Source organism: Anomaloglossus baeobatrachus, chromosome 5 (genome assembly GCF_048569485.1).
Source record: "Anomaloglossus baeobatrachus isolate aAnoBae1 chromosome 5, aAnoBae1.hap1, whole genome shotgun sequence".
NCBI lineage: Eukaryota > Metazoa > Chordata > Amphibia > Anura > Aromobatidae > Anomaloglossus > Anomaloglossus baeobatrachus.
In genome coordinates this window covers 524,317,414-524,561,206 of record NC_134357.1, presented here as the reverse complement: position 1 = coordinate 524,561,206, position 243,793 = coordinate 524,317,414, and the positions used below count along the sequence as shown (strand labels likewise).

Here is a 243,793-nt window from a genome sequence, read left to right as displayed (position 1 = left end):
AGCGCACACCGCTTAGCGCTGGCTCCCTGCACACCTAGCCACAGTACACATCGGGTTATTTACCCGATGTGTACTCTGCTTCGTGTGCAGGCAGCAGGAGCCGGCTTCTGCGGACACTGGTAACCACGGTAAACATCGGGTAACCAAGAAGCCCTTCCCTTGGTTACCCGATATTTACCTTCGTTACCAGAGTCCGCCGCTCTCACACTGCCAGTGCCGGCTCCCTGCTCTCTGCAACATAGCCACAGTACACATCGGGTTAATTACCCGATGTGTACTCCGGCTACGTGTGCAGAGAGCAGGGAACCGGCACTGACAGCTGAGAGCGGCTGGTAACGAAGGTAAATATCGGGTAACCAAGATAAGGGCTTCTTGGTTACCCGATGTTTACCGTGGTTACCAGCGTCCGCAGAAGCCGGCTCCTGCTGCCTGCACATTTAGTTGTTGCTCTGTCGCTGTCACACACAGCAATGTGTGCTTCACAGCGGGAGAGCAACAACTAAAAAATGGCCCAGGACATTCAGCAACAACCAACGACCTCACAGCAGGGGCCAGGTTGTTGCTGGATGTCACACACAGCAACATCGCTAGCAACATCGCTGCTACGTCACAAAAGTTGTTCCTTAGCAGCGATGTTGCTAGCGATGTTGCTTAGTGTGACGTGGCCTTTAGTTTTCCCTGTTTGTCTGTCACTGCTGGTGTTTACACTCTTCGGGAACAAACAGACAGACGGCCTCTGTGCAAGAACAGAATATGGGCCCTTTGCAGGTTAATAATGTGTGTCTGACAAAAGCTGCTTTGGTGGTGGAAGTAGCCCCCTTACGTCTTCGGCCCCTGGTGGCTGCACAGGTTACACCAATTATGTGTCAACCACCTGCTATTGGAGACAGAAATGGCAATTAGAGATGGAGCTTCAAAAAGGAAAACCAGGTGAAAATGAAGGAAACAAGTACGGTAATTGAAGGGCCAGAAATAGTATTACTCCTCCTGTACACTACACTACCCTACAGATTATTCTGAAAAGTCATCTGGAATGACAGGTACACTTTGAGGAGTAACAGGATTTCAATAATTTTTTTTCTACAAATCAATACTACAAGTTGCGATAAGAAACATATATATATATATATATATTTTTATTTTTTTTTATTTAAGAAAAATTGATCTTTTCACACAAGTCTCCTCTTCTGATCCTGTACTGAGCATTCAGCATTTTGTATGTTTTTAATGGTGTCACTCTGTGATCCTAATTTATGAAACTCTTATTTATTTAAAGGGAACCTGTCAGGTGCAATATGCACCCAGAACCACAAGCAGTTCTGGGTGTATATTGCTATTCCCTGCCTAACTGTCCCTGCATACACTAGCAAAGATAAAGATATCTTTAGAAAAATTATTTCTAAAGATCTTTAATCGTATGCTAATGAGCGAGTGCAGTAGCCCCAAGAGCATTGCTTCCTTGCTAGTCGCCACCATTAGCATGTTAATACGCCACTGTGGGTGTGCTAACATGCTAATGAATGCGCAGCGTCAGAGGAGATCTCACTCACATCTCCCCGCTTGATGCTGAGTTTCAGATCAGTGCGCATGACCCCGGAGGTTCGGTCATGCGCACTACTTCAGTTTGAAGCCAAACCCAAACCCAAACTCCAGGGTCATGCACACTGAGCCGAAATCCAGTGTTGGACGCGATGGCGTCGGAGAGGTGAGTGAGATCATCCTGACGCTGCACATTCATTAGCATGTTAGCACACCCACAGGGGCGTACTAACATGCTAATGGGGGCGACTAGCAAGGGAAGCAACATCCTTCGGGCTACTGCCCTCGCTCATTAGCATACGATGTAAGATCTTTAGAAATACTTTTTCTAAAGATCCCTTTATCTATGCTAGTGTATACAGGAACGGTTAGGCAGGGATTAGTAATATGCACCCAGAACTGCTCGTGGTTCTTGGTGCATATTGCACCTGACAGGTTCCCTTTAATAAAGTCTCTGTGTCAGATTTATATATTTCACATTAGCTCTTGGATGGCTTTGTCCCTGTCTTGAGTTATTGGAAGTCAACAAAGACTGCTTGTCTGATGAAATAATTTTCCTCATTCCGAACATTATTAAGAATTCTCCCCTGTATGAATTTTATGGCGTATAATAAGATGTCATATCTGTATAAAACATTTCTGAAAGGGGTTGTCCACTACTTGGACAACCCCTTCTCATTTCCCTTGTTTCCCCCGTGAAAATAAATAAGCCTAAAATCCCCTCCGGTTTAACTGCGGTTCCAATCAGTGTACGGCGTCTGTCTCCCAGCCATCGGACATTTGAGTAGAATGTGAGTATTGCACTGACTTCCTGCTAAACATACAAAGGTCAGAGAGAAAGAAGCAGGCGCTGATTTGTTGTGGGGCCTGCGTGTCATAGCAATGTCACGTTGGCCCTGGAAACACGTTTTTAGACATCACTGGAACCGCGGCTGCACCAGAGGTGAGTATAGGTTTATTTATTTTTTACAGGGACGAACAAAAGGAATGAGAAGTAGTTGTCCAAGTAGTGGACAACCCCTATAAGTGCATAACATTAACATGGTTTCTCCCTTGTGTGACCTTTTAGATGTACAGAAAGATTTGATTTGTTGTTAAAACATTTCCCACATTCAGAACATGGAAATGGTTTCTCCCCTGTGTGAGTTCTCTTATGTATAGTAAGACTTGATTTCTGGTGATAACTTATCCCACATTCTAAACATGAATATGGTCTCTCCCCTGTGTGAATTCTTTGATGAGTAGTAAGATTTGATTTTGTGATAAAACATTTCCCACATTCTGAACATGAAAATGGCTTTTCCCCTGTGTGAGATCTCTGATGTGATATTAGTGTAGATTTATCTGTAAAACACTTTGCACATTCTGAACATGAAAACGGCTTCTCCCCTGTGTGAGTTCTCTGATGTTTAGCAAGGTCAGATTTCTGAAGCCAACGTTTGCCACATTCAGAACACAAAAATGGCTTCTCTTCTACGTAACATTGCTGGTATTGAACATGCGATTTTAGGGTAAAACATTTCACATCTTGTGAACATGTAAATGGAGTCTCTCGTGTGTGAATTCTCTGATGTGCAATAAGATCTGATTTCTGGGTAAAACATTTGCCACATTCAGGACAGAAATATAACTTCTCCCCTATGTGGCTTCTCTGATGTGCAGCAAGATCTAATTGCTGGTTAAAACATTTCCCACATTCTGAACATGTAAATGGCTTCACTTCTGTGTGAGTTATCTGATGTGTAATAAGATCTGACATCTCAGTAAAACATTTACTGCATTCTGAACATGAATATGACTTCTCCCCTGTGTTATTTCTCTGATTTTTACCTAGATTTGATTTTTGGTTATAACACTTGTCACATTCAGATGATGAATATGGTTTCTCCCCTGTTACCATGTCAACACAAGCTGATTTTCGAGTGTAAAATTTTCCACATTCTGAACATAAACATAATTTCTCCACTTTTTGAGAAGATAGTTCAACAGCTGTTCTGGTTCTTTGACTTTTGCTTTGATTAACAGTCTGTAATGCATCAGAAGATAGGACCAGTTGATGATTAGATGATAGATCTTTCCTAATAAGAGCTGATGGCACATCTGTGATAATGGCACATGCTTCATATGTATCTTGTGTGATATCACCATCTTCTGCTTTCGTATCTGAAGATATATGTTCCTCTGAGCTTCTGATACAGTCACCTGCCAAGAGTAACATCAAGTTGTTTATTTTTGTAAATAGCGTTAAAATCCTGCCTCATTTCCTTATTAAAATCATAGCTATTGGGAGAAAGTGAAGTTCCACCCTGTAGTGGCTCGCTTTCAGTCATTGGGGCGTGTATAGAGTGCTTACAGTCACCTCTCAATATACTGTGAGTGGGATAGAATCCCTTCCTGGCACTCTGATTGACAGTTCACTCTACACACAACTACACAAAGTAAGGAGCAATAGCAATTTGTGTATTGCAATGTTCATGAATGGCAAAGTTTGGTTTTAACCCCTTTACCTCCGGCTGATTTTTCAATTTGTTTTTTTTGCTCCCCTTTTTCTGAGCTGTAACTTTTTGAGTTTTCCGTCAATCTTGCCACATGAGGGCTTGTTTTTTGAACGAGTCGTACTTTTAATTGAAACCATAAGTTTTACCATATAGTGTGTGGAAAAATTGCAAAAAAATTGTGATTGCATGATTGTTTTTGGAATATTTTATTTACTGTGTTCACTATATGGTAAAACTGATGTGTTGGTATGATGCCCCAGGTTGGTACGAGTCTGTAGACACCAAACATGTGTAGGTTTACTTTTACCTAAGGGGTTAAAAAAAAAATCAGAATGTGGCCAAAAAAATTGGCGCACTTTTTGCGTCATTTTCTGCGACCCGTAGCATTCTCATCTTTCTGGATCTATAGCTCAGTGACAGCTTATTTTTTGCATTTAAGCTGGCGTTTTTAATAATACCATTTTTGCACAGATGCTACGGTTTTGATCGCCTGTTATTGCATTTTGCTCAAAATTTGCAACGACAAAAAACCTAAAATTTTAATATTTGGCATTTTTTTGCCACTACACATTTACCGATCAGATTAATTGACTTTATATTTTGATTGGACATTTCTAAATGCGGCGATACCAAATAGGTGTATATTTTTTAATTTTTTAACCCTATAATTTTTAATGGGGCGAATGGGGGGTATATGAACTTTTATGTTTTTTGTTTTTTTTTTATTTAAAACTTTTTTTCTATTCTTACAAGTCCCCCTAGGGAACTATATGGATCAGCCGTCTGATCGCTTATTAATTTATGCTGATCACAGCTACATAGCTGAGATCACAAGAAATACTCACCTCTTGTTACTGGCAGCACTCGGCAGGGTGAAACAGAAAGTGAGTCATGATAGCTGACCCTGTGCTACCATGACAACCATCGGCTCACAGTAATCACGTCACAGCGCCGCCGATGGGGCCCGGTAAGTGAAGATTTACCGCAATGTCACATTTTGACATCGCGATTGAAGGGGTTAACAGGTGCAGGTGGATCGTGTACGCACTCATGTCTGCGAGGCACATATGTCAGCTGTTAAAATCAGCTGACATATGCGTGGATCACCGATAGCTGCCGGTGATTACACCTATATAGGTTAGGACGTACCGCTACGGCCTATGGTCGATAAGAGGTTAAATATAACTTCTTACAGCTGTCATATATCAAATGGGAGCAGTGAGGAGTTCAAGTTCAAAAAAATTGGTATTCGTATGCAAATCATAAGTGCTTGTTCTTGGTTTTCTGAAAAATCAGATTGTCATGGCTCAGTTTGGGGATTCAAGACGGTGTTCAACTGATTCAACCTGTTGTTGGTGGTTGGTTCCTCTGTCTGCTGGGCTATTGCCTTTTTCTACCCTGCCCAAATGCTGATGGTTCCTATTGTCTTTGTTTTCCCTTCTTGGTTCGGTTCTTTCCAGGTGTTTCTATTTTCCTCATTGTGGTTTGCCCTACCACATCCTGGGTTAAGTTATATATGTTCATCGTTCACTGCACTTCCTTGCTAGCTATATCTGTAAGGGGACGTGTTTCAAGGAGTTCCAGCCTATCAGCTTAGGGGTTTACCTTTTGGTAAACACCGCTTCAGAGCCTGCTGTGAGTCGGTTTGATTTCCTTCTCAGACCCTATTTCTCGTACCTTATATGAACGTTTTTAGTTTTCTCACTTTAGGTTTCTGAGTCTTCCTGCATAACTTCCTCTCCCCTTGTAGGCAATGTGTGGCAGCTTTCTCACTGGTCCTTCAGGAGGTACGACTAATCCCTTGACAGCCGTTAAGGAAGTCAGGTCCAAAGTGGTGTTGTTAGTTGTGTGGCTAGGGCCTTATTTGTCTGTACAGGGACCAATTGGCTGTGGGCGCATCTTTTCTCTATAGAAGGTCTTTCCCCTTTTCCGATACCCGTGTTTGAGTGTGTATATGTTCATAACACAGATTAACAAGAATCATGAAAAGTTTAAACCATTAAAAAATATTAATACCAAACACGCCACCAATGAGCTGTTATTTGGTCCCAGTCTGGATGTGGATAAACAACATACGGTGAAGATGACCCCAGCTACATATACATAGTTGGGTCATCAATATGTTATTCCTGAAAAATATCTTTAACATGAAAAGTACAGTGTTAAAAAAATGTATATAAAAAAGAAACAAGGTAACATAATTATACAAGGCAAAAGGAAAAAGAAAAAAAATATACATAAAGCTTCCAACCTGTAGAGGTTTTCTGTTTTTTTGAGGGTAGATGAAAAGATTTAGTTCTGGCCCTCAGAAATTTGGACCAACTCAAATTCTTATGCTGGCGTCACACGGTACGATATATCGGGCGATATATCATCGGGGTCACGTCGTTAGTGACGCACATCCGGCATCGTCAGAGATATCGTACCATGTGACACCTCCGAACGACTGTGAACGAGCAAAAATACTCACCTTATCGTTGCTCGTTGACACGTCGTTCATTTTCAAAATGTCGGTCCTCCTTCTGTGCTCCGGTTGTTCATCGTTCCCGTGGCAGCACACGTCGCTCCGTGTGACAGCTCGGGAACAACGAACACAACTTACCTGCATCCCGCCGGCAATGCAGAAGGAAGAAGGTGGGCAGGATGTTACGTCCCGCTCATCTCCGCCCCTCCGCTTTTATTGGCCGGCTGCCGTGTGACGTCGCTGTGACGTCGAACGTCCCCCCCCTTCAGGAAGAGAATGTTCGCCGCCCATAGCGATATCGCCTGGGAGGTAAGTACGTGTGACTGACTTTGTGCGCCACAGGCAACTAATTGCCCGTGACGAACAAACGATGGGGGCGGGTACGATCGCTCATCCCGTGTGACGCCGGCATACGTTTCAGAATCAGGTTTCTACAACTATCTACCAGTCTATTAGGAAAATGTGATGTTTTTGATTGGTGGTGGGCCGGAAAGTGGTAAGAATATTACAGGGAATCTGTGATCTGATTTATGATGCCCAAACCTCAGGCATCATGAATTGGAGTCCATCCACGATTATCGCCAGGTCTAAACGTTATACTGTTTTAGAGAAAATATAGTTTAAAGACCCTGCTGGTAACTATGGCCAGAAAGAGGAGTAGTCTGGTGCCAAGCTATTGGTGGTTACCTCTTCTTGTTATGAATGGATTAATAATATTATACAGTACAGCATAGGGTTGGGTTAAAAGAATTGACCTATTGGGTCAGTCAATGGAGAGCATAAATATAATCATATAGGGGTGTATGAAGAATGCTCACAGGCTGTGTTATTCAGACACCATTTGCCTCTAACAGTAGTGACCAGAACCTGTTCGAATTGCTGCTGTTTCACATTTTGAGCAGAGCTGTAAATTGTATTTAATGTTCGTGCAACCATCGATCCCCTCCGAATTGTGATCATGGGATGCCACGGCAGCCGGAGGCTTGCCCCCATGGCTGCCATCTTGATAGTCATGTGAAGCGAAGCCAAAGGCTGTGCTTCATAGTAGACAATCATTTACACCATATACATCTCCACCAGAGTCTGCTCCTGTGACTTCTGCCCCGGTCACCAGGAGCAGCCGTATTCCCACTGTAGGCGATGCTGGTGATAGGGGAGGAGTCAGTACCAGTAGCTCTGGTGGGCACAGTCGACACCCATCCACCAAGCCTGGTATGGCTGGGACATGCAGTATCACTGGCTGACTGTAGGGGTGTGTGCCTTCCAGCTGAAGTTAATAAAAATTGATGGAAAAGACAAAAAAGCGCAAATAGTATTTCATCCTGGTGATACCGGAATAATAACATGGAATCACTCACCTGGGGTAGTTGTGAGAGTCACAAATACTGAAAGAGCAAGAAATCAAAACCACAATAGCTGCTGCAGACCCTGAAGATGGATCAGTATGCAAAGGGAAGAAGGAAAAGGGTTAACCGCGCTGTCGTGTGGAATAGGAAGATGATCACATGAGGATAACAAAAGTGATTTATTCTTCAATGCGTTCAATGAGTCTTAAACTCCTTTTTCAGGCATCAAAATCACTAACGTAATGTACATCAGTGATGTAACCTTTTTCCTTCTTCGCATATTGTTCCAGCTGAAGTTATCAACTCCCACTCCAGCCAATGGGACCACACCCTTTTTACACCTTCAGTGGTCTACTGTTCTTTGTCAGATATAGTCTTGTGTTTCAATAGAGCTACATCCTTTACTGGTACCGTACACACCTTGCTGTTTTGTCCCGTTTGACTTTGGTCTGTTTTCCTGACATTCCTCTTCCCTGCTGATTCTTTACCTCGCGTGACATCTCAGTTTTGACCTCAGCCTGTTTTCTGGACCTCCCTCCTGCCTTCTGATTTTGTTCCTTGTCGATATCCTGGTTTTGACCCTGCCTAGTGACTATCCCCGTCTGTGGACTGCCGTCTTTCCATAGGTAGCGAGCTCCTGGATCTTGCAGTAAATTCAGATCCCTGTAGAGGGGCTAAAGGGTTTCAGGGTACCTCAGGATCCTGCTTAGTGGGCGGTTTGCCCTAGTCAGTTTGGGTTAAACATTTTGTGTCTGTGGTCATGGACTGCCATTACAGTACTCCAATGAAAGTCCTGTATATGAATAGAGGTCTTTTGTTAAGGTATGGGGAGGGTGGTCACCAATAGCTGATACTGCCCAAAATGATAATCAGCATCTCTGTATATTTTCTTGGGTCATATGTCTGAATATAGTGGTTGCTTAATGACATATCAGAGAAGGGGGATAGATGGGCATGGGGACCGATATGCTGGGGTACGGTGTATGAGGTTGTATGTATTGAACGTATGGATATGTTTCTTTAGTTTTCTGTGTTACTTCACGATATTGATTTCACATTAGAAGTAAGTTACTAACCCTAAAGGCTGCTTTACACGCAGCGACTTCGCTAGCGATATCGCTCGTGAAAGCACCCACCCCCGTCGTTTGTCCATCACGGGCAAATTGCTGCCCGTGGCATACAAAATCGCTAGTACCCGTCACACATACTTACCTTCCTAGCAACGTCGCTGTGGCCGGCGAACAGCCTCTTTTCTAAGGGGGCGGTTTGTGCGGCGTCACAGCGACATAACACGACAGACATCCAATAGAAGCGGAGGGGCGGAGAGCAGCCGCATGAAAGTCACGCCCACCTCGTTGCCGGAGGACGCAGGTACGGTGTTGTTCGTCGTTCCTGGGGTGTCACACGTAGCGATGTGTGCTGCCTCAGGAACGACGAACATCGTGCGTCCAAATCAGCAACGACATTTGGGAAATGGACGACGTGTCAACAATCAACGATTTTGAGTATTTTGCATCGTTAGCGGTTGCTCGTACGCGTCACACACAACGACGTCGCTAACGAGGCCGGATGTGCGTCACGAATTCCGTGACCCCAACGACATCTCGTTAGCGATGTTGTTGCGTGTAAAGCCCCCTTAATAGTCTCATATCTTGAAGTGTTTAAAATCCGGAGCAGTGAGACAGAGGAGGACCCCTGTGCAATATATGGGCTCATCATAATGCACAATGTCACCTACTATGCCTCTGCTTAAAATTATCTACCATCTTCTCATTGAAGTGGATTCAATGGATATTGGCGCCATGATTCTATCGGTTGCTACTGTGTATGTTTTTATAGTGTTAAAAAATTGAAAATGAAGACATAAAAAACCAATATAGTTAAATATTGTGATAGCAGGTTCAAGTTTTCTTTACTAAAAAAAAATATATATATATCTAAAGTATATGTTTAAATCACCCCCATTTTAAAAATATAGAAATAAAAACATAAATTAAAAAAAAAAATATAAAGAAATATACCCGCTGATTTGAGAGTCTGAGGAACCTCCATCATGACGTCCTTGTAGAGATCTTTGTGTCCTTCTAAATACTCCCACTCCTCCATGGAGAAATAGATGGTGACATCCTGACATCTTATAGAAACCTGACACATACAATGATACCGTCATCCTGTGATCCCTTCATAGCGTTACTGTATAATGTCCCAGCATTCCCAGCAGCATCACCTCTCCAGTCAGCAGCTCAATCATCTTGTAGGTGAGTTCTAGGATCTTCTGGTCATTGATATCCTCATGTATCAGGGGGTGAGATGGAGGCCTCGTGATTGGGCTCAGGGGTCTTCCCCATCCCTCAGAAACAGGGTCCTGACAGTGCTCACTAGAGGTCTTCTTCATTACTGTGTAATCCTGAATATGGAGAGACACATTATTAAATCTCACTACAGACATTCCCAGAGTCCTCAACTCTGAACATACAAGTAAGGAGAAGTTGGAAGTTATTGCATTCAGTTAGCTCACGAACTAATATCGCTCTTTATGTGTTAGGCGCTGGCTTTGTTATACAACTATCATCTCTGCAGCTGAGGGGATCGGGATCACAGATAAATCTTGACTTCTTGAATGCATAGATCAATAGCAAAAGCTAGACCGCCATCTGTTTTCCCAAGATTCCTTATAAGAAAACCAGCTGGTGGCTTGTAATGGTAGCTAGGGACTTAAAGGGAATCTGTCAGCAGGTTTTTGCTACCTCATCTGAGAGCAATCTATACTAATAGACCACTATGTAAACCTAACACTTCCTAAGTAGTAGTGTTCCCCCTGGAAGAAGCTATCTCGAAACATGCATCGGGGTTCTTTCCTGACTGCCCTGGACCTTACATGTGATTGTGGTTGGTATGGCTTTTATTTGTGGGATCCACCTGGATTTATTTGCATTTACAGTTTTAAACTTTACCACTTTGCTCCGCCACTTTACCACCTTGGTCATTTCTAGATCACATACTAAACTATGCATAATATTCATTTAAGTAGATGATGTGTACTATGTTTGCAAATAAAATTATTTGCTACATGCAGATTTGTTATTATTTTTTGCTATAGGTTTAGCTGCACACCACTATCATCTAGTGGACATCTTTATAACTACATTGGCCTCTTAGTTGTTTTATGCTTTTTTTCCGGAAATCTAACATGATATGCAAAAAAAATAAAAAAATATCAAATACTATGTTGCACAAACCATTGATGACTGGTAGAGATGAGCAAATAGATATGCACTACCCTGATCCGGCATTCAGTTCACTCCTCTGTGGCAGCCGGAATAGGGCAGTGTTTACTTCTGCACTGACGATCCTCTGCTCAGCATTATAGGTGACTTTGCCACTTTTTAGGCTTCATGCGATAGGGACCTTACATTGAGGTGTTATTGAGATTATGGTGGCTTAATAAACTGCATAGGCTACCAGGATGTGAGGCAGAGGAGTACCAGAGCAAAAGTTAATATTGCCCTGATTCGGCTGCTACGAATCTTTAGTTCAAATCTTTTTGCTCAACTCTAATGATTTGTCAAAATGACAACAAAAAAATTTGTCCTACCCCTCCCACATGTGATCAAACTAAACATTGGCTTGTTGTTCTTTTTATTGGGTACTTGGCATGGCCTAGAATAAAAGTTGCCCCTGTTGGACTGAAGATGAGTCCAAAACAAATTTTTCAAGCACCAACTCTTCTTTGCTGAACCCTTGTAATGTTGGATCATAAAAATTATTTTTTATTATTATAATTATTATTATTATAGCGCCATTTATTCCATGGCACTTTACAGGTGAAAAGGGTATACACATAGTAGGGACTAGTACAATAATCATAAACAATACAAGGCACAGACTGGTACAGGAGGATGGAGGACCCTGCCTGTGAGGGCTCACAGTCTACAAGGGATGGGTGAGGATACAGTAGGTGAGGGTAGAGATGGTCGTGCGGTGCTATATCAGACTGAGGGTTACTGCAGGTTGTAGGCTTGTCGGAAGAGGTGGGTCTTCAGGTTCCTTTGAGGCTTGACAAGGTAGGCGAGAGTCTTATATAGTGTGGCAGAGCATTCCAGATTATGGGGAATGCACGGGAGAAATCTTGGATGCGATGGTGGGAACAGGAGATGAGAGGGGAGTAAAGAAGGAGATATTGTGAGGATCGAAGGTTACCTGCGGGTAAATATCGGGAAACTAGGTCACAGATGTAGGGAGGAGACAGGTTCTGGATGGCTTTGTAGGTCATGGTTAGTGTTTTGAACTGGAGTTGTTGGGCAATGGGAAGCTAGTGAAGGGATTGGCAGAGAGGAGAGGTCGGGGAGTAGTGGGGGGACAGGTGGATTAGTCGGGCAGCATAATTTAGAATAGATTGTAGAGGTGCCAGACTGTTATGCGGGCGTCACACGGTACGATCTATCGTACCCGCCCCCGTCGTTTGTGCGTCACGGGCAATTAGTTGCCCGTGGCGCACAAAGTCGTTAAACCCCCGTCACACGCATTTACCTGCTGAGCGACGTCGCTGTGGGCAGCAAACATCCACTTCCTGAAGGGGGTGGGACGTTCGGCGTCACAGCGACGTCACACAGCGGCCGGCCAATAGAAGCGGAGGGGCGGAGATGAGCGGGACGTAAACATCCCGCCCACCTCCTTCCTTCCGCATAGCTGGCGGGAGCCGCGGGACGCAGGTAAGCTGTGTTCATCATTCCCGGGGTGTCACACAGAACAATGTGTGCTGCCCCGGGTACGATGAACAACCGGCGTAAAGAAAAATAAATGACTTTTTAAAAATGAGCGATGTGTCAACGATACACGATTTGTAACCGATTTGCGAACGTTCAGAGTCGCTCAGAGGTTTCACACATCTACCTTAACCCTGTCTGCATCCCAAATCATGAGTCATTTGATAGCAACATGCATACTATTCTTCCATACAGGCCAGAGAAATGACACGGATCTGCATAGGAAGTATGACTAGTTTAATACGGAAAGTGGACAAACATTTAAGATGGAATCAGTTGTCTAGGAGCCAAGAATACGTAACACGTCTCCTATTGGACAAAGTAAATTAGCTTATTCTGTAATATACAGTAAACTGTAATGTGCTTGCTTCCTCATTATATTAAGCTATGTCAGCGTGATTCATTTGTCACATGAAAGTCCAGACTGATGAGTCTTTTATGTCTGAATTCAGATATAGATGTGGTACAGAGTTCAAGCATTTATCTTAAATCCTGGTTTTTGGATATCTTCATATAACATATATATACTCCTAATAGTTCATAATCTTGTCCATAACAGTCGCAAACTATGCCGGATGTGCGTCACGAAAACCGTGACCCCCGACGACATATCGCACGATAGATCGTCTCGTGTGACGCCCGCATTAATAGGGAGGCCACAGAGCAGGAGGTTGCAATAATCCAGGTGTGAGATGATAAGGGCATGCACTAGGGTTTTTGCAGCGTCTTGGAAAAGTAATGTACGATTTTGGGAAATTTTTTTGAGTTTGAGGCGGCCCAAGGTGAAGAGGGCTTGGATACTCCTGAATTAACTGTCTAGCAGTATATCCTTAGGGAACTTTAAAAAACACCTTTATAAAATGTCATCACTTGGGGTTTCGTTATTGTAAGGGTTGAAAAGTGTCTTGGATGCCTTCTGGAGATGGGTGGTGATCTATTGATTTATTAAACTTTCCATATATCACATTGTGAAGCAATTTACCAATTAAAATAATCCTGTATACTGGATATGGCTTGATTAGGCCTGAGTGGAAAGCCTTTTTACAATGCCCATGTTCAATAAAAGTCTAGTACATTATAATTGTTATTAGTTTGCAAAAATCTGTGGGAATCCAGACCTCACATGGAGGTTTGTCTGGTTCTCAAATAACTGTAAAAACTCATGTGTAAAAGAAATTTTAACACAAAATTTGCAACATCTTTGTTTATGCCTGAAGTTGTAAATTTGGGAACTACAAGAAAAAACAAACAAACACTCACCTCTCCAGTAAGCCGGAAGAGGATCTCTAGGGTGAGGTGTAATATCCTCTCCACCATCTTGTCTCTGTCCTTATCCATATTTGGTGGGTCAATCAGGAGAATGCTCTTGTTAGAAGATCTCCACTGAGAGGATCCGATATTGTAGGGACCTGAATGGGGAGATGACGATGTAACAACGTGTCAGACTGCCGTGCATGTGACAGTGTAGTCCGAGCAATGATAAGGATCATGCTGCTTAAACAAACATTCAAGGAAAACAACAGATTGGACCTTGACAAGACACATCCCTGAATTCTATGTTTTAACTCTTGCAGCATGCTGTCTTGTCAGATTACATAACAAAAACCTGCTGACAGATTAGCTGCTATTCTTTTCTATAAACGTCCCCTCATTTTTAATTACCAGTAGGGATGAGATTTGAACCAGACACTGGTGTTCGGTACTCAAATCCAAAAAAGTATTTCTTATGGAACTCCTTGGTCGAGTTTGGATGCTGTTTGGATTCTGAATAAAGTTTGTTGAAAGCCTACAGCGCAGCCAATCAACAAGTTTTTCGGCTGTGGGCACTTACACAGCCATCACAACCATGCCAAGTATTGAGGAAGGTGATGAAACGTGCGTCAGGGGGTCTCAGAGACACGTATTACTTGATAAATTTGTTTTTTGTCACACTGCATGGAGGGTTTTTCAGGTCTCATTTCAATGACTCGCTATATTTGCATTTTGCACTAACGTTGATCTAACTTCTTTTTTTTTCTTATGATTGTTGTCCCCAATTGCCATAAGTGCATAATTGTTTGCATCTGGTGCTTTATCCAATATCACCCTATCATTATTAATTGCTGTGATATGTAACGTTTGTTTATTCAGAATAGCCCAGATGTCTTTATTATTAATTTCCATTAATTTGTCCATAAACACATTATTGTGTCCCTGATCAGCTTTCCAATTGTTTACATTTCTTTTTCATTTTTATTGTATGGTCCCCTTTTGCATTAAATAAAGGACTTTTAGTCATTCATATTGGTGTTTTTTGAGAGTCTCTTATACCAGCCGCACCCAGCGAATGTTAGGCTCCACCACAGTTTGTTCATTCTATTTGACATTCCCAATGTTTTGGGACCACCCCAAATAAAAAAACAAACAAAAACAATGATGGCTACCTCCTCCGCCTCTTCCACCTACACTACCACATCCACCTCTTCCCCAATCTCCTCCTCTACTTGGATCTTAGCCTCCTATTTCAATATTATTTTAATATTATTATTCTGTTATTTCAATAGGGTTCTGTGTTATCTGTGGAGGAACTAAAAAAAAAGGCTCTGTGGCAGCACTCTTACATTTTTGGCCCTGTGGGGAAACTCAGTGATGGCACTCTTAAAATTTTGGCTCTGTGGGGAACTATGACAACAGGCTAATTGGGAACACTCTTAAAGTTTTGGCTCTGTTGGGGAACTTTTAAAACAGGTTCTGTGGGGGCACTCTTAAATGTTTGGCTCTGTGTGGGCACTGTGAAAACAGGCTCTGTGAGAACACGCTTAAAATTTTGGCTCTGTTGAGGAATTCTGAAAATCTGAAAACAGGCTCTGTGGGGGCACTCTGAAAACAGGCTCTATGGGGGGGGCACTCTGAAAACAGGCTCTATGGGGTGGCACTCTGAAATCAGGCTCTGTGGGGGACACTATGAAATCAGGCTCTGTGGGGGGGGCACTCTGCGCCACGCTCTGTGGTGGGGGCACTCTGCGCCACGCTCTGTGGGGGGGCACTCTTACAATTTTTATTTTATTAATTTACTATTTAGCAATCATTTCTATAGTGACAGAACCCCTCTAAGTCATTTACCGATGCCCATTTGCAGGCTAAATATCCTATTCTTACCCAGTTTTGCCTCCTTTTGCAGCCCCCTAGCTCTTACTATGACCATTTTACAGCACTAATGTTCAGGTCCACATTGATTTCTATGGAGTTCGGGGTTAATTTTGAGTATCGAGTATACTTTTAACTACTGTTCAGCCAAACCCAAATATCCAGGGGTCACTCATCCCTAGTTACCAGCACATACTGCTGCTCTCTGGAGTGATGAGGCTCTGCCCTTTCTGTGACATCATCACTCTCAGGAGCAGCTACATTTGAAACAGCCCTGAACAGTGGTGGGATCTTTTGCTTCCAGGAGCCATTGGTATATTCAGCTCCAACCTCATGGAAAAGCCCCCCAAATCCTGGGCGGTACTGCGAAATTCAATAAACTTGGGGTGTATGCATCAAATACAAGTCAGACCTGGGAGAGCTGCTCTGGGGGGAGGGAGACACTATCTCCAGTAATGAAGGGGTTAGGCTAGTTTCACATTTGCGTTGAACGGCAACCGTTGCATTGCGTGACGGATGCAACGAATGTGTTGCATATAGTAGCACAACGGTATGCAACGGATCGTGCAAAACAACGAAATCTGCTTTTTTTTTTTTCTTTACAGGTTTTACTGGCGGCAGACTATTGTGAACCATCAGCTGATCGCTCACAGCAGCCGGCCGCCGGGTGATCAGCTGATTGCTCACAGCAGCCGGCCGCTGGGTGATCAGCTGATCGCTCACAGCAGCTGGGTGATCAGCTGATCGCTCACAGCAGCCGGCCGCTGGGTGATCAGCTGATCGCTCACAGCGGCCGGGTGATCAGCTGATCGCTCACTGCAGCCGGCCGCCGGGTGATCAGCTGATCGCTCACAGTAGCCAGCCGCCAGGTGATCAGCTGATCGCTCACAGCAGCCGGCCGTCGGGTGATCAGCTGATCGTTCGGCCGCCGAGAATGTGTGCGGGGGGCGGGGGCGGAGCTGAGCGGGGCCATGGCGCTGAGGACGTCAGTGCCGCGGAGAATGCATGGCTGGGGACAGGTGAGTGTCTGTGTGTACATGCGGAGTGGAGTGTGGGAGGGGCGTAGCTGAGCGGGGAAGTGTCAGGCTCCCTGCACACGTAGCATAGCCAGGGTAAATATCGGGTAACTAAGCAAAGCACTTTGCTTGGTTACCCGATATTTACCTTGGTTACCAGCGAACACCGCTTAGCGCTGGCTCCTTGCACGCGTATTCAGGGTAAATATCGGGTTACTAAGCAAAGTGCTTTGCTTAGTAAGCCGATGTGTACCCTGGTTACATGTGCAGGGAGCCAGAGAGAGCATGCGCAGCAAAATCGTAAGGATTCCGCTGCTCAAAAAACGTTACATGCTGCGTTCCTTCCGCCCGGCGGCAAGCAACGCAGGTACATCAGTCGCAATCCGTCGTCCATACAAGTCTATGGGAAGCAGCGGAATCCGTTAACGGATTCCGCTGTTTTCCAAAACGGCGGATTGCGACTGAAGGAAAACAATGCAAGTGTGAAACTAGCCTTAATATGTCCCCATAGTAATGGGGAATCTCCACATACCTCCACCTGCAGAGCCGCACACTAGATATATGGCTGCTCTGTGCTTACAGGACCTGTGATGATGTCACATGGAGGGGAGGAGTCAGGGGGTCACATGATCAGCTCCTCAGCGTATGCAGGACTCTGCTGTGCTGGATGTCATGGTGCCGGATGAGGGGAAGATTATGTGTGGGGTCAGGAGGGATTTACAGGGTGCATGTAGCAGAGCCGTGTGTGTACGAGGTGTATGGAGCAGAGCTGTGTGTGCACGAGGTGTACGGAGCGGATCTGTGTGTGTACGAGTTGTACGGAGCAGAGCCGTGTGTGTACGAGGTGTTCGGAGCAGAGTCGTATGTGTACGAGGTGTATGGAGCAGAGCCGTGTGTGCACGAGGTGTACGGAGCAGAGCCGTGTGTGTACAATGTGTGCGGAGCAGAGCTGTGTGTGTACGAGGTGTACGGAGCAGAGCCGTGTGTGTACGAGGTGTACGGAGCGGAGCCGTGTGTGTACGAGGTGTACGGAGCGGAGCAGTGTGTGTACGAGGTGTATGGAGCAGTGCTGTGTGTTTACGAGGTGTACGGAGCGGAGCCGTGTGTGTACGACGTTTACATTGCAGAGCCGTATGTGTATGGTATGTTCGAAGTGGACCCAGGAGTGTACGCTGTGTACAGAGTGGATGTGTGTGTATGACGTCTAAGGAGCAGAGCCTTGAGTGTACAGCGCATATGGAATGGAGCCACATGTATACAACATATACGGAATGTAGCCACATGTGTACAGAGTGGAGCCATGTATGATGTGTATGGAGCGGTGTCACATGTACAAGCTGGGCAAACATGGAGTGAAAACGCCAAAAGTCACAACATTTTTGTGCAACCTCATGTTGCACAAAAATTTTGCATAGTTTCCCAGTTTTTTTTGTGTAAAGGCTTTGTTAATGCAGGGCCTAAATCTCTAGTAGAACATCCAGGTAACTACAGATGGATCTGTTGTGTGGCTACCAGGTAAACTGAATAACTAAAGGGTAATAATGTTTTGATCTTACAGACTCTTTCAGGCTGCATATCTCACCATCCACTACAGCTTTGAATGTGAGACGACCTTCATTTTATAGACAATCATCTTGACTGTCTCATACCTAAGTTTGACTTGCAACTATTTAGCATATTATTAGTTATGGGGATTATTGTTATGTCACTGCATTGTTACGGTTTTGCTCCTGGTGGTGAAAATATATTTTTCTTCCTCTACACTACAAATTACAACCTGTTCAAACATTCTCTAATAGCTCAATGTGTTATTAGATTGATTCCTAAGCGAAAGGTCCAAATCGAAGAGCAGCATGAAGAAGATTTCACAAGAAGAGAGACGCAACCTAATCCATCTCATCAATAGTGGTCTCTCAGTCAAGAAAATTGCCAAACTGCTTCACGTGAGCACCATGACACTTGGAAAAATACAAAATAAAGTCCATCCATTTATTAAAAAGCCAAGAGATGGACATCTAGGCAAAATATCGAAGTCAATAAGTCGGCTCATCACAAGGTCTATCAGTTCTGGCACAACAAACAGGGCAGTGGAGGAGGCTCATATGCTTCATAATAGTGAGATCACAGACAACTATGGAAGCACCCTGTGAAGCGCATTACACAAGTCTAGAATGGTGGCCCAAAAAAAGGTGATGAAGCTGTCATCTCGAGTTTGCCAAAAACTACGAACGGTGGACAGTAGAGGATTGGAAACGGGTGGTTTGCACCGATGACATGAAAGTCAATAAACTAGGCTCAGATGGATGAAAATGGGTCTAGAAGAAACTAAGGAGAAAGAGACTAACGGATCAAGAAATTGAAGGAACTGTCACATTTGGTGGAGGGAGCTTAATGATATGAGGCTGTTTCACCGCCAAAGGCGTTGGATACTTGACCAGGATCAATGGTGGTATCAATGCTGAGCTATAAGTGAATATCCTAATAAACGAGTTACTTTGTACAGTCGAGTACTACAGGTATGAAAAGCATGACATAGTATTCTAGTAGGACAATGACCCGAAGCATACATTGAGATTGGCAAGTAAACGATACAATGATAATGAAGTAGAGGGGCTGGATTGGCTCCCACACTCCCCAGACCTCAACCCAATCGAACATTTGTGGGTAGAGTTGAAGATAAACCTGTTTACATACCCAAGTGAGTCGACCAGTATACAACAACATTGTAGAACGTGTGGAAGAGATGACAAAAAAGGCATGAAAGACAGATAGAGCTGCACAGCTCTGGCTACATCAGATTGTGAAATAACCTCTCAGAGAGATGAGAGGTGAAGTAGATTAAGGAAGGAGGAAGCTGATTGCAAGACCACTCTGTCCTGGAGAAGGACAGACACAGGTGAGAGCACCCCTCAAAGCCTCACCTTATGGAAGAGATAACTAAGAGAAATAAAATCATCCTACTGGAAAGTCGGATTGGAGGAATATCTGATTTGAACTAACAGGAGAAGACTGAAGTACATCCAAGAAAGGATTGAGGTTAAGGAGCACGAACACTGTGGCCTCACGTTTAACTTGCCCAAGTAGGCAGTCGAAATCATAGGCCTACAAATCAGATTCCAGTGGACAACAGTAGCCTAGGAAGGAAGCTGGCCACTGGGAGTCAACCGTGGCTCAAGACATGAAGGAGAAAAACACCATTGGAGGGCTGACAATAGCATCTTTTCCATGGGTGAAAACCTTTCTAACTTAAAGGGAACCTGTCAGGTCCCATATGCATTCTGAGCTATAAGCAGTATGTTGTGTGGCCTAATAACTCCTTCCTACTCATCCCTTTGTTGTAATATTGTGGAATATGAAAGTAATAAAAAAAACATTTTATTACTTACATATTTCCTATGTAACTGAGCAGGGTCTCTAGCCCCAAGGGCGTCTCATCGCCCTGTGGGCGTTTGCATGTATTCCGTGGTATCATGCCCCTGTGGGCGTGATACTATGGATTTACATGTGCAACGTCACCATCTTCAGATCCCGCGTGTGCGCACTTACCATTCCTGCAGCTGTCATCAGGGTGCTCGCTTCTCTGCTTCAGATGCGCTCTGTGCATCTGTGCAGGAGTCTTCTGAGTCTTATTACTTTAAAATTCCACAATATTACAATACAGGGATGGGTAGGAAGGAGTTATTAGGCCACACAACACACTGTTTATAGCTCAGAATGCATATGGGGCCTGACAGGTTCCCTTTAATTGGTATAAATTGCTACATGGTGCTAATTGTAAGACAATAAAGCATGAGAAATAAAAATATTTTGCCACTAAAAATGCTGTTTTATATATAAACTAAATTTTAAAAAAATTGCACTTTATTAACTATATAAAATTGCACTTTATAACGTTGTTATCACCACATCTGTAATCACCCTAGCTATAAAACTGTGCTATAACCATATGAAGAATATCATATGGTTATATAAATAATATAAAAGTATCAAAAGGTGTATAGATAAAAATCTGTCATCACTAAAATTATCACTTTGTCCTGCAAAGAAGGCGGCCACTCAAATTCAATGTTCTATGTGTGGCCCATATACCCATCTGAGTTTGAGACCCCTGCTCTATTGAGGACTCTTAGTAGGTTTGACTCACCCAGGTAATAGATCAGAGTGCTATATTGATCACATCTTCAATCTGCACCACCTAACCAGCAGTGGCAGGTGGTATTCCAAATACTGGCCAGGTTGCAGGTAAACCTGTGGAGTATACTGGGCAGTGAGATCTCAACTGGAGCGCCTCACTCACTCCTGGAAGTTAGTCAGAGTAGCATCTTGGTTGCAGAGTCCTCCACTGGCTTTACCCATTTGTAAGGACTTAGTTGGTTGGTCTGACTCAGTCTGGGAGTTGGTCAGCGTAATAAGGCTAGAGAGGAAATTATTAGATACTTCAATATCGAAATCAAGGATAATGCCACCCTGGCCCCCAAATAAGACAGAACTACAGCACATTTAAGAGGCATTGTGCTCTCGAAGAGCATACCTCCAGAGCAGGTATCGACAGAGGAACCGGCGGATACCAACAGTTTAAATGACCACAAATTGATTGAAACCTGCACTTCTGTGAGAGAGTAACCAAGGAAGGCTAGAGAATGTGATCTTTACAAGGTTCGGACCTAATGGGAGCAATAATGACAGACAAGACAGCTGCTGGACACCATTAATGTCAACTCTGCAGACCAACAGCCTACCAAGAGGGTGACTTTGCATAGCTGCAAGCAGCCAGTGGTGGGGCAACAGCGTAAGTTGAAGTAGCCAAACTGTTGCTTGGTGGCAGATGCATAGCGAGACTGCTTGCCTGGAGAGACCAGATGGTGGCGTAGAAAATCTGGAGTGTGCACATTGATAGGCCACAATGGTGCCCACGGATAGGCAAAGAGCTGCCCCTGGATGAGAGCAGAAAGATGCGTGGTGCATCCGTTGACAGAGGTAGAGAAGGGGCAGAGGTGACCCGGAGGGAGTCAAGCCAACAAAAATTGATTTGCCAACAAAAAAGGTTTGAGTGCACTGCTGAGAGCCGGTTAGGCAGCCATGAAGCTGAGGACTAAATTACAGTCCTAGCCCTGCCAGAGGTCCAAGGTGCCACAGCTACACCAGGTTGACTGGAAATTAAGCATTGCGGCCTCCAAGCTGTGGGAGCCAAAGGCATCCGTAGCTGGCTGGAGGGAATAACTAGGAGATTCAGGGATGTTCACAATAGAAGAAAAGACCAAGGGGCACTGGAAAAATACCACAAGACTGCAACATCGCAGGTGTGGCCACAGGAAAAGCCTATGTAATGCAGGACCAAAGCAGGGGAACTACTTACATATCCTAAAGGTACTTAATGCTGTGGTCCTGAGAGTCCACGATCTACTTCTGCTCCATGTGGCACACCACGCTATGAAGGACAAGTGGTCAGGAGTCAAAAAGCATAGCACAGTCCACCCTGGGTTCCTGATTGCTAACTGTATGAAGGTACAAAAGTCCTACCATCCTGACGAGAGAGGATACAGACTGACCACTACATGCTGTACCCTCCATCACTTTGTGGGTTGAAACACAGTGGCACCATTTTGGATTGTTACTCAAGCAAAAGGAGAAATGAGGGAGAGGTTAGCCCCTGCAGGAAAGAACTAAAGACAAAAACAGGTCAGAAATTCAAACCTGTCTCTGCCTCCATGTGACACTAAGCTAATCTGAATAGTTGGGTGTTATCAGGCCAGACGTAGGCTTTTGGTGATGGGTCACCTTTTTTAGAAGATATAATCTTAGTTTCAGCCTCCGGGTGGTTGCATATAACCAATAGTTACTGTGCCCCGTGATTGACGTGTCTCCCAATGAAGTATCCAATAAATCATCTTTATACATATTGCAAACCTAGGTGTAAAAAGATCTCTAGAAAAATCTCTGTACGGTCTTCACATATTTGTACACAGTAATAAGATCACCTCCAACTAGAGATTATCAGATTACTTTACAAAACCAGAGTCAATGGTCCAAGTCAATGCTGTCTGGCTATGGACAGGAGCTGGATGAATTTTTTTACTTTCTGCCTTCTTCCAGGAGTTTGATTCACCAGCCTGGTGTGACATCATCTGTTAGCCGTGCAGTGCACAGGTGACAACACGCTAGCACAGAAAGCAATGGACTGTAAAAAAATTAATCTTTTAAGGACATATTACAGCCAAGATCCTTATGTTATGAGGATATTTTCCATCAAATCTTCATAGTTATCTGCTCTAATCCAAATACTACAGACTTTTCCTTGCCCTGCAACAAGTAGAAAAACTTCTCATCTTGAAGTAGCGTACGAATCTGAGGTACAATACAGACTCCTTCCTTTCTTTTTGCTTCACTAAACCTTTGCAAAGTTCTTCATTAGGTCCAACTTGATATGCAATGGTGGTAACAAAATCTTATGTGGGTCAACAAATGCTGGATACAGGACATTTCTACTCCCTGGGTGAAGTGAATGTCGGAGAGGCCAGTCTCTTTTATAGTAGTGATATTCTCACTCACACAGAAAGCAGCAATACTTTGTGTATCCACCCTGTAGACCAAGTAAGTGGGCCCACTAAGAGACAGGCATCACATTTTAAGAAGCACTGGCCCATACAAATCAATGTATCATCAGAGGATGGAAAGATGGCAAATCTCAATTAGTTGCTAGAAAGACTTCAGGACTCTTGACATTTGGCCTTAAATGTGACTTCAACTTTTACCAGGGTAAAAGAGAGTTTGGTATTTCATGGCTGAAATAAGAATAATACCAATAATACCATTCAGCTATGACCTCCAGAAGTGGAACTACAGAGGCAACTGCACTGTTTTTATAAAAAAAAAAAATCACTGGGAAGGCAGGGGAGAAGGAAAAGCTCACCGATTAATTCTGCAGTCCCACCGGTGCACGGACGTGGCTGGCTACCACGTGGACAAATAGAGAAAGAAGTCCAGCACCAGATTCTTTCTTGTAAAAATGTTTGTTAGGCAATAATGTTTCATTATTGCCTATGATTAAGGAGATATCCGAAACGCGTAAGGCAGGGGCCTTATGAGGCTCACTCATGGGTTATATTTTACTTCTGAACATATGATTTTTGAATAAAGAATAAAACATTTTTACAAGAAAAAATCTAGTGCTGGAGGTCTTCCTTTTTCTTTGTCTACACTGTTTTTATAGCTCCCAAATAAAACTATTTTATGTCACAATAGTGAATATAGAAGACGCTCTAGCCTGGCTTACTGGTACAATATAATAAACATATCTCTCATGAAATAGTAATTTCCAGGGAAAATAAGAGATCTAAAAAATTTAATCTTGAATCTAGAATGTAATTTTCCCCATACTATTCATACACTGACAAGCAAAAGTTTAAAAATGTTTTGAACTTTTGACTTTCAGGCTCCATATCTCACTTTCCTCTACAGCTTTGAGTGTGAGACTACCTTCATTTTATAAAAAAAATCATCTTAGGCTATTTGATACATAAATTTTGCTTGCAAATATTTAGCATATAATTAGTTACGCAGATTCTCATTATGTCACTGCATTGTTACGGTTTTGCTCCTAGTGTTTGAAAAATCTTTTTCTTCCTGAATACTACAAATTATAACCTGTTCTCACATTCCCTAATAGCTTAGTGTGTTATTAGGTTGATTTACAAGTAAAAGGTCACTGGTTTGAACTGAGGAGCAGCCATGAAGATTTTCCAAGAAAAGAGAAACATAATCATACAACTCATCGATAGTGATCTCTCGGCCTAGAAAATTGCCAAACTGTATCATGTGAGTGCCATGAAAATTGGAAGATTACAAAATGAAGTCACTCAGTGCATTCAAAAGCCAACCAGCCATCCAGGCTAAATATTGGAGTAAAAAAAAAAAAAAAATCGGTTAATCACAAGGTCTATCGGATTTGGTGCAAGAAACACAACAGTGGAGGCAGCTTGTATGCTTCGTAATAGTGAGATGACAGATGTCCATGCAAGTACGATGCACATTACACAAGTCTGGAATGGTGACTCAAAAAAAGGTGGATGAGCCTCGACTTTAATATCATCATAAGAAATGTTGGCTTGAGTTTTCAAAAAAAGTCGACCATAGAAGATTGGAAGCGGGTTATTTGGAGTGATGAGACGAAATTCAAAAGACTAGATTCTGATGAGTGCAAGTAAAGGCCCTGTCACACACACAGATAAATCTGCGGCAGATCTGTGGTTGCAGTGAAATTGTGGACAATCAGTGCCAGGTTTGTGGCTGTGTACAAATAGAACAATATGTCCATGATTTCACTGCAACCACAGATCTGCCAAAGATTTATCTCTGTGTGTGACAGGGCCTTTAGTGTGACGCCCTGGACCCCAGGGGTCACAGGTAATAACACCTACCACATACACCCCCACCTCCTGTGAGGTCACACACACGTCACCCGAAAGGGAGACCTGATGCCTCCCTCAGGGCCAGTAGAGCACACCAGGTGGGCGGAGTCAGGCGGAAAGACACGCCCACTGAAGAGACTACTGTCCTGAGGCAGGAAGTTCAAGGAGTTTAGTTTGGACAGTGACAGTGAGTGGTAGTGGACCAGCTGTCAGGGACCCGGTTAGGAGCCTGGGCTCCTTGGAAAACGTCAGGCAGGCAGGCGGTGGTGGCCGTCTGCAGGAGTACCGGTACAGCAACCAGCGGAACTGTACGGACCGGGCCTGGGTTGGAGCCTGCCGGTCCCGAACTGGGGAGTCAATCGTGTACCGGAGCACCAGAAACTGGGTACTCAGACCCCGTCCTAGCTTAGAAGCCACTGAGTTTAGGCAAATTGACTGATTGCTGGCTGGATCTCACAGGTTCATCCACACCCAAAGTCCCGAAAGAAGGCAAAAGCCCACCAAGACCGGGTGAGCGCCACCGCCAAGGGCCAAACACTCGACGGGCCAGCGCCTGCAGGCAACCGAGGGCTCCTCTGGCAGCTCAACGCCGGGGAGCAGGCTACCACTGCCCAGGTAGGGGAGCCGAAACACAACTAACAAAAGGTGCATGGGAAAGGGGCCACCCAACCCCACAGGGGACATCAGCAGCCGGCCGCGGGGACCGACCACATCCGAACTTTGGTTTACCAGTGACTCTGAATGTGAATTAATCGTAAGTACACCAGTGCCATCCGGGCACGACACTACACTGCGGCACGGCACCCTGCTCCCCGACAACAACATCAGCGCTTGCAGTCCCCCGAGTCGGGGCCCCGGGACACACCGCCCCTACCCACGGAGGGGCTGACATCTGAGCTGCGGCCGCAACACTGATCCCGGACGAGCCTGCCATCGCCTCAGCCGCAGCGGTGGTGCATCCCGTCACCACGACCCGTGGGTGGCATCACGACCCGTGAGACGACAGCGCGGCCCTCCCCGGCTGCGCGCCCCGTCCCACCACCATCACCCAGCTACCTCTCCCCTCTAACAGAGCGACGTGGCCCCCGGTCCGGAGGCGCTCGTGCCACCGACAACCTGAGCCCGGACCTCGAGCGGCTTGGCCCGAGCAAGCGGAGGAAGCGGCCGGGCCCCTCTCAGGGCAGTACATAAGTCTTGAAGAAAAAAGGGAAAAGGGGGCTAAAGGTTCGAGAAATTGAAGAAACTACCAAGTTCGGAGAAGGAAGCCTGATATGGGGTTGTTTCCCAACCAAAGGCGTTGGATAGCTAACCAGGATCAATGGTGGTCTCATTACTGAGCTGTATGCGAGTATCCTACAAGGCAAGTTACTTTGCACACTCTAGTACTATGGCTGTGAAAAGGATGACAGTGTTCCATCAAGACAACAACCCGAAGTATATGTCAAGATTGGTGAAGAAATGGTTCAAGGACAATGAAGTGGAAGTGGTGGATTGGCTTCCAGAGTCCCCAAACCTCAACTCAATCGAACATTTGTGAGTAGAGGTGAACGAAAACTGTATACATATCCAAGTGAGCCGACCACTATCCAACAACATTAGAAACGTGTAGAAGAGTCCTGGGATCAGAGTTCGTTGAGACGTGCTTGAATCTGATTGAGAACATGCCCAGAAGGATTCAAAGTTTGTTGAAAGCCAAAGATGGATTTACAGAATACTAATAAATTAAATAAAAATGTAAATTTAGGTTTTTAGGAGCAAAATAGTAACAATGCAGTGACATCACAAGAATCTGCATGACTGATCATATGCTGAATAGCTGCAAGTCAAATTTATGCATGAGAAAGCTAAGATGATTGTCTATAAAATGAAGTAATCTCACACTCAAAGCTGTAGTGGATGGTGAGCTATGGAGTCTGAAAGTCAAAAGATCAAAACATTGTTACCCTTTTGCTCGTCAGTGTATGCAAAATGTCTACCATTTCCGACTACAGTCCATAGTTGCTGAGTCAGTATCATAACATGTAAATAATAAAGAAAAATAAGATTAAAAACACAAGTATATACTACAAAGAAAACAATTATTACTGATTGCAATTAGAAACATATATTAATTGGAAATATTTTATACGCATGACTGATATACTGTATATTGGTGTGTTATTTGGATTTTATTTTCATTTTGGAACATAGACATTTATTGGTAAACGTATACATTTTTCAACAGTAATTTAGAGCTCTAAATATCTCTTCCTTTGTCATGTATGATATGTGACTTTACTTTGACTGTAACGGTTGCAAATTTTTATGTTGCTTTTTTGGTTAATAACACACATTCAAAGAATAAAGAAAATAGATACTCCATAGTTGACGTTGTTTTCAGTTTAAGAATATGATTTGTGGACAAAATGTTTCCTACATTCAAGACGTGACATAGGGACAAATCCATTTTCATTTTAAGGGTTAACAAGACTAGTCATCTAAGTAAAACATCTTACTTCTCAGCATAAATATGGCTTCTCATCTGTATGAATTATTTGATGTGCAATGAGATGTGATTTAACATGATAACTTTTGCCACATTCTGAACATGAAAATGGTTTCTTCCCTGTGTGCTTTCTCTGATGTCTAACAAGATGTAATTTCTCATTAAAACATTTCCCACATTCTGCACATGAATATGGCTTCTCCCCTGTGTGACTTCTCTGATGTCTAACAAGATGTAATTTCTGGTTAAAACATTTCCCACATTCTGAACATGAATATGGCTTCTCCCCTGTGTGACTTCTCTGATGTCTAACAAGATGAAATTTCTGATTAAAACATTTCCCACATTCTGAACATAAAAACGGCTTCTCTCCTGTGTGAGTTCTCTGATGTGCAACAAGATGTAATTTAACATTATAACTTTTGTCACATTCTGAACATGAAAACCGCTTCTCTCCTGTGTGAATTCTGCAATGCCTAACAAGGTGTGATTTCTGGATAAAACATTTCCCACACTCTGAACATATAAATGGCTTCTCTCCTGTATGACTTCTCTGATGTGCATCATGATCTGATTTCTGTGTAAAACACTTACCACATTCTGAACATAAATATGGCATATCCCCAGTGTGAAATCTCTCATGTCTAATTAAACTTGATTTCTTATTATAACATTTCCCACATTCTGAACAGGAATATGGTTTTTGCCCTCTGTGAGTTTTTTGATGGTCAACAAGATTTGATTTCCGAGTGTAACATCTCCCACAATCTGTACATGAAAATGGCTTTTCCACTGTGTGAAGTCTTTGATGCTCAACTTCTTTTCCATGACTTTTGCTTTGTGCAATAGTCTGTGATGAGTCAAAAGATAGGACCTGCTGTAAAGGGTCAGATGATAGATTTTTCATAGGAAGAGCTGAGAATATAGTTGGGATAATAGCATGATCTTCATATGGATCTTCTGTGATCCCATGATCCTCAACTTTAAAATCTGAAATCATCACATCTCCATATGAGCTTCTGATACAATCACCTGGCAAAAAATAAAATTGAGTTTTTACATCATCTTTAAATAGTCTAACCATAATATTATATTATATTTGATGCTGATATGTCTATATTAGGCTATGTGCACACGTTGAGTATTTGGCGAGTCTTTTACCTTGGTATTTGTAAACCAAAACCAGGAGTTGAACAGTCAGAGGAAAAGTATAATAGAAACACGGGCTCCACTTCTGCATTTTTCACCCACTCCTTATTTTGGCTTACAAATATGAAGAAAAAAAATGACGAAATATTCAACTTGTGCATGTGACTTAAAAATGATGAGTGAACATTACTTAAGAATTTCTTTAACCCCTTCAGCCCCAGGGCACTTTCCGTTTTTGTTTTTTGCTCCGCTTCTTCCAAGAGCCGTAACTTTTTTATTTTTCTGTCAATCTTGCCATATGAGGGCTTGTTTTTTGCGGGACAAGTTGTACTTTTAAATGAAACCATAAGTTTTACCATATGGTGTACTAGAAAACAGCAAAAAAATTTCCAAGTGTGGAAAAACTGCAAAAAAAAGTGTGATGGCACAATAGTTTTTGGGATGTTTTTTTCACGGTGTTCACTATATGGTAAAACTGATGTGTTGGTATGATGCCTGAGGTCGGTGCAAGTTTGTAGACACCAAACATGTATAGGTTTAGTTGTATCTAAGGGGTTAAAAAAAATTCACATGCTTGTCTAATAAAAGTGGCGTGTTTTGCGCCATTTTCTGAAACCCGTAGCGTTCTCATTTTTTGGGATCTATGGCTCAGTGACTGCTTATTTCTTGCATCTCTAGCTGATGTTTCTAATGGTACCATTTTTGCGCAGATGCTATGTTTTGATTGCCTGTTATTGCATTTTGCGAAAAACTTGCGGCGACCAAAAAACGTAATTTTGGCGTTTGGAATTTTTTTGCCACTACGCCGTTTACTGATCAGATTAATAGATTTTATATTTTGATAGATTGGGCATTTCTGAACGCGGCGATACCAAATATGTGTATATATTTTTATTTTTTTTTTAACCCTTTAATTTTCAATGGGGTGAATGGAGGGTGATTTGAACTTTTAGGTTTTTTGTTTTTTTTTAATTTTTTAAAACTTTTTTTTTATTTTACTAGGCTCCCTAGGGGGCTATAGTGATCAGCAATCCGATCGCTCTGATCTATCTGCTGATCCCAGCTATTCAGCTGTAAACAGCAGATACGGTCACTTCCTGCTTCACTGGCCTCCAGGCCGAGTGAAAACGAAAGTGAAACGTCATAGCTGCAGGCCTCATCACATGACCCTGTGCTACCATGGCAACCACTGAAAGTCACGTGATCACTCACATGACTTCCGGTGGGGGCGGCGGTAAGTGAAAATCTTCACCGCGCGTATATACATCTCGCTGCCAGACTTTGGCAGCGAGATGTAAGGGGTTAATGTAACAGGTGGAATGCGATTCCAGTCGTAACATGCAGGCACACATGTCAGCTGTTGAAAACAGCTGATATGTGCACCGATCGCCGCACCATGCAGGGGGCGGGGCTTAACGGCACACGATCCATGAGGGATAGATCCGTCCATGGTTGTGAAGGGGTTAACAGCTGTTTGAAGGAAAAAATAACGCTAGGAATATTTCTTCCAGTTGTCTTTGTCAAAGGATTTATGGTGATGCTGAGATTGTTGCTGATGAAAGGACAGCTGGGTTAAAACTAAGTGATGATACTTTCAAGAGACTGCTGCTAACATTGCGAAAGCTGGGTTAAAGCTTGATAATATGATCCCAGACGTTTGACACTGTTGACACTGGCAAAGCAAGGTTGCAGCTCAATGAACAGGCTCACTGAAACTACTATTGATACTGGGAAATCTGGGTTACAACTAAGTAATGATACATTGAGATTAATGCTTGGAAAATTAGGTGATGGTCAAAGATTGCGAGGAGCTGGCCACGGAAAAAAAAGTTTTGGACTAAGGGACGTAGAGCAGTTATGTCGATCTTATTGTTATTATTGTCTTATGTTTTATTAGAGATTGCTTGCTCATCAGTTTAAGGTACACAATTTGAAGGGGGAAGAGGCTGAAACATTGTGTCATCCTAGTAAGCCTCCATGGACTCGAATGTAATCATGCCTGCAGTAGGATTCTTGTCCTGCTTCTGGTGGGGTTTGTGAGTCTATTCTTCCTCTCTGCAGGGGGGGGGGGCGGGTGTTCTCTAGTACACAATCCTGCAGACAGGGATGGAAACTGGGCTTCTGGAACATTCATACTTTGAGCTTCATATAGAAAATGTCTAAGGTGGTGGGTGTGAGGAGCCCTTCTGCGTACCCAGAGGGTTGATATTCTAAAAATGCTGCAAATACTTGGAAACCTGCATTGCAAAACTGGATGAAAACCATATATACAGCAAAGGCAGACCCTGCAGGAGTGGTGTCAGAAAATTAAGTAAAAATATTGTTGTTTCCAAAGAAGTTAATATTTTTCAGGACCACTTTCACTACAACAAATAAGTAGTCCTGTCTATTACCTGGTGATGAGAAGGATTGGGAAACCTCCATCATGACGTCCTCGTACAGATCTTTGTGTTCTTCTAAATACTCCCACTCCTCCATGGAGAAATAGACAGTGATATCCTGACACCTTATAGGAACCTGACACATACAATGATACTGTCATCCACCGATCCCTTCATAGCGTTACTGTACAATGTCCCAGCATTCCCAGCAGTGTCACCTCTCCAGTCAGCAGCTCAATCATCTTGTAGATGAGTTCTAGAATCTTCTGGTCATTGATGTCCTCATGTATCAGGGGGTTAGGTGGAGTTGGACTCAGTGGTCTTCCCCATCCCTCAGGCACAGGGTCCTGACAGCACTCATTAGAGATTCTCTTCACTACTGTGTAATCCTGGTTATGGAGAGACAAATTAATAAATCTCACTACAGACATTTCCAGAGTCCTCACCTCTCCGGTTCTCTTATTCCCATTGATAAGAATGATGTAATGTGACATCATCAGAATCTCTCACCTCTCCAGTAAGCCGGAAGAGGATCTCTAGGGTGAGGTGTAATATCCTCTCCACCATCTTTTCCCTGTCCATATCCATCCTTGATGGGTCAATCAGGAAAATTCTCTTATATAGAAGATCTCCACTGAGAGGATCTGATATTGCAGGGACCTGAATGGGGAAAAGATGATCGATGTAACATTATAAAGGATCCCAAGGAATAGTTCAATTAGTGGAGATAATAATGGAAACCTTAGGAAAACATAAAAACTGAAGAAGTTCTACTCATGAAACGAACCTCGAGTTGAATCAACAGCAGTGATAAGTGAGCACTATGATGCTTGGTACTCGAAACAAGCAGATCAGACACTTGGATGGGCTCAACTGTAGTACAGAGTATAATGAAAGTCAATAGGAAACTCAAGCATTCTTCCAGAAGATCTCTAAGAAGAATGCTTGAGTTTCCCATTGACTTTCATTATGGTTGGTATTCGAGTTGAGCCAATCGGAGCGTGTGACCTGCTCGTTTCAAGTACCGAGCACTTGAGCATGGTACAGCTACTTAGTACAGAGGTAATATCATGATGTGGAGGAAATAGGGAAAATGTTACTGCTAAGTTGAAATAGGGGAAAATTAATTTAATTCTGAGGCATTTTAGTCTATACTTAAAGAGGTGGTCCACTACTCAGCATTAGTTGCCACATCGATGTAAAGCTCATGGAGCCAAAGCCATGCACAACCTGTCTCCTCCTTACATCTGTGACCTAGTCTCCCGGTACCTACTTGCACACAACCTCAGATCCTCACAAGATCTCCTTCTCTACTCCTCTCTTATCTCCTCTTCCCACAATCGCGTACAAGATTTCTCCCATGCCTCCCCCATACTCTGGAACGCTCTACCCCAGCATATCAGACTCTCCCCTTCTGTGGAAAGCTTCAAGAGGAACCTGAAGACCCATCTCTTCCAACAAGCCTACAACCTACAATAACCTTCAGTCCAGGACACCACTGCGCAACCAGCTCTGTCCTTACCTATTGTACCCTCACCCATTCCCTGTAGACTGTTATTGTCATCAGCAGCGTCATCCAAGTACCAGCCCATAATCTCGCGCCTGCGATAATAGGTGACGTGGGTTCATATGGCCAGCGCTTGCGCATAACGGTGAAGGCAGAGGGAAAAGCGCGGGCACGAGATTATGAGCGGGTACTTGGATGACGCTGCTGATGACAATCACAGCGCCGCCCATAATCTCGCGCCTGCGCAATCACCTCACCAGCGGTCACGCTTTACACAGTGCTGTCCCGCGACAGCGCCACTGGGCATGCGTGAGACTTCGGGAGCACTGGGCGGCGTCCTCATGTATTGAAATGAGTAATGGGGGACGGCGTAAAGCGGCAGGAGGCGAATAACGGACGCAAGACAGCCCGCCCCCGTGACCATAAAAAAATTTTGCATACAAACAGGTAAGACTTTATAAAGTATTTATTTAGGTCTCAAAGGGGGCACAATAGCAACAGGAACCTTTCTAGAATGCAGCTCAGGAGCTGCAGTGGGAGGAATCTTTTAGGTTTATTGCGAAATTTCTGCTGACAGGTTCCCTTTAAATATTAGTGTCTGAGCAAAGGGTCTGACTAAATACTTATGGCCATGTGATATTTCTGTTTTTCTTGTTTAATAAATTTGCCAAAATTTCTACATTTCTGTACAGGGGTGCAGAGTGTACATTAATGAGAAAAAAATGAACTTTTTTGAATTCACCAAATGGCTGCAATGAAACAAAGAATGTAAAATTTAAAGGGGTCTGAATACTTTCCGTACTCCCTGTATTTGTTATATTCAATCTATTTTTAATAAAGTTGATTTTCATTATTACAAAAATAATCAGGCTTGAAAATTGGAAACATTTACAGAAAGGTCCATGACCTAAACAAACAAAGAATGGTAGTATATCAGTTTGATGAACATCCCCCTGTATTTGTTTCATGCAAAACACGAGTCTATCGTCTAACCAAGAGCAGTAGTTGAGAAAATTTTAATTGTTAGGGAGAAATTTTCTCTTTTTGGATTCTATGGGATAGTTTTGATCAGGGATCTCACGCTATGAACACCAGCAGTATTCAGCCATCATGTTTGTGCTCCATTTGCCTTGATATCTATGGTCCATGGTCCTGATGTCCTTGTTCTTCATTCATAGCGCCAAAATTGGAGTGGAAGTAGTTCAGGTGGCTATGAAGGTAATGAAATTTGATGGTCATTAGTGATGAGCGAGTATGCTTGTCACTACTCGGTACTCGCACGAGTATCACTGTACTCGGGCTACTCGGCGGGGACCGAGTAATCTCGCGATACTCGTGCTGTACTCGTGGTCTTCATGTTGGCGCTCTTTTTACAGCCATCCCTTATGCAGGGATTGGCTGGCAGACCACTGCAATGCCACAGCCTTGTTACTTGTGGAATTGCAGTGATTGGCCGGCCCTCACAGCATGACCGTGCCTTTAGCCCGACACTTCCCCGCTCGGCTACGGCCCCTCCCGCACTCCACTCCGCGTGTATATATATATGCACGCTTACACACACACGCACGTTTTTTTTTTTAATTTAAAGTTTTAAGGGTTTCTACATGCTGCCGGGGATCATTTCAGAATAATACTCGGGTCTCCCATAGGATAACATTGGGCTCGGTGCTCGGGCCGAGTACACGAGTATTTTGAGATGCTCGGCCCGAGCCTCGAGTTCCCGAGCATTTTAGTACTCGCTCATCACTAATGGTCATGTTTCCTCATGTTTTGAGGGGTGTTGTAAAAATACTACAAGTACAACAGAATATCTCAGGACTAGAAGGTGGCCCGATTCTACGCATCGGGTATTCTAGAATTTACGTATTGTGTAGTTCATGTATGATTTTTGTTTATATATATATATATATATATATATATATATATATATATATATATATATATATATTATATATATATATATATAGATGTTGTTGTGTGTAGTTACCAAGTGTTTGTGTAGGGGCTGTACATGTTCTGGGTGTTGTCTGGGTGTGACGGGGGGTGAGAGCGGTGTTGTATGTGTGTTGCGTGTGTTGCGTTGTTTGTGGAGCGCTGTGTGTCTGTAGCGTTGTGTGTGTGTTGCGTGGTTTGTGTGTGTGTGGTGTGTTTTGGGGGGAGGTATGTTTTGTGCAATGTGTGTGTTGTGCGGTATGTGCGTATATTTGTGTGTGCCGCGGTGTTTGTGTGTTGGGTGTTGTGTGTGTGCAGCGTTGTCTGTGTGTGTGGGTGTCTGTGTAGGGCAGTTGTTTGTGGTTCCCAGTGTGTGTGTGTGTGTGTGTGGTGTGTTGTGCAGTGCGCGCACGCGTGTGTGTGTGTGTGTGTGTGTGTGCATCAGCCTCTCTTCTCTCAGCCTACCTCTCCCAGCCTCCCTCCTCCCAGCCTCCCTCAGCATCAGCTTCCCTCTCCCAGCCTCCCTAAGCATCAGCCTCCACCAGCATCAGCCTCTCTCCTTCCAGCCTCCCCCAGCATCAGCCTCCGCCAGCATCAGCCTCTCTCCTTCTAGCCTCCTCCAGCATCAGCCTCCCTCTCCCAGCCTTCCCCAGGATCAGCGTCTCTCCTCCCAGCCTCCATCCTCCCAGCCTTCCCCAGCATCAGCTTTCCCCTCCCAGCCTCCCTCAGCATCAGCCTTCCCCAGCATCAGCCTCTCTCCTCCCAGCCTCAGCCTCTCCCAGCATCAGCCTCTCACCTTCCAGCCTCCCTCAGCATCAGCCTCCTCTTCCCAGCCTTCCTCAGGATCAGCCTCTCTCCTCCCAGCCTCCTTCTTCCCAGCCTCATCCTCCCAGCCTCCCTCAGCATCAGCCTTCCGCTCCCAGTCTCCCCCAGCATCAGCCTCCCCAAGCATCAGCCTCCACCAGCATCAGCCTCTCTCCTTCCAGCCTCCCCCAGCATCAGCCTCTCTCCTTCCAGCCTCCCTCAGCATCAGCCTCCCGTTCCCAGCCTTCCCCAGGATCAGCCTCTCTCCTCCCAGCCTCCTTCCTCCCAGCCTCCCTCAGCATCAGCCTTCCCCTCCCAGTCTCCCCCAGCATCAGCCTCCCCAAGCATCAGCCTCCACCAGCATTAGCCTCTCTCCTTCCAGCCTCCCCCAGCATCAGCCTCCCCAAGCATCAGCCTCCACCAGCAATAGCCTCCCTTGTCCCAGCCTCCCCCTCCCAGCCTCCCCCAGCATCAGCCTCTCTCCTCCCAGCCTTCCCCATGATCAGCCTCTCTGCTCCCAGCCTCCTCCAGCACGCCGTGCTCCTCTGCCGACACTCACACACCCGATCGCATCCACTCACACACACCCGATCGCATCCACTCACACACACCCGATCGCATCCACTCACACACACCCGATCGCATCCACTCACACACAAAGACACACACACTGACGATATTGCACATACGCGCTGATACTCACAACATCCGGGGATATCACATGCTTCTGGCCATGTGATCCTCCGTCAGGTCCTGGAAGCTCACAACAGCACAGTATCGAGGCCGAGAAGCAAGCGATATCGCCGGATGCTGTGAGTATGTGGATGCGATGTGATGTGTGAGGTGTGAGTGAGTGTGATCTGATTTGTGTGTGTGTGTGTGTGCTGTTATGTGTGTGTGCTGTTATGTGTGTGTGCTGTTATGTTATGTATGTTCCGCAGCTGCAGGACCTTGATGTGTGGATGCGATGTGATGTGTGTGTGAGGTGTGTGTGAGAGTGAGTGTGAGCCGGTGTACACTGGTAACTATGATACACATCGGGTAACTAAGGGACCTTAGTTACCCGATGTGTATAATGGTTACCAGCTTTCACGGCCTCCGTCAAGATCCCAGCATCGCAAGGTTATGTGTGGCGCTGCCGGGATCCTGACGGAGCCGGTGTAGAAGCAAGCGATATCCCAGCATGTTGTGATGTGTGAGGTGTGTGTGAGAGTGAGTGTGATCTGATGTGTGTGTGTGTACTCACCTGGGAATCGGAGCTCCGTGTCAGTTGGGCCAGAGCGAGCGTGCATTGCGTGAGGGGGGCGGGGCCTGCAGAGAGCCGGGGCGAGAGGCCAATCCGTGTGGGGGGGCGGGGCCATGGCGAGCCCAGCGGCCAATCAGCTTTGTGTCACCGTAAGGACATGTCACGGTGACACAATTTTGGAGCATGACAGACAGACAGACAGAATAAGGCAATTATATATATAGATAATTCCTGCACCATCCACAAACTGTTCAAATATTGGATGACATAGTCAACAAAAACCTTTTTAACAGAGTTAAATTAGCTGCGCCTTGTAAGCCTCTTGAATGACTGAATGCTGCCATCGGTTTTCATGCTTTTTATACAGAAAATTCTGACATCAACAACTTTTGACTGCTTATTAAGCAGTCTTCCTATTAGTTATATCGATTGCATATTCAGCATATCTAAATAATATAATTATATATAATGTTATATTATTACTGTAAGAGTTCCTTAGTAAATCGCATTTTGCGTAAAATCCAGACATGACTGGAGGAAACGGATGTGATTTTTGGATTCAGCACAAAAAGATCATATGTTATCTTCTAGTCAGCAAAACTGATGTTGAGCTCTTATTCAAGTTTAACCCCTTAACGACACCCAATACGCCTTTTAACAGCGGTCGTTCAGGGACCTTACTCCTCAGCGCTGCTTTTTAATAGTGCTGAGGAATAAGTGTACAGCGCCACGCGTGAAAATTCCACAAGTGACAGCTGTACATGACCGTTGACATCTACGGGCATCAGGCCCGACCGGTTTTGGAACTGTTGGGGGTAGATTAACTACTTAAATACTGCATTTAAATGCTACAGCAGTATCTAAGTGGTTAAACGGGTGGGGGGAACCCATAATAGCAGGATCCCCCTGCAATTATATTCGCGGGTGCCAACTGTTACCATGGTACCCTGGAGTCATCTAATGACTCCATGGTATGGTGACCTGTAAGATCCAGCTAAAAGCTGGGTCTTACAGTAAGTACAGTACAGTGAGTAAGGACCTCACTGGGCATGTCCGTGAGGTGGCAGGCCCTGATAGGCCGGCACGCATCAGGTGTCCTGATGATGTGTCCACTCCAGACTGGCTCGCAAAGGCCCGCCCCTATGACTTGGCACCTCATCATTGGTCATCAGACGATGACTGGTGAGGTGTTTGGGGCGTGGCTGCCATGAGGTCATCATTGACGTGGCAGTTCCGGATAGGCCGCTGGTGATGTCACTGGTGACATGGCACTCTGCTATTGGCTCCTGGAGGTGCCATTGTGGTCCACCCTGGGTTTGGCACGGACCTAAGTTATAAAAGGGGCTGGAGACAACATGGAGGTGCGCAGTCTTCTCATATGCTCAGACAGAGCTCACCTCCATGTTTAGAGCCTCATTGCGGCATAAGCCTTTGAATTGGAAGTGGTAGGTAGGGATAGGCGTGGTGCCAGCCACGTCAAGACACCCGTGGCTGGGCAAGATAGGGTCAGGCGCCGTGCTTCCCTCCTACTGTCCAGTCCTGCTAGTGCAGCCCAGTGGAGTTAACCGGGCTGCGGCTGCTGTGCCACCTGTTACGTTCGTATCGGCTTTCCAGTCAACACTAGCGGTGTGACCACCTAGCCTGACGTGTCCTGTACACACGTGGCCAGTTGAGAGCCACGGTGTCCAGAAACGCTAATCGGGGGACCGCTCGGTCTGACGTGTCCTACACACGTGGCTGACAGGGCGCTTCACAGCGGTCTTCCAATCAATGCTACCTGGTTACCACCCAGCCTGACGTGTTCCCTGCACAAGTGGTCAGTGTAGCGCCACAGGTACACCGAAACGCTAACTGGGTTGACGTCCGGTCTGACGTGTCCCTACACACGTGATCGGTTACTAGGTCTCCTGTGCAGTTAACAGGGGTACCTCACGGTTAGGGGTGTAGCCTACACCCCTGTACCTCATAGTCCTGTATTCTCCGCCTAACCTTCGTGTTGCCAACAGCTCCTTTTCCATCTGGGAGCACGGTGGACCCCGACTGGCGATTGGGAATACACCACCTTATCCTAATCCGCCAGTCCCCCCGTAACACTGCCCCACAAAAAAGTGCACACAATTCACAAAAACACCTTTCACCACTAAAAATGCAGCTTTTGTGTTCAAACAAAAATAAGCAAAGAAATGTACACATAATTGGTATCGCCGCATCCGGAACGACTCAATCTAGAAAAATGGCACGTATTCCATATGGCGAATACTGTAAAAAAAATATAAATACTTATTAAAAATGGCACTTTTTCATCATAGTGACACACGAAAAAGTGAATAAAAAGCGATCAAAAAGTTTTATGTAAAAGAAAAATAATAGAAATGAAAACGCAAAAAACAGTCCTGCAAAAAACAAGCCCTAATATGACTCAGTCATAAAAAAGCTCAGAATATGGCAATGCAAAAACATTCATATTTGTAGTACAAAGATTTTAGTGTGTAACAGCAGCAAAGCATAAGAAAGCAATATAAATAAGGTATTGCTGTAAGTGTACTGACCCGTAGAGTAAATACGTCTTATCACTTTTACCGCACAGTGAACATTGAAAAAAATCAAACAAACCTTAAAAAAACAAGTGAATTGCTGATTTTTGTTAATTCTTCGTTTGAAAAATCTAAATAAAAAGCGATCAAAAAATGTTAAAATGCCCAAAATGGTACAAAAAAAACAAAACAAAAACTCCATCTCGTTGCACAAAAAAAATAAGCCCTCATACAGCCCTCTTCACCAAAAATATAAAAAAAACTTTACAGCTCTCAGAATATTGTAATAGAAAAACTATTATAAGGAAGCATTTTTATTGTATGAAGGCAGCAAAACATAAAAAAAAAAAATATAGAAATCTAGTATCGCTGTATTTGCACTCACCCGCAGAACAAATCCATCCTATCACTAATACCACATGGTGAACTGCGCAAAAATTAAAAAAAAAAAAAAAAGAAAAAAAATGCCTACGCTCACGGAGGAAAATTTACAGGCTCTGAATAAAGAGGTGACGGAGGAGGAGGTGCTACAGGTTATAGGAGAGTTAAAAACGACAAAGGCCCCGGGACCAGATGGCTTTAGCGGCAGTTTTTTCAAAATTATGAAGGATCAAATCTCACCTATACTGACAGAGTTATTCAATAAGATAATGGACGGGGAAAGAATATCGGGTACACTTAATATAGCCTATATAAAGCTCATTCCTAAAGGAGGAAAGAATTTAGAAGACCCATCTAGTTATAGGCCCATCTCGCTGATTAATCAAGACCTAAACATTTTAGCGAAGTTGATGGCAAATAGGTTAGCGGCAGTATTGCCAGAGATTATAGCTCTCCCCCAGGCTGGCTTTGTTAAAGGACGCTCAGTGGTGACAAACATTAGGAAAGTAATGCTAGCAATTGATGTAGCAGACGAGAGAAGGGGGGTGAGGGGAATCCAGCCTTGATCACCTTGGACGCGGAGAAAGCCTTTGACAATGTGAGGTGGTCATGGCTGGAACAGGTGTTAGATCACCTGGGCTTACACGGAGCTTTTAGGAATTTTGTGAGGGTCCTTTATGCAAATCCTCAGGCAAGAGTGAGTACCCCGGGATTTCTGTCAAAAACATTTCCTTTGATGAAGGGAACCAGGCAAGGATGCCCGATGTCACCACTATTGTTTAACTTGGCTATTGAACCACTGGCTAGACGTTTGAATGAGGGGGGGTGGTTTAAAGGGATCAAGGTAGGGAGGAAGTCATTGCACTCAGCCTTATTTGCTGATGATATAATCCTGTTCATGAGCAAACCTAAAACACAATTGAGTAGAGTCATAGAACAAATTGAGGAGTTTGGGGAGGTTAGCAGGGTTTAGACTTAACAAAAACAAATGTGAAATTCTCTTCTTGGACGGAAAGAGAGCGGAGGGGGAGAGGGGTGCATTATGTGACATTCCAATAGCTAGAAATACAATTAAATACTTGGGAGTACAGGTTGGGAGGGATACAAAAACCATATATTCATTAAATTATTCCCCTTTGATCGAGAAAATTGAATGTGAAATGCAAGGTTGGGCAAATTTGCCGTTGACTCTTCTGGGAAGAAATCATCTAATAAAAATGATGAGCTTTTCCAAGCTTCTCTATCCAATGCAGACAATCCCATTGCTTCTTAAACACTCGGATGTGAACAGATTGACAAAAGCGTTCTCACTTTTTTTTGGAAGGGATATAGGCCGAGGATTAGTGCCAAAAAGCTAATGTTATCAACAGAAAATGGAGGGATCAAACTACCTAACATCAGGGGGTACAATTTGGCCTGTATTTTAAGACATGTAGTCGATTGGATTAGACGAACAAGTAGGTATTCTGACTGGGATATAGAGGCAGAATTTTGTAAACCTTGGGACCTGAGTTCAATCCTACATACCTCCATTCCAAATTTGCCGCCCAACATTAAACACTCACTGATTTGTAGAGACACAGTGATGACCTGGAAGGCGGTTAGGAAAAAGTTCGGGTTAGCCTGGAACATCTCCAAATTCCTTAATATATGGGCTTGTCCTGACTTTCCACAGGGAAGGGAAAATTATCTCTTTAAAGAATGGAGGGAAAAAGGGATTGTAACTCTAAAAAACCTGATGCATGATACGGAACGGAGATGGATGACGTGTGAGGAGTTGAGAGCAAAGTATGACTTGCGCCCATTCCAGACTCTCCAGTTTGAACAGGTGAAACACGGGATAATGAAGAAACTATACAACATAAATAACGAATATGAGGCAAATCAGATGGATGCGATCATATTAAGGGACATCCATGCCACAAATATATCAAGTCTTTATGGAAATATGAGAGAAGTGTTAGTCCCTAACATATCAGGAAGAATGTTGGAAGGGTGGGCAAAGCAGTTGGGAGATCAAGAAGTGGAGGAGAAGATTTTGAATGGTTGGATGGTGATGAGAAAGAAGATTGTGAATGAGAACTTAAGAGATACCCAATTCAGGATCATACATAGAGCTATCTATGGATTTAATATACTGAATGCTAGACATCCAGATAAGATGATGAGTTGTCCAAATTGCGGTACAGAAAAAACAGATCTATATCATGGGATATGGCAGTGCGAAAGTATTGAAAGATTTTGGAAACAAGTCCAAGGGGTAGTGAGGAAAATCTGGAATAGAAATGTAGAGTTAGATCCAATGGTCTGGTTATTTCACTATCAGCATCGGGAGGAGGGAGAGAAAGGGGGAGACAAGTTACCGAATCTTTTCCATAATATAGCAATGATAAGTAAAAGGGCTATTCTTCAGAAGTGGCTGGTGAAGGAAATACCAACAAAAGAAGAACTTGTTAATCAATTGAAAAAAACGTTCATGTTGGAGAAGGTGATGGTGGAGAGGTGTAAAGAAAGGATGACAGCAAAATTTTTCAGTAAATGGAGAAAGTTCATAAGCGTTATATGTTCTAGAGAAGAAACAATCCAAATAATGTCCACATTTGTGTCTACGGAATGGTACATGAAGGAAGACCTGTCAGGGTCCCTGTGCGAGCTGAAAGTATAGTTGGCCAAATTCTGGGTTGTGTCGCATGGAGAGGGGAGGGGGGGTTGGGAGGGATAGTGTTTACAAGTAATGTTTGTAACAAGTTATCAAGGAATGCTGAAGGGGGGTAGCGGAGACTGAATAATGGAAATATACATTGACGAAGAAGGGGAAGGAGCAAATTTGATGACCGTGACAAATATTTGATTGATAAATTGTAGAGACTATGTTATTTGATATTTTGATTTGTTGACCCTTATTTTCTTCATTCTGTATCCTTTTTTACCATTACAAGAAAAGAAATAAAAATTTGGTTTAAAAAAAAAAAACCAAAAAAAAACCAAAACAATTCCTATACTGCTGTCTACTCCTTCATTCTGTCTCCCAAAAATCGGGATAAGGCTTGGCTGATTTATCCTGTGCTCTCTGATGATCACTTACATCATGGTTTCCGTGTGAATCACAAAAAACGCTATTCAGAAAAAAACCCTGTTGGAACCACTCATGATAATGAGGCAGATGGAGACACTTTGAACTCCGTCTGGTCTCTGTTCTGGTACGGCAATGTCCCATTATTTTAGGTGTCTTTGTAGCGCATAAGTGTGGACAACCACAGCTCTGTGGACACTATAATGAGTGGTTCTGTCTGAGGTTTAGTCTGAATCACATTTTTGGGAGATTTACATGGAAACCCTGACGTAAGTGCTCAGCACAGAACACAAGAATGTAATCCCAGCCTTACACTGAAAGCGACCAAAAAATGTTCTATATAATGTTACTAATAAAACCCCTAACTTATCCCGCAGAAAACCAGCCCACACACAGGTCCGTCATTTGTCACTGGAGATAATCGGGGGATCCCATGTTACTGGAAAAACAAAGACTCTGAAACCCTTCTGCTTCTGAGACCCCCGTGCTTAAACAGTGGTAAGCAGCCACGTGAGTGGCATTATTGTAGAGAGGAGAGCACACTTAATTTATTTGGTGCATGTCTTCAGAAGCAGAAAATGTATGGGGGCACTACAATATATGGGGGCACAATGTATGGGCATCAAACTAGCATATTTGTAATATTCCAGCAAAACAAAGTGGCATGGATGGTACAAAACAGTCACTGCAGCCATAGAGGAGTTAATTGAGTGGTGAAATTTGTACTATGGGGTCACTTTGGGGGTTTTTCTGCTGTTCTGTAATGTAATGTACAACCACATATGGAGTACTACCACGTTCAGGAGAAATTGCATAACAAATTGACTTGTCCATTTTCTTCTGTTACCCTTGGCGTAAATAAAAAATTTTAGGCTAAAGCAAAATTTTAGCTGAAATCCTCTACGTTTTTCGTTTTCAGTGCCCAATATAATAATATTTTGTGTCATTTGTGGGTTAAAAATACTCATCACACAAATAGATGAGTTTATTATAGGGTTTAGTTTGCCAAATGGGGTCACGTGGGCGTTTCTGCATTTTTGGAACCTCAGGGGCTTTGCAAATGCAACACGTTGTCCAAATTTGTGTTCCAAAAATCAAATAGCGCTGTTCGCTTTCCAAGCCCTGCCAGTGCCCAAACATTTTTTGACCATGTAAGTACTGTGTTCAGGAAAAATTGGGTAACAAATTAAGTGGTCCGTTTTCACCTATTATCCATTGTCAAAATTACACATTTTGGGCTAAAATAACATTTTAGTGGAAAAAAAACATACCGTATTTTTCGCTTTATAAGACGCACCTGATTATAAGATGCACCCCCAAATTTGGTAAAGGAAAAGAGAATTTTTTTTTTTTTAATGTTAAATGGGGTCAGTCTTATAATGCCAGTGTCCGTCTAACAAATCATATAGGGTATATGTCTCTTATAGCCGCCCCCATCCTATAATCAGCCCCCTTAACCTGGATATGGCCCCCTTATATTGAATATAGCCCCCTTGTGCTGGCACACGTCCCCCTGTGATGCCACATGTCCCCCTGTGCTGGCACAAGTCTCCTATAGCTGGCACAAGTCTCCTATAGCTGTCACAAGTCTCCTATAGCTGGCACACATCCCATATTGCTGGCAGAGGTCTCCTATAGCTGGCACACATCCAATACAGCTGACACAGGTCTCCTATAGCTGGCACACATCCAATACAGCTGGCACAGGTCTCCTATGGCTGGCACACATCCAATACAGCTGGCACAGGTCTCCTATAGCTGGCACACATCCAATACAGCTGACACAGGTCTCCTATAGCTGGCACACATCCAATACAGCTGGCATAGGTCTCCTATGGCTGGCACACATCAATTCAGCTGGCAAAGGTCTCTTATAGCTGGCACACATCCAATACAGCTGGCACAGGTCTCCTATAGCTGGCACACATCCCATATAGGTGGCACAGGTCTCCTATTGCTGGCACACAACCCACACAGGTGGCACAGGTCTCCTATTACTGGCACACAACCCATACAGGTGGCACAGGTCTCCTACTGCTGGCACACAACCCATACAGGTGGCACAGGTCTCCTATTGCTGGCACACGTCCCCCTGTGTTAGATATCGCCCCCATGCTGCTGCCCATAGTAAAACAAACACTTTACCTTCTCCAGTGCGGTCCTTTCTCGTGTCTCCCTCCGTGCTGCTCAGCTCCTGCAGTTCCTGATTCTCGGTGCCGGTCATGTGATCAGCACAGCAGAGTGACATGATCACAGCGGCAACAGTGAGATCGGGGAGACACCGGGAGAGACACTGGAGGAGGTAAGTAAAGCTTTTTTATTTTAGAATGGGCAGCAGCATGGGGGCCATATCTAACACAGGGAGACGTGCGATCAAAGGGGGGCGCAGGCAGATATAATATGCGCCGCTCCCCCAGCCCATCGCCATGGTACGGTTTCAGCACCACGGTGATGGACAGCGGCTGTGCATATTATATGAGCGGTAGCAGGATATCTTCCGCTGCCTCCAGCAGCCTTCACAAGCTTTTACCAGCCTCCACCAGCCCCCAGCAGCCCCCGGCACCGCGCCAGAGTTGCCCCCACCTCCCCTGGACCCGTATATTTAGATTATAAGATGCACCCCCTACTTTCCCCCAAAATTTGGGGGAACAAAAGTGCATCTTATAAAGAGAAAAATACGGTAACTCATTTTCACATCCACATTTTAAAAGGTTCTGTGAATCACTTATGGGGTGAAAACGCTGAACACAATGCTACATAACTTCCTTGATGGGTCTGGTTTCCAAAATGCGGCCACTTGTGGGGGTTTCTGATGTTTTGATACCTTAAAAGGCTCTGCAGATGTGACATGGTGCCAGCAATCCATTTCAGCCAAATATTATTCCAAAATTCAAATATATTACTCCTTCTGTTCCAAGCCCTCCTGTTTGACCACACTGAACTTTTTGACTACATATGAAGTATTGCTGTACTCATAAGAAAGTGGGTAACAAACTTTAGGTTCACTTTTTGGTATTACCTCTTGTGAAAGTGAAAAAATTGGTGCTAAAGCAACATTTATGTGAAAAAAATTAAAATTTGTAATATTACGACCTAATGTTTATCAAATTCTCTGAAGTACATGTAGGTTCAAAATGCTCACTATACCTCTGGATAAAATTCTTGAGGTGTCTAGTTTCCAAAATGGGGTCACTTCTGGGGAGTTTATGCTGTTTAGATATCTTAAGGCCCTGCCAAATTTATGTTCCGAAATTCAAATGGCACTCCTTCCCTTCTGAGCCCTCCCATATCAGCGCACTCAGAAGAAACTGGGTAACAAATTCTGAGGTACATTTTTTTTGTACTATTTCTTGTAAAAATGAATAAAGTGAGGCTAAAAGCAACATTAAGTAAAATGTAATTTTATTTAATTTCGATTTGCATTAATTCCCATGAAGCACCTAGTTAATAAACTTCTTGGTGTGTTTTTGAGCACTTTGGGGGGTGCAGTTTTTAGAATGGGGTCACTTTTGGGTATTTTCTGTCACCTAGGCCTCTCAAAAAGTCACTTCAAATGTGATGTGGTCCCTAAAAAAATGGTTTTGTAGATTTTGTAAAAATGAAAAATTGCTGAGAGAAAAAAAAATGATGTTTCAAAAATGATGCTGATATAAAGTAGACATGTGGTAAATGTTATTTATTAACTATTTTGTGTGACATAACTATCTGGTTTAAGGCATGATTCAGTTTTAAAATTGCTAACTTTTCACCAAAGTTTCATTTTTTTCCACACATAAATAAAAAAATATCGTCCTGAATTTACCACTGTCATGAAGTACAATATGTCACGATAAAACAAAATCTCAGAATCACCGGGATCCGTTGAAGCGTTCCAGAGTTATAACCTCAAAGTGACACTGGTCAGAATTGTAAAATTTGGCCTGGTCAAGTCAAAATTGGCTCCATTATTAAGGCGTTAAAGGGAACCTGTTGTGACCCCAAACATCATTAACCTGCAGATGTAGGGTTAATCTGCAGTAGAGATGAGCGAACCTGATGTTCGAAGTTTGGGTTCGAAAATAGAGTACAGAAAAAACAGAGTTCGGGCTGGAAGTTCGAGTGATCTACGAGTGCAAACCACTCAAGCAAGCAGCGCTGTGCTTGGGTATTAATATTATTTATTAGTAGAGCACCATTTATTTCATGGCGCTTTAGATGTGAAAAAGGGGGGTGGCATACACAGACAAGTACAATAATCATGAACAAATACAAGGCATAGGCTGGTACAGGAGGAGAGAGGACCCTGCCCGCGAGGGCTCACAATCTATCAGGGGTGGATGATGATATAGAGGATGAGTGTAGAACTGGTCGTGCAGCGGTATAGTGGACTGACGGTTACTGCAGGTTGTAGACTTGTCGGAAGAGGTGGGTCTTCAGGTTCCTTTTGAAGTTTTCCATGGTAGCTGAGAGGCTGATATGCTGGGTGAGAGCATTCCAGAGTATGGGGGAGGCATGGGAGAAATCTTGTATGTGATTGTGGGAAGAGGAGATAAGGAGATCTTGTGAGGATCGGAGGTTGCGTGCAGGTAGGTACCAGGAAACCAGGTCACAGATGTCTGGAAGAGACAGATTGTGGATGGCTTTGTATGTCATGATTAAGGTTTTGAACTAGAATCTTTGGGTAATGGGAAGCCAGTGAAGGGATTGGTAGAGAGGAAAGGATGGGGAATAGCAAGGGTACAGATGGATTAGTCGGGCAGCAGAGTGTAGGATAGATTGGAGGGGTGCAATAGTGTTAGAAGGGAAACCACAGAGCAGGAGGTTGCAGTAGTCGTGCCGAGAGATAATGAGGGCATGCACTAGTGTTTTTGCAGATTCTTGGTCAAGGAATGTACAGATCTGGGAGATATTTTTGATTTGGAGTCGGCAGGTGGAGGAAAGGGCTTGGATTTGTGGCTTGAAGGAGAGAGCAGAGCAAAGGGTTACCCCCAGACAGCAAGCACGCAGGTCTGGGGAGAGTGAGCAGCCACTGACTTTGATGGATAGGTCTTGATGCTCAGCCCTGTGCAAGCCGTGTGCAGTGTGGGGTAAAATCAGCGTGATCTAAGGTTTGCCTGTGCCCTCCAAACCGAACTTCCAAAGGTTCACTCATCTGTAATCTGCAGGTCACTAGTATTCTAAAGCTGCCCGGCTGCCGCACTGAAAGCCTGGGTACAGAGAGAAAATGAACTTTACCCTTCCTGGCAATCTCCAGACTTTCAGTCATAGAAGCACGGCATCAGTCACCACTCAGTACAGTGAGAAGCAGCTTTAAAGGGAAGGTGTCACGTTCTTTATTTTTGTATTAATAATAGTGATTATGAAATCAAGTATTTTTAATACAAAATTAAATTCACTGTTTATTTAGTTTTTATTTAATTCTAGTGTTACTGAAGCACTGGGGGCTGCCATCTTGGATTTGCTGTGTGTAACAACAGTTACTCACCTCCTTTATGGCAGCCCCCAGGGCATTGGGTCTGATAGTTGGACTCCGACCGTATATTTAATAATACAGGACAGCTCCCTGCTGTGACCTGGATGCGCCTCCTAGGCTGTCCAGATCACAGCAGAGGGAGGATATTGGCGCCATGTTTGTGCAGCTCGCAGCGTATGCTGTGTGCTGCACTTTCCCCCTGTCACCTGTTCGGCCTGTGTGAGTACCGGCGCCCCTCCCCCCAACGATGCTACCATCTCCAATGACACCCCCCATGCCGCTGCTACCCTCCCCCCGCTCTCCTTGCCGCTGCTACCATCTCCATGGACACCTCCCCGCTCTTTTTGCAGCCGCTGCCACCCTCTCCATGGACACTCCCCGTTCTCGCTGCCGCTACCCTCCCTCTCCTTGCCGCCACTGCTACTGTCTCCAATGACACACTCCACGCCGCCACTACCCTTCCCCCATGCTGTCCTTGCACTGCCATCTCCAATAACACGCACCGCGCCACTACTACCCTCCCGTCCTTGCCGCTGTGGGCGTGCATGCAGAACATTGCTAGCGGGCGTGCATGCAGAGCACTGCATTCGGGAATGCATGCATGCAGAGCATTGCATGCGGGCGTGCGTGCAAAGCATTAAGGGTGGGCATGCATGTATGCAGAATATTGCGTGCGGGCGTGCAGAGCATTGTGTGCGGGAGTACATACATGCAGAGAATTGTGGGCGTGCATGCAAAGCATTGCGTGTGCACATTCAGAGCATTGCGTGTGGGCGGCGTGTATGCATGCAGAACATTGCGTGCAGGTGTGCATGCTGCAGCTGTCCTTTAGACACTTTAGACATTTGTGGTAACCAACAAAATGGCTCCGCACTGTGATCCTAAACTTTATCTTCTCTTATCCTTTTGGAAACACCCAGAATGGGAGTGGTAGGTGCCATCACACACAGGAGAGCAGACTCTGCCCATTTTTACTGCAGCTGTAATGTGAGCTAGTTTCACAGTAGTTCTACAGTAGGATTTCAGCAGCTGATTCCCCTAGTGTTTAAGAGTGGAAAATGTCAAACTTTATATTTTTCTTTATATTTTGCTCAATTAAAAACAAATAATATTTAAACAAAACATTAAACCATTAAGGCTGTGTGCGCACGTTGTGTTTTTTCATGCGTTTCCGCAGAGTTTTAAGCTGCAGCGTTTTAATGCAAAATTGCATGCGTTTATATTTCCAGGCAAAGTCTATGGAAATTAGGGCTTTCTTGTGCGCACTATGCTTTTAAAAACGCAGCGTTTTAGGTGCGTAAAATTTGTCAAAATCTCTGCGTTTGAAGAAGCAACATGTCAATTGTTTTTGCCATTTTGGCAGCGTTTTACTAACATTGAAAGGGAACCTGTCATCAGAAATTTTGCACTAAACCTAAAAGATTCCCCCTTTGCAGCTCCTGGGCTGCATTCTAGCAAGGTTCCTGTTGTTCTTGTGCCCCCTTTATGACCAAAATAAAGATTTTATAAAGTGGTACCTTTTTGTATTCAAATCTTGGTAATGGTACACGGGGGCGGGCTCTCTGGTGTCCGTTAGTCTGCCTCCTGTCGCTTTAGGCCGTTCCCCATCGCGCAACTTCAAAGAGGTGACGTGAAGTAAGCTGCCCAGCGCTTGCGCAGAACGGTGGAGGCGGCGGTGAAAGCGCGAGTACGAGATTATGGGTAGGTACTTGCTGATGAAAATCACAGCGCCACCCATAATCTCGCGCCTGCGCAACACGTCACCAGCGGTCAAACTGTGCACATTGCACAGTCCCGCGAAAGTGGCAAGGCGCATGCGCGAGACCTCGGACGCACTGGGCAGCCTCCTGAGGTATGAAATTGCACGATGGGGGACGGCCTAAAGCGGCAGGAGGCAGACTAACGGACACCAGAGAGCCCGCCCCCGTGTATGATTAAGAAGATTTGAATACAAAAAGGTACCACTTTATAAAGTCTTTATTTTGGTCAGAAAGGGGGCACATAAACAACAGGAACATTGCTAGAATGCAGCCCAGGAGCTGCAGAGGGGGAATCTTTTAGGTTTAGTGCAAAATTTCTGATGACAGGTTCCCTTTGAAGTCAATAACAATTATCTTAACGCATCCAAAATCAAAATTCATGCATTGTACATGCTTTTTTGATGCTAAACGCATGCTTTTTTGACAAAATTTAAGCATGCGTTTTTAGCATTATAGTGAGGTCAAGATGTTTCCTTTTGCCGTCACTTGCAGCCCGACTTTAAAAAAAAAAGTCAAACAATAAGATAAATTTATATTTAACATAAAAGTTAAATCTTAATCTTTTTATGAAAATTATTATTATAATGTTTGATTTAAAGGATATTTTTTTTTCCTAGTGTTTGAATGTGCAAACTTTATTTAGTAGTGTCTTTGTACTGAAAACGCATCCCATTTTAAGCACTGAAAAAGCATGTAAAATGCGGTCAAAACGCAAGAAAAACGCATACATTTTTCCTGCGTTTTTGTGGTCACAAAGAAATTTGATATTGACAAATTCTGCCAGAGGATGTGTTTTAAACTGCAAGGTACAGGACGCAACGTGCGCACATGGCCTAATACTTTACATTTTTTCAGTTATTGAAATTTTTCACCTTCCCTTTAAGCACGGCTATGGCACTTTGACTGACAGCTGGTTCTGCAGCGTGTCAGTGCACCCTAGTACTGCTAGGCACCATCATATGATCACTTGATCCTCTGTAACCACTGCCTGTGCCAATGGTTCCATACACAACATAGAGTTCATCGAGTTGTATGCAACTAGTGATCTAGGACAGAGGTTCCCAACTCCAGTCCTCAAGGCACACCAACAGTGCATGTTTTCAGGATTTCTTTAGCATTGCATGGGTGTTGGATTCAGCACCTTTGCAGGTGATTAAATTATCACATGTGCAATACTAAGGAAATCCTGAAAACATGCACTGTTGGTGTGCCTTGAGGACTGGAGTTGGGAACCTCTGATCTAGGAGACAGAAGCAGTAATAAACTGCTTCTGTCTTCTCCCAGGGCTCTGGAACTATCTGACAGCTGAGGATCGGACCTGCTCTGCTAGATTGTAGGAGCAGGAGCTATAACAAGGATACATTTACAACAACCCAGGACCAAGCAATGTAAACTTAGTGCACTTCGTTGGAAGCAGAATAATTTATTAACCCTGATCTTGTACCATGAAAAAAAGAAAAAAAATCACTAGTTGTACCAATCTGCATGAGATCACATTGATACAATAGTACCAGACAAAGGTTAAAGAGATTAACGTAACTGTAATTAGGGAACCCATATTCCACAATTAAGGCTCCATGCAGATATTACTAGACTTTCCTTCAACTTGATGAGACATACAAAATCCAGAAGTCAGAGTTTCGGAAGATGGAATAATCTTCACCTTTATTTACGCCATTAGATAAAAAAATAGCGCAGCGACATTTCAGCTCAATGCGATCATTATCAACCAAGGGAAGAATAAAAGACCAAACATATTGCTACATTTTACACAAACCTGACCAGCTAAATTATCTAATAAACAGGGAATGAGATCACTATTATTTTTTGGTCTCTAACTTTCCAATCACGATCAGAAATAATATAATGATGATATACAGTATATGTTATATTTGTTTTATCCGATATTATGCTACAGGACGGACGCCACCGACATCTCATGGGAAATCGCTTTATTCTAACCTATTACATCCAAAATAAGGAAAATTACCAGACACCTCCATTCCCTATAATCTCCACCCCAGAGAGAAAGCGTCATCTGTCCCCAAACCCAGAGTGACCTCCCCTGTATACATGAGCATATCCCGCTGTATATTACTGTACATATACACATGGCAGAGCTGGGGGAGGGGACACTATCTCCGGGAATGGAGGGGTTACTGCGCCCAGTAATGGGGAATCTCCACATACCTCCTCCTGCAGAGCCGCACACTAGATATATGGCTGCTCTGTGCTTCCAGGACCTGTGATGATGTCACATGGAGGGGAGGAGTCAGGGGTCACATGGTCAGCTCCTCAGTGTATGCAGGACTCTGCTGTGCTGGGTGTCATGGGGCTGGATGAGGGGAAGGTTATGTGTGGGGTCAGGAGGGGTTCAGTGTGGATGTAGCAGAGCCGTGTGTGTACAAGGTGTACGGAGCGGAGCCGTGTGTGTACGAGGTGTACGGAGCAGAGCCGTGTGTGTACGAGGTGTACGGAGCGGAGCCGTGTGTGTACGAGGTGTACGGAGCGGAGCCGTGTGTGTACGAGGTGTACGGAGCGGAGCCGTGTGTGTACGAGGTGTACGGAGCGGAGCCGTGTGTGTACGAGGTGTACGGAGCGGAGCCGTGTGTGTACGAGGTGTACGGAGCGGAGCCGTGTGTGTACGAGGTGTACGTAGCGGAGCCGTGTGTGTGCGAGGTGTACGGAGCGGAGCCGTGTGTGTGCGAGGTGTACGGAGCGGAGCCGTGTGTGTACGAGGTGTACGGAGCGGAGCCGTGTGTGTACGAGGTGTACGGAGCGGAGCCGTGTGTGTGCGAGGTGTACGGAGCGGAGCCGTGTGTGTGCGAGGTGTACGGAGCGGAGCCGTGTGTGTGCGAGGTGTACGGAGCGGAGCCGTGTGTGTGCGAGGTGTACGGAGCGGAGCCGTATGTGTGCGAGGTGTACGGAGCGGAGCCGTATGTGTGCGAGGTGTACGGAGCGGAGCCGTGTGTGTGCGAGGTGTACGGAGCGGAACCGTGTGTGTGCGAGGTGTACGGAGCGGAGCCGTGTGTGTGCGAGGTGTACGGAGCGGAGCCGTGTGTGTGCGAGGTGTACGGAGCGGAGCCGTGTGTGTGCGAGGTGTACGGAGCGGAGCCGTGTGTGTGCGAGGTGTACGGACCAGAGCCATGTGTATAACGTGTGCAGAGCAAAGGCGCCCCTATACAACGTGTGCGGAGCCGCGCATTTACTAAGCCATGTGTGTAAGATGTATTCAGAGCAGAGCCATGTGTGTACGACGGGTGTGGAGAGAGCTGTCTATGTATGACGCGTGTGTATAGCGTATACAACGTGTGCGGAGCAGAGCGATGTGTGTGGAGCGGAGGCACATGTGTACGATGTCTATGTAGAGAAGGCGCTTGTGGAAGACACGTGCAGAGCCGCGTGTATGTGGAGCAGAGCTGTGTGTGTACGACGGGTGCGGAGCAAAGATGCTTGTGTATGGCGTGTTTGGAGTGGAGGCGCACGTGTCCGACATGTATGGAGAGGGGGCACACATGTATGAGGTCTATGTAGAGGAGGCACGCATGTAACCTTGAGACGTAGGGGATTGTGGGAAATCACTGATGAAACGTATTATTTCCCCTTACATAGTTTGTTCAGATACATACACGTGACACAGATCAAAGATGGCTGCTGCTTCCTGTCCTCTGCACCCTGCCCTGGTATGAAGGGAATCTCCAGATGTAAGAAAATCACCATATAAGGAGAAGACCCACTAACGAACCCACTGATGACCTCATGGACCAACCCACTGATGACCTCGTGGACTACTCCACTGACCACCAATGGACACATCCGAGCATGCCCACTGTATAGCCGACCGCGCCCCTTTTTCTAGTTTATATAAGTCGATGTTCTGTTGAAATATGAGAGGCTGCTGATAAGTCTTTGGCTTTGTGATCTTTTGTTTCTATGGTAACGAATGTTACATCACATGAAAGCCTTAAGTGTTAAATATATGTTTTCAAAATTTTGTGTTTGTTGCTTATGGCAACAGTGTTCTACGCACGCAGGAAAACAAAATGGCGGAGTCTAATGCGATATTCACAGCAACTGAGAGCAGAGGAGTGATAAAAATTATTATTTCTGCAAGGAAGTCCGTGAAGGATATTCATGGTGATATACCACAGATATTGGGCGATCAATGCCCTTCATATTCCACAGTTAAGAACTGGGTTGCCAAATTTAATACGGGCCACTTCAGCACCAATGATGAGGAACATCCTGGACGACCGAGAGTGGTTGTTGTTCCGGAGATTGTCGATGCTGTGCACAACCTCATACTGGAGAATTGACGAATTTCAGCTAGAGCAATAGCAGACATCATGGGGATTTTCCATGTTTGTGTCATTACCATGAATAAAACTTATTATTATTTGGACACGAGGAAGCGATCTGCAAAGTGGGTCCTCAAATGTTTGACAACAGATTAGAGAAGCAGCGAGTGAAAACTTCCCGATCCATTTGTCAGCGTTTCTGGACTGATAAGAACTTCCTGGATCGACTGGTCACTATGAATGAGACCTGGATTTATTTGTATGCCCCTGAAAAAAAGGTATTCAAATTGTCCCTCCAGTGAGGAAGGAGACAAACTCTAGTGTGACGCCCTGGAAAAGCCAGGTAGTCACAGATAGAGCCCCGCACAACACCAGTTCCCTCACTAGGTAACACCAGCCAACCACATAACACCCTAGTCACCTCGCTCAGGGTTGGATGAACACACCAGGGGGCGGAGGCAGGTGGTTGGCCACGCCCACCGAGGAGTTCAGAGAGCCTGAGGGAGGAAAAACAGTGAGTTCACAAAGAGTTGAGTTTGAGAGTGCAGTGGAGGAGGTCAGGCCTGTGACAGACTGACAGGTGCCAGGATTAGAGCCCAGGCACCTTTGGCTAGGAGGCATACGGAGGACTCTGTCTGCAGGAGCCGGGAAGACGGCTCGATGGAACCGTGGTGGACCGGGACACGGTAGTGGCCCGCCAGTACCGACCCGGGGAACCGACTTAGAAACTGGAGCACAAGAGGGGGTACTCAGACCCTGAAACGAGGTCTAGAAACTACTGGACTGAGTTAATTAACTGATTGCGGTCTGGACTTTAGATCCTTTCCCACTCAAAGTCCCTCATAGAAGACAACAGCCCAACGAGGGGGATAGAAAGCCACCGCCAAGGCACAGAGATCCCACGGGCCAGCGTCTGCGGGCAAACGGGCTCTTCCGACATCCACAAGCCGGGGAGCAGACTCCTGATGCTTCAAGCGCAGGTAGTCCAACAACTCAAACAGGTACAGGAGAAAGGCAGAGACCCCCAACTGGGTGGGGGGGCCCGACTGCAGCCGGCTACGGGCACCGACCACCATCATCTTGGTTTACCAGGGACTCGAGTGTTTCATTCTAATAGCTGCCGCCCGACCACCGTGCGGAGCTGCCGCCCGACCACCGTGCGGAGCTGCCGCCCGACCACCGTGCGGAGCTGCCGCCCGACCACCGTGCGGAGCTGCCGCCCGACCACCATGCGGAGCCGCCGCCTGACTTACACCCCACCTATTGTCTCCTCCCCATAATCCTATAGAATGTAAGCCCGCAAGGGTAGGGCCCTCTTCCCTTTGTACTAGTCTGTCTACTGTAACTTGTATACGTATTTTGTATGTAACCCCCTTCTCATGTACAGCACCATGGAATTAATGGTGCTCTATAAATAAATAATAATAATAATAATAATAATAATAATAGTGAGTACACCAGTGCCCTCCGGCCGCCTATCTCCCTGCACCGCCAAAACACCCCCAACGGGTCCCGGAGCCACCATCCCTGCCCATGGGGGGGATAACAACTTGCTGCATACCATCTCCCCCGGGTGCCCCGTAACTGCAGCGGTGGTGTCCACCTTCACCACATCCCGTGGGTGGCGTCACGAACTTAAAACACGGCTCCATCCGTACACCTATGTCCCCAAACCGCCAACCTTTTTTTGGTCGGAGTGACCGTAGGACCCCCGGGTCCGGAGACCCTCGAGCCACCCACTGAAGGTCCGGACCCGAGCGGCTCGGTTGCAGCCGAGCACGGGGCGGCACACTAGCGCCACCTATTGGAAAAAAATGAGCAGTCAAAAGAGTGGCGGCACAGTGGTTCTCCTCGTCCAAAGAAGTTCATGGTGCAAAAATCAGCCACTAAGGTGATGGCGTCTGTGTTCTGGGATAAGGAGGGTGTGCAGTTAGTGGACTACATTCAAAAGGTTTCCACCATCAATGCAAGGTATTGCATTGAACTTTTGGACCAGTTGAAGGCAGCTCTGAAGGCCAAAGGGTACGGCAAGCTGTCCAAAGGAGTTTTGTTCCTGCAAGACAACACCTCTGCTCACACTGCACAAGCGACCACGGCAAAACTGGCAGAGATGGGCTTCCAGCTGCTTAACCACCAACTTTATTCACCAGATCTAGTTCCCTCCGACTATCATCTATTTCCAAACCTGAAGAAACACCTCAAGGGTACCAAATTTCACACCATTTTTGATGCCATCGCTGCTATGGATGCCTGGCTTGAGGCACAACCGAAATCCTTCTTTTTGCTAGGCATACAGAACTTGGCGTGGAGGAGGATATGAAACTATTCTACAATCAAGTTCAAGAAGAAATCAACAAAATTCCAAAACATGACTTATCCATTATCATCGGAGACTTCAATGCCCAAATGGGCCATGGAAAACATGGAATTGTTGATGGAAACTTTGGACTTGACTTGGCAACGAAATGAGGTTGGAGGAAGATTCATTAACTTTTGGAAGCTAAATAAACTGTCCATCATGAACACCCTATTCCAAAATCAAAGATGGAGACACTACACATGGACATCACTGAATGGGACCTAAAAGAATCAGATTGAGTATATATGTATTTGTTTGTTGCTGGCCACACTTCCATAAAGGCCAGCTATATGAAGTGTACAGCTTATTGTGGTAGTATGGACAGATACTCCAGTCTCTGCTTGGGACTCTGCACCTCCGGCAGGGTTACCCTTGGTCACTGTGCTGCCTCTCTAATTAATTGCCTTCCTTGCCCGGGCTGAGAGTGTTGGTGGGCAGCCATCTCTTGCCAGGTTTATTGTGGTATCATGTTCTTTCAATTTGATGATAATGGATTTGATGGTGAGACGGTGAGCATCAGTGATTGGGATATTTTTTAGAACTGAACCCTGACTTGTATTTCTCAACAACTTTGTCTCTGACTTGTTTAGAGATCTCCTTGGTCTTCACGGTGATGTTTGGTTAGTGGTGCCTCTTGCTTAATGGTATTACAGGTTCTGTGGCCTTTCAGGGAAGGTGTGTATATAGTGATAGACCCCGGGACACTTACTGTAGATTGCACACAGGTGAACTTAATTTCACTAAGCATGTGACTTTTGAAGATAATTGGTTGCACCAGAAATTTTAGGGGCTTCATAGCAAAAGCAGTGAATACATACCGTATTTTTCGGACTATAAGACGCACTGGACCAAAAGACGCACCCTAGTTGTAGAGGAGGAAAATAAGAAAATAAAATTTTAAGCAAAAAATGTGGTCATGACACACTGTTATGAGGCGAGGATCTGCTGCTGACACTATTATGGGGGTAATGTCCACAAATCCTTTACTAAGGTACCCCATCCTGGTAATGATCCTCCTGCCTTGCATATAATTCCCATCCTTGTATATATATGTCCCTCATCCTAGTATTGCCCCCATCCTGCTACATAGCACCATCCTGGTATATGCCCTCATCCTGCTATATACCCCCATCCTGCTATATACTGCCATCTTGGTATATGTCCTCATCCTGCTATATACGGTACCCCCATCCTGCTATATACCCCCATCCTGGTATATACTGCCATACTGCTATATACTCCATCCTGCTATATGGCCTGCATCCTGTGGCACGCAAAAAAATAAACGTTTATACTCACCTTTCCTCACTCCAGCAGCATCGCTCGTCTTCCTGTCAGTGCCAGCAACAGCGCCGCTGACCTGTGTGGAGCCGTCACTGATCCCTGCAGCATTGCGATGTCCTCCTGTCTGTCTGCCCGCTGATATGTGTGGAGACTAGCAGTGCGCACAGCGATGACGTCATCGATGTGCGCACCGCTAGTCTCCACACACAGCAGCGTCCGGCAGACAGGAGAACATCGTGATGCTGCATTCAACAGTGACGGGTGAATATACTTATTCACTGCGCCCCGTGCTGATGATGATGTGTGGGGAGCAGTGAATATAGCCGCACATGATCACTACAGGCTGTAGTTGCCAGGGGTGATCACGCGGGCCGGCTGTTAGTTATGAGTGCATCCCCCGCCCTTCATCCCGCCCACCTCTCAGCACCGCCTTCAGGGCTGAGAGATTATGGGCGAGAGGATGGGCATGCATATGAAATGAGTGGGCCCATGTGGTAACGGCAGGCGCTGCTACAGCCTGCTCAAAGGCAAATTGCTATAATATTCATAGGGAAACCCATCCGGGTCTGGGGCTGAGTTTCGTTTAGAAGCTCTAATGGTATCCAAAATTTACTGTATAGTAAAGGGAAGATTTAAAGATTCTAATTGTCGGTCTGAGATCCAAGGCAATTCCAGACCATCCAAAAACTCCTGAATTTTTTCTGGTTTTGGCTGAGGGCTTTGCGGGTCATCCCTTAAATTGTACAGGGCAGCATAATACTTGGCAAAGGCGTCTGCTATCCCATTATAAGTGATCCGTCTGGGCCCTTCAAAAATTAAATTTTAGATTTAATTTCCCGCTTTTTTGTTCTTCTAGCTAGTAAGGCGCTGGCTCCATCCCCCATCGCATAAAAAGTTGATTTACTCTTTTAAGATTATGTTCATATCTTTGCAACAGGAGGGATCGCAGTTGAAACCTGCAAGTAAGAATTTCCCTGGACAGTGTAGACGACGGGGAGGCCTTGTTAATAGTTTCTAAGTGTTGAATATGGGCTATAACTTCTTTCATTTCTGCTTCTCTTTGCTTTTTCAAGAATGAAGCAGTTTTTAAAAACTGCCTTCTAACAACTGATTTGTGAGCAGCCCACAAGATCTCGTCAGAGACCTCCCCATTGTCGTTATGGCCAAAGTATTCCAACAGGCTTGCCACCACCTCCTCCTGAATGTTCTGGTGGTTCAGTAAACTAGTATTAAGTCTCCACTGAGGCACCATAAATCCACTAGTAGAGTCCTGTACAACCAAAGTTATCGGAGCGTGATCCGACCATGTTATCAGACCCACTTCAGCACCCGTACACTTGTGAACAGTCTTACTATCCGTCAGGAAGAAGTCGATCCTGCTGTACGACCGATGCCTTGGGGAAAAGAAAGTATAGTCCCTTTCTGATGCATGAAGGTATCACCATATGTCATGTAGATGAAACTCCGCGACCAACTGTTTCAGTTCCTTTCCTGACTTAGCGGACCTCGCCGAGCAGTCCATAGAATATGCGTTCTGACCTATCAGTAGATGCATGTGTGCCCTAATTACACCTCCCTACCCATCCCTGTTATAAAATTGTATAATATGAAAGTAATAAAAAACGTTTTATTACCTTCATATTTCCTATGTAAATAGCAGGGTATTTGGTCACAGGGGCGGCACCTTGCCCCTGCATACTTTCCGTGGTATCACGCCCCTGTTGGCGTGATACCATGGAGTCACATGAGCAACGTCACCGTTTACACTTACTATTGCGGCAGACTTCTCTTGTGGGTTCTCCTTGTCAGTTTCAGCCGCGCACTGCGCATGAGCAGTGCGCGTCTGAAGCCGGCGCGAGAGTACCCGGAAAAGAAGCCTGCCACAATGCGCGCAGGATAGAATGAGTGACGGTGACGTTGCTCATGTGACTCCATGATATCACGCCCACAGGGGCGTGATACCATGGAAAGTATGCAGGGGCAAGGCGCTGCCCCTGTGACCAAATACCCTGCTATTTACATAGGAAATATGAAGGTAATAAAATGTTTTTTATTACTTTCATATTACACAATTTTACAACACAAGGATGGGTAGGGAGTAGTGTTGAGCGGAACCGGACTGTAAAGGTCCGGATCCGCGTGGTTTCAGCACTATCCCCGGGCCGGAACCAGGCGCGGGATTCCAGCTGCACGATCCGGAATCGGCAATTAATAAAAATGTTAAAAAGCAATAAATAAATGAGCGTTTCATACTTACTAGACTCTGTCATGGCGGCACACTTGCTTCCGGGTCGCGCTTTCACTTCCTGTGCTGTGCACGCAGTCACACAGCTTTCCGTGCTTTCCCCGCCCACCGGCCATCCTGTCAGCTGTGATTGGTTCCTGGCTGACGTGCCCCCAGCCTGTGACAGCTCTGCCGTGCACACAGCTCAGTAATAGGCTGCTAGGCTGTACTCAGAGCGGGCAGTCGTGCTCTATGGCTGCTCGCTGTGACATGTAGCAGAGCTGGATGTGTCGCCGCTGGATCTCGTGTGGATTACGCTGGAGGGCTGTGTTGGGATAATAAAGTGGTGAAGGAGGAGGCTGCGTTTCTACTTTATTCCAAATAAAGGATTTCTGTGTGTCTTGTTTATTTACTGTAATTTACAGGTTTGTGATGCGGGTGTCTCACCGACGCCCGTGCGATCACAAACCTGGGGTTTAATAGCAGGTAGTAGTAGCCATGCGCTGTTATTAACCCCTGCTATTACCTTGATTGCCACCGCACCAGGGCAATCAAGATGAGCCGATATCGCACCGGAATGGCCGGTTTAATTATTTATTTAAATTTAAAAACAAAAAAAAACGCATGTCATTTATCTTAGGCAGCAGTCACAGCGAGGGACTCCCACAAGTGTGACATCGCAGAACAGCTGCACACACATCTGACAGGAGCATGCATGTGTTTCTAGGTACATGCACGCTCATGTTCAGACAATGGCAGGCTGTGACGGGTGATGTCAGACCCGCACGAGTCTGACATATCATCACCCGCACACGCTTCTGACATGAGCGTGCATGTGTTTCTAGGTACATGCACGCTCATGTTCAGACAGGCGTCAAAACACCGCGATTTTTTGCCAGGAGGTGTAGATTGGATGCAGAAATATGGTGTAAAAATCACAGCATCAAATTTGCATCCCTTGGCCACCAAAAATAAAAAAAAAATAAAAAAAAACTGCCACAGGTGGAAATTTGGTGCTGAAAGCTGGTGCAGACGATTTCAGCACCAAATGTGCACCTCCTGGCAAAAAAAACGCGGCAAAAATCGCGGAAAAATAACCGCGGCAAAAACCGCAGCATAAAAATTGCATCAAAACACCGTGATTTTTTGCCAGGAGGTGTAGATTGGATGCAGGAATATGGTATAAAAATTTCAGCACAAAATCTGCATCTCTCAGCCAAAAAACTGCACTTTTTCTGCTAGGAGATGCAGGTCTGTGAACTCAGTGACCTCCACCTGAGGTCAGGTTACCTGCGATCACAGATGAAGGACCGTGGGAACCTCCAGCTTTGACCGCAAATGACCTGAGTGACGTCACCGCTCAATGCGCAGCTCATTCATTCTCTGGAGCTCACAGAGAGCAGTCGGTCTTGCCGCTCTCTGTGATATTCAGATGTAGCAGAGCTGAAGCGGCGTGGGACTTCTCCTGTGGATTACGTCGGATCTGCAGGGTATTTGGGGGTTAATAAAGAGGTGACGGAGGAGTGTTTTGTACTTTATTCCAAATAAACGATTGTTCTCTGTGTTTGTGTTTATTTACTCAATATAGTAATAATTCTGGCACACAAAAATTGAAAACTTATGAAACAACTCTTTGAATGCAAATGTCGTTTATTCATGCAGTAAGTTGATGATAATACACCCGACGTTTCGACCGTTAAAAATGGTCTTTATCAAGGATTGATTTATCTATAGACATAGGAAAGATATACAGAAAAAAAAAAGAAAGAAATCAATACAGAGTATTTCATCAATTGATGCGATTACATGCATTACATACATCATGCACATAGTCATGTGCTGCACACAATAAACTCAAGGATATATGAACAGGGGTTATATGCAATGTACAAAAACCTATTCAATTTGGAACAATGCGTGATGATAACAACATGAGTACAGCAAGCACCCACCTATATCAACACTGCGGTGGTACACATGCAATGGTAGCTGGTCAATATCAGTGAGTATAATGGGATCAGAGACTGTGATCCTGAATATAAATAGCAAAATGAAAGAAAAACACGTAAAACAATCATCAAGGAACAATAATCATGTATTACATGACGTATCAACAAAATGATTCACAAAAAGCATGTGTACCTCACGTGTCTGTCTATCGACACTGAAAGGGGTAAGAATACCAACCAGACTTGGGTTGACACGTGTCAGGGGTTACGGCTAAATGAAAAGCAATGATAATATTACAATCAAGGTGTATACAGTGAGCATAAAGAAGTATCGACTGAGAGAAGCACACTACCTGGATTGATGAACAGTGCCTTCAAAAAGGAACCATATAAGTGATTGAGAGTCCCTCACTGAGAGATTCTCAGTTGCCTCCAACAGGCTAAATGCTACAGAGTGAGAGATATGCCAGAACAAGAACACATATGAGATCATAACATCAGTATGAGACACAGCGAGCAGGGAGTAATAAGGTTGAAAACTCCATATTATCTTATTCAAAAGTTACTGGACATGTGTTTCAAAGGTGCTATTCACATGGGGAAAGATGCATACGTCCCTTTAAGTTCTATGAAAAACCATATCACAAGTGTAACTAAATGTGCAGGGAGGCGGAGAAACATTACTATGGACACATACCTGAGGTATATGGAACAACCTGCAGCAGGGTGCCCAGGGGGATATAAGGAAATATCTGAGAGAGAGCATAGAATAACATAAATGGAGATACTGGAGCGTGCCACTAAGCACGATCGATAACGTGACACGTACCTGTGAAATCTGGCATAGGGTGAGGGCCCTGTAAGGTGCTGGCATAGGTAATAGGCCCCTGGACAATGTGCAGCACACACCGGCCGAACTGCCTTATATGCTGTATGTAATGGTGCCCATATGTCCCACTTCCTGGAAGTGGAACGCAGCGTGCGGCCCGTGGAACGCACGCCGCGCATGCGCAGTGCCGTCACCGGCACCGCGCATGCGCAGGGGGCGGACCACCGGGCAGCAAGCAGGGAGGATGGTGAAAGGACGTAGGAGCCTAAGGGGGCGTGTGTATAATATAGGCGTGACTGAGCGGTGAACAGGCCTGTGAATTGCACGTAGCCCAAGCGCTGCGCCTGGTTATTAGCACAGCGCCTGAGCCGGGCACAGAACACAGGACTAGGTGTAATGGCTTGTAGCATTGTGAGGGAACAGGGTATATAACGCCTATGCAGTGCCAAGTGACAATTACCAAGTGAAGGAATAACTTTGCTGGTGCCGGTAGGTGAGGGATCAGGTGGAGGGAGCCTAAAGAAAGAGGGAAAAGATGTATTAGAGCCAAATAAAGGACAATGTTACTCATTATAACGTCTCCCATACTGAAGTTTCACAAACGGATAAGACAGACAATAAGGCAATATCACGTATCATATAGATTATGAAACGACATACTACAAAATACTACAATAAGGACAGAAGGATTACCACCATCCACGGGCCGCACGCTGCGTTCCACTTCCAGGAAGTGGGACATATGGGCACCATTACATACAGCATATAAGGCAGTTCGGCCGGTGTGTGCTGCACATTGTCCAGGGGCCTATTACCTATGCCAGCACCTTACAGGGCCCTCACCCTATGCCAGATTTCACAGGTACGTGTCACGTTATCGATCGTGCTTAGTGGCACGCTCCAGTATCTCCATTTATGTTATTCTATGCTCTCTCTCAGATATTTCCTTATATCCCCCTGGGCACCCTGCTGCAGGTTGTTCCATATACCTCAGGTATGTGTCCATAGTAATGTTTCTCCGCCTCCCTGCACATTTAGTTACACTTGTGATATGGTTTTTCATAGAACTTAAAGGGACGTATGCATCTTTCCCCATGTGAATAGCACCTTTGAAACACATGTCCAGTAACTTTTGAATAAGGTAATATGGAGTTTTCAACCTTATTACTCCCTGCTCGCTGTGTCTCATACTGATGTTATGATCTCATATGTGTTCTTGTTCTGGCATATCTCTCACTCTGTAGCATTTAGCCTGTTGGAGGCAACTGAGAATCTCTCAGTGAGGGACTCTCAATCACTTATATGGTTCCTTTTTGAAGGCACTGTTCATCAATCCAGGTAGTGTGCTTCTCTCAGTCGATACTTCTTTATGCTCACTGTATACACCTTGATTGTAATATTATCATTGCTTTTCATTTAGCCGTAACCCCTGACACGTGTCAACCCAAGTCTGGTTGGTATTCTTACCCCTTTCAGTGTCGATAGACAGACACGTGAGGTACACATGCTTTTTGTGAATCATTTTGTTGATACTTCATGTAATACATGATTATTGTTCCTTGATGATTGTTTTACGTGTTTTTCTTTCATTTTGCAATTTATATTCAGGATCACAGTCTCTGATCCCATTATACTCACCAATATTGACCAGCTACCATTGCATGTTGTCACGCTCCCCGGGTCCTCGGCTCCCCTCCCCGGGTCCTCTGCTCCGCTCCCCGGGTCCTCAGCCCCGCTCCCCGGCTCACCTGCCACGCTCCCCGCTCTCCAGCCTCCGGTGCCCGTCCTTCCCAGGTTCCCTGGCCTCCGATCCCGGCGTCTGACGGCTTCCCAGGCCCTGGCCGGCTCCCCTGCGTCCTCCCCTCAGCTTCCTTCCCTGGCTTCTGGCACCCGGGCGGCGCACATGCGCATTAGGGCGCGCGCGCGGTCACTGACCCTTTCTTAAAGGGCCAGCGTCCATTAACAGGAAATGAAGCTAAACAGGTACAGGGTATATAAGGGTTTATTGTCCAAGGGGGCGGGGCCTGATCTTCGTGTTTTCCAAGCTAGGAGTCAGGTCTCCTTGTGTCTCCTTGCCATACTCACGTATCTCTCTTCTAGAGCTGATCCTGCCTCGGCATCCGGTCCTGCTGAATCCCGAACCCCGCACGCTGTCCGTCTGCCATCTGACAGTCCGTACCATCTCGGATCCCTGCGGTGACCCGTCCTCTCGCTCCAAAGGTTCCGGACCCCGCCTGACCTCATCTCGGCTTCCGAACCTGAGCTACGTCACCCGGACTACCATCTGTGACTCCGTGGTCCCAGGGACTTCTCCGTTACACTCACTTGCACGGACTGTTCTGCTGCCCATAGTGCTTCAGCTACCGGACTCCTTACCACCATCTTAGAGTTCGGACCAGTGGATCCACCTCCTGGGTCTGCCCGACCGCCTGGCCCTGACAGTAAGATCAGGCCATGGATCCCGCTGCAGCACTAGCGGCCTTGCAAGAGGAACTCCAACGCCAGCGTGAAGTCCAGACCCGCATGTTGAACTTTATGACTTCCGTGGACACCCGCCTGTACACGTTACAAGCGGCAGTTACGCCTTCAACATTCCGGGCCTCCACTAGTCAATCCACGGCTCCCGCACCCGTGGCAGCCTCTTCGGATGCTTCCCGACTCCGTTTGGCTTCACCACCTCGTTATGCCGGAGATCCCAAGACCTGCAGGGGCTTCATAAACCAATGCTCCCTTCATTTCACGCAGCTGCCACATTTGTTTGCCTCCGACCAAGCCAAGGTCGCCTTCATCATGTCTCACCTAGAGGGCGAGGCACTGGCGTGGATGAATCCCTTGTGGGAGAAGGAGGACCCTATGACCAAGGACCTTCAAGAGTTCCTGCAGGCCTTTCGCAGCACCTTCGACGAGCCGGGACGCGCCTCTGCGTCTGCTTCATCCCTTCTCCGCTTACGTCAAGGAACACTGACGGTAGGCCAATATGCCATCCGTTTCCGCACTTTGGCTTCAGAACTCGGGTGGAATAATGAGGCCCTAACAGCCGCCTTCTGGGAAGGACTCTCGAGTCGCATCAAAGACGAGTTGGCGGGTCGTGACGTGCCCTCCACCCTAGATGCCCTGATTGCCCTAGCAACTCGAGTGGACATTCGTTTTCAGGAGCGCTCCAAAGAGCTATCTCGTGAGAGACGTCCGGTACGGCATTCCTCTCCTCCACGGAAGCCCTCCGTACCTCAGTCATCAACAGCTGGGATTCCCGTCCACGAGCCCATGCAGATTGACCGAGTACGGCGGTCTGAACAACGTCGAGCAGAGCGGCTCGCCAAGGGTCTCTGCTTTTACTGCGGAGAGGGCACACATCTCCTACGCTCCTGTCCGGAAAGGCCGGGAAACTCCAAAGCCTAGGGTTGGTAGGAGAGGCCACCCTAGGTGCTGGGACTCTCTCAGACCCGGTTATGTGGACCGTGCAAGTGTCAGCGGGAGAGACGCGCTTCACGGCTGAGGCATACCTCGACTCTGGAGCAGCAGGCAATTTCATCCAGCAGGCCACGGTGGACAAGTACCAGTTGCCTGTTACTCTACTCGATAAGCCCCTAGTGATTGCCTCTGTGGATGGGAGACCCCTCGCTGATACCATCTCCTGGGTCACCAGGCCGGTCGAACTGCGTATCGGTGCCCTGCACACCGAGAACATCGCTCTCTACGTCCTTCCACACATGTCCCATCAAATCCTGCTGGGACTTCCCTGGTTGCGGACACACGAACCATCAGTCAGCTGGGGCACTGGCGAAATCACCCGATGGGGTTCCGCCTGTCATGAGAGGTGTCTGAAGTCTATACAACCCATCCGACGACCTCCGGTTCCAGAGAACCTACCGGAACTGCCCTCGGCCTATTGGTCCTTCGCAGACGTTTTTGACAAGAAGGAGTCTGAGGTACTTCCGCCACACCGTCCCTACGATTGCGCCATCGACCTGCTCCCAGGAACAACACCACCTCGAGGACGGATATATCCGTTGTCTCCAGCCGAAACCAGGGCCATGTCTACCTACATCACAGAAAGCCTGGCAAAGGGATTCATCCGGAGATCCTCCTCTCCTGCGGGAGCAGGCTTCTTCTTCGTTAAGAAGAAAGAGGGTGACCTACGCCCATGCATTGACTACCGGGGTTTGAATCAGATCACCATAAAAAACAAGTACCCCCTGCCGCTCATCCCCGAATTGTTCGACCGGCTCAGAGGAGCCCGTGTGTTCACCAAACTGGATCTTCGGGGTGCCTACAACCTAGTTCGTATCCGCTCTGGGGACGAATGGAAGACCGCGTTTAATACTCGCGATGGGCACTATTAATACTGCGTAATGCCCTTCGGTCTGTGTAACGCTCCTGCCGTATTCCAAGAATTGGTGAACGACATTTTCCGGGACCTCCTCTACATCTGTGTAGTAGTTTATCTGGATGACATCCTTGTCTTCTCTCCGGACCTCCAGACCCACAGAGAGAACGTACGGCTGGTTCTACAGAGACTGAGAGAGAATCGTCTCTACGCCAAATATGAGAAGTGTGTCTTTGAGCAGTCTTCTCTCCCTTTCCTGGGATACATCATCTCGGGTACAGGGCTGCAGATGGATCCAAAGAAGGTCTCCTCCATTCTCAACTGGCCTCCCCCTTCTGGACTGAAGGCAATCCAACGGTTCCTGGGATTCGCCAACTACTACCGCCAGTTTATCCCTCACTTCTCTGCCCTGACTGCTCCTCTCTCCGCCTTGACCAAGAAGGAGGCTAATCCAAAGGACTGGTCACCTGCGGCCGACGCCGCGTTTTGCTCTCTGAAGCGAGCATTTGCCTCCTCTCCTGTACTCCACCGACCGGAGTTAAACCGCCAGTTCACCTTGGAGGTGGATGCCTCCTCCTCAGGAGCCGGAGCAGTGCTCATGCAGAAGTCCTCCTCCGGGAAGATGGTGACTTGCGGTTTCTTCTCCAAGAGCTTCTCAGCGCCTGAACGTAATTACACCATCGGTGACCGAGAACTATTGGCGGTCAAACTGGCTCTGGAGGAGTGGCGCTACCTCCTGGAAGGAGCAGTGTACCCCGTGATTATCTACACGGACCACAAGAACCTGGAATACCTTCGGTCCGCTCAGCGACTGAACCCACGGCAAGCCAGGTGGTCCTTATTCTTTGCCAGGTTTGATTTCCAGCTCCATTTCCGACCCGCGGACAAGAATGTACGCGCTGATGCCCTGTCTAGGTCTCTCATGCCCATGGAGCAGGAGGAAGAGAGTACCCAACCTATCATCTCTCCTAGCAAGATTATTGCGGTAGCTCCTGTCACCCTGGCCCAGATACCGCCCGGGAAGACCTATGTCTCTGAGACCGACAGGCAAAAAGTCTTACACTGGGGTCATGCCTCAAAAACAGCCGGTCATGCAGGTCAGAAGAGAACATGGGGTGCGATTGTACGCCATTACTGGTGGCCATCCCTTCGCACGGACGTCGCTGCTTTTGTCTCTGCCTGCTCCTCTTGTGCCAGGAACAAGACGCCCAAGCACCTGCCATATGGCCGTCTTCTGCCTCTGCCTATACCCTCAGTTCCATGGCAACACATAGCGATGGACTTTATTACGGACTTGCCATTATCCTCCGGGCACACAGTCATATGGGTCGTGGTGGATCGGTTCTCCAAAATGGCTCACTTCGTCCCTATGGCCGGACTGCCCTCTGCTCAGGAACTCGCGGAAGCCTATATACAACACATCTTCCGCTTGCATGGCTTTCCATCCCACATCGTGTCCGACAGGGGAACTCAGTTCACCTCCCGCTTCTGGAGGGCGCTCTGCAAACATCTGGGAGTGACTCTGGACTTTTCTTCTGCTTACCATCCTCAGTCTAATGGCCAAGTGGAGAGGGTCAATCAAATCTTGACCTCCTTCTTACGTCACTATGTCAACGCCCATCACGACGACTGGTCCACGCTTCTGCCTTGGGCTGAATTCTCCCATAACCACCACATCAGTGAGTCGTCCTCCAAGTCTCCCTTCCATGTCGTTTACGGACTTCAGCCCTCCGTCCCGTTGCCTATATCCCCTTCTTCGGATGTCCCTGCTGCTGATACTGTAGCCCGTGACTTCGCTACCATTTGGGACTCTGTCAAGGCGTCCCTTGGGCGCGCTTCCCAGCGGATGAAGAAACACGCCGACAAGAGGCGCCTGGACCCTCCGTGTTTCTCTCCTGGTGACCTGGTCTGGCTTGCTTCCCAGTACATCCGATTGAAGATACCTTCCTACAAGCTGGGTCCTCGCTACATCGGGCCGTTTAAGGTCCTCAGCAAGATCAATGAGGTCTCCTACAAACTGAGGCTTCCGGTCACGATGCGGATTCCCAACTCCTTCCACGTCTCTCTGCTCAAGCCGGTTTTCCTTGGTCCCTTCTCCTCTGCTGCCAGTCCGGCTCCTCCTCCTATTGCCGAGGACGACATCTATGCGGTAAGGGATATCGTGGCCATGAAGACTGTTCGAGGCCGACAGTTCTTCCTGGTGGACTGGGAGGGGTATGGTCCTGAGGATAGGTCCTGGGAGCCCAGGGAGAACGTGGGCACTCCTCTGATCCGTGCCTTCATGTCCCGGTTGCGGGGAGGGGGGCATGGGGGGGGTACTGTCACGCTCCCCGGGTCCTCGGCTCCCCTCCCCGGGTCCTCTGCTCCGCTCCCCGGGTCCTCAGCCCCGCTCCCCGGCTCACCTGCCACGCTCCCCGCTCTCCAGCCTCCGGTGCCCGTCCTTCCCAGGTTCCCTGGCCTCCGATCCCGGCGTCTGACGGCTTCCCAGGCCCTGGCCGGCTCCCCTGCGTCCTCCCCTCAGCTTCCTTCCCTGGCTTCTGGCACCCGGGCGGCGCGCATGCGCATTAGGGCGCGCGCGCGGTCACTGACCCTTTCTTAAAGGGCCAGCGTCCATTAACAGGAAATGAAGCTAAACAGGTACAGGGTATATAAGGGTTTATTGTCCAAGGGGGCGGGGCCTGATCTTCGTGTTTTCCAAGCTAGGAGTCAGGTCTCCTTGTGTCTCCTTGCCATACTCACGTATCTCTCTTCTAGAGCTGATCCTGCCTCGGCATCCGGTCCTGCTGAATCCCGAACCCCGCACGCTGTCCGTCTGCCATCTGACAGTCCGTACCATCTCGGATCCCTGCGGTGACCCGTCCTCTCGCTCCAAAGGTTCCGGACCCCGCCTGACCTCATCTCGGCTTCCGAACCTGAGCTACGTCACCCGGACTACCATCTGTGACTCCGTGGTCCCAGGGACTTCTCCGTTACACTCACTTGCACGGACTGTTCTGCTGCCCATAGTGCTTCAGCTACCGGACTCCTTACCACCATCTTAGAGTTCGGACCAGTGGATCCACCTCCTGGGTCTGCCCGACCGCCTGGCCCTGACACATGTGTACCACCGCAGTGTTGATATAGGTGGGTGCTTGCTGTACTCATGTTGTTATCATCACGCATTGTTCCAAATTGAATAGGTTTTTGTACATTGCATATAACCCCTGTTCATATATCCTTGAGTTTATTGTGTGCAGCACATGACTATGTGCATGATGTATGTAATGCATGTAATCGCATCAATTGATGAAATACTCTGTATTGATTTCTTTCTTTTTTTTTTTTCTGTATATCTTTCCTATGTCTATAGATAAATCAATCCTTTATAAAGACCATTTTTAATGGTCGAAACGTCGGGTGTATTATCATCAACTTACTGCATGAATAAACGACATTTGCATTCAAAGAGTTGTTTCATAAGTTTTCAATTTTTGTGTGCCAGAATTATTACTATATTGATCGTTTACTATTTTTTCTGGGCACCTATACCTCTATTGTGAGCCAGACATATTCGCTTATATATGTGTTTATTTACTGTCATTTACAGGTTTGTGTGATGCAAGTATCTGACAGACGCCTGTACCATCACACAAACCTAGGGTTTAGCAGCAGCCGTGCGCAGCTGCTAATCCTGCTATTACCTCGACTGGCACCGCATCACACCAGCGGGAAGAGCCGGTATCGCACAAAGGTATGTCGCATCTAACAGATGCGACATACCGGACGGCTGCGGGCTGAGAATGTACCAGCCCCCGGCCGGCGTTATCATGGCTGGATGTGAAGATTAGGGGGGACCGCACGTCGTTTTTTTTTTTACTTTCACCAGAGTCACGTGCGAGGGGCTCACGCGAGTCTGCCATGGCAGCACCCGGCAGCCTCGCACGTATGACTCCGGGCACTAGATACACAGCACAGATACAGCGCGACGGCTGGGGCTGCAGCCGAGCGCTATAACTGTACTGCCGAGTGTTTACTACTGTGAATTGACCGACAGACTGTACTGCTTTCCCCGCCCACCGGCCGTCCTGTGATTGGTTGCAGTTAGCTGCCACGCTGCCACTCAGGATGGGGGCGTGTCTAGCTGCAACCAACACGCGCCGGTGGGCGGGGAAACCATAATTATTGAATTGTCGGCTCCGGAAGGTAACAGCGTGACCCGGAAGAAGTGTGCTGCCATGACAGCGCCTCGGTGAGTATGCTGCGCTCGCTCCTAGCCCCATAGCCCCTCCACAAACGTTTTTACCCTCCGGATTCCGGTCCCCATTGACTTATATGGGCACCGGATTCCGGAGCGGATCGGATTCTTTTTTAAATCTGTTAGTGATCCGCCGACCTCGGATTATTGGCCGTTCGATCAGCTCTAGTAGGGAGGTGTAATTAGGGAACACATGCGTCTGCTGATAGGTCAGAACGCATATTCTAGGTAACAGGTTCCCTTTAATCAGGATAGCCACTCCTACTTTTTTTTTTTTTTAGAGTCATTTGCAAAGAACATATGTGGAAATCTTGGATGTAGTAGCCTTTTATTGTCATCAGTAAGAAGGTGAGTTTCTTGAATACATGCTATATCACATTTGGATGCTATAACTTCTCTCCACAGCATGGATCTTTTTGCAGGAGAATTGAGACCCTTCACATTGAGAGACAGAAACTTAATACTCATGGCGGATCCCAGAAAGGGCGATGCTTCCAGGCAGGCCGACTGAGAGGCATAGGGCAGGCAGAAGCAGACAAGGAGGACCAGTTAGGGACGGTGCAAGGGTGGAGGGAAAAAAACAACAACAAAAAAAAGAAACAAAACTTGAAAACTTCAACTTCTTCCTTACTGGACAGCTGGGAAGTACTTGCTCGCCATAGGCAAGAACAGAGGGCTTAAGTGACAACACAGGTCACACGAGAACTACACACGCCTGCGGCTGGCGAGACTCCCTCAAGCTGGTTCCCACTCAGGATTGATCTTTTTCTTCTGAGCATCCCCCTGATCCTGGCGCGAGTCTGAGTGCATTGTAAGGGGTAATCCCCAGGACTCAAGTAGTTTGCTCAGTTGAGGAGGGGACTGGCATACATGTGTTTTAAATCCCTAAAGATAATCAATTTCACCGGGAATCCCCATTTATAGTGTATGTCATGCTCCCTCAGGATTCTGGAGAACTGGGAAAATTCTCTTCTTTTTGCCAGAGTTGCAGCAGACAGGTCCGGGAACACCTTTAAATCATTAAATTCATCTGGGAGGATAGGGTTATCCCTCAGTATCTGGAGCACTGCTTCATTTGTTTTATACAAATGCAGTCGTGCCAGCGTGTCCCTGGGCAGAGTGGGGTCGATACCTTTAGGTTTAGGGATTCTATGAATTCTATCCACTATGAGATCTCTTTCTGTGTGTTCTGGGAGCAGTAGTTGGAGAAACTTGTGAAAGAAATCTGGCAGCTCTTTATCAGCTACTGACACAGGAATGCCCTAATTTTAAGATTGTTCCTTCTGGATCTATCTTCCAGATCCCCAAGCTTGTTTTTCAGTATTCACACCTTCTCCTCTAACGCTGTGTTAGCATCAATCTGATCATTGTGTGACTGAGCAAGTTCGGCCATTTTAGACTCCACATGGTCTGTACGGTCCCCCAGTGATTTGATTTCCTCTCTAACTTCTTTAATCATGTTCTTAAGATCCCTGAAATCCTCTTCCAATGATGACCGCAGAGATCTGAGCAGGGCTTGCAGCCTTTCGTCTGTGAGAGGAGTGCCTGTGACAAAGTCCCACCCCCCACCGTCTCTTCCTGGTGTAAGGGAGACACTGCAACAGGAGACATCTTCTGAGGCGATAGGGATCCCCTGTCCCTGGGATAAAAGTCAGTAAGCTTGGCCGGGGGGCCAGATTTCCAGAGTCTTCCCTTTGGCATACTGTGCAGGAGGGATTACTCAGTGTTTCAGAGGAGAGTTCTCAGCGATTTGAAGCAGCTTTGAGCCAGTTTGTACAGCCACAGCACAGAGCCTAAAGGTGGTGTCACACATAGTGACACAGCAGCAATCACGACCAGCGATCTGACCTTATCATGATCGCTGCTGCGTCGTTACATGGTCGCTGGTGAGCTGTCAAAGAGGCAGATCTCACCAGCGACCAGTGACCAGCCCCCAGCCAGCAGCGACGCGTGGAAGCGTAACTAAGGTAAATATCGGGTAACCAAGGAAAGCACTTCTCTTGGTTACCCGATATTTACCTTAGTTACTAGCGTCCGCCGCTCTCACGCTGCCAGTGCCAGATCCCTGTTCCCTGCACTCCTAGCCAGAGTACACGTCGGGTTAATTACCCGATGTGTACTCCAGCTATGTATGCAGGAGCAGGGAGCCGGCACTGGCAGCGTGAGAGCGGCGGACGCTAGTAACTAAGGTAAATATCGGGTAACCAAGGAAAGGGCTTCTTGGTTACCCGATGTTTACCGTGGTTACAGCTTACCGCAAGCTGCCAGACGCCGGCTCCCTGCTCGCTTCAGTTCGTCACTCTCTCGCTGTCACACACAGCGATGTGTGCTTCACAGCGGGAGAGCGACGAGCAAAAAATGAAGCAGGACATTCAGCAACGACCGGCGACCTCACAGCAGGGGCCAGGTCGTTGCTGGATGTCACACACAGCAACAGCGATGGGAAGTCGCTGCTACGTCACAGAAAATGGTGACTTAGCAGCAACATCGTTGTCGTCGTCGCTATCTGTGACACCACCTTTACTCTCAGGCAGCCTGTGCCATCAGCATGCAGGCCACGCCCCCTGACCTTAATTTCTTGAAGTAATGATGGTCACTCGTTTTTCTTTACTTAGAATTTGTATTATGGCAACAAAAAGGCAGCTAACAGTCTATTCAGTAGGACTATCAGCTGTGTATCCACCAGACTTCTGCACAACACAACTGATGGTCCCACCCCCATTTATAAGGCAAGAAATCCCACTTATTAAACCTGACAGGGCACACCTGTGAGGTAAAAACCATTTCCAGTGACAACCTCATGAAGCTCATCAAGAGAATGCCAAGAGTGTGCAAAGCAGTAATCAAAGGAAAGGTGGCTACTTTGAAGAACCTAGAATATAAGACATATTTTCAGTTGTTTCACACTATTTTGTTAAGTATTTCATTCCACATGTGTTAATTCATAGTTTTGATGCCTTCAATGTGAATCTACAATTTTAAGAGTCATGAAAATAAAGAAAACTCTTTGAATGATAAGGTGTGTCCAAACCTTTGGTCTGTAATATATCAATAGACCAAAAGTTTGGACACACCTTCTCATTCAGAGTTTTCTTTATTTTCATAACTCTGAAAATTGTAAATGTACATTTTATATATATATATATATATATATAAATATATATATATATATATATATATATATATATACACACACAATATGAGGTTGTATAAAAATAAATAATTTGAATAAATAATGTAGCGCTCCACGGTAACTGCCACCCCCATCTGCCCGGCTTTACCTTGGCTGGTAATCAAAGTACAGGGAAGCACATTTTTTTTTTTAGTTATTTAAAAAAATAATTAAAAAAAATGCGTGGGCTCCCGCTGCATTTTCTATTCCTAAGGGTAATCCAAGCAGCTACTGGCTGCTAACCCCCAGTGCTTGCTGTTACCTTCACTGTTAATTGAAGATCCAGGGAAGCCCTTTTTTTTTTTCTTCAGTTTTTTGCCCAAAAAGTAAAAAAAAAAAAAATAATGTGGGCTTCACCATATTTCTGTATGCTAGCCAGGTATCACAGGCAGGTACGGGCTGCCCCCAATCCTTAGCTGCCTATTTGTACCCAGCTGAGTACCAAAAATATAGGGAAGCCCTTTTTTAAATTATTTCATGAATTTCATTAAATAATTTAAAAAATAAAACGACATGGGCTTCGCCCAATTTTTGTGTCCAGCCAGGTACAACTAGGCAGCTGGGGATTAGAATCCGCAGCGCAGGATGGCCCAAACTTTCTGGGTCCCCCCGCTGCGAATTGCAGTCCGCAGTTGCCCCAGAAAATGGCGCGTTCATAGAAGCGCCATCTTCTGACGCTGTATCCAACTCTTCCAGCGGCCCTGGTGCCGTGTGGCACGCTAGGTAATAAGGGGTTAATACCAGCTTTGTTTTACCAGCTGATATAAAGCCTGAGATTCAGGCCAAGTTTGACCCGGCCATTAGGAATCTCCAATAAAGGGTTAACAAAGAGAGACCACACAGAGAAAAAATATTTTATTAGAAATAAATACACAGACACACTTAGTTACTCCATATCACCCCTCCACGATCCTGGTCTTCTGTCTTCTTCAACCCATGCTGCTCTGCTATATCAGAAAGCACGGGGGAAGAACGCTGCTGCTCCCCGTGCGTCTAATCACTCAATGAGTGAACAGAGATTGCGGGTTGGTAAGCGGTGACATCACCGCTGCCACCGTTGTCATAGTAACTTGACGGGCGGGTTACTATAGCAACGGTGATCTCCGATTCCCGGCGCCCTGTTCACCGGCTGAGGCAGCTAATCCCTGCATGTGGGATGACTGTAAAGAGCACCAACATGCAGGGAGCAAAGCATGTGCCCGAGCATCTCGCCGGTACACGGCGCTTGCCGAGTATGTCGTGTACTGAGATGCTTGGGCGAGCACCGCGTACCGGCATGATGCACTGACAGGACCTAGCATGACGACATAGCCATGTGACTAGTCTGTAGCCAATGAGATAATAGAACATTCACATGTGACAGGTCACATGCTATGACGCCACAGAAGGTCCTTTTGTTACCTGGCGGAACAGCGATGATCAGACTCAGAAGGAGAGGCGGCGGGAGACAGAGTCTGCAGGACGTATCGCGGGACCTATAAGTATAATGACAATGTTTATTATTAACTGTATTCTTTATTTTACAGCCCCCCCCCCGCCCCATCCCATAACTGTAAAGTCAAAGATCGGTGATCGGGATGCAAGATCGTGTTATCTTGATCCCGATCTTTAAAAATGATCGAGCGAGTCTCCCTGATCTCGACCATCAGGGGGATCACCCATCCCTACCCAGAACTACACGGGAGGACTTGGTCAATGACCTGAAGAAAACTGGGACCACGGTCTCAAAGATAACTTTTAGTTCTGGGGGTTGTACTCCTCATTCTTTTTCCTCCAAACAAAGCGAGTGGGGTTGATACCAAAAAGTTCTATCTTGGTCTCATCTGACCACATGACCTTCTCATATACCTGGTTAATTGCTTGAAGAGAGCTGGGACGAGAGTCTCAAAGATTACCATTAGTAACACTACGCCATCATGGATTAAAATCCTGCAGGACACGCAAGGCTCCCCTGCTCACACCAGCACATGTCCAGGCCCATCTGACGTTCACCAACTAAGGAGTGGCCCCGTAAGACGTATTTCAAAAGGTCCTGGACCAGTCCTAGCCAGTCTCCAGACCTGTACCCAATAGATAATCTTTAGAGGGAGCTGCAACTCAATGTTGCCCAGTGACAGCCCTGAAACCTGAAAGATCTGGAACAGATCTGTATGGAGGAGTGGGCAAAAATCCCTGCTGCGCTGTGTGCTAACTCGGTCATGAACTACAAGAAACATCTGACCTCTCTAAATGCAAACAATGGTTTCTACGAAATAGCAAGTTATTTTTCTATTGTATCAAATACTTATTTCATGCAATAAAATGCAAATTAATTATTTAAAAATAATACAATTTGATTTTTTTCTTTTTATTGTCTGTCACAGTGTACATACAATTAAACTTACAGAACTCTCCATTCTTTGAAGGTTGGAAAACTTGCAAAATAGTCAGTGTATCAAACAATTATTTTCCCCAATGTATGTAACTGCTTCTAAAAGCTTGACTGTAAAACACACATTGAGAACATAGTAGTGGTCTTGTTTCACAATCTTGCTTTGTCCCAGTCTTCTGGCTTATGTGTTGTTTTTTTTTCTCATACAACCATTTCTATACCACTTTCAGTATTGCTATCTTTTATCTTTCCTGTAACTTTTCTTTTTTGATTATCATGAAAATATTTTCTCCATTCTAAACAATTATCTCCCATTGTGAATTTTCTGGTATAAAATAAGATGCCTGGAAAAAAAAAACATTTCTTACATGCAAAACATTAATATGTCTTCTCCTTTGTGTGATTTTTCAGATGAACAGAAAGATTTGATTTGTTGTTAAAACACTTCCCACATTTAGAACATGAAAATGGTTTCTCCCCTGTATGAGTTCTCTCATGTATAATAAGACTTGATTTCTGGTAAAAACTTATCCCGCATTCTGAGCAGGAGAATGGCTTCTCACCTGTGTGAATTCTCTGATGTGCAGTAAGATTTGATTTTGTGATAAAACATTTCCCGCATTCTGAACATGAAAATGGCTTCTCCCCTGTGTGAGTTCTCTCATGTATAAGAAGTCTTGATTTCTGGTTAAAACTTATCCCACATTCTGAGCATGAAAATGGTTTCTCCCCTGTGTGAATTCTCTGATGTATAATAAGATATGATTTATCGTTAAAAGATTCTCCACATTCAGAACATGAAAAAGGCTTCTCCCCTGTGCAAACTCTTTGATGGGCATCAAGAAGTAATTTAATATTATAGCTTTTGTCACATTCTGAACATGAAAATTGCTTTTCCCCAGTGTGAATTCTGTGGTGTCTAACAAGATGTGATTTTTGCTTAAAACATTTCCCACATTCTGAACATGAAAATGGCTTCTCCCCTGTGTGAATTCTGTAATGCCTAGCAAGATGTGATTTCCGGTTAAAACATTTCCCACAGTCTATACATTTTAATTGATTCTCCAACATATGAGCTCTCTGATGTTCAACGCCCCTTCTATAAATGTTTTTTTGCTTAACAGTTTGTGATGAATCAGAAGGTAGGAACTGTTGAAAAGAATTGGATGATACATTTTTCCTGTGAAAGGCTGAAGATGTGTCTGGGTTATTGGCCGGGTCTTCATATGTATCCTGTGTGATGCTATGTTCATTTGCTCGAAAATAAGAAGATATCACATGTCCTTCTGAGTCCCTGGTACAGTCATCTGTCAAGAATAAAATTTTGTTATTTTTTTTCCCAGTAATATCACTCTAATGTTATATTGATGACAACTCTATAAAAAATGATATACAGATTGCAGTTCACGGTGGATAATAAATACATTAGCTGTGCCATTCACATTGCAATAGGTGATTCTCCCTGATTTCCTGCTAATTCAGGCAGCTCAAGTCACATGTAAAAATTTGTGTTGAAATACAATAATTCTTTATGATATAGTGTAAAATCTTGACTATTTCCCACTAATTTCTACCCTTAAAAGGTGTATTCCCATCTTCAAGATCCTATCCCAATATTAGAAAATACTTCCAGTTCGAAATGTAGTATAGTTCCCCTGATTAGTTATGTTGCTTACCTCATGTGCAAGACATTGCAGTTTAGGTGTCCATGATTATGACCATGAGCAACTTACTATCATTATATGAGTGGATACCTAAACTGCTATGCCCTGCACATGAGGTAAGCAACATAGCTAATGAGGACTACTAGACTACATTTATAATTGGAGGAATTTGCTAATATTGTTATTATTATTACACCTGCCACATATTGTGATAGGATCATGGAAATGGGAATCAAACAATTGAACAGCTTACTCGTAGAGAGGTTTGTTGTTCGGTATTTGTACCAAACACAGACTTTATAAAAAAAACAAAACAGAGTTTGGAGATTGGGTGCTTTACGTATGTTAGCCACTAGCGAGAATATTGCTGTACTCGGGTATGCTCGGTTCTAAGCCAAGTGCCAGCCGCTTCCAGTGTTTGAACGGAGGTAGTGTGCACAAAAAATAAATAAATAAATAAAAATGGATAAACCCCACCCAACCTGCCCCCACGGAAGTGTTGTGTTTATGGCTGGCTGCATGTGGGTGGAGACTTGAACTGCCCAACTAGTGACTTTCATTGGGGTTCAGTTCAAGTTCGGGTCCAAAACCGAACTGTTTCAAAAGTTCGGCTGAACCCACCGAACCAAACTTCCACAGGTTCGCTCATCTCTATTTACTTGCTAAGCTTTTCTTGAAGAGCAGGAGGCCATGTTTCTTCATCCTCACATTTGAATTAGCAGGATGGGGGGGAAATTGGGGGAAAAGGGAAACCCTGAGTTTATTTATGATGAGCAAATATATTTGAGTGGAATGGAATTCTACAAAAATCAACATTCGCCAAAATGCATATTCTTTTGTAATTCACTTCAACGTAGACTCAGCAACATGGCGCCCACTGCCAGTCATTTATCTGAACCACAGAAGGCCATCAATATGTTAAAAAAAATATGCCATGGGCTATGATCATTACGTGTGCATGCACAGAACCAACTGGGCCTATATGTGACTAAGAATGGACAGGTGGTCGTGAGAAGCTAAAAGGCTGGGGAGGTTAGTATAAGGATTTATTTTTTACATATTACATTTCTTATGCTCTGGGAATTCCAGAACATAGTAAGGGACATTAAATTTGTAGAGAATGACTTCTATGTAAATCTAATTTCTAAGTTACATGAGTGAGGTCTCACGCTAGGTACGGGCAAAAGGTAAGGGAAGTGAGTGGCAAAAGGTAAGGGAAGGGGACCCCTGCGTCGAGGGAAGGGTGAGATCCTCACCCCTTACCAAACCTACTGCTGGTCCCTGGGGTTCCTCACCACCCTGGATAGGATACTTAGGGTCAAGTATGTGGCTCGGCTCATAGGTGCGGAACCTTAGTGCTGGGCCCAAAATAGGGAACAGGTGGGATGAACTCTTCATCAACCCCACTAAATGCTAAAGGAAAACACAAAGAGGACACACAGGGGGAAAGTGCATGAACTACTTATCCACAGATGACTCAGGCAGTAGTTCAGCAACGATACTACAGATGAGAGCAAGCCACCTGCTTGCAAGAAGAGCTATAATGAACTGAATAATATCACCAGTACCAGGAACAAGGGAGTATTTAAGCACCAAGAGAATACTGATATCAGCAGCTGGGTGGAAGCGAGCTACTGCTGTGTCCAAAAGGGGGAGAGATGAAAATCTAGCAAGAAAGCTGCACAGCCAAACGCTGTGACCTTCTATTGCAAGAAACCACATAACTGCCTGTCACCCGTGACATGAGGGCCCTGCTCGCAAACTTACAATCTATAAACAGTGAAAAAAGGCTTATATCTCTGGAATACTATGACAGGTTAAAAAACGAACAATTATACAAAACAGATTACTCAGGGGAAAAAGTGTAAAAAAAAACCCCAACAAAACTGTCAGTTTAGATTTTAGAATGAATAGGTACATTATAGTCCATGGACTGCGTTGTTCACCTTTTTTATGCTTGATGAGTCCAAATAACCACTTTTAAAGTATTCTACATGTGATATGGAAGATACTAACCTTAGGCATATGCACTGGTTAAAACTGAAAGTTCCCATTTTTTTGGGATGGAGGGATGTGGACATTTCTTTATATTGTCTCCCTTGCTCTGTTTGTTCTGTGAATTATGTGATCCTCAAAGAGTAGCTTAACTATTTTTTTTGTAGACTTTTGTCCTGAATGAAGTTATGAAGCTTTGCAAATCACTTTACTAGGGAGTCTGTCTTTAGAGATGAGCGACCCTTTAGAGGTTTTGTTCGGAGGGCACAGTCGAATCTTACATAAAGTTCGGTTTGTGACCCTGACTTGATCTGAACCTCAATGGAAGTCTGTAATTGGGTAATTTGTGTCTCCGCCCACATGCTGCCAGCCATAAGCAGAACACTTCTGTGGGAGGGTGGGCAGGGTTTTTCATATATTTTTTTGTGTATGTGTATGCACACTACATGTGATCATGCTGTTGTTACCCTCAGTTCAAACACTGCACGCGGCTCGCACAGGGCTGAACATCACTCATGCCCAGGCACAGCGCTGCTCATTTCAGTGGTTTGCACTCGAAACTCACTCAAATTTTCAACTCGAACTTGTTGTTTTTAGTTGTCTGTTTTCGAACCTGAGCTTTGAACCTCAGGTTCACTCATCTCTAGATGTCTTCATACTTGCAAAAAAAAAAAAAATTGCATGCATGCAAACCCATGCATTTTCCCAACTGCTCTCCTTCAGCTATATTGGTATTAGAGCGTACTCATTTGGAGTACAGATGATGGCAGTGAAAGTGTCAGCACTAGTGATGAGGGAGCGTGCTCGCCACTGTTCGGTACTTGATTGAGCATCGGGGTGCATGGGTACTTGTGCCCAGTCGAGTATCGCAAGTGCTCAGATGTGTCGTCAGTGTAACAACAAGCACAAAACACAGGCTTGCTTCAGTGCATATGTGCAGGCACTTCAGAGTGAGCCACTTGCATTCTCTAAATCAGGGCTGTGGAGTCGGTAAGCCACAGTTGCGACTCCGACTCCTGGATTTTATCAGGTTCCGACTCCGACTCCGACTCCGGCTTCGACTCTGGCTCCGACTCCTTCATCAATGGCCAATTCATAACAACAAATTTACTGTTGTAAAATATTAACATCGTGCTTATTCAGTTTCTCACCATCATATAAGTAATCAGACCACTTAGAGCAAAAACTACATTTATTAGAATACAATTAGAATATAGCAAATAACTTTTATAAACTTTTCTAAACTGTAAGTAAATATGCAATAAACACTTTTATGCAGTTAATAAGAAGAAATCTATAAATTTGTCCTCAGAAAAAGTATTGCCTCTGTCAGATCCTCCTTCATGGATGCCCTCAAATCTGATCTAATTATTTTGAGAGCAGAGAACAACCTCTCTACACTAACTTGTGTTGGTGGCAAAGCAGTAACCACTCGGGCAACATGTCTGACAATGTCAGGATACAGAGGAATCGCTTGTTGCACTGTTATTTTTGATGAACGGTCAAATTTCTCAATTTCTTTTAGTGCACATGAAAAATTCTGCTGAAATGTACTGGCTGTGTTCCTTGATGGGGATGACTCTTCTTCTATGCGGGAACGCTTTGCACGGTCCTTGTGATCCAAATATTTTTCGAAATTAAATTCTTCATCAGTTGATGATGAGGGTGAAGATGTGGCAGGACGACCAAATTCTTCTTGTTCCTCCTGACTGTTCTGCAACCCTTTCATCCTTACTGCTATTTCAAACAGAGCTTCTTTTCCTTTACTTAGCTGTTGATCATCTAGAAGAATCCGATGCATTGGGTCTACATAAACAGCTGCCAAAAGAATGTTATTTTGTAATAGTAGCTCCTGTCTCCGTTTCATTGATGTAGCAATGCCACTTGCAATTAACCCTCCTCTTTGGGACAGGCGAAACATCAGGTTCTTCCATTCCTTTAAGAAAATACCTGGAGTTAAGTCCTCTGCGTGTAATTTTTTAGTCACTGTAAATGGGTGCTCTAGCAATTTTTCCAGCTCAGTCACCTGATTCCACTGACTTTCATTTAGTGTCAGTTGAGGGTTAGCCATGTCTACAAGAAAGGTTTTCAGTTCTACCAAGCGCTGAATCATTAAGTAAGTACTGCCCCATCGTGTGGCTTGATCAATAATTGCCCCTTTTCCAGCACGTCTCTTCAAAATTGAGTCAACTTTAGGGGTTCTGGCAACAGTAGCCAATTTTCTCACCTTGCCAATCAGTGCAGCAGCATGTCCTTCTTGCAGACTGTCTCTTATAGCCAGCTGTAGTGTATGCACAACACAGCGCATGTGATGATTGAAAGAACATATTGACACAGTTTCAACAAGATCATCTAAACTATCATGTTGCTGTTCATCTGAAGCAACTTCAGTTTGCTCCTCAGTTACAATAATGTGTTCCTCTATTTCAAACATTTGTGTGTCTGTGGACCCAGAATGTTCTTCTAGCTGCTGGTCACCATCATTACTCTCATTCATTAGCTTAATAGTACTTATCATATTTGAAGCATTGTCAGTTATGACAGAAAGAACTTGCCCTTTTTTAAGTTCATAGTCTTGCAGAACCTTTTCCACCAAGACCTGGAGAAACTCACTGGTGTGATGAGCTTTAGTGTCTTTTACTGCCAATGTCTTGGTAACTATTTCATTTTTGTCACAAACAAATCGGACATTGATGGCAAAATAGTTCACTCTGTGACGTGTGCAGGCATCCATTTTAAGAAACAGAAAGCGTCCCTTGAGAGTTTTTTTAAGTTCTTCCTTTTGTTTAAAAGCTTCTTCGATTACTAACTTTCTAATACTCTCTCTCTCCAGAGAAACACCAAGCTTGCGGGCCATTTCCCCATTCAGACACATAAAAGCTGGTCGTGAAAATAATGAAATAGGCACACTATCCTTTACAACAAGCTCTATGATCTGTTTTTTAAATGTATCTACTGTCATTGTCACAGTAACTTTGTCACTGACAAAATATCTTGCAACTGATGGCTGCAAAGTTCTCTGCTCCTTTGTTTGGCTGGAAGAGCTGGGCACTGGTTCATTGGTTTGGATGCAGTCTTTCTCATCCACTGCTTTCAGTACTTCTGGATGAAAGCGCTGTAAATGTCTCTTTAGATTAGAAGCTCTGGTAGGAGTATTTTTATCTTTGCCTGAATATGCACTCATCTTGGCTTCACAGCATTTGTTTTCGTCTGGATCATTTGTCATACACTGACAGACATAAGGTTTTCTATCTTGAGTGACGGTGAAATGTTCAAATACAGCTGATTTAATGTGATGCTTCTTTGACATTCTCAGGTTTTTAATTCTGCATTCACAATCCAAATGACAATTGTTTTTCCTAAAAACAATTGTACAAAATTATTGCCAGGTCGTACAACTGATATAATGTTCAGTAATACTGTTATTATTCCTCATGTACTCACAGTTAACTGATGCAAAGTTTGTTGAAAGGATAATACTTCTTACAGTCTTCCTCTTCTGAGTAGCAGGCAGCTGTGAGATGCTTGGAAGACGCACACCTAGTATGATCTAGTCTAGAGGAGGAGCTTTACTACTAAGAATTTGCAACACATTTTCACTTTCAGTTTCATACATTGTAAGTAGGGGGGTTGGGGCAGCATGAGGTTAACCAAGTATAAGATTAGATAAGGGCAGTGGAGAACAGTGACACACAAGAAGTACGAAATGTCTCTATCTCCAGCAGAACTGCTTATCACTGTTGTTCATAGTTTGATAGAACATATATATTTGAGTAACATTTATAAAATTCATATGAAAGTTCAATTATGAAATATTAATAAAAAATGTTTAAAGCTGGAGTCGGTACATTTCTACCGACTCCGACTCCAACCAAAACTAACTCTGACTCCACGACTCTGACTCCACAGCCCTGCTCTAAATGGTTATCACCAGGGTTGGAACGTTTTCGGATGTAGTGTATCAAAAGAAACAAAAAAAGCCCACCCTCCCCCGGAAATGCTCCGTTTATGGCTGGCTGTATGTGGATGGAGAGCCGAATTGTCCAATTATTGACTTCCATTTTACTCGTTACTCTAGCTGAGCCTTTTCTGAGCCTCTGACTGACTCGACTTGAGGACCGAGCAACCGAGAATTTTAGTGATCACTAGTCGGCACCCCTGCTTTTCCTCAGTCTAAGTGCTTGCCTTCAGCTATATTGGTATCAGAATGTACTCATTTTGAGCCTTCTTCAGAATATTAAAAGCCAGAGCTGTGTTTAGAAATACAGTAGAACCTTGGATTAAGAGTAACTTTGAGAGCGTTTTGCAAGACAAGCAAAGCTTCTTAAAAATGTGTAACTTGGATTAAGAGCAATGATTTGCAATAAGAGCAAATACCATGTACACTTCCGGTTTTGTCCATTCACCGCGCTCTGACCCGCTCTGGAGGTAACTTTCTGTACATATGTACTGTATACAGTATACCATGGTACATTACAGTATATATATAGCATGTCTATCAATTTGCATTATTGGATATAGTGCTGTACTTTCTTTCTGCTAACCAGTACAGCACATTGCTTGTACTATAATCTAATTGCCTGTGCAGTATTCCTACCCCACATTTAGCTTAGTTCTGCCCTTATTTTGGGGAGAATAGATTTGGGGTTTGTTTTTAGTGTACTGTAATAGAAGAAAGGTTGTCATATTTATACCGCTTGTTTTCTCTCTATAGTACCTCTTGCACACCAACAATTCTATTGTAAGCTAACGTGCATTTTAATTTGTTTTATATGCTTTTTACTGTGCAGTATTTTCTATTAGTGTACTGCAATCATTTTATATGGATACAGTACATTATTTTGTATTACTGTAATAAGTTTGTATAAATACAGTAAATATTTTGGGTTGTGGAATGAATTGTCTGCGTTTCAATTATTTCCTATGGGAAAATTTGCTTTGATATAAGAGTAACTTGGTTTAAGAGCGCACTCCCAGAATGAATTATGCTCGTAATCCAAAGTTCCACTGTACACTTAAACATGATTGTGCTCAACTAAGTAAAGCACAGATTCTTCAACGATGTGTCAAAAAGTTGATTAAAGATGTGCCACTCACCACTGACTGTCACTTGAGTGACTCGTGGCTTAGCGGCTCATAAGCACTGCCCTACTCTCTGCCTACACCGATTTGCCCTTTACCCTGTCAGAACATCTTGTGAGCTGCTCCTTGCAACATATTCAGCTGTGCTACATCCTCCTGTTGCCGGAAAGTCTCCACCTGGCTGTAGTGAAGCATGGCCAGACTCTGTAGGAGGTTAATCACCTGTCTCCTGCAAGTGTTCTCTGGCGTATCCCCTGCTAGTATTAACACATCTTTTTTCTACATTTTTCCATACATGGAGTACAGATGATGGCAGTGATAGATCAGCTCTTTTCTTCTCCTCTGAATGTTGTGCTTATCAGATCAATTTCCTACAGTAGCTTATCTCTAGAGTTAATGAAACACAGATGCTTAACTGATCCTTTTACTGATATCATCTGTGCTCCAAATGCTTATATTCTGATGTCAATGCAGCTAAAGGCAAGCAAATAGACTAGAGAGCAGCAGAATTTTGGAAGCTACTTACTTTGTTTGTTTTAGTACAGGAATTAAGAAATCCTCCTATTAAAGTCATTTTCAAAGTTTTTGTTGGTTTTTTTAAACTCTGTTTATTGAAAGATGTACAGAATACAAAAAACATTAAACACACTAAGGATTGTTAATTTGCAAAGTTTTATAACTTTTGATGCTGGTTAAAATTTAAAAAAAAAAATAAAAAGGAAAATGTAATTAGCGTTTTTTTCGGATTATAAGACGCACTTTTCCTCCCAAAAATTTGGGAGGAAAATAAGAGATGCGTCTTAAAATCCGAATATAGCTTTCCTTGGGGGTCTGTCTGTGCGTCGACCTGGTGCGTTCGGGCACCTGAATGCCTGTGGCTGCGTGCGGGCGGCAGCCGGGTGCCCGTGCCTGCGTGCGTGCGGCAGCCGGGTGCTCGTGGCTGCGTGCGGGCGGCAGCCGGGTGCTCGTGCCTGCGTGCGAGCAGCAGCCGGGTGCCCGTACCTGCGTGCGGGCGTCAGCTGGGTACCCGTGCCTGCGTGCGGGCGTCAGCCGGGTGCCTGTGCCTGCGTGCGGGCGTCAGCTGGGTGCCCGTGCTTGCATGCGAGTGTGAAGATGTAATTTACCCTCTCACTGTATATGCTGTGATACTATGTCATGATATGCATATTTCCCTGGTTGTATTAGTTGTAATTCATGTATTTCCTTGGGGGAGCTACTGATCTCAATGTGTCTCTCTCATACAATTGTAGTCTTGGCATCTAATGTGATTATGTAAATAGCCTGTCCTCTTCTTTCCAGAGTTGTGTATCTAATCTGTAATTGAATTGGCCAGTGAAGGAATAGTCATTGTTCTGCACAGCAGGGGATCCCTTCATCTACTGTGGCTGGCAGACATATCGGAGCCCTGTGATGGACCAAACCATTGATGATAGGATGTGTGACCCCCACCCCCTGAACATGGTGGGCTGGTCAAGGAGCACAGACAATGCATTCCCCTTTTTGTAACTTCAGAGTGAGCTGAAACTTGAAGAGAGCAGGAGCCCCAGCCTGGGTGGCTGTGGACACGGACGGAGCTAGGCCTGTGTGGCGGCCCGTGGGATTGTGTGAAACTCTTTGGACTACTGTAAGGACGATTGCTTTGTTATCCGGTCCGAGGATTGTCGGGAAGGGCCCCCGAATCTGTTTTACGTGGACTTATCGTGTGCTGTTCTTGTATTCCTGTTAGTAAACCTGTTGGATCGTCCCTCGGCCTTGTCCATCCTTTGCTCTGTTGTACACCCCCGTCACAAACTGGTTGGCAGCGCTGGGATCAGAGCAGAAGGAATGGAGGACAATGGCTCAACATCAGGAACCAACACTGCAGAGTACAAGACCTGGACTTTGGGGAGCCTACAATCAAAGACCCGTGAAGTAGGAGTTCGTTTCAAAGGACTCTCCAAGGAGCAACTAATTGAGGCATTGGAACACGCTTGCCTGCAAGATGGCACCGAGGAACAATTTCCACAGCAAGGGGAGCAAAGACGGGAGCCGGAGGTGAATACCCAAAAAAGTCAATGGGTTGTGTGGTACAAGGAAAAGATGGCACTGCTTGGAGATGAGGCCACCATAGAAGATAAGAGGGAGGCCATGCGTGGAGCTGAAGAGAAGGAGCGCAGGATGGAGGAGATGGCATTGCTGGATAAGCAGCTCGCTGTGGAAGCCGCGAGAGGTTCCAGACAGACTGTAACCCCAGCACCCATCATGAGGGAACTTCCCAGAGTGTCCCGCAAAGACTTCAAGCAGTTTAATGAGGCTGCAGGCGACATTGAGGGCTTCTTCCAGGACTTTGAGCATCAGTGTCGATTAATGGAAGTCCCGGACAGGGAGCGTGTCTGGCATCTGGTTGGGCTCCTAGAGGGAGGAGCTGCTGAAGCCTATAGAGCTATGGACCCTCGGTGGAACTGTGAGTATGCGGAGATTAAACAGACTATTCTAAAACATTATGCTGTGACCCCAGACACTTACAGGACTCAGTTCCGTGCTTTAGCCTGTGATGGGGAAGTGTCTTTTAAGATATATGCTCATAGACTCAAACAAATATGTAATCGCTGGCTGGAGGCAGAGGAGGCCTTATCTTGGGAGACCTTCCTGCAGGTCATCCTAAAAGAACAATTCTTTGCCCAGTGCCCCGCTGAGATCCGGGAATGGGTGCGTGAGAGAAAACAAGCGACAGTGGAGGAAGCTGCTGCTCTCGCTGATGAGGCTCTCACCATCAAGCCTCAGTGGAGGGTTCTGTTGGAGGATGGAGAGACACCTAACAGCTCCACAACACCGGATGCCCCCAGTTATTCTGTCCCCATTGTTCCCCGTTCCTCTAAGCCACCACATGTTGATACCCGTGTTAATGTGCCTCCAGTTGCTTCTACTGCACTTTCTGGAATACGCCGGGGAGAGGAAGTAACAGAGCGCAGGTGTTATGTTTGTAGGCATCCCGGGCATTTGCAGGCCTCATGCCCAGCCAGGCCATGGAGGAATCATCCTCAAACCCCTACAGCACCTTCAGGTGGGAGCCGGCCTCCAAGTTCCCCTACCCCTTACCCAAGAGGACGCCTTGGATGGAGGGAGACCCAGCTCAGATGCTATCAATGTGGACAGCCAGGGCATCGGCAAGTCTCCTGCCCAGCTGTTCAAATGAGGACTGATCCTGCACCCAATCGGATTGTTAATTATTTACAGCCCAGTGCCATGGAGGAAGATGTGGCACCGTTATGTGAGGACTGGCCTAGTGACTCAGCCCCCCATGTTGCACCACCAGGAGTTTACGGGGTGCGACCCGCAGTTATGACGACTTCTGCTCATCGAGGTAAGCACTTGCAGGAGGTTGTGCTGGATGGACAGAGACTTGTTGGATTTTGTGACTCGGGTGCTTTCCTCACACTGGCTGATCCCCGAGTGGTTCGGCCTGAGGCAATCCATAGAGGACCTGGGATTGTTATTGAACTGGCTGGTGGACAATGGAGGACTATTCCCACAGCCACTGTGGATCTGAACTTTGGTTTTGGGGTCAGGCGATGTGTGGTTGGGGTGATGGGTGGTCTGCCTGCAGCTGTTCTCCTGGGCAATGATGTGGGAGAGCTACGATGCCAATTCGTGGCTGCATGAAGCCACATGTAAGTAACGCTCTGCCTGTGTGTACTTAACCAGTGACCTGTAGAGGTCCCTAGTACGTACACAAGTTGGGAGGGGGAGGGATTGTGAAGATGTAATTTACCCTCTCACTGTATATGCTGTGATACTATGTCATGATATGCATATTTCCCTGGTTGTATTAGTTGTAATTCATGTATTTCCTTGGGGGAGCTACTGATCTCAATGTGTCTCTCTCATACAATTGTAGTCTTGGCATCTAATGTGATTATGTAAATAGCCTGTCCTCTTCTTTCCAGAGTTGTGTATCTAATCTGTAATTGAATTGGCCAGTGAAGGAATAGTCATTGTTCTGCACAGCAGGGGATCCCTTCATCTACTGTGGCTGGCAGACATATCGGAGCCCTGTGATGGACCAAACCATTGATGATAGGATGTGTGACCCCCACCCCCTGAACATGGTGGGCTGGTCAAGGAGCACAGACAATGCATTCCCCTTTTTGTAACTTCAGAGTGAGCTGAAACTTGAAGAGAGCAGGAGCCCCAGCCTGGGTGGCTGTGGACACGGACGGAGCTAGGCCTGTGTGGCGGCCCGTGGGATTGTGTGAAACTCTTTGGACTACTGTAAGGACGATTGCTTTGTTATCCGGTCCGAGGATTGTCGGGAAGGGCCCCCGAATCTGTTTTACGTGGACTTATCGTGTGCTGTTCTTGTATTCCTGTTAGTAAACCTGTTGGATCGTCCCTCGGCCTTGTCCATCCTTTGCTCTGTTGTACACCCCCGTCACAGCGAGCGGCAGCCGGGTGCCCGTGCCTGCGTGCGGGCGGCAGCCGGGTGACTGTTGGTGCCAGCTACCTCTCTGTGCGGGTGGGTGGGCGGCCTGCTGGCTGCCACTCTGTGCGTGCGGGTGGCTGTGCAACAGGTTTCCCAGTGTGTCCGCGGTCCCAGTTTCAAATAATGGCGCCGGGAGTCAGCGCGGGCGCAGATGGAGCTCTTGGATGAGAGCTCCATCTACGCATGTGCCGCTTCAGGTGCCATCATTTGAACCAGGACCGCGGACAGATTAGGACTCTCACCGCACCGGCCTGCTGCACCACTCACCCGCCGCTGCCACTACGGAGCCGCTGCGGCTGCCAGCACAACCTCTGCCTCCTGTGACCCCGCTTCACCACCACTGCTGCCCCCTCCGGTAAGACAACACCGGAGTATAAGACGGATCACATTTTTAATTTTTTTAGCTTTTTTTATCTCTAAATTTGGGGTGCGTCTTATAATCCGGTGCGTCTTATAAAGCGAAAAATACGGTAATTTGTAAGCCTTATCTCCTTTTCTTAGCAAGGGTTTTAATTGTCATAAAGTGGCTTTCTTTTGGAAATCTCACATTTTAGGTGCTTGAACAGATGAAAAATATACTCAGTAAGCCATAAATAGCTTGCCGGATATGCTATGACCAATAACAATGTGCAAATAGAAGAATAAGTGACAAAACCAACATTTATAATAAATACTGGTATGTCATGTAGGCTTAATTACAGTATTTTGTATTAAGATATGCCGTAATAAATGTGGTTACGTGGCTTTATATTATAATTATTAGCAAAATATATTACTTATCTGTATCTAGTGGTCACTACTCACCTGAATCATCATCTGAAATAATCTCCACTTTACACCACTCATCATCCCACACATATGTCTCTGTAGTATTATTATTGGGCTGATCTTCCCCCTGAAACAATTATTGTAAAAGTCACAGACAGATGGAGAAGTCATATTTACAGTATATATAAAAAAGTGAGTACACCCCTCACTTTTTTGTAAATATGTGATTATAGCTTTTCATGGGACAACACTGAAGATCTGACACTTTGATACAATGTAAAGTAGTCAGTGTGCAGCTTGTATAACTGTAAATTTGTTGTGCCCTCTAAATAACTCAACACACAAAACAGAAGTGAGTACACCCCTAAGTGAAAATGGCCAAATTGTGCCCAATTAGCCATTTCCCTCTCCAGTGTCCTGTGACACATTAGTGTTACAAGATCTTAGGTGTTAATGGGGAGCAGGTGTTACATTTGGTGTTATTGCTCACACGCGCTCTCATACTGGTCACTGGAAGTTCAGCATAACTCCTCATAGCAAAGGATTCTCTGAGGATCTGAAAAATAGAATTGTTGCTCTACATCAGGGGTCCCCAACCTTTTTGACCTTGAGAGCCACATTCGACTTTGAAAGTTGGTCGAGAGCCACATTGTAGAGATGAAGACGTAGTCAAAGCCAATTTAGCAGTAGAAAACAGGAAACAATAATTGGAAATAAAGAATCCTTCCCATATTGATAGCAGAGAGAAAAAGTGACCTCCATACACAACACAATCCACTATACCAAGACCACCACATACAAGGGGCAAATACCACCACATTGTGACCAGACAACATATTACCATCACATAGTGACCAAATACAGGCACATACAAGAGAGTAATACCACCACACCATAATTAGACCATGTAGTAACCGAATATTACCACATACAAGGGAGAAATACCATGACACTATGACCAGATTACATTAGCCCCATCCTGGTATATATGCTCCCATCATGTCCCCATCCTGGTATATAGCCCCATCCTGGTATATGTCCCAAACATGTCCCCATCCTTATATATAGCCTCCCTACCCTCCTGGCATAGTGGCCTCCCCATCCTCCTAGTATAGTGGCCTCCCCATCCTCCTGGTATAGTGGCCTCCCCATCCTCCTGGTATAGTGGCCTCCCCATCCTCCTGGTATAGTGGCCTCCTCATCCTCCTGGTATAGTGGCCTCCTCATCCTCCTGGTATATAGCCTCCCCATCCTCCTGGTATATAGCCTCCCCATCCTCCTGGTATATAGCCTCCCCATCCTCCTGGTATATAGCCTCCCCATCCTCCTGGTATATAGCCTCCCCATCCTCCTGATATATAGCCTCCCCATCCTCCTGATATATAGCCTCCCCATCCTCCTGATATATAGCCTCCCCATCCTCCTGATCTATAGCCTCCCCATCCTCTTGGTATATAGTCCCACCCCAGCACACAGTAAAAAATAATAAACAATTGTACCCACCTACCCTGCGCTCCCCCGATGTCCTCCTGCCACACTGGCATGCCCGCAACTTACCAGCCTGTAAGCGGCGCAGCACATGACATCAGTGTGATGCGTGGCCACTTACAGCACCGGCAGCTGTCAGCATATTCTCTGCTCCCCATGCCCACGATTGTGTGCGTGGGGACCAATGAATATTCATGGCGTTAATCGGTGGCCAGCACCTCGCAGTACAGGGACCCGACTGATCTCTGTGCTGCGATGTATTTCAGTTGGATGCGTTCCCGCGGACACACTTCCATCTGAATCAGGGGCTGGCGCAGGCCTGGGCCCGGTCGCAGTGACGATCTCTGTGACCGTGCTAGTTACGCTCCTGCCTACTGTCCTCTTCGGCTCCTCTGGCTCGCTTACCTGTTCCTGCGCGTCCTCCTGCTCGGTAGCTGTGGGCCATGGTGATGACGGTGCTGAGCAGCTCCTCTGCCTCAGTCCGGTCGCCGCACTGTTCAAGTGTATGCGTGCCTGAAAGATGCGCATACATTTGAATAGAGGCAGGGTCTCCAGGTCTTTGACACTGCATATGTGCATGTCTGGGGACTCCTGCTGTGCAGCATTAGGACCTTAGGTGAGTCACATGACTGTGATGTCACCAAAGGTCATTCTGCAACTGTAGACGCTTCAGAACTCGTACGATTACTGAAGTTTATGATTGAAAGGCAGGGGGCCCTTCAGAGCGTGGGGACCCTGGATCAGATGTTCACTCTCCCCACCAATAACGGCCGGTCCTGAGAAACAGATGGCTCGCGGCCATGTACTGCTACATTTCCAGGGACCATCGGCGAGCCACGTCAGGAGCAGGCAAGCCATATGTGGCTCGCGAGCGACGGGTTGGGGACCCCTGCTCTACATGAAGATGGCCTAGATTATAAGATGATTGCCAACACCCTGAAACTGAGCTGCAGCACAGTGGTCAAGACCATACAAAGGGTTAACAAGACAGGCTCCACTCAGAAAAGGCCTCACCATGGTCGACCAAAGAAGTTGAGTGCACGTGCTCTGCGTCATATCCAGAGGTTGTCTTTTTAAACTAGATGTATGAGTGCTGCCAACATTGCTGCAGATGTTACAGGGTTGGGGGGGTCAGCCTGTCAGTGCTCATATCATATGCCTCACACTGCACCAAATTGGACTGCATGGCTGTCTTCCCAGAAGGAAGCCTCTTCTAAAGTTGATGCACAAGAAGCCAGCAGTTTGCTGAAAACATCCAGACTAAGGGTATGGATTACTGGAACCATGACCTGTGGTCTGATGAGACCAAGAGAAACTTATTTGGTTCAGATGGTGTCAAACGTGTGTGGCAGCAACCAGGGGAGCAGTACAAAGACAAGAGTGTCCTGCCTACAGTGAAGCATGATGGTGGGAGTGTCCGGGCTTGGGCCTGCATGAGTGCTTCCAGCTGTGGGGAGCTACAGTTCATTAAGGGAACCAAGAATGCCAACATGTACTGAGACATACTGAAACAGACTGTTATCCCTCCTTTCGAATACTGGATGCAGGGCAATATACCAAAATGATAACGACCCGAAACACACCTCCAAGATGGCCACAGCCTTGCTAAAGAAACTCATGGTAAATGCACTGGACGGGCCAAGTATGTCTCCAGACCTAAATCCTATTGAGCATATGTGGGGTATCCTAAAATGAAAGTCGGAGGAGCGCAGGGACTCTAACATCCACCAATTCTGTGATGTTGTCATGGATGATAGAAGAGGACTCCAGTGGCTCCTGTGAAGCTCTAGTGAAATCCATGCCCAAGAGTTAGTTAAGTTAAAGGCAGAGCTTGAAAATGATGGTGGCCACACAAAACATTGACAGTTTGGACACAATTTAGCCATTTTCCCTTAGGGGTGTACTCACTTTTGTTGTCAGCAGTTTAGACATTAATGGCCGTATGTTGAGTTATTTTGTGGGCACCAAATTTACCCTGTTATACAAGCTGTACACTGACTACTTTACATTATATTAAAGTGTCATATCTCTAGTGTTGTCCCATGAAAAGATATAATAGAATATTTACATAAATTTTAGGGGTGTACTCACTTTTGTAATATACTGTAATCAGGAATAGAGCTGATTATACAGTATATCACAAATTCTCATTACACAAGTATAAAACATATGGACGTGGAGAAAACAAGACTGAGCACAAGACCTTCACAGCCATCTACACATCATAGGGAGATTTCATGACACCTTCTCTCCATCTACCTTATGATCCCGAGGAACGCTGGGATTTTCTTCTTCACACTCCTGTGGATGAAGAGGACGTTGACATCTCTCTGCTGTTGTCCTCTTACAGGATAGAACTGGAAGAAACACATACAGGGACTGAATTCATTCTTTACATACAGATAATTATAGGTTGTGTGTATTTAGTCCTGTCTATTACCTGGTGATGTGAGGGGCTGGGGATCCTCCATCACAACGTCCTTGTACAGATCTTTGTGTTCTTCTAAATACTCCCACTCCTCCATGGAGAAATAGATGGTGACATCCTGACATCTTATAGGAACCTGACACATACAATGATACCGTCATCCCCCGATCCCTTCATAGCGTTACTGTATAATGTCCCAGCATTCCCAGCAGTGTCACCTCTCCAGTCAGCAGCTCAATCATCTTGTAGGTGAATTCTAGGATCTTCTGGTCATTGATGTCCTCATGTATCAGGGGGTGAGGTGGAGGCCCCGTGATTGGGCTCAGGGGTCTTCCCAATCCCTTAGACACAGGGTCCTGACAGCGCTCACTAGAGGTCTTCTTCACTACTGTGTAATCCTGGTTATGGAGAGACACATTAATAAGTCTCACTACAGACATTTCCAGAGTCCTCACCTCTCCAGTTCTGTCCATCTGTTATTCCCATAGATAAGAATGATGTAATGTGACGTCATCAGAATCACTCACCTCTCCAGTAAGCTGGAAGAGGATCTCTAGGGTGAGGTGTAATATTCTCTCCACCATCTTGTCCCTGTCCCTATCCATCCTTGATGGGTCAATCAGGATAATTCTCTTATATAGAAGATCTCCACTGAAAGGATCCAATATTGTAGGGACCTGAATGGGATGAACATGAGTCGATGTAATATCCTGAAGTTCCCATGTAATAATACAGTTACTGTAGATAATAATGGGAAACATGAAAAGATATAACATGTAGATGTCATATTCTTTCTCTTTTTATTGACTGGAACATAATTTAAATATGTTTTTAAGGCAGCTCCTCAATGTCAGTATGAAACCGATATCACATCGTCATGTGAACTCTATAGCCATTGACTGTGCAGTGAGTTATTATTATAGTGCCATTTATTCCATGGTGCTTTACAAGTGAAAAGGGTATACATAAACACAAGTACAGTAATCATGAGCAATACAAGGCAGACACTAGTACAGGAGGAGAAAGGACCCTGCCTGCGAGGGCTCACAGTCTACAGGGGATAGGTGAGGGGACAGTAGGTGAGGACAGAGCTGGATGCGCAGTGGTGTACTGGTCTGAGGGTTATTGTAGGTTTTAGGCTTGAGTGACAATATTGTGACGACATGGGTTAAAGTTTCTTAAAATCCAGCCAGACAGCATGATAGATTGTCTATAGACGGGGGAGAAGTCCCTCATTGTTTTTACAAGACTCTTGTTGACTCAATGTACTTGTGTTGGCCACTGAAAGCTAGACGTATTGTAGTTGTGTATTGATAATGTAATTACCTTAGTAGCCATTGTCTAGACGGTGACTCCCAGTTTACATGTACACCCTCAGGCTTTCTACCCATATCATTTAAATGAACATTGTCCATGCAGCTTGAAATTCCTCCAATGGGAGAAGCAATCTTGTCCAACCAATCGATGAGGACACAGTGTACCCAAGTGGAAGGTTGTGGCTATAAAAAGGACTTCTTTAAGCCACCAGGGGTTGTTGATGGTGGTTGGATTCAGTCTAAGCTCTTTGGAGCTGACTGGAGGATCAGGACATCTTATGGCTTCAATCTAGGGACTCCGGATCCGGTTGGAGACCATATCCACAGCCTAGGGATCTCGACTCCGGCTGCCAGGATTGTAACATCAAACCAGGACTACCTAAGGAGGACACGCAGGTTGGGACAGTTCAGTCACCTGTTACAGACTTTGCAGACCTCAGACAGCTTGGAACCTCTGAGGCAAGGACATTCTAAATCCCTGGTGAGCCAGCGGAAGGGTGAGACTCTGTTGCCTGTTACATTTGTGTGTTTTGCTGATTATGTGTTATGTGCTGTTAATTGTTTGGGGATCCAATAAAGTCTAATTATTGTGGTTCCCTCACCCTGTGTTGTCTGAGTAGTGTTACGCCCACGGTTAGGGAGGCCGGCGTTCAGTTGGGATAAGCCCTGAGCCACGCTGTCTTTCTAAAGGCGGCGGGTTTTAGTGGACGAGAGCGCCCACCGAGCCCCATGTCTCCACAATAGGTGGCAGCGGTGGGATACTACTCAGCCTGGTTTACCCAGGGGAGCTGCAGTGGACGTGTTTTCGGACACCGTCCAGGGCTCAACAACCAGGGAGGCACATAAGCATACCCAGCAGGCCATAAGGGAGGCATTCAGGTTTCGGACGCTGCCATGTACAACCCCACCAGCTCAGCCATGGGACAAGGACCAGAGAGGAGTTACGACCGCTGCAGTAAATGGATGCTACAGGATCTCTGCCAGATGCGAAAGATTGACTACAGGAACACTGACACTCGGTCAGACTTGATCCGGAAATTAGTCTGTTGGGATGCCCAGAATGATGCAGAGGATGATGAGGACACTGCCGTTGTGGTATCAGAGGAGGTAAACCCTGTATCTCATCCTAGATCCAGTGACCGTCTGGAAACAAACCAAAACCAAGCAGACCGAGTCAAGGAATTGTTTACTGCATTGGGGCCTGAAGCTTCAAGGGAAGAGAGGGCTGGTGTTCTGCAATTTGTGTTTGGATTTCCAATTTCCTCACCATCAGCACCTACCTCCAGGATAGACCACCACCAAGGAAGTCATCTTCGCTACAGGGATGTGCCAGTGTTTAATGATTCCAGCACTGAGATAGATGAACACTTGCAAAACTTTGAGATGCTAATGCACCAGGTGCCCACAGATGAGTGGTCCAAATACCTGTGGACAAGCTTGCCGGTCCGGGCCCAGGAGGCTGTCCGATCACTTGGGCCTCAGGACTGCTTGGACTACGGAATTATTAAGGACACTTTGTTGGCCCTTTTTACCATAACACCCGAGAGACATCGCACTAAGTTCCGGACTATGTCTCGCCAGGGTGTCTCGTACGTCAAATTTGGCAGTCAACTCCGACGACACTGTAATCGCTGGCTCGATGGACGGGCTGCCCACTCCGCTGCTGCCCTCCGTGATGTGATAGTGCTTGAACAGCTGCTGGTGCAGATGGACCCGGAAATCCGAGAATGGGTAGCTGACAGGAAGCCCGACACCCCAGAGCAAGCAGCGCGATTGGCTGACGAATTTACAGCCAACCGACCCAGCTGGAGGCCCAATAGGTCCCTCAACCATGGATCCAAGCGACCCCCAGACTCACGTGCTGGACTAACTCATTACCCCACAGAACCCCCAACAAGACAAAGGTTTACCAACAGAATGGGTGACTTGTCTAACCCACGGCGCTGTTATACGTGTGGGCGCCTTGGACACATGGCCAAAGAGTGTCTACAAAACCGGGGCCCCATGCCTGGAGCCCGTCTACCAGTCAACATATGCCGAGATGAACCAACGAGACCTGAGGAATGCTACTCCCGAGAAACACCAATAGCTGAGGAAGTGGTTTATCCAGTCCACACCCTACGGCAGGCCGGACACCGTACACCAGCTAACCTCCATCCCCACATCCAGACGGTCAAGGTCGGTGATATACAGGCTCAGGGACTTCGAGACTCGGGATCTTCCATCACCCTGGTCAGCCCAGATATTGTTCCCACAGAACATCATTTACCTGGCCGCCAAGTGACCATCATCCTTGCTGGGGGCCAGCGCTCGAACATCCCTCTGGCACGAGTGCAGTTGGACTGGGGAACTGACCAAGGAGAGGTTGAAGTGGGGCTCATGGACGGCCTCCCCACCCCTGTAATTTGGGGAAATGACCTAGGACAAGGACTATCCAGCCAGTTTGTCACCGCCATCACCCGCAGCCAAGCCAAACACCATCCTGGTGCAGGTCTTTCTTCCAGCCCATCAGAGGAGAACCCAACTCCTCAATCTTCAGCCTCCTCATCAGAGCCAACAAATGTGAGTACATCAGACCCAACTGTGGCCATTGATTGGGGGGAGATAGATCGTAAAGAGTTCAGGGAAGCTCAACTGTCAGACCCCACCTTAGAGCTTATCCGTAGTGCGGCCACCCAACCTGGGGGAGGAAATCAGGGGGAGGTATATAGATGGGAAAAAGGCCTCTTATATCGGGAGAAGCCCGCATCCTGCCCAGAAAAACCCTGGACCCGTGTACATCAGCTTGTGGTACCCCAGCCATACCGACCCCAACTGTTGCGTTTAGCTCATGATGTTCCTGCGGCTGGGCACATGGGGACCAAAAAGACTCGGGCCCGCCTGCTGCGTAGTTTTTTCTGGCCAAGGGTCACTCAAGAAGTGCAAAAATACAGAGCCTCTTGCCCAGTGTGTCAGCGTATGGGGGGAGCCCCATGCCGTGCCCCACTTCAACCCATGCCCTTGATAGGAGAACCGTTCCAGAGAGTTGCCATTGATATAGTAGGCCCCTTAGCCATCCCCAGCCGCAGTGGAAAAAGATTCATCCTCACCCTGGTAGACTTTGCCACCCGTTACCCAGAAGCCGTTGCCTTAACCTCCATAGATGCAGAGCACGTGGCTCAAGCTCTATTGGACATCTTTAGCCGGGTAGGGTTTCCACAGGAAGTATTGACTGACCAGGGGGCACAGTTCCAAAGTGAACTGATTCACACCCTGTGGGAAAAACATGGAGTCCGCCCCATGCGCACAACCCCCTACCATCCTGAAACAAATGGATTGTGTGAGCGCTTCAACAAAACGCTCAAACAGCTCATTAGCCGATATGTGGAGTCCGAGGGGGGGGACTGGGAGAAAAACTTGCAGCAGCTCCTTTTTGCTTACCGGGAGGTGCCGCAGGACTCCACTGGGTTCTCTCCCTTTGAATTGCTGTACGGCCGAAAAGTACGAGGGCCCCTAGAGCTGGTACGAGAGAGTTGGGAGGGCACCTTCCCCACAGAAGAGGTTCCCATACTGGACTATGTTCAAAAGTTTAGGGAAAGGATGAGGCACCTCATGGCGTTAGCCCATGGGAATTTAGAAGTGGCTCAGGAAAGGCAAAAACGATGTTACGACCGCACTGCCCGGCCCCGAGAATTTGCCTGTGGACAGAAGGTCCTAGTACTAGTACCGGTGCGGAAAAACAAGCTGCAAGCCATGTGGGCGGGTCCATTCACCATTACCAAGAAATGTGGCAATACTGACTACACCGTGGCCCTAGATCGAGCAGGTGTTCGTGAGCGTACCTACCACATCAACAGGCTAAAAGCTTATGAGGAACGAGAAGTCACCAATTTAGCAGTTTGCTGTCCAGAGTTAGATGATCCAGAGTTGGACCAGATCCCAGACCTATTAGTGGACTCCAAAAGGGAAATGGGGGTAAAAGATGTATCACTAGGGGAGCAGCTTTGTCCATCACAGAAGCGACAGATATCAGACATACTCGGAACATATGAAACCCTGTTCACAAGTCAGCCTGGTAGAACCCCCCTGGTCCAGCATCATGTCAATACAGGGGCAGCCACCCCACTAAGACAACCCGCCTACCGGGTGACCCCTCCTGTGTTGGCAATGATGAAGGCCGAGGTGGATGACATGTTAAATATGGGAGTCATAGTCCCCTCCCATAGCCCATGGGCTGCCAGTGTGGTATTGGTGCCAAAAAAGGACAAGAGTACTCGTTTCTGTGTGGACTATAGACGGCTCAATGAGGTCACGATTACAGATGCTTACCCCATGCCCCGGGTGGATGAACTACTAGATAGGTTAGGGGGGTCTCGGTTTATATCTACCCTCGATTTGAGCAAGGGATACTGGCAGATCCCACTCACAAAAGACGCTCAAGAGAAATCGGCCTTCATAACCCCTTTTGGCCTCTTTGAGTTTACCAGCATGCCTTTTGGGATGAAAAACGCCCCAGCCACCTTCCAGAGGATGGTAGACCATTTACTAGAGGGATGTCAGGGGTATGCCCAGGCCTATTTGGATGACATCGCTATCTTCAGCGACACTTGGGAGGAGCATCTTGAGCATGTGTCCCAGGTGCTGCAGAGGGTAGCCAAAGCCCAGCTCACCATCCGACCTGACAAATGCCAAATGGGGATGGCCGAAGTGCTATACCTGGGACATCGGGTGGGAAGTGGGTGCATTCGTCCCGAACCTGCAAAAGTAGAAGCCATTATCCAGTGGCCACGCCCGGTCAATCAGAAACAGGTCCGTGCATTTCTAGGAACCGCAAACTACTATCGAAAGTTTATCCCCAATTACAGTACCATAGCAAAACCGCTCACTGACCTCACAACCAAAAGATATGCCCGTAACCTTATCTGGACCCCAGAATGTGAAACTGCGTTCCTCCAATTGAAAGACCGGCTAGCCCAAAGCCCAGTCTTGACTGCTCCTGACTTCCGTCGCAGATTCATTGTCCAAACAGACGCATCGGACACAGGACTAGGAGCTGTACTTAGCCAAGTGGGGGACAACGGTGAGGAACATCCGATAGCTTACCTCTCCCGGAAACTGTTGGACCGAGAGAGGGCTTATGCCACCATAGAAAAAGAATGCCTGGCCATAGTCTGGGCCCTAAAAAAATTGCAGCCCTACCTCTATGGCAATGAGTTCACAGTCCTCACTGACCACAATCCATTGAGTTGGCTAAATCGCACTGCCGGGGACAACGGACGCTTGCTCAGGTGGAGTCTGGCATTACAATCTTACAATTTTTCCATCTCCCATAAACAAGGCAAGAACCATGGAAATGCGGATGGGCTTTCCCGACAAGAGGAGAAGGATGATCGGAAGCCTATCATGTCTGGCTAATATTAAGAAGGGGGAGGAATGTGACGACATGGGTTAAAGTTTCTTAAAATCCAGCCAGACAGCATGATAGATTGTCTATAGACGGGGGAGAAGTCCCTCATTGTTTTTACAAGACTCTTGTTGACTCAATGTACTTGTGTTGGCCACTGAAAGCTAGACGTATTGTAGTTGTGTATTGATAATGTAATTACCTTAGTAGCCATTGTCTAGACGGTGACTCCCAGTTTACATGTACACCCTCAGGCTTTCTACCCATATCATTTAAATGAACATTGTCCATGCAGCTTGAAATTCCTCCAATGGGAGAAGCAATCTTGTCCAACCAATCGATGAGGACACAGTGTACCCAAGTGGAAGGTTGTGGCTATAAAAAGGACTTCTTTAAGCCACCAGGGGTTGTTGATGGTGGTTGGATTCAGTCTAAGCTCTTTGGAGCTGACTGGAGGATCAGGACATCTTATGGCTTCAATCTAGGGACTCCGGATCCGGTTGGAGACCATATCCACAGCCTAGGGATCTCGACTCCGGCTGCCAGGATTGTAACATCAAACCAGGACTACCTAAGGAGGACACGCAGGTTGGGACAGTTCAGTCACCTGTTACAGACTTTGCAGACCTCAGACAGCTTGGAACCTCTGAGGCAAGGACATTCTAAATCCCTGGTGAGCCAGCGGAAGGGTGAGACTCTGTTGCCTGTTACATTTGTGTGTTTTGCTGATTATGTGTTATGTGCTGTTAATTGTTTGGGGATCCAATAAAGTCTAATTATTGTGGTTCCCTCACCCTGTGTTGTCTGAGTAGTGTTACGCCAACGGTTAGGGAGGCCGGCGTTCAGTTGGGATAAGCCCTGAGCCACGCTGTCTTTCTAAAGGCGGCGGGTTTTAGTGGACGAGAGCGCCCACTGAGCCCCATGTCTCCACAAATATATGTGGCACATAATTATCTGGGGAGGCATCATACTGTCTGGATGTCATTATAATGTTTGGAGTGCTATGTGTGGGTCAGCATACCATGTGAAGGGTCATTATACTGTTTGGCAGCTATCATTATAACAGGATAATTATAGAGGACAAATCAAAGGCTGAGATATTAAACAGGCACTTTTCATCCATGTTCACCAAAGAACTGACTGTTCCAGAAATCATTCATCAAGGCAAAAATCAAAGCCCCCCCCACTGATATAACTAATTTAACACAAGAAGAAGTACACCTGCGTCTGAGTAAATTAAACATTGACAAATCCCCCAGGCTAGATGGCATTCATCCACGGATATTGAGCGAATTGAGCTCAGTAATTGACAGACTGCTGTACCTTATCTTCTTATAGTGAAGGAAATAATTATTTGATCCCTTACTGATTTTGTAAGTTTGCCCACTGACAGACATGTACAGTCTATAATTTTAACAGTGAGAGAATATCGAAAATAAAATTCAGAAAATCACATTGTCTAAATTATATAAATTTATTTGCATTTTGAAGAAAGCAATAAGTACTTGATCCCCTACCAACCATTAATAGTTCTGGGTCCTTTAGACCAATTAGACGTTCCTAATAAACTCGTTATGCATTAAAGACGGCTGTCTTAAATTGTCACCTGAATAAAAGACTCCTGTCCACACTCAATTAATCAGTTAAACTCTAAGGGTAGAGTCACATTTCCGTATGACTTGCACAACTGGAATGCGAGAAAATTTTCCATTGCACTCGGCCCCATGTAAGACAATGCTGCAGCTCAGGTCTGTGAGTTTTTCCTCAGCCCTAAACGGACTGAGGAAAACATTGCAGCGTGCTGCGATTGTCTGCGAGAGCCATATCACTCGCACCCATACAAGTCTATGGGTGCGAGAAAACATTGGACCGCACTCGGATGTCATTCAACTGCGATGAATGCACAGGCTAACAATGGAGGAGATAAGGGTTTAATCCCTCCCTCTCTTCCACAGCTGTGACCCGATCTCAGGAATGGATCATAGTCGCGTGACACTCGGCTCATGCTCGCAGCAGAGAGTAATTAGCATATCGCATCCGACGCTCTTGCATCAAAAGCGATATGCAAGTGTGACTCTGTCCTTACCTCTACAACATGGAGAAGACCAAAGAGCTTTCTAAGGATGTCAGTAATCTGCCATGAGATGCAGGTCTGTGAACTCGATGAGAGGAGGTCAATCAATACTGGCTATACTCCTTTGCAGTGCAGGATTTCGTGATCGGGGTTGCTTTCTATATTATTTCGGTGAGCGGATCTGGGCTACTAATTTTAGGAGATAGTTTTCCTGTCCCCTGTATAGTTTATTTACATAAGATTCCTTTTATACGATCTGTAATATCATGACATCACCGCATTAAGGGTCCTGGCTATATATAGTGGATATATAGATGCTTCTAATTAAGGCCCCTTTCACACATCAGTGATTCTGGTACGTTTGTGCTTTTTTTTAAACGTACCAGAATCACTGACATACGCAGACCCATTATAATGAATGGGTCTGCTCACACGTCAGTGATTTTTCACTGCACGTGTCTCCGTGCAGCGTACCCGCGTGTGCGTGATTGCTGCACGGAGACATGTCCATTTTTTTCTGGCATCACTGATGTTCCGCGGACCACGCAGTGGTGTGGTCCGTGAAACACGTGCCAGAAAAAAACGAACATTTAAAATAAAAAACATTTTAAACTCACCCGGCGTCCAGCGATGTCCTCTGCAGCCCGTACAGCTTGTTGCTTCTGAGCCGGCTGATTACTGTCTCGCATATTCATTAAGTGCGACACAGCCGACCCGGAAGCAGATGCTGCAGGGGTCACCGCCGGCCGGATTCTGCACCGCGGGAGCGATCAGCACCATGGAGAGCGGGAGCGGGCGCAGGTGAGTTGATTTCTAAGTGCAATCACGGGCCACGGATAACGGAGTCCGGATTGCACTTAGACAACCCACGTGTGCCGTGATTCACGGCACACGCAGGGACATGTGCGTGTTTTACACGCCAGTGAAAAACGTCACTGTTTTTTACTGACGTGTGAAACGGGCCTGATGCTATTAAATACCCTGTTATTTTGCAATAATATTCCCAGACCTTATTTTACTAATTTATAATAGGTAGCTAATCTTGTATGCTGTTTTTGTAATATCTATACAGTTAGTTTGCAGTCCTTGGGCTGTTTACACTTAGTATTTGCAATTTTGTATTCCTTCTGTATCTGCTTGGACAACCATTTTCCGGTATTATCTACATATTTTTATTAATACCAATATATACCTCTATAGTTAGCAATTCCATTTGCTGTGGGAATTTTGTGCCCTTCTCCTGACCTGTGTAGTCACATTTTTTCACTTCCACTGTAGCACCTTTCATTATTCAATAAAATAGTTTTTGCATTAAGGTTTTCTGATCGCTTTTTTCTTCCTTGTCATGGCCTTGTTTTGCGATTTTCTTCCGTCCATCCAAATTTCTTAAGCATAAATATAATATATATTATGGACCTTTAGTCATTTTTGACAATATGATGAATTTGCTTTTGTTGGAATTATAATACAATATGAAGGTTTTAAGGGGCAGCATTATAATACATATAGAACTATGGGGGCTACATTATAATATATGGTGGACTATGGAAGCTACCTTATACATGGACTATGGGAATGCATTATAAAACATGGAGGACTATGTGGTGCAGTATAATATATGAAGTACTATGGGGTGCATTAAAATATATGGAGAACTATGGGTTGAATTATAATACATGGAGGACTATGGGAAATTCATTATAATAATTGGAGTGCTATGAGGGCTACTTTATACATGGAGGACTATGGGGTAAATTATAATAAATGGGGGACTATGGGAAATGCATTATAATACATGAAGGACTATGGAGCTGCATTCTAATATATGAAGGGTTATGTGGGACCCTTTATACTATATGGAAGGCTAGGTGAGGGCCATTATCGTATTTGGAGAACTATATATAAGGGGGGACAAAGATACAAGCATGGGATGGGAACGTTTTGTGCTGAGGGAAAAGGGCTCTTTCCCTCAGCACCCAACTTTCCCATGCTCTGCTATACATCTTCTCTCAGCACCCAGCTTTCCCATGCTCTAATATGGGAAAGCTGGGTGCTGAGGAAAAGATGTATAGCAGAGCACGGGGAAGCTGTGTGCTGAGGACAAGATGGATATCAGAACATGGGAAAGCTGGGTGCTGAGGGAAAGATGTATAGCAGAGCACGGGGAAGCTGGGTGCTGAGGACAAGATGGATATCAGAACATGGGAAAGCTGGGTGCTGAGGGAAAGATGTATAGCGGAGCACGGGGAAGCTGTGTGCTGAGGACAAGATGGATATCAGAACATGGGAAAGCTGGGTGCTGAGGGAAAGATGTATAGCAGAGCACGGGGAAGCTGGGTGCTGAGGACAAGATGGATATCAGAACATGGGAAAGCTGGGTGCTGAGGGAAAGATGTATAGCAGAGCACGGGGAAGCTGGGTACTGAGGACAAGATGGATATCAGAACATGGGAAAGCTGGGTGCTGAGGGAAAGATGTATAGCAGAGCACGGAGAAGCTGGGTGCTGAGGACAAGATGGATATCAGAACATGGGAAAGCTGGGTGCTGAGGGAAAGATGTATAGCAGAGCACGGGGAAGCTGGGTGATGAGGACAAGATGGATATCAGAACATGGGAAAGCTGGGTGCTGAGGGAAAGATGTATAGCAGAGCACGGGGAAGCTGGGTACTGAGGACAAGATGGATATCAGAACATGGGAAAGCTGGGTGCTGAGGGAAAGATGTATAGCAGAGCACGGGGAAGCTGGGTGCTGAGGACAAGATGGATATCAGAACATGGGAAAGCTGGATGCTGAGGGAAAGATGTATAGCAGAGCACGGGGAAGCTGGGTGCTGAGGACAAGATGGATATCAGAACATGGGAAAGCTGGGTGCTGAGGGAAAGATGTATAGCAGAGCACGGAGAAGCTGGGTGCTGAGGACAAGATGGATATCAGAACATGGGAAAGCTGGGTGCTGAGGGAAAGATGTATAGCAGAGCACGGGGAAGCTGGGTGATGAGGACAAGATGGATATCAGAACATGGGAAAGCTGGGTGCTGAGGGAAAGATGTATAGCAGAGCACGGGGAAGCTGGGTACTGAGGACAAGATGGATATCAGAACATGGGAAAGCTGGGTGCTGAGGGAAAGATGTATAGCAGAGCACGGGGAAGCTGGGTGCTGAGGACAAGATGGATATCAGAACATGGGAAAGCTGGGTGCTGAGGGAAAGATGTATAGCAGAGCACGGTGAAGCTGTGTGCTGAGGACAAGATGGATATCAGAACATAGGAAAGCTGGGTGCTGATAGAGGGATGTCAGATTATGGAAAATCTGGGTGCTGAGGGTAAGAGCCAAATGTCAGCATCATTATCTTGTACCCCGAGTGTCAGTGTCATTGTCCCGTACCCCAAGTGTCGGTGCAATTATCCCAAGTGTCGGTGTACGTGGAGGGGGGGCCCAGGTCTGCACTTTGCACTGGGACCCATCAAACTCTAGTTATGCCACTAGTGACGCATCACAGTTTACACTGCGGAGAAAAGAAGCACAGTGGGGAGGAGATTTCTACAAATGCATCCACTGTGCTTCTACTGTACAATGCATGGATTTGGACACAGCAAACACAAGCAAACCCTGATCATGGGCACACAACCTAAGTCTCCTCATTACCAGCTCTAATGCAAAATTACAACTAATGAGAAAACATTGAGGAAAATATTTTTTTTTTACATGTTCCCATATTCCTATGAATATAAAAACCAGACACCTCCATTCCCTATAATCTCCACCCCAGAGAGAAAGCGTCATCTGTCCCCAAGCCCAGAGTGACCTCCCCTGTATACATGAGCACACCCAGCTGTATATTACTGTACATATACACATGGCAGAGCTGGGGGAGGGGACACTATCTCCGGGAATGGAGGGGTTACTGCGCCCAGTAATGGGGAATCTCCACATACCTCCACCTGCAGAGCCGCACACTAGATATATGGCTGCTCTGTGCTTACAGGACCTGTGATGATGTCACATGGAGGGGAGGAGTCAGGGGTCACATGGTCAGCTCCTCAGTGTATGCAGGACTCTGCTGTGCTGGGTGTCATGGTGCTCCATGAGGTAAAGGTTATGTGTGGGGTCAGGAGGGGTTTACAGTGTGGATGTAGCAGAGCCGTGTGTGTACAGAGCGCAGAGCCGTGTGTGTACAACGTGTATGGAGCGGAGCCGTGTGTGTACGAGGTGTACAGAGCGGAGCCGTGTGTGTACGAGGTGTACAGAGCGGAGCCGTGTGTGTACGAGGTGTACAGAGCGGAGCCGTGTGTGTACGAGGTGTACAGAGCGGAGCCGTGTGTGTACGAGGTGTATGGAGCGGAGCCATGTGTGTATTAGGTATGAGGAACAGAGTCTAACATTATACCCCCCCAGCCTGTACCATATTGTAATCAGGCTTCAGCAGTAGCTATTATCCTTGATCTGGTGGGGGCTTGCATATATATTGTTCTCCTCTGCAGGAGGCTTCCCTAATACACAATCTCTGGAGACTGTGTTCTAGAAACTTCTTTCTAACTAGGAGTTACAAGTAGCAAATGTTAAAGGGGTGGGTCTGAGCACTTCTGCCCATCCAGGGGGTGGATCTAAGGAGAGGTGGGAGATTCAGACACATGTTTTTTAGTTAGTTTATGCTTTGTAGGGTGAAGGGCGAGGAACTGTGCTGAGGCCAGCTCCTTTTTGCCCGTACATGGACGATTGGACATTGAGGATCAGCTGCCACGCTGCTGGATTTAGGGAACTCACCTGAGGACTGTTATGTGTTCCTTGGCATCGGATTGCCGGGTGGCGCTCCCGGATCTGTTTCCTTTGTGTAGACTCTAAAGAACCATTTGGATATTGGATGTTTTATGCTCCCTGCCTCATTAAATCTTCTTGGATTGTTCATCGGCCTGGTGTCCCTTACTGCTCTGTCACATACCCCGTCACAAACTGGTTGGCAGCGGAGGGATCAGAGCAGAGGAAATAGAGGACAACGGCCCATTAACATCTGGAATCAACCTCAGGATACAGGAACTGGACTGTGGTGTGTCTACAAACAAAGGCCCGTGAATTGGGAGTCGGCTACAAAGGACTCTCTAAGGAGCAACTAATTGAGGCGTTGGAAAACGCTTGCCTGCAAGATGGCACCGAGGAACAATTTCCACAGCAAGGGGAAGAAAGACGGGAGCTGGAGGTAAATACCCAAAAAAGTCAATGGGTTGTGTGGTATGAGGAGGAGATGGCACTGCTGGGAGATGAGGCCACCATAGAAGATAAGAGGGAGGCTATTCGTGGAGCTAAGGAGAGGACATTGCTGGAGAGGCAGCTTGCTGTGGAAGCAGCTCCAGACAGACTGTAACCACAGCACCAACTATGAGGCAATTCTACAAAGTGTCCCGCAAAGACTTTAAGCCATTTAATGAAGCTGCAGGCGACATTGAGGGGTTCTTCCAGGACTTTGAGCATCAGTGCCGATTAATGGAAGTCCCTGAAAGAGAGCGAGTCAGACACCTGGTGGGCCTCTTGGAGGATGGAGCTGTCGACGCCTATAGAGCTATGGACCCTCAGTGGAGTTGTGAGTATGGGGAGATAAAATAGACCATTCTAGAACATTATGCTGTGACCCCAGATACTTATAGGACTCAGTTCCGTACGTTAGCCTGTGATGGGGAAGTGTCTTTCAAGATGTATGCCCACAGACTGAAACAAGTATGCAATCGCTGGCTGGAGGGAGAGGGGGCCTTAACTTGGGAGACCTTCCTCCAGGTCATCCTAAAAGAGCAGTTTTCTGCTGGGTGCCCTGCTGAAATCAGGGAATGGGTGCGTGAGAGAAAGCCGGCAACTGTGGAACAAGCTGCCGCTCTAGCTGATGAGCTTCTCACCATCAAGCCTCAATGGAAAAGGCTACTAGTCAGTGAGAAAAAAACTACCAGCTCCCCAACACTAGTGGTCCCTTGTCCTTTGGCCTTCAAGAACGTAGATGTTATGGATGTGGGAAGCCTGGTCATCTGCAAGCTCACTGTCCATGTGTTCGGAGGCAAAAAAGTTTACAGACCCCCTTTGCCTGTCCATTATCTACAGACTCCCTCAACAGGAGAAGAGCTGGATTCACTCCCTAATACTTTGACAAGGGACTCTGATATGTTGACTTCTCTACCAGGAGTCTATAGGGTGCGAGCCACAGCCGCCCGTTCTTCAGATCTTCAGCATAAACATCTACAGGAGGTCATGCTAGATGGCCAAAAAGTTGTTGGCTTTCGTGACACTGGGGCTTTTCTCACCATAGCAGATCCCCGAGTAATTCAACCAGAAGCAATGCAAAAGGGACCAGGGATTGCCATTGAATTGGCTGGAGGTACTCAAAGATACATTCCAAGAGCGAGTGTGACCCTGGATTATGGCTTTGGGGCAAAACAATGCATGATTGGGGTGATGAGCGGCCTTCCTGCAGACATTCTTCTAGGGAATGATGTGGGGAATCTTCAATGCCACTTTGTCGGTGTGATAACCAGAAGTCGAGCAAAGAGAGCAGCAGATGTGGACGTGTTCAACCCATCAATGGAAATGAGGCCACCCGAACTGCCGTCACAGCCGGTGAGTGTTTCTTCTTGTAGGTCTCATATGAATGTCACTTGGATAAAGTTCAGTTTAGACAAGAGGTAGAGACTGACCCCACCCTGGCTAGCTTTAGAGCTCGGTCAGTTAGGAGAAAATGGGGAAAAAATTATCAGAGAAAATGGACTTCTATATCAGGTTACCAACACTGACTCCTTAGATAAGCCCTGGACTTATAGCAAACAGCTGATTGTTCCTCAGAAATACAGAATTTACCTATTACACCTTGCTCATGACATTCCTACTGCAGGCCATCAAGGGAAAACCCGCACCGAGAGATGATTGACTCAAATTTTCTATTGGCCTGGAATTTCTCAAGCAGTGGTGCATTTCTGCCGAACTTTTGACATACAGTGCCTACAAGTAGTATTCAACCCCCTGCAGATTTAGCAGGTTTCCACATTCGGAATTAACTTGGCATTGTGACATTTGGACTGTAGATCAGCCTGGATGTGTGAAATGCACTGCAGCAAAAAAGAATGTTATTTCTTTTTTTTTTTTTTTAAATTGTGAAAAGTTTATTCAGAGGGTCATTTATTATTCAACCCCTCAAACCACAAGAATTCTGTTTGGTTCCCCTAAAGTATTAAGAAGTATTTCAGGCACAAAGAACAATGAGCTTCACATGTTTGGATTAATTATCTCTTTTTCCAGCCTTTTCTGACTAATTAAGACCCTCCCCAAACTTGTGAACAGCACTCATACTTGATCAACATGGGAAAGACAAAGGAGCATTCCAAGGCCATCAGAGACAAGATCGTGGAGGGTCACAAGGCTGGCAAGGGGTACAAAACCCTTTCCAAGGAGTTGGGCCTACCTGTCTCCACTGTTGGGAGCATCATCCGGAAGTGGAAGGCTTATGGAACTACTGTTAGCCTTCAACGGCCTGGACAGCCTTTGAAAGTTTCCACCCGTGCCGAGGCCAGGCTTGTCCGAAGAGTCAAGGCTAACCCAAGGACAACAAGGAAGGAGCTCCGGGAAGATCTCATGGCAGTGGGGACATTGGTTTCAGTCAATACCATAAGTAACGTACTCCACCGCAATGGTCTCCGTTCCAGACGAGCCCGTAAGGTACCTTTACTTTCAAAGCGTCATGCCAAGGCTCGTCTACAGTTTGCTCAGGATCACTTGGAGGACTCTGAGACAGACTGGTTCAAGGTTCTCTGGTCTGATGAGACCAAGATCGAGATCTTTGGTGCCAACCACACACGTGACGTTTGGAGACTGGATGGCACTGCATACGACCCCAAGAATACCATCCCTACAGTCAAGCATGGTGGTGGCAGCATCATGCTGTGGGGCTGTTTCTCAGCCAAGGGGCCTGGCCATCTGGTCCGCATCCATGGGAAGATGGATAGCATGGCCTACCTGGAGATTTTGGCCAAGAACCTCCGCTCCTCCATCAAGCATCTTAAGATGGGTCGTCATTTCATCTTCCAACAAGACAACGACCCAAAGCACACAGCCAAGAAAACCAAGGCCTGGTTCAAGAGGGAAAAAATCAAGGGGTTGCAGTGGCCTAGTCAGTCTCCTGACCTTAACCCAATTGAAAACTTGTGGAAGGAGCTCAAGATTAAAGTCCACATGAGACACCCAAAGAACCTAGATAACTTGGAGAAGATCTGCATGGAGGAGTGGGCCAAGATAACTCCAGAGACCTGTGCCGGCCTGATCAGGTCTTATAAAAGACGATTATTAGCTGTAATTGCAAACAAGGGTTATTTCACAAAATATTAAACCTAGGGCTTGAATAATAATTGACCCACACTTTTATGTTGAAAATTTATTAAAATTTAACTGAGCAACATAACTTGTTGGTTTGTAAGATTTATGCATCTGTTAATAAATCCTGCTCTTGTTTGAAGTTTGCAGGCTCTAACTTATTTGCATCTTATCAAACCTGCTAAATCTGCAAGGGGTTGAATACTACATGTAGGCACTGTATGTCAGCGTAGAGGGCGACCCGGAGATCACCTAAAGGCACCCTTGCAACCACTCCCTATAATAGAAAAACCCTTTCAAAGAGTAGCTGTCGATATCATTGGACCTCTGGCTAAACCAAGTAAAGCTGGAAAGCAGTATATTCTCAGTGTTGTGGACTACGCCACTCGATATCCAGAAGCTGTGGCCTTGCAAAGTATTTCTGCAGCCAAGGTGGTCGAGGCCCTTGTTACCATTTTCACCCGAGTAGGATTCCCAAGTGAGATCTTATTGGACCAAGGCTCCCAGTTCATGTCAGAGTTGGTGCAGTGTCTGTGGCGCACCTGTGGAGTACGAGCAATTCAAACTACAGCATACCATCCTCAAACCAATGGACTTTGTGAACGGTTTAATCAAACACTGAAAAATATGCTAAGGGCCTTCACTGACAGGGATTCCGACTGGGATAAGTACCTACCCCATCTCCTGTTTGCCTATCGGGATGTTCCCCAGGAGTCCACTGGGTTTTCCCCCTTTGAACTACTCTATGGAAGAAAGGTCAGAGGACCCTTAACTCTGCTAAAGGAATATTGGGAGGGGCAAGTGGAAGATACAGGAACCCCTGTTGTTCCATATGTCCTCAAGCTTCGGGAAACCCTGGCTCAACTTGCTAATTTGGCTCAGGATCATGTGCGGATGGCTCAATCCAGACAGAAGACATGGTATGACCGCAAAGCACGCTATCGAATATTTGTAGAGGGACAACAAGTCTTAATGATTGTTCCCTATCGGCAAAATAAACTCCAGACAACATGGGAGGGTCCCTTCCGGGTTCTCAGAAAACTAAACGACACCAATTACCTTTTTGCTCTAGATGATCAGGATCTAAGACAAAGGACTGTCCATGTGAATATGATTAAGGAGTAACATGACCTGACATTACCTATGATGGTAAGCTGTCGGCTGGCTTCAGAAGATGGTCAGGAGGATGAGGACCCATTGCTTGATCTTGTTGAAGCAGCCAGAGCCCCATCCACTGTGGAACAGGTTCCTCTGAGAGATCACTTAGATTCCTTACAGAAAAAACAAATGCTGGGAGTGCTCCATCAGAGACAGGCTGTTTTCTCATCCCGACCAGGTCGAACCACGGTAACCCAACATCATGTGGACACTCAGGGCATCCATCCTATACAACAGGCTCCCTACCGGGTACCAGAATCAGTTAGAAACACCATGCAGCATGAACAGGAGGAGATGTTACAGCTTGGGGTGATTCATGTCTCCCATAGTCCTTGGGCCTCTCCTGTTGTGTTGGTACCCAAGAAAGATGGGAGTACTCGATTTTGTATGGACTACAGACGACTACATGACCATACCATCAGTGATGCTTACCCAATGCCCTGCATTGATGAACTTCTAGACTGGCTAGCTGGGGCACGATACGTCACCACCTTGGATCTCAGTAAGGGATACTGGCAAATTCCCCTGACGGAGGAAGGTAAAGAAAGGTCGGCTTTTATAACCCCCTTTGGTCTGTATGAATTTCTAAACATGCCTTTCAGAATGAAAAATGCCCCTGCAATCTTTCAGAGAATGGTGGACCAGATCCTCCGGGGATGTGGCGACTACGCTTGTGCCTACCTGGATTATATTGCCATCTTCAGCCACACATGGGAGGAACATCTTAATCAAGTAGCTCTTGTTCTTGACCGGATTCTCGCAGCAGGCCTAACCATTCGACCTGATAAATGACAATTGGGGATGGGTGAAGTCCAATACCTAGGGCATCAAGTAGGAGGAGGGAAGTTACGTCCTGAACCTGCACCCGTATCTGTAGGGATGAGAATTCACTGTGGTTACTGATCACAATCCTGTCACCTGGCTGAACAGAGTCTCTGGGGACAATGGACGCTTACTACGATGGAGCCTGGCTCATCAACCCTATAACTTTACAATATAGAAGGGGCAGACAACACCAAAATGCAGACGGATTGTCCAGGCAAGAGGAGCCCTGAGTCAGGTCCGCCATGTTTACGTGCACTTGACAAGCGACCTGTTGAGGTCACTAGTCCGTGCACAAATTGAGGGGGGAAGGGGTTGTAACATTATATCCATACAGCCTGTACCATACTTTAATCAGGCTTCAGCAGTAGCTATTGTCCTTGATCTGATGGGGGGGTTGCATATATATTGTTCTCTTCTGCAGGAGGCTTCCCTAATACACAATCTCTGGAGACTGTGTTCTAGAAACTTCTTTCTAACTAGGAGTTACAAGTAGCAAATGTTAAAGGGGTGAGTCTAAGCACTTCTGCCCATCCAGGGGGTGGATCTAAGGAGAGGTGGGAGATTCAGACACATGTTTTTTTTAGTTAGTTTATGCTTTGTAGGGTGAAGGGCGAGGAACTGTGCTGAGGCCAGCTCCTTTTTGCCCGTACATGGACGATTGGACATTGAGGATCAGCTGCCACGCTGTTGGATTTAGGGAACTCACCTGAGGACTGTTACGTGTTCCTTGGCATCGGATTGCCGGGTGGCGCTCCCGGATCTGTTTCCTTTGTGTGGACTCTAAAGAACCATTTTAATATTGGATGGTTTATGCTCCCTGCCTCATTAAATCTTGTTGGATTGTTCATCGGCCTGGTGTCCCTTACTGCTCTGCCGCATATCCCGTCACACAGAGCCATGTTCATGTGTTGTGTACGGAATGGAGCTGCTTGCATGTGACGTGTATGAATCCGAGTTATGTGCGTGCGATGTTATGAAGTCAGTGAAAGGTGGTGGAGGAAGTGTCATGGTTTGGGGAATGTTTTCTGCAGCAGGAGTTGTACCTCCCATACTGCTACATGGCAGAGTGAATGCAAGTGTGTATCAGAACCTTCTTCAACAACACGTGGTTCCTTACTTGCGTTCATCACTCAATCAGCCAGCATTTTTCATGCAGGACAATGTCCCATGTCACACATCAAATGGATAAAGCAGTTCCTTGAAACCGAAAACATTGAAACAATGAAATGGCCAGCCCAGAGTCTTGATCTAAACCCAATAGAAAAGCTCTGGAAAATTCTTAGTAACAAATTTATGGCCAAGAAACCCACAGCAGTCAAAGAACTGTGGAAGAGACTTGAAGAAAAGTGGACCAAAATCACACCAGAGCAGTGTGAGAGACTAGTGATGTCCTGTGGCCGCAGATGTGCTGAAGTAATTCAAAGCAAAGGCCTGTACACGTCTTACTGATTGGTGACTGTTGTCCAGTCTTTCAGGATAGAGACGATGGAATATCCTAACCAGGCGCTCAGCATGGATATCTGAGGCAGGTACCTAACTTCTCTCCTCAGGACCATAATGTCACCAATGAACTAAGTACTGTAATGAACGGCGAACGAAACAAGACTCAATCATTTTGGACACCTGAAATTCTAATGACCCATTGATTAAGACGCGAAGCAGAGGTAAGAGAAAAGGGGTCCCCAAACCTAAGGGCCCATACTACATACTTCATACACATGACCCATTGATTAAGACGCGAAGCAGAGGTAAGAGAAAAGGGTTTCCCAAACTTTAAATTCCATTTCTTTGCAATGTTGCAAATCAGGCTAAGCTCAGGTGGACCATTCTGTATTCAAACCCTGAAGGGTGTGCTTTTCCACATAAGAGCAGTTGACATACCCAGACACTATCCAGTCCATGGACACAACTCTTGAAGGAAATTATTTTTTTTTTTAATTTTGCACAATAAAATTTAGGATGTGCGCAATTTAAGGACCATGATTTACTTTGCCCCAATGTGGTGCAGTCACAATGCTTCAGGAATTGCTACAATATCCCATTGCAATTGAAAAGTAGCTATCTAGGATGAGATTTGCTGCTTTTTATGTAGAATAGCAATTTGTTGACTAAATGGATTTTGTCATCTATGCGTATAATCTTCAAATAACTTGGCAGTTCTTAAGCGTTCAATAATAAAAAGTGTGAGGTCGAGAAGTGGTTGTTGGAGACAGGGTCATATCCATTTACAATGTGTAGGAGAAGGTAGATAAGTGCAGACCAGCTTTGGAATCAGACCTAGCTAATTTGTGGAGGCCTCATCACATGTCCTGGTTACGGCTATACATTGCTGCCACTCAAAACATGGACCTAGTGGGCCCTGAAAGACTTCCACAGTCCCTGTCTACAATTGTTGCTCAATGTGTTGACTATGCAATGCACTTTATATCTCAATGCCAAGCTCAGGAACCAGCCCATAGTCTGCTGGTTGGAGAGCACAAAACGGATAACACTTTCCACAATAACTAATGGAAGTTTGGGTATCTTCTAGCAAGGCTGAGCACACTCACCATAATTTCCCAAAAGGCAGTGGAATCTTCTAAGTGGTACGGCAGTGACCACAGCACTAGCAATCAAGAGTTGAGGTGGCACACAAACGGATAATTGGAAGAGTTTGGTTGTTTCCTGGCCACATTAGGTATGGAAATCTGATGGTGAGGCAGAGAAAAAGTGGTCCAGAGTTTGACAAGCCATAGAGGATGATGATTACACCAACTGGTACTACTCGAGGATACGGCTTGGCTACCAGAAAGACAAGCTTCGGAGAAAGGGTAAATGGACAGCATGTGCCTTGCTCATATTGCTGGCCTACTTGCTTTTCCTCCATGAGCAGTTGATGATCTTTCAGGTTCGAGATTGAAAGTGGTAGCTTCTAATTAGTTTGTGCCGGGGTGGCATTTTTTTCCTCCTGCAGAAACTGCACACTGCAAAAGATTAATTATTCAACAAAGTGGAAAAGAATCCCCACACCCAAAATGCCCACATGAAGAATTCGCAACCACCACAACTAAAGCTTTCAGATGCTGTTGAGCCTTCTCTTCCAACAGCAGTTGGAACATCCAACCATCTTTTTTTTAAGCTGACTGCAGGTGAAACAGATGTGCGCCCAGAAGATTGTCCGGACATCAACTCTACTCCTGTCACCAATACCATCACCCTATTACTCAATGTTACAAAATTCAGGTTGCACTCTCAACAGGTTGTGCCCTTGTAATGGGTCAGCAGGCCCTTCACAAATGTCCAAAATTACTGATACTCACAATAAACCTTTCTTGTGATTTCTTTGTAAATTCTTTATTTCAAATTTTTCAATTCCAATTTCAATATATATACAGTAATGCGTTACGCTTTTCAACAAAGCCTCCTTCAGATATAACATACAGGGTATAAACAACAGATCATATATGTCTCTAAGTTGTACCATTAAAATGTACAGCTCATTGCACAAAAAAAAACAAGCCCTCAAACAGCTCTGCATTCAGAAGAAAGAAAGCTTAAGGGCTGTTACAAAACCACCCTCCCCCTTTTTTATGCAAGTGTGTATTTATTGTACAACATAATAAAATGTAAATAAAACCATATATTTTTGTTATCGTCGTATACCGACTGTCCCACTGAATTAAGTCAACGTTGTGTGTGTGCAGCACAGTGACCAGCGTAACAGCTATCCTGCAAAAAAACAGTCGTAGATCTGTTATTTTGTTTATATTCCTTCACTAGCTGTAGTACCCAGGCGTTGCCCGGGATTGTAAATGTCTCTCTCCCAGTCTCTGTATGTGTGTCGCTATCTGTCTGTCTCTCTTGTCTGTCTCTTTCCTTGTCTGTCTGTGTCTATGTCTCTGTCTGTCTGCTTCTATCTCTCTGTATGTGTATCAGTCTATCTGTCTCCATCTCTGTGTCTGTCTCTGGGTTTGTCTGTCTGTCTCTCTCTTTCCCCATCTGTCTCTTTGCCCGTCTGTCTATTTCCAGGCCTGTCTCTTTGCCCGGCTTTCTTTGTCCGGCTGTCTCTTTCCAGGGTTGTCTCTTTGCCCATCTGTCTCTTTCCAAGTCTGTCTCTTTGCCCGTCTGTCTCTTTGCCCGTCTGTCTCTTTGCTTGTCTGTCTCTTTCCAGGGCTGTCTCTTTGCCCGTCTGTCTCTTTCCAGGGCTGTCTCTTTCCAGGGCTGTCTCTTTCCAGGGCTGTCTCTTTCCAGGGCTGTCTCTTTGACCGTCGGTCTCTTTGCCCATCTGTCTCTTTCTAGGTCTGTTTCTTTCTAGGTCTGTCTCTTTGCCCATCTGTCACTTTGTCTGTCTGTCTCTTTGCCCAGCTGTCTCTTTCCAGGGCTGTCTCTTTGCCCGGCTGTCTCTTTGCTTGTCTGTCTCTTTCCAGGGCTGTCTCTTTGCTCGGCTGTCTCTTTGTCCGTCTGTCTCTTTGCCCGTCTGTCTCTATCTCTGTCTCTTTCCTTGTCTGTCTCTGTCTTTTTCTGTCTCTCTCTCACACATAAGCTTTTTATACTAACAGTTTATTTTGTTCCTATAGCAACCACTCACAGTTGTTATTTATAGCCTGTAGCTCCCACCTTCATAAAGTTTAATGGTGGCAGGATTTTTGGAGAGTAATTGTAAAGCGCAGAGTTAAGTTTTGCCGCCCAAACATAGTCTATGACGTTCCCTGGGTCATGGAGTGTCTGTGCAAAATGTCGTGACTGTAAATGCGACGGTGCGGATTCCTTTAGCGGACATACACACATATATACACACACACACATACACTGAGCTTTACATATTAGATGTAAAGAATGAATAAAACTTTTTAAATAAGCTTTATGTACCCCAAAATAATGCCAGTTATATGACTTTGTTGCAGAAAAAAAAAATGGTCAGGCATAAAAACACCAATACTGGTTGTGATATTGGCGGGTCCATGCGTCCTGAAAACGTTCAACGTTCAGTATAATTGGTATATTACCTTTACTCTGTACATTGATACAATTTCAATAATAATATCAAAGTATAAGTATAATAATAATATAAAATAATATCACAAACTGGGGGTAAAATGGAGTTGCATCTTATAATCCGGATATGGCTTACCGGAGCGGTGTTGGTGGAGCGGGGTCACAAGAGGCAGGGTCGGCGATACTGAGGGCTCGGAGGAAGGGGTGTCACTACAGTGGAGTGGCTTAGGAGGGTAACAGGATGGAGGGTCGGCGATGTGGCGAGTGCCATTGATCTGACTGCGGGCTCCACTTAATCAACCACGTTTAATACGATGGACTTAAAAAAAATGGCCGTAGACGAGGTGTGTGCGCAGATTGACACAATGAACTTCAAGAAAATGTCCTATCTGCACATACGCCGCCTCTACGGCCATTTTCTTGAAGTCAATCTCATCACCCGTGGGTGATTCAATGGATCCCGCAGTCCGCTGGCAGATCAATGGCGCCTGCCGACGTGACACACCCGTGCCTGCAGTATCACCAATTTTGCCTCCTGTGACCTTCCTGAGCCACTCCACCACTCCTGGTGAGATATTATAAGACGTACTAGGATTATAAAACGAAGCCTCATTTTAACAATTATTTTTTCCTATTTTCCTCCTTTGATTGTGTCTTATAAAAAGAAAAATACGGTAACTTAAAAAAAAATTTTTTTTTTTAGTTGACCATAATGTGACACCCATGACTTTTTTATTTTTTTCCATAAAAGGAGCTGTAAAAGGCTTGATTTTTATGCAGGACAAGCTGCAGTTTTTATTGGTACCACTTTTACTATATACAATTTTTATCAGTTTAATTTTTCTTTCTTTTGTAATAGGCATGAACAACAAAAACATTAAATTTGAATTGTTTTTCATTTCCTCTTACTGCATTCACTGTGACGTATAATTGACAATAGCTCTGCTGCCCAACTATCACTTCCTTTTAGACCTCATTCACACATCAGTATTTTTGCATCAGTGTATGAATGCGACTCTATGTATGGAGAAGTACCACATAAACGGCGAAAGGGAATAGAAACCCAGTGTCTAAGGAAGGAGGAGATTGTGACCCCTGACCAAACCTACAGCTGGTCCCTGGGGTCCCTCACCACTCTAGTTTCACATCTATGCACCGAGTCAGATACCTGACCCTAGGTATTCCTAGTGCTGGGTCTTAAATAGGGAATGGGTGGGATGAGCTCTTCATTAACCCCACTAAACACTAAAGAAGACACATTGAGGACACACAGGGAAAAAGTGCATGAACCACTTATTTCCAGATTACTCAGGTAGAAGTTCAGCAAAGTTTCAGCAACAATGCCACAGATGAACTAAATATCACCAGCACAAGTGTATTGAAAATGAGAGTATTTAAACCCAAGGGGAAATTCAGATGATTAGCAGCTGATGCGAAGAGGAGCTTCGCTGGATCTTAAAGGGAAAAGGATCTTAAAGGGAATAGAATAAAAACCCAGCACAGGAGATACTTAGTACATTGAATACTGACAGCAGGAGCAATGGAAAGTCAGGGAGCATTTTGCGCAACCAAACGCTGTGACCTTCTATTGCCGGACACCACAGGACTGTCTGTCATCTGTGACACACTTGTGACAGTACCCCCCTTTTACAAGTGGTCTTAGGGCCAAGGCCTTTCCGGATGGTCAGCATGAAATTAATTAACCAATCTTTTGGCATTCACATCCAATGCTGGGACCCACATCCTCTCCACCAGTCTATAACCCATCCAGTGCGCCAAGTATTGAAGAGAATGACATAGAAAACGAGAACCATCAATCTTAGCTGCCTGAAACTCCAGATTACCATCAACCATGATTGGGGCCAACGGCAATGGGGATGGATCCAAAGGTAGCACAGACATTTTCAGCAGTGTCCTATGGAACACATTGTGGATCCTAAGAGCCTGAGGTAACTCCAGACGAAATGCTACTAGGTTAATGAAGTAGGTATATTGGCCCCTATAAAATAACCGAAGTCCCAGCTTCCAGAAGGAATCTTCAATTTTATGTTCCTGGTAGACAACCACACATAGTCATTAACATTAGGAGGAAGGTTTATCTACCGAAACGTGCATGTAAGGGTGTGCTGGGTGTGTGATGCCCCAGGGCTGTGTGGCACTCGGTCCTGGGCTCTGTAGTGCTCGGTGGTGTCAGTCGTGGTCGCGGCCTGGTACCGTGGCCCTTGGGGTGCCATTCCCCAGGAAAGAAAAAGGGGTTTTTGGTAGAAATAAAAAGAAAATAATAAAAATGTTTGTCGATTACGCCACTTGCGGTATGCGGCCGGGTTATAAGGGAAGGCCGCCGCTGCAGGTTTCTGCTGGGGATGATGGAGTGATGCAGCCTGGATGGTTAGAGCCTTCCACAAGTAGGGACAGGCCCCAGCAGTGTATGTTGGGGGTAGTAGTTGGGAATAGTCTATGAGTGTACGCCGTCAAGGAAGCTCTCCACACTAATATTGTAGTTTAACTTGCCTTTCTTTACTTTGCTGTGTATGGTACCTGAACCCACGGGTGCCGGTTCCAGGTGTACCCGCTCCCCTTGTTCTCCGTGCCAGCTGGACCTGTGATGGCTGTCCTCCATGCACACTTGTTGTGATTGGACTCCCGTGGCCTGGAGTTACTTGGAAATCCTGTATTTTCTCTCTGGGCCCTAATGCAGACAGCCTGGACTATTTAATGTGTTCAGTCCCGGTCCCCTCTTTGCGGCTTGTGCTTCAGGCTTCTTAGGTTGGCGATTGACCCTGGAGATATTCTCGCTCGGCAGAGTTAACAGCTGACCATAAAGTGTCCCACTGTCCTAGGGTCTGCACCCCGCCTTGTGCTGAGTCCTGTGAGCCTTGGTTCCAAACTTCCACAGGCCCTCCGTGATTCCTGGAGTCTGCTGCTTCCACAGGTAACCCACGGTGCCTGGAGTCCCATTCCATACTCCAGTTCTCACTCCTTGTTACAGCTCTCTGTTGTCTCTGCAGGTCATTCTTTCTATACTTTACTTTCTACTTCTTCACTTCACTCCTTTCTCCTTCTCCTCACCTCTGACAGACTGTCTACGCTCCTCACACACTTCTCCTGACTGCTCACTTCCTGCCAGCTTCCCAACTGACCACTGGCCCCTTCCCTCAGTCGGTCTCTCCCTACAGGCTGGGTGGCTACATCCAATCAGTGCTCTCCCCTTTTACCTGTTACTAGGCAGTCTCCCAGATTAGTGTCGGGGTTGTGTATGTGGCAAGAAGGTGCTGGTGTACTTACTGGCACGGATATTCTGGGGTTTGGGTTTCCATGGGTTACATTTGTGGCACCTGGTACCGCAGAGGTGCTACAGGTGCCTCTCTCCACAGAAGGTAATGCTGTTATTTATGCTTTTTGTATTGCTTTATGGGTTAACATCTGTGCATGGGCTCTTAGTATACATATCCTTATGGGAGGCAAGTGAATTGACAGCATCTGTCTTAGGCTACTTTCACACATCAGTTTTTTGCCATCAGGTGCAATCCGGAAAAAAACGGGTAAACCGGATCCGGTATCGCATCCGGTTTATCCCCATAGACTTGCATTGTAACCGGATTGTACCTGATGGCTTTGCGTTGCATCTGTTTTTTTCCGGATGCGGCAAAATTAATAAATGCGGCGGCCGGATAGAACGTTTCATGTAACGTCTTTTGGCCCCTTAAAAAAACCGCATTGTGCCGGATCCGGCCGGTTTGGTAAACAGAGCATGCGCATTTTTTTTTTTTTCTTCACAAAACATATATAAGGCCTTCTGGACATTCTACACACTTCCTACCATTCGGTCCTGCCTTCAAGTTGTGCTGTCCTCCAGTCCACTGATCCGGTGCAGTCCTACAGTCAAGTCCAGTGCTCCAGGGAAGAGGTAATGGTCCACAGTACTGTCCAGAGTTCACTGTTCTGAGCTGTGTTCATGTACTTACACATTTCTTTTTTTTTTTTCCAGGTGCAGTGCAGCGGTCAGGTCCAGTCTGGTGGTCCAGTCAATTCTGGGTGAAGTGTGAGTCCTGTCCACTGGTCGTGTCCCTGAGTGCGGTGGAGTACATTGTTCACTCCGTGAATTGGCAAGTTTTTTTTTTGTTTTTTATAAGGTCTGTTATGGAATATCTTTTTAATAAAGAGCTGTCTGGCTCCGACCTTGTATTTGAAAAAGATTTTAAAATAAAAAAAAAAAAATTAAATGTATACAAAAACTTTGCCTGCGTTGTCTTATTACCTTTACATTTTTTTGGTTGTGTATTTGTACTACATTAAATCGGATTTACATGATAAAGTGTGCTTATAAGGTTGTGCAGTAATTATACGTATATAATCGTGCTTATTTCTTTCAGAAATTTGCACGTTCCAAAAAAACAAGCGATGTCTTCTTCTGGGAGCCCTCCCTCCTGTTCACAAACTTTGGTGGTGGTTTTGGGTGTTTTTTTAAAAAAACAAAAGTTTAAAAAAAAAAAAAAATTCACAGGTAGCAGAAACATCACAGGAGGTGCTTCCAGAAGTGGACGAAAGGGGTGGAGAAATCCACGGAGCGGGCGGTCAGATTGTAAGTTTCATACAGGAATTGATTACCACAGCACACCCAACACATAAAAGCAACTAAATGTTTTTTGTTTTTTTTTCCTTCACTAAAGGCTTCCACTTCTAGGGCTCACGATAGAGCTCCTCCAAGACCGTCTCAGGGTCGGCGTCGAGGTCATAGTGTAAGAAAATATCTATTTTTTTATTTTTTTTGGTTTCATGTCTTTGTGAATTGCAGTCTAATATTTATTTTTTTTTTTCGTTCTTTTTTCTTTCTTGGAACAGGATTCACAGCGTGCTCCCGATTCTGACGGTAAGGAGGCCGGATGTATCAACATCGACCTCCTCATCGATGAAGATAGAGAGAGGGAGCCGCTGTGGAACATGGGTGACCGCCGCCACGCTGATACCATCGTAACCTGTCGACTGTGGGACGAGGTATGCCACGCAGCGGTAGAAGGTTGGGAGGAGCTCAATTCTCGGGCCCAGAAGAAAGCGCGTAAGTATTCACAGTTCAGTAGGTTATGCTGCAGGATTTAATATGTTGTATACTAACCACTTTCTGCTTTCCACTTTCAGGTGACAAACTTCAGAAGCGGTGGTGGTCTATCAGTGATCGCTTCAAGAAGGAGTTGAATCTAGAGATGCAGGCCCCAAGTGGATCCGGAGGACGCAGATCCAAATACCGTTATTTTAGAGCGTTGTCGTTCCTCCGGACAACTATGGTGTGCAGAAGGTAAATATTCCCCACAATATGTACAAAGTATAATTGTTGATATGTCTGACCTTTTTTGACTTTTTTTTTTTAGCCAGGGCCAATGTATAGCAATTAAATTAATTATTTTTTTGTTTTTCCTCTTTTTAACAGCACCGTCTGCAGCACTCGGGAGCCTGCATCGAACCCGTCAGGAGCGATCCCAGCACAGTCCGCCACTGGGGAACACAGGCACAGACCCCACCCATCTGAACCTTCCCTTTCATCTGATACCTCGGTCCCATCCACCTGCGCTGGAGCTTCCAGTGAGACTTCATTACCTGAAGCTGCTGGTGACGAGAGAGGGGTGGGGTAGGGGAAAAGCTGACACTGCTGCCCTCAGTAGAACACCTTTGGGTTCTGGGCGTCAGCGTCATAGGGGTCAGGATAGGAGCTATGCGCCCGAGTTCTTGCATCTAAATGCAGCCTTCCAGAACGCCATTAAATTATTAGCTGAACAAACTAGTTCTGGTTTTAGCTTCATGAAGGCCTCTATGGATAAAAATACACACGAATTGTGCACGCGTCTGGACAGGCTGCATTTAGATGCAAGTAAATCACCAAATCATTGTTTTTTTTCAAGCCGTACTCGAGCGCATGGAAAAGCTGTCTCCTGACCAGCAGATGCATGTAATGCAAGCCACACAGCAGGCTCTGTCGCAGGTTTCCTCCCAACCACCTCCACCCACTCCTCGTCCAGCACCTGCCCCCCCCCTCCAGCAATTGTCCCTACTCCCCCTGCTGCCCAGTACCAGCCTGCTGCCCAGTACCAGCCTGCTGCCCAGTACCAGCTCCCAACCACATCTGCCCCTACACTCCCTACCCACTACCACCTCTCGCCTTCCACACCCATCATGACCCCAAGACAAGCCTCTAATTCACCCGCCACCTCTTCTGTCTCCCAATCCCTCCACTCAACCCCACAATCCTTAACACATCCCATCCCATCTCCTGTTTTCCCTCTTGGTTTCTCCACCACACCTTCACCTTTTGTTACTTCCCCACCACCACCACCACTTTCCACCCTCCATACTCCCACTGTGCATGTGTTCCCATCTGACAGCCCCTCCAGTACTATCTCCACCCCAAGCCCAAGATATACGAATTTATAATTTGTTATTTATGTATGTAATAAAAAATAAAACATTTTAGTTGAAATGTATTTATTTGTTCTTGTTTTTTTTGGGGGGTAATCTTATTTTTCAAGTTCGGTTAATAATAAGGTAATACAAAAACATAACATGTTATAATTATAAGGTGTAAAAATTACCAATTTTTTAAGATATACAAACCGTTTCAAATTACCAAGGTTAACAAGATATATTTTTTTTTATTTTTAACATTATTTTTATTTTTAATAAAACTAAAGACAAATCTTATACCATTTGATCTTGCCAATCTACTCTACCTTCTGAGGACACAAAATAGTCTGCATATTTGTCACGGATTGTTGAACAGACAACACTACTCCTAAATCCAGGACTGGTGTAGTCAGACAAAGAGGTGGATTCCAAACTCTGGTCATCCAAGGACAAAGGTTCCTTTGTTAAAACAAAATTATGTAGTACCACACATGCTTTGACTATTTCATCAACAGTTTCAATGTTTAAATTAATCGCTGTTAACAACACTCGCCATTTGCTGGTTAGTATCCCAAAGGAGCATTCCACCATTCTTCTGGCTCTGGACAATCGGTAATTATATATTTTTTGTGTTTGCGTCAATCCACGGCTTGCATATGGCTTTAATAGATGTTGTGAGAGTTGAAAGGCTTCGTCGGCCACAAAAACAAAGGGCATTGGGGGCTCACATGTGCCAGGAAGAGGTCTTGCAGGAGGGAAATCAAAAGTATTCCCATATATTCGCCGCCCCATTGGGGACATTTTAAAGACCTGCGAGTCATTTGATCTCCCATATGCGCCAATGTCCACTGACATAAATTTGTAGTCCGCATCCGTTATTGCCATTAGGACAATTGAGAAATACTTTTTATAGTTGTAGTATTCTGAACCCGAAGCTGCAGGTTTCACAATTCTTATATGTTTGCCGTCCACTGAGCCAAGGCAATTTGGAAATTGACAAATGTTGTAGTATTGTTCGGCAATTGCAAGCCATCTGTCCCTGGTGGGCTGTGGGATGAAATCCTCCTGTAGACAATCCCACAAGGCTCGGCAAGTCTCTCTAATGATTCCCGAGATGGTGGAAATACCGAGTCTAAACTGGTAGTGCAGGGAAGAAAGCGACTCTCCAGTTGCAAGGAATCTGTAAAGGAAAGACAACAATTAAAAAAAAATAATAGCAAACACATTACATTTAAAAGTCAAGTTAACAGTAGGATACAATTTAACCAAAAAAGCTTACCTAAGCGTAACCAGCAAACGCTCCTCGGGTGTTATAGAGTACCGGCAGTAGGTGTCCGTTTTACGTATGTGGTCTGCAACAAGGCCAAGGAGGAAGTCAAAATTATTCACTGCCATCCGGACATAGCTTGTGAATTTTTCATGGTTTCCACGGAGCTCCAGGTACAGTGTTGAAAACACCCCACGTGTCAGTCTCTGGGCAGTCAGGGGATGGATCCAAAAGCGTCGATGTCGCTGACGCCTCAGACGCTGTCGCTCCTTTTCTCTGACGATGATACCCAAGCGATTGGTCTCAAATGCAAAATCAGCAGAGATCTTTGTGATCTTTTCAAGAATAACATCCATGGTTTCTGCTTGCCTCTGTCTTCATTCTGTCATATATGCTTCAAACTACTGTATATATACCGTATTTTCCCAGCCAATCAGAATACGGAACTCGTTAAATTGTTTATTTTTTTTAAGAAACGGATCCGTAAAAAAAACGGATGCTAAACGGATACAAACCGGACCCACCGGATTCGGTTTTTACCGGATCCGTCAAAACGGATCCGGTAAAAAACGGATCCGGTGGGTCCGGTTTCCACTAAAAAACCGGAACCGTTGAATATGAAAAAAAAAAGGACTGTGCCTGAATACAGAAAACTGATGTGTGAAAGTAGCCTTAGTATGTAAAAAGATATATGCATAAATAGCCAAAAATCTTTGATTATTGTATTATTATACATGCTGCTCATGTCAATATATTGATAAAGTTAATAACAAATTACATCCCTCTATATGTGCTAGAGCCTATACCAGGTGTCCCCTTAGTGGTTTTTATATCCCATGATATAAAAAATCTTTTACCATCTTGATATTAGTATACTTCTTGCTTTTTCCTTACTGTGGGTGTTGGCGCCACCTGCTGGCCATCTAAATAAAGACTTTTTAAAATGCTTTCTTTGCTTTTAAAAATCAATCAATAAAAATATTTTTTTCTAAACTTTTGCTGTGGTACAGAAATATTTCTTTCCTAATGTTATAATATCTGTATAGGACAATTTTCCATGTAATTATATACACATCTACACTGTTTATTTTGATATTTAGTGATGTATTTTTTGTTTGCTTAAACAAATTTTATAGTCATTTACATTTAGGTCCAGACCTGGCAAGCTTTTTTTTAGTCAGCCATACGTTTGTATCTGCCTCTCATCAGCTTCAAATTACTCTGAACTCCTTGCCATAAAGAGACAATGAGGCAAAACGCTCCTCCTCAGCAACTCCCAAAGCACCCTTACCACTAATGGTACCAAATTGCAGATGAAAACTGTATGCACCAAAGAATGATGACTTGCCATTCGGCCAATGGTAAATAAGACTCCTAATCCTCCTGGTTCTGGGAGACAAAACACCTAAGGTAAGTTACAAATTTTGATTTATGCAATTGCTCTACCCATTTGACTGAGCATGAAGACAGAAGAGAAACTCATAATGATTAAGGGTGCAAACACACCAGAAATGCATTGATGCATATGCAATTATAGTGGTTTCCTTGTCCTGTGTACTTCTCAAAATTTTCATGAAATAAAGAAGCAACTGTTCATTTGAGCTGGACTTTCTCGTTTTACTTAGGAGAGAAAGACAACTGCACCCCCAGTTGAGCACAAAATGCTTTCCAAAATTTGAAAACAAACTGGGTTCCCTGATCTGAGGCCACATCGGAAGGAACCCGACAAGCTTCACAATCTCATTGCTTAACACATGAGCCAAAGTCTTGGAATTCAGAAGTGCCGGCAATGCGATGAAATACGTCATCTTACTGAACCAATGCCCAACCTCCAAAACCACAGTCTTTCCTGAAGACAGAGGTAGGTTAGTAATGAAATCCATGGATAAATGTGTAATTGGTCTATTCGGGATAGCCAATGGCAGGAGAGATGCCAATAGATGGGTATGCGTTATCTTGAAACGTGCGCAAATACTGCAAGCAGTCACATAGTTACCCACATCCTGATGCAACCTTGGCCACCAAAAACGATGAGAAAGGAGGTCCAAGGCTGCTTTACTACCTGGATGACCCGCAAGTAGAGAATTGTGATGTCCCCAAATAGTTTACGGTGCAGATTAGGTGGCACAAACAAATTCCCTGAAGGGCAAGAGGTTGGGGGCATTACCCAGAGCCTCCTGTTCTGAATACATTTCTGGTAAAAATTGGTAAATCCTAGAAAGCGTTGTAACACTTTCAGGTTTTCTGGAGGATCCCAGTCAAGTACAATACGGACCTTCTCAGGATCCATCCGAAAACTCGAAGACGACAACAGGTACCCCAAAAATTGTACTTCTTGGACAGCGAAAACACACTTCTCCAGTTTGGCATACAGTTTGTTATCGCTTCAAATCTGTAATAGCTGTTTTACATATATCTGATGTGCTTCTATATCAGTGAGTAGATCAAGATATCAGCCAAATAAAACACCACAAACCTGCCCACCAAATGGTGAAAAATATAATTCACAAAATGTTGTAAAACAGCAGAGGCATTAGTGAGACCAAATGGCACGACCAAACTTTCAAAATGTCCCTCAGGTGTATTGAAAGCCATTTTCCATTTATCCCCTTCTCTGATTCTAACCAGATTTTAAGCCCCCCTTAAATCCAACTTGGAGAACTTGAACTCCCACAATCTAGTTGAATAAATCTGGAATCAGAGGCCGAGGATAAGGGTCTTGGACGGTAATCTGATTCAATTCCCGAAAATCCAAACAAGGACAGAGATCCTCGACTTTTTTTCTTAACAAAGAAGAACCCTGCTGCCACAGGTGAAGAGGTGGGTCTGAAATGTCTCTTCTCCAAGCTCTCATAAATGTAATATTTCATGGCCTGTCTTTCTGGGCCAGAAAGATTATACAGTATGGACTTGGGAAGTTTTGCTCCAGGAAGCAGATAAATGGGACAGCCATATACACGATGGGGAGACAAATCCTGACACCTCCTCTCTGAATATACATCCTCAAACCCAGGCAAAAATGCAAATGATGTCTCCATAGAGACCACAGAGAGAGAAGTTACATAGTTACATAGTTACTTAGGTTGAAAAAAGACCTAGGTCCATCTAGTTCAACCTTCCTCCACCAGTTCTACATTTGGTCACAAAGTCATTTATAACCAACAATGTTGTGTGTACTGAGGAAATCATCCAGCCCTTTTTTAAAAGCTGTTATAGTATCTGCCATTACTACCTCTTGTGGTAGGGCATTCCACAGTCTGACTGCTCTAACTGTAAAGAACCCCTTCCTATTTAGCTGTCGGAATCGCTTTTCTTCCACTCGCAGTGAGTGCCCCCTGGTCCTTAGTATTGTCTTCGGAAGAAATAAGTCATGTGCCAGTCCTTTATATTGACCACACATGTATTTATACATATAAATGAGATCTCCTCTGAGACGTCTTTTTTTCTAAGCTAAACATATCTAACTTTTTCAACCTGTCGTCATATGGGAGGCCTTCCATTCCTTGTAGTAGTCTAGTTGCCTGCCTTTGAACTGACTCTAACTTCTGAATGTCCTTTTTAAAATGTGGAGCCCAAAACTGAATCCCATATTCCAGATGTGGTCTTACAAGTGATTTATAGAGGGGTAACAATACGTTGGGATCACGGGATCTAATCTCTCTTTTTATACACCCTAGCATCTTGTTTGCTTTTGCAGCTGCTGCTTGACATTGAGTGCTGCTGCTCAGCTTATTTGTAATGAGAATACCCAAGTCCTTCTCCTGTTCTGTAGTCCCGAGTTTACTTCCATTTACTGTATACGCAGTTATAGGATTACTCCGTCCTAGGTGCATTACTTTACATTTATCAACATTAAATCTCATTTGCCAAGTATCTGCCCATTCTGACATCTTATCCAGATCTTTTTGTAATATTATACTATCAAGGTCAGTTTTTAATATCCTACATAGTTTGGTGTCATCAGCAAAGACTGACACTTTACTATCAATCCCATCCACAAGGTCATTAATAAAGAGATTAAAAAGAATTGGTCCTAGGACAGATCCCTGCGGCACCCCACTGCTGACTATGGCCCATTTAGAGAATGTTCCATTTATGACTACTCTTTGTTTCCTATCTTTTAGCCAATTCCTTACCCAGTTGCATATAGTTTCCCCTAGTCCTTGCTTCTGGAGCTTTAGTATAAGGCTATTATGTGGTATAGTATCAAATGCCTTTGCAAAGTCCAAATAAATCACATCAGCTGCATTACCAATATCCAGGTTTGCACTTACCCCCTCATAGAACCCCAACAGGTTGGTTAGACACGATTTATCTTTCATGAATCCATGTTGTCTGTCAGTTATTATATTATTTTCTGCAACATATTTTTGCATGTCATCCCTTAAAATGCCCTCAAAAACTTTGCATACTACTGAAGTCAGGCTTACTGGACGGTGGTTGCCTGGATCTACCCTCTTACCTTTCTTAAATATCGGTACCACATCAGCAATCCTCCAATCCTCAGGCACCAACCCTGTTACAAGCGAGTCTAAAAAGATAAGATACAGCGGTCTGTCAATTACAGAGCTCAATTCCCTCAATATTCGTGGATGAATGCCATCTGGCCCTGGGGATTTGTCAATGTTTAATTTACTCAGACGTAGGCGTACTTCTTCTTGTGTTAAATTAATTATATCGGGTGGTGAACTTTGATTTTTCACTTGTTGAATGATGCTTGGTACAGTCAGTTCCTTGGTGAACACAGAAGAGAAATTCCTATTTAATATCTCAGTCTTTTGTTTGTCCTTTATAACTAACTTGTTATTATATTTTAAGGGGCCAATACTATCCTTTGTTTTCCTTTTGGCATTAATGTATTTATAAAAGATTTTGGGATTTATTTTAATGTCATTAGCGATTTTTGTTTCAGTAGCTAGTTTTGCTTGTTTGAGTTCTTTTTTTGCATTGCCTATTGATATCTTTATACTCCTGAAATGCTATTTCTGTATTTTCAGCCTTCAAGGTTTTAAACGCCCTTTGTTTTTGTTTTATTATACTTTGTACAGTCTTATTTATCCATAGTGGTTTCTTTTTATTCCGGGACGTTTTATTACCAGAGGGTATAAGTTTTTTACAGGACTCTAGCAGTATATCCTTAAACTTTCCCCATTTATGTTCAGTATCCCCAGTTACCATGACTTTGTCCCAATCTACACATTTAAGCTCTTCCCTTAATTTGCTGAAATCAGCTTTCCTAAAATTCCAGGTTTTAGCATTTCCCCTTTGAAATGTTTTATTGAATATTACGTTGAAGCTTACCATATTATGATCGCTGGTGCCCAAGTGCTCCCGGACCTGTAGATCTGAAATTGTATCCGGTCTATTTGACAGGACCAAATCTAGCAAATTATCTCCCCTGGTCGGTTCATCTACCATCTGAGAGAGGAAATGGTCTTGAATGGAAGATAAGAATTTACACCTTTTAGCACAACCAGAAGAGTCTATGTCCCACTGTATGTCTGGATAGTTGAAATCCCCCATAATAAGAACACGATTATTATTATTAGCTGACTTTTCAATTTGTTCCAGCATTTCACCCTCTATTTGTTCAGGTATTTTAGGAGGCTCATCATAATCCATGGTTGACATAAGAGTCTCCAATTCATTCATTTTGTTTGCAAGACTTCTTGCATTTGCCAGTAGACATTTAATCCTTTTAACACCTTTATTACTCCTAGCCTCCCTATGTTCCTTGCATGTCCCATCCCCCCCTAATCCTTCATTGACCCCTACCATCTCACTGTCTCTATCTGCTCTATCCCCTTTTTTGCTCCACTACCCTCCCTCCCCCCAGATCCTAGTTTAAAAGCTCCTCCATCCGTCTGACCATTTTCTCCCCCAGCACAGCTGCACCTTCCCCATTGAGGTGCAGCCCGTCCCTACCGTAGAGCCTGTAGCCGACTGAGAAGTCAGCCCAGTTCTCCATGAACCCGAACCCTTCCTTCCTGCACCAATTTCTAAGCCACGTATTTATCTCCCTAAGCTCCCGCTGTCTTTCTAGTGACGCTCGTGGCACCGGTAGTATTTCTGAAAACACCACCTTGGAGGTCCTGGACTTCAGCTTCTCTCCTAGTTCCCTGTAATCATTTTTAAGGACCTTCCACCTGCCTCTAACTTTGTCATTAGTACCAATGTGCACCATGACCGCTGGGTTTTCCCCAGCCCCACCCAGCAATCTGTCTATCCGATCTGCAATATGCCGAACCCGAGCACCTGGCAGACAACACATTATTCGGCTTTCACGGTCTCGGCGACAGATGACCCTGTCTGTCCGCCTAATTATAGAGTCCCCTACCACTAACATCTGTCTGGGCTTTGCTGCACTCCTATTTCCCTCCTTCCTACAGCAGTTGTTTTCCTGGTTGCTAGGAGCAACGTCCTGCTGTAGTGACCCTAGTCCTGGCCCTTCATTCCTAATATCAGCCAAACAGGCATATTTACTAGGTTGTGCCAGGTCAGGACTAGGCTCCCTGACACTTTTCCCCCTACCTCTTCTTCTGTTACCCAACTACCTACCTCTGGGTCCTGATCTTCTCCACCTCCACCCTCCTCCATATCACTGGCCCCAGCCAGAGAAAGCTCAGTGAGCTCTAAACTCCTCTCCAGGTTTGCAATGCCCCTGAGTGTTGCAAGCTGCTTATTTAGATCAGTTACCTTGGCTTCCAAATACGCAACATGCTTGCATCGAGTGCAGACATATTCACCCTCGAATGGCTGCTCAAGGCATGCATACATCTGACAAGATACACACCTGGTAGCATTGTCCATGGAGCACCTATTAAATGGGGATAAACGTTAAAGTAGAAAAACAAGAGGGAAAAAAAAAATGGGAAACGTATAAAGATAAATTCAAACTATGTTCTTGTGTCAAACTATGTAATTGTGTTGAAACTATGCCACACTTATCTTCAAATCCTGCACACTTTGCTTCAGAACTTCGCACGCTTAGCACCTCGCTTGCTCTGGCTGGTTTATATAGTTCTACAGGACTTCCAGAAGCTGCCAGAAGCTTCTAGAAACAGGTGTGACTAATGCTACTGATTAAATCCCAAGACAAACTTTTTTTTTTTTCTTTTTTAACAGTATCACAGACAAACAAACAATTCCCTAATGAAATTAAACAATTACAGTTATCACCACTATGTAATTGTGTTGAAACTATGCCACACTTATCTTCAAATCCTGCACACTTTGCTTCAGAACGTCGCATGCTCAGTACTTTCCCCACTCCACAATTTCCTGGATTGCCAATCCACCACAGGATTATGTTTCACCAACCATGGTAGACCCAGTACAATGGGAGTGGGAAGGTCTTTCAAGACATAGAAGGAAATTACTTCAGAATGCAGGGATCCTATCCTCAATTTTATATCATGTTCCATCTGTGTTCGGCATCCCTTAGCAAGTGGTGCTAAGTCTATGGAGATGAGGTTAGTTAACCTCTTTACGACACATGACGTACTGTGTATGTCATGAATCGTGTCAGGTTAATCCCTGCCGGCTGCCTTGGACAGCCGGCAGCGATCCTCGCACATGTCAGCTGATTTGAACAGCTGACATATACGGCTATCAAGCACGATTGGATCCACTCTCCACTTGCGCCTGTTAACCCCTTACATCTCGCTGTGAAAATGTGACAGTGCGATGTGACAGTGGGCCGCAGTAAGCATTCACTTACACGGCTCCATTGGAAGTCATGTGACGTGATCACGTGGATGCAATGGTTGCCATGGTAGCACAGGGTCATGTGATGACTCCTGTAACTATTATGAGTCACTTCTGCTTACACCTGGCAGACTGCTGTGTGTGAGAGGAGAGTAGTGTTTCTGCATATCTCCGCTGTGTAGCTGTGATCTGCAGAAAGGAACAAGCGATCAGACAGCTGATGCTTATAGTCCCCTAGGGGGACTAGTAAAATAAAAAAAAAAGTAAAAAAAAAACCCCTAAAAGTTCAAATCACGGCCCATTCGCCCTATTTAAAATTAAAGGGTTAAGAAAATAAAAAATATGCACATATTTGGTATAGCTGCATTCAGAAACGCCCGATCTATCAAAATATAAAATCAATTAATCTGATCAGTAAATGGTGTAGCTGCAAAAAAATTCCTAACTCCAAAATTACATTGTTTGGTTGCTGCTAATTTTACACAGAATGCGATAACAGGCGATCTAAACAGCGCTTCTGCGCAGAAATTGTACCGTTAAAAACGTCAGCTCAAGATGCAAAAAATAGGCAGTCACTGAGCCATAGATCCCGAAAAATAAGAACTCTAAGGATCACGGAAAATGGTGCAAAAGTGCCTTTTTTGGACAAACCTCTGAACATTTTTTAACCCCTTAGATAAAAGTAAACTGTGAGGAAATAGGGATATATTCTAGGCTATAATCCATATTCCAATAGCCGCCATCTTGTCAGGGTACGACCATATCTCTTGTGTGTGACTGGGCCTTGAGGCCTAAGGAAGCTTCAATCAGTATGCTAATCAACTTGAGGAAATTGTCTGTGTGACCAAAAGGCAATCTCCTATGATATGGAAATTAGGGGAGCTGTCAGGCCTGAGAACACAAAGGGAAAGGAAGACCCCCCTCAGTGACACTGTAGAAGAAGTTCCTAACTAATTAAGGGGCCTCCTGTACTCCTGAGACAGACAGGCACCAGGAATACATGTGTAATATTTCGTGAGCCGTGCTTCCTATAAATATGTCAAGCAGAAATATGGCATCCCGACATGCTGACGGTTCCAGCACATATTTTATATAGGTGTGGGACCTCGGTAGGTATCCCAAATTTGATATAGGCCAGTGGGGTACCAGCAAACTACCCATGTGTCCCATCATTGTGAAGGTAAAATCATAACTGCAAAAATGAGAGCATCGGCGTCCGCCTACTACTTTCCCAGGCAAAGTTATGGCCAATAATCACTTTGGGATATTATTTTAGGCTCAAGACAGGGGTGGGGCAGTGCTCCCCTGTGAGGTCACTAGGTAGGAGGGGACGTGGGTTGTAGCCAATTTGATAAAGGTAGTGTGGCCATGTTCTGGCTGGTCTTTGCTTGGGGGTCTTGTGTCGGATACACATGTGAGAAAGTCCCTGGAACCCTGGTCGAACGGCGCCCCCCCTGTGGCCAGACGCACAAGGTAACTGCCTGATCTGCCTCTGTTTGTAACCATGTCTTATTTGTAGATGTACTCTGACCTATATATAGATACTCTGTAAATTCCATATTGTATATATTGTAGTTTCTAGTGTGCCATTTAGGGCGATTAAAATATATTATTTAATCTTGGACTGTTCTGTTATCTCGATCCTGAATCCCACGTCTGTGTGCTTGGCGAATAGTTATCGTAATCGATTGGTGGCAGCGAGTTTATGCCAAGGATCATTGTGGAGCAACCAGTGAGATCTGAGGGAGATTTAGATATATTCCGTCCGCTGAGGTCGGGGGAATATATACCTTACTCTCACCGGGAGCCCTTCAATCATCGGCATAGTAGAAAAGCGGCCTCCTTGCTTATTGTCGGGCAATTCCATAATTGACTTGACTATAAGAGGGGCGCTAGAGAGCGCGTCACGTGCTCGGTCTGTTGGGTGGTGGAAAGGGGGCTGTAACTTCCACTTCCTACCCCCCGTTTCGTGACATAAACCTATACATGTTTGGTGTCTACGAACTTGTACCGACCTGAGGCATCATACCGACACATCAGTTTTACCATATAGTAAACACAGTGAATAAACTATAACAAAAATAATCATGCAATCGCACTTTTTTTGCAATTTTTTTGCATTTCTATTTTTTTTGCTGTGTTTCAGTACACTATATGATAAAACTTATGGCTTCATTTAAAAGTACAACTTGTCCTGCAAAAAATAAGCCCTTATATGGCAAGATTGAAGGAAAAAAAGTGACAGCTCTCAGAAGAATGGGAGCAAAATAAAAAACAACGGAAAAACGGAAAATCGCCCGGGGGTGAAGGGGTTAACATACTGCAGGTAAGTCCATGTGTTCTTACAAACAGAGCATCCACCATGCTGACTTCTGCTCCAATGTCTACAGAACATTTTTCAGTCCTGCTCTCTAGCACCACCTCTGCTGTCAGGGCAAAGCGAGAATTATATGTGGAAGGCAAACACACACCCTGATTGTCCATCCCCACACCATCAAAGGTAAGCAAAGTTTCAGATGTTTCTTTCTGCTTAGGAACTGAGGGACAGACTGCAACAAAATGACCTTCTCTACCACAACAAAACAAACCACCACCTTTTTGTGGATTTTAGTGGGAACATGCAAAGTTGTGGCTCCCTCTACCTGCATGGGCTCCTCCAAACCAATGAGTGATGGTTCACCCCCAGATCGCACCGGGTTACTGTCCCAAGAAGGGGTCTCCGGGGAAAGTGGTCTAACCAGTCTGTCTCGGAGGCGTCTGTCTGCACATATAGCCAAAAACATGGCAGCCTCCAAGGACTTAGGAGTTTCATAACTCAAGGCATCTTTCAACATTTCTGAAAGGCCCTGACAGAATTGGCTTCTAAGAGCCGGGTCATTCCAACTGGTGACGGTTGCCCATCTGTGAAATTCTGAACAATAAGTCTCTGCTCACTGATCCCCCTGATGTAGGTGATGCAGCCTGGACTCAGCCAAGGAGACTCAGTCAGGATCATCATAGATGAGACCCAAGGGCTCAACAAATTCATCCACCAACCGGAGCCATGTGGTAAAGAGAAAGCCTAGGATTGCGGATCCCCTTGCAACAGTGAGCTCACACTCCCTACTCGCTGTTCCTCATTTCCAGAGAAGTAAGGCCAAAGCCTAAAGTTGTTTACAAGCTTCTTTAAAATATTAAGAATTTGCCTCTAACCACTGCACACCTGTCTGGGAGAGCAACTTTGGGCTTGGGCTGGACCTACCTTTCCGCAGAATCCCCAACATTAGGAGTCTACAACTGTTGCTGCACAGCTAACGAAACGTCTGCAATCTCGAGGGACAGACCCTGAAGCCGCTGAGCCAGAGCAGCAAGAGGATCCACAGAAGGAGGACAAAAACAATAAAAAACAAAACGACCAAAGAGAGAAAAAAAATGTCAGGATTTTTTTGTGCATCTGGTGATATCACGTAAGGTACAGTGAAGTAACAAGTGAACGTCGAAAGGGAAGGGAAACCCTCTGTATAGGGAAGGGGGAGATGGTGACCCCATACCAAACCTATCGCTGGTTCCTAGGGTCCCTCGCCACCCTAAATAGCTGCATACCTGACCCTAGGTATCCCTAGTGCTGGGCCCTAAATAGGGAACAGGTGGGATGAGCTCTTTGTCAACCCCACTAAACACTAAAGAAGACACAAGGAGGACACACAGGGGAAAAGAGCATGAACTACTTATCCATAGATGACTCAGGTAGAAGTTCAGCAAAGTTTCAGCAACAATACCACAGATGAGTGCTGCAATCTGCCTGCTTGCATCCAGAGCTTGAATGAACTGAATAGTCCAGGGAAAATGAGAGCACTTAAACCCAAGGTGAAAAACAGATGATTAGCAGCTGAAGAGAAGAGAAGCTCAGTTGGGTCTTAAAAGGAAAAGGATGAAAACCCAACAGAGGAGATACCTAGTACACCAAATATTGACAGCAGGAACAATAGAAAGTCGGGGAGCATTTTACGTAGCCAAACACTGTGACCTTCTATTGCCGGACTCCCCGGGACTGTGTCACCCGTGACACAACCGTGACAATGTATACCAAAGCCAGAAGTGGAACATACAAAGAAAAACTAATTTAAAGATTGACTCCTGTTCTGTGTTTTGGAGACACTCCCGGTTTTGGCATTAAAATACTGATAAAAATACTGATGTGTGAATGAGGACTTAGGGTGCATTGAGATGACTGTGGAAATTGGTGTATTGGACAGCAATATACGGAAAGGCCACAGGTCTCCAGACCCGAGTTTCACAGCGCCATATACGACTATTAAGCTGTTCCTGTCTTACCGTGTAACCGCGGACCGATGTCTGAATGTGCCCTTAGCTCTAAAATCAGTTTGAGATGCTAACGACAATGGACAAGGCTGTATATAATCTGTCTTTTCATACAGCTTTGACATTATCTACTGACACCTCCCCATAATTTCCGTTTTTGGTCCTTTCATGACCTCCTAGTTTGATCTCTTTGTTCCTCACACAATTCTCTCCAAGATATCTAACTTCCAGTAAACTTTATTTTTTGCTAACCCAACTAATCAAATTCCCACTTTTGAAAATTTCAAAAGCAATATCCCAACAACCACCACACTGCCATGTCATCAACTTCTACCCAATCTCTTCTCTGTAGATTTGTGTTCAGTTTTTACTTTTTGTGCCTTGTTAAGCATTGTTAACTGATTGTTATTCAGTGGAAAGCCTTTTTTGCATTTTGGAATTAAGAGCACTAGAGAACAAGTATATTGCTACACAAGAATATTTTTTCTAGAAAGTAAAGCTAAAGTGATGAAAAGGATAAATAGAAAAATGTGTAGTCTGGCTTAATGGCGCAGTGTGGTTAATATGATTAATGCCTATAAAACGTAATTTTCAAAAGCCTAAGGTGACCTAAAAAACTGTATTTGTAATCTACTATGTAATTTTATTCTTACTATTTATACACAAAATGGCAACTATTTCTCAGACAATTATTTACTATCATAATATGTAATGAAATAAGAGAAGACTAAACACAAGTATATATTGCACACATGTACTGATGATTGGTGTCATGTTTTGGGATTCATATATACAGTGTATGTAAAACCCCTTGAAAAAGCTTTACCGTGAAACGCACATTAGAGATAGAGTGGTAATCAGTTTTTTTTTAACATTTTACCATGTTCCAGTTTGTCCTGTGATATTCTTCTTCATGCACTTAATTTTTCTGGCTTATGTGTCTTTCTGAATCATGATTTTATCATCAGACCAATTGCAATATTGCTATATTTTGTATCTCCTGTGATTGTGCTTTTTTGATTGTCATATGACCTCATTAATTTTGGCATTTGTCCATAATAAACAAGTTGTCGGAGGAAAACATAGCTTCTCCCTTGTGTGAATTTTCTGGTTTACAGTGAGACTTGATTTCTGGATAAAACATTTCTCACATTCTAAACATGAAAATGATCTCTTCCCTGTGTCAATTCTGTCTTGTTTTACATGACTTGACCTGTGATTAAAACTTCCCCCATTTTTAACATGAAATAGCTTTTCATTTGTGAACTCTCTGATGTCTAATAATATGTGATTTTCTATTAAAACATTTTCCACATTCAGAACACAAATATGGCTTGTCACCTGTGTGAGTTATCTGATGTCTAATAAGCTGTGTGCTATTGGAAAAACATTTTCCACACTCAGAACATGAATATGGCTTCTCCCCTGTGTGAATTCTCTCATGTCTAACAAGACTTGATTTGTAGTTAAAACGTATCCCACATTCTGAACATGAAAATGGCTTCTCCCCTGTGTGAGTTCTTTGATGTGCAGTAAAACTTGGTTTGTTGCTAAAACATTTACCACATTTTGAACATGAAAATGGCTTTTCACCTGTGTGGCTTCTCAGATGTACAGAAAGATATGATTTCTTGTCAAAACATTTCCCACATTCTGAACATGAAAATGACTTCTTGCCTGTGTGACTTATTAGATGTGCAGCAACATCTGATTGTTTTGTCAATCCTTTCCCACATTCTGAACACTCTCCCGTGTGACATCTCTCATGTTTAACAAGACTTGATTTGTAGTTAAAACATATCCCACATTCTGAACATGAAAATGGCTTCTCTCCTGTATGACTTCTTAGATGTACAGTAAAAGTATATTTGTTGTTGAAACATTTCCCACATTCTGGACATGAAAATGGCTTTTCCCCAGTGTGAGTTATCTGATGTCTAATAAGATGTGATTTCCTTTTAAAACATTTTCCACATTCAGAGCATGAATGTGGCCTCTCACCTGTGTGAATTCTATCATGTGCAGTAGAATCTGATTTCTGCATACACTTTTTTCCACATTCTGAACACTCCCCTGTGTGAATTATCTTATGTTTAACAAGACTTATTTTTTTGTTAAAACATTTCCCACATTCTGAACATGAAAAAGGCTTCTCCCCTGTGTGACTTCTTAGATGTACAGAAAGATTTGATTTCTTGTTAAAACATTTCCCACATTCTGAACATGAAAATGGTTTCTCCCCTGTGTGAGTTCTTTGATGGCTAACAAGATGTGAGTTCCTGGTAAAACATTTTCCACATTCAGAACATGAAAGTAGCTTTTCTCCAGTGTGACTTCTCTGATGTGCAGCAAGATCTGATTTCTTAGTTAACCCTTTTCTAGATTCTGAACTTGTAACTGGATTCTGTTCTGTGTGAATTCTCTTATGCGTTACAAGATTTGATTTCTTGTAGAAACGTTTCCCACATGCAGAACAAGAAAATGTTTTAACTGTGGTGTGAATTTTCTGATGTGCAATAAGACATGATTTCCGGTTAAAAGATTTCCCACATTTAGAACATGAATATGGCTTCACCCCTGTGCAAATTCTCTGATCTGCAGCAAGATGTAATGTAACAATATGACTTTTGTCACATTCTGAATATGAAAATTGCTCTTCTACTGCATGAGATGATAGTTCGACATCCCTCATTTGATGTTTGCTTTGCGCAACATTCTGTGATAACTCAGAAGATAGAACATGTTGAAAAATATCACATGATAAATCCTTGCTGTAAATTGCTGTATGTAAAGCTGGAATAATGGCATCCTCTTCATATGTATTTTGTGTGATCTCATGATCATCTGCTTTAAAATCTGATGTCTTCAAATGTCCCTCTGAGTTTCTGATACAGTTATCTGACAAAAATAAAACCGTATTTGTTTTTTAGTAATAGTACAGTAATGTTACATTGATGTATTATCACGTCCCTGGATAAATATTACAATACAAATTGCAAGACATATAGAAAAATTAAATTTTCTCATTAAAGTTGCCTGTCACGATTGTCTCCTTGTTTTTGGAGACTAGTCGCAGCTTGAAGTCTGGAGGCCCTTATCTCTAGGGCTCTGCATTTAAATGTCATTTTGTTTCCTTTGGCACTGAAGTAGTTAATTCCAGCATTCAGTTTGCAGCAGTTGAGGTCAGCTGCACCTGTTTTGTAGTCACACCCCTTGTGCTTAAATAGCCAAGTATCCCAGCAAGCTTTGCTAACTACACAAATCATTTGTAGGAAAGACGTCTTTATTCCCTTTTTGTCTCCCTACCCTTTTGTCTCTTTAGTGCAGTGGTGGGTCTAGTGAACCTCACCCACCTCTCACTAATCAGGGCCTCTATAGTGTTTCTTAGAGACCCAGGGTGCTGCTTGGCGACAGTTGCAGAAACTGTATAGGGACTGATTAGGAGAGCAGGCACAGCTGAAGTGAGGTTAGTAGGTCACCATCTACCCTCCTATTAGTGCCAGGGCCAAACATTGTATTTGTGTCCTCAGTGTTTCCCTCTTGTCTGTGGTGTTGTTTAGATGTTTTTTCGTTGCGCGTCAGACCTCGGTTGGTCTGAAAACAATTGCCACGCCCATTGTGTGACATTATCATACACTTTAGAAGTTGAAAACTTGCCTTATGTGCAAAAAATCATGGCTGGTATAAACAATATGGGTGCAATTTTGGATCTTAAAGTTTTTGTTGCTTTGTTCTTTGCAAGCCATGGGTGCTTGCCCTTGGTTTTCTGTAGAATCTAATAGCTCAAGTAACATAAAAGGTTTACTTAATAAAAAAACTTACCTCAAGAGATAATAATTATTTATCCTGCAAAGCCATTACTGTTGCCCTCTATTTTTCTCCAGCTCCTTCAAACCAAAGTCTGTTTAACCTTCCTGACCAAATCAAATGTTACAATTCTGATCTGTTACTTTGTGAAGTAAAAACTCTGGAATGCTTCGACATATCCCAATGATTCTGATTTTTTTTCTTCCGCGAGACATTGTACTTCATCGTAGTGGTACAATTTGGTCATTATGATTTTGCGATTACTTATGAAAATATTTAGAGTTTACAAAAAATTTGAAAATTAAGCAATTTTCGAACTTTGAATTTTTATGCCCTTAAACCAGATAGATATACCACATAAAATAAATAATAAATAACATTTACCAATGTCTACTTTACATCAGCATCATTTTTTGAACATATTTTTTTGTTACGAAATTAGAAGGGATAACAGTTTATCAGCAATTTTACATTTTTACAACAGCCTTACCTTGCATGTAACTCTCCTTAGGGAGAAACCTTACCCTTAAGGGTGCTTTACACGCTGCGACATCGCTAGCGATTGCTAGCCATGTTGCGAGTGATAGCACCCGCCCACAATGTTCGTGCGACATTTGGTGATCGCTGTCGTAGTGAACATTATTGCTACGGCAGCGTCACATGCACATACCTGTTCAGCGACATTCCTATGACCGCCGAACAATCCCTCCTTTAAGGGGGAGGTGCGTTCGGCGTCATAATATCGTCACTGCAGCGTCACTAAACGGCCGCCCAATAGCACAAGAGGGGCGGAGATCAGCGGCTGGAACATACCGCCCACCTCCTTCCTTTCTCATTGCCGGTGGACGCAGGTAAGGAGATGTTCGTCGTTCCTGTGGCGTCACACACAACGATGTGTGACGCCGCAGGAACGACGAACAACCAGCGGCATGCACCACCAATGATATTATGAAAAGGAGCGACGTGTCAACGATCAACGATTTTTGACGTTTTTACGATTGTTGATCTTCTCTCCTTGGTGTTACACACAACGATATCGCTAACGGCGCTGGATGAGCGTCACTAATGACGTGACCCTGACAATATATTGTTAGCGATATCGTTGTGTGTAAAGTACCCTTTAGATCACATTCTTACCCTCTCACCTAGCCAAATCACATCTCATAGTTTGCATTAACAAGGGGCAGGACCCCAAAACACTGTGTCTGCAAAGTGAGATTTTGGTTAGGCTTATATCCTAAGTCATATGGCAAAGCTTGTTAAAAGGTCGATATTTACTTTTAGGATTGCTACTTCCAATAAGTGGCACTACAGTTCATGTCCTATTCTCTCTAAAGACACAATTTGCTTATTTAATTTCCCAGAGGAGCATTGCAAGGCGTTTAAGTCTCCTGACACTGGCATGCTAGACCTGGCATGTCACTCTCGACAAGAAGAAACCTTATCCCTTAGGTCAACATTTTCCCAACAAAATTTACAAAACCAATTTTTTTAGGCACCACAGCTCATTTGAAACAACTTTGAAAAGCCTAAGTGACAGAAAATACAAATGTGACACCATTTTAAAAACTGCACCCCTCAAATTGCTAAAAACCACATTCAAAAAGTTTGTTAACCCTTTAGATGCCTTACAAAATTAAAGGAATGTAGAAGGAAAAAATGAACAATTCAAAGTTTCCGAAAAAAATGTTGCTTCAGCATTTTTCATTTTCACAAGTATAAATGGAGAAAATGGCCATACAATTTGTTGTGCAATTTCTCCTGAGTATGCTGATACCCCATATGTGGTGGAAAACTATTGTTTGGGCGCATGGCAGAGCTCGAAAAGGAAAGAACACTATTTGAATTTGGAACGCAAAATTGGCTGTAATAGATAGCGGACACCATTTCATGTTTGCAGAGCCCCTGATATTCCTAAACGGTGGAATTCTTTCGCAAGTGACCCAATTTTGGAAACTATACCCCTCAAAGAATGTTTCTAAAGGTGTGGTAAGCACCTTAAGCCCAAAGGTGCGTCACATAATTTTATAATCTTCAGCCCTGAATGTGAAAAAATGATTTTTTTTCCCACAAAAATGTTGCTTTAACCCCAAATATTAATTTTCAATAGGGTAACTAGAGAAAATGTACCTAACAGTTTGTTGTGCAATTTTTCCTAAGTACACGGATATGTCATATATGGTAGAAAAATACTGTTTGGATACACAGCAGGGCATGCGATGGAAAAAGCAACATTTGACTTTTGGAGCGCAAAATTGGCTGAAATAGATAACGGACGCCATGCCGCATTTGCAGAGCACCTGGTGTACCTAAACAGTGAAATCTTCCCCACCAAGTGACCCCATTTTGGAAACTACACCCCTTAAGAAATGTATCTAGAAATGTTTTGAGCACCTTGAACCTCCAGGGGCTTCACAGAATTTTATAACGATGAGCCGTGAAAATGAAAACATTAAATTTTCCCACAAAAATATTGCTTAGCTACACATTTTTCATATTTACAAGGGTAACTGGAGAAAATGGACTGTGCAAATTGTTGTGCAATTTCTCCTGAGTACACCGATACTTCTTATGTGTTAGAACACTATTGTTTGAGCGCAAAGTAAGGAAAAGAAAGAGCACCATTTGAATTCTGGAGCGCCATTTTGGCTGGAATAGATTGCAATGACACCATTGCTGACACCACAAAAGACCTTATTTTGTAAACTACTCTCAAGGAATTCATCTATAGGTGTAGAGAGAATTTTTAACCTTCAGGCGATTCACAGAATTGTATAACATTCAGCTGAACTAATTAACAGTTATACATTTTCTCAATAAAATGTTGCTTTGATCCCAAGTTTTTAATTTTCAAAATGGGTAATAGGAGAAAATAAACGGCTCAATTTGTTATGCAATTTTTCCTGAGTATGTCAATACCCTATATGAGGTTGAAAACTACTTTTGAGGCACAGTGAAAAGCTCAAAAGGGAAGGAGCACTATATTGGAATTCAGATTTTGCTGTAATAGCTTGTGGGTAACAAGTCACATTGACAGAACCCCCCATAAGTAATGCCACATTGCCAATAATGATCGGCGGACCTGTACTGTAAAAGTCCAGATCCGCACAAGTTCAAAAGTACCTGAGCGCGGGGGCGTGGTCTGGCAATGGCGCGGAGCGGATGTGTGTGCTGAGAGCTCCTGGCATCCACGGGGGAATCTTACCCTGCAGAGGAGATATTTCGCCAGAGAAGGACCGTGCACGATCAGGGGTTAATGCTGGAGTTGCAGTGAGCTGCGGGGCCGGTGGACGAGCATGATATGGGATCCCCAGGGAAGGAGTGAAACGGAGCGGAGGGTCAGGCCTGTACCTCGTGGTGGAGTCTGTGGCCGGCGGTCTGTAACACTGGGAGAGCTGGTCGGTGTAGTCTGGGGTCCTCCTTACAGGTACCAGTGAAGCTGAGCAGTGTGGATGCAGCCCGTTTGTTATATTGCCGGCAGCTGAGCAGATATAGCTGAGAGAGCGGGGGTGAAGTGCAGGCCCTAGCCAGGGAGTCAAGGAAAGCTGGACTCTCTATCTGAAGCCTGCAATAAAAGTTTGCAGGAAGCTTTTACAGTGTGCTAAGTGTAGCTTGCACTGTCCCAGAGTGAAGAGATAACACTAATTAACCCCTGGCATCCTGGAGTGCTGAAGCTGACAGGAGGAAATATTTGCACTGTCCCAGAGTGAAGAGATAACACTTATTAACCCCTGGCATCCTGGAGCGCTGAGGCTGACTCCTCACAGACATGTGGAAGAATCTGATTACTCTGACCTCTCTACTATACACCATAATACGCCTGGATTGAATTTATTACTTTCCCCATGGTGAAGAGAGGTAGAAAGCCCTCACTGGCACCATCCCCCGCCCCAAGAGAGACCCAGAGCACAAGCTCGCAGGAGAGGATCCAGAAATTTTTTAAAGAAGGAAACACCCATCTTAAAGCTGCGGATAACAAAATGGCGGCTGCAGCCCAATCTAACATCCCAGCAACTGCACAGAGGGAAGAACAAAATATGGGGCAGTCCTTGCCTATTGAAACCAATACTGCAGGAGATCACGTCAGCAGACCACTCACCCCGGTCCCCCTGGCTATCCCAACTGCAGCACCCCAGAGGCACCTGTCGCTTGTGATTGAAGAGTTTAAAGATCTCAGAACCCAAATGATGAATTTTCCAACTAAAGCAGACATGGAGGGCTACATAGGGAGACTTGAGAATCTTTATAAAGCTGAAATACAGGCCCTGAATACTTCTGTGGCGCAGATGTCAGATCAGATCTCCCGACTGGAAGCAACTTCGACCTCATTGGCGGTGGAGCAGAAGACACAGGGTGAGACCTCACTCTTAACTCAAAACAATTGGACTTCCTCTTCGGTACAGTAGAAGACTTGGAGAACCGTAACCGCCGCAATAATATTAGGATCCAAGGACTTCCAGAGGCAACTCCTGCAGCGGAATTATTCTCTACCCTTAAAGGTATTTTCAATTCACTGCTCGGAAGGGAGCCCACAGAGGAGCTGCTGATTGATAGAGCCCATCGAGCTCTAAGGCCTCGTAACAAGGACTCTGACAACCCTAGAGATGTCATTTGCCGAATCCATTGCTTTACAGTAAAGGAAGAAATAATGAGACAAGCAAAGATCAAGAGTCTATTTGATTTCCACGGAGCCCGCCTAATGTTTCTTGCAAACCTGTCTAGAACCACACTTGCTAAACGACGAGCCCTGAGACCGGTTCTGGAGGCATTGAAAAAGGGAAATATTCCCTACTCTTGGGGGTTTCCGTTTCAACTGCAGGTCAGAGATCAAAGAGGTATGGTGACCTTGAAAGATCCAAGTGGCTTATCAGAGTTCTTAGAGCGCCTTAATCTACCGCCAATACCAAATCTGGACTGGCCATCATTCCCATTGGCACCTCCTGAGAGGCCTACTACCCGCAGAAGAGAAGCACAGCAACAGTCGCGGCCAAGAAACGAAGAATCATCGATGATCCGCCGGTCTACACATTCATCTGAACTGTGAATATGGGTTTCCTTTAGATTTGGAATACTAGGTTGTGTGAGCTTTATTTGCTGGGCGGGGAGGCGGGGGTGTATTGCAAATATAAAAATGGCTATTTTTTGAGTCTATACATTATGTTAAACTATAACATATTGATTAGTCAGACAGACAAAGTGTACATGGTTACAAAATCTTGTATATACTTAAGGGTTTCTGTGTGTTTGTCTTGACTATACAGACAGACAATATACCATTGTAACAGAAACCTTATGATTTACTTACATCAAATATCTGATGGTTTTGTGTGTTTGCTATCCATTGAAATAGAAACTCTGATCTATTTAGTTCAACAATCTGATGTTTTAGGTGTTTGCTATATACACAGACAGACAATATATCCATTTACCTAGCTCAAATACCTGATGTGTATTCTTGGGAGATTTGAATGTCTGTGGGTTTATTACCCCATTGTCTGATGTGTGGTGTATCTCTGATTCATCTATGCCCAATGACTGGCCATCAAAGGGCATGGATCAATAAGACTACAACACATTAACTTTAAGGCTTGTAATATTGTTCAAGCCTCTATAAGATCAGCTGAAGTATAGCACAGACAGAAGCTCGTGTTTCCTGCCTCCGTGAGATGTCCGGGCAGTGATGTCCAGGAGTCCTCTGTCTATGTCATGCTTCTCTGACTTCCAGACAGATGATGTCCAAAGCTCCTTGGTGATGTAAGTATATTTAACTGTACTTAACCTTTGTATGTTCAATATACAAAAGTGTACGCAATATCATACTTTTCCTTTAAGTTTGTATTTCGTATTAACCTTTATAATAAAATTACTTATTTGCCTTCTTTAAAGCCGTATCTGAACCTTAGTGTTAAAAATATTAGCAAAACATTTGGCGCCGTGAACAGGATATACGCAGAAGGCTTTGAGTATTTTTGTTAGTGTGATATTGCGTAAAATATGCCTCTTTTTAAGAAAAAAGTGGTTGTGAGTGAATGCATTGAGATTCCAGGTTGGGAACAGAGTCCCTATGATATTTTGGCAACCAAGTGGTCACAAAGTGTTGGTTTGAGTGAACCATGGGACAAATGTTTGAAAAATGCTGAACCTGTTGCTGTGGTTGAATGCTTGCAGAAAGTGAAAGTGGAGAAAGGTAAAGAATTGGGTGCTGTTGGTAGGCGTGGATGGATCCTGTTGTCTGCATATAGAAAACAGCATCAGGAAAAGATACGTATGGTAACAAAAGTTCAGGAATTAGAGAGACAGTTGTGTGAGGTCCAGACTGCATTGGTTACAGCACAGTGTCAGAATAAGTTGTCAGTGGACAAATGTGATGGATATCAGCATGATGCAGACAAATCTGCTGTATGTATAGAGCAGTATAAATACAGAAAGAAGAGAGGGAAGGAGAATAGAAAGGAAGTAGCTTTGGCCATAGCCAGAGCGGGGTCAGAGGGGAACTCAGATGAGTGGAATGGTGACGTACAGAACTCAACTGATTCTGAAAACGTCACCGATCCAGACCAGAAGGATGAACATGTCAGTGGGGAGAAGGAAATTGATCCTCATCTTAACCCAATAAGAGTTCATCCTATATACCATAGACAAGTTTTAGAAACAGCTACAGGTAAACATAACAGGAATATGGTAGAGAATTGCAGTCAGCTTCTTGATCGTTTTTCACAAAGGTCAAATGAATCTTTGATAACTTGGATAGTCAGATTATGGGAGATGGGGGCTCATGGAGTACAGCTGGATGCTGTGGATGGCCCAAAGTTTGTTCAACTCAGCCATGAGCCTGTAGTGAAGGAGGCATTTTGTTCCTTGATGGTTCAGCAACCACATGTGGTGTGTAGTATGATGGATATTGTGGCTATGGCATTGCAGCATAAATACCCATCTGAGGCGGACTGGCCGCCTAATGAAAAACCATGGTTTACATTGAAAGATTGTGCTCGGAGATTGAAGGAGGAGGCTATGAAAAATGCTATTTCAGCAAGTACATATGATGATTACATGCAAGTTGTTGTAAGTGTTTCTATTAGAAATTGTATCATTAGAAATGCCCCTCCAGCTTATAAACATGTCATGATGGCATTAATGGTAAATCAGACTGGGAAACCCATCTCCAATACATTGGAGGCGATCCGACAGTTAGGGGGTCTGGGAGAATGGGGTCCCAAACAGAGAGGTCAGCTTAATTTTGAAGAACAGTGTAACAACGTCAAAAGTAGTACAAATCGTAGATCCCGTGTTACCAGGAGAGATATGTTTATGGTCCTGATAAAAGATGGTGTTCCCTGGGATAAAATAGACGGGATTAGTACTGACGAGATGTGGAAATTGTATCAAAAGAGAAAATTGTATCAAAGGAGAGGACTCAATAAAAAGTCAGGGGTTTCACATAATAAAAAGGTTGCAGCAAAAGATTCTGAATCTCCACAGCGCAGGCGAAGCAGGACATGGGGAGAAAGAGGGCCTACTTTCTCATCGTCACCAGCAAAGCCTACAGCACCGGGGGTGTTGGATCTTTATGCTGAAGTCAAATGTTTGGTGCAGGAAATCAAAGCCCAGCAGAACAGGTTATCAACATCTTCCATCAAGATGTCTCCATCTGAAATGGAAGATAGATGGGGGGAAATTGATAAGGGTAATATTGAGACCACAGAGGAGATTGAAAAAGATAAGGGTAATATTGAGACCACAGAGGAGATTGAAAAAGATAAGGGTAATATTAAGACCACAGAGGAGATTGAAAAAGATAAGGGTAATATTGAGACCACAGAGGAGATTGCCACCAATACAGATTGTACAGAGATATGTAAAGAGATAAGTATTACAAAAGCCATTCCTGCTCATAAACAATACAGAGCCATCCAAATGTTCACAAAAGAGAGACTAGAAACCAGGAGAATCCCTGTGTTCAGTCTATTGGAAGGGCAATTATTTTTGCTATTGTTTGGTTGGTCATATATTTACATACCCATGCTGCTAATTAATACAGCACAATATACCAATATGGTTGGTTAAATAGTGAGCTTTTTAGGCTGTCAAGTTAGATGTGAATCTTTTAGCATATGGATAATAGACTGGATAAAATTGTGTTTTGTGTATTATTTGAGCTTGTATTCTAATCATGTTTGTGCTTTCTTTTTAGACTGGAGACCAGAGTTTTACATGTTATTAGAGCAATCAGGCTAAAACAATGAAACAAGTAATCATCCCATTGTGATGAATGGGTATTGTATTTACCTAATGGTTGTTGTTGTTTGTTTTTTTGTGTATGTTCAATCAGGACCACAATAGGTTTGAAGAAAAAGGAAGAGGCGAACAACGTCCAATTGCATCAAAAAATAATTTATTTAAGTGATATTTTATATATCTAAAATGAATTTCAAACAGAGCAGTGAAAGGATACACATAATATAGAAAATATAGCGGTGAATAATGAATATATCCAGCTAGATATTGCACGTAAATACTGACACAGGATAAAGGTATATGACATACATATAAAAGAAGGCCAGAGGCAAAATAACATCCTCAATCTATAGAAATACTGGCCGCAGTAGTATCACAGTCTCAAGAACATCATATATAGCTCACCTCTAATATACCAGTAATGGCAATGGCATTATTTGCCACTAATATGGTTTATTTTTGGCGAAGACCCTCTCCTACTCACATTAATGCAGTGAGATCATCTTCACTCTCATCTGTCAATTCTATGAGTGACCAATCTGATACATCATCTGTGTCGCAGACACGCTCTGGAGCGTTTTTTGGAGGTGGAGCACGTGGACGTGGAACTGGACATTCCCGATACTATCATGAGCCTCCCCGCCCCTCGAAACAATATAGGGGCTCCAATAAGGTGATTAATTTAAGCTCACATATATTGACCTCAGCAGATGAATCCTTATTTGAGAAGGGATTGTCCTTCTCCCCTGTGGCCAAGTTTGACCCATTCTTGGCCACTAAAGATCTTCATATTTTTGCCCGTTCCTTGATCTTCAAGAAATTCTTTTATGATGATACTTTGTGTTCTATGTTTCCCTCAGCACAGGAACAGGAGGCAATAAAGATCTTGGAGGAGTTATCTGCTGAGAGTACAATTGGTATAGAAGGTAAGATCCCTTCCTCCATTAAACCACGCTCCAAAAAATTCCCATCTTTTTCATCTTGTCCCAATATAGAGCTGTTTGTCCAGATTGTATCAGAAAAATTCAAGGAAATCGCCACACATATCACCTCTAGGGAGGATAATCTAACCCGGGAGGAGCGATCTCGTTTATATGAATTGAAACATCTTTCTAATGTAGTGCTGAAGCCGGCCGACAAAGGCGGCAACATCGTCGTCTGGCCTTCAGATATGTACGAAAAGGAGGCATTTCGTCAGCTATCCAATGCAGCCTACTATAAAAAACTTACGTACAACCCATTATCTAGTTTTTCTACTCTATTAAAGGGTATATTGAAAAAGGCATTGGACGACGGTGTTGTCACTTCGGATCTGGCTTCAGTATTACAAGTACATGAACCATCTGTAGCAACAATGTACTTATTACCTAAGATTCATAAAAATCGATCTGTTCCTCCCGGCAGACCAATCATCTCTGGTTGTGGTGGTTTTCTTGAAAATGTCAATAAATGGATCGATTCTATCCTCCAGCCCATTGTCCACACTCTCCCCTCCTTCTTGAAGGATACAGGGGACTTATTAAAACAAGTTGATGGAATGCATCTGGGCGATGATTCATTATTGGTTTGTGCGGATGTTGAGTCATTGTACACTAGCATTCGCCATTCTGATGGATTGGCGGCTGTTCGATATTTTATTAATATGTCTAATCTTACATCAGGGATTGTCAATCTTGTCATGGCCCTTCTTGAATTTTCTTTAACTCATAATTTTTTTATTTTTAAGGGGTCCTTCTATCTGCAGCTCCAGGGTACAGCGATGGGCGCGGCTTTCGCGCCCTCGTATGCCAACTTGTTCCTGGGGCTGTGGGAGAGGGACCTCCTCCTGTCAGACCAACTGTCGTCAGTGGACCGTGTCCCCTTTTGGGCACGGTACATTGACGACATTTTCTTGGTCTGGCAGGGGTCCTCTTTTTCGTTAAAAAAGCTTTTTTCTGATATTAATATCAATGATTGTAATATTCATTTAACTTATTCTTTTTCCCATGACAAGATTGACTTTCTCGATGTGGTCCTGAAGCGTGATGCTTCGGGATTTATACAAACGGACTTGTTCCGTAAATCGACAGCCGCCAATTCGTTCTTACATGCCTCATCATCTCACCCTTCCTATATGATTAGAGCGATTCCTGTGGGACAGTTTCTGAGGATTCGTAGGGTCTGCTCTACGGATAGTGATTTTGAGAATCAAGCCATGAAGCTTAAACTCATGTTTAAAGAACGAGGATATAGCAGTAGATCGATTAAACATGCCTATCATCGTGCTAAATATAGTACACGTGATCAATTGCTATATCCCAAACATAAACCTCATGGCGATGTGGTGACTAGATTTGTTACTCAATATCATGCTCAATTCCCTGCCATGAGGGACTGTTTATTGGAATCGTGGCCTATCCTTAGGGCAGACCCTACACTCCGTAAGATCCTTCCTGACAGACCTCGCTTCGGTATTCGGACATCTAGTAATCTTCATGACCATCTTGTTCGCTCCCAATATAGACCATCCCCTGATCTGACTATGTTTGGTCAACCGATACCATCAATTCGGGGTGGATGCGTTCCTTGCGGAAGATGTGTAGCATGCCCTAACATATTACGCTCTGACTCGTTCTATGACTCCTCTAATTCTAAGAGTTTTTCAATTAAGCAGCGTATAACATGCACCAGCTGCGCAGTTATATATTTTGCCACTTGTCCTTGTGGCAAAATTTATGTTGGAATGACTACCCGACAACTTAAAGTCCGAGTCAGGGAACATGTGCTGGGGATCCTGGCCGCTTCATCGGCTCTAGACGCATCTACCCTTAAAACACTGCCGAGACATTTTAAGTTATGTCATAACTCTGATGCTAGGGGATTGAAAGTTAGGGGCATCGACATGCTTAATGTCGATGCCAGAGGTGGTGCGATTAGTGTACGCATGGCCCAACTTGAGGCCAGATGGATATGGACGTTGGACACGACATATCCATCTGGTCTCAATGAAAATAACAGCTTCTCCTCTTTCTTGTGATGTTTTTAGTTAGGGAGTTTGGTATTGGTTTTAACTTTTTATATTTCTCTTCTTAGATTTTTTACAACACTTTTCTCTGCATGTGGCCTATTTTCGATTTGTGGAAGTTATCATCTGGATCCATGATTATGATTCCTTCCAACTTTGGATTTTCTACCTTATGGATTATTTTAGCATTTAATTCAAGATCTATATGTATATCTTCTAAATTTGTTCTGTATTAAATAGTATTAAAAATAATGTTGGTGCAATTGTACTGATGTGTATGTTATATACCATGATGCTTTGTCTTGTTGACATGTATATTTATTATTCTAAGGAATCTGATCATTCCACGCATTGTTTTTTGTCTTTTGTATATTACATATTCTGTAATTGTTGTCTATTTGATTAGCACATAGCAGGATAAGGGCGCCGATCCTTGGCGATTGCTGCACGCTCGCGCTTTCATGCCTGCGGGCCGCTGACCGGCCTGTCGCGTCATTACAGGTCACCTGACTGGGGTTCCCCGGTCATGTGACTTTGACGCGGCTGCCGCTCTGCGTCCCGTTGTCGCTTGTCAGCGCGAGCGTCACCACGCATCTCGCTTCCGATTGGTTGCCCTCATGGTTATATACCCGGCACTTCCTGACTCTATTACCGCCCCGTGACGAAGGTACTCGAAACGGCTGTCGGGCCGCTTCCTGCTGGTTATTGCACGTGTCTCTTATCTTATCTATCAGGTATGGTGATTACCACTTGTGTGTTACGATTTAGCACTAGTATCGATGGGACTTAGTTATCATTGTTACAGTTATATGTTGGGTAGCTTATTGCTGGTTGATTGCAGGTGTTCACCCAGCTAACTATTAGGTATGGTGTCTACCATCTGTTTATCCCTGCCGCATTTTTGGCTGCTGTGGCCTGTCTATTTACATGTGGTTATTCAGCTAGCTATCTGATATGGTGATCACTCTACTGCCTGAGTTTATATAACAATGGTAACTATGGGATTAAGTGATCTAACTTTCTTCTGTTTATCAGGTCCCTTAGTACATAGCGGTGATCCTATTTAGCTTCCTTTGGCATGCAAATCGTTTATAGCTGGGGACTATCTATTAATGCAATTTAGCTACTGTGGCATTGATTAATTTTTGGGTGACTGTCCCTCTTTAATTAGCTACATTTGATTATATTAATTAGGATATATATACCCCATATTGGTGGTTAAGAGATTTTTCTTTGTACCTATGTGACTTTATGTCATCACTTGTACGTTGAAGGAGAATCATATATGAGGTTCTTGGAATTGCAATACCACTGTGGCTATTATTCTATATATTGATTGAGATGCCCCTTTATACATTGTGGTGATTCGATTTAGTGATTTATGGCATGTTAATTGTTTATAGTTGGGGACTATCTATCAATGTAATTTTACTGCAGTGGTGTATTGAATTTCCTGTATATTTCCACTGATTAGCTTTTGGGAGATTGTCCTGTTATAATCAGCTAGTGTATTAAGAGGGATAGTTGTTTGTTAACCTATTTGTATATAATAAATTGAGAGATATATATATCCTATTTTTGTGGCTACGGGAATCCCCGATGCACTTATATGATCCCCTCTTTTTGCCATTACTGGAATATTAGAGGTGAGCTATATATGATGTTCTTGAGACTGTGATACTACTGCGGCCAGTATTTCTATAGATTGAGGATGTTATTTTGCCTCTGGCCTTCTTTTATATGTATGTCATATACCTTTATTCTGTGTCAGTAGTTACGTGCAATATCTAGCTGGATATATTCATTATTCACCGCTATATTTTCTATATTATGTGTATCCATTCACTGCTCTGTTTGAAATTCATTTTAGATATATAAAATATCACTTAAATAAATTATTTTTTGATGCAATTGGACGTTGTTCGCCTCTTCCTTTTTCTTCTCACCTCTTGTCCTAGCGAATGTCCAAAATGAGGTTATATATCCATGAATATCTTAACTAAGTATTAACTAATATGAATGTTTCACACCTTTCTTTGTTGCCACAATAGGTTTGTAAATGCCATCTCAGTATGATGGTCTCATAGTCCGAAGGTCAGATTTGGCCTTAAACTGAACTCAGGTAATGAGAGAAAAGATAGATCAGGATTATTAATTAAGGTAATTCTAATGAATAGTGGAGACAGTGACATGTTAATACAGAAGTGAGATAGAATAGCTCAGTTGATAGTACTGTCTATTTCTAACATGTAGATAGTCAGAGGGAGGCCTCCTTCAGTTCTGCAGAGAAGATAAATGATTTGGATCATCACATCCTATCAATGATTGTGCAAAAATTTGGGTGAAACAATTGAGTGACAAAGGTATTCCAGAACCTGCTGAAGTCATTGCTCGAGGAGTAGATAATGTGCTGACAGTTATGAAACAAGAAAAGTGGGAATACATCCCAACTGACAGATGAGTAATATGTGTATTTTTGTCCCTTTAGATCAAAATCTGGAAATGTTGCATCATTGGCGCCACCATAGGCATGGATCTACTTCCGTCAGAAGCCAAGCAACCTTCAGACCGAAAACAGAGAGGCCAACCATGGAAAATGTGGCCTTATTGAAAACCAAACAGAAGAAGACCTAGAAGAAGAAGATGTGACCCAAAACTTCACCTCCAATCTGTATTGTGCCTATATGAACTGCACTGGGGAACATTCTCTAACAGAAGAGATGATTGCCCTAAGGACTCAGAGGACTCCATTCTCCGGACTCCTCAGAGCAAAATAGGCAGATGTCAACAATTAAAAATACAGAATCAGACAGGCTATAAAGAGATTGCTATTATTTGTGGCTCTCATACAAATAAAAAATGCAATACAGGGGGTGATGGGGACCGTCCCAATTTTTCTCCCCTCTCCTTCTCCCAGTGGCCCCTCTGACCCTCCGCTCTTCTTTGAGGGTTGGGGGTTGGAGGAGGGCATATGGTGGGGGATGAGGGTTGGGATGGATCTAGGGTCACCCGGTGTTCCCCTTTATGAAAACTAAAGTGTTGGGATTGTTTTATCCCCAAGATACTTACTTAACTAGCTGGACTTCCTGACAGGATGTTTCGTTCACAACATAAAATAATGGTCTCAGAGAGGGGATAGGTTATGATTCCTTACGGGTCCTTTTCTGTGTGTTTATACATTACGTTATGTGATATTGTAGATGATCCCCTGTGGGTGTTTGTTCCGGTTATTGAAAGACACCCCCCACTTACTAAACTTGTTTCAACAAGTAGTGGATCATCTACCCCACGCAAGTGGGTTGGATTCTCCATAAAACTTCTCCTTGACATAGTGTTAAGGAGTTTGCCTATTCTCTTTATAGGCTTGCTATTCTAGTCTTTTTTGTGGTACCTTTCTTTTTCAGTTTTTTTCTTATCGTACCTCTGGTGCGTACCTTTCTCTACTTCCCAGTGTCCTCTCCCTATCCTACCCAACAGGTCCCTTCCGTGAGGAGGAATAAAAAATCAACATGTCAGCAATTAAGGTGGCCTCACTCAATGTTAAGGGTTTCAATACCCCTCAGAAACGTGCAGAAAAATTATATGGCATGCACAAGTTGGGGGTACAGGTGTTATTTATTCAGGAAACACATTTTAAAACCCAACACTTTCCAGAGGTAAAAAAAAAATACTTTACGCAGTGGTACCATAGCTCCAACCCTGACTCCAGATCTAAAGGGGTGAGCATAGCGGTGCATAAGAATTTGCAACAAAATGTGCTAGGTATAGACCTGGATGAGCAGGGACGGTTTGTGTTTTTAAAAATGTCAGTGGAGGGTCAGACTTATACTTTTGCTAAGTTATATCTCCCAAACAAAGAACAGGTTAAGTCTTGCCGCAGATAACTGCGTCGACTGGAAAGCTTTTTGGAAGGATTCTTAATATTAGGAGGAGACTTCAACTTGGTCATGGATAAGGAGATGGATTCTTCCTCTGGTAAGTCAGCAATTCCCCCCTCGCAACTATCTGCTTTGAAATTCCACTTGACCCGGTTACAAGTAGTTGATATTTGGCGAGTCCTTCACTCGAAGGAGAGAGATTACACTTACTATTCACCGCTCCATAATACATATAGCAGAATTGATAATTTCCTCATCTCTCATCATCTTCTCGGATGGAACCCAACCACTTCCATTGGCACCATGACCTGGTCGGATCATGCCCCTATCTTTATGTCTTTCCAACCACCCGGTCATGGTGCCAAGGCCTGGAACTGGCGCCTGAATACCAATCTTTTACAAAATGAACCCACGGTAACTGCAATTAAACAAACGATTGAGGAGTTCTTACTTATACATGAGCATGATGAAACTTCACGTCCTACCCAGTGGGAAGCCCTGAAATGTGTGATAAGAGGTATTTTCATAAGAGAAGGAACCAGACTAATAAGAGAAAGATCTGCACATATTTCCAAGCTTCTGGGTCAGATTAGGGAGCTTAAAGGGTTACATAAACGCAATCCAACGAATGATGTTTTGGCTACATTGAGTAAAATTAGAGAAGATCTGAAGCAACTCATTGACCAAAGATATATTTCAGCCCGGGAAAAAATGCAGGGCTTTTTCTATGAGTTTGCAGACAAATGCGGGGGACCCATGGCAAGATACTTACATCCAAGGGCACCTAACATCTACATCCCAAAGATTAGAAACACTGGAGGGAATGAAGTTCATGAATCGGGTAAAATAGCTCAGGCATTTAAAGAATATTATGAATCTCTTTACAATATCAAAGGTAAATATGCAGCTATGTCTCCGGCACGACAGCAGTTGAAAATTAATCAATATATTCACAAAACAGCGATACCTCAGCTATTGGAGGAGACTAGTGACGAATTGGACCAACCGATAACATTAGAAAAGGTAAATGAGGCAATCTCATTGGCTCCACTGAACAAATGCCCAGGCCCGGATGGGTTCTCGGACAAATTTTATAAACTTCTGTCCCCGACCTTGGCACCCTTCCTGGTTAAAGTGTTTAATGAGGTCTCTTCAACTTGTACGTTCTCCAAACAAACATTAGAAGCACATATATCCCTTATTCCTAAAACAGGGAAGGATCCAAACTTATGCCCCAGCTATAGACCTATCTCTTTAATTAACCTGGATATAAAATTGTTTTCCAAAATTATAGCATTAAGATTAGCTACTCATTTGCCATACTTGATTCACAAAGACCAAGTAGGTTTTATTCCAACAAGAGAGGCCAGAGACAATACTATAAAAACCCTTTTGCTTATGTCTCATGTTAAATCTAAACAAATACCTTCATGCATTTTATCTATTGATGCTGAAAAAGCATTCGACCGTGTGAATTGGTCTTTTCTACAGAGCGCCCTAAAGCAGATTAATATTAGCCCGAAGCTGCTTGATAAAATAATGGCTCTATATCAGAACCCATCAGCAAGGGTTAGATGTAACAAGATGCACTCGAGCCCCTTCACGATCGCAAATGGGACCAGACAGGGATGCCCCTTGTCCCCATTTCTGTACGCTATAGTGATGGAGCATTTGGCGGTAGTCTTGAGAAATAATCCTGACATTGGGGACATCTCTGTTGGTCAGAACAGCTATAAGTTGTCACTATACGCAGATGACTTATTATTGTATGTCACAAATACAAGAGTGTCTATGCCAGCGATCCTGAGGGAGTTCAACATGTACAGTGACGTGAGCAATTTTAAAGTTAACCTAACGAAATCTGAAATTTGAAATATCAATTTACCATCCTCAGAACAGATTGCTCTACAAAAAGTGTTTCCTTTTAAGTGGTGCTCTACTTCAATGCAGTATCTGGGGGTACGATTGACAGCAGACCCCACACAACTCTTCTGACTGAACTACAAACCGATCCTTGACAAAATTATGACTGACATCCAGAGGTACAAAGGGGCGAAATTACCGTGGTTCGGGAAGATTAATGCCATTAAGATGGATATCCTCCCGCCCGAAGCTGCTTTATATTTTCCAGGCAGTCCCAATAAAAATAACAAACAATTTTTTTAAACAACTCAATACAGTATGTTCCAGCTTTGTCTGGGGGCAAAAGAGACCACGATTGGCCCGTAGATTTTTATGTAGACATAAAAGTAAAGGGGGGACGGGTCTCCCGGACTTTCAAGGCTATCACAGAGCAGCAGTATTGATAAGGATTGTGGACTGGTTCCATGGGGAAGCTGGAAAGGAGTGGGTCTCCCTTGAGAAAGAGATGTCAACAGTCTCTTTAACCTCACTACCTTGGATCTCTAAAAAAAACCCTGTCAAAATATCTCACTTACTGTTTCTTTAACTCGGGATGTGATAAAGATTTGGGATACCGTGAACAAAGACCAGACCTTGTCGTATGTACCAGGGCCCATGACACTATTATTCGACAATCCTGACTTTCCCCCAGGGATGAATGTGAACAAATTTTTAGTGTGGCCATCGACCCATAGTGTTAAGGTGGTGTCACACACAGCGACGGCGACAACGACGTCGCTGCTAAGTCACCATTTTCTGTGACGTAGCAGCAACGTCCCGTCGCTGTCGCTGTGTGTGACATCCAGCAACGACCTGGCCCCTGCTGTGAGGTCGCCGGTCGTTGCTGAATGTCCTGCTTCATTTTTTGGACGTTGCTCTCCCGCTGTGAAGCACACATCGCTGTGTGTGACAGCGAGAGAGCGACGAACTGAAGCAAGCAGGGAGCAGGGAGATGGCTTCTGGCAGCCTGCGGTAAGCTGTAACCAAGGTAAACATCAGGTAACCAAGCGAAGTGCTTCGCTGGTTACTCGATATTTACCTTAGTTACTAGCGTCCACCGCTCTCAGACTGCCGGTGCCGGCTCCCTGCTCACGTAGCTGGAGTACAGATCGGGAAAATAAGCAAAGCGGTTTGCTTATTAACACGATGTGTACTCTGGCTAGGAGTGCAGGGAGCCAGCGCTAAGCGGTGTGCGCTGGTAACCAACATAAATATCGGGCAACCAAGCGCTTGGTTACCCGATATTTACCTTAGTTACCAAGCGCAGCATCGCTTCCACGCGTCGCTGCTGGCTGGTCACTGGTGAGATCTGCCTGTTTGACAGCGACCATGTAACGACGCAGCAGCGATCCTGATAAGGTCAGGTCGTCGTCGTGATCGCTGCTGCGTCGTTGTATGTGACACCACCTTTAGACTGGGTCAAGTTGTGTCAGCTTCAAAACCCTTTCCTACCATCTCTAATTTAAGAAATAACTTCCCGGACCAATCAGTACCTTGGTTTGCATACCTCCAATTACAGTCATTTGTGGCTGCCCTTTCTATGAGGGGGCTGACAAGTGCTAAATTAACCCAATTTGACTCTCTTTTGCTCCAGGACACTACTCCCAAACACACCATATCTCAGGTGTATTCAACTCTTGCTCAACACCAGAATGATGATGAGCCTTGGTTTAAAAAAGAATGGGAAAGGGAACTGGGAGAGGCAATACCAAGGGATCAGTGGGAGAGAGCCTTCTTTTGTGCACACTAACTCCCGATGGCGTGTAAAGCACAGGAACAGAACTATAAAATAATTACTAGATGGTACAAATGCCCAGAAACTTTACACAAAATCTACCCTTCCATTTCGGAAGTGTGTTGGAGATGCGATGCGGCCCCGGGCAGTATGCTACATATCTGGTGGGAGTGTCAGCCAAAACAGCAATTGTGGTCCAAGATTCTGGAGGTCTATGCTCAGATTACAGGAGTGAAGATGCACAAAACCCCCCAGTTATGCTTGTTATCTATGATCCCAGGCTCAGTTAAGACAATTAAACAAGGTCTTTAAAACATTGTGTTACTGCAGCTCACGCTATTATCCCCAGAAAATGGAGATCATCTGTTGCCCCCACTCTGAAGGATTGGGTGACAGAAATGGATGCCTTGAGTAGAATGGAACGGCTCACTTCCTAAAATCAATTGTACATGGATAGATATTATTTGGTTTGGCAAAGCTGGATTATGTTCCGAGATTCACCTGATCTCCAGAGGTGGATCTAGAATTACCTACCATAAAGAGGTTGGTCACCTTAGAATGGTCTAAATGACATAATATGAGATACATAAGCTCTCCTATCCCCTCCCACACACCCCCCAAGCCTTCCCTTAATCTGTCAGTTTGTCTGTATGTTTCCCCTGTCGTTGTTGTCTTTCTCTTAGTCTCTTTTCTTTCTCTGACTTTCTTATCATTTTTCTCTTAATCTTGTTTTCCTTTTTTTTTTTCTCTCTATGATATGGTCTTGATGTAAGGACTCTTTTATGGGTTTATTAATATAGCATAAGGATTGTGTTTTACACGTGTTGTACCTGATGGATTATCACATGCTCAATATCCTTTTGGGTATGATATGCAATGAGACTATTTACAATTGTTCTTTGATACATGTGTTGATTCACATTCTGATGTAACTTGCATTTCAATTTTCAATAAAATTTAAGAAAAGAAAAAGTACCCGAGCACCATGCCCAGAGTTCTCAGGGAACTTCGGGTAATGATCCTGATCCAGCAACTTGAGTAATAAAAAATAAATAAAGGAAAAATAAATAAACTAAGAATAAAACGGGCACGCTATAGTTACCAAGTCTCCAGGACGGCTGCAACTGCTTCTGGGGCCCCTTATTCTACTTCCGGGGCAGCTCATTATCTTGAAACATATTCACAGCTTCCCCTGTCCATCGACAGTCCTGGCATCCGTGATTGATTGCAGGCAGACATGCCCCCACCCTGTGTGAAAGCGTGTCTGACTGCTTGCAATCAGAGGCGCTGTGTGTGTGTGTCTATATCGTGGTGTAAAAATATATAAATAAAAAAAAATTGCGTAGGGTTCCCTCATATTATAATATTCAGCACCGATAAAGCATACGGCTACAGGCTGCAGCCCCCCGCCATGCACTTATCTTGGCTGTGAATCAAAATAAGGGGAACCACATCCGTCTTTTTTTTAATTATTTAAATAAATAATTTAAAAAATTGACGTGTGGTCCCTCCCAATGTTGATACCCAGCCATGATAAAACCCGACAGCTGGGGGTTGGTATAATTCAAGCTAGTAAGACCCATGCTTATTGGCACTCTCCCAGCCTAAAAATAGCAGCCTGCAACTGCCATGGATTGTCACATACATTAGATGTGACAATCCCAGAACTTTATCCTGCTCATCCTGATTGCCCTGGTGCAGTGGTAATCGGAGTAATAAGGGGTTAATAACACTTCAATTCTGCCACTAAACCCGAGATTAGTAATGGGAAGCATGTATGAGACCCCCCATTACTAAACTAAGTAAAAAAAAATAAACAGAGAAAAAAATCCTTAATTTGAAATAAAATACAAAAAATCCACCCACTGTCACCCCTTCATTAACGCCCAAAACACCCAGGTGAAAATGTAATCCACACGAGGTCCCACAACAATTCTAGCTCTGCTACATCTGAAGTGACAGCGCACCTGCATACAACATGACCGCCCGCTGTGATCTTCAGGCAGAGAATGAGCAGCGAAATAAGTGGTGATGTCACTCAGGTTCTTTGCGGAAACAGCTGGAGGTTCCCAAGGTCCACCACCTGAGATTGCAGGTAACCTGACCTCAGGTGATTTCATCGAACTGAGTGACCTCAGGTTAAGGGTTTTTTTTGTATTTTATTTCTAATAAAGGATATTTTCGGTGTTTAAATTAATTTGTTTTCATTCACAGACACCTCCTTCTACTAATCTAGGGCTTAGTGGCAGCTCTGAGCTGTTATTAACCCCTTATTACCCCAACTGTCATTGCACCAGAGAAATTATGATGAGCTGGGTAAAGTGCCGGGATTGTCGCATCTAATGGATGCGGCAATCCTGGACGGCTGCAGGGTGCTATTTTTAGGCTGCTGCGGCCCAAAAAGCATGTTCCTCCCCTGCCAGAGAATACCAGATTGCAGCTGTTGGTTTTATCATGGCGGGGTATAAAAAAATGGGGGGGGGGTACCACATGCCATTTTTTTAATTAGTTATTTTAATCAATAAAAGCCACATGCGGTTCATCTTATTTTGATACACAGCCAAGATAAGCACATGGCTAAGGGCTGCAGCCTATAGCCGTATGCTTTATCTGTGCTGGCTAATATAATACGGGGGACCCCACGTCAATTTGTTTATTTATTTTCACAGCAATAGAGGCATGCACACACAGCGCCTCTGATTGGCTGCAGTCAGACACACTGTCACACATGGTGGGGGCATGTCTGACTGCAACCAAAGACGTGGGGACTGCTGGTGGGTGGGGGAAGCAGTGAACATGTATGAAGCATAATAAGCAGCCTCAAAAATAGCGTTAAAGCTGTGTGGAGGCTCGGTAAGCATAATGAGCCTGCTCCAAACCCCCTATCCCTTCTACCAACATTTTGAAGTGGTGCATTCTGGTCCCGATAGACTTATATGGGGAGCGGAGTCCAGCCAGATATCCAGGATCAATTCCGGGCCTGAACCAGGTTTTTTTTAACCCAGTTGGACCCACCAATCCCGGGAATCTGCGAGTCCGCCCATCACTAATTAACAACTAAACCCTTCAATGAATTAATCTAAAGGTGCAGTAAGCAAATTAACACCACAGGTACTTCACATAATTTTATACAATTGGGCATGAAGAAAAAAAAATTACATTTTTTTCACTAAAATATTGTTTAGCCCTAACTTTTAGTTTTTAAAAGGACTATTAGGAAAAAGTGGACCACACAGTTTGTTGAGCAATTGGTCCTGAGTACCCCATTACCCCATATGTGGTTAGATTCTAAAGTGAGTAACCCCATCACATATAGTGGGAACTGTCACAAAATATATTCATTATAAGGCGTATATGGCATGTGCTTACCTATGACAGTAAGTTCACAAGAAAGGAACTTATACAGTAGGGGTCAACCCATTTAACAATGTGCAGATAGAAGTTCATTTGAGAAACCAGCCAGTGATAAACACCGGGATGTCATATGTTCTTGATAATTGTTTATTTATAAGAACGTCCTGATGTAGAAGGACGCTTCCTTTGAAACGCGTTGGAGATAGTATTCTAGTATCCTGGATCACAGACTATTCCTTAGGCCTCCAACACATCCGTTAAAAACACGCACATGCCACGAGACACGTATTTTCCTTGCGTGTTGCGTATGGTAAGTACGTCTCGGGTATGTGCGGTCCATGTGTGCTCTCCGTGTGCTATCCGCGATAGCACACGGAGAACCGGTAATTTGCATACTCACGTGGTCCGTGCTACTGTCCAGGGTTCTGATCTTCGGCTCCAGCCCCCGCCCACTCCTCGCTGACGCTGCTTCCGGCCGAGCGGAGGGGTGGAGATTAGCGCCGGTGACAGCACGCCCACCTCCTTTACACACTCATAACGAGCTGCGGCCGGAAAGAACATTTTGCAGCGGAAGAATCTGCGGGGCTGGTGGAGGTGAGTATGTGGTTTTTTATTTTTAAATTAATGACATGTGTTCTCCGGCGCGTGTCACACGGAACCGCATCCACACTACATCCGTGTGGTACAGGTGCGGGCCGTGTGACACCCGTGCTGCCGGAGAATACGTGGACATGTCAGCGTGAGACAATCACGGACGCACGTAAGTACGGAACGGACTCACGTTCCGTTCTAAAATACTTACGTGTGTCCAAACAATAACGAAAACATAGGTCCACGTGTCTCCGTGCTGCCGGTACGTGAAAAAACTGCCAAACACGTACTGACGGCAGGGATGTGTATCTTAGGCCTTAAGGCCGCTTTACACGCTGCGATATCATGGCCGATATCGCTAGCGTGTGTACCCGCCCCCATCAATTGTGCGACATGGGCAAATCGCTGCCCGTGGCGCACAACATCGCACGGACCCGTCACACTACTTACCTGCCTTGCGACGTCGCTGTGAACAGCGAAACGCCCCCTTTCTAAGGGGGCGGTTCGTTCAGCGTCACAGCGACGTCACAGCAGCGTCACTGAACCGCCGCCCAATAGAAGCGGAGGGTGCGGAGATGAGCGGGACGTAACATCCCGCCCACCTTCTTCCTTCCGCATTGCGGGCGGCCGCAGGTAAGGTTCCTGCGGTGTCACACATAGCGATGTATGCTGCCGCAGGAGCGTCGAACTACATCGTACCGAGCAGCAACGATATTCGAGAATGGACCCCCATGTCACCGATGAGCGATTTTGAATGTTTTTGCGACAATTCAAAATTCCTCATAAGTGTCACACGCAACGGCATTGCTAAAGCGACCGGATGTGCGTCACAAATTCCGTGACGCCAACGAGATCGCTTGAGCGATGTCGCAGAGTGAGTGAAATCCCTCTGTTTAGGCAGACTATGCTAATATGTATTGTAGTAAAAGTGCGCTAGCGCTGCCAGCCAGAGCCCTGTAAAAGCACCTCTTACACCAATCATCCACAGATCACGAACTCCTATCATCCACAACCAAACATTTGACAGCTGACGGGCAATTACGTTTTGCTCTTCCTTTTCCTTCTTTGCTCTCTGGAATCTGCATTGCAGACACATCTGAGCACGTTTACAACCGGAACACTGATCATACAGGTAGGATTTCATTTACTATATATGAACGATTCATGGTAAAAATGTTGTGACACTCTTATATTTATTTTCTTGTATTTTAAATTTATATTCTTATTTTCATATATTTATTTTCTTTGGATTCAGCAAGTTTCATTTGCTTACTGCAGCTTTATGTACCTAGGGGTGGGAGCAACAGTAAATTTAATGTATGTATTTATAAGCCATCTATATATATAATTGCCTTATTCTGTCTGTCTGTATGTCTGTCTTGCTCCAAAAATGTGTCACCGTGACAGTGTCACCGTGACAGTGTCGTTAGCGTGACAACTGTCGGATTGGCCGCTGGGCTCGGCCTGGCCCCGCCCCCCGCATGGATTAGCCACTCGCCCCGGCCCTCCGCACGCATCGCCCGCTCCAGCGTACACCGGCTCCCGGTACACATGAGCAGGGAGCCGGCATACGCTGACGCCTCGCCCACTCGCCCCCGCCACACGTTGGCACACTCAGCCCCGCCCCCGGCGGACATAACCTTGCGATGCTGGGATCGTGACGGAGCCGGTGTACGCTGGTAACCATGATATACATCGCGTAACTATAGGAAGCGCTTCCCTTAGTTACCCGATGTTTATCATGGTTACCAGCGAACACCGGCTCCCAGTACACATGTGCAGGGACTGGGAGCCGGCATACACTGCAGCATGGGGGATGGAGCACAATGGGGGGTGCGCAGCATGTGGGATGGAGCACGATGGGGAGTGCGCAGCATGGGGGATGGAGCACGATGGGGAGTGTGCAGCATGGGGGATGGAGCACGATTGGAGTGCGCAGCATGGGGGATGGAGCACGATGGGAGTGCGCAGCATGGGGGATGGAGCACGATGGGTGGTGCGCAGCATGGGGGATGGAGCACGATGGGGGGTGCGCAGCATGGGGGATGGAGCACGATGGGGGGGTGCGCAGCATGGGGGATGGAGCACGATGGGGGTGCGCAGCATGGGGGATGGAGCACGATGGGGGGTGCGCAGCATGGGGGATGGAGCACGATGGGGGTGCACAGCATGGGGGATGGAGCACGATGGGGGGTGCGCAGCATGGGGGATGGAATACGATGGGGGGTGCGCAGCATGGGGGATGGAGCACGATGGGGGGTGCGCAGCATGGGGGTTGGAGCACGATTGGGGTGCACACCTCCCCCCAAAACACACACACAGCGCCACACGCGCACCGCACAACACACCACACACACTGGGAACCACAAACACCACCCTACACAGACACCCACACACAGACAACACCACACACACACACAACACCCAACACACAAACACCGAGGCATACACAAATATACGCACATACTGCGCAACACACACACTGCACAAAACATACCTCCCCCAAAACACACACACGCACTCCACACCCACACAAACCGCGCACCACACACAGCACCACACACAGACAACACTGCAGACACACAGTGCTCCACAAACAATGCAACACACACAACGCAACACACAAACAACACCGCTCTCACACACCCCCACCCAGACAACACCTAGAACATTTACAGCGCCCTACACAAACACTGGCAACTACACACAACAACATCGATATATATAACAAAAAACATACATTAACTACACAATAAATTCTAGAATACCCGATGCGTTAGAATCGGGCCACCTTCTAGTATCCTAATAATCATTTATATTACACTTTATTTATTATTAGTAAAATATGTGACTTTTCTCCGCGTTTAGTGGTCTCTACTTACCTTGGTAGTCATATGTAGGAATCTCCTCTTTACACCGCTCATCACCCCTCACATATGTCTCTGTAGTATTAATATGGGTCAGATCTTCACCCTGAAACAGATATTGTAAGAATCACAGACAGAAGGAGAAGTCACATCTATGATCAGCTCTAATCCTGCCATCTTCACTGTTCTCATTACACTATTATAAAACATATAATACTGGTGGATAAAAAAAGACTGAGCACAAGACCTTCACAGCCGTCTACACATCATAGGGAGATTTCATGACACCTTCTCTCCATCTACCTGATGATCCTGAGGAACATCGGGATCTTCTTGTTTACAGTCCTGCGGAAGAAGAGGATGGGGACATCTCTCTGGTGTTGTCCTCTTTCTGGATAGAACTGGAGGAAACACATACAGGGACTGAATTCATTCTTTACATACAGATAATTATAGGCCGTGTGTAATTAGTTCTGTCTATTACCTGGTGATATGAGGGGCTGGGGATCCTCCATCATGACGTCCTTGTACAGATCTTTGTGTCCTTCTAAATACTCCCACTCCTCCATGGAGAAATAGACGGTGACATCCTGACATCTTATAGGAACCTGACACATACAATGATACCGTCATCCCCCGATCCCTTCATAGCGTTACTGTATAATGTCCCAGCATTCCCAGCAGTGTCACCTCTCCAGTCAGCAGCTCAATCATCTTGTAGGTGAGTTCTAGGATCTTCTGGTCATTGATGTCCTCATGTATCAGGGGGTGAGGTGGAGGCTCAGTGATTGGGCTCAGGGGTCTTCCCCATCCCTCAGACACAGGGGCCTGACAGCCCTCACTAGAGGTCTTCTTCACTACTGTGTAATCCTGGTTATGAAGAGACACATTAATAAATCTCACTACAGACATTTCCAGAGCCCTCACCTCTCCAGTTCTGTCAATCTGTTATTCCCATAGATAAGAATGATGTAATGTGACGTCATCAGAATCTCTCACCTCTCCAGTAAGCCGGAAGAGGATCTCTAGGGTGAGGTGTAATATCCTCTCCACCATCTTGTCCCTGTCTCTGTCCATCTTTGACGGGTCAATCAGGAAAATTGTCTTATACAGAAGATCTCCACTGAGAGGATCTGATATTGTAGGGATCTGAATGGGGAGAAGATGACATGTAACATCATAAAGATCTCATGTGAAATGAAAATTGATGTCAGACCTTAACGTAAACTCTACAGCAACTGGACACAGATGTTTGGCAAATATTTACGGCACAGAGGATCCAATATTTTAGGGACCTGAATGGGAAGAAGATGAGCTACAGCCACTATGATGACATGAGATTCGGCTCATCAGCTGATGGGGCAACGACACCAGAGACTCCATAGAAGAAGTTTTTCATTCAGCACCTGTGGCCATGTAACCATGATATCACCACAGATCCTTAAAACCTTCTAAGTCTAGAGGCTTCTGGAGAAGGAATAGACTAAGACGGGCTTTGCACGTTGCGACATCGCAAGCCGATTCTGCGATGTCGCACGCGATAGTCCCCGCCCCCGTCGCAGGTACGATATCTTGTGATAGCTGGCGTAGCGAAAATTATCGCTATGCCAGCTTCACATGCACTCACCTGCCCTGCGACCGTCGCTCTGGCCGGCGAACCGCCTCCTTCCTAAGGGGGCGGGTCGTGCGGCGTTATAGCGACGTCACACGGCAGGCGGCCAATAGCGGCAGAGGGGCGGAGATGAGTAGGATGTAAACATCCCGCCCACCTCCTTCCTTCCGTATAGCTGCCGGCGGCAGGTAAGGCGATGTTCCTCGCTCCTGCGGCTTTACACACAGCGATGTGTGCTGCCGTAGGAGCGAGGAACTACATCGTACCTGTCGCGACACCGGCATTATGGAAATGTCGGAGAATACACTGATGATACCATAACGACGCTTTTGCGCTCGTTCATCGTATCATCTAGCATTTACACACTACGATGTCGAAAGTGACGCCGGATGTGCGTCACTTTCGATTTGACCCCACCGACATCGCACGTGCGATGTTGCAACGTGCAAAGCCGCCCTTAGGCCATGTGCCCAAGGGACTCTGTACCTGTGGATATATCCGCAGGTACGTCTGCAGGTTTCCCGCAGCAGCTCCCCGATTCCAGCAAATATCTCTGGTAAACCAGCGGACATTCATGCGACTTACCTGCAGAAGTCCCAGCCTCTATCTCCATAGTGTAGGGCCGGGATTTCTGCAGGTACTTCCACAGGAATAATTGACATGCAGTTATGTGCAGCTGCGGGACATCCACAGCATACTCCGCAGCCGCACATACCGCAGCATGGACACAGCACTCCCCATGTCCCATAGGATAATATGGGGAGTGTCTGTACTTGCTAAAACCTGCGGATTTATCTAGAAAATGCAGATAAATCTGCAGGTTTTCCGCAACAAAATCTGCGGGTACAGAGCCCTGTGGACACATAGCCTTAAGGTTGCTTTACACGCTGCGACATCGCTAGCGATTGCTAGCGATGTCGAGCGCGATAGCACCCGCCCCCGTCGTATGTGCAACATTTGGTGATCGCTGCCGTAGCGAACATTATCGCAACGGCAGCGTCACACGCACATACCTTGTCAGCGACGTTGCTGTGACCGCTGAACAATCGGTGTCACAGCGACATCACTAAGCGGCCGCCCAATAGAAGCGGAGGGGTGGAGATGAGCGGGACGTAACATCTCGCCCACCTCCTTCCTTCCGCATTGCCGGTGGACGCAGGTAAGGAGATGTTTGTTGTTCCTGCGGTGTCACACATAGCGATGTGTGCTGCCGCAGGAACAACAAACAACATCGTACCTGCAGACGCAACGATATTAAGGAAAGGAGCGACGTGTCAACGATCACCATTTTTGGTCGATTTTGCGATCGTTGATCGACGCTCCTTGGTGTCACACACTGTGATGTCGCTACCGGAGCCGGATGTGCGTCACTAACGACGTGACCCCAACAATATATCTTTAGCGATGTCGCAGCGTGTAAAGCACCCTTAAGGATCTCGGCTGACACACTCCCTCCATATTTGCTGCTCTGGAAGGTGTGGGAATAGGAAAAGTATGGCTGCCTGTTGGAAATGCTTTTCTGAAGGAGAATGATTGAATGCTGAGGTATTTTGAGCTTCACTGTATTTTTTCGTAGTTTGAGGTTGGTTTTTTGTTTCACTTGCACTTCATGCAGAAAGTTTCTCCAGTCTGCTCCCTCTCCGCGTCTGACAAGGCTACAAAATATCATGTCTGAGGCTCATTCATTGCCCGAAGCACCGAAATGTGAAGATGGAAGAGAAGAAAGTAGCTGGAGGGAGATAAGGAGCAAATAGACGACTGGGCAAGAGCGGGTGTGCTAAGAAAGGTGGGAAATGCGGAGAGAATAATGGTTTATAGTTTTTTAACCCCTAGAGCAAAATAAATGTCTTTTCTCATCTTTCAGTTTTCATCAAATTCATTGTAAATCAAATATCCCAAATTAATTTGGGTCAATTTGTCAAATTTAAATTTTTCCAGAATTCCTCATCCTCAGTAATAATCTGTATCAGTCGGGAAACTACGACCACATGACAGCGACACAGAATGTAAAGAGCAGAATCCAGAAGACCGGTCCCCGATAAGCTCCGGGCCGGATTCATGGGGAGAAAACACAATTGTTATCATGTAGAAGAAATGAAGAATTCCACCAAGGAAAAAATAACTAAGTGACATCTTCATTATTAGGAATAATGCAAAAATATAACTGTTACTGAAGGCGTCATCTGTCCCCAAACCCTGAGTAACCTCCCCTGTATACATGAGCACACCCAGCTGTATATTACTGTACATATACACATGGCAGAGCTGGGGGAGGGGACACTATCTCCGGGAATGGAGGGGTTACTGCGCCCAGTAATGGGGAATCTCCACATACCTCCACCTGCAGAGCCGCACACTAGATATATGGGAGATGCTAGACTGTATGGGCTCCTTCCAGGTTAGTGGGAGTTGTCGGCTTGGTTAGTGGGAATGTACAGGCTTGTATATGGCTGCTCTGTGCTTATAGGACCTGTGATGATGTCACATGGAGGGGAGGAGTCAGGGGTCACATGGTCAGCTCCTCAGTGTATGCAGGACTCTGCTGTTCTGGATGAGGTGAAGTTTGTGTGTGGGGTCAGGAGGGATTTACAGTGTGGATGTAGCAGAGCCGTGTGTGTACAAGGTGTACAGAGCAGAGCTGTGTATGTATGACGTGCAGGGCCACCATCAGAGCATTATAACAATTACTGGTGTCTGGGGCCCAGTGAAGGGGTGGCCTGGAGTAATTACTTAGTTTTGTTACAGGGAACCAATCATCAGGATTTTCGTATATAACCTAAAGCCAGTTCTATACTGGCACTATCATGCTGATTCTATACATACCTTTCGTTATCAGCTCTGATGTTTAAGCTTTAAAATCCAAAAAAGTAAAGTTTATAAAATCATCAGCTTCTTGAGTGACAGCAGCTGAGGATCAGATAATATCTTTGGGGTATTCATAGCTATCCCTCCCCCTGTTAGAATTAGCATAAGTATTATACAAACGATTTACCTTTTCACTAACAGAACCTGTGTGAGGTCATACCCATGTGAACCAGAAGGGGCGGGGCCTCAGTCAACAAAGCTGATACCAGGAAGCAACATTTTTCTTTTTGCTGAGGCTCCCCCCTTCTGGTCACATGGGTATGACCTCACACAGGTCCTGCTAGTGAAAAGGTAAATCAATTGTATAATACGTACTTATGCTAATTCTAACAGAGGGAGGGGATAACTATGAATACCCCCCCAAATATTATCTGATCCTCAGCTGCTGTCACTCAAGAAGCTGCCGATTTTATAAACTTTACTTTCTTGGATTTCAAAACCTATACATCCGAGCTGACCACTAAATGTATGTATAGACTCTGGCTTTAGGTTATATACAAAACTCCTAGTGATTGGTTCCTTTTAAGCCGTGGATTCTGGCCCCAGTCACAGCAGAGATGGCCAATCATGTCACTTCAGCCACCACACATGGCTAATTTGCATGTATCACATGCAAATTAACCATGTGGTGGAGCATGGGCACGTCATCCCGCAGCACAGTGTGCAGCAGCATGATGAGGTCACAACGCTGCTTGAGGCAACGCAGAGCCCTGGAGGTAGCAAGATCACAGTGGAGAAAGGTAAGCACTCCATGGAGAAGCAAAAGAAAGGGGTATGATAATCGAAAGGGCTGGGGTTGGTGGTGGGGGTACCCACAGACCCCAGCCCATGCTTCAGCATGATGTGCGTCCAGCTGAAATGTATTGTGTTGCATGGAGGACGCCATGCGAAGTGGGAGCTGGGTAGGGTGAATAAAGAGATTTTTTTTATTGCGTTAGACACATAATGGAGACATGATGGGGACATATATACCAGGAGAGGGACTTATACACCAGAAGGGGCTGAAGATGGGGACATTTATACCAGGAGAGGCCCAGGAAGGGTGATATATATCAGGAGGAGGACATATATGCTAGGGAGGAACAAAGAAATTAGTATGGGGACATATATACCAGGAGGGGACCAAGATGGGGACATATATACCAAGAAGAGGACATATATTAACAAGGAACAGTACATACAGTGGGGGAAAAAGTATTTAGTCAGCCACCAATTGTGCAAGAAATCCCACTTAAAAAGATGAGAGAGGCCTGTTATTGACATCATAGGTAGACCACAACTATAAGAGACAAAATGAGAAAACAAATCCAGAAAATCACCTTGTCTGATTTGGCAAGATTTTCTTTTTTTCAAACTATGGTGGAAAATAAGTATTTAGTCATCTAAAAACATGCAAGACTTCTGGCTTTCACAGACCTGTAACTTCTTCTTTAAGAGGCTCCTCTGTCCTCCACTCATTACCTGTAGTAATGGCACTTGTTTGAACTTGTTATCAGTACAGTGTTATCCTTACACCTGTTGTGAATTAACCACGAGTTTCCTGACTGTGGAACTGTAGACGTTACTTCCTGATAATCGTGGTTTTGCTTAAGATCTGTCTGACACGTATTCTTTGGTCATAGTGAAATAGGGTCAGCCAGAGGACATCTCTCTCTGATACTGAATTATTCATGGATCAAATAATATCTGGGATCACTATATCTTTTGATTATGATCCCTATCTAATCACACTCATTCTTTCAGTCATATCACATTGGTATCCCAATCGGTCCTTGATCCCAGGGATTATTTTCCATCATCAGTATTCCACTAGAGGAAGATCACTCGGAATACACAATACCATGACAAAGAAATATCGTTTGCCACAAATTTTGTTTTCTTGGTTTGTTTAGATAAACGTTGAATCACAAATATAATCACTTTCACTACTATGTATATTAAAAGTAAAAGCAATATTAACTGAAAAGCTCCCTTGAATATAATGTGTTTTGGCATTTGCTCGATATTCAGAGGAATTATTACACATTAAATTTCCTGATATGTTACTACAAGTTTCACTAGTCCCATTTATGAACATATTGGCATAAGGCCATAACATATCATGAATTGTCCTTTCCACTAAGCTGGGTTTAAAAACATCTACAGTATTTATAGCTGTCCCAAAACTTATTTTTATATTCCCCATAGGGATGAATCTCAGGTTAGTCAGTCCAGTCTTATTTCTTGGTACCCAAATTCCACCCTTAAAAGCCAGATATTGTAAATTGGTGACTGTTGCATTCAAATTGCCTTGCCACCATGGAAGATTGATCCATCCCACTACGGAAATGGGTAGTATTCCATAGACGAACATTTCGAGTGTCTTTATCAGCAAGATGATCAGAACAACTTTTCCACTTTAAGATTTCCTCCATCGATACCAGGATATCTAGATAAGGGATACTGGTGGCTGTAACCGAAGAATGTGTACAGATCCAGCAATCTGTGTGTTGAAAATGTGATGGTGCATCAGAAATTTATTCGCCATAGGTTCCTCCTGATGTAGACTTGTCCATCCAACGACCAAAGAAGCAAACATCAAACACAGGAATTTCTCCATCTCATCATTACCGAGCTCTTCCCAGTAACCGATACCATGGATTCCGCTTATTTACAACACCATCTGCAAATAGAGATACACTATTATTCTCGTAAATAACATTTTTCTTGTGGAACATATTCCCACTTCTCCACTCCTGGTCTCAATATCAGGAGAGTACGTTTTTTTTCTACCGCTATTACCTCTGCCTCTGAGGGCGGTCCTTGGAGGTTTTGAATCCAAATGTTTGCTCCTACATTTGTAATATTAGAGGATCCAAAACCTTTAGTACCCCAAATTGTTAATTCTGTCGGGGCAGTTCCTTCTCTTATCTCAGACAAGTTTATTGGAATTATCAACATCTGAGCCACCCTCTGGTGTTTCACTAAGATCAAAGGTTCATTTCCCAAATTTAGCATCAGTACCTTGATTTCTCCCTGATAATCTGCATCTATTACCCCTCCCACCACTATGGCTCCTTTTAACACTAAACTAGAACGAGTGGCTATTTGACCATAATGATCCTTTGGTATCTGGCAACCCAATCCTGTTGAAATTGGTTTTACCTTACCTGGGGGTACCACGACAGTTTCCAATGTACTGAGGTCTAAACCTGCTGAATAAGGTGTCGCTCTTTCTGGTGTGCCCACACAGCTGTACCTTGCCTTGTCAACTGTTGGACTGACTTGTCTGATGGCTGCTGCTTTATCTGCTTCTGAATTAAACAAACGTTCAAGTGAGTTAGTAGGGACATGAGCATCGACATGAAATACAGTGGTCTTGGTAGACTGAATAATCTCTTCAATATCTTGCCACACTTCCTTGACCATCTCAAACGCATTTTGCTGTTCCTCTCCCCAGTGGAACTCATATATTTTCCTCGTTACTTTGTACAAAGGAGCCAACATTTTTCCCAAATGAGGGATATGTTGTCTCCAAAAACCAAACAAGCCAATATAAGACTAAGGGCGGCTTTGCACACTACGACATCGCAGGTGCGATGTCGGTGGGGTCAAATCGAAAGTGACGCACATCCGGCGTCACTTGCGATGTCGTAGTGTGTAAATCCTAGATGATACGATGAACGAGCGCAAAAGCGTCGTTATCGTATCATCGCTGCAGCCTCCGACATTTCCATAATGCCGGTGCAGCGACAGGTGCGATGTTGTTCCTCGCTCCTGCGGCAGCTCACATCGTTGTGTATGAAGCCGCAGGAGCGACGAACTTCAACTTACCTGCCGCCGGCTGCAATGAGAAGGACGGAGGTGGGCGGGATGTTTACATCCTGCTCATCTCCGCCCCTCCGCTTCAATTGGCCGCCTGCCGTGTGACGTCACTGTGACGCCGCACGACCCGCCCCCTAAGGAAGGAGGCGGGTCGCCGGCCAGAGGGACGTCGCACGGCAGGTATGTGTGTGTAAAGCTGCCGTAGCGATAATAATCGCTACAGCAGCTTTCACTATATATCAAACGTGCGACGGGGGCGGGACTATCGCTGCAGCATCGGTAACACATTGTTACCGATGTTGCAACGTGCAAAGCCCGCCTAAGTCTCCTGTTTGGATTTAGGGACCGGAAAATTAATAAATTTTCTGTCTGGCATTGGGCAAGATCTCTCTGTGCCCTTTGTTCCACTGAATCCCTAAACATTTTACCATCTGAGACGGTTCTTGAACCTTGGCATCATTGATTTCCCATCCTTTACTCCTCATATGAGCAACCAGTTTTGTCAATTGATCTTTCACACTTTGCTCATCTTGTCCTTGTATCATTATATCATTGATATAATGTGAGATCTGCATTTCCTTATGACAAGACATAACCCCAAAAGAGAATTTTCCTTCGGTTAAATTAAGAGTCATCCCTTTTAGGACATCAATTCCCAAAATATATTCTGGTATAGGAACTACCAGCACCGTATACTGCTTGATAGGTAAATTACCTATCTTCAAAGCTACCTGTGTCTGATCCCCGGTGATCACTTGACCACCTACTCCAGCAATTTTTACTTGAGGTCCTTTTATTTTTTCTGGGTTTCCGTGTCAATCAAAGCTGGGACTCTTTGAACATTTCCCCCTTTCCAATGTATGCTAAGATTGACGTAGGGACGTTCGTCCCTTTTTATCAATAGGGGGCTTGGCTGGCTACCTATGGTAAATCACTTCCTTCTGAACTTTCATTTATACAGACTTCAGTCTGTGTATTAGCCCTTCCGTGACCTTTGTGGCCACGGCTGCAGCCAGTTCTTACCATGGATAAACTGACTGAAAATCTTCCCAAGACACTTTCTTTGGGGTTTTTTCCCCTTTTCCCTCTGATTTCTTTACCTTGGGGGTTTTTGAGCCCCCTTCCACATTTGTAGTGGTCACTTTCTTTGCGGATAGAACTTTCTGTTTGTACAACCTCCATAATTCTCCTGTCTCCTTTCCATCAATCCTTTCCTTATTGATCCCGGCTTTAAGCAAAGCCTGGAACATGTCTTTGCGAGACACCCGTGGGGCCTCCCCTACTGATTTCTTTTTCCAATCAGGATTGTTTGGCTTACGGTTACTAACATGGCCTCCAGGGGACGGTTTATCCCACTGTCCCATATCCTGTAACTCCCTCATCCTCCCTAGAACTACACCGTTTGATTCTCCAGTCAGCGCTACAGTTAAGGTTAAAATAACTCTTTTGTATGTTGGAGGAGCATGTTTAACCAGCCTATTTCTTATGCTGGCTGTCAATGGGTACTGGAGATCATCATCCATTCCCAAAAGAGGAAGAGCATTCCTCATTGCTTCTTCCTTCAGCCTTTCCATACCATCTTTTAAGGTATGCCAAGGTTTATCATTGATAGGAAAGTCTGCTTCTGATGGGTATTTGTCCAGAAATGCATGGGCTAAGATCATGATTAAGTTTTGAGTACCATGCTCATTATGATCAACAAAATAATTTTTTATTGATCTCTGAATTACTGGGTCCTGAGACATGGTGACAAATTTTGCCACGTCTCCGGCGTCAAAGTGCACTCCACCTCCTCCGAGATCGTGCACCCTGACCAACCAGGGAATTTCTCCTTCTCCTGGTTTTTGTCTAAACTGTGTTAAAATGCTATCAACTTCTCCCTGAGAGTAATCTTCAATGGTTACTCGATTTTTTACATGAGGAATCGTTCTCTCATTTGTGATGGCATTACCATCTTCGTCGTATTGCAGATTCACCTGACCATCCCGGACATGTTCCCGAATGATCTCATTCTCTGTCCTCTCTAGGCGCCTCCTTACTGGGTTAGCCTGAATCTTCCCTTTATGGTAATTCTCCTCATCAGATGATGAAGATGAATCCCACACATCCCCATCCCAAGTATCGGGATCCCAGTTTACAGAAGCTGAGGCGATACTTTTATGTACTTTGGTTTTATTTACTTTTCCTCTTCTTTTCTTGTACTTATTTTGAGCAATTTTTACGGCAGCTTTTTCTGCCACATTCTGATAATGTTCCAATTTATCCTTCAACAGTCTGGTATTACATTCCAGAACTGTTTTCTGGCCACCTAATTCTAGATTACGCTCATGCATCTCGCAATATGCACTTGTCAAGATCCAGATGCTCCGTCCTAAAGACACTACATCACCTGCTTTCACAGGGACACTACTGAGTACATTCACAACATCAGTAGCTTCACAACCCTTGAGCTTATTCTGCCATTGTTCTGCCAATCCACAGTTGACCAATTCATGTGCTATAAGATTGTAGGGAGCCTCAGTCCAGCCGGGGATCTCCACAACAACCTTAACATTATCCTTAAGTTTTCCGAACATTTTGACACTATGCAAATATATGTGTTTAATTTCTAAATTACAAAAATGTGTTAATTACTTCTTACAGAAGTAATCCTGCAGACTACGCCAATTTATGTCTTGCTAAATTCTACTAAAAAGGGGGCTGAAAGCCCGTACTTACGAAGCGCTCACTGATATCCTAATCAGGCACGAATACTAAGATTCTTGTTTGTTTTAATGTTTTGTTTATTGAACCAATAATAACAAAATGAATGCACATATCACAGAGCATAGACATTACTAGCATTACAATTAAACTAAATTGCATTAAATCGCATTAAACCGCCTTCCAGGTGCAATATCGTCTGCTGGATATAATCTCAGATCTATTAAAGGTCATTATATCTGGCGAGTAGTGGAAGGCAAGCCAAATCATGCCTTGCTCTCATAACATTATAAAACGGAGGAACAGTTTTAACTTTTTTCTTATTGAAAGGAGAGAGAAAAAGAAAAAAGGAGAGAACACATAGAGGAAACAAGAAAATAGTAGGGGGGGGTAATCACTGAGGATTCTGAAAAAAGCCTCTCAGCCCCTACAGCTCATTTCTAGGAAGGGAGATAGAAGATCTAAGAGATTTGAGAAGGGGAGAATAGATAGGGGGGGGAGGATGGAGTAGGGAGAGGGTGTTGGTCTAGGGTCCATTCATCATATGTCTATATTTATCAGAACTAGGCTATCATCTCCCTCGGTCCCCTAATGGGGAGGAAAAGACGACCCAGGTTTCTTTATGGCGTCTCCTGCGCCACCGCCGTCAAAAAAGGTTTAGATTTGTAGTCCTTCCAGGCCTTCCAAACTTGCCCAAAGAAGAACAATTGTTGTCGTGAGAGGGCAGAGAGCTCCTCCGCGTAGTATAATTGGTCAATTTTCTGTAACAGCTGCGAGATGGTGGGTATCATAGTCGTGCGCCACAGTTGAGCAATCAGCAGTTTGCAGGCTGAGCTCACAAAAGACACCAGTTTCGAGTTAGCCTTATCATTAGGCCACAATGGGAAATTTAGTAGCAGATGCATGGGTTCTGGGCCCTCCCCTTTGTTTGTAAGATCAAGAATTAGCTGGATTGCCATCTTCCAGAATATCTGGAGACGAGGGCACGTCCACCAAATGTGTAGATACGTTCCTCTATCCTCCTCACATCTCCAGCAGAGGCCTGAAGAGGCAGATTGCCAAGTTGCAGCCGTGTCCGGGACTATGTACCATCTCGCAACTACTTTGAAGGAACTCTCTTGAACCCTCACACAACATGAAGGTCCATGCGAGGAACCGTAAATTTGGCTCGTTTGGGCGTCAGTAAATGTAGTATTCAGATCTTTTTCCCACTTCAGTATGTAAGCTCTTTTTACTACCAATTCCTTTGTAAGTAGAGTGTTATATAAGCGAGACAAGACTTTTTTAGGAGACCTTGTTTGCGAGCAAAGTGATTCAAATGTGGTTAAGGGTCTAGTGAGGTTGGACTGTGGCAATAATGGTTGAATTGTGCGTTTTATTGTCATATAATGAAGAAATGTGAGTTTGGAAAGGAGGGGAATCTCACCCATCTCCTGCCTCGAGACCAAAGAACCGTCTTGTAGGAGATCTATCGCTGGGATCTTTGCATTACTTAGATATGGAGATTTCGCGGTGTTGGCGAGATTCAGGCTGGAGTCTAGTATATCGGAGATTAGGGTAAGAGGTGAAAGAGGAGGGGCCAGGAGCTCTATGTTACGGTTCCAGTTGTCCAGAAGTGTTCTGGTCAGTTCGTTGGTACAGAATCTTTTATTTCCCTGACAGGGGGGGGCGAGTAAAAGAGCTCGTAAGGGGGAGGGGGCCAGGTGTTCCTCTATTGTCGTCCACAACTTATTCGGAGGGCATCTGACCCAGTCTACTGCTCTAGAGAGGACAGCAGCTTTATAATATATGGATATGTTGGGGAGTCCCATTCCCCCTTTGTCCTTTGGGAGACATAGAGTGTGGAAATTGATTCTTGGTTTGTGCTTGTTCCAGATGTAATTGGAAATTAAAGAATTACACTGAGAAAGAAAAGATTTGGGGACTGGTATAGGTAACATTTGAAAGAGGTATATAAATTTTGGGAGTACGATGCTTTTAATTAGATTTTTCCGGCCTATCCAAGAGATAAAAGGCGCTTTCCATGAGGCTATTTGTGTGGTGAGTTTGGGAAGGAGAGACTTATAATTTAGGTCAAAGAGTGATTTGGGGGATTTCCCTATTTTGATGCCGAGATAGGTAATGTGGCTTTTTGGCCATCTGAATGGGAACGACTTCTGGAGATGTTTGATGACATTGCTCGGGATGTTTAGACTCAGTGCTTCAGATTTGGAGAGATTGATTTTAAAGTTGGACCATTGGCTGTATTCTTCTAGTGTGTTTATGAAGGCAGGGAAGCCTCTTTCGGGTCTGGACATTACTACCAACAAGTCATCCGCAAAGGCGGCAGACTTGTGGTGAATCCCCTGTAGGTTAATCCCCTCAATTCCCTGATTTTGTTGGATGGAGCATATCAATGGCTCCATTACCATGACAAAGAGTAGGGGGGACAAGGGGCAGCCCTGCCTGGTTCCATTCTTGATGTCGAAGGGGTCAGTCAACGTGTTATTTATTTTGATTCTGGCTGTGGGGGATGTGTACATCTGTAGTATTGCATGTATGACAGTCTGAGGAAAATGAAAAGCCTCCAACGTGCCCCGCAAGAAAGTCCAGTCCACCCTATCGAATGCCTTTTCGGCATCCGTTCCCAAGAGCACAAGGGGCAAGCTCCGAGTCCTAGCATATTGCATTAGATGAAGTAAGCGTAGCGCATTGTCCTTCCCTTCTCTTCCCCGTATAAATCCGGATTGCTCCGGAGATATAAGGTCAGGAAGGATTTCCGCAACCCGGTTAGCGATTAAACTTGCGTAGATTTTTAGGTCCACATTCAGAAGCGAGATGGGCCTATAACTTCCACAGCTTTCCGGGTCCTTCCCTTCCTTATGTATTAATGATATGTGGCTTCCAGAGCTTGTTTGGGAATAGAATCACCCAGGAGTAGAGCATTGCATGTTGCCAGGAGGTGGTCCCCCAAGATATCAAAGAATTTTTTATAATATATGGTTGGTAGGCCATCTGGGCCTGGTGCTCTTTCCATGGGGCATCTGGACAAGGTGGACTGAACCTCAGCACGAGTAAATGGTTTTGTCAGGGATTCTTGTTGTGCTTTGGAGAGTGTCGGGAGGTTTAGATTAGTTAGGTAGTTATGTATGCCGCGTTTCCTCCTATCGTTGTCTGTTGTTGACTCTTCTGGCCGGGATTGATATAAGCTCTTATAGAATTGTAAAAATTCATTTGAAATTTGTGAGTAATCCTGAGTGCGGTGTCCCTGTGGCGTTTTGAGTGTATGTATAAACGTGCGAGCTTGTCTTGTTTTAATTAGTGACATCATAAGTTTGGAGGCTTTGTCCCCATGTACAAATATGCGGTTTTTCCAACTTAAATGTAACTTGGCCGATTGTTTGTTGAGTATGTCTCTCAGTGCCACCCGTTTGGCAGTCAATAATTCTAAAGTCTGCTGAGATAGAGATTTTTTGTGTTGGGTTTCCAATATGGTTATATCTTCATATAGATTTTGTAAGATTAGTTTCCTCTGTTTATTGAGGTGTGAGGAAATGGAAATCAGCTCTCCCCTTATGACCGCTTTATGTGCTTCCCACAAAAGTGGTGCTTTGACATCTTGTGTCTTATTCTCCGCAAAATAGTTGCGGAGACGATCAGAGATACGTTTCCTGTTGTCTTCTGAGGAGAGAACTGACTCATTTAACCTCCATGTACGGTGAATCAGATATGCCTTCTGTAGTGTGAAACTTGCCGTGACATAACTATGATCAGAGTGCGGCGTAGATTGGATTGTTGTGTCAGTGACGTTAGGTAGTAGAAACCTGGGTAAAAAAATGTAATCTATCCTGTGATATGATTTATGGGGGTGTGAGAAGAAGGTAAAATCTTTGGTTGTTGGGTGTTGAAGTCGCCAGACATCAGTCAGGGATAAAGAGAGGAGAGCAGTTTTGACTCGAGAAAGGTCCCTGAGTGATATGTGGCTCTTTTTTGAGGTTGAGTCTAATTTTGGTTCCAGAGCTACATTAAAGTCTCCACAGAGTATTGGAATGCCTTCCGAAAAGGTCTTGAATTTTTTGAGTGTGGAAAGCAGCCATCTCACCTGCTTGACATTTGGAGCATAAATATTTCCCATAGTTACCATTGATCCCGCTAATAGGCCTTTAACAAAAATGAACCGGCCCTCCAGGTCAATTACTTCGTGTTGGGGTAAAAAGGGTATGTCTTTGGCTAGTGCTATCGACACCCCTTTAGTCCGTTTGGTTGGAGAGGGAGCGTGAAACCACGTATTATAGTATGCTTTTTCAAAGTTAGGAATTTTGCCTTTGCAAAAGTGTGTTTCTTGTAGAAAGATAATGTCAATATGTTTCTTGTGAAAATTAGATAAAGTTTGTGCCCTTGGTATGGGGGAATTCAACCCATGAGCGTTAAAACTTGTCACATTAAATACCTTATGTTGTGTCTGCATAGTGACGGTTGCAGGTGTATGACTCTTTTTCCGGTGGGATGAATGGACCAGACCAACGACCGTGCTGGGAAAGAGGGGAGCAGAAAAGGAGGGAAGTGGAGAAAAGATCAGATAAAGAACAAAATGTTAAAGACAACAATAACAACATTTTCAACATCTATATAAGAGTAGATACGCATCAAGAGGGAGCAGAAAGTATAGAACCCCTAGAGTGACTTCATGCTTTCAACACGCATAAACAATGTTTGGCAATAGTAGGCTGGAGCCTAGGTCTTCTCACGGGGCTTGCTTTCTGAGTTCGTCTGGAGCTTCTGTGCCGCATTGCGTCTAGGCCTTTGGGCCTTCGGGATGACGCTGTGCCAGGGTGACGGCTCTGGAAGTTGCTGGAGCGCAGATGCTGAACTATGGATTTCTAGTTCAGGATACTTCTCCAAAGTAATCCCCAGGTCCTCGCAGATTTGCCTAATTTCGCCTGATGTTTTGCCTTGATAGTGTTTCCCTTTTGCTGTTATTGCAATGCCGAATGGATATAGCCAGCGGTATGGGAATTGGCGTTGGCGTAGCTCTTCTGTGAAGGGTTTCAGTATTCGCCTCTTGGTCAGAGTGGTGGCAGCTAGGTCTTGGAAAATCCTGATTTCGGAGTCTTCATATTTTACGGTGCCAGCTTCCCTTGCTTTTTTGAGAATGAGCTCCTTAATACGGTAGTCCATGAAACGGCAGATGACATCTCTTGATGGTTCCTCTTGCCTAGGACGAGGTCTCAAAGATCTATGGGCTCTGACCAGCTCTATCTGTGGTACAGGGTCAGTGTCTATCAGATCAGAGAAGATGCTTAGAAGGGCTGGGGTCAGGGCTTCGTTTACTACCGTTTCTGGTAGGCCTTTTATTCTGAGATTGTTCCGCCTCTCCCTATTTTCATGGTCCTCCAGAATAGTATGGATTTGGTTGACATTATCTTCTTGTTGGTGAAGACAGGAGATGATGGCGTTGGATGTTGTGGTGATCGTGGCCTGGGAAGCTTCCAGCGTTTCCACTCTGTGTCCTATCTGGCCAATATCCTGTTTGATGTGAGTGAGCTCCTTCACTACCGGTTCCAAGGCTTTGTTGAGAATCCGTTTGATAAAGGACCTGGAGATAGGGAGGCTTTTGCTAGAGTCCATGTCCTCTGCGTCACTGGCGTCATCCTCCATTTCTTGTGTGGTGTTAGCAGATGAATTTTGAAGACAGTCAGCTCCTGCCTCCGCTGGCAGGAGATGTTTTTTGAGAAACTTATCAACATCTGCTTGGGTCGTGGTCACCGCTGGTTTAGGCAGAGCACTGGCCATTTTATTACCGAATTTGACCATGTCGAAGTCAGCTCTTATGATATTATGTTATTTCAAGTATAATGGGGGTCCGGTCTCTCCGCTCCCTCTGAGCAGTGTGGGGTGCACCACTTTACATGCCCCTGTGGGGGGGGGGGGGGGTATCAGAAGGACTGTGCTTTTTTATATGTGGGACCACTTGGATGTCCTCTGTACACTCTCTTCTGTATTTTCCCGTCAGCAGCCCCTGAGTCCAGGAAGATATGTGGCTCCGGGTCTGGGAATATTACTAGAGAGCCCTGCTTGTGACCCTTAATGCAAGAGTCTCATCCCTGGCTGACCCTCTGGTGGTGGAGAAATGAATGAGGTGTCTCTTGATATGTTGTGGATGTATCCCTTATGCTGTGAGGGGGGGGCCCTCGGTTCAGGAGTCCCCCAGGCTCCCCTATCTGGTTCCTAAGTGCAGCTTCACCACGGGCCCAGGTCTGGCAGCCTTCTGACTCCCAGGCAGGTGTGCGACGTTCTGCTGTGGGAGCGGGGGTGGGGGGGAGAAGAGAGACGCCGACCCGGTATATGAGGGTCGTGGTGGGGTATATCTCGGCCTCTCCTGGGTCTCCCTGGGTGGGCGCGCGGGCGCGAGAGGACGTCCGAAGGTGCGGTGATGGTCACTTACCACCCGAACTCCTCTCCGGTCCCGGCAGGGTATTTCAGAGCGTCACCGTCAGCTATCGCGGGGATTCCGGTCGGGATTTCAGATCTCCCAGCGGCCTCCGGAGGGCCCGACGCGTCTCACCGCCCTCCCCGCTCCGGCCCTTCCAGTCTGACGTCCGGGCAGATGGCCGTCTCCTCTCCACTCCCTGGTGGTCACCCGGTCCGTGGCCCGCAGCTGTGTGTTTGTCGCACCTGCCTCTGGTCCGCGGGATCCGGAGGGGGGGGGTTCTGGACTCCAATATGGCGGCGGTCTCCCTCCTCCTTCTCTCTGACTGCCGGACTTGCTGGCTTGTGTGGCCGATTCTGGGGGGTGATGTAGCGGCTCAGTGCGGTCCCAATCTGCTCTGCCTGGGTCCCCTGCCGCCGTCTGGGTCGCCTCTACACAAGCACTCCTCGCCCCCAGTAGTGTTACTGCTTAGGCCCTGCGGCCTGACGCATGGTTCCCGGCCTCAGCCTCAAGGAGCCTCCACAGGGTCCCAGCACCAATGCAGCTGTTTAATTTGGGGTCACCTTCTGTCCACCTAGTCTCCGTAGCATGGGTGGAGGGTCTTAGGCTTACTATTAACGGCTGGAGGGCTGGATGTTTTCAGATGGTCAGGAGCTCCCTCATGCACGTCTGCTGCTGACCGCGGCCATTTTGGACTCCGCCTAAGATTCTTTATAGCAAGATACTATTTATTTTAATATCACATGAATAATCAATGGTACATAGGCATAAGAACTACTTTATAATCATAGAATCTTATACAATAACAGAAATATGCATCAACATTACCATTATGTTGTAGCAATCCTTTCTCATCGGAGGGACTAGATTAGTGATAAGGAAACAACATGGCATTTGCATCACAGGAACAGTGCATCCACTTGAGCGTCCTGGAAATGTCCCTAATCATTAAGAGAGTCCGGTGTATTTTTATAGGAAAACTTTGTATGTCGTGTGCACTGAGTGGTGAAATAGTGACCAGCATGTGACAGCTGAGTCATGTTCATGTAACTTGACCACAAGCTGCTGTGGGCACCAGTAGCTTCCTGCACATTTAGCCAGTTGACCACTGGCCGACCACAGTTTCCTGGAGATATTGCAAGGAGACGTGAATTTTACATGCCAGCTTCCTTACACCTGTTGTGAATTAACCACGAGTTTCCTGACTGTGGAACTGTAGACGTTACTTCCTGATAATCGTGGTTTTGCTTAAGATCTGTCTGACATGTATTCTTTGGTCATAGTGAAATAGGGTCAGCCAGAGGACATCTCTCTCTGATACTGAATTATTGATGGATCAAATAATATCTGGAATCACTATATCTTTTGATTATGATCCCTATCTAAATCACACTCATTCTTTCAGTCATATCACATTGGTATCACATTAAGACACTTTGTAACTAGTCTGGCAGTATGCTTCAGGTTATTGTTTATCTGGAAAACCCATTTCCACTAAAGCTTTAAGTTATTGGCTGATGTCTTGAGATGTTGCATCATTACTGCCACGTAATCTTCTTGCCTCATCTATTTTGTCAAGTGCACCAGTACCTCCCTGCAGCCAAACATCCCCACAACATGGTGTGCCACCCCCGTTTCACAGTTGGCACGGTGTTCTTAGGCTTCAAAGCGTTTCCCTTTTTCCTCCAAACATAACCATGGTCATTATGACCAAACAGTTCAATGTTAGGTTCATCAGACCACAGAACATGTCTCTAAAAATGAAGGTTTTTGTTCCTGTGTGCATTTGCAAACATTAATCTGGCTTTTTATGTTTCTTTTGGAGTAATGGCTTCTTCCTGGCAGAGTGGCTTTTCAGCCCATGTTGATACAGTACTTGTTTCACTGTGGATAATAACACAGCCTTACCAGCTTCCGCCAGCATTTTTACAAGATCTTTTACTTTTGTTCTTGGGTTGATATACACATGTCTGACCAAAGCACATTCATTTCTGGAACACAGAACCTTTCTCGTTCCTGAGCGGTATGATGGCTGGACATTCCCATTTTGTTTGTACTTGCGTATAATTGTTTGTACAGATAAACGAGGCTCCTTCAGCTATCTGGAAATTGCTCCCAAGGTTGAACCAGACTTGTTGCAAGTCCACAGTTCTCTTCCTGAGATCTTGGCTGATTTCTTTTGACTTTCCCATGATGCTACACAAAGAAGCAGTGTGTTTCAGGTGTGCATTAAAAAACATCCACAGGTGTCTCTAATTAAAAATAAAATCAAAGCCGCAGCTGATTATACAAAGGGAACCAATTTGTTAAAGACCATAAAAAAATTCCCATAAAAATAACCTTTCATTAGACATTTAAAAGGTATAAAATTTACCAAAAAATTGTGACACCCACCCTAGTAATGCAAGGGCAAAAAACAGGTAGATACCAAAATTATATTTTGAAAAGGGGTGCGGGAGATGTCTCAGTTCTCCCCTACTTTTATCCCTACCTGGCAATGGAGGGTATGACACCCTAGGGTTGTGGCACCCTCATTCACCGACGGGAGACCCTAAAGTCACCCTAGAATGCCCTACACTACACTAATATGTGCACCAAACGTGAAAAATTAAACATTAAAATGCAAATTTCTAATAACATAGCTTGCCAATGTAGTACAAACATAGTATAAATATTAAAAACTCTGCTATTGCTGTTTCTGTTCATCTTGCTTCATAAAAAAAAAAGTTATTAAAAAAATCATATGTACCGTATTTTTCGGATTATAAGACGCACTTTTCCTCCCAAAACTTTGGGAGGAAAATGAGGGGTGCGTCTTAAAATTCGAATGTAGCTTACCGGGGGGGTTGTGCAGAGGGGTCAAAGAAGGCAGGGAGATGCGCTGTGCTCCCGTCGTTGCTGGTCTGTGCGACGCTGTTCTGTGCATCGGGCGGCGCCGCGCTACTCTGTGTGGGGTCGCTCTGCTCTGTGCTCGGCTGCTCCGTTCTGCTCAGCGCTCGGCTGCTCCGTTCTGCTCGGCGCTCGGCTGCTCTGTGTGGTCATTCTGAAGATGTCGGCAGTCATGGTTTCAAATATTGGTGCCTAGGGTCAGCGCATGTGCAGATAGAGCTCTCAGCTCAAACTCTCATCTGCGCCTGCGCCGACTCCGACCGCCATTATTTGAAGCGCTCACCTCCGACCGCCAACATCTTTAGAATGGCTGGTGACTCACCGCCCTCCACAAACAGCAACCGCGTCAGCGGCCCTGCACAGAGCAGAGCGGCGGCACCGGCACCACACAGCAGCACCCACAGTGAGTATCTGGGCCCCCCTCTATACTCGCAGTATTTCAGTATTCCAGTACCGCCCCTACCTCCTGTGACACCTGCTCCGCTGCTGCCCCCTCTCCCTGGTAAGACACCACCGGATTATAAAACGGACCCCATATTTTTTTTTTTTTACCTTTTTTTCTCTCCAAATTTGGGGTGCGTCTTATAATCTGGTGCGTCTTATAAAACGAAAAATACGGTATCTCCAAGTGGTACTATTAAAATCTACAGGTAGTTACACAAAATCAAGCACTAATGCAGCTCTTTATTCAGAAATATCTGTTACGATAAAAAAATTTAAGATAATTTCTTGTGCAAAAGTAGTATGGCGACCAATATCGACAAATAAAGGGAACACTAAAATATCACATCCTAGATCTCAGTGAATTAAATATTCCAGATGCAAATCTTTTATTGCATAGTGGAATGCGTTGAGAACAATGAAACATAAAAATAATCAATGTAAAGAAAAATTAATGTCCCATAGAGGTCTAGATTTGGAATGATACTCAAAATCAAAGTGCATAATCAAATTACAGTCTGATCCAACTTCAGGGAAAATGCCTCAATACAAGGAAATGAGGCTCACATGCCTTTATGACCACCCCACAATGCATGGGCATGCTCCTCATGAGACGGTGGCTGTTTTCCTGAGGAATCTCTTCTCAGACCTGGATTAAAGCATCAGTCAACTCCAGTACAGCATGGTGTTGGTGGATGGAACGAGACATTATGTCCCAGATTTGCTCAACTGGATTTAGGTCTGGGGAATGGTCAGGCCAGTCCATAGCATCAATGCCTTCATCATGAAGAAACTGCTGACACACTTGAGCCACATGAGTTCTAGAATTGTCATGCTTCAGAAGGAATACAAGGCCCACTGCACCTGCATATGGTCTCACAATAAGTCTGAGGATCTCATCCTGGTTCCTAATGGCAGTCAGGGTACCTCTGCCTAGCACATGTAGGGCTGTACGGCCATCTTAAGAAATGCTTTGCCACACTATTACTGACTCACTACCAAACCGGTCATGCTTAAGGATGTTGCAGGCAGCAGAACATTCTCCACGGCGTCTCCAGATTCTGTCATATGTGCTCAGTGTGAACCTGCTCACCCGTGAAGAGCACATGGTGCCAATGTTGAATCTACCAATCTTGGCGTTCTTTGGCAAATGCCAATTGCCCTGCACAGCGTTGGGCTGTAAGCCTAACACCCACTTGTGGACATCAGGCCCTTATACCACCCTCATGGAGTCTGTTTCTGACAGTTTGAGCAGACACATGGATATTAGTGCCCTGCTGGAGGTCATTTTTTTCAAGGCTCTGACACTGCACGTCCTGTTACTCCTTGCATAATGGAGGAGGTAGTAGTCCTGCTGCTGTGTTGTTGCCCTCCTATGGCTCCCTTCACATATCCTGGTGTACTGGCCTGTCTCCTGGTATCTGCTCTATGCTCTGGACACTGTGCTGACAGACAGAGTTAACCTTCTTGCCACAGCTCAGATTGGTGTGCCACCCTGGATGAGCTGAACTACCTGAGCAACTTTTATGGGTATGGTAGACCCAATGACAACATGAAAAAGTGACCAAAACAACAGCCAAAAAGGATGAGAACAGAGAAATGGTCTGTGGTCACCACCTATAGAACCACTCCTTTATAGGGGGTGTCTTGCCAATTGACTATCATTTCTACCCGTCGTCTGTTCCGTTTGCCCAACAGCAGGAAAAATGAAATCACAATCAGTGTTGCTTCATAACTGGACAATTTGATTTCACAGAAGTGTGATTGACTTGGAGTTACATTGTGTTGTTTAAGTGTTCCCTTTATTTTTTGAGTTTATATATATATATATAATTTTTTTTTACAAGTTTATATTTAAAAAGACATAGAACTATGTATATTTGGTGTCACCAAATTCGTACTGACTTGCAGAATAAAGTCCAAGAAGTAGTCCAAACAGAAGCATATACTGCAAACATATATTGGATTGGAAACACATTTTGGGATTCATATATATATATATATATATATATATATATATATATATATATATATATAAAACCCTTTGAAAAATCTTGACCATGAAATACACATCAGTACTAGAGTGGTGATCAGGTTTTTAACACTTTCTCACATGCCAGTCTGGTCTGTAATATTCTTCGTTATGCACTTTATTTTTTTGACTTATGTGTCTTTCTGCATCATGTTTTCATTTTCAGACCAATTGCAGTATCGCTATCTTTTGTATCTCCTGTGACTGTGCTTTATTTGATTTTCTCATATTACCTCATGAATTCTGGCATTTGTCCAAAAACTAGATATCTGAGGAAAACATTTTCTGCTTTCTGAAAATACAAATGGCTTCTCTCCTGTGTAAATTTTCTGGTGTACAGTGAGACTTGATTTCTGTATAAAACATTTCCCACATTCTGAACATTAAAATAACTTCTCCCTTTTCTGAATTCACTCATGTTTCACAAGACTTGATTTGTGGTTTACACATATTTAATATTCTGATCATGGAAATGGCTTCTCTCATTTGTGAGTTCTCTTATGTCTAATAATATGGGAATTTGTGTTAAAACATTTTCCACATTCAGAACACGAATATGGCTTCTCACCTGTGTGAGTTCTCTGATGTCTAATAAGATTTGAGTTACTGTAAAACCATTTTCCACATTCAGAACATGAGAATGGCTTCTCTCCTGTGTGAATTCTCTCATGCTTAACAAGACTTGATTTGTGGTTAAAACATATCCCACATTCTGAACATGAAAATGGCTTCTCCCCTGTGTGAATTCTCTCATGTTCAACAAGACTTGATTTGTGGTTAAAACATATCCCACATTCTAAACATGAAAATGGCTTCTCCCCTGTGTGACTTCTCATATGTACAGAAAGATTTGATTTGTTGATAAAACATTTGCCACATTCTGAACATGAATATGGATTATCCCCTGTGTGACTTCTCATATGTACAGAAAGATTTGAATTCTGGTTAAAACATTTCCCACATTCAGGACATGAATATGGCTTTTCCCCTGTGTGAATTCTCTGATGTTTAGTAAGACTTGAGCTACTGTAAAACCATTTTCCACAGACAGGACATAAATATGACTTCTCAATTGCGTGTCTTCTCTGATGTGCAGTAAAGTCTGAGCTCTTTGTAAACCCTTTCCCACATTCTGAACTCCTCACAGTGTGAATTTTCTCATGGCTTACAAGAGTTGCTTTTTGGTTAAAAGATTTCCCACATTTTGGACATGAAAATGGCTTCTCCTCTGTGTGAATTCTCTGATGTCTAATAAGATCTGATTTCCTGTTAAAACATTTTCCACATTCAGAGCATGATTGTAGCTTCTCACCAGTGTGACTTCTCTGATGTGCGGCCAGATCTGATTTATTCATTAACCCTTTTCCACATTCTAAACTTGTAAGTGGCTTGTGTCCTGTGTGAATTCGTTCATGTAATACGAGACTTGATTTCTGGTAGAAACCTTTCTCACATTTAGAACATGAATATGGCTTCTTCCCTGAGCTAATTATCTGACATGCAGCAAGATTTAATGTAACAGTATGACTTTTGTTGCATTCTGAATATACAAATTGCTTTTCTACTGCATGAGATGATAGTTCGATATCCCTCCTGTGATTTTTGCTTTGCTTAACATTTTGTGATGAATCAGAAGGTAGAACATGTTGAAAATTATCAGATGATACATCGTTGCTGTGAAGGTCTTTCTTTATAGCAGAAATAATGGCATCCTCTTCATTTGTATTTTGTGTGACCCCATGATCTTCTGCTTTAAAATCTAATGACTTCACATGACCCTCTGAGTTTCTGGTATAGTCACCTGCCAAATATAAAATAGTTTTTTTTGTTTTATTTTTTTTTTAAATAATATTACTCTAAAGTTGTAATGATTTATTATCCCTTCTCTGTATAAATATAATATACCAATTGCAAGGCATGTAGAAAAATTATATTTTCTCATTGTCAACAGGATTTAGCACTATAAAGTAAAGCTATGGCGATAATGGTGCTGTGATGCTGTTGAAAGGGATACTTACAGTGACGGAATCCGATAGGTGGTTGTTGGATAATCATCCTGCAACGTTTTAATCTAATGACGTCTTCTGGGCATTGGTGTGCATTTGTGTGGAACTTGGGAGTAGGATTGTCTTCTGCTTCTCTGCCCCTCTGCATGCCTCCTCTGTTTCTTTTACAAGTCACTGATTATTCAGCGACCTGTCTTCTTTTTGCAATTCAGAGCCACCCACCACAATGACACAGAGTGTTAGGCTATGTGCGCACGTTGTGTACTGTCACTGCAGAAATTTCAAAAAAATTATGGTGTGCTCCAACCAAAATCAAAGTTTGTGAGGTGCAAGTGAGAGGACCGTGGTCCTGGTTATCAGTCAATATTTGTACACTGCACTCTCATATACATGTGAAGTAGAAAGAAAACTTGGACAAAGTTGATTCCTTTAGCAAAAACGTGGAAATTTATTTATAAAGTGACAAGGGAGGAAGACGTTTCGGCCTAAATACGGGCCTTTCTCACGCCGGGTCACTCCGCTAGAAAAAGACAGTTTCTCTCAAGAGTATTGCTTTATTTTATGTAGTCTGCGATCACAGGGATAAGAGATGAAGAAAGAGGAACTCCACCCAGGGTATATTTGATTAGAGGTCACAGAAGAAAAGCTCTGCTTTGCATATTCATTACATATGAACTGTTCAGGTGTGGATGTACGTCCTTTGCAGTAGATGTAGAGACACGGGAAAAATTCCCTGATATGTTGCACCTGATAGTTGTAGTAGAAGGGGACAGCCGTGCAGGGAAAGTTTTTAGTTATAATATATAACTTGTATTCATAACATACGGGCTGTTCAGGTGTGGAAATATGTCCTTTGCAGGAGACGTGGTTAGGGAAAGATCCCTTGATATGTTGCACCTGCTGGTTGCAGTGGATGGGGCCAGCCGTGTATGAGCAGTTTTTTGTTATAGAATACTGAGGAGGGCTTCCATCTGTGTACTGCACATGAGGGATTAGGTATATATGGGTGGAATGCGAGGAGTCCTCTTATTGCCGCCTTCCCAGGTTATGGCTCGAGTGTGACACTCCGAAACGTCTTCCTCCCTTGTCACTTTATAAATAAATTTCCACGTTTTTGCTAAAGGAATCAACTTTGTCCAAGTTTTCTTTCTACTTCACATGTATATGAGAGTGCAGTGTACAAATATTGACTGCAGAAATTTCTGCAGCGATCTGAAGAGCACACGTGCGTTTCAAATCGCTGCAGAAAATGTCCGTAGTGAAAAAAAAAAAAGCCGATTCCATGCGCTCTGCCTGCAGCTCCTCCCATAGACAGAGCAGTGGCTGCAGTCAAAGTGCACGGAAGAAGTGACATGTCACTTCTTAGAACGCGCGCTTCGGGCAGCAGCCGAAGCGCTGCGCTCTAAGACGCCACGTGCGCACGGCTCCTGCATAATCTTCATAGATTATGCAGGGGACGCAGAACGCATGCAGTTACGCTGCGCTACAAAGCGCAGCGTAACTGCATGTAATTACGCAACGTGCGCACATAGCCTTATACTGCAGTCGGTATGCAGGTCTTCAATAAAGTGGCGCATGCGCAGATTGAAATTTGAGCTCAATGACCTCTTCATTAGGAAAAATCTCGATCTGTGTCTATGAAGCCTCTGGAGCCATTTTATTCAAGGCAGTCTGTAGAATCACACTGCTCACAGTCTTCAATAAAATGATGCTGGAGGAGGTGTGATTTAAGCTTAATTAAGAGCTCATTGAGCTGAAATTTCGATCTGAGCATGTGCCGCCTCCAGCACCATATAATTAAACCTGCAGACTGGCCGCAGAATCACATTGAGCATACGCTGCCCACTGAAGTGATGTTGGCGGTGGTGCAGAATTTCAAAAAAGAGGCAAGTCACTGAATAATTAGTGCTCTGTAAAAGAAACAGAGGAGACAAGCGGAGGGACTTAGAAGCAGAAAAAGACTATACCCCAAAGTCCTGCGCCAATGCACACCAGTGCACAGAAGACATCATTAGATGAGACCTTTACATAATGATGATTCCACAACCACAGATCAGATTCCTTCACTGCAGGTATCTATTCAATCAGCTTCATAGTGCCAATAGGGCCATGGCTTTACTTTATAGTGCCAAGTCCTGCTGACAGGTTATTTTTAAAGTTCCCGTATATTTTAGAAGTGTAAAACTTGCCTTTTATGCAAGGAATTATGACTGACAAACACTATGGGTGCAATTTTCAGATCTCGAAGACTTTGTAGCTGTGTGATTTGTAAGCCATGGGTGTTTACCCATGGTTTTCTCCAGAATCCAATAGCTCAAATTACATACAAAGTATATTTCATTAAAAAAAATTATTTATACTTTAAAACCATGACTTTTGCCGTCTAATTTTCTACTTTAAAGTGAAATATATCATTGATATGGTATGCTAATGAGTTGCAAGTGCAGCAGGATTGGACATTGCACTTGCAGCTCTCCTCCATTTTCTCCTTACTCCCCGCCCATTACCTGCCTTCTTGTGTCTGACTGTCGGGTCACTTTTCTTTTAGTGATTTGTCAGACACAAAAGGCACGCATTATTTTTCTCATGTTATAAAAGCCATAAAAGATTTTTATTTCTGTTTACGCAGCCATATGAGGGCTTGTTGTTTTACTGAAGGCTTACTGAGTTGTTATATGTATATATTATTTTATGGCTGAAAATAATTCTAAAGTTTGCAAAAAAATATAAATTAAATTAAATTTTGGTTTGATTCAATATTTTGTGCAGTCCATAACTTTTTTAATTTTTCCGCCAATGGGGTATAAACAACATTTGGCTCTCGTTTTGGGGTGGGAGGAACACAAATGTATTTGTTCTGAAGTTACTTTATGAGGTAATACATTTTATATTTTGAGAGATGGTATAATTACAGGCATGATGATTGCAAATATGATTTCTTTTTTTCATATTCTTATAAACTTTACTTTTTACTTTGTTTTTTGAGTGGAGGGCCATGACACTGGGTGCATGGACAGACTAGGAGTGTAAAAGCGCTCAGTAAGCAGTCACTGACCACTGAAAGCATCCCTTAAATGGTTTCTTACTGTGTTAGAATTATTACGTTTACAAGCATCCATAGGAGTAGAAAGTCCACGGCACATCCAGTAAGTTTCCCAAAAGTGCTTTATTTTAATTCCATGCGTGCATTAAAAGAGCGGGAAGAGATCTGGGTGCAGGTCTCTAAATGACGACGTCCGTTTCGTACCTCTTGGTACTTCGACTTGGACCCGGCGAAGAACCAAGAGGTACGAAATGGCCGTACAAGATGTGTTGATTGCCTGTTATTGCACTGTAAAGAAATGTTCTGGCAACTAAAAAACGTAATTTTGGCGTTTAGAATTTTTTTCTCGACACACCGTGTACCGATCAGATTAATTGATTTTATAATTTAATAGATAAGGCATTTCCAAATATGTGTATATTTTTAACTGTTTTCTTTTTTTCAATGGGATGAAAGGGGGTGATTTGAACTATTAGTTTTTTTTCATATTTTTAAAAACTTTAAAAAGAGAAAAAACAAAAAACTATCACTTCATCACTGCACAATTCGATCACTTGTGCACTTCACCTGATCAGAGCAGCATCGCTCTGATCAGCAGAAATACTCATTTCCTGTGAATGCCGATGCTTTGTTGGCTCTCACAGGAAGTGAGTCATGGCAGCGTCAGGGGTCATCAACTGACCCAACGCTACCACGAGAACACATTGGCGCCCCATGATCACGTAACGGTGCTGCCGATGGCAGCGGGGAACGCTGCAATCCCCACCGTGGTCCTTTAAATCATGCTGTCGATGTTTGATAGTGCGGTCTAAGGGATTAACAAGCATGGGTAGATCTCTGATCCACCTGCGCCTATTAGCCACACATGTCTGCTGATTAGATCAGCAGACATGTGCGGGGATTACCATAGGTTTGCCGCCGGAGCCCGCGGTAACCTGGAGAAAGACGACCAAGGACGTACCAGTAGGTCCTTGGTCTTAAAGGGGTTAAAGATTCCCATTTACCCTTTTTCATAAGTTTCATGTTTTTCTTAGAATCATAGAATGGTAGAGTTGGAAGGGACCTCAAGGGCCATCGGGTCCAACCCCAATACTTGTCTTGATACATCCCAGAATTTTGTTGGCCTTTTTAGCTGCAGCTCCCCATTGTTGGCTTATGTTGAATCTGGGATCTACTATTATGCCCAAGTCCTTTTCCCCAGTGCTATCACCTAGTTCTATTCCTCCCATACTATATATGCTTTTTAAATTTCTTTTACCCAGATGTAGGACTTTGCATTTGTCCCTGTTAAAAACCATTCCATTCTCCTCAGCCCATTGTTCGAGTGTGTATAGATCGTTTTTAATCCGCTCTCTTTCCTCTTTAGTTTTGGCTACTCCTCCTATCTTAGCATCATCTGCAAATTTTATGAGTTTCTCAATATTCTGTTATCCAGATCATTTATAAAGATATTAATCAGCACTGGCCCCGGGACAGAGCCTTGCGGCACCCCGCTTTTGACTTTCTTCCAGGTTGATGATTATCCATTTAGTATTACTCATTGTGCACGATCATTAAGCCAGTTGTTAATCTATCTTACTGATTTTTTGTCAATTCCATACTTGATCATTTTTTCAATGAGGATGTCATGTGATACTTATACCTTTCTACTTCTTATAACTTTTTACTTCGCTTCTTGTGTCCTGGCTCCAGCCTTGCTTTCACAACCATCACTCCCTGTTCAGAATCCTCTGGTGCCTTCTGACTACATTTCCAATCAGCTCTTGTTTGAGGCTACAAGCCAGCAGTGACCACTCACCTGTAACTCCACCTAAAACATTCTCACTCCTGCCCCAGCTTCACACTAGTGATGAGCCATCGGGCTCTCTTTAGTGTTCTGTATCATTTTACTCACCAAAAAGAGCTCTTTGTAACCAAATGGATCCCTATTTGGATATGTGTTCATGTGACTATAGTTGGATTGGGAAAGGGATATGTATAAATATATACATTGTAGGGGATATATTGCATGTGCTTTTCTGTGGCAGTTAGTTCACAATAAATAGACTTATAAAGTAGTGGTCAACTCATTTAACAATGTGCAAACAGAAGAGCATGAGACAAACCAGCCAGTAATAAACACTGGGATGTCATGTTGTATTAATAAGGGTTAATAAGACATATCCTAATAATCATTTATATTAAACGTTATATTTAGAAGAATCTGTGACTTCTCTGCCTTTAGTGATTACTACTCACCTGGGTAGTTATCTGTAAGAATCTCCACTTTACACCACTCATCATCCCTCACATATGTCTCTGTAGTATTAATATGGGTCAGATCTTCACCCTGAAACACATATTGTAAAAGTCACAGACGGATGGAGAAGTCACATCTATGATCAGCTTTAATCCTGCCATCTCCACCGCTCTCATTACACAAGTATAAAACATATAATACTGGTGGATAAAACAAGACTGAGCACAAGATCTTCACAGCCGTCTACACATCATAGGAGATTTCATGGCACAGTCTCTCCATCTACCTGATCATCCTGAGGAACATCGGGATCTTCTTGTTTACAGTCCTGTGGAAGAAGAGGACGGGGACATCTCTCTGGTGTTGTCCTCTTACTGGATAGAACTGGAGGAAACTCATACAGTGATTGAATTCATTCTTTACATTGAGATAATTATAGGCCATGTGTATTTAGTCCTGTCTATTACCTGGTGATGTGAGGGGCTGGGGAACCTCCATCATGACATCCTTGTACAGATCTTTGTGTCCTTCTAAATACTCCCACTCCTCCATGGATAAATAGATGGTGACGTCCTGACACCTTATAGGAACCTGACACATACAATGATACCATCATCCCCCCGATCCCTTCATAGTGTTACTGTATAATGTCCCAGCATTCCCAGCAATGTCACCTCTCCAGTCAGCAGCTCAATCATCTTGTAGGTGAGTTCTAGGATCTTTTGGTCATTGATGTCCTCATGTATGAGGGGGTGAGGTGGAGGCCACGTGATTGGGCTCAGGGGTCTTCCCCATCCCTCAGACAAAGGGCCCTCATAACGATCACTAGAGGTCTTCTTCATTACTGTGTAATCCTGGTTATGGAGAGACACATTAATAATCTCACTACAGACATTTCCAGAGTCCTCACCTCTCCAGTTCTGTCCATCTGTTACTCCCATAGATAAGAATGATGTAATGTGACGTCATCAGAATCTCTCACCTCTCCAGTAAGCTGGAAGAGGATCTCTAGGGTGAGATGTAATATCCTCTCCACCATCTTGTCTCTGTCCCTATACATTCTTGACTGGTCAATCAGGAAAATTCTCTTATATAGAAGATCTCCACTGAGAGGATCTGATTTTGTAGGGACCTGAATGGGAAAAGATGAGCTGTAGTCACTGATAGCTGATGCCAATATGTACAGGACTATAGACCAGCACTTCTCAAACTGTCAGATTCGGCTCATCACCTGATGGGGCATGGTAACATCTAAATCCCAGTTGACAGAGGGACCTCTGCTGATATCATGCTCATGGGACCAGAAGGGGTGAGGTCTCCACGAACATAGCTGATACCAGGAAGCAACATTATTTTTCTAAGTCCACATGGGCATAGAGTTAATTATAATAGAAGCGGGGTCTGGGGGTAAGCGCTCCAGATGTGGGGGGTGCGGAGCCTGGATGATTATAGCGGGTAGGAGGAAATATCGTAACACCCACCAAACAAGCTGGCAACGCCCAAGGGTCTTTTAGCCACTCGGATTTAGCCACAACCGATGGGGCATAGACACCTGCAGAGACTCCATGGTAGTTTTCATTGCATTCAGGACCTGTGGCCATGTGACCATGATGTCACCAGTGACTCACCACAGATCCTTAAACTCTTCTAAGTCTAAAGGCTACTGGAGAAGGAAAAGACTTAGGGGTACTTTGCCCGTTGCGACATCGCTACTGCGATATCGTTGGGGTCAAATCGAAAATGACGCACATCCGGCGCCGGTAACGACGTTGCAACGTGTAAAGCCAAGATGCACCGATAAACTATCGCAAAAGCGTCGTAAATCGGTGATCTGTGTAGTGTCGATCATTTTCATAATTTCGCTGCCGCGACAGGGACGATGTTGTTCCTCGTTCCTGTGGCAGCACACATCGCTGTGTATGAAGCCGCAGGAGCAAGGCACATCTCCTTACCTGCGTCCCGCCTGCAATGAGGAAGGAAAGAGGTGGGCGGGATGTTTACGTCCCGCTCATCTCCGCCCCTCCGCTTCTATTGGCCGCCTGCCGTGTGACGTTGCTGTGACGTCGCATGACTCGCCCCCTTAGGAAGGAGAGCGACGTCGCAGGGCAGGTAAGTGCGTGTGAAGCTGTCGTAGCGATAATGTTCGCTACGGCAGCTATCACAAGATATCGCATGTGTGACGAGGGCGGGTAGTATAGCGCTCGGCATCGCTACCATAGGCTAGCGATGTCGCCGTGTGCAAAGTACCCCTAAGGATCTCGGCTCCATATCTGCTGCTCTAGAAGGTATGGGAATAGGAAAAATATGGCTGCCTGTGGGAAATGCATGCCACGAGTAAGGCTGCTACCCAGGGACAGGGGACGACTCTTACCCTGTATGCTAGAGAACCCTGACTTGCCCTCAAGCCACAGGTACGCTTGAAGGTAGTGAGGCATGACCCTCTGACCTGTCCTTTGCTCCTACCCGGACCCTGGTCTAGAGACCCCCTACCTGTTCAGCGGGACGCCTCCAGGGGACAACACCAAAAATAAAATAGAAATAACAAAACTGCAATCGCTTCTGCAACTACACCTTGTTTGCAAATGGCTACTGGAACTGGGTTATGGTACAACCACACACACAGGATGTCTCTGTAAACTGAGGAGAGAAAATAACCAGCACTGTGTGAAGGATGCTGGGACCTTTCAAAGGTCTGGCCTAATTAACAACTTAGAGCACTTGAGGGAATGCCTCTAAGCAAACTTGCAAAAGAAGCATTAACCCCTCAGATGCTAAAAGGAAAAAACGTCCGTTTACATGAGGACGAGTCTCCCTGGAAAGAGACCAGCGTTACAATGCATTTCTGAAGAAGAATGGTTGAATGCTGAGGTATTTTTTGCTTCATAGTAATCACAGTTAGCTTCACTTGCACTTCACACAGAAAGATTGTCCAGTCTGCTGCCCCTTCACATCTGACAAGGCTATAAAATATCTTGTCTGAGGCGCATTCATTGCCGGAAGCACCGAAATGTGAAGATGGAAGAGAAGAAAGTAGCTGGAGGGAGATAAGGAGCAAATAGACGACTGGGCAAGAGCGGGTGTGCTAAGAAAGGTGGGAAACGAGGAGAGAATAATGGTTTATAGTTTTTTTTAATCCCCTGGGGGGAGGAGGGGGTCTATCACCGGTAATGAAGGGGTTAATACACCCTGCGCCCAGTAATGAGGAATCTGCACATACCTCCACCTGCAGAGCCGCATATATGGCTGCTCTGTGCTTACAGGACCTGTGATGATGTCACATGGAGGGGAGGAGTCAGGGGTCACATGATCAGCTCCTCAGTGTATGCAGTAGTGATGGGTAAAATGCGATTTCTTGGTGAGCCGGCTCTTATGGCTCCGAAAACGGCTCTTCATTTCCTATTATCTTTGGCTTTAAATTTGAAGCCCAATTCTGGTATGTTTTAACCCATGATTGTATACCTTTTAGTAAAAATCTACACATGTGCCAATTTATGACATAAAACAGAATAGTTTCCAGAATAACCAGATTTATATTATTTGCTGTAAAAACTTTAACAAACACAATGTTTGATAAAAAAAAGTGCAGAAATCAAACAAGTGCAATTCAATTAGCTCAACACTACTGGCAATTGTATGCAAAATCGGATGTGATGTGAGAGGCTGCACTGCCTTGTATAGGACTAGTTCTGTGCATGAGGTTGGTCCCTCAGATTGGCACTGCTATCATGTAACAGGGGCTGCTGGGAGGTTATTCACATACCAGAAACAACAGAACCATTCCAAGCTGCACTAGCTAATGGTGCATATACACAGTCGCTGCAGCACCCGAGCCTGCGATCCAGTGATGCTCAATCCAGCATCGCGGATCATTTGTTCTCTTCCATTCAAGTGAATGGGAGAGAACAAGGGACGCACATTTACATCCGCTGTTTCTCCCGCGCTCAGCGAGGATTTACAAGCTGGCGGTAAATAACTATAATCAGGCTAAATCCAGATGTCAGTGTTCCTTTAATAAAGTGCCTGACTGCCTGACTGCTGCTTGTCACAGATTGGAGGGGGGCGGGGCTGTGACTGCCTGACTGCTGCTTGTCACAGATTGGAGGGGGCGGGGCTGTGAGTCAGTGCTATGTGCGGCAGCAGCAGGAGGAGCATTCTCAGTCTCCTGGATAAGATCAGAGTGACTACTGCCGGGAGGGAGGGGCCGAGAGGGGCGGGGCAAGAGGGGACTGACTGGAACGGAACTGGCAAAGAGCCGTTTACATTTCAATTGGCTCCCTGCCAGGAGCCGACTCATATGATTCACTATGAAGAGCCGGCTCTTAGAGCCGGCTCGTTCAGGAGCTACCCATGACTAGTGTGCAGGTCTCTGCTGTGCTGGGTGTGATGGGGCTGGATGAGGGGAAGTTTATGTGTGGGGCCAGGAGGGGTTTACAGTGTGGATGGAGCAGAGCCGTGTGTGTGTGTGTGTGTGTGTGTGTGTGTGTGTGTGTGTGTGTGTGTGTGTGTGTGTGTGTGTGTGTGTGTGTGTGTGTGTGTGTGTGTGTGTGTGTGTGTGTGTGTGTGTGTGTGTGTGTACGATGTGTATGGAGCAGTGTGTGTATACATCCCAGTCCCAGCTCTCTTCAGGTCATTGACCAGGTCCTCCCGCCTAGTTCTAGGCTGATTCCTGACCTTTCTCAGAATCATCCATAGCCCATGAGGCAATATCTTGCATGGAGCCTCAGACCAAGTAATATTGACAGTCATCTTGTGTTTCTTCCATTTTCTAATATGTAGCGCCCGTCCCCACCGGGTCCCGGAGGCGGCGCCCCTCCTCCCAACTGCCTGGTTCCAGCCTGGCTGCCAAGCGCGCCCCCGCTCCCAGTTTCCGGCGGGGGCGTCCTCCCTCTCACCTGTCTCGCAGCTGTCGCGGCCTCCTCATACTCTCAGTCTGCGCACTCTGTCTCTGTCCATAGGGTGTGTGTGTCTGGCCACGCCCCCTTTCTTACAGGGCCGGTACCTTATTACCCAGAAGCTATTCTTGAGGTCACTCATTATACTAAAGGTATTTAAGTCCTCCTCCCCTAACAGGAGGCGCCTGAGCAACGTTGCTAATACTGCATTGCTAGTTCTCATTTCCCCATACAGCTGTGTCTAGTCCTGCCTTGTTCTAGTACCAGTCCGGTTTCAAAACCTCTGTCTCATTGTAAAGCCTGCTTTACACCCATGTGCTGACACGTCTGAACAATCTCCAGTGTGCCACCACATCGGAGCCATTGCCACAACTGCCGTCTCCTCTGAACCATCACCAGAGTGACGCCACGTCTGAACCTACAACACAGTGCCGTTTCGTTGGAGCCCTCACTTCTGTGCTGCCATATCTTGGCACTCCGGTACTGGACATTGTGACCTTACCTGTCTTACGAGTCTGCCTCTTCCGGTCCCTAGCTGCTGTGCATTTAGGGCTTCTGTTGGAAGCACCGCACAGTCCCTGTATAGGGTTTCGCTGCTGGTCGCTTCTTCAGGGGAGTATGGTGCACAGTCCTGTGGATCCACCTCCAGACGGCCACCGTCCCTCAGTGACCATAACATCATTTCACCAACAGATGTTGCCTTCTCAATAAGCTGCTTGCTTATTGTTCTGTAGCCCATTCCAGCATTGTGCAGGTTTACAATTTTGTGCCTGATGTCCTTAGAAAGCTCTTTGGTCTTGGCCATAGAAAAAGTCTGGAGTGTGATTTATTGATTGTGTGGACAGGTGTCTTTTATATAGGTAGTGAGTTCAAACAGGTGCAATTAATACAGGTAATGAGTGCAGAGTAGGAGCTTCTTATAGAAAATATAGCAGGTCTGTAAGAGAATTCTTGCTGGTTGGTAGGTGATCAAATACTTATTTCGTGCAAAATACAAATTAATTATTTAAAAGTCATACAATGTGATTTTCTGGTAATATTTTTGGATTCTGCCCATCACAGTTGAAGTGTACCTACGATAAAATTACAGACCTCTCCATTTTTTGTAGGTAGGAAAACTTGCAAAATCAGCATTCTATTAAATACTAATTTTCCCCAATGTGCAACTCTTATATATGTAGATTTGGTGTGCCCTCTAAATAACTCAACACACAGCATTAATGACTAAACAGCTATCCACAAAAGTGAGTACACCCCTAAGTGAAAATGGACAAACTGTACCCAAAGTGTCAATATTTTGTGTGTTCCCTACCTTAACTCTTTTGGGCATGGAGTTCACTAGAGATTCACAGGTTACCACTGGAATCCTCTACCATTCCTCCATGACATCATGGAGTTGGTGGATGTTGGAGACCTTGGGCTCCTCCACCTTCCTTTGAGGATGCCCTACACATGTTCAATAGAGATGAATGAATCTTTAGAAGTCTGGTTCACCAGGTACATTCAAACCTTAAAACTGTTCGGTTTTGACTACGGTTATGGCGCCGAGGATCTAGGACTCATGGTGAGGAGCTCCTACACCTGCAAGAGACCAAACTAGGGAACAAGGACAGATCTGTGCCTATCCAACACCCCAAAAGGCAGACAGCTGCTGGGTGATAGTTGCCCCCGCATAAAATCCCCCAGAGACAACGTCACCAGATTGTGTCCCAACATGGAGGTCAGGGATTGCGCTGCCAAGCCTGGGAGGCTGGAAAGCTAAGCAGGAGATCGACTGAGAAGACCCACAGGGGGAGAGACCTAGGACCCATGCTGTGGGGACTGCGCCGCTGATACCACCCCTTCCGCGCTCGGCCGGATTACAGTGCAGAAAGCAGACAGGGGAGAGTGAGTGCAGCGGTGTACAGCCGTAGCACATCGGAAAGAACTGCGGCCGGAGACTGAGCCTGGATCTGGGGTAGGTTGGGGTCTCAAACGCACCTCCCTCAGGCAGCACCACGAGCGCAGATTGTGAGACAGCTGGGTGAGGTTCCCTGTCACTGTCCATAGAACTGGAATGTAAAGGGTCTACGATCCCCGAACAAAAGGTCTAAGATACTGTGGCGCCTTAAACGATTGTCCCCAGACATTGTCCTACTTCAGGAAACTCATTTAAGTGAAGAGAATTTTTTCAGGCTTAATAGATTCTGGGTGGGGACAGTAATGGGTTCGGCAGCAAAAGGGAGACAAGCGGGGGTAGTGATTTTGTTCCACCACAACTTTGATTTTAAATTATTGTCTCAGAAGTGTGATGACCAGGGGAGAGGGGTCCGGGTCAGTATAGACCATGGAGGAGAAACCTATACTATATACAACATTTCTGGCCCTAATGGTTCAAACAAATCCTTCTTTGAAGATATAGAGGAAAAATATGTTGGACAATTCGCCCTTGATAGTTACTGGAGGTGACTTTAATACTATACATAAAATAGAGGAAGACAGGAGTCAGGGTAGGACCACCCAGAAAGAGGAAAACGCACTCCCCTCTCTACTTAATCAGACTGGGCTGAGGGATGTCTGGCGCTGGGTACATCCTGATGCTAGAGAGTTTAGTCACTTTTCCCATGTCCACCAGTCCTGGTCGAGAATTGACTACCTTCTGACCTCTGAGAGTATATTTAACAGGTTGAAGTCGGTCAAAATTTTTGATCTGGTTATATCGGATCATGCCCCAGTGGGTATGGAACTGATGGACAGGGTGGTTAGGGAAACAGACTTTATATGGAGATTACCAGCCTTCCTAACAAAGGACAAGGGATTCAATGACAAATTGCGCTGCTGGTGGGATGAGTTTGTATTTGACAACAGACGACACGTAGATCAAACTGCTCTGTTTTGGAACACGGCAAAGACGGTGCTGAGAGGCAGAATTTTAATGTACGTCTCTTCCCTCAAGAAAAAAAGTGAGCGAGGGTTATTCTGAATCTAGTGCTAAACTCAGACATGCTTATACAGAGTTCTTGCAGAACCGCTCAACTCAAAACAGAGAACATTGGAAATTGACCAAACAAGAGTTTAAGATGTGGCTAGACAGGAGGGAGCAAGTGTATAGATCTAGGCAAGAGGTCGAATTACTTAGATACGGTAACAAAGCGGGTAAGCTTCTGGCGAGATTGGCAAAGGGATTTTTACAAGTATCCCCGATAGTCAGAATAAAAGATGGACAAGGAAAGGTAATCTCTGCCCATAAAAAAATAAATTCCACTCTACAAAACTTCTATAAAGATCTATACAAACTTTCACATACCAACATAGCAGAGGGCAGATCCTTCCTCCAAACTCCAAAATTTATCTCTACCTAAAAGCACACAGGAGCAGCAGGATGTAATTAATGTGGACATAACAGAAGAAGAGGTGAAGAACACTATAAGTCATCTTCAAAATGGAAAGGCACCCGGTCCCCATGGGTATAATGAGGAATTTTACAAGGCACAGGTTTCCCCAGTACTGACTACTTACTATAACAACATTTTGATAACAGGTAGATCCAAGGAGACATGCATCAAAGTAATTCCAAAGCAAGGCAAAGACCCTTTGGAGGCTGGCTCCTACAGACCCACTTCACTTATTGACTTAGACTAAAGATTACATCCAAAATAATGGCTGACCGCTTAGCAATGGTGCCCCCTCAACTGGTGAAGCTGGCTCAGGTGGGATTTGTTAAGGGAAGAGCTGCAGTTAAAAACATAAGAAAAAGTCTTGACAGTGTTGGACCAGGTAGGTCGACAACAACATTCAGGAGACAGACAACCCTCCTAACTCTTGACTCAGAGAAAGCATTTGATAACGTTAGTTGGGAGTGGCTGGGGACGACGTTGGACTCGTTCAATTTAAAAGGCAAATTTAGAATATTTTTTGATGGAGTCTGCAATAGTCCTACAGCTAGAGTACACACACCAGGATTCCTCTCTGATCCTTTTCACTTGCACAAGGTGACTAGACAGGGATGTCCAATGTTGCCAATGCTATTCAACCTGGCCATGGAACCCTTTACTGGATATATATAGAGGAGTCGGATCTATTTGACGGAATCCGAGTACGCAAAATTAAAGTTAAGATTGCTCTTTTTGCGGATGACATCATACTTTTTCTGTCAAGACCACTAGAACAGCTGAGGAGGATCTTTGACTTTATTCAGAAATTCAGGGAATATTCAGGCTACAGAATTAACATCAACAAAAGTGAACTTCTAGAATTAGGAGACAAAATACCTCAGGAGCAATAGGGGAAGCTGGGTCTGGAACTACGTGTCTCAAAGTCATCCCTAACGTATTTGGGGATAAAGATAGGGAGGAGTCCAGACCAACTTTATTCACTTAACTACACCCCCCTAATAGGTAAAATATTGGGGGAACTACAACGGTGTAAACATAGCAACAAAAAGAGGAATAAATATCCTCCAAAAATTAAGGATTACTTACAGCAAAGATAGGGCTGCAGTTGTACATTGCCCAGGCCAAAAAAAATTACAAAAAAAGTGTGATCGTACAATAGATTTTTGGGATATTTTATTCACTGTGTTCACTATATGGTAAAACTGAGATATCTATGTGATGCCTCAAGTTAGTGCGAGTTTGTAGACACTAAACATGTATAGGTTTACTTGTATCTAAGGGGTTAAAAAAAATTCACAAGCTTGTCCAAAAAACGTGGCGCACGTTTTGCGCCATTTTCCAAAACCCGTAGCGTTCTCATTTTTCAGGATCTGAGGCTCAGTGATGGCTTATTTTTTGCGTCTCGACCTGACGTTTTTAACGGTACCATTTTTGCGCAGATGCTACGTTTTGATCGCCTGTTATTGCATTTTGCGCAAAATTTGCGGCGACCAAAAAACGTAATTTTGGCATTTGGAATTTTTTTGCCGCTACGCCGTTTACTGATCAGATTCATTGATTTTATATTTTGATAGATCGGGCATTTCTGAACATGGCGATACTAAATATGTGTGTATTTTGTATTTTTTTAACCCTTTAATTTTCAATGGGGTGAAAGGGGGGTGATTTGAACTTTTAGGGTTTTTTTATTTTTTTAAAACTTTTTTTTTTTACTTTTTTTTTTTTATTTTACTAGTCCCCCTAGGGGGCTATAGCGATCAGCAATCCGATCACTCTGCACTATCTGCAGATCTCAGCTACAGAGCTGAGAACTGCAGATTTGCTGCTTTACTTTCAATGCCGGCTGTATTCCGGCATTGAGAGGAAGTGAGTCATGTTAGCTACAGGCGTCATCACATGACCCTGTGCTACCATGGCAACCACCGAAAGTCACGTGATCATGTCACGTGACTTCCGGTGGGGGCGGGGTAAGTGACTGTCATGGCGGCGCCCATATACTTATTGCTGCCAGATTTTGGCAGCGAAATGTAAGGGTTCCACCCGCGGCTAGCAGGCACAGGTCAGCTGTTGATAACAGCTGATATGTGCGCGGATCGCGGCCGCCTGCCGGCGGCAGGGGGCGGGGCTTACCGGCACACGATCCATGACGTACCCAGTACGTCATGGGTCGTTAAGGGGTTAAAAATTTGAATAAAAAAAAGGTTTAAAAAAAAAAGAAAAATTCTGTTTTTGACCCCGACTTGATCCGAACCTCAATGGAAGTCAGTAATTGGGCATTTTGTGGTTCCACCTACATGCTGCCAGCCATAAGAAGAACAGCAGGGTAGGCAAGGTTTTTCAAATTACTTTTTTTTGTTTATGTGCACACTGCATCTGATCATGCCAATTTTGCCCCAAATGTGAACCGTTCAAACACTGCAAGCAGCTTGCACAGAGCTGAGCATCACTCATACCCAATCACAGCACTGCTCACTTGAGTGGTTTGCACTTGTAACTCACTGCAACTTTGAACCCAAACTTTGTTTTTTTGGAAGTCTGTTTCCGAACCCCAACTCCAAACAGAGAACCCCATGTTGGCTCATCTCTAATGCTCAATAGGGTTTAGGTCTAGCACCTTTACCCTCAGTTTCTTTAGCAAGGTAGTGGTCATCTTGGAGTTGTGTTTGGGGTCATTATGTTGGAATACTGCCCTATGGCCCAGTGTCTGAAGGGAGGGGATCATGCTTTGCTCTAGTATGTCATGGTAAATGATGGCAATTATGGTTCCCACAATAAACTGTAGCTGCTCACAGTCAGCAGCACTCATACAGCTCCAAACCACTATATTCCCACCACCATGCTTTACTGTAGGCAAGACACACTTATCTTTGTATTCTTCTCCTGGTTGTCGCCAACAAACTTGACACCATCTGAATCAAATAAGTTTATCTTGATCTCATCATACCACAGGACATGGTTCCAGTAATCCATGTCCTTAGTCTACTTGTCCAGCAAACTGCGGGCTTTCTTGTGCATCATCTTTAGAAGAGGCTTCTTTCTGGGACAATAGCCATGCTAAGCAATTTGATGCAGTGTGCAGCATATGGTCTCAGCACTGACAGGATGACCCCCATCCCCACTCCTCTAACATCTGCAGCAATGAGGGTAGCACTCATATTTCTCTTTTGAAAAGACAACATATGACGCTAAGCACATGCACTCTACTTTAAAGGGAAGGTATCGTAAAAAAAAAAAAAAAATTTCAATAACTGAAAAAATGTAAAGTAATAATGTTTATATGTTTTGTTTAAATATTATTTGTTTTTAATTGTGCAAAATATAAAATAAAAATAAAAAGTTTGATATTTTCCACTGTTAAACATTAGGGGGAGCAGCTTCTGAAATAATAGAGAAATACCACTGTAGAAAAAGCTCACATTACAACTGCAGTAAAAGTGGGCGGAGTCTGCTCTCCTGTGTGTGATGGCATGCCTCCCCCCTCCTAATCTGAGTGTTTACAACAGATAACAGAGAATGACATGTAGGGACATAGTGCAGAGCCATTTTGTTGGTGACCAGAAATGTCTAAAGTGTCACCAAAGACAGCTGGAGTATCACACAGGATAGGATTACATACTCAGCAGACAGTATCACACAGGAGAGTATTAGATACACAGCTCAGCAGACAGTATCACACAGGAGAGTATTAGATACACAGCTCAGCAGACAGTATCACACAGGATAGGATTAGATACACAGCTATGCAGACAATATCACACAGGATAGGATTAGATACACAGCTGTGCAGACAGTATCACACAGGATAGCATTAGATACACGGCTCAGCAGACAGTATTACACAGGATAGGATTAGATACACGGCTCAGCAGATCGTATCACACAGGAGAGGATTAGATACACGGCTCAGCAGACAGTATCCACAGGAGAGTATTAGATACACAGCTCAGCAGACAGTATCACACAGGATAGGATTAGATACACAGCTGAGCAGACAGTATCACAGAGGTATTAGATACACGGCTCAGCAGACAGTATCACACCGGACATGATTAGATGCACAGCTCAGCAGACAGTATCACAGGATAGGATTAGATACATGGCTCAGCAGACTATCACACAGGATAGGATTAGATACACGGCTCAGCAGACAGTATCACACCGGACATGATTAGATACACAGCTCAGCAGACAGTATCACACAGGATAGGATTAGATACACAACCCTGCAGACAGTATCACCGGTACACACACAGGTACTCACATGCAGTGGCGCACACACACACACACACACACACACACACAGCAGCGGCGGGCAGAGCGAGGGCTGGGTAGAGGGGAGGGAGGGGGTGTCATTAGAGACGGTAACGGCGGGGGGAGGGGCGGCAACAGTAGCTGGGGCTGGGTAGAGTGGAGCAATGCTCTGCTGCACGCTCACCCACAATGCTCTGCCACGCACGCACAAAAAGCTCTGCCACACGCACGGACACACAATGCTCTGCCAGCACACACACAAAATGCTCTGCCACATGCACAGACACACAATGCTCTGCCAGCACACACAAAATGCTCTGCCACCCACACACAAGCACGCACACACATTGCTCTGCCAGCATACAAACAAAATGCTCTGCCACATGCACAGACACACAATGCTCTGCCAGCACACACACAAAATGCTCTGCCACCCACACACAAGCACGCACACACATTGCTCTGCCAGCACACACAAAATGCTCTGCCACACGCACACACAATGCTCTGCCAGCACACACATTGCTCTGCCAGCATACACACAAAATGCTCTGCCACACAAACAAGCACGCACACACATTGCTCTGTCAGCATACACAAAAAATGCTCTGCCACACAGACACAAGCACGCACACACATTGCTCTGCCAGCATACACACAAAATGCTCTGCCACACGCACACACAATGCTCTGCCAGCACACACACAGAATGCTCTGCCACACGCACACACAATGCTCTGCCAGCACACACACAAAATGCTCTGCCACACGCACACACAATGCTCTGCCAGCACACACAAAATGCTCTGCCACACGCACACACAATGCTCTGCCAGCACACACACAAAATGCTCTGCAACACACACAAGCACACATTGCTCTGCCAGCATACACACAAAATGCTCTGCCACACGCACATGCACACACAATGCTCTGCCACCACACACACAAAATGCTCTGCGACATGCACGCACAATACTCTGCCAGCACACACAAAATGCTCTGCCACACACACACAAGCACGCACACACATTGCTCTGCCAGCATACACACATAATGCTCTGCCACACGCACACACAATGCTCTGCCAGCACACACAAGCACGCACACACATTGCTCTGCCAGCACACACAAGCACGCACACACATTGCTCTGCCACACGCACACACAATGCTCTGACAGCACAGACACAAAATGCTCTGACACACACACAAGCACCCAAAATGCTCTGCCACACGCACACACAATGCTCTGCCAGCACACACACAAAATGCTCTGCCACACACAAGCACGCTCACACAATGCTCTGCCAGCACACACACATAATGCTCTGCCACACGCACACACAAGCACACATTGCTCTTCCAGCATACACACAAAATGCTCTGCCACACGCACATGCACACACAATGCACTGCCAGCACCCACACAAAATGCTCTGCCACATGCTCGCACACACAATGCTCTGCCAGCACACACACAAAATTCTCTGCCACACACACACAAGCACGCACACACATTGCTCTGCCAGCATACACACAAAATGCTCTGCCACACGCACACACAATGCTCTGCCAACACATATACAAAATGCTCTGCTACATGCACGCACACACATTGCTCTGCCAGCACACACACAATGCTCTGCCACACACACAAGCACGCACACACATTGCTCTGCCAGCATACACACAAAATGCTCTGCCACACGCACACACAATGCTCTGCCAGCACACAAACACACAAGCACACACACAAAATGCTCTGCCACACGCTAGGACACACAATGCTCTGCCAGCACACACACAAAATGCTCCTCCACACACAAGCACGCACACACATTGCTCTGCCACCCGCACACACAATGCTCTGACAGTACACACACAAAATGCTCTGCCACACACAAGCACACAAAATGCTCTGCCACACGCACACACAATGCTCTGCCAGCACACACACAAAATGCTCTGCCACACACACAAGCACGCACACACAATGCTCTGCCAGCACACACACAAAATGCTCTGCCACACGCACATACACACAAGCACACACACAAAATGCTCTGCCACACGCACGGACACACAATGCTCTGCCAGCACACACACAAAATGCTCTGCCACACACACACAAGCACGCACACACATTGCTCTGCCAGCACACACACAAAATGCTCTGACAGCACACACACAAAATGCTCTGACAGCACACACAAGCATGCACACACATTGCTCTGCCAGCACACACACACAAAATGCTCTGCCACACGCACACACAATGCTCCGACAGCACACACACAAAATGCTCTGCCACACACACAAGCACACAAAATGCTCTGCCACACGCACACACAATGCTCTGCCAGCACACACACACAAAATGCTCTGCCACACACACGCACACACATTGCTCTGCCAGCACACACAAAATGCTCTGCCACACGCACACACAATGCTCTGCCAGCACACACAAGCACGCACACACATTGCTCTGCCAGCATACACGTATATACATGCGGCCGGGGAAGGAGGGGGCCGTACACTACTCACAAAGGCCGGCAGGTGACAGGCCATGGGGGCAGAGCGTGGGGGTATTATCAGAGAAGGTAGCATCGGCGGGGGGAGGGGCGCCGGTACACTACCACCACGGGCCGAACGGGTGACGGGGGGAAAAGTTCAGCACACAGAATGACCGCTGTGAGCTGCAGAAAGATGGCGCTGATCTCCTCCCTGTGCTGTGATCTGGACAGCCCAGGGGGAGCGTCCAAGTCACAGCAGGGAGCTCTACCGTAATAAGCCTAGGGGTCGGATTCCGACTATCAGAGTCTATGCACAGGGGCTGCCATAAAGCAGTGAGTAACTGTCGTTACATACACAGCAAATCCAGCATGGCAGCCCCCAGTGCCTCCAGTAAAATTAGAATTAAATAAAACTAAATAAGCAGTGGTTTAATTTTGTATTAAAAATTATTGATTTCATAATCACTATTTTTAATACAAAAATTAAAAACCACGACACCTTCCCTTTAATCAACCATTGTGAGGCCTTTCCTGAGTGGAATCTGTCTTGTGAATCTGCTGTATGTTCTTGGCCACCATACTACAGCTCAGTTTTAGGGTGTTGGCAATCTTCTTATAGAATAGGCCATCTTTATGTAGCACTACAATTGTTTTGTTTTTTTTATTTTCAGATGCTCAAAGAATTGTTTGCCATGAGGTGCGCCATGTTAAACTTCCAGAGACCAGTTGTCATTATGTGACTGTAGTATAGCGAAGGACAAAAGGCTCCTATACTTTCCCTCACGCCAGGGGACTTTAGGCTATCACTATCCTCAGAACTACCCCTAATGGTGCAGATGCCCGAGTCTCTTACCTTACTGTGCTCCTAAATAAAGCTAATCTCTCCCCCTCCCCAGGGAAGGAAGGGTCTGAAGTGAAAGGGAAATAAGAGTCAAGACAGACAGTAATAACAGAAGTTCAGTCACATGGCACACTCTCAGGAATAAAAACTAAGAAACTAAAGTGAAAAGGTAGTGAAGAAAGGCAGCAACACAATGCCACAAAAAGGTTTAAACTTAAACCACTCACAACAGACACAACCACAAGTAATCCTGGGTAAATCCACATCTCCAGACCAGAATAGACAAGCTATAGCTGGCACTAGAAGAACAGTCCAGTCAGCATATATATAAGTGTGAATATGACGAGCAGACTCTTACTAGCCTGCCTAAAAATTACAAGTCTGTGAGTCGACGTCTGAGTCTCTAGGCTGATTTGTCATCAGAGAAGTTAGAAGGCAGATAATAATAATAATAATAATAATCATGAGTTTCCACACACCCTGACGCTCCCATGACAGTTAATGATGCTTGAAAAAACCTTGTGACTAGAACTGAGCGGATTGCTCATAATCCGGGTCCGGCGGATCTGTCGCGGGTTGTGAAAGAAGTCCGGATCCGATCCGGAATCCAGACCAATGTACGTCAATGGGGAGCGGATACGGGGACGAGAGAGAGAGCGCGAGAGAGAGCGAGAGAGAGCGAGAGAGAGCGAGAAAAAAAAAAAAAAAAAAAGGTCCAGGTCGGACCTGGATCGGACCCTGAAACTGCACGGATCCGGACTTTTACAGTTCGGGTCCGCTTAACACTACTTGTGACAGTGAGTTATTTAGTGGGCACAGCAAATTTACACTTCTACAAGCTGTACACTGATTATTATGCATTGTAACAACGTGTCATATCGTTTGTGTTGTCCCGTGATTAAAAGATATAATAAAATATTCACAAAAATGTGAGGGGTATATTCAACTTTTGTGACATTATATTATACTTTTTTTTTTTAATTGTATAAAAAAATAAAATCTAAAAAATAAAAATATATATAAATTTGGTATCACCATATTTGTACTGACATGCAGAATAAAGTCAACACTATGTGTGCAGTCTGGCGACTGTCTAGTCTGCCTTAATTAATGAATGATAGGGGCTAACATCCACGGTGCATTGTAAATGAATGAAACAGTATCGTAGAAAATTATTTTATTCAACGTGTTTCGGAGAAAAACTACTTTGCCAGGACAATCATAATTCCATGGTACATAAAACTGAGGATATATATAGTGTGAAACACATTTCAAAAAAGGAAAGCGCCAAAACCGCTAATTCACTTGATCATTCACATATTGAACAGACATACAAACATTGGCCAGACATAGCGTATGTCATCAAACAGATATAAAGCATTGGTAACATCTCAAACAAAATGTGTTACATTGAAACATAAAAAATAAAAAGTAAATAAAAAAAGGAAAATTGTGTTTCATTTGATGTGAAATGATCCAAACCCATGACTGTAGTGAGAGCCCTCTAGAACTGTGGTATAAACCATTGGACTATCAGTGGAAGGGGAAAAGAGAGATTAGGATTGATTGGAGTGCCACAAAGTGAAAGAAAAGAGTGAGAACCCGTGTAGGATTGAATTAGAACAAATCCCAGGAAGGTATTAGACCATTGGAATATCTGATAGTCTACATAAAATAGTACCCAGTAGTGAAGTTCACTAGATATTGCTAGAAACACATGATTTCTAGAAAGCGATAAAAATTAAATGAAATGGCGGTATGATGAAAATGTATTACTGAAAAATTAACAAAGGATTTCTATTACATGGTTTATGTAAGCATTGTATCATTTATCATAATAATTTCAGGGTCTTCAGGAAACACCTATTGAACAAATTCCTTTGACTATACCCAACCAAAAAGAAGTCCAAAACCAAAATAAAAGATTTTTTGGATTTTGAAATTAAATAAATATTTTCAGGCCTCAGGGATTAAATTAAATTTCAGATATATAAATGTATATATAAATGTATATATGTACATATATATGTTCTTAACTATTTTTAACAGATTATATATATATATATATATATATATATACATATATACATACATATATACATATACACACACATTGGAACCTCGCTTAACGAGTAGCCCAGTTAGTGAGTATTTTGCCTAACGAGCAAAGCTTGCTGTAAATTTGTAACTCGGTTTACGAGAAAGCTTTGCTGTATGAGCAAAATACTCGCTGCACACACTTCTGGTTCCGTACATCCACTGCGCTCTAACCCGCACTTGCAGTCCACACAAACGCACACAAGCACGCACAAACACACACAAACAAACACGCACGTGCACACATACAGTATTATGCTCACCTTACCTTCCGTTCCATCGCCGGCCTCATGGTTCTACAAGGACCATGAGGCTGGCGATGGAACGGAAGGTAAGGTGAACATAATATGTGTGCATTCCGTTCCATCACCGGCCTCCTGGGTCCTGTAGTTTGCCGGTATAGGATGTGTATCGGCATTCGGCAAGCATCGTGACGAGGCAGGAACTTCCCCTGTCAGCCGCTACTCAAAGGCAGTGCGCTGGCCAATCAGAGGCAAGCGGCTCCTGCCTTTGACGTCAGCATTCTGGCAGCGGAAGTTCCTCCCTCGTCGTGATGGTTACCCAATACACATCCCGTACCAGCGAACAGCAAGTCCCAGGAGACCGGCGATGGAATCGAAGGTAAGGTGAGCATAATATGTGTGTGTACATGTGTGTTTGTACGTGTTTGTGCGTGTTTGTACGTGTGTAGAATGGCAAAATAGGGGACCAGGATGGGACATTTAACAAGTTGTGGAACGAATTGTCTGCATTGCAGTGATTTCCTATGGGAAATCTTGCTTTGCTGAACGAGTAACTTGGCTAACAAGCACACTCCCAGAACGGATTGTTCTCGTTAACCAAGGTTCCACTGATATATATATATATATATATATTTTACATCTAATAAATTAATTATGCATACTTCGTCCTCTTTATATTTTTATAATTTTTGTATTCATTTTTCCCTAGGATACCATTTTATATATGGCTTGTTTCAAAATTCAATATCACACTTTCTGGCATGTTTTCCTTCATATGTTTTTATTCACATAAAACTATTTAATTACCATTTTTATGTTTTAAATGTTGGTGTATATAGATTATTTTCAAATGGTTATTTTCGCTAACCTTCACCGCTTTCTCTCACGCAGGCACAGGTCCATTTTCTCATGCTCTGCACTCCAGTAACCTTCACCGCTTTCTCTTGCAAAGGCGCAGATCCATTTTCTCATGCTCTGCATTCCAGTAACCTCATAACCTGTCCATTCATTACTCCTTCTACTCCCATACATATAGGCATACTTCTGTCTTTTTTCTCATGTTTTTACTACAGTAACCTCTTCCTCTATCTACTGACTGCACAGTGTAAGTCACTGGTTTTTTTCACTTGTCATTTTTTCACTTGTAAATTCAATTGTGAAGTTAAATTGACAACTAATTAATAACTCATTTTCTTACATTTTCCCTTGAGTGCATTTCATCTTTTTGTTAATTTTCAGCAATACATTTTCATCATACCTCCATTTAATTTCACTTTTATCTTTTTCTAGCAATCATATGTATGTAGCAATAATTAAAGAAGTTCTCCACTAGGTACAATTTTATGCAGACTATCAAAGAGGCCATGCCTGAGGACCCCTACCTTACTTCTTTTGTTTGTGTTTAGAACCATATATAACTTATGCCTTCAAATGGATAATGAGCCACTAGTTTTTTTTCATCTTAACATATTGCACACATTATACATGTACATTATGCCATGTTACATTAAGTATTTTACACGTGAAGATTATTTTACATGATGTTGTGCTGCTATAGGGGTACATTTCTGATTTTGTCATTTTGATTGGTGCTTCAATATAGGGCTACAGGGACAAGGAGGGAGAGTCAACATTGAGTGGGGCACCACAACTTTATTTTTCTGGCTGATGTGTCTTTCTGCATCATGCTTTCATCCGCAGACCAATTGCAATATTGCTATCTTTTGTATCTTGTGATTGTGCCCTTTTTGATTATCATATTACTTCATGAATTTTGGCATTTGTCTATAAAAAAAACTAGTTGTCCAAAGAAAACAATTTTCTATTTTCTGAAAATACAAATGGCTTCTCCCCTGTGTGATTTTTCTAGTGTACAGTGAGACTTGATTTCTATATAATACATTTCCCACGTTCTGAACAAGAAAATAACTTCTCCCTTCTGTGAATTCTCTTGCGTCACAAGACTGGTTTACACTTATCTAATATTCTGAAAATGTAAATAGCCTCTCACATGTGTGTGTTCTTTTATGTCTACTCATATGTGAATTTGTGTTAAAACATTTTCCACATTCAGAACATGAATATGGCTTTTCCCCAGTGTGAGTTCTCTGATGTCTAATAAGCTGTGAATCACTGTAGAAACATTTCCCACATTCAGAACATGAATATGGCTTTTCCCCTGTGTGAATTCTCTCATGTTTAACAAGACTTGATTTGTGGTTAAAACATATCCCACATTCTGAACATGAAAATGGCTTCTCCCCTGTGTGACTTCTTAGATGTACGGAAAGATTTGATTTGTTGATAAAACACTTTCCACATTCTGAGCATAAATATGGATTATTCCCTGTGTGACTTCTCAGATGTACAGAAAGATTTGATCTGTTGTTAAAACATTTCCCACATTCTGAACATGAATATGGCTTCTCCCCTGAGTGAGTTCTCTGATGTTTAATAAGATTTGAGTTACTGTAAAACCATTTTCCACAGTCAGAACATATATATGACGTCTCACCTGCGTCACTATTCTGATGTGCAGTAAAATCTGATTTCTGCGTAGACTCTTTCCCACATTCAGAACGCTTCCCTATGTGAATTTTCTCATGGCTAACAAGAGTTGATTTTTGGTTAAAACATTTTCCACATTCTGAACATGAAAATGGCTTCTCCCCTGTGTGAATTCTTTGATGTCTAATAAGATCGGATTTCCTGTTAAAACATTTTCCACATTCAGAACATGAATGTATCTTCTCACCAGTTTGACTTCTCTGATGTGCAGCAAGATTTGATTTCTTCGAAAATCCTTTTCTACATTGTGAACTTATAAGTGATTTCTGTCCTGTGTGAATTCTCTCATGTAGTACTAGACTTGATTTCTGGTAGAACCCTTTCTCACATTTAGAACAAGAATATGGCTTCTCCCCTGTGCTAATTCTCTGACATGCAGCAAGATGTAATGTAACAGGATGACTTTTGTCACATTCTGAATATGAACATTTCTTTTCTATTGTATGATTTAAGAGTTCGACATTCCTCCTGTGATCTTTTCTTTGCTTAACATTTTGTGATGAATCAGAACATAGAATATGTTGAAAAATATCAGATGATAGATCTTTGCTGTGAAGGTCTGTCTTAATAGCAGGAATAATAGCATACTCTTCATTCATATTTTGTGTGATCTCATAATCCTCAACTTTAAATTTTGATGACTTTATATATCCCTCTGAGTTTCTGGTAGAGTCATCTGCCGAAAATAAAATTGTTATTTTTTAACAATATTACTGTGAAGTTATATTGATTTATTATCCTGTCTCTGTATTGATATTAGTACACAACTTAAAAGGCATGTAGATAAATTTTCTCATTAAAGTTGCCATACACTTTAGAAGTACAAAACTTGCTTTATAGGGAAGGAATTATGGCTGTCAAACAATACGGGTACAATTTCAGATCTTATAGAATTTATAGCTGTGTGCCTTGCAAGCCATGGGTGCTTGCCATTGGTTTTCTGCAGACGCCAATAGCTCAAGTTACATAAAAAGTATATATATATTTCATAAAACAAATATTCCTTTAAAATATAATTCTTTATGCTTTATAACCATTACTTTTCCCTCTTAAAGAGAACTCTATCATTGAGATTATATTCTAATTAGTTGGAAGTGCAGCAGGATTGGACATTGCACTTGCAGCTCTCCTCAATTCTCTCCCTATTCCCCAACCCATTGCCTTCCTGTTTCTCACTGACAGGTCACTCTTCTATTAGCGATCTGTCAGAGACAAAAGGCACACATTATTTTTCTTAAAATTCATAAAGTTTTCATTTCTGTTTACACAGCCATAGGAGAGCTCTTTTTTACTGGACGAATTAGAATTTTGACCGACAGCATTCATTATATTATCAATCATACAAAAAAAATTTGAAAACAGTTGGTTGAAATGATGGGGAAAAAAAAACCAATTCCCTCATGATCATTTGGGAATGTCATTATTTTGGAGGTTTTATTTGGTGTTCAGGAAAAGCGACTAAAACAGAATTTTTTTATTATGACAATTTCAAACCTGTATAATGGTATATGTATACATATATTTAATTTTTATGGCTTAAATAATTCTAAACTTTGCAAAAATTTATCTCAACATTTTGTGCGATCTATAACTTTATTTTTCCGTCGACAGGGTATCTCAGGGTGGGGTGGGGGTGGGGCCAAATACAATAGTTCTATAGTTTGGATTTTTCTACGACATTTACCATATGGATTAATACATTTTATATTTTGATAGATGGGATAATTAAAGGAATGATGATAGCTAACTTGATTTTTATTTATTTTCTCATTTTACCAAATTCTTAGTAACTTTAATTACTTTTCACTTTATCTTTTTGTGACAGGGAAGAGGAGGAAATGATAATGGGTGGATAAACAGACTAGGAATGGAAAAAAGCACAGTAAGCTGTCACTGACGTGCCCCATAAACTGTTTGTTTCTGATATTATAATCTTTAAGCAGGTTCTCCACTACCCTGACCCACTTACAGATCTTGCCATAAATGCTTTAGTACAATCACCCTAATGATCCCCATATAACTTTTCAGACAATTTGCATGTTTTTCTTCTGGCTTTCTCTTTCGCTTCCTGTGTCCTGGCACCAGTTCTGTTCTACCTTCCTGTTCAGAATCCTCGGCTACCTTTTGTCTACATTTCCCATCAGCCCTTGTGCTGGGATGCAAGGCAGAAGCAAGCACAGACTTGTAACTCCGCTTAAAACCCTCACACTCCTCCCCCAGCTTTACACTAGTGGTGGGCATTCCGGTTCTTTTCCACGATCTACATCACTTGAATCCGCTCATGAAAATCCATGGGTGAACACGTACTCAAAATAAAATCCCCGCTGCTGAAACCTTTCCATTTAAAGTAGGCCAATGAAATTGCTGGGTAATGGGGGATTCATCCAAATAGGCAGGGTTTTGGCTGTTGATCGCTATAATTTTACCTCCAATGAGAGCCAAAGACTATAATTAGCTCTCACCTGGGTGATGGCTCCCATCGTTCATAGAAGCAAGTCAGTTTTTTGTACTGGATTGTTTGTAAATGACACATCACTAGTTCACATACTGCTTGAGCACTAGTTCTTGTCCAGAACGCTGCTGCAAGCAAGTTACTGATACAGGAAATAGACGTACCATAAAGTATTAGAACACCAGCACTTATAATAATGTTTTTCCCCTATCTCTCCTCACTGACTAATCATGTTCATTTTAATAAAATAGATGGATGAGGAGAAGGATATGTATGAATTGTAAGGTGGCAGCAGGATAGGTATTGGACGGGAGGTATGTGTCACCGAGGTTGCAAGCCTCGGTCATGTAGGACCCGGAGAAAGAGGCTTGAGCATGTATAGTGCTGAGAGGTGTTTTTTAATGGGACCGAATATTGGGTCTGGGTTTTAAGAATGGCCACTAGAGCTGGGTGGGACTGGCCATTCCCTAACCTCCAGTTCCAGGATTTGGAACAAGCTATAAAGGCAGTTCACCTGCCTCATTTTGCAGCTGGGGAGCGAAGGTGAAAACACCTCTGTTAGTCAGTCGGCTGACCGGGACGGAGGACGGGAAAAAGACCTATTGTGTTTTTCCTTATACTTATGCCAGAGAAAGGCTGTTTGTTTTTGTTTCCTGGAAGTTTATGGATATTAAATAACTCTTCCTGGTTTTGATATAAATTGTGCTGCCTGTGGCTACTTAAACTGCTGCCGGTCACTGAATCCTTAGAAATGGTGGAAAATGTGGGCAGAAATCCCAAATAGCACAAGCGATTGCGGATTAAGCATCAGTTATCTGAGTAGGACAGTGTCCTCCTGTGAGCAGAACCATTCTATTGTAGAAAATGAGGGTTTGGTCATCAAGTGGGCACTGGTAGCCTTAAGAAATTATCTTTGACCATGGCGCAGTGAGATGGATGAGGGAGAAAAAAAGGGAACAATGCATGGGTGATAAAATAGTTACTGGCTTATCAATATTTTACTTTTCAAGTAGAACATAGGCCCAAGAAACAACACAGGAATGCAGGTGCCATGTCAAGGGAACATTGTTTGATGGTAGAAAGTGCCAAGCCCCCTGGATTTGGGTAGAGGGAAGGGGGGGTTATGAAAATGGCAGTTGATGGACTTTAAATATATCTTCCTGGTTTTGAAAAACAATTATGCTGCATGTGTCTACCTTGACTGCTATAGGTGAGTGCATCCCTTACAGAATATATACATTATAGGGGGTATACTGCACGGTGTAATAGGTTACAGGTCATGCTGCATGGTGTGTATGTGTAAATAAATATATGTATTATACACACATACACATACACATACACACACACACACACACACACACACACACAGTGATGTATGCATACAGATACAAGGTAGAGGTCTGGAGGGAGAAATGTGCAGAAATGGAAAAGATGTGTCTGCAGATGTATGCACAGAATTAGCGTCCGAGTGCTGACAAATAAAGCTCCACCCACCCACACAGCATGGAGTTCACATGATTTTGATGTCCACCAGATTCCAGAGGCAAGACGTTATGGAGAATCTGACATGGCGTAACCGGAAGTCAGAGGATTCTCAGCTAGAGATCATGAGACTAGAAGACCAGCTCATGTTACTGAAGGATTTGTGAAAGCAAAGTATTTAGTAAGGTACATATCTATGGCAGGGACATGCAAAGTAATGGTCAACCCCTTTAATATGTTTAAATCCAACCAGTGGTAAACACCAAGATGTAGAATTAATAATTTGTGTGTTAATAAGACATTTCCTAATAATTGTTTATACTACACTATTTTTTTTTTTTTAGAAGATTCTATGACTTGTCTGCATTTATTGGTTACTACTCACCTTGGCGGTTATCTGTAGAAATCTCCTCTTTATACCACTCATCACCCCTCACGTACAGCTCTGTAGTATCAATAAGGGTCAGATCTTCGCCCTGAAACAAATATTGTAAAAGTCACAGATAGATGGAGAAGTCACATCAATGATCAGCTCTAATCCTGCCATTTCCACCGTTCTCATTACACAAGTATAAACATATAACACTGGTGGATAAAACAACACTGAACACAAGACCTTCACAACCGTCTACACATCATAGGGAAATTTCATGACACCTTCTCTCCATCTACCTGATGATCCTGAGAAACATTGAGATTTATTTGTTTACAGGCCTGTGGAAGAAGAGGATTTGGACATCTCTCCGGTGTTGTCCTCTCACTGGATAGAACTGGAGAAAACACATACAGGGACTGAATTTATTGTTAAAACCTTTCCCACATACTGAACATGAATATGGCTTCTCACCTGTGTGACTTCTCTGATGTGCAACAAAATCTGATTTCTTCGTAAACCCTTTCCCACATTCTGAACTCATCCTTTTGTGAATTCTTTCATGGCTAACAAGAGTTGATTTTTGGTTAAAACATTTCCCACATTCTGAACATGAAAATGGCTTCTCCCCTGTGTGAATTCTATGATGTCTTACAAGATCTGATTTCCTATCAAACCATTTTCCACATTCAGAACATGAATGTAGCTTCTCCCCTGTGTGACTTCTCTGATGTACAGCAAGGTTGGATTTCTTCATTAACCCTTTTCCACATTCTGAACTTGTAAGTGGCTTCTGTCCTGTATGAATTCTCTCATGTAGTACTAGACTTGATTTCTGGTAGAAACCTTTTGCACATTTAGAACATGAATATGGCTTCTCCCCTGTACTAATTCTCTGATGTGTACCAAGATGTAATGTAACAGTATGACCTTTGTCCCATTCTGAATATGAAAATTTCTTTGCCACTGCATAAGATGATAGTTCGACATCCCTCTTGTGATTGTTTCTTTGCATAATATTTAGTGATGAATCAGAAGATAGAACATGTTGAAAAGTATCTGATGATAGATATTTGCTGCAAAGGTCTGTCTTTACAGCAGAAATAATGGCATCCTCTTCATACATATTTTGTGTGATCCCATGATCATCTACTTTAAATTCTGATGACTTCACATATCCCTCCGAGTTTCTGGTACAGTTATCTGCCAAAAATAAAATTGTTTTTTAATTATATTACTGTGATGTTATATTGATTTATTATCCCGTCTCTGTATAAATAGTATACAAATTCTAAGTCATGTAGAAAAATTCAATTGTCTCATTAAAGTTGTCATAGACTTTAGAAGTGTAAAACTTGCCTTACATGCAAGGAATTAAAAAGGCGGTTCACGCCATTTCATTACTGGTCAAATTGATATGTTGAGAAATAAGGTTTCTTTCAAATACCTTGTGTTGCCAATAAGGCCTGTGAGCGGTGCTATTGCGGTCCACTCACCCCTTCGCGTGACCCCCCCAGGCTCCATGACCTCTGATGTCCGATGATGTCATGACAAATTCCTGTTGACCTGACATCACCACAGCCGGGCCCAGTCTCCGTAAATGGGCGGCATTTCACCGCTCATCACAGCCCAGCATCGCTCCTGCTAGTGGCTCTCTGCAGTGAAAGAGAGAGCAGCGAGATGCTGGGCTGTGACGAGCAGTGAATTGCCGCCCACAGCCCAGTCACTCAGGAAGACTGCGTCTCACCTCAGTTGATGTGACATCACTGGACATCTGCGGTCACGAACCTCGGGGGTCACGTGAAGGGGCTGAGCGGACAGCAATAGAACCGCTCAGAGGCACTATTGGCAACACAAGGTATTTGAGAGAAACCTTGTTTCTCAACATAATATCGATATGGCCAGTAATGAAAAGGGGTGAACCACCCCTTTAAGGCTGACATATTATGGGTAAAATTTCGGATCTTGAAGAGTTTGTAGCTGTGTGCTTTGTAAGCCATGGGTGATTGTCGTTGGTTTCCTGCAGAATCCAATAGCTCAAATTACATAAAAACTAGATATTTCATAAAAAATATTCCCTCAATATATAATAATAATTCTTCATGTTTTAAAACCATTGCTTTTGCCCTTCAGTTTTCTCGTTTAAATAGAAATCTACCATTGATAGCGTAGGCTAATGAGTTGCAATCCAGCAGGGCTGGGCATTGCACTTGCAGCTCTCCTCCATTCTCTCCATATTCCCCACCCATTGCCTGCCTTCCTGTTTTTGACTGTCAGGTCACTCTTGTTTCTGAAATCTGTCAATCAGAGACAAAAAGCACACATTATTTTTCTTTTCTTCTAAAAGTGAAAAAGTCTTTATTTGTTTATACAGCCGGATAAGAGTTTGTTTTTTTTAGTGGGCGAATTAAGAGTTTTGAATAACAGCATTCATTTTATTATTAATTGTACAGAAAAATTTGAAAAAAGTTGATTGAAATGGTTGGGGGGAAAATGCAATTCCCTTATGATTATTTTGGGTTCTGTAAGGCTGCTTTCACACCTCCGGTTTCTGCAATGCGGCACAATCCGCCACTTTGCAGGAAAATCGCAACCGTTTTTTTTTGCTGCCTGTTGCGTTTTTTCTGCATAGACTTTAATTAGTGCCGCATTGTGCCGCAAGGCCTTGCGTTCCATCCGGTTTTTGCCGCATGTGGCAGATTTAGCCGATGCGGCGGCCGGATGGAACGTTGCCTGGCAAAAAAAAAACCGCATCGCGCCGCATTCGGCCGATGCGGCGCATTTTTCAATGCATGCCTATGGCGGCCGGATGCGGCAATAACCGCATCCGGCCGCCGCATGCGGTTTTTGCCACTGCGCCTGCTCAGTAGCATGCCGCAAGCGGCAAAAACCGGACTGGCCGCAAAGGAAAAACTTATGCAAAGGATGCGGTGTGTTCACCGCATCCGTTGCATAGCTTGCACAGCCGGATTGAGCCGCAGAGCTCAAGCCGGATGTGTGAAAGCAGCCTAAGCTGAAAAAAAAACAAACATTTTTTTGCGTTTCATATGGTGTACAGTCAAAGAGACTAGAACACATGATGTTTTGATTACGACAATTTCAACCTTGTATACTGGTACATGTACATATTTATTTTATTTTTATTGCTTAAATTAAGTCTTGTTTTGCATCAACATTTTGTGAGATTTATAACTTTTTTCGCTCTCTATATATGGGGTATATACAATATTTTGATCTCGGGGTGGGGGTGGTACAGATACGTTAGTTCTGTAGTTTGGATTTTTTTAGGACATTTACTGTATGGGTTAACTCATTTTATATTTTGACAGATGGGACTACCTCTTCTCATTCCCCATAAAATAAAAAAAGCCTATACTCACCTCTCGTGCTGGAACAGTTCCAGAGATGTCAGAACAATGTTATGACACGCGAGCCCAGTGACCAATCACCGCAGGCCTCCTTCTCCCCACCTTTGGACATGTAGGTAATAACAGGAAGTGAGTGCTGTGGCTGGCACTCACTTCCTGTTAATGCCTTAAAAGTTTGAAGGCGGGGAAACGGAAGCTGGCGTGGATTGGTCACATATCATAAAGTCACATGGGCTTTGGGAACGCGAGTTCCAACATCGAATAAAGTTCACATGATTGTGATGTCTCTCCAGATTCCAGAGCATGGTGTAACAGGAAGTCAGAGGATTCTCAGCCAGAGATCATGTGACTAGAAGACCAGCTCATTTACGAAGGATTTAGGAAAGCCAAATATTAAGTAAAGTTCTTATCTATGGCAGTTAGTTCACATGAAAGGGACATACAAAATAGTGGTCAACCCCTTTAACACATGAAAATCCAACCAGTGCTAAACACCAGGAGGTAGTATTAATATTTGTGTATTCGTAAGACATTTCTTAATAACCGTTTATATTACACTTTATTTTTAAGAATATATGACTTGTCTGCATTCAGTGATTACTACTCACCTGGGTAGTCATATGTTGGAATCTCCTCGTTACACCACTCATCACCCCTCACATATGTCTCTGCGGTATTAATATGGGGCAGATCTTCACCCTGAAACAAATATTGTAGAAGTCACAGACAGATGGAGAAATCACATCTATGATCAGCTCTAATCCTGCCATCTCCACCGTTCTCATTACACAAGTATAAAACAAGACTGAGCACAAGCCCTTCATAGCCGTCTACACATCATAGGGGATATTTCATGACACCTTCTCTCCATATACCTGATGATCCTGAGGAACATTGGGATTTTCTTGTTTACAATCCTGTGGAAGAAGAGGACGGGGACATCTCTCTGGTGTTATCCTCTCACTGGATAGAACTGGAGGAAACACATACAGGGACTGAATTCATTCTTTACATACAGATAATTAAAGGCCGTGAGTATTTAACCCTGGATATTACCTGGTGATGTGAGGGGCTGGGGATCCTCCATCATGACTTCCTTGTATAGATCTTTGTGTCCTTCTAAATACTCCCACTCCTCAATGGAGAGATAGACTGTGACATCTTGACACCTTATAGGAACCTGACACATACAATGATACCATCATCCCCCTGATCCCTTTATAGCGTTACTGTATAATGCCCCAGCATACCCAGGAGTGTCACCTCTCCAGTCAGCAGCTCAATCATCTTGTAGGTAAGTTCCAGGATCTTCTGCTCATTGATGTTTTTATGTATCAGGGGGTGAGGTGGAGGCTCCGTGTTTGGGCTAAAGGGTCTTCTCCATCCCTCAGACACAGGGGCCTGACAGCGATCACTAGAGGTCTTCTTCACTACTGTGTAATCCTGGTTATGGAGAGACACATTAATAAATCTCACTACAGACATTTCCAGAGTCCTCACCTCTCCAGTTCTGTCCATCTGTTATTCCCATAGATAAGAATGGTGTAATGTGACGTGATCAGAATCTCTCACCTCTCCAGTAAGCCGGAAGAGGATCTCTAGGGTGAGGTGTAATATCCTCTCCATCATCTTGTCCCTGTCCCTATCCATCCTTGACTGGTCAATCAGGAAAATTCTCTTATATAGAAGATCTCCACTGAAAGGATCAGATATTGTAGGGACCTGAATGGGAAGACGATGATCGATGTAACATCATAAAGAAACCCATTTAAAAAGACGAACTGAAAAATGATGTCAGACTTTCACATGAACTCTGCAGGCACTGATCACAGATGTACGGTGAATATGTATGGTACAGAGGGTCCAATATTTTAGAGACCTGAATGGAAAGCAGATGAGCTACAGCCACTGATAGTGTGGATGATGCCAATATGTACAGCATATAATTACTTTAGACGCACTTCTCAATTGATGAAATTCAGCTTATCAGCTGATGGGGCATCTGTCGCGGGCGGGGAGGAGGGTGTCAGCACACCGCGCTCACCCCTTCTGCTCGGGTCCGGCGGCCGCCGCTGCTCAGTGGTGGCTCGAGCTGTGGGCCGGATCCCGGGGGTTCTCGAGCGGCACTCCTCGCCCGTGAGTGAAAGGGGGATTTGGGGTGTTGGGATAATGTCCGTGACGCCACCCACGGTTGTGGTGATTTGTAGCACCACCGCTGCTCAATGCGGGGATCCCGGGGGTGGTGATGTGGAGCAGCTAGGTGTTGTGTTGCCCCTCCGTGGGTAGGGGGTTTGGTAATCCCGGGGCCCGGTGATGATATGTAGGATGCAGGGCCTGGTGGGCGCAGGGACGCGGGGGCAGCGCTGTGCCTTGCGGCACTGTGGTACTCACTCAGCCTGAGACAGTGACACAGTTCTCGGTAAACAAACGGCTGGTTGGTCGGTCCCACGGACGGCTGCACTTGCTCACCCAGTCGGTAGCGGTGATGTCCCTTTTCCTTGCACCTAATGTTGTCTGTTGGTCGCGATGGATTCCCACCGGTAACCCACTCCCCGGCTTCAAGCTGGACCGGAGGAGCTCTACTCTTTGCCCGCAGGCGCTGGCCCTCAGAAACTGGTGCCCTGGCGGTGGCGGTGTCTCTGTTGTACAGGTTGGGCTGTTGCCTTCACTTGGGACTTGGTTGTTGGGGGATCTACGTCCCCTTCACTGACGGATTTGGCAAGTTTGGCGACTCCTAGCCTTGCCGGGGTCCGAGAGGCCCCTGCCCTGGTGCTGACTGTCTTTTGGTATGCTGCTCCAGACCGCCGGGTCACTACCCGTCCGCGGTCCTTCCAGGAACTTCCAAACGGTCACCCCTTCAGACAATCACCACTGTTGCTGACCTTGCTGACCCTGTCCTGCACACAGCTGGACACACTTCAAGCTTCCTTTCTGTAACTGTTCTCACTTTTCTTCAGCTTCTCTTACTCCTCCTTTACCACTTCCACTTCACTTCACTACTTTCACTTCCTTAGCTCATCTTAGCTGTTTACTCCAGCTCTCCCCTGAGCTGACTCTCCTGACTCCTTCCACTACCTCTTCCAAACTCTATCTGCCTGGTTTCTTCCCGCCTCCAGAGCTGTGAACTCCTTGGTGGGCGGAGCCAACCGCCTGGCCCACCCCCCTGGTGTGAACATCAGCCTCTGGAGGAAGGCAACAAGGATTTTAGTTTAGCTGTGGTGTTCCTAACTGGGATGTAGGGTGTGATGGTGCAGTGACCTGTGACCCCTGGCTTGCCCAGGGCGTCACACATCGACACCAGCAGAGACTCCACAGAATAAATTTCCATTGCATGCAGGAGCTGTGGCCATGTTATCACCACAGGTCCTTGAGCTCTTCTAAGTCTAGAGGCTACTGAGAACAGTCGGAGAATGTAAAGGCTAAGGATCTCGGCTGACACTCTCCCTCCATATCTGCTACTCAGAAAGGTGTGGGAATAGGAAAGGTATGACTGCCTGTGGGAAATGCTCTTCTGAAGGAGAATGGTTGAATGCTGAGGTATTTGAGCTTCACTGTATTTTTTCGTATTTTGAGGCAGATTTGTTTTTTGTTTTAATTACACTTCATGAAGAAAGATTGTCCAGTCTGTTCCCCCTCTGCGTCTGACAAGGCTACAAAATATCATGACTGAGGCTCAATTATTGCAGCCTTGAGGCACCAAAGAGTGAAAATAAAGATGGAAGAGAAGAAAGTAGCTGGAGGGAGGGAGGGAGGGAGCAAATGGAGGACAGGGCAGGAGCTGCTGTACTAAGAAAGGCTAGAGAGCCTCTCTGTCTTTTTGCTAAGATCAAGTGTAGTATTTTTCGAAATGGCGGTCTAAAGGCTACTTTACACACTGCGATATCGGTCCCGATATCGCTAGTGTGGGTACCCGCCCCCATCTGTTGCGCGACACGGGCATATCGCTGCCCGTGCCGCACAACATCGCCCAGAGCCGTCACACATACTTACCTGTCCGGCGACGTCGCTGTGACCGGCGAACCGCCTCCTTTCTAAGGGGGCGGTCCGTGCGGCGTCACCGCGACGTCACTGAAACGTCACTGATCCGCCGCCCAATAGCAGCGGAGGGGTGGAGATGAGCGGGACGTAACATCCCGCCCACCTCTTTCCTTCCGCATAGCGGCCGGGAGGCAGGTAAGGGGAGCTTCCTCGTTCCTGCGGCGTCACACGCAGCGATGTGTGCTGCCGTAGGAACGAGGAACAACTTCGTTACTGCTGCAGTAACGATTTTTAAGAATGGACCCCCGTGTCGCCGATTAGCGATTTTGCACGTTTTTGCAACGATGCAAAATCGCTTATCGGTGTCACACGCAACGGCATCGCTAACGCGGCCGGATGTGCGTCACAAATTCCGTGACCCCAACGACTCCGCATTAGCGATGTCGCAGCGTGTAAAGCCCGCTTAAGAGAGCGGGCTGCTCTTGTAAATTGATACCCAGTGTGCATAACGTATAGTGTGCTTGTTAGTATGCCGGGTGGCTCATATATTCATCTGGCGGAAAACCTGACCCTACAGGATCAAATCCAGTTGGTCAGGTAAATTTGAAAGCTCAAAGTGTATAGTTTCCTAGGAGTGGTGACCCTGGAGTGCCTAAATTCACAAAGGTGTAATGTCTGGGACATTTAATTTTTTATGGTGGAATGTCCGAGGTTTGGGTGATGCCACTAATAGGACGACTGTTATGGAATATGTCAGGGATCATTTCTCCAGGAGACACATCTGGATAAAGAAAAAAATACCATATTTGAACCGTTCATGAATTGGCCACAGTTTTCATTCCCCTTATTCAAAACGTGTTAGTGTACTGATACATAAAGCTATCCCGTTTGAACCCATATCTTCTCAAATATAAACCTGACCTCCTTTTCTAAGTATCGATTGCAAAATCTCCAACAAAGAATTGCTTTTGATAGGGGTGTATATTCCTCCACCTTATAATCATAATGTCATGAAAATGGTGGTGGAAGCCATTCAGGGGACTCAAAGAGTGCAGGTAATATGTATGGGAGACTTTAACAATACTATTCACCCATACTGTGATAAATATAATAATGACTTGACCAAGGTGAACTCCCCTATTTCAGCATTTGGTGAGGTGCTCTCGGATCTGGCACTGACGAACTTGTGGAGAGTTAAACATCCGGGAGTCAGGCAGTTTTCCTGCTATTCTAAATCACATGATACCTTATCCAGGATCAATATGATCTTAGGGTCTGAGAGTTCGTTGCCAATGGTGGAATTTGTAGCATACTTACCTAGACCCATTTCGGATCATTCTGCCATTCTGACCTGTCTCAGTTTCCTCTCTGGACCAGACCCGGCCCTTACTACATGGTCCCTAAATGCTTTCTGGCTTCAAATTATTGAAATTGAAAATTCAAATTGTCTCTTGAGGGAGGAAGGAGACAAACTCTACTGCCACCTATTGGAAATGGCAATCCTAAAAGTCAAAAGTGGCTCTTTAGGCTGGTTTCACATTTGCGGTATTTTGCAGCACTGCCGGATCTGGCACAAATGCGGTACAGTTCTATACAGTTCACAGGCATCACGGCAAGCTCCGGTCACATGCTGTCTCATGCTCCGGTCACATGACCGAATGTGACCGGAGCTTGCCGCGATGCCTGTGAACTGTATAGAACTCTACTGCATTTGTGCTAATATAATGTATTACAAAGCACATACATAGCAATGCATTATAACTGTCAGTGTGACATGCTGCTGGCATGGCCTACCAAGCCACCGTAGCCAGCAAACCTAGCTGTCATTACATGACCTCAGGTTGACATGGCAACGATCAGGACCCCATGATCAAATCATGGGTGTCCCCATCAGATGGGAGAGGGAGTGCACTCCCTCTCCCAGTCTCTTAAATTCTGTGATCGCTATTGATAGCAGCGTATAAAAGGTTAAACAGTCAGGGGCAGTTTGAGGACCGTATTCAGCTGTGACAGCCAAAGCTCGGCTATCCCTTAAAGGTAAGGTATCGCGTTTTTTTATTTTTGCATTAATAATAGTGATTATGGAATCAAGTATTTTTAATACAAAATTAAATTCACTGTTTATTAAGTTTTTATATAATTCTAGTTTTACTGAAAAACTGGGGGCTGCCATCTTGGATTTGCTATGTGTAACGACAGTTACTCACCTCAAATATGGCAGCTCCCTGTGCATAACAGTCAGTTGTCGGACTGTGTCCGTATACTTAACAGTGACACTACTTCTGCTGTGGGGTGAACGCGCCCCCTGGGCTGTCCAGATCACAGCGGAGGGAGGAGATCGCCGCCACCTTTGTGGAGCTCACAGAGTATGCTGTGTGCTGCACTTTCCCTCACCCAGGATGCGTGAGTACCAGCGCCGGGCCACCGACAATCCCCCTCGCCGCTGCTCTCCCCCCCGCTGCCCTCCCCACCACCGCTGCTCTCCCCACCACCGCCACTCCCCCCACTACCCTCTCCTCCCCGCCGCCGCTCCCCTACACCGTTGCCGTTCTTACTGCCGCTACTCCCCCTCCATCGCCCCCCCCCGCTCTCATGTGCTCACCTCTGGCCTTCGCTCCAAGCAACTCAGTGGGGCACAGTAAGCTGAGGAGCGTAGTATATAGCGAAGTGCGGAATACAGTGGAGCACAGTATACAGTGGAGCACGGTATACAGCGGAGCACTGTATACAGTGGGGTGCGGGATACAGCGGGACGTGGAATACAGCGGGACGTGGAATACAGCAGGGCACAGATTACAGGGAGGGCACAGAATACAGCGAGGGGTGCGGTATAGAGCAGAGCGCATTATACATTGGGGTGTAGTATACAGTGGCGCACTATGCCAGCAGTCTTCGATGACACTTTAGACATTAGGATCACTTTCCGGTCACCAACAAAATGGCTCCACACTGTGATCCTAAACATCATCTTCCCTTATCTTTTAGGAAACACCCAGAATGGGAGGGTGAGGTGTGACATCATACACATGGGAGCAGATTCCACCCACTGTTACTGCAGTTGTAATGTGAGCTAGATGTACACTAGGATTTAAGCAGCTGCTCCCCTAGTGTTTAAGAGTGGAAAATATCAATTTAATTTTTTTTTAGATTTTGCTCAAATAAAATCAAATAATATTTAAACATAACATTAAAACATTAATACTTTACAGTTTTTCAGTGATTGAAATTTTTTTTTCTGATGACACCTTCCCTTTAAACCAAGCTTTCAGACGTGATCATGCGGACATAGCTTATGTGCACCGCCTGATCGCCAGGATGTACCTATACTTCATAGGTTGGGAGCCCCTTCCAGATTATGAGGTATGAGTATGTCAAAGGTTGTGAACGGGTTAAATTCACTTCATGGTGTCCGGTCAAATTAACACTAAAATCACCTTCCACTATTAATTAAATTTATTTTTCACTGTCTCATACTTTTTATTCCATTTGTGTCCAATACAAGGAATTCTCGGGAAACGGTTCCCTTATGGGTTTCCACCTGAATGGTCTAGGTGGGGGAGCGTGCAGCCATCAGGTTCCGCTCCTGTCTGTACAGCCCCAGGCTCTCCTCCTTCGGGAGAAGAGCTAGTCTAGATTGGCTCTTGGGTTCACTTTGGGGGCAGCCAGGTGAATACAGGAGCATGATTTGGGCTTTCCTTGCACTTTGTCCCGATTCCTCGCTTTGACCTTTTAGCTCAGAGGGATAGCGATCGATTAGTGAGGGCCCTTTTTTTGAACTGGGCTGTGATAAAAAAAACTAAACAAAGTAGTGCACAAGAATGTGGTTTACATGGCACCATTTACATTTTTTCAGGGCATGATTTTGAGATTTCAAAATAAAAAAGTGAAAATACTGGTAAATATTTTTTTTAACCCCTAGAACAAAATAAAATGTCTTTTCTGGTCATGTAATTTGCATCAAATTCATTGTAAATCAAATATCCCAAATTAATTTAAACAAATCTGGGAAATTTGAATGGTTCCAAATTCACATCCTCATTAATAATGTGTATCAGTCGGCAGAACTAAACCGTATTACAGGAGACACATAATGTTGGGGAGGTTTAAAGTGTGAGGAAAGAGTTAACTTCAAATTGAATAGATGGACATTCATGTTGTTTTCTAAGATGAACAAGCAAGCCCAGCTGCGCTATGACGCTGAGAGCGGATTCAAGGACTCTAGATGCGGAGACCCAAGGACAGAGATAAGACCTGCGCCTAGTCTAAAGCCCACTTTACACGTTGCAATTAGTTGTACAATCGCATTTGCGATGTGACACGCCCAGGTTGCATACGGGATCTTATGCGATTGCACGTTGGTCGTTCATTTGCTGTCACACGTGCGTTAGTAGTCTATGTTAAATTGGTCAATTTTGTGTGCGATCCTTTAGATCATGTGTTCTGTGACGTATGCATTGGGCACCTTTTTTTTTTTTTTTTATTTATTGACTTGCCAAGCGTGTGTAATGTGTAGGGATGTGTTTTTACTATGTCATCTGCCATTCAGCTCTGCTACATGGCCGCTAACAGCAGACACAGACAGCCATGTAGCAGAGCTGAATGGCAGATGACAGCAGACACAGACAGAGCCGCACTGTCAGAATGAACTCGGGTGAACTTCACCCGACTTCATTGTCATGCTGCGGCTCTGTCTGTGTCGCGTCCTGATTAGCGGTCACCTGTGAAGGACTCACCGGTGACCGCTAATCTCCTAAGTTACTGAAGTTAGCAGCCCTCTCTCATACTCACCAATCCCCGATCCCCGGCGCTGCACGGCGTTCACACTGCTCCGGCGGCTTTTACTGTTTTGAAAAAGCCGGCCGCCCATTAAACAATCTCGTATTCCCTGCTTTCCACGCCCACCGGCGCCTGTGATTGGTTACAGTGAGACACGCCCCCCACGCTGAGTGACAGGTGTCACACTGCACCCAATCACAGCAGCCGGTGGGCGGGTCTATACTGTGTAGTGAAATAAATAATTAAATAATTAAAAAAAACGGCGTGCGGTTCCCCCCAATTTTAAAACCAGCCAGATAAAGCTATACGGCTGCAGGCTGGTATTCTCAGGATGGGGAGCTCCACGTTATGGGGAGCCCCCCAGCCTAACAATATCAGCCAACAGCCGCCCAGAATTGCCGCATACATTATATGCGACAGTTCTGGGACTGTACCCGGCTCTTCCCGATTTGCCCTGGTGCGTTGGCAAATCGGGGTAATAAGGAGTTATTGGCAGCCCATAGCTGCCAATAAGTCCTAGATTAATCATGTCAGGCGTCTATGAGACACCCTCCATGATTAATCTGTAAATTACAGTAAATAAACACACACACCAGAAAAAATCCTTTATTAGAAATAAAAAACACACACATATACCCTGGTTCACCACTTTAATCAGCCCCAAAAAGCCCTCCTTGTCCGGCGTAATCCAGGATGCTCCAGCGTCGCTTCCAGCGCTGCTGCATGGAGGTGACCGGAGCTGCAGAATACACCGCCGCTCCGGTCACCTCCACGCAGGTAATGAGGTTACCCGCTGTCACTGGATCCAGCGGTGGCCGCGGGTAACCTCAGTGACAGCTCAGCTCATCGCGCTACTCACCGCCGCTCCTCTCACCTCCACGCAGCAACTGAGGTGAGTAGCGCGATGAGCTGAGCTGTCACTGAGGTTACCCGCGGCCACCGCTGGATCCAGTGACAGCGGGTAACCTCAGTGACAGCAGCTGATCGCGCGGCTGTCTTCATTACCTGCGTGGAGGTGACCGGAGCGGCGGTGTATTCTGCAGCTCCGGTCACCTCCATGCAGCAGCGCTGGAAGCGACGCTGGAGCATCCTGGATTACGCCGGACAAGGAGGGCTTTTTGGGGCTGATTAAAGTGGTGAACCAGGGTATATGTGTGTGTTTTTTATTTCTAATAAAGGATTTTTTCGGGTGTGTGTGTTTATTACTGTAATTTACAGATTAATCATGGAGGGTGTCTCATAGACGCCTGACATGATTAATCTAGGACTTATTGGCAGCTATGGGCTGCCAATAACTCCTTATTACCCCGATTTGCCAACGCACCAGGGTAAATCAGGAAGAGCCGGGTACAGTCCCAGAACTGTCGCATATAATGTATGCGGCAATTCTGGGCGGCTGTTGGCTGATATTATTAGGCTGGGGGGCTCCCCATAACGTGGAGCTCCCCATCCTGAGAATACCAGCCTGCAGCCGTATGGCTTTATCTGGCTGGTTTTAAAATTGGGGGGGACCGCACGCCGTTTTTTTTAATTATTTAATTATTTATTTCACTACACAGTATAGACCCGCCCACCGGCTGCTGTGATTGGGTGCAGTGTGACACCTGTCACTCAGCGTGGGGGGCGTGTCTCACTGTAACCAATCACAGGCGCCGGTGGGCGTGGAAAGCAGGGAATACGAGATTGTTTAATGGGCGGCCGGCTTTTTCAAAACAGTAAAAGCCGGCGGAGCAGTGTGAATGCAGTGCAGCGCCGGGGATCGGGGATCGGTGAGTATATGAGAGAGGGGGATAGACTGACATGGACAGAGAGTGAGGGACAGAGATAGTGACCGACTGACAGAGATTAGTGAATGACAGACATTGTGAGGCGCTTCAGAACGCAGCTTTTCAGCTGCGCTCTGAAGCAGACCTTTTATAAGCTGCGGTGCAGAGCGCACACCTGCGCACATAGCATCAGACACCAAAATCGTATGAGGGATGTCACACGTTACAATTCACTAGGTTCGTGCAACAAAACGCTCAATTCTAGAGAATGATACGATGTGTTTGCGATCAACGGTTTTGCGTTCAATCCTGATCGCACGTAGCTGTCACACGCAGATACCTCACAAACGATGCCGGATGTGCGTCACTTACAACTTGACCCCAACGACGGATTGTGAGATATATTGAAGCGTGTGTAGCGGGCTTAAGACAATAAGAGTTGTGTTTTTTACTTTGAAATGGAAAGTTACGCTTACGCCAAGAATCGAAACTCATTTATGCTTTACCGAGAAACGAAAGTTATTCCTTTGTACACGACATAGCTACGCCCCTATTAGCTTGATAAACCCTGTACGTGTGAAAATAAACGAGTCTTCGGAGCGCACATCTCTTGCTTATGTGCAGATACCAGTCTCTTGTCTGTATCTCATTAAGGCTGAGAGAAGCTATGGGGGGGCCCGGGACTCCCTCCGCATTTGGTCATCGCTGGCAACAGTTGTGACCTATTGGTCAACTTAACATTTCTGGCGCCAGAGAACAGGGACTCGCATAAAAATCCGAAATCCAGTGGACCGTCTTGCCATTCCAAGGACGAGGGGACCAAAAAAACCTGGCCAGGTAAGAGTTGAACCTTCTTCTGCTCTTTTGCTCCCGATCTCTGTCCTGTCTCTCCTCACCGCTGCAAGAGGGACACTGTGAGTAGAAAACTGGGTAATTGGCGGGTCACTACTGAACTCTGAAAGAACTTTTGCCAGTAGATGTTTTTTCTCTGCTCAGTAGATGTTTTTTCTGTGTTTTGTCTCTGTGTCTGCTTTTCTGCGTTTTTGCCTCTGTGCTTCTGTCCTGTCTAAATGGATGTGATGTTCAATGCTCTAGTGTTAGTTGGAGGAGCCCTGTTTGCCATTTTTCTTGGATATAGAGTATATCTCTGGTACAAGAAGGGTAACCCATCACCATTCAACATACTCAGCCCCCTCTGAACAAAGTTAGGACACCACCTTAAAGTAGGAATGCAGATAAGGAGTCCGCTTCCAGGTACTTCCAAGATAGGTGGTTCTAGACCTCACCTTAGGTAGGAATACAGATAAGGAGTCAGTTTCCGGGTACTTCCAGGATAGGTGAGGCTAGTCCAAGGGACGTTCAAGGGTCTAAAAGCTGAAGAAAATAGACGAAGAATGGGACAAGGAATATCAAAGGACAGAGCTGGATGCACCTTGCAGCATTTCATTACGCGTTATCATGGAAAAAGAACAGCCAGTCAGTCTAAGGAAGTTTTTAAGACATTTGGATTGAAGGGAAAGGACCAATTGTACCCCAACAAATGGGACAAAATAAGAACTACCAGAGCAGGAGTAATAACAGATAAATCATGGACTGAAGTGGTCAGAACTCTTTCTGACATGGCAAAGACAGCCCACGATCAAGGTTGGATATATCATGAAAAATCAGACACATGGGAAGAAACTGAGAAGAGAGCTAATAAGGATTCTGAACCTCCCCCGTACCTGTCAACTACTCCTGTAACAACCCCATGTTATAAACAAGCCACAGCACCAGTGCCTCTCTATCCCGTGGTAGAAAGAAGAGCCTTCATAACACCACCTATTGATCCACAAAACCCAGATGCTCCCAGAGATCCGATCGCCCGTGGGTATGAGGTGTATGTACCCTGGACACCTGCTGAGCAGATGGCTGTCCTACGAAATGCTCCTAACCCGACTCGAAACCCAGTCAGTTTTTCACGTTATTTGGCCCAAATACAGGTCTCTTACCAGAGCACTTGGTTGGACATGGAGGGTTTATGTAGAGTCAAAATGTCCCCTGAAATGTATGCCAAACTTACTGCCCATCTGACAGGGCATGTCCCGGCCGATACCCATACTGTGGCATCTGGCCAAGCCTTCATGATAGCACTCAATTTTTCTGCGCCTAGGAGCAAAGAACTAAGGGCTGTAGCGCCTGGTCCCGCCAGATCCCGAGGGGGGCGCTCTCCCTCACATCTGCCCAGCCCCAGCATGGTCCCCACGTGCACTCCGGGTCCCAGCCCCCGGCAGCGACGTCCTTCCTCTTACCGGTCCCATTGCCCTGCAGGCTCTGCTCCTGGTTCGGGTACTGCTGTGCGTCCTGCTCACTCCCGGGTCTGGCGCCCTGCTCCAGGAGCTGCTGCAGCCTCTTCCTGTCTCCCGTCCACACACAGATCTGCAGTAAGTGATTCTAGGCTGTGCGCGAGGCCACGCCCCCTTTCTTAAAGCGGTAGCGCCCCATTATCTGGAAGTGACCTCAGAGGTCACCTGTTACCATATGGCTATTTAGGTTCACCTTCCCTGGCAGCAGGCGCCCGAGCAACGCTCCTACTAGTGCATTGCTAGTGTCCAGGCCCCTGTGTACTACCGTTTGTATCTGTGCATCATCTACCTGTTGCTAATCTTCTGTCTCGCCGTAGTGCCATCTGTACCTTTCCGACTGTGGACGTCACCGGCCATACCTACAGTGGACGTCACCGTGCCATACCTACTGTGGACGTCACCGGCCATACCTGCAGTGGATGTCACCATGCCATACCTACAGTGAACGTCTCTCTGCCACCTGCTGTGAACATCTCGGTGCCACAACCGTGTTCTGTCTGCTGCGGACGTCACACCCATGCTACACCTGGCCGTACAGAGACTCCTACTACCGGTTCCTGGCTGCCGTGCATCTAGGCCCTTTGAGGAGGCACCGCACAGTCCCTGTATAGGGGTTCGCTGCTGGTCGTCTTCTCAGGGGAGTCCGGTGCACGGTCCAGTGGGTCCACCTCTGGACGCTCGCCGCTCCTCGGTGAGCGTAACAAGGGCACAATGGGACCAGTGCATCAAGGTCCTGTGGAGAATGTCAGCTCATTTTACTACAGATTGATGCAGTCATTCGCAGATGAAGGGCTGGACTTACAAGCAGGCGCAATATGTCGCCTCATGGTAAGATCCTTCATGGATGGAATACATGCACCTCTGGCAGATAGGTTGAAAGCGTGCTGCCCCGAATGGAGAAACATGGAAGACATAGATCTTATAGTCAACAAAGCAAGTGGATTGGAAACCGACGCAAAGGATAAAAGGACCAAGAAAGTCGTCATAGCGGAAGTGGACGGTCAGCCAGAAGTCACAAGAAAACAGGGACCGACCTGCTACCATTGTGGGATCAGAGGACACGTGATCAGAGACTGCAGAAAGAAAAAGAGGGAAGGTCAAAACCAACCCGAGCGTCAGGAAGAAAAGACTGCCTGACTTGCGGCAACACGGGATAGGGATGCCAGAGGTCCGTTTATACACGTCCCCCTTCAAATTGGTAGCAAGGAAATTAGGGCTCTGGTGAACTCAGGAGCCTCGCGCTCCGTGCTCCCCAGTGATCTGGTACCTGAAGGCTCCATCTCGCCCGAGTCTACTATAGTATCCGGTTTTGATGGACAAGCCCAGATAATCCCAATAACTCATCCATTAAAGGTGAAAACTTGGACCACACATATTCATGTCCAAATTCTTAGTGTCCCCCCTGGGTGGAGATGCCCTAATGGGAGCAGATGTACTATCAAGATTACAGACTCAGATTGTCTACAATGAAGATGGATCTGCTGTCCTGTGAATTCCGCAGGATATTCCTGAAGAAGTCCTGTGCACTATCCAAATGATCGAAGATCGACCAGAATTTGATGCCACACAGGAAGCAATCACGGATCCTGTACTTCTCCAAGTTCCTGCAAAACTCTGGTCCACATCGAAAACTGACCTCGACACACTACCCGTGCCCCCTGTAAAAGTATCAGTTAAACCTGGAATTACACCACCACAGTTAAGACAATATCCTCTTAACGCTCAACAGGAAGCTGCCCTGGATCACCAAATAAAAGAACTAGTGAAGTCGGGAGCCCTCAGAACTACTAAGTCTCCATACAATACTCCGCTATTCCCTGTCAAGAAGAAACAGGTGAAGAAAGGTAACCCAGTTGCGTATCGCATAGTACACGATCTGAGGGCAGTGAACTCAATACTGGAGCCCCTCACTCCCGTTGTTCCCAATCCACATACTCTTCTCACACAGGTACCGGCTACATCTACCCATTACACGGTCATAGATCTTGCTAATGCTTTTTTCTTTGTACCACTGGACCCAGCATGTCAAGACCTTTTTGCATTCACGCACAAGCAAAATCAATACACGTGGACAAGGCTGCCAGAGGATTTTTAGGACTCATATCATTCTGCAGACAATGGATTCCTAATGCGTCACTACTCATGCAACCATTGTATAATTGCACCAAGAATTCTCCATTCTTCCTTACAGAAGAAGCTCGACAAAGCTTCCAGCGCCTCAAGGAACTAGTGATTGATGCTCCGGCTTTGGCACTATCAAACTATGATCTCACCTTATACCTGTTCGTGGCAGAACTTCAAGGATTTGCCGTGGGAATACTCACCCAGAAGACGGAAAAACATCACATAATCGGGTACTACTCCTCTCAACTCGACGTCACCAAAGCAGCACCTACCTTTGTCCGTGCTGTCACAGCAGTTTCAAACATACTGCAGAAAGCATCCGAAATCTCACTTGACTTCCCGACCACCATCCTTACCAGCCATGACATCTATGCTGTTCTCAACCAAGTGCAGCTCAAACACCTCTCCAAGACAAGTCAGACTTCAATGTGCGCTATTGCTACCCCCAAACATCTCATTCGCTTAAGTAACCAGTCTAAACCTTGCTGATCTGTTGATCTTCACAAGTTTAGAAGGGGGGACAGAGGAAGAGAGTGACAAACGTACCAGCGCACCATTTGACCACAATTGTCAAGAACTAATCCAACATGAGACGAAGCTCCTGCACAATATTCCAACACCACTTACAAATCCAGACTTTGAACTTTTTGTGGATGGTAGTAGATATGCCGATGAAACAAGCAAATTCCACACCGGATTTGGGGTAGTAACCCTACATGAAGTCATAACCAAGCAACCACTACCTCGGCACATATCTGCCCAAGAAGCAGAACTTCTCGCCCTTATGTGGGCAATTGAGTTTCTGGAAGAACGGACAGCAAACATCTACACGGACTCAGCCTATGCACACGGCATTGTGCACGATTTTGGCACTATCTGGCAAGCTAGATGATTTTTCACAGCGACAGGAAATCCCATCAGGCATGGAGCCTCAGTGAAAAGACTAATAGAAGGAGCCTTGAAACCAAAGCAGTTGGCAATCATAAAGATTGCTGCTCAAACACCTGAGGCTAGGGGAAATCACTTGGCCGACCAAGCAGCAAAACAAGCAGCCTTGCTCCCTTTGAAGGAGATGGAAACAGTGTCAACGACGGAGGAAAAGACGCAGAACCTCTCTGAGACACAGGAAAATGCCTCTTTGGAAGAAAAGGTCGGATGGCGGGCCAAGGGGGCACAAAAAGTGGAGGGGATTTGGCGCCTGAATGGACTTTCCGTCCTGCCACGAAGAAACTTCCCTGCCATTTTCCAAATACTCCACTACCCTACGCACGGTAGCTTAAATTCAATCATGAACCAGATGCAACCTCATTGGGTAGCCCCCGGCTTCAGACAATACGCCTCCCAGAGAATAAAAGCTTGTCACATCTATCAACAGCATAATCCAGGCCAACTAACGAAAACCCCGCAAAGACACATGCCAAAAACGTTTGCCCCATTCCAAAGAGTACAAATAGACTATATCCAGCTGCCAAGACATGGCATCTACGAGTTTGTACTTGTCTGTGTAGACCTCTTCTCAGGATGGCCAGAGGCCTACCCTGTCAGCTCAGCCACGGCCAAAATCACAGCAAAGAAAATGGCCTGTGAGCTGGTACCCCGGTTTGGACTCTCCGAAGTCATAGAGTCAGACCGAGGTACCCATTTCACTGGACAAGTTTTCCAGAATACCTGTTCCCTGTTAGGCATTCAGTCAGCCTTACACACACCTTACCACCCACAGTCATCAGTGGAAAGGTTAAATGGGACTTTAAAGCTCAAACTAGCCAAGGCAGTGGAGGAGACTGGTAGACCTTGGACAGAATGTCTCCCCATAGTTCTTTACTCTATAAGGACCACCCCACATCTCTACTTTTGAAATACTGTTTGAAAGTGCCCCCAGATTAGGATGCTACTTCCCACAGGAATTACACCTGCAATGTGATAGCCTAACATCTTATGTTGTCTCCCTGCAGCAGAGACTAACTGAAACCCACCAAAGGGTCTATTCTTCTCTGACCGACCGTGATGCCGTTCCAGGAACCCACCCCAGCACGTGAGAAAGACCCTCGAGCCCCGATTCTAAGGACCTTTGACTGTCCAGCTGACCACACCGACCTCCGTCAAATTAGAGGGGAGATCGATATGGATCCATGCCAGCCACTGCAAGAAGGCCTAATACAGCTGATAAGTATTTATATGTGTACTTCCTTTTTGGGGCCTTCTACACCACGGCAGAATTAATTTGAGACCCGCCATGAAGTGTTAGCTGAAAAACTTGAGGTCACAGACTGTTGGATATGTACACACGCACCTTTGACAGCCTCCTCCATGCCTTACTTAGCTATACCAGTCCCCTAGGCCAACTTCCCTGATGGTGCTTCCTGAAAAACGTATCAGCTTTTATAGA

At 44.8% G+C, this 243,793-nt stretch overlaps 4 protein-coding genes across 4 annotated transcripts in view; all 4 read right to left on the bottom strand.

Annotated features, from left to right (window-relative positions):
* Positions 1 to 1,982: 1,982 nt before the first annotated feature.
* LOC142312889 (uncharacterized) lies at positions 1,983 to 20,359 on the bottom strand. Its single transcript, XM_075351874.1, has 5 exons — positions 20,302 to 20,359; positions 13,874 to 14,022; positions 10,075 to 10,254; positions 9,869 to 9,992; positions 1,983 to 3,741 (listed from the first exon to the last, which is right to left on the bottom strand). Exons 1-5 carry the CDS (start codon positions 20,357 to 20,359, stop codon positions 2,576 to 2,578), a joined length of 1,677 nt encoding a protein of 558 aa, XP_075207989.1. The 3' UTR covers positions 1,983 to 2,575.
* A 7,056-nt stretch (positions 20,360 to 27,415) lies between these two features.
* On the bottom strand, positions 27,416 to 199,085 carry LOC142312888 (uncharacterized). Its single transcript, XM_075351873.1, has 15 exons — positions 198,940 to 199,085; positions 198,632 to 198,811; positions 198,425 to 198,548; positions 198,244 to 198,341; positions 168,914 to 169,063; positions 168,605 to 168,784; positions 168,399 to 168,522; positions 168,218 to 168,315; positions 167,930 to 168,020; positions 139,798 to 141,439; positions 139,574 to 139,754; positions 31,689 to 31,838; positions 31,397 to 31,567; positions 31,191 to 31,314; positions 27,416 to 28,680 (listed from the first exon to the last, which is right to left on the bottom strand). Exons 1-15 carry the CDS (start codon positions 199,015 to 199,017, stop codon positions 27,662 to 27,664), a joined length of 4,410 nt encoding a protein of 1,469 aa, XP_075207988.1. The 5' UTR covers positions 199,018 to 199,085; the 3' UTR covers positions 27,416 to 27,661.
* LOC142312080 (uncharacterized) lies at positions 76,913 to 95,494 on the bottom strand. The gene is made up of 6 exons (XM_075350959.1): positions 95,329 to 95,494; positions 95,020 to 95,199; positions 94,814 to 94,937; positions 94,633 to 94,730; positions 90,922 to 91,012; positions 76,913 to 78,221 (listed from the first exon to the last, which is right to left on the bottom strand). The coding sequence occupies exons 1-6, from the start codon at positions 95,404 to 95,406 to the stop codon at positions 77,293 to 77,295; spliced, it is 1,500 nt and encodes a 499-aa protein (XP_075207074.1). The 5' UTR covers positions 95,407 to 95,494; the 3' UTR covers positions 76,913 to 77,292.
* Positions 199,086 to 215,026: 15,941 nt separating the features above from the next.
* Positions 215,027 to 243,793, bottom strand: part of LOC142312887 (uncharacterized) — a 206,464-nt gene continuing 177,697 nt past the window's right edge. Inside the window, exons 19-23 of the mRNA XM_075351872.1 lie at positions 234,174 to 234,177; positions 223,525 to 223,937; positions 223,350 to 223,447; positions 223,063 to 223,153; positions 215,027 to 219,416 (exon numbers count right to left, since the gene is read on the bottom strand). Coding sequence (XP_075207987.1) covers positions 218,152 to 219,416; positions 223,063 to 223,153; positions 223,350 to 223,447; positions 223,525 to 223,937; positions 234,174 to 234,177 — 1,871 coding nt within the window. The 3' untranslated portion in view covers positions 215,027 to 218,151. The remainder of the gene's footprint in view (positions 219,417 to 223,062; positions 223,154 to 223,349; positions 223,448 to 223,524; positions 223,938 to 234,173; positions 234,178 to 243,793) is intronic.

Excerpts from the sequence above, each read along its gene's own strand:
- LOC142312889 (XM_075351874.1), bottom strand. The coding sequence starts at position 20,359 with ATGCACAGAGCGCATCTGAAGCAGAGAAGCGAGCACCCTGATGACAGC. Across the intron at positions 14,023-20,301 it reads TGATGACAGCTGCAGGAATG|GTCCCTACAATATCGGATCC; the intron begins GTAAGTGCGCAC and ends CTCCCCATTCAG. Across the intron at positions 9,993-10,074 it reads TTGAGCTGCTGACTGGAGAG|GTTTCTATAAGATGTCAGGA; the intron begins GTGATGCTGCTG and ends TGTATGTGTCAG.
- LOC142312080 (XM_075350959.1), bottom strand. The coding sequence starts at position 95,406 with ATGGATAGGGACAGGGACAAGATGGTGGAGAGAATATTACACCTCACC. Across the intron at positions 95,200-95,328 it reads TCTTCCAGCTTACTGGAGAG|GATTACACAGTAGTGAAGAA; the intron begins GTGAGTGATTCT and ends CTCCATAACCAG. Across the intron at positions 91,013-94,632 it reads GCGTTCCTCGGGATCATAAG|GGGGAAGATCAGCCCAATAA; the intron begins GTAGATGGAGAG and ends TAATTGTTTCAG.
- LOC142312888 (XM_075351873.1), bottom strand. The coding sequence starts at position 199,017 with ATGTATAGGGACAGAGACAAGATGGTGGAGAGGATATTACATCTCACC. Across the intron at positions 169,064-198,243 it reads ATGTTCCTCAGGATGATCAG|ATCCCTACAATATCAGATCC; the intron begins GTAGATGGAGAG and ends CTCCCCATTCAG. Across the intron at positions 139,755-139,797 it reads CATCAGAGAGTTCACAAATG|GTCAAGTCATGTAAAACAAG; the intron begins AAAAGCTATTTC and ends TTTTAATCACAG.